This window comes from Paroedura picta, chromosome 12, assembly GCF_049243985.1.
Source record: "Paroedura picta isolate Pp20150507F chromosome 12, Ppicta_v3.0, whole genome shotgun sequence".
Lineage (NCBI taxonomy): Eukaryota > Metazoa > Chordata > Lepidosauria > Squamata > Gekkonidae > Paroedura > Paroedura picta.
Window position 1 is genome coordinate 29,712,975 of NC_135380.1, and position 282,248 is coordinate 29,995,222.

A 282,248-nucleotide genomic window follows, 5' to 3' on the forward strand; every position below is an offset into this window, starting at 1 on the left:
ATCCAGGTGCTGCTTTGAGGCCGCCTCTGCTCACTGTGGCTCTAGAGAGGTCAGCAGAAGCAGCTATGCTGTGGGGGCTTGGTGCTTGGTGCCCTCTGCAGTGCCCCAACTGTGGGGCCCAGGGCTAGAGATGCCAGTCCCCAGGTGAGTCCTAGGGATCCCCTGGAATTATAGCTTATTGCCAGGTGACAGAGAAAGAAAACGGCTGCTCTGGAGGGGGGACTCCAAAGCATTATACTGCACTGAGATCCTTCCCCACCCCAAATCCCACCCACTCCTGGCTTCATCCCCAAAGTCTCCAGGTATTTCCCAACCCAGAGCCGGTGACCCTACCCAGGGCAGCTGTCCTGGTTCCCCCAGGGGTAAGTCCACCCCTGCCCATCCTGCGCTGTTTCCAGATTCACCAAAGAAGAGGTTTGTTTGTTCTGTTGACTGAAGGGACCTGAGAACAACATAATTGTCCTGCAGTCCGGTCTCAGCTGGGACATGTATGTCTTACTGGCTGTGCAATGTGTGGAATGGCAGGATGCGTGCACTGGGCAGCCCCTTCCTGACACACATGTGCATCGGGGATAAGAAGCTTCCATTCCCCATTTAGAAGACCTATTGATACCCTAAAGAGGGAACTGGGCCCTGACGACTGACCACTCCAGGATTGTATTCTAACAAAGCTATAACAAATTCAGGACAGTGATTTATACGGAGGGGGACAAGGAAATAGGGTGTTTCCCATCATAGACTGATGAAGTTGCTGCAGTGAAAGAGGGGGAAGAAAATTCCGCCCCAAGGAAAACAGTGTTCTGCAACCTGGATAATTATGAATGGTGGGAAGAAAACAGCCTCTGGTGATGGTAGACGCTGAAAAGAAGAGTGGGAAGCCACCTGCAGGAGAAGCACGTTCTGAAGCACTGGGGTCCAGGAGTCGCCTTCATTTCTTCCGCTGTTGTTCCAGAAGGAGTCTCATCAAACCAGGTGTGCAGTGTGGAAATGGGAGTGGCTCCTGACAGGCTGCTTTCTGTGGCTTTCGTTTATGTATGTCTATCTTTTAAACCCAGAACTGGCAAGCGGGCAAGTCTCTCCTCGCCAAGCACCACTTATCTAACACCCATTAGAAAGGGGTCTGGAAGACGTCTGTGCCCTCCATGGATCTGAAGAAGTGAGAGCCGACTCATGGAAGCTTCCGCTGGACTGTGCTCTGTCAGTCCTTAAGGTGCTGCTGGAAGAGACTAACATGGCTCCCCCCTCCCCAAAATTATTATACATATTAGCCCATGGGAGCCCTATGGATCCTCCATGAACCCAGGCAGTATAAGCAAGTAGATAAGGCCTCTGCCCCTAGGCCTGTCCTGCAGGTCTCTTGGAGGCGTCTGGCTAGTTTTTTGCCTTGATTCCCCCTCAGGGGATTCCTTTGTTCTTGTGGTGCCAAAAAGGCTCCAGACAAAACCTTCCCAGGCTCTGCCAGCTCTGCTGCAGGGCACAGTTTGCCTGAAGCCTCTTCTGTTTTTGGCACAGTGAATACACTGAGGCTCGTTGTCTTCCCTGCCCCGGCAGTCGTGCCCCGCTGGACTTTTGTCCGAGGCAAGAAGCCAACTGTGGGGCAGACTCTACAAGACGGGGGGGGGGGAGTTTTCGTCTGCCAGGGACAAATTCTTTCCGCGAAAGCCAAATCCTGTGAATCGGAGATATGTGGTTGGCAAGCTCATTATGGAAGATCAAACAAACCAAAATACCACCCCAAGATATGATGGAGAAATTGCTATAATTGGCCATTTCCTTATCCATCAACCATGAAGGACATTTTAATTTATACAATGACTGCTCTGTTCTGTTTGCCAATCAGGAAGAATTGGGTGGGCTCTTTGGTACTGTTTGGATGTGCCTCTTTTGTTCCAGCTAGTCATGCTGCAGAAAGTTCTGTGGCCTGGAGGTGAAACAAGTCCTTAACAGATTATCTGGACCGTATGAGGTTCATGCTCTATTCAGGACAGTTTCCAGTTCTGCTGTAACCAGCAGTGCCTTCTCAGTTGTAGCACCCTCAGAGAGTTCTCTATCCCAAGAGGATCAGAAGGAAACTGGAATATGCTTCCGCTGGTCTGCTCTTTTTCAGTATCCCTGTAGGTGCAGTTGGAGAGTAGGAACTTTATGATTGCTTTAAAAATGTAGCTGTTATCTGCAATAAGGAGATGCTAATATTTTACAGGGCTGTTGAGGGAAAACAAACTGAAGATGAATCCAGATAGAGTAGAAATGATACTGGCTGGACTGCACAATGCTTTAAACAGGATTGTTCTTCCTACCATGGAAGAACTAAGATTAAAAACTTAAGAGTTTTTGATGTAAAAAAAAAAGCTTCCATGATAAGGGGGAGAGAGAGAGAGAAATCTAGTTAGAAAGCTGGTTCCCTACCTACACATGTCTGATCTGGCTATGCTGATCCATGCTTCACTCACATCAAGGCTACATTACTGTAGCACACACTACAGGGGGAAGAAGAACAGTTGGTCCTTATATGTCGCTTTTCTCTACCCAAAGGAGTCTCAAAGCGGCTTACAATCACATTCCCTTCCTTTCCCCACCACAGACACCCTGTGAGGGAGGTGAGGCTGAGAGAGCCCAGAGATTCCTGCTCAGTTAGAACAGTTTTATCAGTGCTGTGGTGAGCCCAAGTCACCCAGCTGGCTGCATGTGGGGGAGCGCGAAATCAAACCCAGCTTGCCAGATTAGAAGTTGGTGCTCCTAACCACGACACCAAGCTGGCTGCCCTTGCAGATTATCGGGAAGCTACAATTGGTGTTGCTTTAATGTTTGTTTTATTAAATAGTTTTGTATTATTTTTACTCTCTTGTTACCCACCTTGCTCCAGGGATGCCTCGTAGTAAGGCAGGTGTATAAATATTCTTTAAATATTCTTTAAAATTCTTTAAAAAGCATTCTTGAATCCTGAAAATGCTAGGCATTATGAACATTTCCTCTCTGGTGTAAATCTTCTTGGCTGTCCTATCCCATCTGGGTGGAAAACATGTTTTCAAGGCATTCTGGAAACTCTATCCTGGCTCTATGGAAAGCGAAGGGAGAATCTTTCAATGGGGAAAGAATAGGAAGCCAGCTGCATTGGAGCCTGCCAGGGGAGTGACCCAGGCTGGACAGTAACTTTTCTCCAGAGATGCTCTGTTCATGCAGGGAATGTTAGATATTGGGAAGCCTGTGCTTGTATGTAATTATTGCACTGGTTTATTTCCCTTCCCTGCCTCTTCTTCCAAGAATCTTAATGCACTATAATTGCGGCCAGTGTAGTGTCATGGTTAGAGTGTATAGCACAGGGGTAGTCAAATTGCGGCCCTCCAGATGTCCATGGACTACAATTCCCATGAGCCCCTGCCAGCATTTGCTGGCAGGGACTCATGGGAATTGTAGTCCATGGACATTTGGAGGGCCGCAGTTTGACTACCCTTGGATACCACATTGGTCAGACTACACCTGGAGTCCCGGGTGCAGTTCTGGAGGGCTCACTTCAAAAAGGACGTGGACATAATGGAGAGGGTGCAGAGGAGAGCGATGAGGATGATCCAGGCCCTAAGGACCAAGCACTCAGAGAAGAGGAGGCTGAGAGGAGACAGGATTGCTCTCTTTTAAGTATTTGGAAGGTTATCACCTGGAGGGCAGGGAGCAGTTCCTGTTGGCAGAAGAGGACAGGACAGGCAGTAATGGCTCAAAACTATGTGTAGAATGGTTAGGTATCAAGGGAAAAATATTCACAGTCAGATTAGTTCAGCAGTGGAATCAGCTGCCTAAGGAGGTGGTGAGCTGCCCCTCACTGGCAATCTTCAAGCAGCTGCTGGACAGATACTTATCTTGGATGCTGTTAGGCTGATCCTGCATTGAGCAGGGTTGGACCAGATGGCCTGTATGGCCTCTTCCAACTTGACCGATTCTATGACTTGGAGACCTAGGTTCAAATCCCTGTTCTGCCATGGAAACTTGCTAGGCAGCCTTCTCAGCTAACCCACCTCACAGGATTGTTGTGTGGGCAAATGGAGGAGGGAAGACACATGCACCCTGCTCTGAGATCCTTGGGAGGATAGGCATGCAAAAAATGTCCTAAATGAATGTTCACAACACAAGGTCCCTTCGGGGTAGGTTAATCTGAGCTAACATGACTATCCCAGTAAGCTTTAAGGCTGAGTGGTGATGTGAAGGCAGGTCTTTAGCTCCAGTATGGCCTTTCATGGTTAAAATTTCACTCCAGGAGGCCCAGATGAGGCTGGTCCCAGGTCATTCATGTGCAGGACCAAGAACCTGCATCTCCCTGATCTGTCCCACACTCTATCTATGGAGGGCAGATGGGGAAGCTCGAAAGGCCCAGAAGCCACCAAACTCAGCACCCCCTGCAGCAGTGCCACCACCTCTGCTCAGAGCCAGCCAGCAGCACCAACAATCCAATCCATGTGGTTCACCCATGACCACTTCCTGCCCCAGACTGAGAAGTAGGAGCTGGCGAGGTGACATCAGTAACTTCTACTGCGGAAGGATCTGAACCACGCCACCCTTGCAGGGCTGCCCGAACTGCCGGGGTCTGGCTCTGCTTGCTCCTGCCCGCAGTGGCCCTCCAGGGCAGGGCCCCACCAGGACAGTCCCCCCCTGCCCATTGGCCAGGTGGGTTTGTTGCCAGTTTTCCCTGCTGTTTAGTTGTTACTGCCCTTTAGACATTCAATTGAGCTCTCTTGACTCATGAAGAGTCGGTGTATGGCTCAGCACCAGGGCCCCTGTTCTGCATGCAGAAAGTCCCTGGATCAATCCCTTGGCATCTCCAGGTAAAAGGATCAGGCAGGGGGTCATACGAAAGACCCGAACCTGAAACCTTGGAGAGCCGCTGCCAGTCAGAGGAGATGGTTGGGGTCTCGAAGAGGCTGTCCCAGTGGAAGGCAGCGTCTTGGCAGGAGCCCTCCTCAATCCCAGTTTTAGGAGAAGGGCAGGGGCAGTGTTTTTAAAAAGAGAGCCGTTGAATGAATAACCATGCCTGCAGATTATTTTTACCATTCGTGGAAAAGGACCCTTGCCTTTTGCATTCTTGAAGCAAGAGTTACTTCCTGCGTCCCACTTTTTGACGCAGCCACAGACCCTCCATCCGAAGACAGGGAGGGATGGCTCCAAAACACAAGGGGCAAGCGAGGAAGGAATGGATGTTGCCGTTTCAAAGCCAAAAGATTATTTTTTAATCATCTTGAAAGACAGGGTTCTTCGGAGCGTTGCTGAGTCTTTGTTTGGAGAGCTTTGAAGGCTCTGCTTTTGCTGTTAGGTTTATTGTTTTATTCTTGGCACCGGTGACTCCTGTGAGTGGTGCTTGCTGTACAATGATCCTTTCTGCCAGAAACACCCTCGAGGGCCTCAGGCGTCTCCATGGCATGGTTTTTGTTCTCAAGGAAGAAAGACAGAAGGAACTCACCTCAAGCCAATGGGATTTATATGGGGGGGGGGGAATGCTGATGTTTATGTGCAAAGCAGCTGCCGTGAGGCAGAGTGGCAGATCGAGAAGCAGTCCAGAGTTCGAATGGTGCCTCTGCTAGGAATTCATCAGAGAGCCAAACCAAGCCAAGGACTCCCAGCCTCCCCAGCGTTCCTCTAGCACAAGCAGTATATAGACAAGCAGCCTACCTGTCCGGGTTGTTTTGAGCATTACTGAGATGGTGAATGTTACAAAGCACTCTAAGCATGCCTGAGGTTTGGGTGTCCTGATTGCACTGTTGTGTTTCACGGTGTCTCCCCTTTGAGACCCACCGCAGGTGTGCCGGCTGAAACAGCCAGGATGCTCCAACAAGCAATGAAAGCAAAACCTTCCAAAGACCAGAGACCTTTTAAAAAAGCACCAGAGGCATAGGGTCCAAAGCCGAGGCCTGCTCCCTGTTTCACACAGTGGTCACCCAGGGGTGCCAGGACAACAGCCTGCTACTCAGCGCTAGACTGCCTCTGCGCAAGGAGGCTCTGCTTCGCTCTTGTGGCAGGCTGTGTTTGCGGGCAAGAGATCCGCTGGCTCTCATTCTCTACCGGCTCAGCCCACGGGAGGAGCTCACCTGCCGCCTCCCCAGCGGGACCAGCCCCGCCCCGCCGGGCCCGGAGGCGGAGCAGCGCTAGCGCGGCGCTTCTCTGCACCGCAGCTCAGCTCAGCCGGCGCTCGGCGTGGCAGAACCCGCAGCAGCAGGAGCAGCATGGCCGGGGGTGGTGGCGGCGGCGTTGGCAGGAAGGTGGCGGCCGTGCTGGGCGCCGTCTGCTTGGCTGCCGTGGCGGGGCTGCTGCTTCTCTGCGTGCCGGCCCGCGACCTGCGCCAGGAGGCCGCCTTCAAGGTAAGCCGGCGCGCCTCTCCAGCGCCCCACGGCGGCGGGGCAGGACGCTCTGCGCGCCCCTCGCCCCACGGCGCCCGCCCGAGTTTCGCTGCTCGGACTTCTCCGCCGCCGCCCCCTCCCGGCTTCAGCCCCGAAACGTCTTTGCCCTGCCTGATTTCCTGGGAAGACGCGAGGGAGGCGTGCGACGGAGCCTGAGCACAGTGCAGAAATGCGCCCTCTCCCACCCACCCCGACGGGTACGACCCACGTCCTCCGTTCTCTTTCCAGCGCTAGGCAGCCAAGTATCCCTCGGCAGTCCCCAAACTAGGGATAAGGGCAATGACTTTCTTTGGGGGTCCTCGGTATCCCTCTGCATTTCTCTGACCTTCTCCCCATCCCCACCCCCCCCCCAGTGTCTCAGGGCATAAACCCGCGTTCCCGCATGTACGCCTCCACCTGGGGGTGGGACGTGGCTGGTTGGCTAGAGGAGCTGATGTTTCGGTGCCCTTGAGGCCGGCACCTATGGTTGGGGATGGGACAAACTATTTGCTCAGACATTAATGGAACACTGATCTCCCACCTTTGGTCTTTGGGGTCCAGCTGCCGCCTCCTTTTGTGAACTCATCATTGGAGGGAGCTGGGGCTGAGCCCGGAGAAAATCCACCAGGCTTTGGAATGCAGGGTTGCACCCTTTGCTCCCCCCTCCCCCCCCCAAGTTTTGTGCTTGCAGGAAAGCAGTGGGGGATGACAGGGAGTGCTGACCCCCCCCCAAAAAAAAATCCTAAAAACACTGCTGAGAAAGAGGCAGGTTTGGTCTAGGGCAGGGGTAGTCAACCTGTGGTCCTCCAGATGTCCATGGACTACAATTCCCATGAGCCCCTGCCAATGCTGGCAGGGGCTCATGGGAATTGTAGTCCATGGACATCTGGAGGACCACAGGTTGACTACCCCTGGTATAGGGTGTTGAGGTGGCGGGATAGATGGCTTCCTTGCTGGTGAGCAATCATGAAGAAAGGGGATGCGATGGAATTGTCGAAGTGGGGAGGATGCTTTCATTTTGTGTCATCTGCTGGAGTTTTGCTGGGGGGGGGAGGCTTCCAGGCTCCCCCTGGCATGTTGTCTGTCACAGTAGGGGACATAGAATGGGACTAGTATTTCAAAAGTTGGTTATGGGTATCCTGAGGAGTTGAAGGTGGGGAGGATGCTTCCCAAAAGCGGACCACTGCATCAGCCCCTCTGGCCTTGGGGCATTCCCTCCCAGAGCCATTGTGCAAGAAACCCACATTCCAAGGAGAGGGGAGAGGCACTGGCTGCCTGATGCAGAGGGAATTCCGTGGGAGGGAGACCCAGCTCTTCAGTCCCTGATGCCCCCACTTCCCCCCATCCCTGGCAGGGCAGGTGGATGCCTGTTCGATATCTGGCCCTGAGACATTTCCTTTAATAGGTGTCCACCAGACTTGGGTGTCCAAGTTAATTATTTGGACATTCAGTTATTCTTAAAATGAAAAAAAAAGTCTATACATTTAGAGGAAACACGTATTATTTTATTTGCTACCGCATGCCAAGAATTCATACACTTTGACAGGTCATGCAAATTTATCTTTCTCGTATGTTGAAGATGATTCAACATGCAGATCCTGCAGATCAATTCAAGCAGCCCATGTTGGTCTGAAGCAACAGAGCAAAGTTTGAGTCCAGTGGCATCTTTAGGACCAACACAGCTTAATTCTGAGTTTAAGCTTTTGAAAGCTTGGAGCCAGAATTAAACTTTGTTTGTCTTAAAGGGGCCACTGGACTCAGACTTTGATCTTGCATCACTGTTGTAAGGTGGGCTGTGGATGCAGTTCAAAACAAAGGAGAAATCCAAAGATTTCTCACCTGGGGAATGGGAATTGTTCAGTCAGCATAAGTGAAATAATTGGAGGCAGGCGCTTTCAAAACCATCTGGTCCAGACTGACTTAATACAAACCACAGGCTGAGCAGTTTCCCACCCTGTTTTCAATTCTACTTTTCAGTTGTACTGTAGGACAAATAGTAATTAGCAAACCTCAGACCAAAGCTGAAATCCAGTCGTCCCTTGAAGAACAACCAAGTTTTATTCAAGATATTATAAGTTTTGTGGGTCATAAACTGGCTCAGGACTGTCTGTTGAAGTATCTCAGCCTCATGCAATAGGTGGAGGTGGGGACACCAGAGGCATTCAGTCTGAATAGCTCAGATAAGAGAGAAGATATTCCAGCAGTCAGCCCGCTCCCCTCCCCTTCATGGGAAAACAATGCCTTGAAGTTTGAACTTGGATTTTGCCTCCGGTGCAGATCTTTCTCCCCTGCAATTCCTCCACTTCAGAGGGATGCAAAATCCAGGCTGGGAGTTTGCCACAGACACAGAACTCTTCTTTGCATATCAAGGTTCAAAACAAAAGGGGTGGGGGCAGGAAAGATAACATTGGTTATTTACTCAGTGAAGATTAAGATGTGAGTTACTTAAAGGACCCAGTAAGAACCCAAAGGGGTCATAAATCTAATGAATAAATAAAGATGCTGCTTGCATGTAAGAATCCTGCAGCATAGCCTTGTTCCCTGAATCTGGGAATTAGCAAAAAAAGATAGAAAGCAACCTGATAACAAGGTGGTTTTTGTCTGTCTCTTACCCTGCTGCCAGGTCTGAAGGAGGAGTAAATTAATTTAGAAAACATGCAAAGAGAATGAGAAGATGGCGTTCCTAGTGGCAAAAGGGCTTCCTCTGGAAGAACATTTTCTTTCTCATTACTGTGCACTTGCTGATCAGATATTTCTGCCTTTCTTTTGCTGCCAAGTTTCCCCCCCCCCTTTGATGCAGTTTAGGCTAGAGGTGACCTTCCTGCCAAAAAAAGGGATGGTGGCAAAGGGAAGCCCAATGGGGATGACAAGGTCTATCCTGCATTTCCTCCAAATCCTTCCAACACAGCCTGCCACAAGATTATGACCAAATCCTCCCCGTTTCCCTGTTCTTTTCTCAAGGTTATTTTATTTGGCTTCTCTCCAGAAAGGCAGGGAAGATTTAATCTGTATTAGAGAAGCACACTGAAGTAGTAACAACCACTGTTATGTATGTGGACAATCACACAACATGCACATGAGGGCTTGAAGGAGCCCCAATCATAACGGAACTCAACTATCATCTTGGACCAATCCAAGGGCCCGGTTAAGGGCCAATCAGGCTTCCCTGTTCAAGGCCAATCAAAGCTTTTGGAGGGCTGCCTGAAATGTAGTTAAGTTGCCTGTTTTCCCCTGTTTTTCCCTGTTGGGTGTTTGGAGTAGGAGTTGCTAATAAAGACCTGTTGAGGAACTTGCCGAATCAACAGAAAAGCACTGAATACGGCAAATCAGGGACAGCCGTTGCCATTCAGCTTGGCCAGCCCCTTTCGTCTTCCTTCATAAGGTCTTGCTGTTTTTGTTGCATTCATGTTTTAGCTGAGGCTTTCATTCTTGTGAGCTGCCCTGAGCCGCCTTTAGGTGGGGAGGGCGGGGTGAAAATAAAGTAAATAAATACATATGAGTCTTGTGGTATTTGGGAGACAAACACACTCGCACACCTGTGTAGGGTGGCTGGTTTTGGGTCTGGTTTCAGGTTGTCAGCCTCCAGGGGGTGGCTGGAGGTCCACTATTAAAACTGATCTCCAGGTGACAGATCCATTCCCCTGGAGAAAATTGCTGGTTTGGAAACTGGACTCTACAACATCATACCCCCACTGAAGCCCCTCGCCTTCTTAAACCCTGCCCTCCTCAGGCTGTACTCCCAGACCTAAGAAGATGGTAGCACTGGAAAGGGTTTAGAAGAGGGCCAACAGAATGATCAAGGGCTTGGAATTTTCTTTACAAAGGAAGAAGGTGGGGAAGGGCTAAGCTACAGGGTTTGGGGCTCTTTGGTGTGGAGATGATTTGCAGAGGTAGTCAAACTGCAGCCCTCCAGATGTCCATGGACTACAATTCCCATGAGCCCCTGCCAGCGAATGCTGGCAGGGGGCTCCTGGGAATTGTAGTCCATGGACATCTGGAGGGCCGCAGTTTGACTACCCCTGACTTAGAGGGATAGTGCATGACGGGCTACCTCCTCCTGTACTGAAGAAGAGCTGTTTATTTGTACCCTGCATTTCACTACCCGAAGGAGTCTCAAAGCGGCTTACGATCACCTTACCTTCCTCTCCTTACAGCAGACACCTTCTGAGGCAGGTGGGGCTTAGAGAGCTCTGAGAGGCCTGTGGTAGGTGGGGCTGAGAGATCTGAGGCAACTGTGACTAGCCCAAGGTCACCCAGCTGGCTGCATGTGGAAGAGTGGGGAATTGAACCCGGTTCTCCAGATTACAAGCTACCCCTCTTCACCACTACACCGAGCTGGCTACAGGTCAGTGGGTATATCACAGAGACCCTGACCTTGGGCCCTTGCCTGCAGAGGAGAAGAGGCTGATTCCAGAGAGAGAATGTTATGGAAGGCACCTTGTCTGTGGAGGCCTTCTCCTTGTTCCTTGCTTGTTTCCTTTCTGGTTCTCATTAAGGTTCCAAGAAAAAAACACGTTTGCTCAGCACAGGCAATTAATTAGTGGGGTTATCTTTTGAAAGTATTCTTATATGTTTTTAGCTCGAGGAGCATGTTGTGACAATTATTCTATGTTGTTAAATATCTTGTTTGTTTATTTTTGCTAGGGCTGTTTGTTTTTTAATTACTGTTGAATGTTTCGTATTTTATTATTTCATGTTTATGTTGTCAGTTACCTTAAGAAGGCTTTTGGGAGAGGTGATGTATTTCAAATGATTAAATATCTTGGGGCGTAATAAAAGTATTTGTGGGTTGAAGAAAGTGGCTAGAGGGAAGTTGCTCTTCCCATAATATCGGAACTGTATGCAATGAAGGCGAGGGGCAGTAGATGTACGACAGACTAAATACTTCTTCCCACACAGTATAATTAATTTGTGAAATGACTCAATGGTCGTCACTGGCACAGGTCGTGACAGGTCCAGAAGAATTCATGGGAAGATTTCATCTGTCAGTGGCTACTGGCCATGAGGGCTAAATGGAACTTCCATGTTCAGAGGCAGCGTACATCTATCCCAGGCAAATCAGTAAAAACTGTAATCAAAGATAGAATTGTTCAGCACATAGAGGGAAAATCAACATGGCTTCTGCAAAGAGAAATTCTGCCTCACCAATCGTTAGTTCTCTGAGAAAGTGAACAAACATGTAGATCAGCCGTTCTCAACTTTTTTACCATTGAGAAAGCCCTGAAACATTCTTCAGGCTTTGAGGAAGCCCAGAAGTGTAACAATCGTGCACAAAATGGTAGGAAAGCATGGCTTTGTGTGACCACCTGGGGCACCTCCCCTTCCTACCCCCTCCAGGCCCATCATTGGCCATTTCGAGTGGGGGGGGCAGGTTGACATGACCATATGTGGTCATATCACCCAGTAAACCTTTAACAAATGAATATATATATCAAGAAACCCCAGGGTTTCATTAAAACCCTGGTTGAGGGAGCCTGATGTAGATCCAGAAGACATCATGTGCCTGGATTTTCAAAAGGTATTGGACAAGGCACCTCACCAGACTCCTGGGTAAATTTAGCAGTCATGGGATAAGATGACAGCTTCCCACATGGATTAAAAACTGGTTAAATGACAGGAAACAAATAGTAGGGATTAATGGGCAATTCTCACAATGGAGGGAAGCAAGCAGGAGGCCCCCACAAGAATTGGTCTTGGGCTGGGACTATTCCATTTATTCATCCACGATCTGGAACTGGGGGTGAGTAGTGTATGGGGCCAAGCTCGCAGATGACACCAAATTACTCAGGATGGTGAAAACCAAACCTGACACTGAATAGCTCTAAGGGACCTTCACAAATTGGGCAAGTGGGTGACAAGGAGCCAAATGAAGTTCATTGTTGGTAAGTAGACAAAAATTCCAACTTCGGGGATAGGCTAATGGAGTCTGAACTGCTGAAACTGAGAGGAAAAAGATCTTGGGATCATAGAGGATAGCTTAATCGATGGTTTCCAGCCATGGTGACTGAGGACAACCTCCACATTCAGAGGCATTTCCTCTCTGAATCCTAGAGTCAGGAGGCAACTTCAGGGGAAGGCCTTGGCCTCTGTGCCCTGTTGTTGGCCACCCAGTGGGACTGGCTGGTCACGGTGTAAGAGAGGATACTAGACTAGATGGACTTTTGGTTTGATCCAGCAGGGCTCTTCTTATGTTCTTATGGTAGTCACTGGTGATCATCAATAGAGGGGGATTTGGCTTTCATGCTTTTCTTGAAGGTTCCTTGGAACGTATCTGGTTGGCCATTGTGGGATGCAACATGTGAGGATAGATGGACCTTTAGGCTGATCCTTCAGGATTTTTCAGTTCTTCCCAACAGAGATATTACTGCAGAAATGCCTCGGTAAAAGAAGAAGTGTTGTCAGGATTTGATATCATCGCAGCTGGGCTGTTCTCACTTTCTCTCTCACTAACTATTGGAGTCAAAAGGCCATGAGATGCAAGAAGTTTCTGCTGGAAGCTCCAGCGTAGGCAGGATGGTCCTCCTTTGGCTTCTGGATCCCCTTGCACTGCTGCAGCTTCCTCTTCCATCAAGGCCACTTCCCTTTTTGAACATATGACTTTGCTATAACCCCACAGCATCATTTAGGGCTGCCACCCTCCAGGTAGCCCCTGGAAATCTGCTATTACTGTTGACTGCCAGATGGCCATGCTTGTTCCCCTGGAGCAGGAGGCAACTTGAGGGGTGGACTGTACCCCTGCTGAGGTCCCTCTGGAGGTGCTTAATGGTGTCAGTCCACATTGTCTCCTCTCACCTGCTGGAGCTGCCCAGGACCTCATCCAGGAAAGGACCTTTCGCTGGCCAAGGGCTTGAGACCTTCTGCATGCCAAGCAGGTGTTCCACCATTGGGCCAAAGCCCTTTTGAGGCAGGGTGATATCTGCTGTGCTTTGTGCAAGCAAATATTTGCATTGGTCTTCTCAGGTGAGGACCTGCAGTCAGAAGGCAGGCCACTAGAGAAGTTCAACAAATGTTGGCAGGGGCTCATGGGAATTGTAGTCCATGAACATCTGGAGGACCACAGGTTGACTATCCCTGCCTTAAGTCACCGTGATATAAGCCCTTGCTAAGTTCTCTGCCATTGCTCTCTCCTCCCCACTGCACATAAACCCTGCTTGAGGAACTGTGGGATTTCTAGGCCTGACACTTTCATGGTGGAGGAACTGTCTACCAAGAACTCCTCACTACAGTTCTGAAAGGGAACCTCCATGTTCAGGTGCAGTCTGCTGAGCTGTGGGTGCTGGGTACAAAATACCAGTTCTTCTTTTAAAGTAGGCAACCAAGACAAGGCTGACAGACTCTGTGAACCAAGCCCTGTTAGTCTGTAGCAGTAGAAAAGAATGCAAGAGTCCAGTAGCACCTTAAAGACAATGGCATTTGCAGCAGGAAAGGAGCTTTAATGAGTCACCCGCTCACTTCTTCCGATAACCCAAGAAGTGAGCAGTGACTCACAAAGCTTAGTCTTTAAGTCTTGCTCTTCTGTGTTCGAATTCTGCCATTAGCTATGAAAGCCTTAGTGGGTGGCTTTCAGCAAATGGATATCCTTCAGCCTTTGGCTGTCTTTTCATAAAGTAATTGTAAAGAAAGGTGAGATCATGAATGGCTGAAAAGAGTCTTTTAGCATTTTAAAGAAGCTGAGGCCTGTGAAAGCTTTCTGGCCCCATCAATCAGAGAGTCTTTAAAGGTCCATCAGGCTCCTTCCTGGTCTTGCCGTGGGTGAGACACACCTCTGTGAACCTTCTTGGATGCTTAGGTGCAATAGGAAGGCTGCAAGCAAACTTTAAGAGCACCCCCTCCCACCAGCTAAATTTCTGCTCTGAAGGGTGCTCACAGTACTGGTTGCTAGGAGCTTTTGAGGGGGTGTTGTCTCCTTTAATTACTCATAGAGGGAAGTGCTTTTTTACACAATGAGTAATTAAGCTGCAGAATTCACTGCCAGAGGAGGTAGTCAGGGCTGCTGGCATAGATGGCTTTAAAAGGGGATTAGATAATTTTCTGGAGGGAAAACAGTGGCTGTTAATCATGATGAGTGACCAAAGAGAACCTCCAGAGGCAACAGATCTTTGAATACCATTGTTAGGGGAAAGGACTTGGCCTCTGTGCCCTATAAATTGGCCTTCCATGTTGACCTTTTTATGAAACAGGATGTTGGACTACATGGACCACTGGTCTGATCCAGCAGGGCTCTTTTTTGTCTTTTTACTGGTCCTTTCCTTGCTGAGAATCACGACTTCTCTGCCAGCATTTACTGAAATCTCAGCAGCAAATGGTGGGGTGGAAGCCATTGATCACTGGCATAGACAGTTTTATTTAGCCTATGTTTTTGTGAACTATTTGAGGGGACTGATTGGCTGTTTTAGCAAAGAATTATCCTATGGCTATATTTGGATGTTGTGACACAGTTTACTAATTTAACAGGATTAACTTTTGCTTATATATTCCCACTGCCATGATGGTCAGCTCATAGTCTGAGGAAGAGTGCTTGCACTCGAAAGCTCAGGCCTTAAATAAATCTTTGTTGGTCTTAAAGGTGCCACTGGACTCTAATTTCGTTTTGTTGAAATCTCCCTGGTCCCTCAAGGGTGCCCAATGCAGTTGAAATGTAATAATTTTAAAACCCTCTTTGGATGCTGCCTTCTGTGTCTCTTGGGCACAACCTGGCCAAGTTTGGAAGTGCTGGTTTGCCACTGCAAGGAGAGAAAGATGCTTAAAAGTTTTGGAGAAATCGTGCTCCTTTCCAATGAAGTCTACTGGGCAGGCTGGCATGAGTTCTCTGTATTGAATAGTGGGCTCAATAAGGCACAGAGTCACTCCTGCGTAGGGTAGATTGCCTCAGGTGGGGAAAACCTGGAGATCTGGAGGTTGGAACCTAAGGAGGGTGGGGGTTGATAAGGGGAGAGACTTCGCTGGAGTACAAAGCCTTGGCCCTTTTCTCCAAGTGAACTGATCTGACTCCTGGAGATATTGTAATCCCAGGATACCTCCAACCACCCCCTGGAAGTTGGCAACGTCAGTGAAGGGGAGGGTAAAGCACCCCTCTTTGTAGGGGAAGGCCTCCCTTTCAGTCCCTAGCTATAGCATCTTGAATACCAGATGTTCAGAAAAGCATGGATCCTGGAGTACCACCTCCGATCAAAGTCCTGAGCTAAACAGGCCTGCTGGTCAGAGCATGTCGTTTCAGTAAGGTCGATGAGCTTTGGTTGTCTGTGTACCCCTGCTAAGAACCCGCTCCCAAATGTATTTGCTTTAGAAAGTTGGGACATTTAGATTAGTGGGACCTGATTTCAAACAGAACTGCAGGTGAGTGCTGTTCTGAATTGCTTGGAAGAATATCCTTTGTCACAGCATGGAAAGTTGAAATTGCTTGTAGTGATGATTTTCCTGAAGTGGTTTCCAAATGGGTTAGAGCCAGTAAAACTGCATCCAAACTAAGCTGCAGCACCCAGTGATGGTCCGGGAAACAGCGCATCACCTCTTGCAGCAATAAACCATCCATCAGTTAATGCAAGAGAAAAAATCTACAACATTAATGCAAGAGGGAGGGTTTTTTTTTAAGGAAATGGCTTAAAGTAAATGCTGAAACAAAGAGACCCCAAAATACAATCTCCATGCATTATTCACTGACTTGAGGCACAACGGGCACTAGGATGCACACCTGCACTGTGACCTTCCTGGGGGCTGTCTACATGGCAAAAGCTCCTGCCCTCCCCTGGGCTCTTCAAGCCCCACCTTCAAACCTCAAGGATCATTCCTGACCCAAGGGCCACCAACCTCTATGTGCAGCCTGGAAATCTCCTGGAATTGGAGGTCATTTGCAGACTATAGAGATCAGCTCCCCAGGGGAAAATGGCTGTTTTGGAGGGAGGACTCTGCAATGTCAACTAATCTCAAGGCTCCTGGAGATGAAAGGGCTTGCTTTGGGGGAGGGGTGGAACTGTGGCACTGTGCCCCAGAAGGATTGCAGGATGCCAATCTCCAGTTGGGACCTCAGGATATGCTGGGATTGCAGGTCATTTCCAAGTAACAGAAATGTCCCCTTAGAGAAAAGCGCTACTTGTGAGGGGGGACTCTCTGGCTTTGGATCCCATGGAGGTGCAGGGATGCCAAGCTTCAGGAGGGAAACAAAGAGAAATGCTGTGTGGCAGTAAATGCTAGTAACACTAAACATCAAGTAATTCATAAACTTGTCAGTTACTTCCTTCAACAATATTTAATTGATAGCAAAATTTGCTTGAAGAACTGAAACCCTGTCAGTCCGTACATTCCTCACTTCAGTTCAATATCGAAGTATTGTGTGTTACAATCAAACATGAAAACTTTGTCAGCAAAGAACTTACAGAGGGTTTCTCAATTACTGCCTGTTATGTCAGCTTTTCTCAACTTGTTTTACCATTGAGAAACCCCTGAAACACTCTTCAGGCTTTGAGAAACCCCAGAAGTGGGAACTCCAGGTCCCAGCTGGAGGCTGGCATCCTGCCACCTAGAAACCCCCCCCCCTGGAATGAAAGCTCCTTTCCAGACTGCAGAGATCAGTTCCCCAGGAGAAAAGAGCTGCTTGGGATGGGGATGGGTGTCTATGTGCCCCCCCTCTACACAGACACAGAGAAAACAGAAGTTAAAAGCATTCCTTCCTTCTCAAATAGCAATCTTATTAATCACACAAACACTGCTTCATGTAGGAAATATCTGAGGGTCTCCCTCCTTGGATTGCTCTGAGAAGCCATTAGCCAGAAGGTCCAAATTTAAAGGAAAATCATCCCCTAATAGTCAACAAGCAAGTTACACCTGCCTCCTGCAACAGCTTCTTCTGCCTGTTCTCTAGCTACATCTCTTTAAGGCAATGGCAATTTGTACAGCTTGGTGTAGTGATTAAGAGAAGTGGCTTCTAATGTAGCAAGCTGGGTTTGATTTTCTGCTTCTCCACACACAGGGTGACCTTGGGTTAGTCACAGTCTTATTAGAAAATGTTCTCAGAGCTCTCTCAGTCTCACCTACCTCACAAGGCATTTGTTGTAGAGAGAAGAAGGCAGGGCAATGAAAAGCAGGGTATGAAAGCCAACTCTTCTACTGGGAAACAGTGTCTCCCCCCTCCACATGTCCCCATGGCCTCATATTGCTTCTTTGTCCTATCTACAGTTTCCCCATCTTCCACACCATTGGTCTCAAATTTGCTTTGGAATGATGGTCTTGGAGAGATTGCAGCAAGACCAAGGTGGCATGCATACAGAAAAGGGAAGTCTATATCTTCCCAGTCCCACCCCCATCAGCATTATTTTCCCTGCTGCAATTGCCTGTGATGGTTACCCCCAAGCATTCATCCCCTCTCATATTGCAAATTGCAAACCAAACATGACTTACTCATGAGTAAATATTCCCAGGGCAGAGGCTTTTCCTGGCTGCCCTGGATCCCAGAGGGCTGGCAGGAAGCTGTTTCTGGGACTCCCACAGCCCCACCTCCAGAAAACATGCAGGGGCCAAGCCAGGAGGCAGCTCACCACACCCCCCCCCCCATGCCACCAAGTTGCAATAGGTCAAGGCAACTTACTGACAACAGAGTATGTTCTAACACTGGCTCCTCTTCCACTCATCCGTCTTCTGATACTGGGAGGAAGTTGGAGACAGAGAGCTGATTCTTTTAGCCATTCCTGGCTGAGAGCTCCCTCCTTAGTGGCGCTAAACTACCAGGGTGTGCCATTCCTGGCTGAAGGCTATCTCCTATTGGAGGAATATTCCTGAGGGGGCCAATCAGGTAGGGAGTAAATTGTCTGCATGCAATTTGAGCTGATTGGCCTTCATTGACAGTGCAATTTGAGCTGATTGGCCCTCATTTGCAGAGTGCAATTTGAGCTGATTGGCCTTTTGAGCTGATTGGCCTTCATTGACAGTGCAATTTGAGCTGATTGGCCCTCATTTGCAGAGTGCAATTTGAGCTGATTGGCCTTCATTGTCAGGGAGCTTTCTCTCTCTATTGGTGATACAACCCCAGGGAGGGCCAATCAGGTAGGGAGTGAGTTGTCCATTTGAGCTTTATAATGTTTAATACGCTATGTTTAATGTGAAAATGCTAGAGGGCGTCACCCCAAGGGTCAGACATGACCCAGTGCTTGCACAGGGGATACTTTACCTTTTTTACCTTTAATGTTTAATGATGATGATAATGATGATGGAGGAAACACCAACCACAAAATGCCAGAGGAACTGTTTCTATAGAATGTCTAAAACTTGAGGAGGTAAGCTTTGGGCAGGTAAGTTTCTCTGATAGAGGAATTCCAAAGTTTCAGTGCCACAGCAATTGAAGGTTTGTTTTTATACCCTGCTTTTCCCTACCTTAAGGAATCTCGAAGCCTCCCCTTAATTTCCCCACCACAGTCACCCTGTGAGGTAGGTGAGGCTGAGAGAGCTCTGTGAGAACTGTGACTAGTCCAAGGTCATTCAGCTGGCTGCATGTGGAGGAGGGTCATAGAGTTGGACAGAACTTCCAGCATCATCAAGTCCAGGAGTGGGGAATCACAGATTAGAGACTGCCGTTCTTTAATACTACATCATACTGCTAAAATGACTCCGAAACCAAGGCTCATCCCCCTTGTATCCCAGAGGTGGGAGGGGGGGGGCACAGAGCAGAACATGTGAAGATCTTCATAATAGACTGGAATCTTGTCCTCCCACTGGCTCATTTTCATCTGAAGCAAGAGGAGGGCACTTTAACTCCTTGCTACACCTTTGTTGTAAGTAGCAGTAGAGAGTTAGGCAAGCAGCTCCTTGCTTTCCTGGCTTGAGCCTTGGTTTGCATGCAGGGAAGGATTGATGAGAAACGTGATGGGAGAGCTGTGCCAAAGCCTCTCTTGCAGACCAAGCTAAGGGCAGGAGAGGGGTATTAAGAGCCCTTTGTCCTTTGCAGAGGAAATGGCTGAAGAGGAATCCCTTGCTCATCAAGGAGAATGTCTGAGGCGTGCTTTTTGAGATGGGAAGAACCCGGGAAGCAGATTGTGCCTTAGAGGTGCCTCTTCTGCCTCATGCCAGTCTGGAGGTTTCTCTGCATGCTCTATCCCTCCTTCCCCCAGACTAGCACTTGAAGCATTCAGAATCTTCATCAATGTCACGTTTTTCTGCCCCCTCCTTTGGCTTCCAGCTGGAGCTCCCCTCTTGGCTCACTGATGTGCCTATAAATATCCCACATTTGTGTCCATGCGCCTGTTTCTCAAGGGAGAGGTCCTGAAACAAGACTATGAGGGATCAGAAGATCCTGGCTGGGGGGCCGTGGGATCTGTTACTGAAGGCCAAATGCAACCGTGGTGCTGAAGTGTTTGGTATTAGGGATGCCAGTCTCCAGGTGGGGCCTGGGGATCCCCTGGAATTACAGCTCAACTCCAGATTAAAGAGAGCAATTCCCCTGGAGAACATGGCTACTTTGGAGAGTGGACTCCATAGCATTACACTGTATTGAGATCCCTCCTTGCTTGCTCCAAATCCCACCCACTCCTGACTTCACCCCCAAAGTCGCCAGGTATTTCCTAACCCAGAGCTGGCAACACTATTTGGTACCAAGGAATGATGAGAAGGGGCTGTTTTTTTCTGTGCTTTTCTCGTTGGCTGGAAATAGAAGAAGAAGAAGAGTTGGTTCTTATATAGGTGTTCATCCTCTCTAGAATGGGCTACCTTGTTGGGAAAGACTAAACCGTTGTCTTAAAAAGCATGTCACTCATCCTAAAAGAGAAAATGTTTCAAAGGAGTTTTTCTTTTCTACCAGTGCTCCCCAGCATTTTTATTGGGGGGGGGGGGGCTAAAAAGAAATCCTGACTTTTTCAGTTTTTCTAAGCAGGCCTTCACACCTCTGCACCTAGACATGGTGAAATTCCATCCCAGGGGACCTTTTAGGACTCTTCCCCCTTGTTTGACCCTCTCCCCCAACCTGGGACTCCTCCCCCCCCCAAATTTCTAAGTGCAAAACACTCATGTTCCTGGGAAGGCAGTTGATTGGTCAGAAGTTTCTGGAGGAAACATTTATTCCCCCTTTTACTGTTCATCTTAAAAGGGAGCTGCCCCGTCCCAAGGTGACCCTGAAATGAAGTTTCCTGTCAATGCCGGACCACCTGTGCTGCCTTTGAGGACTTTCAGCCATGTCCAGTGCTCTGTCTGACTCATTTCTTGAAGGAAGTCAGTCTGGTGTAGTGGTTAAGAGCAGTAGCTTCTAATCTGGCAAGCCGGGTTTGATTCCCTGCTCCTCCACATGCAGCCAACTGGGTGACCTTGGGCCAGTCACAGTCCTGACAGAGCTGTTCTCATACAGCAGTCCGGTCAGCGCTCTCTCAACCCCACCTCCCTCACAGGATGTCTATTGTGGGGAGAGGAAGGGTGTCTGTAAGCTGTTTTGAAGAAGAGTTGGTTCTTATATGCTGCTTTTCTTTACCTGAAGGAGTCTCAGAGACTCCTTTGGGTAGTGAAAATGAAAAGCAGGGTATAAAAACCAACTCTTCTTCTTTCTCTTCTTCTACTGGATTCCTCTTGCAAGTTGGCTAGAAACCACATTTTATTTCCTGTGGTTTGCACCTTCACCTCTTCCATCTGCTTGTTTGTTTAGTCATAAACCTTTGAAACTGAATCTCTTATTTTGCAAAGTTTGCTGTGTTGCTCCCCCTCACATGCCATTCATACTCACCTACGGAGGACCCTGGAAAGGAGGCGGAGCTGGCTGTCTAGCAAGCGAGTGCTGCAAAATCCCTGCTGGGAGCTCCGTTCTCAGGCACCCGGAGGCCCAGTTCAGGGTTAAGTCTTCCCCCTTCCAGGAAAATGATGCCAAAAGCAATAGCCTGTGGCAGGGTTGGGCAAGGGACATGACATTATTTATTTATTTAGATTTGTATACCGCCCAATTCTTTGCAGCTCTGGGCAGTTTACACTGAACATTACACAACTTACATGGAACATTATACAGACTATAACATCAAAACAACTTTCAATAAAACATTAAAGATTATTTGCCCTGTTGGGAGTTTCATGAGTACAGATGGGCTACTCTTTGGCAAGGGAGGCCAAACTGTGACTCTTCAGATGTCCATGGACTACTATTAGCATACTGACAGAGGCTCATGGTCATTGTAGTCCATGGGCATCTGGAGAGCCACAGTTTGACCACCCCTGCTCTTTGGTTCCCCCCAAAAGACCACTAGTACCCCGCAAAGCAATGCCAGTTCAGAATATTTTGGCTGGTGAACCTACCTAAGCACAGTGGCTTTCTACCTGGCGGGGGTGTTTTGCACATGTTGCTCCCTATAGCTGGTGATTGCTGTCAATCCAGTGGAGACGGACACTTCAAGGCCCTTTGGCCCGGCGGGCTTCTCGTGATCCCCTGGTGTCTGCGAATGAGCACAGTCTCGGCAGTGGATCAGTGCCCTCTTCAGGGTGCCTGGCGGAGTAGTCGCTTGGTTGGCTTGGCTGCAGAGCTAGCCTCGCCCCTTTGTTCACTCTCTCAACCCCTTCCCCTGACTGTGAGGTTAAACGAGGACAAGGAACGGCTGCAGCATATGTTCTGGGAGCCTTCTTCGCAAAGGCCGTTCAGCCGCTGCCAGGATGATCCATCCCTGCACTTGGGGAGGGAAACCTGCTCTGCAGCTGATGCCAGGAAATCTTTAAAAGATCAAGACTTTGGCTGTGTAAAAAGCAAGAGGCACCATTCTAAGGAGGCCCTTTGGAATTCTCTCTGTGCCTTCTCTCTTTCAAGTGGTTTCAGTGGAGGAATGTTCTCTGCTCGGAACCCCGGCTGCCCGAGGGCTATCAATGCAGCGACGGGAGTCTGTTACACATTGTCCAGCTGGGCTGCAGGGTTTCGGAACCGATGAGTCAGTGCAATTAGCTGACCAATGCAGCCCTTTGCAGGTTGTTTTCTGGGAGAGGGCTGTTTATGTGCTAGAAGGGGTGGGTGGGTCAGAATGGCTCTGGGGGATTCAGGAGAAGCTGCCTGTTGTGTCTGTGCATGAATCCCTGCTTTCTTTCCAAACAGCTTGTGCCAGAGGTGGGAATTTTGCCCCATCTTAATGGGCCATTTGTCATGCAGCAGAATAGCTTGCTGGGGTGTGCGTGTGTGTTTCGTTTCTGTATGAATCAGTGTTCCAAGGTTGAATGTTCTGTAAGTCTCATTTGGGCATATTAATTATATACCAAGGTTGGCATCCCAAGGAAGGTCAAAGCGGTGTCCATGTAGGCTTTGATGAATGATCCGGAGAAAGCATCGAACAGAGGGAAAACATTTGAGGTTCTTGCTTCAGATTTGGAGCTCTTCTGTGGCTGCTCAGTCACATGACTGTTCAGTGTCTCCAGCGGATTCTGCTACGAACATGCCGTTCTACATATAGTGGGCCTTTTGCCAACATAGTTTGCACGTATCCTACTCACAGAGGAGGCAACAGAACAACACTTCCAAGAGGCCTTTTTCTCAAAGACAGGATTTGGCAAGCATTGTACGGATCGGAATGTCAAACCGTTTGAAATAGTGCCTCTTAGCTTTAATTTGTTGAGATCATCTCGCTCCTTTGCACTTCCTGGCTCTTCTTGGGGAAACCGGCAGGCCTACAGTTCTTGCTGGTTCTTTGTCTCTGATGATCTGAGTGTCTGTTTCCATGCAGCTTGAATCCCTGAGCTTAACAACCTTTACCTGTTCAAAATGCCTGCCTCTGCCTCTTCACCCTCCCAGTGAGAGCATGCAGACCTGTGCTAAATCAAAGAGACAACCATGGTCTGCCTCCAAGGCCTCATGCCGAAGCTCTCCTTCCCAACTGTGCTGGCTCCCCGTGATCCTTTGAAGTGGAGTGATTGGGGATGAAACCTACACCCTAGCTGCGTATTTCTACCATCTAATCATCCCACAACAGCGTAGAGCATTCATGTTAGCTAGAATTAATGCTTGACCTTCTGCTGTGCTATATGGGAGATTTCAACAGATCCCGCATTCAGCGAGGTTGTGCCCCTGTGGACAATGCTGTATAGAATCAATTACACACGTTTTCTTCCATTGTCCATTTGATTCCTCGATCCGAGCTAAATTTCTTAACTCACTGCTGTGTAAAAGAGAACTGTATTCGGATGAAAGTAAGATTCAGTTTCTTTTGACATCCCATAACCCTGATAGAATTGAACCAGTGGCAAAGTTTTTATATCTTGCCATGAGAAATCGTGAATGTATTATGTCTTACCCTAAAGCATGATCTTTGCCTTTGTTTTCTCTAGCCCTCTTGCACTTTCCTTCCTTATATTGGATCCTTTTGCACTTTCCTTCCTTATATTGTACTTTTATATGCTATTAAAGGCTTGTTGTTGTTCTTGTTGTTGGGGATGGAACCTGGACACTTTTTCCAGCAGAACTTTTCATTGGGGGCTCACAGATCTAAGAAGAGCTACTCCTGAGACTTTTTAGTTGGGCTTGTTGGTCCATGGGCGTAAAACCCTACAAGGAATGCCAGAGGCCAAGCTTGCCGGGTGTGAAAGAGTGAAGGGGTAAGGCAGAATCTGAGAGGTTTTAAGCTGTAAGAATTGTTCACCTGAGACCTTGGAGAATTGTTGCCAGTTAAGCTAGGTGGGCCAGTGGTCTGACTTGGTATGAAGAAGCATCCATCCAAAGGGAGAAAAAGAAACCAGAATTGGTCTGACAAAGAACAATAGTACACTGGAATATTAAAAATGGATCTTTTGTTGCTAGTTGCAGTTAATACAGCAGTGTGCTGATGTGTATTGAACTTGTTTTATTTTAAGAGTCCAAAAATCCTCCAAAGCTACAGGCATTTCCCTAACTGGAGTTGGCAGGCCTGCCTACAGTTAAGGAATGATTGCAGACTCTATACTGGTTTGCTGACATACTCACCAAGTTTAGGTTTATTTGGGAAGTGGTTGTAGGAGAGCCCAAACAATTCTCCCCCAGGTCTCCCCTAACTAGAGATACCAGCCTCAGGTGGGATCTGGGGATCATCTCCAGACTACAGAGACCAGTTCCCTTGGAGAACATGGATGCTTAAGAGGGTGGACTTTAGCATTGCATTCTGCTGTGATCTTTGCCCTCCCCAACCTTCAGCCTCACATCTCCAGGAGTTTCTCAATATGGATCTAGCAACCCTGCCTCCCCACCCTCTACCAGTGGGTAGGGGGGAACTGACCACCCTACCTAAGACAGTGCCATGGGAGATTCAGGAACATTTTGCCTGCTCAGGATGAGTGCGTTCTGTGTCGTCACTAACAGCCTCTGGGGTTTCAGAGAAGTGAAAGCCGTGCTTGATGCTGGTGAAGCACTTGAAGGCCAGTTCTTTGGTTAGCACTGTGGGTTTCAGTTCCTTCTTCCCTGTTAAACTGAGCAGAAAAAAGCTCTGAGATGCAAAGCAGAGCTGAGGGGGCTATTTCAAAGTTTAATAGCAGCAAGGCTTCCTCTTCCTGCGCGTAGAACTGTTCCTTCTCAGTGAGATTCTGTCACTGTTTTACCACCAGAGTGATGCACAAACTGTGCTCTGCAAGGGCCCACTTAACACATCCTAAGGGAGTTTGGTTTGAGAAATACTGTACGAAGTTACACGTTCCTGTGAGTCCAATATATCCAGCTGCAGAGGAGGCTGCCTGTGGCTTCTTTACGTATGTTGGCTTCCCCTCCTTCCAATCAGTATCTGCTGAAGCAAGTAATTCGGCTGCATTGAGTAGAGCTGGAGCATCTGTTTACTCATAATTCAGACATACAGCAGAATGACTGAGCCCCAGAGGTGGCTGCCTGTTGCATCCCTGCATGAGTTGCCTGTCAGGTGCTTGCTTCCCCTACAGCATGTGTACATGTACCCAAACTATACCAGAACTGTTCCATATCTCCATAAATCGTTCCTCACAAGGAAAATCATATAAAAAAACCTGTGTGAGTAACTTCCCTACTTTTGGGGAAGCTGCACACATGAATTTAGAATGTAATTAGAACCTAGGGTAGTAATAAGAACCATGTGTCTGTTATGCTTATCAACTTTGGTTATGTATATGACGGTTTCTTGGAAGTTTTTCACCAAGGAGTTGAGGTCCAAGTTCTCTTTCTTGTAACTTAGCTTGCAAAAATGAATTCTGTTGCATGCGGGACGGTTCCTGGAATCGAGCATTGTTTCCTTCCCTTTTTCTGTTGTATCGGGCAATCAGAGGTTCATCGTGTCTTGGGACATGGAAAAACTTTATGGGAAAGTCTGACTCCATCCCTTTGAGGTAAGCTGATTTCTCTGGAAACTCCACATATTGCTGTGAAGGATGGGCCTCATCTCTCCCAACTTTTCTGCGTGATTTGGAGGTGGGATCCAGCAGAGGTTTGGGCTATAGATGCTGAGCCTGAGAAATAGACTGATTCAGGTGGGTTGCTGTGTTGGTCTGAAGCACCAGAACAAAGTTTTGAGTCCAGTGGCACCCTTAAGACCCATCAAGTTGTATGCAAGGTATAAGAGTTCATGCGTGTATTGTATCTGAAGAAGTGTGAATGTACACGAAAGCTTATATATGTTGAATAACATTTTATGAGTCTTAAAGGTGACTCTGGACTCAGACTTTGTTCTTAAAAGTAGGCTGTCATAGCAATAGGTCCTGATTTGCTGTTTTTGGAAGTCTTTGTCCTGCAGGGTTGTAGCTGTAGTTCTCCAAGGAAATTGAGCTTAAAAATAGAACATGGTTCCCTAGGTGTGTTCAGAGATGCATTGTTTAATGTCAGATGTGTGGGGAGAATGGGTTGTCATTTGGAGGGGCGCTTTTTGCTGGATTGTTCAAAGATTACAAGAAAAGATTGTGAGCTTCTTTCAGCAACTGGCATAACCAGTGCAGATCATGGAGATATAACAGAATCACCTCTCCTCCCTGCTTCTCCTGTCATAAACTATTTTGAAAGGGACTGAAAGGCAAGGAAGTCTAAAATCCGTTCATATGCGCAAACCTATCACCATCCTATGGAATGTTCATAAACATTCTGTCTACCCGGGTTGAATGTGCTCGTAATAAGAGCTGTTCATCAACCAGCGCAGCTTCCATGAAAGAAGAAAAGATTGGGCGGAGTTTGGGAATCCACATAAGAGCCAGAGCATGACCAGTCAGTCTCCAAATCCCTAAAAGTTGTGTGAAGAGGGAATTAGTGATGGGAACTACATCAGCTAAAATTTCCTTATTCACCTGAGACTCAGTCTTGAAGGTCCCAGTCTATAGTATTTATATGGGGGAAGGGGGGAATCTTTGAATGCACCCTGCTTTTTTACTCCCTGCCAGTAGAAAACTAGCACAGCTAGGAACAATCTGAGTTATATCCTCCCTCCTTCAGTGGTACCATGTTTTTAAATTTGCTGAAGGAGCTTTAAAATTGGCATCCCCCGCATCGACCAGAACAGTACGGGGGCAGACCAGGTCCTGGCGCTTCCCCAGGGACAGCAAGTGTGGTGGGCTGCTGTGTTAATGGGCAAGTCAGAGGCACTGGGAGGGAGGATCTTGAAAATGCTCTCATGCACCTAGGCATGGATGAAAGAGGCCTCTGGCAGGGCAGGAAGGAGGAGGCATGTGGCTGGGCCAGGGAGAAAAAGCGATTGGAATTTTGTTCTTTCCAAGAGCATAAAGAGAGGAGAGGTATAGGGCCCTTGGAGGTGATAGGGCAAGGCTTGGCAAGGTGGATCCTAAGATACAGGAGTGACTGATGGAAAAGTGTGCATGGGATCCACATTAGATCCACGGGCCAGCTGGTTCTGGGAGCAGCGGCATATAATTTTGATGGCTGGATGGACAGACAGACAGACAGATAGAACTCGCCCTTAAGGACAACCCCTATCATAGCCTTTCAGCTATAAAGACACACTTCTGTGAAAGCTGGCTCTTTCAAAACATTATACACAACATGAAGACTTCCAAGACACCAGGTGGGACCTGGAGACCCCCCTGGCATTACAGCTCATCTCAAGACTAAAGAGACCAGTTCCCTGGAGAAAATTCCTGCCTTGGAGGGTGGACTCCATAGGATTAGACTCCACGGAGGTCCCTCCCTGCCCCAAATCCAGCCCACGTTGTGTAGGCTTTGCCACCTGATACCCATTTAGAGAGACATGAACCTTGATGGTCGATGTAATATAAGAGGAGCATTAAACATTGAGGACTGAAAAGACCAAAAGAAAATTACATTTGAGAGATGACCGACCCTGAGTCACTGCGGAAGACGTTAAAAGTTGAAAATGAGTTTCTAGGACCCGGGGCTCATTTTGACTCTGATTGATGCAATAAAAGCTTTGAAAGGATTTTTTCTTTGCCATCATCAGTTTGGCTCACTTTGTTACTTAACCACCAGGAATCAGGCTGCCAGGATGTTGTCTGAGATTACAATGTGTGTGTGTGTGTGTGTGTTTTTTTTTTTACTTGCTGCAATGCCCTCCTGGTGTTTCAGGCAACTTTGAAAGTATGATCCAGTCATAATTTGAGTGTGAACTGGTGAATCTCAACCGATGAGTTAAATAGCTGTGCAGCCCTGAATAAAAGCAATCTGTGAGCTGTTTTGAGTGATAAATGAATTATCCCGAGTTCTCTGCATAGTGGAGGCTCAAAGTGTTGGGAGTGTTTGACCCAACATACCTTAGAAAGAAGCCTCACCAGTCTGCCGACTCCCATGGGCAGAGCCGGGTTTCCACCCAAATTCGCTATGAACCTGGCAGGGGTGAATCTGCGACTGCCGTAACCTTGCCCTTCTTCCCTTGCTTTGCACAAAGTGTACATTCTTTTTAGATGCTGAGAAGAGCCCCTCTTGGGCACATACTCAAATGTCTATTTGTCTCCCTTGTTTTGTGTAAAGGAAAAAAGACCAAAACCCCCTACACAGTCTTTAAAAAAAACCCTTCTGAACTGCCAAATGGAGGTGAAGGAACCGGAGAAGGTGATTTCATAACATCCGAGTGGCAAGCCACTCAGCGCTGTTCAGCCAGCCTTGTCTACAAATTGGCAGGCAAAACTGAGCTCAGCCCTAGAGAGAAAATAGTTCAGCCAGCAACCTTGTGGGGAGGGGAGGGCCTTTCCATAGTGCCTCCAGCTATATACATGAGCCTTTGGCTCTGGAGGCAGTACAAGAAATTGTGGCCTCCAGGGCAGAAATAAGTTTCCTAGAGTGCCCTTTTCCAAGACACCCCTTACTTGATCCCAAGGGAGATGGAGTTCCTGCTATTTTTCTTATTTAAAAAGAGAACAGCAGGAGTCTAATCTCAGCTGAAGTATGCAGCGGCTTGGAGCAGCGAAGAAGGTCCCCATTTCAGGTCCTGCCACCAGGATGGGTTTAGCAAATGGCTTTTGACACACCACTGTGTGCCCCTGCGATATGGGGCTATTTGGTGCAAGCCCAGTAAGGATCACCAAGACGGCACACATGGAAAATGTTCTGAATACTCTCGAGGGCTGTATGCAAAGTTCACATTATTGGTTTGGACCATTTGGAGACCAAGACATATGAAGAAAGGTTGGGGGAGCTTCGTCTGTTTATCCTGGAGAGAAGAAGAGAAGAAGAAGAGTTGGTTCTTATATGCCACTTTTCCCTACCCGAAGGAGGCTCAAAGCGGCTTACAGTCGCCTTCCCTTTCCTCTCTCCACAACAGACACCCTGTGAGTTGGGTGAGGCTGAGAGAGCCCTGAGATTCCTGCTCGGTCAGAACAGTTTTATCAGTGCCGTGGCGAGCTCAAGGTCACCCAGCTGGTTGCATATGGGGGAGCGCAGAATCGAACCTGGCATGCCAGATTAGAAATCCACACTCCTAACCACTACACGAAACTGGCTCTCTGAGGAGACAACTGAGAGAGGATCTGATAACCATCTTCAAGTATGTGAAAGGCAGCCATGTAGAGGATGGAGCAGAGTTGTTCTCTTTTGCCCTGGAGGGACAGACCAGAACCAATGGGATGAAATTAATTCAAAAGAAATTCCACGTAAACATCCGGAAGAAGTTCCTGACGGTTAGAGCGGTTTCTCAGTGGAACAGGCTTCCTCAGGAGGTGGTGAATTCTCCATCTTTGGAAATTTTAAAACAGAGGCTGGAGAGTCATCTGACAGAGAGGCTAATTCTGTGAAGGCTCAAGGGGGTGGCAGGTTACAGTAGATGAGCGATTGGGATGTGAGTGTCCTGCATAGTGCAGGGGGTTGGACTAGATGACCCATGAGGTGCCTTCCAACTCTATTATTCCATGATTCTATGAGTGGCCAAAGTGCCAAATTTCTCACTGATGCTGTTTTTAGAGTATCAAGTCAACTGCTTACAAAGGGATGATGCAGCTGTATCCCTTGGAAACACAAACACAGAGAGAGAGAGAGAGAGAGACTTCTGGCGTCACGGTAGCAAAGCAGCACACAAGCTCTGACAAGAATCGGTGCTTGTTGAAGGGCTGCAGAACGCAGAGGAATGAAATCACATCTGCCGCCCTGGCACTGAAGGCTGCTTGGCAGCTGCCCACCTTTGCAGAACAATCCGTTGGCAGCCTTGAAGGGAAGGACGGATCTGCCGCTCCACAGACAAAAGCGGAGTCCAAGACCAACAAAGATTTATTCAAGGCGTGAGCTTTCAAATGCATGCACTCTTCCTCAGATCGATGAACTAACATCAGAACAGTGGAAATATAAAGCAAAAGTTAATTCTGTTAAATTAGTAAACTGCGTCACAACCTCCAAATTCAGCCATATGATGCCATATGATCATTCTTTGCTAAAACAGCCAATCCGTCCCCTTGAATCCAGTTGTAGTTCACAAAACCATTGGAGAAATAAAACTGTCGATGTTAGTGATTAACGGCCGTCACTTTACCATTTGTTGCTGGCCCCATCCATCTACACCCAAGTGTGAAAATATTACTACAAGTGAAAACACACAACAATGCAGCATCTAATGTGAACATGGAACTCTGAAGCGGCATGGTAGGGGGGGTCTGGGCTGCCTTCTCAGCTCCTACTCTTCTTTCCGCCTACATGAGGCAAAGCCACCATAGTAGTAGTAAAGGTGATGGGAGGGAGCAAAAGGAGGGCTAAGGGTGTGGGGAGTGATGTCACTTCTGGGGTGTGTCAGGGGGCGTGGCCAGCTGACATCACTTCCAGGGCTCCTCAAAGTCTGAAAAGTTATTTCAGGGGCTTCTCCGCAGTCAGAAGGTTGAAAAAGGATGATACAAGGAGTAGTAACAATCGGTCTGAGGAATGTCCCGGTCTTAAGATCGAGGCTGGTTTGAGATGTCTCCATGTGTATTCATCCCAAGCTAGCTTGATTCCTGCCCAGTGGAACTTGATCCTGAGTTGCGTAAATTCTGTTTTGGCAAAGTGCCCTACAGGGTCCCCAACCCCCGGTCCGCTGCCCGGTACCGGGCCGCAAAGGCCATCATACCGGGCCGCCAGCAGACGCGCCTGCCTCCCGCCCCTGCAGCAAGAGGGGGAGGGAAGAGGCCGGCGAGGCAGCTACGCAAACGCGCATGCGCGGAACTGCCGCGCATGCGTGTTAGCGCCACCTGGTGGCCAAAAAGAGCATGCGCAGCAATTGGGCATGTGCATTTATGAGCAACTGCGGCAGCCGGGCCGCTGGCTCTCCCCCGCCCCCGGAGACGGTCCCCAACCAGAAGAAGGTTGGGGACCGCTACAGGCAACACTGGTGTTGTGTTTGACTAGGCCTTGGGCGACCCACGTTCTAATCCATACACTCACAGAAGCTTGCCAGTTGACCTTGGGACAGCCACTTTCTCACTGCCTTACTTGCCTCAAAAGAATCAGCTTCCAGGAGCACCTTTAAGACCAACTACAGGACTGGGGCCCAGTGCTGCAGAGCCCAACCTCCAAAGCAGCCCTCTCCTCCAAGGAACTGATTTTAGTAGTCTGGAGATGAGCTGCAATTCCAGGGGATCCCCAGGTCCCACCTGGAGGCTGGCATCCCGCAGTACGATTGCGGTCTTGTTCCCCCTGCTTTACAGAACCCAGGCCAATGGCTGCACCCCAGGGCAGTCTCTGTTCCAGTAGACACTGGGGGTGGGGGGAGGAAGGCCAAAAAAGGACACAGCAAAGCTCTATCCAGATGATTCAGCTGGCTAAACAATTAGCCAATTTGGCAGAGATCAGTTTGCATTTCTTTTCTTTTTAAAGTCCTGTGTACTGGGATGAGGCTGCGTAAACAAACCCATAATGATTTCCTTTCCCCCATTGTCTGACCTGCCAATTGTGCATTCAGAACAAAATCTTCAGGGACCTTTTCTGGGAGGGTTTCTTGTTGCCCAGAACCAGGGAAATACCCTGCTGGGCTTGCAGCACTCCTGGCCAGGTCCTAACCAAGCCCCTGGAGCAAGTCTGGGGAATTCATGGAGATATGGGGGTGAAGCCGAGGGGGAGCAGAATTTGGGGAGTGGGGAACTCAGCAGGGATGTGATGCCTTAGAGCGGGGTTAGTCAACCTGTGGTCCTCCAGATGTTCATGGACTACAATTCCCATGAGCCCCTGCAAGCACAGGTTGACTACCCCTGCCTTAGAGCTTACTTTCCAAAGTTTTCTCTAAGGAGACAGGCTGCAAGGTCTCCCCCAGGCCACCCGTGGGGGATGGTGGTCTAGGGCTGCCAGATCTAGGCTGGGAAATAACTTATGGTTTGGGGATGGAGCCCGGGGAGGACAGGGACCTCAGTGGGGTGCAATGTTATAGAGTCCACCCTCCAAAGTACCCATTTTCTCTAGAGGAACTAATCTCCGCAGAGCGGGAAGGACCTGTAATTCCAGGGCATCCCTAGGTCCCCTCTGGAGGCTGGCATCCCTTGCCCTTCCTTTCCTGCTGTCGTGGAGGCTGGGAAAGGAAGTCTTGCCCCCATCCCACTCAAACCAAAATTGATGAAAGGTACCAAATGGTTCACAATCAGTTGCCAGATGTGGAATGGGGTTTCTCTGCTCTGGTGACCTTGACAGTGAAGTTTTGAAAATCCTTAGTTCTATCCTATCCTCCTTAGAATAAGGAAGAACCAATCTGGGTCCTCATTGGAGGTCTGGTTCTGCTGGTGCTGATGGCCCGGAGGCTCTGGGGCTCATGATTCCTTCCATCCACTGTGAGCTGCTGCTGCTTCTGCTGGAGCTTGGCCAGGTTGCTTTCAAAACAGCTCCTCATCTGAAAAATCTGGACTCTGCTCCAGGAGCCAGCCAAAACGTAGATGGGGTTTGCTTTGGGGGGGAGGAGGGTCGTGTGTGCCCAGTGCTGGGAAAGGCAAGGCGAATCAGATTTCATAGGTTGCGTCCAGATCACCAGCTTGATCTTTGGCAGCTGGCTGCTCCTGGCGGTTGTCAAATGCTTAAAATTTTTTAAAGAGGTTAATGTGCTTGATGGACAATTTAACAAGTGCACTGTGCTGGGGTTTAAAATGTTGGGACCCTTTGTGAGCAAACACTGAGCACTGTAAGAATTATAATGCATGCTACACAGCTCCCTAAAGGAGGGGTTCCTTTTTTTCCTGTTGGCAGGGGGTTGCGTGAACAAAAATGAAATTTACTCCCATGCCTGATCTTTGCAGACTGCCAGTAAATAAAGGCTCTATTTATAGAGCACAGCTGGTCAATCCGTAGATGGTCAAAGGCACAGGCAAGTTTGGGAACTGTGCCCTTCTTTGGCGCACTCTGTTCTCTCCAGAACTATGCATCTCCTCCCAGGTGATCTTTCCCCATCAGGCTGTCCTTTGCAGTTTTGCCGAAGAACTGGCCAAATCCCCTTTTTGCTCCCCTCCAAAGGGAAATCAGCTTGGGCTCTCGTACTTCATTTTGGAGTGACCTGTATTTCAGTGCAACTTGAAGAATACATAAAAGACCCTTCTGCACATCCTCTGAGGTACTGTCCTTGCTCCAAGATATAGCTGGTCATAATCTTGAGCATCTCTAGTCCCTCTTGGTGGCACACAGAGAGCAGAACTTGATGTTAAAGGTAAAGGTAAAGGTATCCCCTGTGCAAGCACCGGGTTATGTCTGACCCTTGGGGTGACGCCCTCTAGCGTTTTCATGGCAGACTCAATACGGGGTGGTTTGCCAGTGCCTTTCCCAGTTATGACCGTTTACCCCCAGCAAGCTGGGTACTCATTTTACCGACCTCGGAAGGATGGAAGGCTGAGTCAACCTTGAGCTGGCTGCTGGAATTGAGCTCCCAGCCTTATGGGCAAAGCTTTCAGACGGCTGCCTTGCCACTCTGCGCCACAAGAGGCTCATTAACTTGATGTTACTTGATGTTACTGGATCTTAATAACACCTGATTCCCCTTGTAATGCTAATCTGGGCAGGGAACACTTGGCAGGTAAGAAGAGGACTCTGTTTTTATGATGTGCTCTCCAGTTCTTTCATGACACATCACCAAGCTCCACGCATTCTGGAGGAGGGAGGCATTTGCAGGCAAGAAGGGGTGGATATGCCAGGGGTTAATTCCCCTCCCTCATGCCACTCCTCAGTCATCCCTTGCAAGTGCTCTGGCCACAGTCTGGGCATTCCTGTTTTCTCAAACCCAGGGGATGGATTGATGGAGGGCACGCCCCCCTCTTCCCATAGACAGGAAGGGGCCGACCCATTCACATTTGCAAACACTTCTCCCTTCAGCAGAACTCACTTCTGATTGCCAAGATTTTTCCACCTGGGGGTTTTGTGAGGCGCTTCTCTATGATGCATGGAGCTGACTGCACAAAGTGGTTTTGAGATTGGTTTCAGTGGATTATATATTCTTGACAAATGTGCACGTGCAGGTCATCCTTTCCAAAGTTGTTCCTGGAGCGGTGCCCCTTTCCCATTCTGGTCCCTTAATAACATTCATATCACACCAGGATTCCATCTTTCCAACAAGGTGCCTGCAGAAATGGAAATATGCTAATTACCTCCTCAACGGGGTTGTAGTGGTGTAATATTTATTTGCTTATTTCATTATTTTGATAGGTTGCTACCCCCAGTTCCTGCAAATGCAGCCTCTGTCTGACTCATACTTCCATCCCTCCTCCCCCCCCCCCGCCCCCACACTGCTTTATTATTTTTTAAAGGGAGATTCTGATCTTGGAGCTTCTCTGAATTTATTTGTCCTTTAAGTTCATCTACTCCAGGCTTTCTCAAATAGGGTTTCATGAAACCCTGAGGTTTCTTGACGGCCCTGGAAGGGTTTCCCAAATGGGTGGGGGCTAATTAATTTTGTATACATTTTTTAAAAATTTGTTAAGCATTTTTTGGGTGATATGACCAAATATGGTCATGTTGACCCCCTCAATGGCCTATGATAAGCCTGGAGGGGTGAGAAGGGGAGGGGCCCCGGGTGGGCATGTCCACAGCGATGCTTCCCAACCATATTCTGCACAATTGCGGCACTTCTGGGGTTTCTCGAAGCCTGAAAAATGGTTCAGGGGGTTCTCGATGGCAAAAAAGTTGAGGAAGGCTGGCGGCGTTTCTGTTGCCTCTGGGTGGAGTGGGAGGAGTCCTGCTCCCCAAGGCTTGTGGCTAAGCTTGGAGCCTTCTGCATGCACACCAAGGGTTTTGTCATTGTCTTGTGAGGCGGTTCAGTCACTCCTTGGATTTCATGCCTTGCTGGAGATCAACAGGTCAAACTAACCCCTCTCTCCTTCCTCTCTCTGCTCGAGTGTAGTATGGAATCGTCCTGGATGCTGGATCCTCCCACACTTCCATGTTTGTGTATAAATGGCCGGCAGACAAGGAGAACGACACGGGGATTGTCAGTCAGCACAGCATGTGTGATGTGAAAGGTAAGAGGGATTTTGCTGCTACTTTGGCAAAGGGAGCTGGGTTGGAAATCTGACGGGGACTGAAGGCTCTCCGTCCTTTCTCATTTCGCCGCTCTGACGAACTGGAATGGCAGGCCACAGTTCATCTTAAAAACAGATTCAGTGGAAAATAGATTCTGTGTAAGCAGAGGCAATGGCCCTGGGTCCCCGCTCTGTGGAGCTTGTGGGCCAGTAACAGTTGTTGAGATATGCCCAAATGGCCTTGCAAGTGGAAAGGAAGCCAGGAGGGACATTCGTCTGAGCCAAAGAGCTACCCCATTGTAGCAAAGAGTCAGTCCCTTTTTCAGCCACGTGTCCCCTGGGGTCTGGCAGGAGGCCCTCCTATTCCTGCTTCCGAACTAAGCTCTTCATCAGAGGCCTGTCTTTGGGTGCTCCATTGGCAGAATTGAGGAGCGCCTTTCTTGTCATGGCTCCGCCCCCACCCTATGGCACACACCTGGCACCTGCTGTGTTTTTTTTCCTATCAGTTGCTAACTGAAGCCCTGTCAGTTTCCTCGGGCCTTTGGGTAAATTGCATGCAGGTGGAATTTTGTTTTATTTTTTGGAGAGGGGATGTTTTCATCCCCATTTTGCAGCAGTTGCTGGCTCTTGTTTTAGTACCAGCAGTGTGGATTCCTGTTTCTAACACACATTAATTTAGCATCTGCATTCCCTGCGTTGTCACTGCAGGTGGGCATGTTAGGTTCAAAGGCCTGGAGGCTTTATGTCCGTTCTGTTTCTCATGGCACACAAAGGAACGCCAACAGAGCATAAGTGAATGATGGGGCTGGTTGGTTTAGCAACGTGCTTTACAAGGGGCAAACTGGTGGCACCTTTGGTGGCAGCATGAGGGTACCTGGCTCAGGGATGCGCCCTGCCGCGCCTCCCACAAAACAAAGAGGGTGGTCAGTCCCCACCCCGTCTTCCTTTGTTCCTGTCCCTTTTCCCAGGGAGTCTTAGACAAAGAACTCATCTGGGCAGTGCCAACTTAAAAGAGAATTCTCTGTAGGCAGGAGCTGGCACAGGTTGGGCAGCCGGGCACAAAAGGCCCCGATGATGATCTGAAAAACAGAATAGAATATGAAAGGGAAGAGGTAAGGAAGTCTCAACCATGCACCCTGTGCTGGGCACGCTGCCCTTCCTCAGCCAAAGGCTGGCACCGAGATCGGAAAACTGCTTCCCAAGGCCTGCCTTGGCAGCACCCAGGGGCCATTTAATCCTGACTCCGCTGCAGCTTTTGTGAAGCTGCAGATTCCACTTGCTGGGAAGGCCTGGGGCAGACTAGTGGTGGGAGAAAGCCAAGCAGTGAGAGCTGAAAACACAGATGGGTGGGGCCCACAGCTGGCAGCGGGCTTTGGTTTGGTCTGGGCATGCCAGCAATACTCCTGAGTCCTCCAGATGTGTGAATGGCCTCCGCTGAGGGCGGGGCATGGAGGCTGACTTGCTCATTAGGTTGGCAGACCACCTCCCTCCAGGGAAGGCAGAGTCCCATGCCTGGTTCTCGCTGCCACCATTTTGCCTTTGCCACAGTCCTGCCAGCTAGGCGAGGCTGTGAGAGAATGACTGCCCCCCCATCTGTTTGTGGGCTGCATGGGCATTTGAGCCGACATCTCCCTAGTTCTCTTTGGACAGCCTAACCACTAGGCAATATCGGCCCCATTGCATGTCATGCTGTGTCTTGACGGTGGCCGCTTCACACATGCAGCACCAGTTAGATTTCTGCAGTCGTCAAGTGACGAATCAGCATATATGAACCGGCTCTGTGTTTCGGAACTTCCTGGGTTTGGCCAGTCAGCCTAGATCAGGGCTAGTCAACCTGAGGTCCTCCAGATGTTCATGGACTACAATTCCCATGAGCCCCTGCCAGCAAACGCTGTCAGGGACTCTTGGGAATTGTAGTCCATGAACATCTGGAGGACCACAGGTTGACTACCCTTGGCCTAGATGACATTGCCCTTGCGTGAGCTCTGTTTCCCCGCAGAACCAGAGGATCCCAGTTTGTGGCTTGGGCCTGCTGTTACGTCCACCTCCCTCGTCCCTGCTCAAGAATGAACCTCCCCTTATCTCCTTGGATCTGCAGGAGGTGGAATCTCCAGCTACGCCGCAGACCCTCCGGCTGCTGGGAGGAGCCTGGTGGCCTGCCTTGATCGGGCGGTGAAGGACGTCCCAACGGAGAAGCACGCGATCACCCCGCTTTATCTTGGGGCCACGGCTGGCATGCGGCTGCTGAAGTGAGAACGCACAGGCTGCCTTGGTACCTTTTGGGCACGGGCAAAAGATCTCCTGAGTTAAAAGATCTCCTGAGTTAAAGATGGTGCCTGCTTTTAATACTGAGACCTTGTTCTTGTGAACTAAGAGCAGCGTCCTTGGTCTGTCTGTCCTGCCCCTCTTCAAGAGGGCCCGAACTGCTCAGTTGATTTAAGAGTACACAAGGCTCCACTACAGGATCAGACCAAAGAGCCACCTAGTCCAGCATCATGCTCCCCACAGTGGCCAATCAGATGCCTCCGTTAAGCCTGTAAGCAGGATGGCCCTCCCCCTTTCGATTGTTCCAGTATTCAAGGGAATGCTACCTCTGGTCCCATCAACCAATATCGACAGAAAAGGATGTAATAAAGTCCACCTAATCTAGGATTCTGTTTCCCACAGTTGGCAACCAGGTGCTCCTGGGAAGCTGAAAGGCAAGGCAAAAGAGTAAATGCCCCCACCCCCTTGCTGCTGATCTCTGGCTACTGTTGTTCAGAGGGAGAGTTGATCTCTGAATTTGCAGGCTGCATTCAGCCTTCTTGGCCACGACTCACTGATGGACTTATCCTCCACGGATTTCCGCCTTCCCCTTTAATGTGACCTAGCGGACCTCGCTGCATTCTACAAGTCAACCCTGTGTTCTGTTGAGCTGCACTTCCTTTTCGTCTGCCGTAATATATTACCCATCAACTGCACTGGGTGGCCAAATATTACAAGAGAGGGAGAAAAAGTTATCCCTGTGTCCACACTTGTGATTTTATAAGCCTGTAACATTTCTCCCCCTTCATGGTGGTTGGGCGGCCATACTTGTGTGTGTATTCATGCTAACAACATTCCTTAGGGTGCATTTTTGCATTGCCTGTTTAAGGTCCTGCAACAGACACCAACCACCTCTAAAGATCTGCCTGCACCTGCCCCTTTGGCAAACAGTTCTGCTCCACTCTGTAGGGACAGAAGGCCCCCTTCCTGACTGTGGTCCAGATAGCCACTAGTTGCTTTGATCTTCTGAATGGTTGCATCTGAAAGGGAATGTTCTCGTGTTTCTATTTGCCTCAGTCCTTTTAGCAGCAAGAGATGATTTTGCATGTGTGAAATGCCCTCTGCAGATCATATTCTGCAAATGGGACTGTTCTGGTACAGCTCCTATTCTTTATGAAAGGATGTGCAAAGGATTATCTTCTGGTGGATTGTACCCACCCCAAGTCAGATCTATTTCTCTGCCTCTTTAACACCCTTCCTAGCGCCAGAAACTGGATGCCTGAAGCAACTGCTTCTGGACTTCCCAATAAAGTTCAACCCCTATTTTTCTAGTGCTCTTTGGACAGTGTAGCTGAACCAGAAAGCAGGCCCCAATCTAGATTGTGTGTGTCAATAATAGCCCACTTATGGGTACCCCAGCAAGGGGCCTTGAAGGCAAGTGAGAAGCAGAGGTGGTTGGCCATCGTCTTCCTCTGCAGAGCCTTCCCTGGTGGTCTCCCTTCCAAGCACCAGCCCTGCTTAGCCTCCAGGACCTGATGAGATCTCTCTCATGCTCACATCCCTCCCCTGATCTAGATTACTGTATTCACTTTCCTACAGCCTCACTGATTCCCGGGCTTCAGACGACGTCCTTGCGGCTGTGGCCTCTACCCTTAAGAATTACCCCTTCGACTTCCGAGGAGCAAAAATACTATCTGGAGAGGACGAGGGTGTGTTTGGCTGGATCACAGCCAACTACCTTTTGGAGAACTTCATTAAGGTAAGGTGCAGTTTGTGTCTGCTCCTTCTAGGGGGCGCAAAAAGGTTGAGACGCTCACTAAGACGGGTTCTTTTCAGTGGGAATGAACCAGTGATGACCAGTCACACTTACTGGTCATAATGTGTGGGTGGGAGTGATAACAACTCCACCAGGAGCCTAAGAGATGTTTCTAGTAAAATTGTGCAAAGCAAAAGAGCTTGAGAACACAGTCACAGCTTCTAAATAAAACACCATAAAGGTGAAATTAGGCACCGAAATCTACTTTAGCCTGGTTGCTCTTGCAGTCTGCTCATCCTTGATTGGCAGGTGCATCCCTCTGTGGAAGTTTTCCCTGTGTATGCTGTGTTTGCATCAGCCACTGGAAAGTTGTCGAAAGCAGTGACTCACACCTGTACAACTGTGCGGTTAACATGTTTGGTGGGCAGGACTGTCTGTGGCCCTCTGAGCCACCGCTGTCTGCTTACTGTTCTCTCCAAAGTCCCCAAGGACACATCCCTCCCCCATTTCAAAAGGACAGGGAGTTTTTTGGCAATGATTTTTTAACCCTGTGTTTCTGACCCCACCCACACAATCCTGTTCCTTCAGCTGGGTGGGGCATAACCTGTTCCAAAAGCAACCGGCCTTCATGCTCTCCTGTAGTCGTGCCAAGCTTTCCAGGCACCCAGTGGAGATTTCAGAGGGTGTTGGTGAGGGCAAAGGATAACTTGAATGCCAAGGTGCTGACTCAATGCTGATAAAGCCCCTGGCTTGCAGAGGCCATTCCAGAGTCTTTCAGACACAAAAATATTAGCCTTGTGTTTTGGGTTGGCTCTCTGCCTGGAATGGGAAGGATGGGTGCAAACTGAAAATTAGAGATAGGCACAAACCGGCTCACAAATGAGAGGTCATTGGGAATTTTGACCACTTTATGGTTCATGAAGCAATGTTCACAAACTGAAGAATAGCCATGAACTTCTACAAATTTTGATGCAGTTTGTGGCGGTTCATGAAAGTAGGGGCTTAAATGGCCCCAAGACATTTAAACCCCTGCTTTCCGCTCTTCATAGAAAAGATCTGTTTTCTGCTTCATGCCCAACGTGATGGGGAGCAGAAAGCAGAGGTTTAAATGGGATCCATCCAAAAGCAGCAGAACAAGAGCTGGAATGATTCAGCTAGTCTTGAGAGATGTGGATTCCAGTCCTAATCCAGGGTTATTTCAGTATTTTCAGTTATTTCAGTAATCCACGGTTATTTCAGGATCAGAGGGACTGCCCTTCAGTGGCTGATCTCCTTTCTCTGGAATTGCAGACAGAGGGTAGCATTAGGAGAAAACTCATTCAGCCATCTCCAACTGGCTTGCAGAGTCCCCAAAGGGGCAATTCTCTCTCCAACCTCTTGCCCAACTGGTGCAGAGGTTTGGGCTGGGTTGTCACCAATATGCTGATGACACCCAGCTCTTCCTCCTGATGGATGGCCACCCTGACTCTCCCCCAGAAACATTAGCTATCTGCCTGGAAGCGGTGACAGGGTGGCTCAAGCAGAGTCGTCTGAAGATCAACCCTTCAAAGACTGAGGTCCTGTGGTTGGACAGGAAAGGCCCAAGTGAGGAAGCACGCCTACCCAATCTGGATGGAGTGCAGCTAAAAGTGGCCCACTCCGCCAGGAACCTGGGAGTGATACTTGATGCCTCTGTCTCAATGGAGGCTCAGATCACAACGGTAGCACGGCTGGGATTTTACCACCTTCGCCAAGCCAAACTACTAGCACCCTACTTGTCCCTGGAACACCTAGCCACAGTGACCCACACGACGGTCACCTCTAGGCTGGACTTCCATAACTCGCTGTTTGCTGGCCTGCCTTTATCCTTGATCCGGAAACTGCAACTGGTCCAGAACACGGCTGCCAGGGTCCTCACAGCAACATCTCGAAGGTCCCACATCCAGCCCATCCTCCAGCAACTGCGCTGGTTCCTGGTTGAATTCTGGATCAGGCTTAAGGTATTGGTTATCATCTTTAAGGCCATATGTGGTCTGGGCCCAGTATACCTGAGGGACCGCCTCTCCACCTACACTCCTCAAACAACCTTGCGCTCTGCTATTTCCAACTTCCTGGTGGCCCCTGGCCCTAAGGAAGCCCGCTTGACCTCAACCAGGGCCAGAGCTTTCTCCATTCTGGCCCCCCACCTGGTGGAACAAGTTCCCAGAGGAGATCAGGGCCCTGACAGAACCTAAACAGTTCCACATGGCCTGCAAAAGAGAGCTCCTCTGCCAGGCATTTGGTTGAGGTCGACCCAAACCATTGCTTCCAATTGGCCCACAAATCCCCCCCCACTACGACTGACACTAATCTGCCTAACCCACTGGGTCCCAGTTAAAGTTGAGCTGAGGCTCTTGCAATTTCTATTTTCTAATGTTATTGTTATGATCATGTTAAGTTATTGTTGTTATAATCTTATTACTGTTATCATCTGTTACCATATGTTATCTGTATCTTTTCCTGTTCCCTCAGCCTTCGGGGAGGGCGGTATATAAATATAATGAATGAATGAATGAATGAATGAATGAATGAATGAATGAATGAATGAATGAATGAATGAATGAATGAATGTTACAAAACTGAAAAAAATAGGATAAATCTTTGAACATTCAGGAAGTGCCTTTTATATATACAGAGTATGATTATTCCGATTTTGCAAACAGCAGTGAGCATAAAAGATGGTGGGGGTTGAACTGGTGTCTTACAGGCACATGTTACATGCTATCCATTTGGCACTGTTGGCTGTCAAATCAAATTTCAAATCAAATCAAATCAAATTAAATTTATTTGATACAGCACTGTGGCCAGATAAAACAGATAGCGAGAAAAAACATTTAACAGTAAAAAATTGCAAAATCAGGGAGCCAGTACAAAATTTAAAATATATAAAATTGTATAATAGATGTGTACATTATAAAAAAATGCATAGTAAAATACCTCTAAAAATCTTCACTTAAGCTTAAGTTGTCTTTCCCGTGTGCTAATCACATGCGCACAAAATTTGGCAACCTGCTTAATAATATGGCCCCTACTATTCCACAGGAGGAATTTTACTTTTTCTTTGTTTGAACTGGTGGAGGAATTCCTGAGTAATGGGAGGATGAATTTATTTCTCGCAGAGCTAAAAGTAGGGCACCTTAAGAGAACGTGTTCGATTAACTCTATCTCCCTGGAATTACAGGGGCAGAGTCTGTTGGCTGTCTTAAATTGCAAGAACGGCTAAGCCCCCTACATAACTCTGCTTCTTTGACCACATGGACAACCCCGCCAGTGGTGGCTTTACATTTTTTAAGAAATTCAGAAGCCACAGTGACAGATATGCCCCTTATATAGCATATAGGGGCCACTTATATGCCATAGTTACGCTATAAAGAGTGCATTTCATCCTGCCTGTTACTGACCTGTGCATCTCTACCCCAATTTCCTGCTTCCGCACAGTATGGCTGGATTGGGCAGTGGGTCCGTCCCCCCAAAAGAACGCTGGGAGCCATGGACCTGGGGGGAGCCTCCACCCAAATCACGTTTGAAACGCAGGATGCGATTGAGAGTCCCCTCAATGCAATGACCCTGCGGCTGTATGGGCAGACCTACAAAGTCTACACACACAGTTTTCTCTGCTACGGCCGGGATCAGGTCCTCAAGAGGCTTCTGTCCAAGGTGCTGAAGGTAAGGAGAGATGGCTCCCCGCCAGAAATACAATTGGCAGTCAATAGGTGGGTGGGAGATGCAATAGTTAAGCTATTTCATAGAGGTTCAGACCATTTGTCTGTCTACGCCAGTGCCATCTCCTTTAACTGGCAGTGGCTGTTCAGTGTCTCTGGTAGGGAAGGGGCTTTCCCATCACCCCTGCCCCTTTAAATAGACTCTGTATGCCAAGAATGTGCTGTGTGGTTCTTATCCAACTACATAGGGGCATTTTGTATTTATGACATGCATCTATGAAACTGCCTTAGTCAGATCATTAGTACCTCTCCAAGGCAATGTGATCTACTCCAGAGGTGTCGAACTCATTTGTTATAATGGCTGGATCTGACATGAATCTTATTATATTGGGCCGGGCCAGATGTGACACTGTAGTGGAGATGTACATTTTATAAAGGACACTGGCAAACTCAATTAATTGTATTATTTTTACTCAAAATGCACACAAAAGCGATTGATTCCCAGCAGTGAAAACTGGGGAGCCCACAAAAGGCTCTATAAGTGTATTTGATCATATGCAAAACTAGTTTCTCCCCCCTAAGAGAAACCCTAGACATTTCCTGTCCAGTTCTTGATAGCTTTGACCACACCTCACTGCATGTGTCTGCTCACCTGCTTGACTCTCCCCACCCCCCCAGCAACCTCCCTTTTGCTTCTGGATGGGCCGGTTCCTGCCCCTGAGTTATAAGTTTGAGACACCTGGTCTACTCTGACTGGCAACAGCAGTTCAAGTCCCTAAGTTGAAAAAAGACTCCCCCCAATACTTGATATCCTTTTAGAAAGAGATGCCAAGGATTGAACCTGGGCCCTTCTGCGTACAAAACAGCAGCTATGTCTCTGAGCCCTGGCCTCCCTTCCAATGAAGTGTATTGCAGACATAGTTGTGGAAGATGGACTTTCCTGTCTCTCTCATATGCAGATGGGAGTGCCTCTCCTAAAGATAATGCTTGTCATTTGCTTAATAATTTGGTTCCTTTAAACATAAGAATTTTTTAAAGGCTTTGCTTTAATCCAGGGGTAGTCAAACTGCGGCCCTCCAGATGTCCATGGACTACAATTCCCAGGAGCCCCTGCCAGCATTTGCTGGCAGGGGCTCCTGGGAATTGTAGTCCATGGACATCTGGAGGGCCGCAGTTTGACTACCCCTGCTTTAATCGATCAGGTCCCTCTTTCAATTGCTGAAAATGTTTGTTTCCAATTGCTGAACCAGTTATCTACTGGAGCCCTAATTATTCTTTCCACTTGCTCAAGGCTGAAAGGTATGCCCTGAAAGTGGAGAACCCTTGCTGGCCCAGGGATTACAAGAAGAATTTCACCGTAGAGACTGTCTACGATTCCCCGTGCACCTCTGCCGAGAAGCCCACCAACTACTTCCCCACGGCCACTGTGAACATGAGGGGCTCTGCAGACCCCGCCTTGTGCCGCCAGCGCGTGGAGAGTCTCTTCCGCTTCACAGGCTGCACCTTCACCCGCTGCTCCTTCGACGGCATCTTCCAGCCCAGCGTCACGGGAAACTTCATTGTGAGTATAAAGAAGCAGAGAAGAGCTGGTTTCTTATACTCCTCTTTTCACTGCGCGAGGAAATCCCAAGTGGATTACTAACACCTTTCCCTTCCTAACCCCACGACAAACACCCTGTGAGGTAGATGGGGCTGAGACGGCTCTAATAGAACTGCTTGAGCAGCTCTGAGAGAACTGTAACTTGCCCACAGTAAACCAGCTGTCTGCATGGGGGAGGGGAGTGGTGTATTGAACCCAGCGTCATGGGAAACTTCATTGTGAGTATAAAGAGGCAGAGAAGAGCTGGTTTCTTATACTCCTCTTTTCACTGCGCAAGGAAGTCCCAAGTGGATTACTAACACCTTTCCTTTCCTAACCCCATGACAAACACCCCGTGAGGTAGATGGGGCTGAGAGGGCTCTAACAGAACTGCTTGAGCAGCTCTGAGAGAACTGTAACTTGCCCACAGTAAACCAGCTGTCTGCATGGGGGAGGGGAGTGGTGTATTGAACCCTGTTCTTCAAATCGGAGTCTGCCGCTATTAACCACTACACCATGCTGGCACTCTACTAGCACTGAAGATCTGGATCTGCAGCATAATGCAGGTGTCAACAGGGCTTTTCTCAAATGCAGGCTCAGAAAAAGAAGAACTGGTTTTTATACCCCGCTTTTCACTACGCAAAGGAATCACAGAGCATCTTACAATTGCCTTCCCTTTCCTCTCCCCACAACAGACACCCTGTGAGGTAGCTGGGGCTGAGAGAGGATGGACAGGACTGCTCAGTGAGAACAGCTGTAACAGGACTGTGACTAGCCCAAGGTCACCCAGCTGGGTGCATGCGAAGGAGGAGCGGGGAATCAAACCCAGTTCTCCAGATTAGAATCTGAATTTAACCACTACACCAAGCTGCCCAGACCCTGGACTGTTTTCATTTAAATAATTATACCCAACTTTTTGCCCTAATGGGGAGCCAAAGTGGCTTGCAACCTTCCATCATCCCCCCCCCCCCCGCAATATCCCCCACCCTGTGAGGTAGGCGAGGCTGAGAGAGAGTCATTGGCCCTCTTCTCCTGCAGAGGCAGAGGGACGTAGTGACGGGGAAAGGTCCCTTCTGGAGTGCTGAGATTAAGAAGCGACTGCCCCCTTGTGGAATCTGTCAGAGACCTGTTTTCATAACGGGCCAGTCTGCTATGCTCTGGAGGCTTCGCAGGAGTCTGTTCCACCGCTGGCTCTGCCTGGATGCTGCTGCTCCTGGATCCTGTGGCCCACCAGTGATCCCCTCGTGGACAGGCATTAGAGAACTAAGGGCAAGCAGAGAAATCTCGACTGGCTTGGTGACGTCCTTTCCTCCACTCCCGAGTGTCATTGACCAAGATTTGTTAGACTTATGAACCGCTTCTTGGCCATCTAGTCCTCCAAAGCAGTTCATAGGCTCTTAAAATGCAGTTTTAACGTCTTCTGACTCCCTCTCCCATTCCCAGGAGCATAGCCCTCCCTGCAGGCAGCCTCACCTGACCACCTTGATTGGTGGTTGCCAGTCATATGAACAGAAGTCCTTGCTGGATCAGACCCCAGGTTCATCCAGAGCTGCATCATCTTCCTCACAGTAGCCACCCAGCTGCTCCTTGGAGGCCGCCAGCAAAGCTGAAGGCCCCAGCTGGGCAGTTCTGTGTGAACATTGGCGACAGTAAATTCTCACCCTGGACAAGACTTTGGTGTCATTGGCAGGGCAGCTCCTCAGGCTCTGCCCTCCTCTCTGTATTTTTCATTTCCAAACAGGCCTTCTCTGCCTTTTTCTACACAATGGACTTCATCCAGTCCTCAATGAAGAGGTACATCGCCACACCTGGTGACCTTGAAGAAGCTGTGGTTGAACTCTGTAACTCGTCTTGGTCGGAGGTGGGTTTCTTGTTACCTGGTACAGCTGGGGCAACCAATAAACACTGGAGGATTTGAAAACAGCAGAGAGGGGATTTCTATAAGCCAAAACGGAGACCTCCAAATCGGGAGGAGATGGGAGGCTAATTCAGTATGTTTGTCCACCTCTGTTTCTTTCCAGCAGGATGTAGATTGCTGGCCCTGTGGTGGAGTTCTGGCAGACAGCATCAGAATAGGACCTGGAAGACCCAGGTTTAACCCCCCAGTTCTGCTGTAGAAGCTCCCTGGGGGACCTTGGGCCAATCAGGCTAAGGATGTGGTGGATGCTGGGATAAAATGGAAGAGGGCAGGAAGATGCCAGAAGTCTCTTTGCCTCCCCATTGGGGAGGGGGAAGCAGGATATAAATAAATCCTGCTTCTTCCTTGTGATGCTCTGGACCAAGTGGGACCTTTGGTTCTGATGCCCATTTCTTCCAAGCAATCTTTCCAGCCTCTGCCAAGACTGATAACAGCATCTTCCCTTTCCTTCTTTCTCTTTTGTGTTTGCCACTTCCCACCTATCCAGCTGCTTCAGAAAGCCCCTGACCAGGAGAAGAGGTTGCATGACTACTGCGCAACGGCCGTCTTTATCCAGCTGCTGCTTATGGAGGGCTACCGGTTTGATGAGCTCACATTCCGCAACATCGCCTTCCAGAAGAAGGTAGGCCCTTGGCAGAGGGCACCTATGTTTTGCTGCTGCTGTGCCCAACTCTTTTGGGTTTGGGGCACAATCAAGGAACAGGAAAGGAGAGGCAGGGGTAGCTTCAGAAAGTCCATGCAGGAGGAGGGTAGCGCATGTCAAGATAGACCCAAGCAGAGATGGACAGGTAGATGATGGGAGGGCCATGGAGACAGAAAAGGGCAACAGTAAAATAGCAGTAATGGCAATTAATAACCCCCCCTAAAACCTACTCAACTCGATAGGCCTGTCCCAACTCCATGTCTCATGGTAATTATTTGAGATGCTTAGAGGTGCTTGCAAGAGGGGTCACACAGACCCTTTGCCCTTGCAAGAACTGAAATAGTTCTTAGGTCTTCCAGGAGCTCATTCCACCAGGTAAGGGCCAGGTCTGAGAAGGCCCTGGCCCTGGTAGAGGCTAGGTGTATCTTGAGTGGGCTGGGAAAAATATAAACATCCTTTCTGAAAGGAAAGAACCTCTTGTTTTGTGGTGCAGAGTGGTAAAGCAGCAGACATGCTGTCTGAAGCTCTGCCAATGAGGCTGGGAGTTCAATTCCAGCACCCGGCTCAAGGTTGACTCAGCCTTCCATCCTTCTGAGGTCGGTAAAATGAGTACCCAGCTTGCTGGGGGGTAAAGGGTAATGACTGGGGAAGGCACTGGCAAACCACCCCGTATTGAGTCTGCCATGAAAACACTGGAGGGTGTCACCCCAAGGGTCAGACATGACCCGGTGCTTGCACAAGGGGATACCTTTACCTTCCAAGAGGAAGAAAGAAGAATTTGAGGTTCATGGCCAAACTCAGCACCTGGTCTCACCTTGGAAGGTTTGCTTGCCTGGAACTGTGGCTTGTTTGCAGCCCTGGCTCCTGGGAGAAATTGAGAGGGATTTAATTGCTGACCAAGGTACAAGTATGAGTGCTTTCGGCTCGCAGCCAACAATATCGTACCTCAAGTAGCAGCCAGAAAAGAGGTGAAGGCTGAGCCCCAATGCCTGTAGCTATCATGACCGTTTGTCTTGTCTGGATAGGCTGGAGACACATCCATCGGCTGGGCCCTCGGCTACATGCTCAACCTGACCAACATGATCCCAGCCGAAGAGACCAGCTTCTGGAAGGGGACAACATACAACTCCTGGGTGGGCCTCATCCTCCTTTTTGTCGCCATCATCCTGGTCACGCTGGGGACCATGTTCTGCCTGCTGCGATCCTCCAAGGGGCGTGGAACAATGTAGGGCCAGCCACTGAACAGATGGGAGTCCGGTCTGGCGGGGAAACACACAGTTCCACCCCCCGATATCTCGCTGCCTCCAGTCAAGCGGACCATGTGGGCCCTTTCGGGAGCTCAACCTCTCCCTGTGGGTTGTTGGCGTCCATGCCAAAGTGGAGATCACGAGGAAGGGGTGGCAGAAAAAACAGACACTGCCTAAAATAAAAGGTCTCCATGGGGTTTGAAGAGGTTCTCTCTCAGAGCCTGGAGCTCAGCAGCTGGAGAAGCCGCACCTTCCAACCTCCTGCCTTTATGCAGCACTGGGAAGATCACAACTTCAGAAGCAAGGGAAAAAAATATTTTTTAAGGACTCCATTCACAGGAAGGGCTTTTTGAGACCATCATCCCCTCTGGTCTGCCTGTATCTGTTACCTATTTTGGGGCTCAGGGATATAGAGCTGGGTTGATATTCTCCACGGACATGTCACAAACATTTCTTCCTCTGCAAGGCTTTACTCTCCATGAAGGAGTTGTGTGTGTGTGTTTTTGTGTCTGGGGAATATTGCCGTTTTTCTCTCAATTATGAGCACTGGAAATGGGGTGACAAAATCCACAGGGTATGGTTGTGTGGCAGATGCCAACAGCCTTCAGGGAAACAACAGAGGTGCCTTTTTAATATGTTTGGTTATGGAAAACAAATAGTTGTTTTCACTGTGGGGGGCTGAGCTGCAGCCATTTTGGATTTGAGGCATCGGGGGGGGGGGGGGGGTGACTGCGGTGACTTGAGGAGGTCCAAACCAGATACCACTGCCCTTGGAAATGACTTCCTCAAGTTTGCTGTTCTTAAAAACAACAGCAACAACAACACCCTTGTCTTGGTTACTTCACTGATCTTACAAGCCCATTCTCTCAGCTTAGCCAAAGGAGAGACAAATGCAGGATGGGCCTTGCTGCCCCTCCTTCTTAGGCCTGTCTCTTTGTACTCAGATGTGAGCATCCCTATCAGCTGCTGGACCCAGAGGCCTGGGGACGTGGGATCTGCCAGCTGGGGCAAGGAGAGGCTTGAGTGTCTCTTGCTGGCGACCTAGAAGGTAGTGCAAGCTCTTAGTCACTCCATCCCCATTTAATTCTTGCTTTTTCTGATGAGGCAGAGATTTCCAGAGTTCCCCCTCTATAGTAGATTGCCTCTGGCTACTTGTTGACTCGCTACTCTCTTCAAAGTCTCTCCCCCCCCCCACTCCTTGATGGGCCGCTTCCTCCTCTTCTGCTGGAGCTACTGGGAGAACAGCATGTCCCTCTTGCAGCTCTCTCCAGGCAGATGTTCTTAAAAGGAAACAGCTGAAGGCCTTTTTTTTTTTGCCTCCTACGATTTTTTTACATTTGCCCATTTGCATGGAGTCCTCTCCCACACTAGGGGGTACCAGATGTTACATTATGTTGGCCGGAATTTCAGTGGTAACAATGCCATAGCAACGGGTACTGATGCAGGTTGCCCTGGACACCAGCATCTCTGCAGTGTCTGCCCTCCATTCCTCTGTGCTGGTCCCTCCTGGAATCCCTCTCGACATCTGCTGGGCTACAGCTCTTGCCCTCCCCCCTTTCTAGGGCATGAATCCCATGGAACTTGGAGGGGCTTGCTTGTGAGCAAGCACACACGCTCTTCAGCATCATGGCGTCAGTTTATACCCTGCTGGTCTGCGTCTGCCTTTTTTTGGCAAGCAAGCCTTGGCACTGTGCCATCTCCTTGGAAGATTTTTTTCAGAGCTAGATTTTTTTGTATGGGAGAGTCCTGTTTCTTTGCCGTAAGAATACAAAAGCCCTTTCTGCTGTGTTTCCTCTACCGTCATTTGTAGTTTTCCTTAAGACGGCCAGTTGATTGTACGTGTCCAAAAAGAGTGACAATATTCCTTTTGATCTAGCTTTGGATCTTAATCTGTCTCCCGTGTCACTAAATGGCCTTCGTCCATGAACAGCACAGGAAAAAGGAAAAAGGCGCTAAACGGTTGTTGATTGTGGGAGGGCAAAGCTGTGTGCCAGAGAGGAGAAGGAGCACCTTGTTGCTAGTTTGCCAGCTTGGACCGTTACAGCGTAACACTGACGTCCCAATCAAATGTCCTTCAAATTAAATGACAATTCAGAGATGCTCCACTTTGAAAATGATTGCATTGGGGCAAACTCTAAATTCTGGACTAGAGAAATCAGCTGCAGCAATAGACATCCCGTCTCCCCAACTGTATTTGAGGAGGGGGGGGATCCTCAGACATAGGATTATCTTTACACCCATCAGGCTACAATTCTCATAATTCTCTGGGGGAAGCCATGATGCAGAAGGATGAAACTGTCCTCCAGTTAGACATGCCCCATCGTATTCCAGCTGGCTCCAATGGAAACTCTATGCAATATGCAAAGGAGGGTAGGAGAGAAATCTCATAAGCATTATGGGCAGGATTGATAGGAACAGAAAACGGGAGGATTTTTAAGATGGTAAGACTGAAGGCAAGGTGCAAAAAGCTTGACATTCCAAGCTTGGTTCCCCCGCCAGCTTTTGCAGAATGTCCTCCCATGCAAAATCTCTACCCTCAGATTGCAAAAACGTGGGCGGGGGGGGGGGGGTGCTAGCATTTTGTGCATTTGTTTCAATGCTAACTCATTTCTACCATGTTCAGAAATGTTTTATGACTGTACCGAAAAGAAGACAAGGTGTGCAAACTATTGCCTCTTAAGAAGAAAAGAGGGAGAAATTGCTTTTATAAATAAAATCTCACAGATTATTGATATTTTGCATGAGGTTGCCTCCCAGGAGTGTTCTTGTTTGGTTGTGTTGTGATGACTGCACTGCAAGGCCGGGGGGGGAGGCTAGAATTGGGGAGAGGGCAGCCTCACGAGGGGCTGCCATTTGCTGACAACTCCACGTGGATTCTTGATAAAGTTTGTATCTTGCAAAACCTCCTTTATAGTCATTAAAATAAAACCTATTATTGCACAATGTTATTTATGCAAATATGATGCATTGGAAAGCAACACAGAAGAGAGATTTCCCATTATCCCTATTTTGTCCCTGTGAACAACTCAACTATTGGAGATTTGTCAGTTAATACAGCAGAGTTTGCCTAGTCACAGAAGTGCAGTATTTCATGGAGTAAATAAATTCCCCAAAAGTATATTGCAAAAGTAAAACTTGGTTTAGTTACGCTTCAGGTAGATTCAATAAAATCAGAGTCCAGTGGCACCTTTAAGACAAACAAATATTTATTCAGGGTGTGAGCTTTCGAGTGCAAGCACTCTTCCTCAACCCAACTGGTATTCCAAGGCCCTTTCAGGACTTCTTTCTGCACAAAATACTGGGCTGAAAAAAACAAGGTTTGCATCTATGTTAGGAGGCAGGGTAAGGACACATGGGTAAACTGGAAAGCAGAGCCTAGTGACACTGGGCCTCCTTATTGGAAATTCAACAGAAGGAACGCTTTCAACTGGAACACTTAAAGATCTATTCAGGTGGGTAGCCATGCTGGTCTGAAGCAGCAGGCCAAAGTTCGAGTCCAGTGGTATCTTTAAGACTAACAGAGCTTTATTCGAGGTATATAAGCTTCCACGCACAGGTCTCTGAAGAGGAAGTGTGCTTGCACAAGAAAGTTTATAGTTTGAATAAAACTTTTTTGGTCTTAAAGGTGGACTCAAACTTTGTTCTCCCTAGAGCTCGATTTAAAGTAATAGCTTATCATTGGTGGCGGAAAGCACTGTCAAGGGGCAGCTGGCTTGGCAACCATACACAGTTTTCAGGACAAGAGACATCAGGGCAGAATTGTCTTGGGAATTTCCCGAGGAAGGTGGAGTGTGGAGAGAGACAAGAGCTCAGTAGGGGGTGTGTGTTGGAATATGCAAGATCTATAGGGTGCATGATCTAGCAGCATAAGGACAAGATCCTACAGTTAGCATAGTTAGACTAAAAACTTGCTGGAACTTTCAAATAATCTCCCCCTGATTGGCTCAGTTGGAGACTTCCTGCTCCTTTGACAGCACTTCCTCTCTGCTCAGGATTATCCCCCTTGACCAAATATCTGCCCCCCCCCCACAGCTGCCAGAGATCTATTTTGTTCCACTGCTTTTTCAAGGAACGCTGGTTGACTTAGGTGATGGCAAGATGTCATTATTTTTCCTTTTCATTCTCCCTTCCCCCCCCCCCGCTTCCTCCTTCCTCTGTTTCCATGCAACTTGATAAAGAGTTCAGAAATGTACAAACTGATTCCCTATTTCGTGAGGCAGCATCTTTTATCCCGAATTGTGTGCATTGTCGGGTATTGGCCACCTGATGGCAGTGTTAGCCCATGACAAACAATCCCGGACGGCAATTTGGGCACTTCATCTCGAGGTAAGGGGTCGCTTCGCTTCGCCTATTACCTGCAGGCTGTGATCTGAATTAAACAATGAAGGTACACAGTGTAAAAATTATCATTCACGAAAGCAAAAAACAACACTGTGTTGGGCAAATACAAGTGATTTATATTAGGAGCTGCCATGCCACATAATATGTTAGAGTTGTGAAACATTCTCCAGACCATATTAACATAGTTTTAATAAAACAATGCCACGCTTGACCCTCTAGGGCAGGCTTTCTTAACCAGGGTTTCATGAAACGTGTTAAACATTTATCGGGTCATATGAGCTGTCTGAATAACACCCTCTGAGCGTGTGCAGAGTGCGCTTCCTCTGCTACTTAGTCAGTGTAGCTAAGCCACGCCCTCCTGACATCACGTAAGGGCCCACGTAGGAGGGTGAGATGTTTAAGAAACAAGATCTACATGAATAATAAATTAGAATAAATCAGAGTCAATAAAGTGACGTCTCACTATACTGCTGTTCCCACTTTGCAAACAATTATCTCCGGCGTCATGGCTGGGAATGACTAAAAGACGACCAAACAGCATTTTAAAAAATGGAATAAAATAACGAAATCAACATTAATTACAAAAAGAACCAAAAACAAAACAAGGAAGTCTTTATGGAACAAGCGGAAGAATAACTAGGACTATTGATCTCGATCAGAACAATCTTTCTTCCCTCTTTTAATGCGGGTTCCCGGGCCGGAACGCGGGCGCAGGCGCCCTGGCCGCGGCTCCCCACGCACCTGCCGGGATGCCCAGGTGGGCGTTGTGGGGCGGAGCCTACCGGGGCAGCGGGCGCCCATTGGCCTGCCGCATCTCCCGGGCCCGCCCGCCGGCTGGCCTCCGCTCGGCTTGCCTAAGCTGTGCCGCATCTGCGCCTCCGGGGCTGTGAGCGCTGCGGCCGCCTCTCCGTCCCGGCCATGCCCAGCGGGCGCTGCCCCTGAAGGATGAGCGTGGCCCTCCGCCACCGGCCTGGAGCCCCCGCGCTGCTCCCGCCGCTCCTCCGCCTGCTGCCCTTCGCCTGCTGCCTCCTGGCCAGCCAGCCCGGTGAGCCTGCGGGGGATCCTCCTCCCCTCCCCTCCGGAGCTCTTTTGTTCTTTGCACCCCCCCCCCCCCCCGTTCTCCTTGTTCTGGTCGTTGTCATTTTTGATCTTGGTTTCTCTCGCCCACCCCCACGAGTCCTCTTCCCCACCGTGCTTCGTTCTGGGCCACAACAACTCCCAGTCCCTCCGGCCTTCCGCTTGGCTGCCGTTCACCTTGGATGGGCTCTCTCTCTCTCTCTCTCTGCACACCCTGCCTAAATGGCTTCCCTCTTCTCTTAAAGTCATGCCGGTCTTTGGACAGAGCTGTTCTTTTCCCTGCCCTTAGTCTTGGCTGCATGCTCTCCCACCCAAGGCACACAGGTGTACCTTTGCTGTGTTATGCGCCTTCCCCCTCCGCTCTCCTGGCATTGCTCCCTGGCCCATTCCCCAGCTTCTCCTCTTGATCGTGAGTCGTGCTTGAGTCCTGCCTTCCCTCTGAAGTGAGATCTCGCCCACCACCCCATTCTCAGGCACGATCCCTTAGTGTTGCTCCATCTGTGGTCCCCGACTCCTTTTGCTCTTGTTACCTCTGATGTTGCCATCTTCTCTCTCCAGTTTTAATTCACTGCATCTCAGGGGTCTTTGATCACAGATTCCCATTCCTTGGAGCTGTAATTCCAGCCCCCCCCCCCATGAACTAATTTAGAAGAGCTTTTGTATCAGTGCCTTTGAAACCAACTCTCTTTCAAAAAAAAACTCAAGGTTTTCAAAGGTATCTTTCCCTGGAAATAGTTGTTGGGGGGAGTTTTGCTTGGCATTGTTACTCATCCTTCCAGACCTCTCTTAGTCCATGGCTGATGCTTTTGTGTGTCATCTATTTCTCTCCCCCACCCTGTTGCCGCCACTGTGGAACATATAACCCAAAATTGGGATTGGGGAAATGAATAGTGGAAGGTTAACGAGAGTATCAAATAAGGGATGTTGGCAAATGGGATAATGCATTTTATGATTGCAAAATGTAGGTGATGCATACATATGGTTTAGAGATTCTTCTTCTTTTGAGGAGCAGCCAGGGGCTGTTTGGGGTTTTCTTCCATATAGTCCTGTTGCTCAGCTATAACCAAAAGGCAGAGGTTGGGATATTTCCCAAATCTGTAACCCACCTTTGAAGACTCATGGCAAATGCAGTTAACAGTTGGCTCTGGAGCTTTGATTGTGGAAGGCCTGGGGGGGGGGGTGTTCAGCCCTTGGTGTCTCCAGTCTCTCTAAGTGGCAAATGTGGACAGAGACCCTTCTGCCTGACCCTGGAGAGCTCCAGCCACCCAGGTTCTGTAGGACTGTGGTCTGATTCTATTTCAAGCCGCTTTGCCTGTTCATTACAATATTTGTTCTGCCCTTCCCTGGCCTCTGGGGTTAATGATAGTGTGGTCTGTGGTCTTGTACCTTTAGGCTGAGTTTTATTCTCTCCTTCTGTTTGATGTGGCTTGCCACAGATTGGGAATTTGTGGTAAGTTTTCCACTGACTTGTTCCTCCCTCTGTGTTCTCCCTCTGCCCATGGTGTTTGCAAAGGGATTAAGGTTGCCACTTTCCTATCTCGATGCAGTGGGTGGAACCTGGTTGGATGACGGGCATAGAAGTAAAGACGGCTTCTCCTTGTAACACTGTTATTTTACTTGCTGTGATGTGTACGATTACCTTCCTGTGAAGGTAGTCTTCAAACTGACCCTCTCTGTTCAGGTCCTGATGTGCTATCTTCACAACCTCTCACTTTTCTGTATGTGCGGGGATGCCTTTAAAAATAGAGGGTCCATGCCTCTTCCTAACTCTCCCTCCCAAATACAACGGAGACAACCCATGGTTAAGGAGCTGTGAAATTAGTTTTTAAAAAATTAAGAACTAATTCTGTGTTATACATCTAAACAAGGAATTTCTCCAGATTTCTGAAAGCTGAAGAATTTTGGTGATTTAAAATTGGAGACCCACTTTGCTGTCGTGTGCCAAAAGGATCTCTTAGAATGTGGGTGAACAGAAGTTTGTTTCTCCTGTTCAGGTAGAGCAATGATTAAATCAGTTTATCAGCCTCCCAGTTCAGTGCCTCATCCAGAGAAGCAACAAGCAGCCTCCTCTGAGGATGAGTAGCAGCAATAGATCCCAAAGCAGAGTGGTGTCATACGTGAGGGGAAGAGGGGAGACCAGAGCAGGATGTCATGCAGAGGTCCAGCAGGCAGCCTCACCTGCCAGTGAATAGATGGGGTTCACAGTAGTCTTTCATTTCCCCCCCCTCTCTTTTCTAGCGGTGCTCTAGCAAGCCTCGAGTTCTGCAGGAGTTGTTGCACCAGATAAGCCTGCTATTAATGCAGTATAAATTTTTGCCCTCGGGCTGCTGTGTTTGTTGACATCTTGCACAGTCACCCAAGGATCTGCTGCTTTTAGGGGAGAGGCAAGGCTGTGCTTTTCTCTAGATCGAAATCCTTGTCCAGACTGAGACTGCTGGCAGCCGGCAAAGGTTTTGTCTTTTGTTGTCCCACCAGATAAAAAGTTAACTGAAAGGGGGAGGGGTGCTGTTTGCTGAAGGTATCCCCAAGCTGTTGGCTTCATCAGAGTACAAGCATCAGAGGAGACCTGGGCCTTTCTTCTCTTGCTGTCTCATCTGCTGTTGATGCTTAGACTGTAAGCTCCTTGGGGCAGGAAGAGACGAACTCAAGCAGGTGACTTGCCACGGAGTATCAATGGCTATAGGGGCAGCATTGGGGATGGTTGTTGCCTGTGTACTCTCCCTGTGGGCTTCCTAGAGACCTCTGCTTGGCTATGAAGAGAAATAGGTTTATGGACTAGATGGGTCTTTAGTCTGATCCTGCAGGGATTACAGCTGGTTTGTTCCCTACTTTTCACTACCGGAAGGAGTCTCAAAGCAGCATACAAACGCCTTTCCCTTCCTCTCCCTGCAACAGACACCCTGTGAGGTAACTGAGGTGGAGGGAGCTCTGAGAGAACTGTGACTGGCTCAAGCTCACCCCGCTGGCTGCCTGTGGAAGAAGAGTGGGGAGTCAAACCTGGTCCTCCAGATTAGAGGTCACAACAGCAAGCTGGCTCTTGTTAGGCTGTAGTTCTGCCAGCTGATAATGGGGGGGAGAGAAGTGTCCTCAAGTCACAGCTAACTTATGGAGACTCTATAGATGGGGTAGATGGGGTAGTCAACCTGTGGTCCTCCAGATGTCCATGGACTACATTTCCCATGAGCCCCTGCCAGCATTTGTTGGCAGGGGCTGATGGGAATTGTAGTCCACGGACATCTGGAGGGCCGCAGTTTGACTACCCCTGCTATAGAGTTTGTGAAGCCAGAGATGTTCAGAGGTGGCTTGCCTCTGTGCAGTGATCTTGGGTGTCCTTAGTGGTCTCCCATCCAAATACAAACCAGGGCTGGCCCTGCTTAGCTTCCTAGAGCTGAGGCGATCAGGCTAGCCTGGGGCATCCAGGTCAGCGTAGAGGGAGCACTTCATATTCATGGAGGCATTTCTGCATGCAAACTGTTCTGTGTGCCCTGTCTCTTTGTAAAGTTTGCAACATCCCTGTAGGGTTGGCCAGCACAATCCCCATCTTGGCTCTGGGCAGGGGAGAACATCTACTTGCCAACGGCTGTGCCGGAAATGTAGAGCAGAGGACAAACTGAAACTGGGACTCATCCTTGTAGCCAGAGCACCCCAGCACCCATTCCAAACAGGAACAGGGAAGAAGGTTCCTGACCGTTGGTGGTGCCAAAGGAGAGCAGAGCCTCTTTGGGATGCTTGTGGGGAGCAAGAGGGCCTTGTAACCCTCAGGCAGCTGTGGCTTGGCTGGGTTGGGTGTTTTCTCCCCTGTTTTCTGAAGCCTGCTTTGTTTTCTAAAGTCTGGGTATGTGGTTCAGAACAGCACAGCGTTTCCCCATGCAGCTCTGATGCATTTCCCCTTGCTTTTGTTTTCAGTGGCTCCTTCACTCTGTTCAGTTATACTGATGGTTTTTATCACTCTTCCTTTGTTCATCTGGAGCAGGGGTAGTCAAACTGCGGCCCTCCAGATGTCCATGGACTACAATTCCCAGGAGCCCCTGCTAGCATTCGCTGGCAGGGGCTCCTGGGAATTGTAGTCCATGGACATCTGGAGGGCCGCAGTTTGACTACCCCTGATCTGGAGCTTCAATCCTCGCTGACCTGTAGCCATTCCAGGTGTCCCCGCCCAAGACTAAGTCCCCCCAGGGTCCCTCTTGAGCTGCATCATGGTGATCGTGTCCAGAGGGGGGGGGGGGAGAAAGAGGGCACGTCTCTCCTTGTTTCCCCACTTGGACTCCCACTGGCAGCCGCAGCCCGGGAAAGGCAGACGGGAGATGGAGGAAGGCCGCAGGGCCAGGCAACATGCTGATGTGCTTTTGTTTGCTTTCCCCATATGGTGTGTTACTCAAGCAAATGGACTGGAATGGGTTTCTCATTCATTTGGAAACAATAAAATTAGAGTCCAGTAGACCCTTTAAGACCAACAAAGATTTATTCAGGGCGTGAGCTTTCGAGTGCAAGCACTCTTCAGACACTCGAAAGCTCACGCCCTGAATAAATCTTTGTTGAAGGGGCTACTGGACTCTGATTTTATTGTGCTACTTCAGACCAACATGGCTACCCATTTGTATCTATCCATTTGGAAACGATGCGTCCCTCCCGTGTTAACTCCTTTTATTGTTTGGATCCATAAGAAAGAAAGTGGAGCCCATCTGCTGAGCTCTTGGTGGAGAGGTTGCCTACAACAGGTGTAGTCAACCCGTGGTCCTCCAGATGTCCATGCAGTCCATGAACATCTGGAGGATCACAGGTTGACTACCCCTGGCCTACAATATGCAAGAGAGAGGCGACACTTACAGTGAGGAATTACTTTCTCAGGCCATGCAAAAAAAGAATCTTTGTCCTGTTCCGTGAAATGTTTTTGCTTACAGTTCTTTTATTAAAACATCTGTTTCTTAAAGCACTTTTCTGCCGCCTTTGTTAACCATGCCTTAACCACGAGAGACAGCATGGTGCTGTGGGTTAAAAGTGGCAGCCTCTAATCTGGAGAACCAGGTTTAATTCTCCACTCCTTCACGTGCAGCCAGGTGGGTGACCTTGGGCCAATCACAGTTCTCTCAGAGCTCTTTCAACCTCGCCTTCCTCACAGGGTGTCTGTTGTAGAGAGAAGAAGGGAAAGGTGTTTGTAAGCGGCTTTAAAACTCCTTCCGGTAGCAAAAAGTAGGGGATAAAAAAAAAACAGCTCTTCTTAATGAAAAATGAGACCTCGGTTGTAGCAGGCCTGAATCTGGCTTGTGGTTGGCAATCTTGGTTTGGGAATTATTGGTTACAGAGTATTTTGTGTTTCTTGTACGAGAGGGAATGTTTAACGGCCAATTTTGTCTGGACTAATTTAACATTTGCACGGAATTTATTTGGAAGAGGAATGATGTCATTCTGAATTGTTAATCAACATTTGAACTTGCTTATCCTTATCATGATACTAGGGGCCGGTCGTTGCATTCAGGAATACAATGGGTGCTAGAGTGGGGGTGGGGTGGAAGAACTCTGCAGATGGCCTCTCCCGTCCCCCAGGACATGGAAAGGCTGGAGGCCCCCTGGGCATGGAACTCACTGGCAGGGGCAGCTCTCATGCAGCAGGGATCTGCAGCCTCCAAGCCTCCAAGGGAAGTCGAAGGAGGAGGGGGGTGGTCAGGGGTGGGGGATGAAAGGCGATTGGCTGGCTGCTGGACAGACTGACAAGCTGGTTGGAGGAGGAGACACTCAGGGGCTGGACTGCTGCCCTTAGTGGGTGTTAAACACTGAGTGGCACTTAAGCCATGAGACATGCTCCTCCTCCAAGGCCTTACCAGAAATATGTGGAACAGATATTGGAAATTTTACTAGTCAATGATCATATCCCTAAGTTGATTGATGGATGGCCTGGGAGCCTTGTTTGAGATGGACTACGGCTGATCCTCACAGTTAAGCTGAAAAATGGGATGAACATGCCCTGTTGGTTATGCCTGTTTTTCACTCTTCTTTCCAGCTGTATTTGGTTTGTTATGTGTTGACTGAGCAGCTGCCCTTTAATGGCACATGCTGGAGTCAAGGGGAAGGAGTCACCTGGTTGTTGAGGCAACGTGATGCCTTCCCCTCAGCTCCAAAGCAAACATGCTCCCAATCCATGTAATACACTATTTTAGAAACCTATCTTTGGAGTGTTCAAAGATGGAGCTCACAAATTTGGATTCAGGCAGAGAGCTGATCACCCATCGCTGCTTTGTCCTGAGTCTGTCTTCGAGGGAGAAGGTGACGTGGCAATGAGATGTCTTCAGTCCCTGCTGAAGCTTCTTCAAGGGCAGGGACAGGGGCCTGATATTTCAAGCTAGCTTTGCAAGTTGACATTCGATAGCTTTATTTGAAAAATTGGTGAAAGCACAGGAGGGGAGAACATTGGCTTGCATGTGTTGGTATGCATCGAGCACAATGTACATACTGTACCAAAACGAAACCAGAATTCTGCATCAAGGGCTCAGTTCCACAATCTGGACAAGGAACAACTTGGGTTGGCTTGCTTTGCTTAACTTATTCAGCTTCTCCTCTCAATAGTGGGCTGAGTTGCAAGTCTCTTCAATATCTCCTCCCTACTGACGGCCTTTACACCTGCTTGGTGCTTCTCTTTGCTAGGCGATACCCTGTGGGATTTTCATCAATGAGTAGCAGAAACCTTTTTTTTTTTAACAAGTCATAGTGACTCTCATCTCTCTCTCTCTCTCTTTCTCTTTATATATATATATATATATAGTTTGTTTGTTTGTTTGTTTGTTTGCTTGCTTGTTTGTTTGTTTATTTTCTGGGCAGGATAAATCCAGACCTGATCATAGCTGGTCAGCAGTTTCAAAGAAGGCGACCTTGGGGACTTGCTTGCATTTAACTCTGAGTCTAATTTTGAGGGAACATCCCCCTTTTTTTCCCTTGAAGAAGTAACAGGTGTGTGTTCTGGTTGCTCCAGGGCTTTACTGCCTTGTCTCTTTTTTAAAGGACATATCTGAGACCTGCCTGTTCCCCACCCACCCTCATCCCAGTGTACATTCTGTGCATGAGCAGAGAGGTGGGAGTTTGAATTGATGGCTCAGTCACATCTGTCATATCAGAGAACATTGTGAAGACTTTCAGCTGATTCACATGATCAGAGCAGTGTCGGGCCAGCCCCCGTCTTGGACTGTATCAAGAGGAGACGTGTGTGTAAAAGATCTGTTTGAATGTAAACAACTGAAGTCTGAAATATTAGCACATTTGAAGGCTAGGCCCCTTCTTGATGCCCTGGTTTTCTGCATGCAGAGACTCCCTCATGCACATGGCGGCCTTTGACCATGCAGTTCCCTTCTTGCAGTTTGGAAGGGGACAGTCTGGAAAGGACAGTACTAGTCTAGATCTCTTGGTGATGGCCTTCTAAGCTCAGCTGTTACTAACTACTCTTGCTTGCCCTGGATGGATAACGGAGATCTCCAGCAAAGATTCCTTCACTCAGGTTATGATTTCCATAGTGGGATTTTTTTATTTTTTTTGTGGAGGGACAGGCTAAGCGAGGAAATTTCACAGGGGTTGCGGCAGGCAGGGCAAGCAGCTTGGTCGGGGGGGGCATCCACACAACAGCCCTGCGGGGTAGATCAAGATAGAGCATTCATCTGTCTGGAGCAGCGGAAAAGAGCGAGATCGGCATGGTGGGACAAGAGGCAGAACTGAACTGAGAAACCCCGGGGGGAAAAACAATTTATATACAATCATGAACAATGGATCTTCACGCCATTGGTCAGTTTTGGTTTAGTTTCTGTGAAAGAACACTTGCATAGTTTTATGGTTGGGGGTCACCACGACATGAGGAACTGTATTAAGAGTTGTGGCATTAGGAAGGTTGAGAGCCACTGGTCTCTGCGCAGGTGTTGTGGGGGGCAGGGGGGGGGGTCAGTCTTGGGAGCCTTCCCATCAACTTGAGGGAGAGCCAGAATCACAGCCGCGTGTGTGTTGGGACAGGCTGCTCTCTTCCTTCTTCTTCCTCACCATCAGCACCGGCTATTCTGCTGCGTGGGCTTCTTCCTCGGGGAGGGGAAAGAGTGGCCCTTGCTGGAGAAGGCACTTTCAGTGGGCTTTTGCAGCCAGATTTTCCTCCGTGAAACAGTGCACTGAAACATGCATCATCCAATCTGTGTAGAATGACCGGTGACAGGGTAGGGAGGGAGAAAGAGTTGACAGGGACGTTTGAAATCTCGACCATTTTGCAGGGAGCGAAGGGGTGATGCACCCTCTCAGAACCTGGAATTGATTTGTTTACAATCCTATGCTTCTTTTCTTCCCAGCGGCGACCCAAACCAGCTGACCGTGTTTTTCCTCTCCACGTTACCCTCACAAATCTAGGTTATGGTGAGATGGCGTGGCTGGCCGAAGGTCACCCAGCAGTCCATCAGGGCTGAGTGGGGTTTCGAACCTGGGTATCCCAGATCTTATTTATTATTTTATTTATTATACATTTGTATGCCGCCGCTCCCAGCACAACTGGCTCGTCCCACCAAGATTCTAACACTTAGAGCAGGGATAGTCAAACTGCGGCCCTCCAGATGTCCATGGACTACAATTCCCAGGAGCCCCTGCCAGCGTTCTGGAGGGCCGCAGTTTGACTACCCCTGACTTAGAGCATTATGCAACACTGGCTCACTTGTGTGAAACTTGAGCATTTTGTGGGTGAGTGAACACGGAATCGGAGCTGATTGGCTACCTTGGGCCTGCCGGGGAATGGTGCCTCAAGTAACTAGCCTATCAATTCCTCATTGTGTGATGCTCTGTGGACCAGGGGTAAACCTGGCACAATGGTGATGGGCTGGGGCTCAGAGGCAGAGCATCTGCTTGGGTTTGATCCTCAGCATCTCTGTCAAAAGAACCGGGCAGCAGGAGGTCTACGTGAAGGTGCTTGGAGGGCTGCTGCCAGACAGAATAGACACCAGTGGACTGAGTCAGTCCAAGGCCCCTTCCTGTATTAATATGGCTTTAGACCAGGGGCTCATGGGAATTGTAGTCCATGGACAACTGGAGGGCCACAGTTTGCCCACCCCTGCTTTAGACAGATACAGAGGCATGGAAGATAAATCATCGGTAGTCCAGCCATGATAGGCAGACATATAGCCTCCATGATCTAGGATTGTCTGTCTTTGACTGCTAGATTCAGGGGATAAATGTGGCTCTGTGTGGCTTGCGGTCCATACTCATGCTAAATGAACATTGCACATGCTCAGTCACTAACAGAGCATGTGGATCACCCTTTTTTTCTCACAGTCCACATGACACATAAGTGTGAAGATCCCTGATGATCACAGTGTGAAGGCCCAGTAACCATACAGCACTGCAAGGCCCCACCTGCTATGTGTACTACTAGGATAAAGCGCTTCTGTTGGTCAGCTGCTTTGGGTATCCTTTGGGTTGTGAAAAGTAAGGTATAAAAAACTGCTCTCTCCTAAGGGAAGGTGAGTAACTGGTGCAGTGGCTTCCCGAGTGAAGTGTGATCCCAGAAGGTCTTGCTTCAAACATGACCTCTGCAGAAAATGCAGAAGGTCCCCGTCAGGACAGACTCACTCTGGGCCTCGGGCACTCCCCCACTGATCTGTGGCACAGAGGTAATAATGGAGCTCTGCCTTGGAGCACTGTCACAAGGGTTATAGTCACATTTAGAAGTCCCCTGCTTGGTGCTGTGCTGTGCTCAGGGAGAAGCTGGAAGAGCCGGTGCATAAGGAAACATGGACACATGTCTATGTTTCCCTGTATTTGGTTATCTGGATTTCTGATCTTGGGTACTAGCAAACCTGCTTTTCCTGAAATACTGTGCAGGTTGGCTAGAGATTTAGAGCCAAAGAGGTGCCAGGCAGGCTTGCATGTGATCCAGCAGGATTTAAAGACTGGGAAACGTATTATTTTTTTATGGCTGCAGTTCAAAGGTTGGCTTTTTGTTTCATGCTCCCTGCTTAGCCCTGATCAGATGGCTTAGAGAGAGAGAGGAGGGGAGATGTCCCTGATCATCTTCAGAAGATCCAGGTGCTGTCTATGCATGAAGCTGCATTATGCAGAGTTGGGCCATTGGTGAATCTAGCCCCATCATGTGCCTTCTAGTTGGCAGTGTCTAGGGTCTAGGCAGGGTAACTTCCCTAACATCTGCTGCCTGAGATCCTTTGACTGGAGAGCCCAAGAACTGAACGTGGGGACTTCTGCATGCAAAGCAGGTGCTTGACCATCAAATATAAGCGTGAATCTGTGTATATTGTCAGACCATTGCTTTATTCAGCTGTGTATTGTCTACTACAGGGGTGGCCAAACGGTGGCTCTCCAGATGTCCATGTCACACGAACTCCTGCCCAGCAGGGGAACTGTAGTCTATGGACATTGGGAGAGCACTGTTTGGCCACCCCTGGTGCTACAAGGGTCCCCAACATGGTGTCTGTGGGTGCCGTGGCAACTGCTGACACTTTTCTTGGGGCCTGCCAAGCGTTTTCAGAAAGTGGGTGAGGCCAGGTGGAGTTCATGCCTGGAAAGGCTTCTGATTGGTGACTGCATTTGGTTGCGCATATTGAAATAAAATTGTTTCACTGGTCTCAGCCATCTTTCCCAGGGTATTTTAAAAACAACTAGGCCTTTAGACTTCCCGTGAGTGTGTGTGTGTGTGTGCCTCTGCATCTGTCAATTCGTGGCTGGCTTCACCGCCAGCAAAAGCCATTTTATGGTTGTGCCACAGGCTCAAAAGGGCTGGGGACCCTCATCTACTATGTCTAATTCAGTCTAATTGCCCTACAAGTTCATGGAGAGCTACATTACTCAATACTATCATCCAATGAAACCCAAATTTACTGTCCTTCCTGGTGTGATGCCTGTCCCTTATGGATGCTTATAGCTTACCTGTTCTCTGTTGCCCAGAGGGTCAGACTGGATCCAGTGGGTTGAAATTAATTCGAAAGAATTTTTAGCTAAACATCCGGAAGAAGTTCCTGACAGAGTGGTTTTTCAGAGGAATGGGCTTCCTCAGGAGGTGATGGGTTCTCCTTCCTTGGAAGTTTTTAAGTAGAGGCTAGATAGCCAGCTCACAGAAATGTTCGTTCTGTGAATGTAGGCAGATTGTAGGTGGGTGGGCAGAAGGGATTGAGTCCATGCTTGGCTCTTGTGGCCCTTTCTTGCATGCCCAGGGAAATGCTGATCGCCACTTTGGAGTCAGAAGGTGAATTTCCTCCAGGCCCCACCGGCCAGGGACTCTGATTTTTTTTTGGGGGGGGGGGCAGGGCATTATCTGGGCATTGGGGTCAGTGTGAGTGGGCAGGTAGCTGTAAAATTCCTGCATTCTGCAGGAGGTTGGACTAGATAGCACTGGAGGTCCCTTCCAGCTCTATGATTCTATGAAAAATCAAACCAGATTGCATCTTTCTGAGAATTCCAGTGTGTTTTGTGGGCCTCTCCAGCAAACATAGGCACATCTGCCCCAAGGGCATGATTGAAACCTTTATAAGTTGTCTGTGCTGGGAAAAAAAACCTCAAATTCTATTTTGGACCCCTTTATAACAGGAAGCGAGTGATCAGCTCCTCCTAACAAATATTCTGAAAAATCTGTTGTTCATCTGCCCACAGAGCTGCCTCCTCTGCGTCAGTGAGCTGGAGGGACACAATGGTGGAGCGCATGATTTAGGCGAGAGATTTTCTTCTGTCAGCCCCGGCAGTCTGTAATATGGTGGTGACGGTACTGGCCTACCGTAGAAGACTGTTGCAGGAATGACAGCTATACGGGGAGGAATGTTGTGCCGTGAGCAGAAGAGGCTGTTTAAAACAAAACAAAAATCTAATACTGGTATTTTCTGTCTTCCTTTCCCAGAAGTGTGATCTGGGAGGGCTATGAAGGAGGGGGTGGTAAGAAAATGTTAAAGAGTAGAGGGATTGGGGGGAGGTACTGTTGCCTCCCCCGCCCAGATTCCAGAAAAACTGGTGCCTGGTTTGTGGGTTTAACTTGCAAAGGCAGGCAGGCATTTTGTTGTTCAAAAGATCAGACATGAGACTCATTTTTCTTTGGCAAAGCAGGGCCACAACTTTTATTCAAGTAGCGGGCCTGCCCACGGGGACTGGGCGACCGCTTGCCCAGCTTCCCTAACCATCAGGCCCGTTAACCCCAGGAAAAGCCATGCCGTGCAGGCCCCACGGGTGTCAGCCTCAATTGGAGCCTACCCAGTTGCCCTGCCCTGGGGTAAAGGCCAGCTCCCCCACTTGGAAGCTGTCCTGGTTCCCTGGCAGCCCCTTATGGAGACTCCCCACTGGAGCAGGTTGGGCCCCTGGATGCACTCCTGAACTACCGCCAGCTGTGACAGAAGCAATCCACTCGGCCCCCTCGACCGCGTCTTTATCAAGGAGGTCTGTCAGCCACAGAATGTGGTTTCTCAGAGGGAAGCTGTATGTCCGTTTCCACAGGGAACCTGACTAGCATCTGACCATCCGAAGGTGACACTGACAGAGCGACTGAGGCTTTGCCGTCCCTGTTACTAAAAGCTCTGCGTGTACACCAATATTTGCGGAGTAGAAGGTCAAGCAGCATTTGTTTGATTTCAATTTGTCGACTTCTTGCCAAACAGCACTGGAGGAAAGACTGAGAGCCCAAAGGCTCCTGTATGGAGTCTCTCCCCCCCCCTACACGCCTGATAACAACAAACTCTTTCTTTATAGCTCCATCCACTGGCAGATTTTTCTCTAATAGTCCCTTAAGCAGGCTAGCGAGCTGCCTTACCTGGAGTTCTTCCAGATAACGACTTCCAAAATCGGTTCTAAGCTAGAGGGTGGAGTGTCGAGGGGGGAGGATGGGGTATGCAGCCCCAAGGGAGGATCCGGGGATCCTCTGGCAATGGATGTTGACTGTCACTGATCTCCTTTTCCCCTGGTGCTTCCAGCCCCTGGAGAGGTTACTGTGGGGGTTACAGGACCATTGAGGACTAATAAGAACATGGGGGGGGGGATCACTGAATGTGGGGCAAAGGAGAAATTGGCCTGTGCATCATCAGAGCTGTCCCTTTTAGAAGAAGGGGCAATTTTGGCCCTATCCCTGGCCTTCAGGGGAATCTATAGGCCTATGTCCACAGGGGGCCCTGGAATCAAGTTTCTTAGGGTCAGCAAAGTCTGCTGGGTGAAGAGAACACCAGAAAGGTCCTTGCAGTTATAGGGAGGAGAGAACACTGGAAAGATCCTTGCACCCCTGAACTATGGGGGCCAACCATAGGGATATATATGTCCTGGAGACACAAGCATCTCCTTAAGTTGTGATTTCAGCTGTTCCCACAAAAAGACACATATCTTTGGACGGGAGTCCTTTTGGGAGGAGATCTTTAACTACCCGTCTGTTTTGTACTAAATCAGACCTAAGTTCCATACAGTTCAGCTTTGTATCTTCCGACATACCATGGCTACTCTGGCCGGAGGAAGTTGTTTCTGTCAAACTTCACGTGAGTTTCTTCATTGTACTTGCACATCTTGCCCTGACCTGGGAGGCCCGGCTAGCCTGATCCTGTCCGATCTCAGAAGCTAGGCAGGGTCAGTACTGCTTGTATTTGGCCAGGAGATCACCAAGGAATATCAGGGGGCTGATGGCAAACCACCTCTGAACATCTTTTGCCTTAGAAAACCCACAGGATGGCTGTCGGTCAAGCTGTGACTTGACAAACTATGTTCCTCTCTGCCTGCCTGCCTGCCTCCAAGGAGCACAAAAGGTTCCCCACTCCTCCTGTTTTGTCCTCACAACAACCTTAAAAGGTAGGACTAGTTGGCGACACGACCCTCCCAGAATCACCCACAGAGTTTCATGACTAAGATGCGATCTGAACTTAAAATCTCCCTACAATGTGTCTAACAATTTACTGGCATGTTAAGTTTTATGCTGCTTGTATGGAATCCTGTGGAGGGAAGAACAGGTAGCCCTTGACTAGTCTTCCAACACAGTTGCTTCTGAAGCCTGCTGGGCCCGTTCCTGCTTGGTCCCCCTTCACCCATCCTCTCTTGGGTGCCTACAAGGCCCTGCTTCCCGAGTTGTCTTGCTCGGCTCTCCTGGAGAGGAGGTTGCTGTACAAGGGGAGCAGCTGCAGGAGGGCTCTCGGGTGGGCGGTGGCATGTGATCGGAGCATCTGCCGGTGGGGAGTCAGGCTCGCTGGCACAGGGGAGAGGGGGAGGCTGAGCCAGACCGCTTCCTGGCACACTGTGTGGGAGCTGGATTCTGTCATCACATGAATTATGCACTGGCAGCCCACTGTTTATGGCAGGCAAGCACTTGTAGCTGGCTTTGCAGGCTGCCTCTGGTCAGGGCTTTTTCACTTTCAGGCCTCACTAGCTCATGCCAATCCTTGGCTCGTGTCCTCCCATCACTGGCAGATCTGGCTTACCAATGGGCTTCTGTGGCTTAAGGTGCAGCTACAAAGCCATGGTGATCAAGGATGAAGATGATGAAGATGAGTTGGTTCCCTTTCCTCTCCCCACCTTGTGGGGTAGCTGAGGCTGAGAGAGCCCTGATATCACTGCTCGGTCAGAACAGCTTTATCAGGGCTGTGGCAAGCCCAAGGTCGCCCAGCTGGCTGCATGTGGGGGAGTGCAGCATTGAATCCGACTTGCCAGTTTACTTCTGAATCAGACCCTTAGTCTGTCAAGTTCGGCGTTGCCTACTCAGGCTGGCAGCCGCTCTCCAGGGTCTCAGGCAGAGGTTTTTCACATGAACTCCTGCTTGGTCCTTTTTGCTGGAAATGCCGGGGATTGAACCTGGGGCCTTCTACATGCCAGGCAGGTATTCTCCCGCTGTGCCATGTGGTCACGAAACAATTGCCTGGGAAGGTGGGAGATGCAGCCTGCCTTGCCCTTCCCTTGCCTGTAGGAGCTACCCATAGGGGTTTATTGCTCTAGGGAACCATCCGTGCCTTTCTGACATCAGCCAATCCCTGCCATCATCTGCATGCCTAGCAACTGACATTGATTACTCCTAGAAAAGGAACAGAGAGTGCCATGTTTTCTGGGCCAAAGTAGGGGCAAAGAGCAGCTGTGGTCATAGAAAGGTGATCAACAACTTGTGTAGCTTCTTTGTGGATAATGTCATAAGGTGGTGACGTCAACTTGAGTACATCCAACTATGTGATAACAACAGGTGCAAATCTGACTTTTTGCTGCAAGGTGGAGTTTACATTTTGGCTGCCTCTGCTCTCCTGCTGAGATGTATCCTTTGGGCAGAACACTTAGCTGATGGGCAAAGTGAAAGAGAAGGACATTTGTGGCTGTTTTTCCTGGACAGGGGTGGAGAGGAGACAAGGCTGTTTGATTTCCCAGGGGAGAGCAGACTGAGAAATCTCCTCTCCTGCCTGGTTTGGAGCATTAGAGGAATAATCAGCTTCTAAATCTCCTCCTTGCCAGTTTAGTGTAAAGGTGCCCTTTAGGGTGGGGAAGACTTAGTGCTGGGCTTAAGGGGAATAAACTGTCAATCTGGAGTATTAACAGGATCCCACAGAGCTTTCTCTCCTCCATCTTTCTCTCTCCCCCTCCTCAATGTTTTTGCTATCACTTTTTGAGTGTCAGATTCTTACTGATCTGTGCAGAGATTTGCTGGGGGAGGGTGGGGGCATGCCTTTGGCTCACACCTCTACAAGGTTAAGGGCAATGAAATTTGTCTTGTGCGGGATAGAAGACAGAATTATTTTTTTGTCCTGGGAACTAGATTGCCTCCTTAGACATTGATTATTGAGAGACGCTTTGCAGTCGGTGGCGGTGGTGGGCGGAGGCTTAAAGACAAGTCCCGGAGGCAACAGTGGTGGGGCGTAAGCGCTCTGCAAAGCGTCTTCTCCGTCCTTATGAGTCGCAAAAGGAGAACAAATTATGCCAACTGGATTAATGTGAGTAATGTGTACATGTCTTAGAATCCAGCTTGGTAATGATGCAGAGGGCATGCTCATTGCAAGGGGAATTGGATTAGCTTGGAACACGGTGTCTCCAAAGCTGATACTTTTTTGAACTGGACTTTTTTGATCAAGCCCAAAGTCCAGGTGGTCAAGGGCAAGCCAGAACCAGGAGAGCTCCCTGGCTGAGTCCCTGGCACCCCTGCTGAGGCTGGAGCTGCTGCCCCAGCAGGGCTCTTGCACCCACTGGAAGAAGGGGGTCATGGCAGGTGCCAGAGATGGCAGTGGGGACTCTAAGAGGGTTCCTGTGGAACGTCTGACTTTGTGGGCATAAAGCTTGAGCTGCCATCTTGGGATCCCAAAGCAAGCCCTCGTGTAGTATGTATAGGAGTTACCCAAGAGCATGGATGGGGCTACACCTTGCAAGTTTGCACTGCCAGGGAGTATAACAATCGAGCAGTCAAAATGTGCTCAGGGTTCCTGGATGAAGAGAAGAGAAAACTGGCCTCCATGAGGGCCAGGGATTTTGGGCCCTGGCCCCAGCCTGGTGGAATGCTGTGCCTGAAAAGGGCCTGCAAAACAGAGGTATTGCATGAAGCCTATGGTTGAGGCCAGGTATAAAGATTAAGACCCTGCCTGAGAAACCCGCCTCTCCAGCATAAGCCCCTCCAAGCCGTGACCAACCTCAGAAAAGTCTGCATTGTTATTAGGAGGTGGTTTAAACATTTTAGTGTTTTGACTAAAATTATTTGGTTGCTTTTAAAGCGGGTTGTGTCAGTTTACTCAGTGGCTTGTGTTGCAAGGAAAAAAAAAAAAGAAGAATTGGTTCTTACGTGCCACTTTTCTCTACCCAAAGGAGTCTCAAAGCGGTTTACAGTTGCCTTCCCTTTCCTGTCCCTTCAACAGACACCCTGTGAGGTAGGTGTGGCTGAGAGAGCCCTGATATTACTGAAGAAGAAGAAGAGTTGGTTCTTATATGCCACTTTTCCCTACGCAAAGGAGTCTCAAAGCGGCTTACAGTTGTCTTCCCTTTCCTCTCCCTTCAACAGACATCTTGTGAGGTAGGTGAGGCTGAGAGAACCCTGATATTACTGCTCAGTCAGAACGTGGCGAGCCCAAGGTCACCCAGCTGGCTGCATGTGAGGGAGCAGGGAATCAATCCCAGCTCAACAGATTAGAAGTCCTTGATCCTAATGATGGCACCAAGGCCGAAACCCAAAGCTTACTATCTCAAGTGTGAGAGGTGAGAACGGGAGGGACAGGCGAGGGAGAGGTCACTGTGCAGGTCAATGAGCAGAACAAGGGCCGATGGTTACACTTGCTTGGGTAATGGAAAGGCAGTGGGAAGAATAAAGGTAGATGCAATCAAAATGAACACTGGCCAAAGCATTGTATAACCAAAAAAAGCAGGGTTGGATCATAAGGTATGGCGCCAGCTGAGCCATAGGAATGCCAAGAGTTGCACACAACTGAATGACTAACATCATCATCATCATCCTTTTGCTGAGGAAGAGTGCTTGCACTCGAAAGCTCACGCCTTGAATAAATCTTTGTTGATCTTAAAAGTGCCACTGGACTCTGATTCTATTGTGCTACTTCAGACCAACACGGCTACGCATTTGAATCTTTTGCTTTTAGTTGCCCATAAAGCCAGGGCCCTTTCTCTTCAGCGTCCACAACCTTGGCTGGAGGGGTCTCTTCAGGAAGAATAGAAGTTCATCGACATTAAGTGGAGGCAAAAGTTACAAGCTCAAATGTGGCCAGTGAAAATGCAATCAAGAAATGAGTAACAGGGGGAAATCTGCACTTCCTTAACTGCACTCCCTTAACCTTGGCTGCATTGAGTGGACGTTGGATTGGGGTGGGAGGGAGGAAAGCCTGGCTGTAGGACGAGGGTTTGTTTGTCCCTTGGTACAGTGGCCAGCGTGGTGTAGTGGTTAAGAGCAGCAGCCTCTAATGTAGAGAACTGGGTTTGATTCCCCCAAGGAAGGCAAAGGTGTCTGTAAGATGCTTTGGGACTCCTTCAGGTAGTGAAATGCAGAGTATAAAAAACCAACTCTCTTCTCTTCCCCGTTGAGCTTTCGGCAGGCCTGGCTATTATCACGATTTCAGATCAGCCCCAGATAATGCTTCCCTCTCTCGGAAAAGAAGCCCCTCCTAGTTTCTGATCCTCTGCGACAGCTGCTAAAGTAATGGAGGATGCTTAGCAGAAGGCCCATAATTAGCAATTTCTCCCTGTAGCAATTCCCGTAATGAGGAGAAACAGGAGTGTTCCCAGGGCCGTAGATCGGACGCAAGCTCTCATTGCTTGGTAAGAACACTTCCGGTGGCCAAGGCAGAGCAGCCGCGGGGAAAGGGTGTGCTTTCTTTCGCTGGCTCGGTGGAGTGCAAACAATGCTGTGAGCTTAACCAAATATTTAGCCAGCTGAATTGAAGGAGGGGGGAGGAGGAGGGCCGGACACCTAGTAGTTGCTTAACCAGCTCACCTGTGACCCATCCAGGGCTGCTAACTGGAAATCAGTAGCCCTTCTGAATTAACATATCCTGTATTTCACAAGTAGAATTTGGGTGTTCTTCTGCCACCCGTGTTTTCATACTGTGGGTCACTGTGCAGTTCCTCTCCCCACACACACGCCTTTCCTCTGCCTGCTGCAAATTGACTTTATTGCAGCCTGCTCTGCTCTCCATTGAAAGCAGCCTGCTTGCGTAAAGATAAATTATTCACAAAATGCAATTGTGTTACGACGGGCGCATTATCGATAATTCAAAGCCGGCAAGATTTTGTGGGACGTAGCCAGAGGGCACAGTTGTAGTGTCCACCCGCATGCACTTGTGTAGCTGTACACTGGCAAGGAAGTTTGTCTGTTCCAGTCATCTCCCCCATCCCCCGATTGGAGACTTAAACGTCTGTCCACTGGAGGCAGGACGTTGAACCCTGAAGAGGAGCTGCCACCACCATCTCACACTAGCAAAATTTTAATTTGGCATCAACCAGCGGCAAAAGTTGGGATGGTGATGGGAAGCGGAAAATAGGGGTTGTACATAGCAAGGAGGGGGCATTTGGAGTGTTTACATCAAGCCAAAATTATTGGATTAATGAGTAGTGTTATTTTCCTTCCCCTCCACCCCAGTAATAGTTGAAGGAAGGAAGCACCCAGCCTCCTCTTGTGATATTGAACTTGAGAAATTGATCCTTGTGGGCGGAATGGTGTTTCAACACATTTTGAAGGCATATCGGGATGAAATATTTATGTGTGTTTTGGTGGGTATAGGAGATAAGAACATAAGAAGGGCCCTTCCAGGTCAGACCCACAGGGCAGGCGGGCAACAAACAGGATATGGGCCCATTCTGCACACATAGGATAATGCACTTACTGTGTGCTTTGGCAGCTGGATTTTCCTCTGCAGAACAGGAAAATCTACTTCTAAAGTGCATCTACTTCTAAAGTGCATTATCTATTGTGTGCAGAATAGGCCGGTCAAGGCCTTTCCCTGATGTGATCTCCTGGCACGGATGTTCGGAGGATTGCAGTCTCTGAATACAGAGATTCCCTTTAGTCATCTTGGCTAGTAGCCACAGATGGACCTCTCCTTCATGAATTTATGAGGCCAGGAGAGTGGAATGGAATATTTAGACAGCTGATTCAAAGCAAATTCAAGGAGCAATTATCTTAGCCTTGCCCCCTCCACCCTGCAATGGCAAGGCAACCCTGCCCTGTCTTGTTGGGTGGTAGTTAGGATAATCAGCTATGTATTGTGCAGCGTGTCTGGAGTACTTAAACTGGGTTTTTTGCCTCTGCAAAGGGTGATCGGCAGCTGACTCCTGGACACTGTCCTCCACAGCTTTATCCTCAGAAGCTCTGATTTTGGGACAGTAAAGGGTGCTTGTGGGCATGTACAGAGTGCCCATCTTTTGCCACTTTTGCCAGCATCTTTAAAACCAATTGGCTATTAGAACTTGCTTGGCAGCAATGAGTTAAGAGCTTGCCTTATGAAGAGAATCCCAAACCTTCCCCCTGCAGTTCAGATGAAGGGGTATTCCTGGTGGGTAGATTTTGCATGTACCAAATGCTTGCTTGACCCAGAGGGCCCTTATTTCCGTAAAAGGCAAAGGAGTTTCTTTAAATTAGCAAGGGAAGGCAGCTCAGCCCCTTAGCAAGCTGGTTGGCTTTCAGAGTGCCAAGCAGGCCGAGGGCTTTGAAGGTTACCTTGCCTTCGTTGTGGCTGCCCTGCGCTGCAGACAGCCCATCAATAATTCAGCACTGCTTACGTGGCAAGGAGGCCGTTTCAGGCGCTGGTGCCGGGGCTTGAAAAACAGGAACCTTTCGGCGGCTGTTAAGAAACCCAGGGAAGGTTAAGAAACCAAGGCTGTTTGAGCCAGGTGGTCAGCTTCAGTTGTTGCTACACGTGTTGGGTGGTTGTGGCTTTCACACAGCTACAGGGTGAACCCTGCTGAATCGGATCAAAGTCCAGTGTCTGCTCCAGGATCCCAGAATACCGGACTAGTCCAATATCCTGTTGGAGATGCTTTCATAGGATGTTCACTGGCAGGAATATGATGGAGAGTTGTTGTTTTTAGACCCTGCTTGTACCCTACCTGTTGGAGTCTCAAAGCAGCTTACAAACACCCTTCCCTTCCTCTCCCCACAATGGACACCCTGTGATGTAGGTGGAGCTGAGAGAGCTCTGAGAAAGCTGCTGAGGGAAAGAACTGATCTGTGAAAACAGCTCTAAAAGAACTGTGACTGGCCCAAGATCACCCAGCTGACTGCATGTGGGGGAATAGGGAATCCAACTCTGTTTTCCAGATTAGAGCTGGCCACTCTTTTAACCACTACACCACACTGGCTCTGGAAACGAGTGAAGCTCCACCCCTCCTAAGGAGTATTTGGCCCTCAGCAGTTGAAGCTTCTGGGTATGCAGCCTCTGAACCATGGGGAAGCCACTTGATTCTGTACTGGGGCTGCCCCTTGGCCGCTCCACCATGAATGTGTTTATAACCTTTAAAAAAATATGCTAGCTAAGCCAGTGCCAGTTTCCTGCTCTGCAGTGAAAAGGGCTAGTGGTTTGTCTTCTATTTTTAAATGGAAGCTGGGAATTCATAGGCGCTAGGAGGCTATTAGATTGTTGCATTCCTGATCTCGAAATTACAGATATCTTTTTTAAGTCCTTCACTGGCAGGGGAAGAGGCAAGGGATTTGGCACCCAAATGGGCATGACCTCCAGAAACAGGCAGCTTTCTTAGGTGATATCAAAGCAGGGGAATCCCAGGAAAGCAAATGACGAAGGAGTAATATTGTGCAGATGCTTTAAAAAAGAAGCAACCCAGCGAGCGAGCATCCTGATCCCCTTTGGATTCCAAGCCGAAGCGCAGCCTTGATGCGGAAGCAAACTTTTTATCCACTTATGCAGCTGAAATCTCTTGGGGTGGGCTTCGGAGGAGCTGACCTGATTCCTGGTGACCCCGTTTGCTGTTCTCCTGAGATGGTAATCCTCCTCTCCAGAGGCTTGGCTGCTCTTCAGTTATGCAAGGCCAGCTGCTAAGGCTGCCTCAACATCTATCTAACTCTGGATTTCCCGAAGGCCTAATAGCTGGGGGAACACCCCCCCCCCCATACTGCCACCATGCTGGGTGTAGCTTGGCTGGTTGCCTGCAGACGTGTGCAAACAAATAGGAACTCTTGCCTAGCTGAAGGGGTCATGGCTGCAGTGGCAAAAGCTGCAGGGGGCTTCGCTGACCTCTCTAGGCTTCCTCCCGAAACACTCCGAGACCCCTGCGACACTGCAGAGAGTTCTGTGCTCTCCTCTTAGGCTTGCGAAACTCCAGGCAGGAGCTGGAAAGCTCCTGGTATATTACAAATAATTGCCAGACTATGGAAAACGGTTCCTCTGGAAGAAACGGCTGCTTTTGAGGGTGGGCTCTGTGGTGCTATACCTAGTTGTCTTCAGGCTCCAGCACCAAATACCTCTAAATTTCCTAACCCAGAGTTGGCAACCCTGTCTTCTGTTCACTTCTGCTGCCACCAGCAGTGCTAAAAGCAGAGAGGGCTGACCTCAGACAAACCTGTGCTCTTTTGTGTGTGCTAGTCCTGCTGATCTAGGCAAGATCAGGACAGTGTCTCTCAGAGACAGCAGGAAAAATTCTGCATGGCCAGTAGTAGAAATCAAGCAGATATAGTTGCATCCTGGTGGTCAGCTGTGATAGCTAAATAGGACTTCCATATATGATGGCCCCATCCACTTCTCTCCTTCAGAGGCAAGATTTTCCCTCCATTTTTATTTCCCTTTCTGACTGAGCAGCCCTAGTGGTCTGTCTTCTTTCCTGGAGAACTTTGTCCTACCCTGTATCAGTATATGTTATTGCTGGCTGAGCCCAGGAACCAGAGTGAAGGGTTCCTCCTTTAACTTAAGCCACTGAGAATAGCACTTGAGATATGCTGAAGTTCAAAATTAACCAAATATTTTATTCAAAGCAGAGGGGAAAGGTCATGTGAAATCAGGGGTTGAAATTTCTGAAGTAATGCACTATTGGTAATGCTGAGGTAAAACCAGTATATGCACAGACTTTAGTTCTTGTATTTTAGGCTAAAGAGAGTTTCTTCAGCTTAAATCTTTATGCTGAGAGGCTCTTGTTCCAGTGTTTACCCAAACACTCCAACTGCTGCGCCTGCACGTTTGATGCCTGCACCTCCCCCCCCCTGCAGCGTGGCTAGGCTTGAGTGAAGTGGCTGATCACTCCCAATCCAGCAAGTGCCTCTCTTCCTCCCGCCGTGGCCCGGTACCAAGGACTCCACAACCCGGTACCGGGCTACGGCCCGGGGGCTGGGGAACACTGCATCTAGAAAATATATCCCCTTTCCTTGGCCTGAATGGAAGTCTTCATCTTACTACCCACTCATCCTTGCCAACTTTTCCCAGTTCTCCAGTCTGTGTTAAACTGTTCTCAGTCAGGGCTGAAACTGTCAGTTCTTGGCTCTTCCCAGCTAGGGCTGAAATCAGACTCAGTTCTCCTCAGCAGTCTTTCTCTGCTCAGCTGATGCTAAGCCATCAGTTATCTTGGAGCAGCCTGTCACTCAAGGCTCTCTGCCTCTGTGAAGAATTAACCCTTCACAATCCTTTATTTGTTTACACAGTGCTTCTCAGCTTTTAAAAGTGCAGTTCATTATACCACGTACAGAGGCAGAATACCTCTGCACACTGTTTGCTGGCTGGGGGCAACAAAAGTGAGGCTGCAAGGGGGGCTGTTCTCTTCATGCCATCCTCGACTCCCAGAAGCATCTGTCTGGCCCCTGTTCAAAATGGGTTGCTACTCTAGATGGACTTTTGGTTTGATCCTGTTAGGCTCTTCTCACACCATGCTTTTGTCTGTCTTAGGGCTGCTCTCATGGGTGTCAGATTATTTCTCTGCTTCTGTTAAACTGGGACAGAGTAGGAGGAAGAACAGATTGAAGGCGGTAATGCGACCCTTCTTTCTGGCACAGGTCAAAGCCGAGCCATAATCTGCTCTGGGCCTCAGAGATTTCCCTGGCTCTTGTTTCTCAGCAACCTGTCTGAAAAATACCACCGGGAGCCAGCTTTTTTCTTTGGGATTCTTCTGCAACTGTTCAAATTTATTTGCAGCTTGCTTTTTTTTCTAACACATATGACTTTGCATACCGTTTCACACTTCAAAACTCGTACTTAAACAATTCTAGCTAAGGTGATAGTAAAACTTTGAATGTAGGTTCTTAGGGGATAACTGACTGTATGAATTTTCCACCACGGGTATGAATTTGGAAGCTTTGTTTTATAATGTTGTTGTATTTCTATGTGGGTTTTCACTTGTTGTACACTGCCACGAGCCAGCTGGGTCCAATAGTGGCAGTTAACTATTTTAATTATAAATAAATATAAATAAAGCAGAGGGATTCTACCACCCAGTGAATGGGTGCAGTCAGAAGCACGTGGATTTGGATGGAAGACGCCCTCCCTGCGATGCTCTTTCTAAATAATAATCACAACATGGAGGTTCCCTCACATGAATGTGAAATGTCATTGAGCTGTTGGTGCTGTATCATTGCCTTCCTTCTCCATATGGTTTCCAATGCTGAGTTGGGACATTCTTGGAGATTTAGGGAGGTGGATCCTGGGGAAGAGTGGGTTTGGGGAGGGGAATCAGTGGGGTATAATGCCATAGAGTATAATGCCAGTGGGGTATAATGCCATAATGCCCTCCAAATCAGCTATTTTATCTAGGGCAACTGATCTCTTGACATCTGGAGAACCAGCTTTATCCCCGGGCCTCTGACTCAATTTGTTTCTATTACCATATTTGGTATAGGGTGGCACATGGCTGTGGGACGCTCTTCGCAGGAGTCCAGGTAGCACCTTCATTGCTTCATTCCAAATAGACCATCCTCGTCTGGCTTGGTTCTGTTCTGCCCTTAGCCCTGAGGCTCTTGTTATAGCTCACCCTGTGCATTTCCACAGTTCTGCATTTCTTTTGCAGCTTGTTTTGGCTTAATTGTATTGATTTTGATTGTGTGCCTGTGTGCGCTGAATTTTGATATGAGCTAACCATGTTCCCGGCTTTCCAAACTGTTTTTCAAATACTCTACCCTTCATGTTTTTGTTTTTGCTTTTTGTTTCTAGTCTGCAAAAGAAGCAAGAATAAAGTATCAAGGTCTAAGTTTGACCTAGTAGGTTTTTTAATTGGTCCTGTAACATTTGTCCACAAAGTCGTTTTGACCAGGCATGCCTGCAGTCCTGGAAAAAAAATGTGCTGATTTCTTGGTGGCCAACTTTTGTTTTGGCTAATGCAAAAATATATGTATTTCATACATCCCGTTCTCCCTCCAGCCAAGCCACCTGAGCAACAGCTTTGGGGTATCACAGGCACTTGCTCCTGCTCATTTAATTTACCTTTTTAAAAAACTATTTAAAACTTATCTAATTCTGTGGTCGGCATGGGAAATGGCCAGGGTTGCCTTCTGGACCTGCACCACCAGTGTCATGGTGTGGTTAGGATTCTCGACTGGGATCTGGGAGACCCAAGTTCGAATCCCGACTCTGCCATGGAAGCTCACCGAGTGCCTTTGGGCCAGTCATGCTCACTCGACCTAGCCTACCTCACAGGGTTGGTGTGAGGATAAAATGGAGGCGAGGAGAATGAAGGTAAGCTGCTTTGGTTCCCCAGTGGGGAAATGGGCAGGATGTAAAGAGCCAAGCTGAGCCTTTGCAGCACCTGGCTGGGAGGCAGCGGCGAACAGTTTGTGTGATTTGGGGTGACAAAACACTTCGAGCTCTGCCTGCCATGAACTTCCCTTTCCACATCGAGGAACTAGAAGGAATTCCTGTTAATTGGCCTCTGGCCAGCTGCTCTAACAGTCTGTGCTGAGGTGTTGCTAACAGTTTGGCTACATCCTGCTTGGGATGCCACAAATGGACTGTTAATTTCTCAGCACCTTTCTAATGTTGGCTCTTCAGCACTCCTGTGGTAGGTGTGAAGAGCGACTGGTCACCATTCCCAGTACGCGTGAATTTACTACCGATGGGCGCTTTTGGCTTACTGCTGAGTCGGAGAATGAAAAGGGCTGGCTCAAATTGTGCCAGGGCCCACCCCCCACCCCCAGCCAATCCAACCAGCCTATCCACCGCATCACCCCAGGGCCAAATTGGGTAGTTATTTTCCACAGCCAAGTGGTAGTCTGATGGGAGAAGAGGACAGAGTGATAGGAGATCTGGGTGAGTGGGTGTGACCCGGTGGAGCTCAGGACTGAGGAAGGTCCCCTATTTGGCCCTGATGCTCCTAGCTGGCCTTGGGCCAAACATTTTCCTTTCTCTGCCGCGCCTCTTTCTCAAGGTTGTTAAAACGGAGGAAGTGAGAGTTGCTCAGAGCTCCTTGAAAAGGTGGGATAGAAATGTGGAAACACAAACACAGTCCGCGTGTCCAGGGTCTGCCAGCCTGGACGGTCAGATGGTTACTTCCTTGTAACCTTTCCAAGGCCAGTGTTGAGGTTGCACTGTTGAGGTGCTCGGCTGGATCCAGCAGAGATTATTTCTGTGAGCTCTGACCTGGTCAGTGCAGGCTAGCCTGATCTCTTCAGACCTCAGAAGCTAAGAAAGGCTGGCCCTGGTGAGATCTTGGACAGGAGGCTGCCAAAGAAGTCCAGAGGCCGGCCATGGCAAGCCACCCATGTTCTTGATGGCACTTTCCTCCACCCCAAGGCAGAGAAATGGCCGGAGTTCCTAGCTAGGGACCAGCTCGACTAGGAAATGGGTTTGCACCTGACTCTTCTTCACTGGCTGCCCCATCCCAATCTGCCCGGCAGGCTTCTTGACTCTCTGAGAAGGCTTTGCCCAGACTCCTTGACCGAGGGCTCTCCGGAAAGGCAGCACTCAGGATAAGCTCCCTGGCTGAGCTGGAGGGGGGCGTGTTTGTGTGTTTTTCCTCTTGCTGACGTGGCCCGTTCCAGGGAGGTGTCATGACTTGTACATTCCTTGGCCTGACCTGGGTGACTCGGTTGCCTCTGCTTCTCTGCCAACTTGGCATAGCGGAAGGCAGGCTGAGAATTTTCTGGGTCCCTTTTTCATGTAGGCTTGAGGAGCTGATGTGGAGAGAGACAGGTGCAATTGCCGGGTCTGGCATGAAGGCAAATCCTTTAGTTCCTTCTTTGGGGCCTTACCACAAAGGATGGAGTCTTTTCCCCAAACCCTAACCAAGAAAAGGGCTTCCTGACCATCTCAGGTGGAGCGTTCCAGAATGCAGGGTCTGTTTCGGGGATGGCTGTGATCCTTATGCTGCAATTCCTGACAGTGTCACACCCTTCATCCCCTTGGCTTCAGTGGACTTAGAAAGGGATAGCTCTGCTTAGAGTGTTGCTGCAATGGAGCTTCGTTGTATGCAAGAGTGAAACAGTTCCTTCTGACCATGTCTTCATTGATGTGAGGAGGGGCTTTGAGAGAGTCATCTAGAATAGTGGTCCCCAACCCCCGGTCCAGGGACCGGGACTAGTCCGTAGAACAGTCGGTACCGGGCCGCGGCTCCTCCTCCTCGTCCTCCCTGGCTGCTGCCTCAAGAGCTGCCCTGCCACTCTGCTGCCAGCTCACATTTGGTGCTCTCCAGTGGTTGCCATGGCTGGGGCTCCCCCTTGGCATGGTACTGCACAGCTGCTGCTGGCAGCACCCCCAGCGGGCGGTGGGAAGTCAGGGGTGCAGTGGGAAAGCAAGCGAAGCAGGGGCTCAGGCGGCGGCGATGTCCCTCAGCAAGACTAACCCCCCCCCCCCCCCCGGCCTCAGTAAAATTGCCAAGCGTTGACCAGGCCCCGGTGATAAAAAGGTTGGGGAACACTGATCTAGAAGGAGGTGGTCCTAGGCTTGTGGCATGGAGGGCACTAAAAAGTTAACCCAGGCATTCCAGCGGGGTCTGAATGCAGTCCTAGCTCTGCCGAGGGTCTGCCACAGGCAAGCCAGTCTAGAACAGGAACAGGGGCCGCCCAGATGGATCCATTGGAGCTTGGTCCTTAGGAAGGGAGTCTTCCTTTAACAAGCAAAGGCACTCAACAACTTGCAATGAGGTGGGCTGCAAGCAGCCCTCCCACTCTCCCTATGCCTTCTGCAGCACTGCAGCATGGAGGTGGTGGTGGTGGTCCTCTGGAGCTTATTTCCGATTGCGCACTGCTTTCTAGCGAATGCCTTAATAGGGCTTGGCTGTGCCTCTCCTGTGGGGAAAGCTGGCGTTTTCTCGGGGAGGGGGTTGTGCTTCAGGCTCAGCGTGTGAGGCTGGGCTGCTGCCAAGGCCAAACGGCTATTGTTCAGGAGCCGCTGGACTTCCCTGCACACAATGACAGGATAGGGAGCTCCCCGCTGCTTCCTGCAGCCTTCCCTGCAGCGGCAAAGTAGAAGTTCCTCGTTTGTGGCGCGCCTCCCTCAGCAAGGTTTTCGCCCCTGGCCACTGTATGATTTCCTGGTTGCTCACGAGCCCGTTGTCATTTTATTTGCAAACTGTCCCCGTCTGTCCTCCTCTGCCAACTGCCTGCTCTCCCTTTTTGAGCCTTTTAACCTCTTTGCTGCTCTCTCCAGCTGAGTAACCAAAGTCAGTGGCTCCGCTAGGCCTTTTGCAGCCAGGGTGGAGCAAAGGCGAGAAGACTTGGGCTTGCTCAGCATCTTGTTTCCATAGTGGCTAGTTGGATGCTCCCAGGGAGTTCACTAGAAAGGGCACAGAAGCTAGAACTTTCCCTGCTGTTGCCTCCAGCTACTGGTGTTCTGAGTTCAACTGCCACTAAATATGGAGGATCCATGTAGTCCTCTGCTTCTCCTGATGTAGTGTCGTTGTCTGGTCCCACGGGCATCTGTTCCTTCCGATACGGCTTAGCAAACAAACTCGGTGGAAATGAAGGGGCGATGGGGAAGAGAGAGCCCCCTGCTTTGCACGCTGAAGGCCCTGGGTTCAATCCCTGGCAGCAGCTCCAATTATGAGTACTCAGATCTTATAAGAACATAGAAAGTGAGTCCGAGAGCCTGGAGAGCTACTTTCCGCTTTTCTCTACCCAAAGGACTCTCAAAGTGGCTTACAGTTGTCTTCCCTTTCCTCTCCCCACAACAGACACCCTGTGCGGTGGGTGAGGTTGAGAGAGTACGGATATTACTGCCCAGTCAGAACAGCTTTATCAGGGCTGTGGTGAGCCCAATGTCACCCAGCTGGCTGCATGTGGGGGAGGAGCGGGGAATCAGACCCGGCTCACCAGATTAGAAGTCTGCACTCCTAACCACTACACCAAGCTGGCTCAGAACCATGACTCTGTGGCAGAGCATCTGCTGAGTGTGCAGAAGGTCCCAGGTTCCATCTTTGGCATCTTCCATTTCATAGCATCCCATAGTAGGTAACATGAATGACCTCTGCCTGGGCTCCTGGAGAGCTACTGCCTGTCTCAGTAGGCTGTATGGGCTTGGGTGGACCAATGGTATGATTCCGTAGCAAGCAACTGCCTTTCTTGTAGGCTCATAACTTCAAAAGCCAACAACCCGCCCCTATCTAGTCAGAGGTAGACTGTCTCTGAAAATGGAGGTTCCATTTTTGCTATCATGGCTCATCATTCTTACTGGAACAGTATTTCGTCATTAATGTTCCTAGTCTTAAAAACACAAACTCTCAGGCTATGACAGTTCTGTGTTTACAAGAATGAATGAGATCTCTCCTTCCCTACACACCAACTAATTCCCAGCATTGTTAGCCACTAATGTAGGATGCAAGTTTAATTGATTTATAAGTGGAAGTACAATGATTGTACTAATTACAAAAGAAGAAGGTGCAAATGGCTATTGATTACCTTATTAGAAGCTTAATTGGGCACGTAAAAATGTACTTTGCTTACTTGGGGAAAGATATGGGGGGGGGATAGGTATTGTGAACCTGAACCCAGGCAGCAGGGGTCGACTTAAGGCAGGGCTTTGTTCATAAAACATTGCATGTATTTAATTTTTTTGCATGCCTTCTGCCCCCCCCTTTCTTTCAGACCTTTACAATTTCTGGAAATCTTCCATCTCTGTTCCAGATTGGGGGGATGCAGAGCATGTTTTCGTTCTTTTCCTGGCTTGACCAAGAGGAACTCTGGACTGTCGCCTTCTGAGTCACTTCCGTACCCACCAGAAACTCTCAGCCATTCCTAATGTTTCCTGTCTGTCCTCTGATGGCCAATTTCCCAGCCCTCGGTGCACATGCGGAGTCATTTGTTTTCCTCCTGCAAATCACCTCTCCCCAGCTAGAACCAGAGAGCCAAGCATGAGCTGTGGGAAGAACGTGGCTAGAAATGAACGCAGCCAGGCAACAGAACAAGGGCTCCTTCCATCGGCAGCTTGGTGTCACTCCCACCTGGAATTATCCATCTATCTGTCTCTTCCGCTGTCTGCTCCTGACAAGCCTATGAGGAAGGATAGGCCAGGAAAAGGGGCTGCTTTGCTGATGAGTCCAAGAGCCTTTTTAGGACCACCTATCTGAGAACACCCCTGGAAGAGCTTTACGCTTAGCCAGTGCCAAGAGGCTGGTGATCCCTGGCCCCAAAGAAGTGCATATGGCTTGGTCCTGGGGTTATTCAGCCTTGGCCCCGGCTTGGTGGAATGAGCTCTCGAGATCAGGGCCCTGTCGGAACGCCAGCAGTTCCACAGGGCCTACAGGATGGAGCTCTTCCACCAGGCACCTTTGGTTGAGGCCAGCACAACCACTGCATGCTACTACTGCACAGTAGATATCTGATGGATCTCCCCCTACACACGTACACACACACACACACACACACACACACACCGCTTTCCATTGCAGCATTGCCAACTGCTCCATGAGTCAATTTGCGTGGACTTACACTTGGTGCCAATAGAGTTGGGAGTCTTGTCAGCCCCACCTTTGTTACTGGATATATTCTGTTTTAATGCTATTTATACAGTTTAATTGTTCTTTTGCAATGCTGTTAAACACTCCATCACACTGGCTCTCTGAGCTGGTTGTGCTCTGCTCCAAAAGCCTCCTGGATCGTACCCTGGAGAATTTAGCTAAATTGTGTTGTGTGAATAAAGCTTAAATTATTCACTTTTGAAACTGGAGGACTTCAGAATGCGAGCCAAGAAAATGTAACAGTCCCATTCTTCAGTTCATGCAAAGTGGCGTAGTTCCATGTACACCTTGTGGAGATCCATGCGATGCCCGGGGTCGGTTGGCACAAGCTTTCTCGAGAGCTTTAGTGCCGCCCAGTTGGGAGAGAAGTCAAGGGAGTTGTTATGGTGCAGGAACCTTGCATTGGGGTGCAGCTGTCCTTGTGAACTCTGCACGCCACACAAGACTCCCGAGGGGTCAGCAGTGGGGGAAAAAGAAGGCTTTTGGAGGTGAGCCACCCAAGCCCCTTTGCCCTTAGTAGGGGGCTCTCTGTTTATGGCAGAAGTAGTCAACCTGTGGTCCTCCAGATGTCCATGGACTACAATTCCCATGAGCCCCTGCCAGCAAACACTGGCAGGGGCTCATGGGAATTGTAGTCCATGAACATCTGGAGGACCACAGGTTGACTACCCTTGGTTTACGGGATCCAAGTGGCTTGGTGTTCTCTAGCCGAAGCTGCGCTTCAAGCGCTCACCTTCTTCTGCAACTTCGTTGTTCCTGTCTGGAATGGATTCTGCAATCCCTCCCCTCGTTGCTTTTTACCTCTGTTTAACCGTCTCCTTCTATTTCTCTGAATTAGCAAATTGCCAAAGTCTGGAAGTAATGGAGCCCTTTAGAATGGACCCCTTTAACTCTCTAATGTTTTCAGAGATCACCCCTTCCCCTTCCCTCCCTACCCACTCCAACCCTGTGGCATGTGGAATAATATTATGAGCGAAACTCATCAGATTAAATCCTGCATGCTGGAAGGCCAGGAATCATCAAACTGAGCTTGTTTATCTAATAAGAACTAATGGGGGGGGGGGGACACCACCTGGCAAGAAGCAACCCGTTCAGAGAAAGAACAAGGATGGGGGTGAGCCTCTGCTTCCTATGAATTGCTTCTCAGTACAGTTTGCAGAACATTTGGTCTCTAATAAGGGAGGATTCGGGGTTTCTCTTCCCTGCAGATCCTGGTTTCAGTTTTGCTTCACTGTTGTTTGCACAATTGAAGAAGTGAACCCTTTACTGAAGAGCTATTGCCTATGTGATATCCGGTACCTGTAATAGAAGAAGAAGAAGAGTTGGTTCTTATATGCCGCTTTTCTCTACCCGAAGGAGGCTCAAAGCAGCTTACTGTCGCCTTCCCATTCCTCTCCCCACAACAGACACCCTGTGAGGTGGGTGAGGCTGAGAGAGCCCTGATATTACTGCTCGGTCAGAACAGTTTTATCAGTGCCGTGATGAGCCCAAGGTCACCCAGCTGGCTGCATGTGGGGGAGTGCAGAATCGAACCCGGCATGCCAGATTAGAAGTCTGCACTCCTAACCACTACACCAAGCTGGCTCTCTGGTGATGTTATATGATGTTATATTAAGACTACAATTGCAACCACTGAAGAAGCAATAGAACTCACTGTTGCTTGCATCAGTCCTGAGGTTCTTTATCTTTGCACTATTCTGCTCCCTTGCAACAGCTCTCCCCCTCCGGTCTTCCCAGGAACGTGTAGGCATTTTACAACTTTCTGCACTGGTAAATTGGCATGATGGGCATGAACGATGTAGCTGCACGTATAAATCATGTTGAAAAGCCATGCCGCCTGTGTATGCGGTGCCAGCTAGTCTACTGAACCCAAAGCACAAAGCAAAGAATAAAAACCTTCAAACAAAATATCGGTGATCTAAAATAAGTGGACCCCCTTCAAGGATCGCTGCCTTGTTGTGGCAAGGGGGCTTGCGTAGTTCAGTGAAGCTATGAGCTATGCCGTGCAGGGCCACCCAAGACGGACAGGTCATAGCTGAGAGCTCTGACAAAAGGTGATCCACTGGAGAAGGCAATGGCAAACCACTCCAGTATCTTTGCCATGAAAACTCTATGGACAGTTCCAATAGGCATAACGATATGACGCTGGAAGATGAGCCCCTCAGGTCGGAAGGTGTCCAATATGCTACTGGGGATGAGCAGACGGCTAGTACGAGTAGCGCCAGAATGAATGAAGCGGCTGGGCCAAAGCCGAAAGGACGCTCAGTTGTGGAAGTAACTGGTGGCGAAAAGACAGTCCGATGCTGTAAAGATTTTTATTCCATAGGAACCTGGAACGTCAGATCCATGAATCAAGGCAAGCTGGACGTGGTTAAACAAGAAATGAGAAGACTGAACATCGACATTTTAGGAATCAGTGAACTAAAATGGACAGGAATGGGTGAATTTAATTCAGATGACCATCAGGTATACTACTGTGGACAAGAATCTCGCAGAAGAAATGGAGTAGCATTCATAATCAATAAGAGAGTAGGAAAAGCAGTCTTGGGATACAATCCCCAAAATGACAGAATGATCTCAGTTCGAATCCAAGGCAAACCATTCAACATCACAGTGATCCAGGTCTACGCCCCAACCACTGCTGCTGAAGAGGATGAAGTTGATCAGTTCTATGAAGCCCTACAACACCTTCTAGAAGCAACGCCCAAAAATGATGTGCTTATCATCATGGGGGATTGGAATGCTAAAGTAGGAAGCCAAAAGATAACCGGGATAACAGGCAAGTTTGGCCTTGGAGTACAAAATGAAGCAGGGCACAGGCTGGTAGAATTTTGTCAAGAGAATACAATGGTCATAGCAAACACTCTTTTCCAGCAACCCAAGAGACGACTCTACACATGGACATCACCAGACAGTCAACACAGAAATCAGATTGACTATGTGCTCTGCAGCCAAAGATGGAAAAGTTCTATCCAGTCAATAAAAACAAGACCAGGAGCTGATTGTGGTTCAGATCATGAGCTTCTTGTTGCAAAAATTAGGCTTAAATTGAAGAAAGTAGGGAAAAGCACTAGGCCACTCAGGTATGAACTAAATCATATCCCCGACGAATACACAGTGGAGGTGACAAATAGATTTAAGGAATTAGATCTGATAGACAGAGTGCCTGAAGAACTATGGACGGAGGTTCGCAACATTGTACAAGAGGTAGCAACTAAAACCATCCCAAAGAAAAAGAAATGCAAGAAATCAAAATGGCTGTCTGAGGAAGCTTTACAAATAGCTAAGGAGAGAAGGGAAGTGAAAGGCAAGGGAGAAAGAGAAAGATACACCCAATTGAATGCAGAATTCCAGAGAAAAGCTAGAAGAGATAAGAATGCCTTCTTAAATGAACAGTGCAAACAAATAGAAGAAAACAATAGAATGGGGAGGACCAGAGACCTTTTCAAGAAAATTGGAGATATGAAGAGAACGTTTCATGCAAAGATGGGTATGATAAGGGACCAAAATGGTAGGGACCTCACAGAAGCAGAAGAGATCAAACAAAGGTGGCAAAATTATACAGAAGAACTATACAAGAGCGAGCTTAACATCCCTGATGACCACAATGGGGTAGTTACTGACCTGGAGCCAGACATCCTGGAATGTGAAGTCAAATGGGCCTTAGGAAGTCTGAGCAACAATAAAGCTAGTGGTAGTGACAGCATTCCAGTTGAACTATTCAAAATCTTAAAGGACGATGCAGTAAAAGTGCTACACTCAATATGCCAGCAAATTTGGAAAACTCAACAATGGCCACAGGATTGGAAAAGGTCAGTTTACATTCCAATCCCAAAGAAGGGCAATGCCAAAGAATGTTCAAACTACCGCACCATCGCACTAATTTCTCATGCTAGCAAAGTTATGCTCAAAATCCTACAAGCTAGGCTCCAGCAATATGTGGACCGAGAACTTCCAGAAGTACAGGCAGGATTTCGAAGAGGCAGAGGAACTAGAGATCAAATTGCCAACATACGCTGGATCATGGAGAAAGCTAGGGAGTACCAGAAGAACGTCTACTTCTGCTTCATTGACTATGCTAAAGCCTTTGATTGTGTGGAGCACAACAAATTGTGGCAAGTTCTTAAAGAGATGGGAATACCAGACCATCTTATTTGTCTCTTGAGAAATTTATATGCAGGTCAAGAAGCAACAGTGAGAACTGAACATGGAATCACTGACTGGTTCAAAATTGAGAAAGGAGTTCGGCAAGGCTGTATACTGTCGCCTTGCCTATTTAACTTGTATGCAGAGCACATCATGAGAAATGCGGGATTAGAGGAGTCACAAATTGGGATCAAGATTGCAGGGAGAAATATCAACAACCTCAGATATGCAGATGATACCACTCTAATGGCAGAAAGTGAAGAGGAACTAAAGAGCCTGTTGATGCGGGTGAAGGAGGAGAGTGCCAAAGTTGGCTTGAAACTCAACATCAAGAAAACAAAGATCATGGCATCCGGCCCTCTCAATTCCTGGCAAATAGAAGGGGAAGAAATGGAGATAGTGACAGATTTTATTTTCCTGGGCTCCAAGATCACTGCAGATGGGGACTGCAGCAAAGAAATTAAAAGACGCTTGCTCCTGGGGAGGAAAGCTATGGCAAATCTAGACAGCATCCTAAAAAGCAGAGACATCACCCTGCCAACAAAAGTGCGTTTAGTCAAGGCTATGGTCTTCCCAGTTGCAATGTATGGCTGCGAAAGTTGGACCATAAGGAAGGCCGAGCGTCAAAGAATTGAGGCTTTTGAACTCTGGTGCTGGAGAAGACTCTTGCGAGTCCCTTGGACTGCAAGGCGAACAAACCAGTCAGTCCTAGAGGAGATCAGCCCTGACTGCTCTTTAGAAGGCCAGATCCTGAAGATGAAACTCAAATACTTTGGCCACCTCATGAGAAGGAAGGACTCCCTGGAGAAGAGCCTAATGCTGGGAGTGATCGAGGGCAAAAGAAGAAGGGGACGACAGAGAATGAGGTGGATGGATGGAGTCACTGAAGCAGTAGGTGCAAACTTAAAAGGACTCCAGGGAATGGTAGAGGACAGGAAGGCCTGGAGGATCATTGTCCATGGGGTCGCGATGGGTCGGACACGACTTCGCACATAACAACAACAAAAATAAGTGGTTAGCATTAGAACTCTTAGCCCTGAGTTATGGGGAAGGATGCTTGCTTTGGATAACTGCTTCTCTCTGAAGGCATCTTACAGATAGGATCGCCACTGTAGGAGCTCAGCATTGTGGACGGGAGAAACTGGCACCAGAAGCCAAACTGGGACTGGCCTTGAAGTCTGACTTGAAACACTGCTGCAAAAGTCTGTTAGCAAAACACTTGCGGAATTTGGGGGAATTTTAATTGAGTAATAAAATATAATTTTATCTGATTTTGCACCATTGGCCTTGACCTTGTTTTTTCTTTTTTAAATCTCCTAGCTATTACAGGAGTCTTCTGTGATTTGAGACCCTGCATGAAATAGGAGGTCACCATGCCATTATAGGATCTCAGACCGCCAATAAGTCCCTATATGGCCACTAAAGTTCACCAGGCACCCTTGGGCCAGATTTCAACTGGGCTGTTGTGAGGATAAAACAGGAGGGAACAATATTGTGAGCTGCTTTGGGTCCCCAAAGGGGGAGAAAACAGGCTGTGACTATCTACATCAAAACTGTGTGCATGTAAAGTGCCACTGAGTCACAGGTGACTTAATGGTGACCCCATAGAGCAGGGGTGGGCAAACTGTAGCCCTCCAGATGTTCATGGACTACAATTCCCATGAGCCCCTGCCAGTGAATGCTGGCAGGGGCTCATGGGAATTGTAGTCCATGGACTTCTGGAGGGCCACAGTTTGCCCACCCCTGCCATGGAGTTTCCAAGGTTACTGATTAGGCAGAATTGGTTTGCCATCGCCATCCCCTTGGGTGGTCTTCCATCCAAGTACCAACCTGGCTTAGCTTCTGAGGTCTGATGAGATTAGGGTTTTATTATACCATTCCACATCCAAATAACAATTACCTAATTGGTATTTGAAGTCCCTCTAGTGAGGATTTGATTTACTTTGCTGATTTGGCTGCCCATTCTGCTTCTGCTGGCAATTCGGATCTGTACACACACTCACCCCTCTGACGCCTTCTTCTCTTCTCCTTCCTAACAGACCCGTGTCCTCGGAGCTTGGATTGCACGCTGAAGAGGCGGGCATTTTGCCTTCCCGGATCCCACACCTGTGGGCCTTGTCTCCCGCACTTTGTTGAAGATGGCTACGGCAGATGTGTCTCGAAAGCACAAGCAGCTAGCGGTAGGTAGGGGTGAGGGATGGGGCGCTTCACTGTTACTTTTTACGGGTTAGAATCATGGAATCGTAGAGTTGGAAGGGACCTCCACGGTCCATCCTCTTGCACAAGGCAGGAACTCACAACTATCTGCTCACCCACAGTGACCCCAATTTCATGCCCAAGTGATTCCCCCACCCCACCAAAAATCTCCAGAATCCAGCCTGGCTTGGAGGAAATTCACCTGCCATGCCTCAGTGGCAATCAGCAATTCCCTGGGCATGCAAGAAAGGGCCACAAGAGACAAACACTGGCACATCCCTTCCGGCCTACCCACTAACAATCCAAGCTAAGTGTTCCTTTCAGGAATTTTGTGCCTGTCTTTAAATTCAGATTTTGTGTGTTTCCAGTATTGGCTATTTTCTTCATTCCACAGATTGATAGCTCCCAGAATATTGTACATGTGCACGTGCACATGTGTAGGCCTTTGCTCAAATTGCACTGCATCATGAGTTTTTAAGTCATGAATATTTTGCTTAATGTCATTCTGCTTCAGGAGAATTGCAAGCAGTTTCTATGTCTTGGTGCCAAAGGTGGTAAACTGCTAGAGTGCAGCAAAAGATGGATATTAGATGCTATTAGACAGCCTGGTGGTGCAATTGCAAGGATACAAGAAATGGCACAAATGCATCATGCATGTTGAAGTAGCATCAGAAAAGTACAGAAATTTGGATCACAAGTACGCAGGGAGGCTTTGATCAAAACATTGCAGTCGGGGGAGGGGGAAGAATACTGAATTCTTGGAATACCTCTTGGGGCTAAGAATTGTCTGGAGTTCTATTTCCTTGTGTTTAGGTTATCGCTTAAAACCTGTTGCAGGGAATGTGGCTGGTGTGAATCAGGCCAATGGCACTGTAGGGGTTAACTCTCCCCCTTACTTCATTTTCTCTATTGAAACTGCCCCCTTCCAGGGCTGTGTTTACCCCCATCAGAGAAATTGGATGGGTCCCAAATGGGTCTTTTACGTCGGCAGGGGCTCATGGGAATTGTAGTCCATGGATATCTGGAGAACCACAGGTTGACTACACCTCCCCACAGAGACAAACTTCATAGTCTGAAGTTCCTGGATTGCCAACATTGTGTATAAAGTTGCCCTTAGTAGCTCTCTGTTGTGCCTGCCTCTTACTGCTTTGAATAGCAACACTTCCAGTGAAAAAGCATCAACTCCAGGGGCTTCCCTGCCACATTCCAGGCCATCTTTTATAATTCTGTGGCTCCTCTGTTAAACAAGGTCACCACCTGTTGGCAGCTAAAAGAAGTAAAACCACACCCCGGACACTTCAATGCCCTTCAGTGCCACTCGATCTCACCTAACACAGTAAAGCATTCTGGAAACGTACGAGTGGCCTTGAAATTTGCACAGAGCGAAGAACACATCTGCACATGTGAATATACCTGTCGTGTGGGGCACATCTGGATTCTGTTAGCGGCCTGCTTTGAAAGAGAGCATTGTTCCCGGATTTGTGAATTGGTAACAGGGTGTGAGGGGGAATGAGGCAGGAAGCCTTTTTGATCATCTCTTTATGGAAGTGATTCTCGTGATGACAGATGGGCTGCTTATATAAGAGCTCCAGGAAGGGATTGGCGTCTGAACTGCTTTTCAGCCATTCTGGAAGATTATCTGCAGCAGGCAGCCTTCCCTTCCTTCAGCACCCTGAAGTATATCCTGTTTCTCTGCCTCCTGGACTGCGATACATTCATCTGGATCCACGGCTTGGTGCCCGGGCTCTTGTTTTGCTTGTTGAAAGGCTGATGCCGTAGAATCGCAGCTAGATAATTCCTGAATGCAGCAGTGGCTGAATTGCTTAATAGAAGAAGAGTTGTTTTTTATACCCCACTTTTCACTAACCAAAGTAATCTTAAAGCAGCTTGCATTCGCCTGTCCTTCCTCTCCCCACAACGGAACCCTGTGAGGTAGGTGGGGCTGAGAGAGCTCTGAGAGAACTGAGACTAGCTCAAGTTCACCCAGCAGACTTCATGGGGGGAGAAGTGGGGAATCAGTCTCAGTTCTCCAGTTTAGAGGCTGCCACTCTATTTATTATACCATTCCACATCCAAATAGCAACTACCTAATTGGTATGCATCCAATGAATGCATGAAGCTGTCTTATATTGAATCCAATCCTCCGTCCATCAAGGTCAGTCGGGCCTCCTCAGCCTGGCAGCAGATCTCTAGGGTCTCAGGCCGAGATTTTTGACATCACCCAATACCAGATCCTTTTTAACTGAAGATGCTGGGGATTGAACCCAGGACTTTTGGCATGCCAAGCAGGTGTTCTGCCACTGAGCCCTGGCCCCTCTGTGGTCTGTTGGAAGTGGAATCTGGGTTCTGATTCCTGTCCTTGCTGTGATGTACCCTGGAAGGTTCATCTCCTTCAGCCTAGCCTTCCTCGCACAGTTGCTGTGAGCAAGAAATAAGGAGGGCGCTGTGAAGGAGCCATTTATTCTGCCGTGACCTCCTTGGAGCAAGTGAGATTTTTTATCAATCAATCAATCTTTATTTACAGTCATTTAGACCAAAATTTCAGATGCAGTGAGATTAAAAAAAAATAATAATAACGTGAGGAAGGTTTCTATGCTTCACTAGAATGTGAAAATGCCCATGGGAAAAAAATCCTAGCTCTGAAATCTGCCTGGGATCCTCCCTCTAAGGCCCAGCTGAGTAAGAAAGGCATCCCTTTGCACATGTCCAGAGACCCTGTCTTCTTTTTATTACTTATTGCATGCTGTAAACTGACCTTGAAAAGATCTTCTGAAATAAAGGCCTGGCTCAGATTGGTTGCTTGAGGGTCTTTTGGATACGATGGTGGTAGCTGTTCTTTTCAAAGCCACTGCCTCTTGTAGAGAAAAAGAGGGCATTAAGGGGCTAAAACACATACAGTTTGGAATTCACGGGTGGTAAGTTGGATTCTAAAGCTCTTTGATGGGCAAAGTCTTGTTTCTTTACAAAGCCAGGAGCAGCACTGCTAGAGAAAGAAAGTCTGGTCTATGTTTTGCCTCTCAGGGTATGCTGCATTATTGAAGATGGTCTCTTATGTTCCACATCAAAAATGCTGACAAGGTCATGAAATATTTACTGTAGTTTTAGAAGAATTGTGCTTAGGAACATTCGTGTGCCCGAAAGAAAATTGGCTGGCGTGCTCTGGTTATGAGACATGGCAAGCAACAGCCTGCCTTTGTTCTGTGTTGCTACCCGAATGCAGTGGATTTCTCCTTGCGCACACCATTGTATAATCTGTCCTCCAGGTTTCATAGAATAATAGAATCATAGAGTTGGAAGGGGCCATACAGGCCATCTAGTCCAACCCCCTGCTCAACGCAGGATCAGCCCAAAGCTTCCCACTGCATAAATTCCCTCCCCCTCAAAAAATCCCCCCTTAGTATGATCTTTCCTGAAGTTCATGCTCAAGGTGGATTGAGTCACCATATGTCTGAGAAGATAATGCATTTTTGGACTTCCGCATTTATTACCATTTCCTCCTCATTCCTTCTCCCACCATGTTTGGCTTTTAAAAATCAATGATGGGTATATTGACCTAGCAGTATACTTGTGAGGTTCTCCTTTGCTTGCAAGTCAGGAGCAGGGAACTCAACCACCTGCTTCTAGGTTCGCAAAGCAGAGGTGAGTGTGTTCGAAAGAACATCCATTTGGGAGCAAGGAAAAGACAAAGAGCAACAGGATCCAGGAAAATAGCCACATCACTGATGGTGCAGAATAGGTAAAATGATTTTATTACTCAGGTTTTTTTTTAAACTACCCCCAAATTTACCCAGTTCCAAAAATCAGTTTACTATATAGTTCTCAAATAGAGGATGTATCAGATATTAAACTGATAAGAACAGATCTTACCCTTGTTCTCAGCCACTTGGTCGTAGCTCAATATATGATCTTAGTTTAGTATCTGATTCCCATACTTAGCCACGGGTTCCTGGACAAGGGAGCTCCTGCAGTTCACAGTTCTAGCCAACCTAGCCAACGGAGCTGGGAGTTCATCTCTCAAGGCTAAACCTGTGCATGCAAATACCGGGGGAGGGAGGCAACACTGTTGTGTTGCCATGTATGCAATAAGTACGCTGCTATAGCTATTAGCGATCGGTCAAATGCCAGCCAAAAGTCAGCGATGGGGAGTGGGGAAATGGTGAAAGTGAAGGGGTAGCACCGAGAATCTACCACACGCAGTCTCCATTACCACTGCAAACACCTTTGCATTTGGAGAGGTAGAGGGAACACTGTGGTGAATTTAACCCCATGTAAAAGCAACAGCCTTGAAGTTATAGATGATCAAAGAATGCCAGTAACCAGGATTTGGTAGTTGAAAAGACTCCCCCCACCTAAAGCAGTGATCCTTAATGGGAGCTGTGTGCCCCCCCTCTAGGGTGGTCTATAAATCTTGGGGGGCATCAGAACCTTTGAGACTAGGGGAAAGGGCATTTAGGATTTTAGGCATCTTCTTCTCTCCACTTATTAAATTTCTTTAAAACCTCCTCCTCTGCTCTGATTGGCTCAGTTGGAGACTTCCAGAACAGGACAGTTAGTCAGTTAAACTGTTATGACTCTCTCTTTCCTCTTTCTTTGTTTCTCTTCATGATAAAGCTGTTTATTCTTTAAGCAGCCTGTGCTTTTCCTCCTTTGCATATTTAAACTGTGAGAAAACCACCGCCAACAATTGAGCATAGGATTATTTAAGCAACTCATTTGTTTGTGCTTTGCCTGCCTTTCCCACGGTTGCCCACAGAGACTTACATCATTCTCCTCTTCTCCATTTTATCCGCACAACCAACCTACTGCTCATTGAGTATAGTGTTAATTTCATTTTTTAAAACAGTGAAATTCTTGTCTGCCCTAGATATACTGGGATGAATGCCGAAGATGGGACCTGCTCAGTGAATTGTCACCCCTTATAGAAACTTTCTCTCCAACGATAAATGCCTAATCACCATTTATTATAAAGTTTGCTTCAGACCGCCAGGGCTACCCACCTGAATCCGAGAATTGATGATGACATTTTTGAAGCTGAATTTTGTTGTTTCACAGAAATAATTCAAGAGCACAAATGTCAAACTTTTTTTCTATTAATGGCCATATATTTTGAAAGCAATTACTGACAACTGACCAAATCTGTTTTGATTGGTCAAATGGGTGCACTTATACTGTCAGATCAGATCTTGCATTGGCTTAGGATATAGATGCCACTGCTATTATCTATTCTAATCCCTGGCATTGAAAAGAGCAGCCGAGATGGAATCTGGATATACATTAAGCCTTTCTTAAAACTTCTTATCCCCCTCAAACCATGGCCGGGATAACAGCAACACATCCATGTCCCTTGCAAAAGCTAATCTGAATAAGTGCAATAAGAAAACAGATCACTTTAGAAGTCTGGCAAGAAATGGAAAGTGTATTTTGAAAGCAGAAGGTAAATTCAGAATGAGAAGTAATTACAAATTTAAAGTAGTATATAAGTATAAAGTTAACAGTATATGTTAAAGAAGAATGAGTAAAATTTGAATATAAATGTATAATGAAACCAAATTTTGATAATTATATATTTGATTCTTAAAAATATATATATCAAATGGATTTTTATCTTAAGGCATTTTGCTAGATGAACAGTTATAAATACCTGATGAGGTGTATGATACGGGATATAGCATAATGGTAAAAATAATATAGTAGCAAAATAGATTGGTTATAGAGACTGAAGTATGGATTTTTTTTTTAACGATTAAGATGAGGAGAAGGATGCTGGGGAGACCCCATTTGCTTAATATAACATGGGGTGAAGCAAATGTTGAAGAATTATATATACAAATCCCTTTTCTGGGGGGGGGGGCTCTGCCAGCAGCAGCTGCGCAGTGCCATGCTGAGGGGGAGCCCCAGACATGGTGGCCACTGGAGAGCACCAAGGATGAGCCAGTGGCAGAGTGGGCAGCCCCCGAGGCAGCAGCCGGGGAGGAGGATGAGGAGGAGCCATGAGCTGGTACCAACTGATCCACGGACCGGTACTGGACCCCGGACTGGGGGTTGGGGACCACTGTCCTAGGCAGCTCAGCTCCTCAGGCAAGGCTCACAAACAGCCGTTTGGTGTTTCTAACTCAATTAGACATGGGGGTGAGACTCCTGTAGCAACAAACCCTTCCAAAAGGTGGGAGTTGCACATTTAAACAGAAGCTTACACAAGGACCTGCACAAAAGCTGAAGGACTTTATCATTTTTTTAAAAAAGAGAATAACACTCAACCAGAGTTGCATTTTATACAATGTAAAAAATGCACTGCTGAGATGGAGGCAGAAGCAGGGGGCGGGGGGGGGGGGGCAGGGAATTGGGTCTGCAAGCACATTCTTCAGTAGGTGCCACTCTCGCTTCTTGCTCTGAATGTGGAGGTTTTGTTTAGCTGCCAGTGCTAATGGCTGTGGATGGACCCTTTGTTGGAGCTCAGATGGCTTTAAGAGGGGATGCGATGTGGTTGTTACGCTCCTCTTGGGACAGCAAATGGTGTGAGTTAAAATGCATTGTGTGAAGCACTTTCTTTTCTCCCGTCCTGAATCAGTTGCGAAGAACCATGAATGTGCATTGTGGGTTTTAACTTTAAATGTCAGTTGGTCATCCTTGCTTGGATTTTCCCTTCCTTTTCAGGGCGATCTTCTTTTCCCAACTTAGAGGAAGAAATTGATTTCCTGGCTGACACGTTGTCCAGACAGGATGCTGCCCATTTGCACCAAAGTCAGGATGGTAAGTCAGACACTGCCCTGGAACTGGGGGTTCTTCCTTTCTTGGGCACATGAAGCTGCCTTCTACTGAATCAGATCCTTGGTCCATCCTTGTCTACTCAGACTGACAATGGTGCCAAACTTTCACATCAACTGCTGCCTGCTCCCTTTAACCAGAGATGCCGGGAAATGAATCCAGGACTTTCTGCATAAAGGTTTCTTCTGTCCTGGAACTCCTTTCCAGTCTTCAAGGAAACATCCTGCTACTGGCTAGACCCAGGCTTGCTTAGCTCAGCAGGGTCTTCTAACCTGTTCCTTCAGTATACCAGACCATTTCTGACTCATTGCTTGGTATTGGCCTTCTCTCATCGTTCGGCTTATAACTTCTCGTGCATAAAAGTATGGTGTAGGGAGCAATTTTCTCCTTGTTAATGCCTCCCTCTCTTTTTCTCCCATGATGTCTTCAACAGAAGCCCCGACCTCTGCAGGTGAACATCCCAAAGGTTTTGCAGTGGTGGCCAAGTCCTCGCCAAAAAGCCGAGCAGGACACCTGGCTGCAACATCTCGCCCTCCCTCCTCCACTGACGCTATAAAGAGCTCTCCAGTGGAGTCTTTGCGCATGTCTTCAAATGATGCCCTGATCCTTGGTAAGAGTTTGATGCAACTGGATGATCTATCGTGGAGAAGGGAAACCTCGATTCTGTTGCCAACATCTTCCTGGAGTTCTGGAGAATCTGGAAATGTTTCTGGAGGCTGCAATGAAAGCCTCTTCACCTTCTCTCCATGGCTCCCTGAAGTTCACTGCTCTATACAACACCTTGCCTGTGTCCTGTTCCCTTTTAAATGCCATTGATGTGTGGCACTTTAGTGAAGGGGGCACCTGGGGTTAGAAATAATAGATTCCACATCGTGGCAAACGGACCACTGCAATTTCAACCATGCCGATTAAACAGGCTGAGCTGTTCCTTAGCATATTCTGCTTACATTTTTAATCTCGTGTTCTGGCTTTGATTGCTCCTCATTGCAACTAGTCCTAGGCTTGCACACAAGCTAGAATTGTTCCTGATAAACTGAAACAAGCCCAATACATTTAAAAAACAGGCCTTTAGAAATAAGCTTTAGAAACCATCCTAGCCATGGTGCACCTGGGCCACTGTATAAATACCCTGCTCATAACGTTGTTGTCCCTCTTGTTTTTCCCCTGTCTCTTGTGTCCTCTCTAGGTATGATAATAGTGTGCACCATTGCTGGGATCTCTGCTCTGGTTGTGGCAGCTGTTTGCTGGTGCAGGTAAGCTTCCAGGGAGCATCTCTTATCCCAGTCTTTTATCCTGCAGAACCTTTTCCAAGACCCCTCAGCAGGGCTGGTAGCATTAGGGGTCTAAGAACAGACATGGCTTGGGTCTTGGAGCCCAGTTCCTCAGATAAGCTTTCATCTGTGTGTTCTGAAGAGGCCCATCAAGTCCTGAGTCTGCAGGGGCAGGATCGGTTTATCCAAGTAGCACAAGAAGCAGGTGCTATGGGCCCTGCAGTTCCAGGGCCCCTGCAGTGCTGTACCATTAGGGGGGGGTCTTCACTCTGTGATTGTCAGGGGGCCTTCCTACTTATGCAGCTTGTGGACCGCAAGAATGAACAAAGGGCGATTTGCATGCTCTGTTAGCAACTGAGCATGTGCGTTGTTCACTGAGTGTGTGCGCGGGACACAAGCTGCATAAGTGTGAAGGTCCTTTTAGATAGTGGGGCATTGCGCTTGGGCATCCCACCAAGGTTTGACAAATTTCAGCAAAGGGAAGCTTTCAGTTGCTTCCGGAGTTCCAACTATCCCTGAGAGGTGGGAGTTACTTGTGCAGCACGAGGAGCGGCACCAGTTGTGCTGTGCTAAGGCCCCACAAATCCTTAAGCTGGCTCTGGTGCTGTGGGCTTCGTGAATCCCTAAACTGCCTCTCTCCATGGAGAGATGGCCGGAATACACCTGTTTTTTGGACTAGATGACCCAAGAGGTCCCCTTCAACTCCGATCCTATGATTCTATGATTCTATTCTATGTGTTCAGGCCACAAGTTGCTAGTCTTTACAAAGTCACATATAGAGTGTTGGGATCATTCTTGCTGGCTCTCGCAGTAGCCTTGGGGTGGAAGCTACTAAAAGGCCAGTTCACAGATGGGAAAACAGGCACCAAGAGGCAGCTGCTCGTCTCCAGCCCTGCATCTCTTTCTCTCTCCCTTTCTCTTCCTTAGTAGCAAATACTGTAGACAGGACTGGCTTTAGAGGGATTTGTCTGCTGTGATTCGCCTGCCCTGCTTTGCCGCCACAAAAAGGGCATTTCCATGGAGAGAGGCAGTTAGCTGCTGCCTGTGAGAGAGGAGGAGCAGCAGGGGAGGCTGTTGGCCTCCTGCCCTGCCAAAAGACTTCCCGGAGGCTTCTCTCTGGCCATTGTTGGCAACAAGGATGCTGGGCTAAAGGTGACGTCGGTCACAGGCAGGAGGGCTTTTCTTCACATCTTGATGGCTTGCTTGTTTTCTTCTCCTCAGGCTGCAAAAGGAAATCCAGCTGGCACAGAAAGCGGACTACCCTGCTCACAATCTACCTGGCCCCCTGTCATACGACACAATCTCGGTAGGCCGTCTGTCTCATGCATCTTTTTCTAATCTTTCTGCTGAGGCACTACACTTAATTGGGCTCCTCTGCTTGAAAATGAAATGCTGTTTCCCCCCCTGGAACAATTCCAATCTGATTGCCTCGAGAGAACCCTGGAGTGCTGCAATAATAAATAAAAATTAAGTAAAGACTCCTCATAGCCAGATATCCCCCCCCCTCTCCCTCCTCCTGGTGGAGGGATCTCTCAGGATTCACTGCTCCAGCTTTACCTCCTCCCAGGTTTCTTGAATGGGAGGGAGTTGATTAATTTTAATATATTTTTAAATGTGCTAAATATTTATCGTGATATGACCATATACGGTCATGTTGACCTGCCCTGCCCTCCCAAAATGGCCAGTGATGGGCCTAGAGGGGGTGGGAAGAAGAGGGGCACTGGATGGGCAGATAGCTCCATATTCTGCACGATTGCTCCACTTCTGGGGTTTCTTGAAGCCTGAAGGATGTTTCGGGGGTTTCTCAATGGTAAAAAAGTTGAGAAAGGCTGACCTAGAGGTCGGCAACCCCACTTTACGATGTTAGGGATTGAAGTGGGAACTTCTTGCATGTCAGGTGCTGTACCTCTGAGCCATAGCCTGCTTGCCTTTCCCCTTCTTGTGTGTGTTAAAACTTTTTCAATGTAAGAGTGAAAGGTGCCTCTGATTTTAAGAAAAGCTTTTGGGGGGGAAAAACGTGGTGGATATTCTTCCTTTAACTTTCAGCATGAAACTATAGTTCCCATCATGCCACAGTAGGCACACATTTTGTGTTTTTCTTTTCCCAGCCCGGAGACAAAAAGTTGGCGCAGAGTGCCCAGATGTACCACTACCAACACCAGAAGCAACAAATGCTCTCCATGGAGAAGTGAGTAGCTCATTCTTCCACTCCTTTTCAGTTCTGAGGGTGCAGGACTCACCTGCCTGGGGTCTCTTTCAGCCATGGAAGGTTTGTTGCTTCCCTGTAAACAGCGTAATGGTAGAGAAGGTTAGATGTCCTGCTCCAGTGCTGATTTAAGCTTCCAATATTTAATTAGAGCCTGGTTTGCCCACCCAGTTTTCAAATCATGGCTTGCACCGTAGAGACAGAATGGCTAAAGCAACATCCCTGCTTATGATGTCAGCAAGTTCATGGCCAAGGATGAGGTTCAGTTCCAGAAGTTTAGTCTGTGTGATGCTAGGGTTGCCAACTGCCTGCTGAGACCTGGAGTTCTCCCAGAATCACAACAGATCTCCAGATTAGAGTTCAGTTCCCCTAAAGAAAATAGCAGCGTCAGATGGCAACTTATGTGGTACACCATAGATTTTAGGTGACACTCCCCAAATTCCCTCCTCCACAGGTTCCTGACCATAAATCTTCAGGAATTTCCCAGTCTAGAATTGCCAATCCGATCTTTCTGTACTTTGCATTTATGCCTCTGTCCTCATCCCTATACTTACGGATGGGAATGGACATCTCAGAGTCCTTTGCAGGGTAAAGTATGGAGGCAGCTCTGTTCTTTAAGGAAACTCTATGAAATAACTGCTGCTCTGGAGGACCTGGATGGTCACATCCTATAGAACAGGGGTAGTCAACCTGTGGTCCTCCAGATGTTCATGGAGTACAATTCCCACAAACCCCTGCCAGCAAACACTGGCAGGGGCTCATGGGAATTGTAGTCCATGAACATCTGAAGGACCACAGGTTGACTACCCCTGCTATAGAACATACCCCCACCCTTATGGAGGGCAGGGGTTGGGCTTAAATTGTTGTGTTCCTATGGAGAATGGTCCTGTGGAGAAATAATATTTACAGAGGAAGAAGCTGTGTTTTCTTAGCGTAAGGTAAAGGTAAAGGTATGCCCTGTGCAAGCACCGAGTCATGTCTGACCCTTGGGGTGACGCCCTCTAGCGTTTTCATGGCAGACTCAATACGGGGTGGTTTGCCAGTGCCTTCCCCAGTCTTAGCGTATTGCACAGTTAATGTGTTGTTGCAAGCTGTGGTGGTGACCAGTGGCTTTTACGTGGCTCTTTAAAAAGGTGAGAGGAACTCATCATGGAGTGGTAGATGGGTTAACCTTGGCCATGAGATTCTCTGTCAGCAGCAGCAGGAGACCCCAACACAATGAGTGACCAGCTGGTGAGCTGCTTAGCTGGTTGTTTCTGCAAACAGAACAATGGCCAGGTGAACTGGGATCTTATGCTGCAAGGCAACCTTTACTCTGGCGGTGAGCCTCAGAATGCCACAGGTTTGAATGCCAGAATTCCACTGAATGCCAGAACTACTTAATGTGGCCTTATCCCCATTGCATGATGTCACTACAGAAGCACCCGTGGAAGATGGGAGGCTCTCAGGCTCCCGGCTACATCTAGGCATTTTTCTACCTGTAGGCATAAAGAAGAGCCGAAACTGCCAGAATCTGCATCATCCGATGAGGAAAATGAAGACGGAGACTTCACAGTATATGAGTGCCCAGGACTTGCTCCTGTAAGTACTTTGGCAAGAGCGGCTGCTCTGCCTTGAATGTTCTTTCATTCACATTCTGTTTTTTACCTTGCTTGCTTTGGTGACGGGGTTTATTACCTTGCCCTTCTGCTCCAAGGTGCTGTCTAAAGCCGATGACCCTCAAAAAGAAATATACCGTCAGGCTAAAACTGATAACCAAAGTAAAATAGATTAAGGAGCTGCCAGCATAATCCCAGAAGTGGCAGATTACAACACAGTGTTTTGGATCATTCAAAAGCAGCAAAGGGGCTAAAATTGGTGTGCAAATTCTCCTATGGGCAGTGAATTTCTGGCTGGTGTCGCTTGAGGCTGCTGATCTGAGACTTAGTTTTTTATTTGTTTATATTTTTAATCTGTTGATGTATTTTCCTAGTTTTAATTATTGTTAATTTTAACTTATTTCGTACACTGCCCTGAACCATATTGGGAGGGTGGTATAGAAATGTAATAATAATAATTAAAACATTACAGCAACTGTCTAGATGTTTTATCACCAGTGAGGTCTTTTGGGAAATAGTTTTTTAAATGGCCTTTCTGGGGGAGGCTGAGATATTTTTACTCTTTTTTAAAAAAAAAATTCATGAAGTTCTCAGTAAGGTAAGGTAAAGGTAAAGGTATCCCCTGTGCATGCACCGAGTCATGTCTGACCCTTGGGGTGACGCCCTCCAGCGTTTTCTTGGCAGACTCAATACGGGGTGGTTTGCCAGTGCCTTCCCCAGTCATTACCATTTACCCCCCAGCAAGCTGGGTACTCATTTTACCGACCTCGGAAGGATGGAAGGTTGAGTCAACCTTGAGCCGGCTGCTGGGATTGAACTCCCAGCCTCATGGGCAAAGCTTTCAGACGGCTGCCTTACCACTCTGCGCCACAAGAGGCTCATCTTTTGGGAAGTTCTCAGTACAGGTTGGCAAATGATAACAAAATCCTTCTGCCGTAAGGCAAAGTGTTATGAGAAACAAAAAGAAGCAGAATCGTACTGTGTCTATCCAATGCATCAAGAAGTAGATCACCAAACAGAGGAAGACATGAGCATACATACCTCCAGTGGGAGGGAGTTCCACAGTTTGGCTGCTACAGATAATTTATGGGCAGAGTTATGGCCCATAACTCTGACATCACAGGTTTTCACTATAGGGTATCACTATCTGATCTCAAATCATGGTCAGCGTGGACTGGATAATTGTGCTAAATGTTACTGGGCTTCTCTGACACCTAACAATTGAGTTCCACTTTCTCTACCTTGCCATTGTTTGTCTGAGTGAGAGTATATTGTTTCAGAACATAATAATTGCTGTCAAGGCCCGTGATGGAAAGGAGTTCTCATGCCACTGTTACAAGCCCATTAAAAGGCTGTAGATCCCTCCCACTGCCCGTTGGCTAAGACAGCTAGCCAGATTTTGGTATACGACTTCATTGTTTAAAACACAAACTATGTTCATAATGTCTGTAGCTGATCCGGGACCATAGCAATAAAACTGACATTGAAACAAGGTCTGCAAATCAAGTTGTTTCACCAGGTGAAGTTATAGAACAACATCAGAATTCTAGCTAGCCTCCCGGGTCCAAAACTGTCCAATAAATTACCCCCCAATAGACAGTTTATATAATGTTTTCCTCCTCTTCTTCTTGATAAAGACATGGCATCAGGAAAACAGCTGTCCCTTTATATATTTCTTAGAAAATTTTATTTTAAAGCAAATTTAAAATTAAGACCATTTAAATTTGTAAAAAAATTAAACTGTGTGTCTTATATGCTCTTATTATCCACCCTAAGCCTTCAGGGAAGGGCAGTTAGAAACACAATAAATAAGTCTGCTCAAATCTAGCAATATTTCAATACCTACTGCAAAATAGGATAGAAATTTTGGTGCAGAAGCAAACAGAATGAACACTCTTCTCTGAAGTCAGCAGCTTTCTTCCAGACCAGCTGTCCGAGCCATGCTTTTGCTCCCTGCCTAACTGTTGGATGATTCAGGAGCTGCTAAGCCAAAGCTCCTGGGAGGGGGGGGGGGTCAGTGAGTGCCTCCTATTGTACCTGTTCAGTGTTTGGAACCCCAGGCGCAAAGTTTCAAGTGGCAGGGGATTGTCTTTTTCAGGGTGGAGGACCTGCTTGCCCAGATGCCAAAAATTATCTGAGATTATTGTTGATTTTAAATGGCCCTTATGACACCCCAGCAGTTCACATGGCTGGCTGTGAGCTTTTCATTTTACATGCAATTCAATAAGCTCTGAGGTTTGCCAACCTCTGTGACAGCATCGAGGTTTCACAGAACTCCACAGGCCAAAGTAGAATTCTGTGTCACCTGCGCGTGTACACCTCAACCAAAGCCTAACATGATCCAGGCAGTTGGTTTGAGAAGCTCTGAGTCCTCTTTAAGAACAAGATGACAGCAGTTGCGTAGGGACCAGAAATTTCAGATGATGGGAGCTCGGAGGCTCCTATCAACAAAACATATTAGGCCCTCAAGATTCAAGAATCATGTTCTGACTTTAAAAAGCTTATAGTGGAATCTGTTCTGTTGGCTTTCGAGAAGCTGTAGAGATATTCATTCTCTGACAGATATTTTGGTAGTGAGAGCTGAAACAGCTTCATTTTATTTTCTGATACATTTGGAGACGCATTTCCTAATTGTCAAATAGCCTTTTGATGTGTTTCTTCTGCTTTTCAGTGTCGTAAGGTGTTGTGTCTGTTGAAAAGCAAGATTGCAAAACGGTTAACCACTCAGTTAATGGGAAAGTGGGATGCCATTGCAAACCTCCTTTGGCAATACTGTAATGGCCTCTGTCCTCTCTCTTTCCCTCCCCACAATCTTTCCGTTTCTCCCCCAAATTGCTGCAGACTGGTGAGATGGAGGTGAAAAACCCACTCTTCGATGACTCCTCTTTGCGCCCCCCACCGCCCAAGCTGCACCCCTGACCTCCGGCCGAACATGCTGTGGACTCTGTGCGCCAAGCACCCTGCATAGGAACGTTCCCGAACCACAGACCTCATAAAGAGAGTGCCCGTTGCAACGCACCCAGACGCCCGACTGTTAGACGCTCCCTTGCAGTGAATCTGTCGAATGAACAAGTGTTGTTAGCTTGGGAGAGGGCTTGCTTCACTTGCCAGCTCTTGTTTGCTATCGCCTCCCTGCCTCTGCTCGATCCGCTGCCTCGCGCTGTTCAGACGGCATCCTGGACAATTAATGCATTTGTGATCTCTGATTGGCTTGCTTGTTTGGGGTGGGGTTGGGGGAGAAGGGCAGGGTCCCTTGCTTTTGTAATTTCCCATAGCCTTTGGGGAAACCCTGTGTCTCCATGGCCATTGCTGCAAACACCGAGCAATGCTTTCCCTATCAGCCTTTTCTGTATAGAAACTGCAGAAAACAAATCATTTAAAACCCAAGGCTCCCGCCCCCCCCCCCTTCCAAACTACTTCCAGTCTTGCTGATCCAGCTGTTGCAGGTTCCACATGGTAGATGGCTGCTGCCTGGGCTTATAACTTTGTGTGGCTTTCCTCACATTATAACCCAGGGGTAGTCAAACTGCGGCCCTCCAGATGTCCATGGACTAAATTCCCATGAGCCCCTGCCAGCATTTGCTGGCAGGGGCTCATGGCAATTGTAGTCCATGGACATCTGGAGGGCCGCAGTTTGACTACCCCTGTTGTAACCTTTACGGCAGTAGCCTGAAGGGCAGCGAGAGCCTGCGGTTTTCTCTACCAAATGGCTTTCTTCCTGCATTCCATCACTGTAAAAGTCCTAGGTTGGGAGATCAGCCCAGAGCCCATTTTAGAGGAGAGGCAAATCTCTATTAGGAAAAATGTATGATATAAAACCTGTAAGATACAAAGAAAATGCAAATCACTATCTTAAAACCGCTAAATAATTTGGTAAGGGCAGAGTAGGAGGAGTTAGGGCGGGCTTAGTCCATGATGAGGAAGGGTGTCGATTGGCCCCTTCCTCCGGACTGCCGATTGGGCCCTCCGATTGCTCGCCCGCCGCCAAGGGAGCAACTGCGAGCCGCGCACAGCCCGGCTGCCGGGGGCTCCCTGGCCTAGCGCCCGCTGTATTTTTAGTACAGCAGGCTTGATTACTAGTAGAATATAATACCTCTACGAATTCAACAAAGAACATCAACAAAAAAAGTATCACGAATTCTAAGACATGCCACTATTTCTCTATACATTTGTCTGGTTGGGTGTTAGAATGTCTGAGACTTCAATGCTAGTTTTTGAAGGTTGTTTCTTTGTTTATGCCCAGCAGAGTTGTGGCCAAGGGGGGTGGAGGGCTGCAGCACAGTGGGGAGGGTCTTGTATAGTGGGTTGGCTTTGATTCAGGGAATGGTTTCTAGCCCCCCCCCCACGAATTGTGACTGAATAGTGAGTGGGTAAGAAAGTTTAGCTGAGGCCACTCCTCTTGACTGTGGATGGAATTGAACTGGAGCCCACTGGCATGGGTTTTATCCTCAAATACCTCACTGCTGGTGGTTGCTTGGACTTGAGCATTCTCTAGTTAGCTATCTAGGCCCACTGGGTAAGCGCCAATATAATTTATGCTGTACACATGTGTACACCCCAAATTGTGCTGTCCCCCACCCCAAATATTCCCTTTGGAGTTGTTGCTACTTGTAACTTCAATGGAAGCACCTTTGCTTGTGTGTTTTACACACAGCAGTGAATCTCACCCTTAATTAGCCATGCTGTTACCTGTTTCTTTCCCCCCCGAGCATACCGCATAATTCTTTGCGGCGAGAAAGGGCTTATTGGGGATGTTCTCTTTTGCAAGCGTTCACTTGTGAGTGTTTCCATCTGGGGTGGCCGAAGAGTGTCCAGTTCTGAAACTGTGGGCACTTCTGATAATTCCACCTCTGTGCTGTGATGAATGAGAGTAAAAACAGATTTCACATGGATTTGTCCAGGCCTGTCTTAAAGCTTCAATTCCCTTTGCAAACTTTCCTCGTATTGACTGAGGTGCTTCAAAACGAAAAGGTTAGTTCTTACACTTTTAAAGTAAAAAATGGGATGGATCCTACCCTCATCCTACCAGTCAGTTGAACACAGATTGGCTCTTCCACTAGTGGAAGAAGACTGTTTAGGCTGGAATAAGGTTATGCCACTGTCATGTCCGTATTCAAGAACTTGTGCAGAAGGGGTCAAAGGTGCAATGAATCAGTAGATACGGCGCCTGCTTTACAGACCGAATGTCCTGGGATCAGTCTCTGGCATCTCACCCCAAGATCTTGGGGCTCCTGGGGAGTTTGTGCCAGTCGCAGGAGATGGCACCAGGCCTAGACTCAGGATAATGACCTTCATACTCATATATGTACACTCTGGTTTCTCCAAACCCCCCAAAGGCCACCCTAAGTAGCATTTAACTGATTGTTCATGCCGCTTTGTTTTTCTTAAATCCTCAGTCATGAGGTCTACTGACTTGCTTTCACAAAAAGAAAAGGAAATGGGGAAATATTCAGCTGCTTGGCATAGTGAGGGATGCAACCCAATTCACTGTGAGTCTGTTGCAAAGTGAACGGGGCTTTTAAAAAAAAAAAAAAACTAGCATGTGTTCCCATGAAGCACCTTGAGGATCCCCAAACTGCACGGCACCAAACCCATAAAAAGGGCATCAAGGCATACTGCAGGCTCGCGTTGTGTCTCTGTGTGTGTGTGTGTTGTAGGCACATCTGTGGGTCATTTTTAAATTGCTTCTCTGGGATGTTAAACATCTGCACACATGCTCCCCTCCTGGCTCTACAAAACGAGGTGCAAATAAGGTGGACGATGTTTACAGAACTGACAGTGTTTTAGAGCAGAGGTAGTCAACCTGTGGTCCTCCAGATGTTCATGGACTACAATTCCCATGAGCCCCTGCCAGCAAACACTGGCAGGGGCTGATGGGAATTGTAGTCCATGAACATCTGGAGGACCACAGGTTTGACTACCCCTGTTTTAGAGCACTGAATGATATTTAGCTGTACCGACATTCAGTGGAAGAAAATTCCGGAAAAGTTATTCAGGGTCATCAAATATCTGTCCATTGGACACATGACCCTTAAGGAGTTTTCTTGAGCATTCTTGGGATGACACCCTTCTGCTTCCTTGTGCTTCACCTTAAATTGTACAGAGCAGGTTTTTACTTACATTGACCTTTACAACACCCCTTCGAGGTAGGTCGTCACTTTCAAAGAATCTTCCCGAGGCCACATCACGCGTTGATATAGGAGGTAGGAACCCTGGCCAAGTACGTGGACCAGGCTAGCACCGAAGGGGAGAGAAATGAGCCGTTCAGTCACGAGTACCTTGAACGTTTGGTGTCAGCGTGTTCTCCTGGCTCTACAGAGCCCTGGCAAAGAGGTTCAAAAGAAACCCACCTGTGGGACAATTTCACTGTGCAGAAAGTGGATCTGTTTTGGAGGCTATTTTGAGTAACCCCCCCCCCCCCCAACACCATTTCATTTACTGCATTTTTATCTCACTCTTTCAAGGAGCTCAGGGCAGCATCCATTGGTCTCCACCCCGTTCCCCACCACTTTACCCTCATGCCAACCCTTGAGGTGGGCGAGGCTGAGACTGGCCCAGCAAGCTTCATAGGAGAGGGGGGGATTTGAACCCGGATCTCCCAGATCTTAGTCTGACACTTGAACCACGACACCACCCTGGTTGTCCTAGCTGTGGTAGAATTGGCATTCTTTCCCTCCTGAGACAGGCCGGCACCAACAGCACAATATTTTGGGCTGAACCCCGTCCTGAATCTTGTGGAGGTGGGGAATAAACCACGGCTCTTTTATTTCTTAATTCCTTCTTCCCTACACCTGACTTCCTTTCCAGACTAACTGTTGTATGGACTGTATTTAGTATTACCTTAAAAAGAGTAATTTTATTAAATGACCAACATTTCAAACCAGTTCATGATGATGGGTCTTGTTTTCCCCCGCCCCTGGCATGCATAAGATTAGCTGCCAACTTTGTCTTGGATTAAGTGATCCAGAAGTTGACTTTCACACTCGCTTGGGTCATGGAGCCTTTTATGGCACAAAAATATTCGCTGATGTAAGCAGCAGAAGTTTCCAGGGATTTCTTCAGTGCCCGGTGCATGCAATTTGCACAGAGGGTCTCTGCATGGGAGCAGACTGTAGACCCTGGTAGGAATAGATGACGGTGGAGGGGGTGACATGGAAAAGCCCCATTAGTTGAGTATGCTTTGGTAACAGTAAAGAGATGCACCACTCACAGAAGATTTAAAAAACCAGCGACAGGACCAATGGATGCCTTTCTTTTTCTGAATCAAAAAGCCCTGTAGCTTTTCCTCTAGGGATTGGAATTGCCATGAACAGCACTTTGTTCCAGAGGTCACCACAGCATAGATCTATACACAGGTCTTGTGTTACTAGCTATGCTCCCTTTCGTGATGACTCCTAGTGTGATGTGATGGTCTGACATTTGAATGTTAGGGAAATCTTTTTTTTGGCACAAAATTACAATTTCCTGACAATCAGTGCATCTTCTACAAGCCCCCCCATGACCGTGGTGACCTCTGGCTAAGCAGGATGCGAATTCCCACAAGGCTGAAACTCCGTTGCTTTGGAATTGTCCCCTTGATTTCATTAGAAACGTGGAAGGAGGGTGGACTTTTTGAAACACTACGCTTCCTGGTCACTAGATGGGGCTAGACGCCGTTTCAACCAGCGGAGTCTGAGAACGTTTCAAAGGGGCTCTTCGCCAATCCCATCTAGTGGCAAACCTGTATACTGCCAGGATTCTTAAATACTTTGTTTTATATATAGTATATATATATTTGGATGGATGGGAGGTCACCAAGAAAGTCCGGAGCTGCTACACAGAGGCAGGTAGGCACTGGCCGACTACCTCAGACAAACCACCTCTGAACATCTCTTGCCTTGAAAACCTCATGAGGTGGACTTTCATCTGGTTGCTGTGAACCGGGTGCCACTTGGCAGCACCTGTCGTCACTTCCCAATGATCAGTGTTTGCTTTTAATGAATCAGGAAAAACACTAGCTAAGCACTTATAAACAGAATGTCAGCAGTGATGAGGGACACCAGACCTGGGGAGGAGATCCTTGATTTGAAAACAGGTGAGTCTCACACTCCCATCGGCACCTGCCACAGGAAGATTACGACAGTAGCCTACATCAGGGGTAGTCAACCTGTGGTCCTCCAGATGTTCATGGACTACAATTCCCACGAGCCCCTGCCAGCATTTGCTGGCAGGGGCTCGTGGGAATTGTAGTCCATGAACATCTGGAGGACCACAGGTTGACTACCCCTGGCCTACATTATCGGGTGGTTGTGAGATTGAATGAGCGTGTACATGAAGCATTCTATGCCTTATTAGATCCACTAGTACTTTTCTATTTTAAAAAGGTCCCAGGAGATGAGCCTTGGTAAAAATGAAATTTAGAAGAAGAGTTGGTTTTTATGCCCCACTTTTCACTGCCCGAAGGAGTCTCAATGTGGCTTACAATCACCTTCCCTTTCTCTCCTCACCACAAACATCTTGTGAGGGAGATGAGGCTGAGAGAGCTCTGACAGGATTGCTCTGTGAGGACAGCATTATCAGGGCTGTGATGAGCCTAAGGTCATTCAGCTGGCTGCATGTGAAGGAGCGGGAAACTCCCACTTGCCAGATTAGAAGCCGGCACTCTTAACCGCCACAACAAGCTGGCTTAAAAAGAACCATGAGGAAGAGGGGAGGGGTCTCCCCTTCCTGACCAGCTCATGCCAGCCTGCCAACACAAACAGGAAGGGCAAAATGATTCACTGTGGAGCAAGGAGCCCTGTGCCACAAAGGGAAGGCAGCAGTTACAAGAGTCAGAGTCTTGTACTTGGGTTTTTCCAATGATTTTATCTCTGCATATGCAACCCACACAGAACTTTAGAACATGCGTGCCCCTGATATCTATCTTCCTGTTCCTCTGTTGCCTCCCCCTCATTCGAATCTTATGGTAAATATAAGTTCCTTAATGCCAGGCAGAACAGACCAGATGCTGCATGCAAAATCAATGCATTTGCAAAGGGATCAAGCATGTAGAGAAGGAAATTGTGTGCAAGTGTACACAAGAATCCTCCACATGTTTAAGTTCAATTTGCCTGCCCCTCAATGATCAGAGAAATGGTTGCAAGGCACCTGGTAACAGCCAGTGGAGTTGGATGTATCCTTTTAAAGAAGAAGTGTTGGTTCTTACCAGAAGGAGTCTCAAAGTGGCTCACAATCGCCTTCCCTTCCTGTCTCCACAACAAACATACAGTGAGGTAGGGGAGGCTGAGAGCCCTGCTGTTACTGCTCTGTGAGAACCACACTATCGGTGGGAGGAGCTCAAGGTCACCCAGCTGGCTGTAGGAGCATGTGGAGGAGCAAGGATGCAAACCTGGCTCACCAGATTAGAAGCCACTGCCACTCTTAACCACTACACCAAATCGGCTCCTAATGGCCAACTTTGGCTAGATTGCAACACCTGCTTTTTGTGCCTAGAACTAGTAGGGAGGTTTATTGTGTTCATGGGCAGATAGAGACCCTAAGTAGTAAATTTAGCTTTAAAATCTTAAACTGAATGTTTAAGAATATACACCATTTGGAAAACTGGAGGTAGTGGCTGTGGCAAAAAGGTAATTATATATGAAAATAGCCATAATTATACAAATAGACTGACCCAAGCAGCTTTTTGGATGATGGACTGCTTATTTGTGACCAGCGAGCAGAGCATAAGATGAACTGGTGGCGAGGATGCAAGCATAATTAATTAATGCCTAGATACAGGACCTTCTAGGCAGGTTTTTCCCCCCTCGCTCTTTGTCTGCTCTTTGTCTCTTGATGGCAGAAGAAGAGTTGTTTTTTATACCCCGCTTTTTATTACTTGAAGGAGTCTCAAAGCAGCTTACAATCACCTCCATTTCATCTTCCAACAGACACCCTGCAAGGTAAGTGAGGCTGAGAGAGCTCTGACAGGACTGCTATGTGAGAACAGAACTAACCGGACTGTGACTAGCCCAAGGTTGGCTGCATGTGGAGTAGCAGGGAATCAAATCTGGCTTTCCAGATTAGAAGCCACCACTCTTAACCACTACATCAAGCTGTACCAAACTGGAAGATTGGCAGTACGTAGGTATTGTACACAAGAGCAAATATCATGGGTGAGTCAACTTGAAACTTGGCAGTTGACTGGTTTTCTTTTTCAGAAACAGAGGAATTTCTCAGAATCAGAACTGCATTGAACATATAGTCCCATCATCACTGCCAGCAGTACAAGGGGGCCGTAATATGAAGCAGACTGAGGCGATTACCTCATGTCCACCTTGGACATCTGTATGTTAAAATACCTGTCCCCCTTTCTGATTCACACCTACCCACCTGTGCATCAATGTAGAAAAGAGCTGCATGCCCAAATGCTGGATGTTGGCTATGTCATATGGAGGGGCCGGACTATAATGACTACGTAAGGTAAGCATTCCACTACATTTAACAGGTGGGGAAATGCCCTGACTGTTCACCAACCTGTTGTCATTTGAAATCAGGTCCTCACCCAGTGGATACATTGGTGCTAATATGGGTTAACCATGATTTTATTGTCAATTAATTGTTTTAGGTATTTTTATATTTTATCCACTGCTCCAAGATGGCAAAGTCTGAGATGGGCCGCATCAAAACTAACTAACTAACTAACTAACTAACTAACTAACTAACTAACTAACTAACTAACTAACTAACTAACTAACTAACTAACTAACTAACTAACTAACTAACTACATACATACATACATACATACATACATACATACATACATACATACATACATACATACATACATACATACATACATACATACATACATACATACATACATTCAAGAGCCTATTCTGCTATCTACACTGTAGCTCAAAAACAACGAAACATTTATTATGCATGTAGCTCCTTAAGAGGAGGAGCCAATGTCCATGTACATTGACTTGGACTTCAAAGTTTAGAGCAGGATTTTAAATGCAGGCTCTGTGAATAAGCAGTGAGTGAAAAATACTAGAATAACACACACACACATATTTTCTGCCATTTTTTAAAAAAGAGAGATTGATCCATCTCTGCCTTCTGGGCAAGGCATTCCCTGTTCACCACCACACAATATTTTGAGCAAGATCAGCTATAATTGATGGTACACATTAGAAAACCAAGACCAGAGGAGGGTTGTCAACTGCAGGACGTTTGAAAGATCTTTAGTATGCCAGAAGTGACTTGATGACATGTAGACTTCACACGCACATAGCGAATTCTACACCCATGCGAGTGACCGCCAGATGAAATCCTTTGTGCTGGCAAGCAAAGGTGGAGCAACGTTAGAAGTTTGCATTGCCATTGTTCACACGAATCCTTAGTCAATGCCTCAGATAGGCTGGCCCACTTGCCTGCTTTGGTGGGCAACCTCCTGCCATTGACGTTGATCCTCCACGGTTGCTCCTTAGAGGTGGGTGGGGAAACAGGCCAGGTTTGTGTGAAATGGCATCCCATGACTCCACAGCATGACATCCAGCTGCATAACCAGAAGTCACATCACCCCATCATGGTGGGCTCGAAAATTCGCTGAAAACTCTGTGGTCAAAACCATGGAGTTTCAGGTGAATTGTAGAACATCCTGCAATTCAATGAGGTCACTTCACGTTATGCAGCCAGAAGTGACCTGATGGAATTGTGGGAAGCTGTTTTGGTCTTATCCCTCCCAGTCCTCCAGGGGTTGTTTAGCCTGAATGTAATTATAATCCCTCTAGGCCAATGGGCTGCCTTCTGGCTAGAACTGTATTACTGGCTTGGAGGGGCCATGGCTCAGAGGTAGAATATTTGTCTGTCATGCATAAGGCCCCAGGTTCCATCCCTGACACATCTCCCATTTAAAGGATTAGGTAATCGGTGATGCACAATATCTTCACCCCAGGGCCTGGAGAGAAGGGCCCAGCCAGAACAAACAGTACTTATTTTACTAGACCAATGGTCTGACTCAGTATCACCTGCTTCATGTATTCATTTGGCAGGGCAACACTCTGCAGCCTGGATTGGCTCTCCTCAAGGGCGTGCTGTCACACAGACTAAGTCCCCACTACCACCCGTAACCTTGACCTCTAGTTCCAGAACCAGTCCTCCAAGCTGGGGTAGACCTTCCTCCCAGGCAAGCTGGGATACTTCTCACAGATGGTGCAAAACCGTTCCTGCCAGTTGTCGTACAACTTCACGGTGTACCTTTGTCTCCAATTGAAGAAGCTCTGGTAGTGGCTGTCATTCATAGTCAACAGGAAGGTGGCAAGCTCTTGCCTGGAGCTGAAGTCTTCTACATGTATGAAGGCATCTCCAGGAATAAACTGCTCATAGTTGGCTCTGGGTGGACCCATGACTATGGGTACAGTGCCAGCGAGCAGGGCATTCCTCCAGAGCTTCTCGGTGATATAGTCTCGGTGTATGGAATTCTCAAAGGCAAGGTAGAACTTGTATTGGGAGATGGTTGGCAAGAGGCAGGCTGGACAGAGAGGCTTCTTGCTTGCTTTTCCATATACATCAATCTTGATGTGTCTGGACAGTTCTCGGTATACCTCTGCTCTCTTTTGGGTACGGTGGTAGTTGCTGATAACCCAGCACACTAAGCGGGATTTCTTTGGGATGTCCACCTTGTCCGATGAACGAGGCACAAGTGTCCCATACGGGATAAAGATATCAGAGTCCTGTCGATACGTCATGACCCAATTGAATGTTCCGTTCCAGGCAGCCAGGTCTTTGGTATTGGTGGGAGACTCCAGAGAAACCCACACCCAGTTTTGCCCTGGAATCTTTTGAGCTGTTGGGAGATTTGACGTGCTGTGCTGAAGTTCGCGGTGATGGAAAGCCACCACATCGGCTTGGTCAAGCCAGCTGCGGTTACTAGTCAACAGACAGCTCTCCTTGTGACGGCGTGTGGGACAACTGTTGCTGCTGAGGTTTAAATTGTGGTTGAATGGTAAGTCCCAAATCAGAATGGACAACGGCTTGTCACGGGGACCAGTGTGGATGTGGAACTGCTGCAAAAGAAATGGCGAATTCCAAAAGACAATCCCGAGGACAGACACACTGGCAACCCTCTTCAAGGCAAGCCACGTGCGGGAGGTCATTCTACTGAAAAGTACTAGCCTGTTTGCCTAATCTCTTCTTTCTGTGCCGATGTCTCGCAAACTGGAATAGAGAAGGAGGAGGATGTAAACCATGAGTCAGAAGCGAGGCACAAATTGAGAAAGCGTTTTCTGGTCTGTGACGTCTTTCCAGCACAGAAGAGAGTAATAAGGTCTATTGCAACAACAAGGAGGATGTTGGTACATTAAAATAAAAAAAGCACAAACCCCACCTGCTTCTTTCTCTTTTAATTTTTTCTGGATTACCAAGCACAGCACCCGAGTCAGCCTGCTGGAAGCAGAAGCAGATCTGAACCACTTTTATTTAACACAAGTTTAAAACAGCCCCTTTGCCTGTCATGTGCCCTTATCCCCTTTCCTCAGGAAAGGAGATGAATTGATCTGGGTGGCTGGCCAATCAGGTTAGAGCTGAGCGCAGCCAATTAAAAGACGTGGGAGCCATTTCCAGGACATGTGGGGAGAGGGGCCGGGAGGTCTGTGGACAGTGGAGAAAAGTTCCAAGCAGAAATCTCGCCTTGGCCTCAGATTTACTGGCACTGGATAGCGAAACGCCCCCAGCGAAGTGCTGGTATGAAGAGTAGTGGTTTCCTTTCAGTTGTGGTGGTGTGATAGGGTGGCTAAAAGGCAGAGCTAAGAAATCAGAATGTCCCCAATTTGAAGCTTCTGTAATGAAGCTGGGATGCTTGCAAATAACATGCCGGAAAGTGGAACGTGCCTGGCTCCACAGTACCTGTTTCCTCTCCAGATCAGCAGCTCCGTCCCTTTCACTTGCTGACTGTCCACAATTTAAAAGGAGGCTATTAGCCTCCCTGTAGTTGGTAGCATTCATCACTGCATAGGCAGGCAGCCCGGAGCTGTTGTTGGCGTAGGCTCAGAATATGCTGGAACGTTGTTTTCTCAGCTTTCCTAGTCACTTTGGGAGACTGCAAAATCACCTACCAATCTCTATATTCTGGCAAAGGATGGGAAGAATAACTCAGTCGTGACCTGTCCTCTGTGCCCCCCCCCCCCCACGGATTTGTTCATTGCCTTTTCTTATCTTTGAAACGGCAAGGTTTGTAGCTTCAAAAAATATGGGCCAGCTAGTCGGGAGGAAAGCAGGCATATGCTTGTGTGCCCCATGCATTTGCAAACATCCCCACGTGTACATTAAAATAAGTATCCACTGAGAAGAACTCTCAAGCATCTGACACTGAAACTCATAGGAAAGAAAGCAATTTTAGGATAGGAACAGTGGACAGGTAGAAACCAGAGAACATTTCTTGCATTGCTGGCCCACTTTTAATGTGATTAGAGGCAAACTATTACAACCTGTACTAGATAGATGTTCAGACCTGCTGACAAGGGAAATTATAAAGAATCTGATATGTGACAGAGGAAGTCATATAACCTTTACTAGGGCTGCATATCTTAATGGTGGCAGCACAAAATTAAGCTTAATTTTGTGCTGCCACCATTAAGATATACAGCACTGGTAAAGGTTATATAAGTATTTTCATTTTATATAGATTTTAGACTGTCTGGTTGCATTTTGGGATCCGTCAAAATTTAAATCTTTAATTAAAATCCTTTTAACATTTTCTTATTTTTTAAAATTAGTGGTTTATTTTTAGTGGTCTCTGAACTTTTTTCTTAATTATTATTTTTATTTTATTTATTATATTTATATACCGCCCTCCCCGGAGGCTCAGAGCGGTTTACAGGAATAACATAAGAACAATACATGGAACAGTCTATAACATTTGAATAACAGTACAATAATAATAACTAATAGTTGTAACCATATAACAATATAACAGTATAACCAATAAACAATGCAACTGTGCATTATGCGTGTTATATATTTTATGCTGTATAAAAATGTTATGGATACAAATACATGCTTTAATCCAGAAGATACTTAAGATTGATATACAAATGAAACCAGAGACATTCCTTTTGGGATTAATGGGGAAAGAATTTGAAATCAACTTTGAAACTTTCTTTCGGTATATGATTACAGCAGCGAGACTGTTATATGCTCAAGCAATGGGAAATTTTGTTACTACCTGCTATTGAAGATTGGTTGATAAAGATGACAGAATTGGCTAAAATGGCCAGACTTGCATCTTAATTAAAGAAAAGACAACTGCAGTATTTGTAGCTGTTTGGAAACCTTTTCTGGACTTTCTGTGTGATACAAAGATGAAATGATGGTTTATGGCTTTGAGGACTTGAGGTGGGAAATATGAAACTACAGAAAAAATAGTGGTTTTAAATTCCTTCATATATTACCATAATTTAACAAATAACAACTTGGTTTATACAAGTGGGTAGCCGTGTAGGTCTGAAGCAGCAGAACAAATTGAGAGTCCAGTGGCACCTTTAAGACCAACAGATTTGTATTCAAGCTATGAGCTTTCGTGTGCATGCACACTGCCTCAGATACAATATGATGGAATGGAAGTAATCATACAGTATGATTCATTACAAATTTGTTGGTCTTAAAGGTGCCCCTGAGCTCCTGGATAAAATTGGAAGCCTGTTCACCTCTTTTCTTCTTTTTTACTTTTCTCTTCTTATTTCGTAATTTGGGTTTCTCTTTTTTCTTACGTATGCTGCATTCTAAAATCTTAAATAAAAGTGTTATAACTACAAGAAAGCTTTCCAACTCAGATTTCGTTCTGAAAGCATTCAGATTTATGGACTCCTCTTTGGTACTTTTAAGCAATATTCCCAGATGTGGCTTTTGTTAATCATAGAATCATAGAATCATAGAGTTGGAAGGGGCCATACAGGCCATCTAGTCCAACACCCTGCTCAACGCAGGATTAGCCCTAAGCATCCTAAAGCATCCAAGAAAAGTGTGTATCCAACCTTAAGTTCAAAGGGCTTGGGGAAAAGAACCAAATTGAAACTATCAGTTCCTTATTTTGCTTTCTAGCTTCCCCTCTAAAACCATAGCTAAGAAAAGCATGCGTGAAAATGACAATAAAAGGTGAAATTTTGAAAAATGTTTAAAATTTCCAGAGTCTACATAATGTATTTATTTTGGCTGGTGCAATGGAAGGAGGAGATGGCAGGGTAAAGAGGATTTGGGTGGGTGGGTGTATGAATGAATGAGATAGGGTGAAGCACTGCAAGGTGACTCGATGAGCTCAGCAGAAAAGGAAAGGAATGAGCAGGAGATGGGGTGGGGAGACACATGGCAGGAATCGATAACATTATGGGACACCATTGCATGGGGGGCAATAACGTGCCTTGCAGATTTCATTGGAGATCTAACTTTTTAAATTTGTGATATCCACAGTCTGTTTTAAAGAAAGAAAGCCTAGCTTTAAGAACATCTATGACAACCTTTCTCATCTTTTTTTACAGTTGAGAAACTTCTGAAACATTCTTCAGGCTTTGTGAAACCCCTGAACTGCTGAGATCATGCAGAGTATGGTTGTGAACCATAGCTGTGTGCATGCCCACCTCGGACCCTTCCCCTTCCTACCACCTCCTGGCCCATCACTGGCCATTTGGGGAGGGGGTGTCAGGTTGACATGATCATGTATGGTCATATCTCCCGAAAAATGTTTAACAAATTTTAAAAATATATAAAAAATTAATTAACTCCCACCCATTCAGAAAACCCTACCAGGTCATGAAACCCTGGCTCAGAAAGCTTTATCTATGATGTCAATTGCTGGTATCCTCAGTTCTCCAAATATTCCCCACCTAGCCTGCTAGATTTGCTTGACCAAAATCTACTTTGTGTAGCGCAAGGAAGACAGTAAAAACACATGCAGACAAGGTATGGCATCAAGAATGAATTTCTTTTTAAGGAAGGTTGTTTGTAGGCAAAATTTTCTGAACTGAAAAGTAGCTTTTTCACTTTCCATATACTAACCCCTAAGAGATGCTAATCTCCATCACTCTTAAGCTTGGCCATAGGGCTACTCAAGACCTCCAGGAGAAGCGGCAGCCCCACCTACACTGGCAAGGTTGACTATGCTCCAGGGTGCCACCAGCCAGACATCACCTCTTCCCCAGATTGCCCACAGGTGACCATCTTTTATAGTTCAGTTACCGTATTGTGTCTTTCTCTTGGGATGTTCTGGTTCCCCCGCGTCCTTCACCAGAAGTCCCTATGGCAAGGGATAAGTTCTCTGCAGCACAAGCCAGCTGCTGTGGTTGCTCTCTTAGAGGAAAAAAATATCTCTTCTCTTTTCCTGGTTAAGATTTCATCATCTACACATTTTTGTAGATGTGTGTGCCTTCGGCGTGCACTTGCTTCCTGAAAACCCTTTTGCTACTGAGAATGGTTTGTCACCCTCCTATATCAGATTCAGGCCTTGTTTTGTGTGGCTAATTCTGAACAACATGGTTAAGAACAAAAGAAAGCAAGCAGAGGTGGAGAAAAACCACAAGCGGCTCAAAGGAGTAGAAGGACCTGTGGCTGTGATTTCTTTAAAATAAAGTGAGAATCTCAATGACTGACACATTTAGAGTCCCAATTACTGTGCTAGGAATAACCCATATTCTTGCCCAAGAGCTAGGGTCTACATCAATTCATAAGAGATGCTAGGAACACTTTTCCTGAGGATGGGTTGGAGGTTGCATGCAGAAGGCCTGAAATTCAAGTCCCAACATCTCTAGTTAATAGGATCGGGTTGCAGGTGATGTTAATGTTGGCAGAGTTTAGATATGCAAAAGAGCAAAGCACCAGTTTGCTTGAAAGAATAAAATCATTTTATTAAGAAGAGAAACAAATTGTGTATAGAAACAGGAGAGAGACACAGCAGTCTAACAGCTCAGTTCATTCAGCCTGTTGGTTGTGGAGACAAGCAGGGAGGAAGTGTGCTCATAGGAGCAAGAAGTCTCCAATGAGCCAATCAGGACACAGGAAGAGAGTATTTGAAAAATTCTAGGAAGTTCCTAATCCAACTATGCCCCCTGCAGGACATTCTTCAAATGGTGTTAAATCATGCACACTACAGATCGTGCATATTCCAAATGTAAAGACTCCCTTAGGGACTCTGGAGAACTGTTGCCAGTCAGAGTAGGCAAGACTGACCTTGACAGACCAGTACTCTGACTGGGTATAAAGCAGTTTCTTTCTCTTTTTACATTTTATTTTGCTTATAAACATCTACAAATAACAACATCACCGCTGAACAAAAAAACAACATAAAATACATACAAAAATAACACAAGCTTCACAATCACAAACTAAAATTTGACTTCCCACTAAGCTTACCCTCCTGGACAAATAAACATCCTCCTATGCTAAGAAAAATTAATTAGAATTATCTGCTGCTTCACTTTCTTTATGTTTTGTAAAATTCTTCAGAGTCTTGAAAAATTTTCTTCATGTAGTTCCAGAAAGGTGTCCACAGTTCATAGAATTTCTCCAGGTTATTGTCCTGTTTGGTGTAGTGGCTAGGAGACCCAGTTTGGTGTAGTGGTTAGGAGTGCGGACTTCTTATCTGGCATGCCAGGTTCGATTCTGCGCTCCCCCACATGCAACCAGCTGGGTGACCACGGCACTGATAAAACTGTTCTGACCGAGAAGTGATAGCAGGGCTCTCTCAGCCTCACCTACCTCACAGGGTGTCTGTTGTAGGGAGAGGAATGGGAAGGCGACTGTAAGTTGCTTTGAGCCTCCTTCAGGTAGGGAAAAGCGGCATATAAGAACCAACTCTTCTTCTTCTTCCTCTTCCTCTTCCTCTTCCTCTTCCTCTTCCTCTTCCTCTTCCTCTTCCTCTTCTTCTTCTTCTTCTTCAATAGTGCCATTAACCTGGCTGAGTCCACAAGGTTCAACATCTTCTTTAACCAGTCTTCTGTGGTAGTGGTTTCTGAACTTCTCCATTTAACTGCATACACCAGTCTTGCTGCTGATACTGCCTAGAGAAGGTGGAGCCTCCTATAGGTATATCCCCCTCTACAAAGCTCAATAAAAATAGCTCTGTTTTTTTCCTCCAAGTTAAAATTCATATATTTTTTTAAATCCCCAAGTATTCCACTCCCATATTTTCCTGCCTTTATTCAACCCCACCACGTGTAATAGCAACCCCCCCCCCCCCGTTTCAACCTTACATTTCCAGCACTTGTCATGTGTTTTTTTTTATCCCACTTTGCAATCTCTGCTGGGGTCAGGTGCCATCGGTACATCATTTTGTGTTGGTTTTCCCTAATTGCATAGCAAGGAGTAAATCTCATATTTCGCAACCACAATCTTTCCCAAGTAACTAAATTAACTGAGCGACCCATGTCCTTAGCCCATGGAACCATCTCTTCCTTAACTCTCTTTTTCCATGGACCACTCAAGTAGATATTTATACAATTTAGAAATCTCTTGACCACCTTTGTCTAGTATTTCTTTCTAAAATCTGGACTTCTGAGGGACAAATCCCTGTTTTTATGGACCTTAAATAAATAGGTCATTAATCCAAAGATATAAAAACCAATCAACCGATTTCCCCTCAAGTTCTTCTCTAGATCGTAATTTGAAGTTTCTTCCTTCAGTATTAATCAAATCTTTATATGTAAGCCAATCTGATTTACCACTTTTTCTTGACCTCCTACGTATTTCTTCTGGTGACAACCATGATGGTGTAGATGATTCAGGTCTTTGTCTGTATTTTTTCCATACCATAATTAAATCTCTCCTAATGCAATGTTCTTTAAATTCCCTATGGATTTTATCCTTGTTATGCCAAAGGTATTCATGCCAACTGAATCATTTGTTGAACTCTTCTAGGTCTAATAGCTGATTGTCCTTCAGTTGAATACAATCTTTTATCCAAGTCAATAAACCTGCTTCATGATAGATTTGGAAATCAGGGAGAGAGAGACCTCCTCTCTCCTTTGAATCCATTAACTATTTACACCTAACCCTAGGCTTTTTCCTGTTCTATATAAACACTTGAATGTCCTTCTGCCATTGTTTAAAGTATTTTTTTTGGAATTGTTATTGGTAATGTCTGGAAGAGGAATATTAACTTGGGAAGCACATTCATTTTAATTGTGGAGATTCGGTATAAGGCAGTTTCAGGTGTCTGAGGTGTCGGGCATAAAGGCTATAAAGTGGGCAGAGGAGATGGTGCCATGCAGTTGGCACAGCACTAATTTTCCAAACTCTCTGCCAAGGGGATAAAGTGTGAACCTATCCAAATTAAGACTTCCTGTGTGGGCCATGGAGTGTCTATTAACTGCAAAGGATTTGGGGACATGGTCTAGCAAGCTCAGCTACTATGCAATTTGAGCTCCCCTCTGAATTCTCTTGAGGCTGTAGAGTGCTGATGGGTGGGCGGCCTTTCAAGAAATGGGTGAGGCTGGGATAAGGAATTAGCACCTGCTTTGCATCCCAAATGGGGCCCTGTTTGGCCCTCAGTATTTTAGCTTGTCCAGACTGATTGATTTGTGGCTTTTCAGCCAGAAATCCACTCATAAAATCCACTCATAAAATTTTATGACAATTAAAAAACAAATCCCAGGAGCAGAATTAAAATGCAGAATTAAAATACTGCAGCTATTACTACTTTGATGCAGTTAGCTTTTATGTAATGCATTAGTTTAGGGTGTTTTTTTAAAAAATAAAAAAATCCTTTCTTAAGCTGCACTAAGGCTTTGGACTGAAAGACAGGGTATAAATTATTTTCCGTAGATCCATGTCCATTAGGAGGTTTGAATACTTGAAATATATTATAGGCTAGACTGGCCAGGGATACTGTTCTTATTTTGGGCATCATCTGAGGGTGGAATTGGGGTCACTGTGGATTGGTAGGTAGTTGTGTGTTTCCTGCATTCTGCAGCAGGTTGATGACCCTGGAGATACCTTACAACTCTATGATCCTATGATTAAAATATTTCTGCCTTTCCCTCATAACACGGTGCAGGTTAAAATAACAAAATTCAAACCATCAATTCATCATCATCATCACTAAACATAATAAAGCTGAAGTTGACAACTCACTCCCAACCTGATTGTCCCTCCCAGGGGGTATGCTGCCAATAGAGAAAGCACTCTGCCAATGAGGGCCAATCTGTTCAAATTGCACTCTGCCAAATGAGGGCCAATCAGCTCAAATTGCATGCAGTAAATTTACTCCCTACTTGATTGGCCCTATCTGAAAATAATCCCACAATAGGAGATGGCCCTCATCCACGAATGGACCATCCTGGTAGTTTAGCCCCAAACAGGAGGGAGTCCTTGGCCAGGAAGGACTAATGGGGTCAGCACTCTCCCTCCAACTTCCTGCCCATTTCAGAAGTTTGCTGGATAGAAGAGGAGGCAGCCTCAGAAAATGCCCTTCTGCCAGCAAGTTGCCCTGGTCTCCTTCAACTCAGAAGTCATGGGGCAGAGCGAGCTGCCTCCTGGGCAGTATCTGCATGCTTTCTACAGGGGAGGTTTTGGGAAGCCCAGAAATAGCTCCCTGCCAGCCTTCTGCGACCCGGCGTCTCCAGGAAAAGCCTCTATCCTGGGAATGTTTACTCATGAGTCATGGGCCCTTCCCTGGGAATGTTTAATCATAAGTCATGGTTTCAGTCACAAATGGCCCATCCTGGTAGTTTAGCCCTAATCAGGAGGGAGTTCTCAGCCAGGAAAACCTAATAGGGATTCAGCTCTCCGCCTCCAACTTCCTGCCAGTTTCAAAGGTTTTCTGGGTGGAAGAGGAGCTGGCCTCAGAGCATGCTCTGCTGCCAGTAAGTTGCCCTGGCCTCCTGGCCTCTTTCAACTCGGAGGACATGGGGAGGAGCAAGCCACCTCCCAGTGCAGTGTTGGGGAGATTATGATGATCTACCCAGCCCAGTGAGGGGGGGGGGGTGATTTTGAGAGAGAGAGAGAGAGAGAAAGAGAGAGAGAAAGACTGGTCCAGGATCATCTGGTGGTTGGTTCTTGAATCCAATCAAAGTCTGACACATTGACACCTGGGCCACACAAGCCCTGAGTGGGCTACAGAAACCGACAAGGAACAATCTTCATTTGAAGTCCGAATGTGAGTTTCATGCTCTGACTATCAGTCAGAGGAGTGTATAAAATTTGGATTGGGGGAAGGAGAAGAACGGCCTTGGGCTCCCTGCCAGGCAACAGAAGGAGATGCCTTTGTCACAGATCTAAGGCCCTCACGTGTGCTCTTGGCCAGGTCTCTGCATTTCCTCAATTGTCCCACTAGGGGATGCTCCTGCAGCAGCAGCAGCACCTTCTACAAAGAGCTTGGGTTAGTTTAATAACTTGTTTTCAATATTGACTCTGAAATCTGGGGGCCATTTCGCACGGCTTCAAAGTAGCAGAATGGTTGCTATTTGGAAACGCTACTAATTTGCCATAACCCACGACGTCGTAGACAATCTGCAACAATCCTGAAACCAATCAGCAAAAAGCGCTTCGTTGTGGCGCTTTCAGGGGAATCCAGAAAAGTGGATTCACCCTCCGGATAGCGATACACTCCTGCAACCAATCTGCAACAGTAGCGCTAAAGACCTGTGCGTTACCATTGTTGCTGGTTCTTCAAAGTCCCTCCCCCTGGCTCTCTCCTCCAAACTTCCGGCGAAGCGATCGCCATTTTTTTTTCTCCGAGCGAGCGGGGATAAACGCACTGGCGAGCCTCTTTCTGTTTAGAGGCTTCCCTGGCTTCAGTCCTTCACCTTTAGTCACTAAGCACAAACCACTGAAAAGCCCGTTTGCTGAAATAAAGTCCCTTTATTTTTTACAAATAAATCCAGCCGAAAATCGGGCCCGTGAGGGGGGGGGGATTTTTTTTTTATCACTCGAGGCAGCGTGCAAACGATCATACAATCAAACGATAGCTCACATTAGGCAGCTGGATGGGTCTCTCCGTAGCAACGAATCTACCTAGATTCGTTGTTATGGGTCGTTTTTTTTTTTTTTAAACCTTTCTTAAAGGGAAAGGGGCTGTTTGGGAGCATGCTAACGGCTGCCCATTGGCTGCTTGACGGCCAGGGGCGGGACGAGCTTGGCAATAGCGCTTCCTTTCTAGCGATTTCTGCCGAAACCGGAAGCCTGTGGGAAACGCTAAAAAACGCAACTGATTCCACTACAAAGGCAGGTATGCATAACGACGAATTCCACTATTTTAAATGGCGATTTTTCATTCCGCAAACAATTTGCAACAAAGATCCCTGTGCGAAAAGGCCCTGGTTTTTTTATTTCTTCCATATCTCTGATGCACAAGCAAATAATACAATGGCACGAACACGTAATAGATGTGAAATCTTCCCCCACCCCCCAGCCACCCTGCATTGGCAAGTGATTAGTTCCATAGGATTGCCAATTCTCCCAGAATTACAGCTGATACTATAGATATCTGTTCCTCTGAAGCAAATGGCAGCTTTGGAGTGTGGGCAGTATGGCATCAAATCCCGACTGAGCTCTCTCCCAGGCCCCGCCCCCAAATCTCCTCCCAGCTGTAGATGCTAGCTTTTGAAGTGGCTTCCAACAATAAAGTACATGAGAGTCCAAAATTAGTCCATTGAAAGGTGACATGCAATAATTGAATTATTAATGGTGCAATGTGCTAGAGATGAAATCCTAGGAGTGTTGAAAAGTGATCAGGCCTTCCTTTTGAAATCTCAGCAATTTTAGCACAGGGATCTTTTTTAAAAAATCATGCTTCAGGCTTACCAAGAGAGAAAGAAGCCAGAGACACGGTCTTCAGGAGAACAAAGCTGCAGTTTCGATTGATTATAAACATAACCCTAGCATGCACACATATATGCACGTGCACTCTCTCACACACAGTGGATGGACATGCCTGGTCTTGATGCTGACCATTCAGGAGAAAGCTGTCTCAGGGGATTTCTGCCGGGCTCCTGAACAGCCTCTGATTTTATGCTCACTCACCTAAAATGGTTGGCTATGTCTGAGGTATCTGTACTGACCAGCCAGGAGGAAAGATCTTTGGGGGGGGGGAGAGATCTCTGCTCCACCACAGATGCCTTGGGACTTGACCAGTACATACTACTTCTCTCAATTCCCAGGGGAGTCTTGCCATGTATGCAGGGGCTCTAAGACACTATTGCCACGTATGGTCATCCTGGTCCTTGTTGTTCCCAGTCCCATGGTCTTGTAATGATGGTTTTGGTTCACAGACCTTCTGGAGCTTTTTAGTGCTATGTGAACTTTCTCATGATCCAGTCACCTTACTTTTCATCCCTGATAGCAAACTGACTGCACTTTCCAGGCACTGGGACAGAGGTCATCCAGGGGCGTTGCAGATGATGGGTTTCTCCAGTGGTCCTTCTAGCCTTGGTCTTCAGCCCTCTCATATTATCATTCAGCCTTCATTCCCTCTTGGCCTCACCTATTTGTAGATTTACTTATTTGTAGGTTTACACATGGCTGTGAGTTGCACAAACCCTAACTCTACAAAAATTGAGTCCAATAGCCCCTTTAAGACCAACAAAAATTCAAGGTGTGAGCTTTCAACTGCATGCACTCTTCCTCAGACTAAATGAACAAGTAGATGTAGGCTTGGAGTAGGAAGGATTTTATTCTATCATTTGTGAAGCTCACTTGGTAACTTGAGTGTATCACATTGTGACCAAAGGGTAGGTTGGAAAATACCTAGAGATTAGGAAGGGATTATGAGCCTCTTGTGGCGCAGAGTGGTAAGGCAGCCGTCTGAAAGCTTTGCCCATGAGGCTGGGAGTTCAATCCCAGCAGCCGGCTCAAGGTCGACTCAACCTTCCATCCTTCCGAGGTCGGTAAAATGAGTACCCAGCTTGCTGGGGGGTAAACGGTAATGACTTGGGAAGGCACTGGCAAACCACCCCGTATTGAGTCTGCCATGAAAACGCTGGAGGGCGTCACCCCAAGGATCAGACATGACTCGGTGCTTGTACAGGGGATACCTTTACCTTTACCTTTACCTTTAGGAAGGGATTGAGCCTGAGGGGTGCAAAGTTTAGGGAGGGTGTGGACTTCAGTGGGGTATACTACTTTACAGTCCACCTTCCAAAGCTGCCATTTTTCCAGGTAATATTTTGCACCTGGAGATCAGTGACAATCCCAAGAGATCTTTAACCACCACCTGGAGGTTGGCAACTGCCAAAGGAAGAGATATAAACTGTTTTTCCTGGCATGGTTTTCATGTTTTAACAAACAGAAAACTGTCTTATTTTAATTCTAATGTGCTTCAATAACGTTAGGGCACAGAGTTACCAACTTTGGTTTGAGAAATTCCGGGGGGGATTCCAGACCTAACAGGGATGTAGCGAACCTCGGTTAAGGTGGAAAAGAAATTCAGAATATTATGACTTATTGACTAATGTGGCTTAGATTATTCTTGACTGGTTTTTGTCATGAACAGTTCATTCTGTTGTTCATGCAAAGATTATTTCTGGCTGGAAGCCTTCAAAAATGTATACATTTGTTTATTATTTGTTGACGAATGCAATGCTAATTGACTTTGTTGTTAAGATCGGTTTTTGCCTTGTTGATACAGATCTTTCACTAATCATAGTTCTAAGCTTATTATCTATTGTGACCTATTGATTTTTGCAACTGAATGCAAGTTGGGCTTGCAGTCCTGTTCACAGGTAGCAATCACAGGAGCTGAAAGATGCGCAAACTGTGTGCATCTGAATAGCTTGGGTGTGTCTGATGGAAGGAAAAGAATGCTTGCACATGGACGATGACATGCTGATTTCTCCCTATTATCGTCAAAGTCACACTGCTCAAAGGAGGGCGGGAAATAACACATGACAAGCTGAGTTGAAGCTAACCCTTCCTCTATGAGTTTTCACTTTTCCTTACCAAAAGATTGCATGGCTCACACAGGAATCTAGCTGACAAGTCTTTCAATCCCAATAAATGCTGCCAATTGTGTAGGCATGAAAAGTAGGTCATATGTCTGCTGTAGATAGGGTTGCCAGTTGCCGGGTGGTGGCTGGAGGCCTCCTGGAATGACAATTACAGCTGACAGAGCTTAGTCTCCCTGGAGAAAATGGCTATTTTGGAGCGTGGACGCTATGGCATTGTACCCTACTGAAATCTCTCCAAACTCTGCTCTCCGCAATCATCTTCAGGAATTTCCCAACCCAGACATGGCGACTCTAGTTGTGGGTCACTTACTGCATCCTAGGTTCATCCCAGGAGAGTGATCTGTGCTGTAAAAGTCACTTTGATGACCCAAGCATGATTCTGGTGTGTGTTTGTGTGTATAAACTGACATCTTTGATAACTGACTGTGTGATTGCAAAAGCAGCTGCAACACAGGAGTAAATGAGTGTGTGTGTGTAGCAGTTAGATTCAAATCCTCATTCAGTCATGGAAACTGGCTGGGTGACCTTGGGCCAGTTGCACACTCTTAGCCTAACCTACCTCACAGGGTTGTTGTGAGGATAAAATGGAGGTGAGGAGAACCGCGGGAGCCTCCTTGAGCCCTTGTAAACAAGGTGAGAGAAACAAACTGAGCGATGATCTTGTACCCCAGGGGTGGCCAAACCATGGCTCTCCAGGTGTCCACGGACAGATGTTCCTCAGAGCAGGAGTAGTCAACCTGTGGTCCTCCAGATGTCCATGGACTACAATTCCCATGAGCCCCTGCCAGCAAATGCTGGCAGGGGCTCATGGGAATCATAGTCCATGGACATCTGGAGGACCACAGGTTGACTACCCCTGCCTCAGAGGACATCTGGAGAGCCACAGTTTGGCCACCCCTGTTGTATCTCAAGCAGACACCTGCTGCACAGGCCCAAAGCTGCTTAGGGTGGTTTTGAAGTCAGACATCAGAGAGCAGTACTGAAGCTACCTGGTGAAGGGGCTCGAAGGAAAGATGCTGATCAGTGATCAAGTTTGCACTGAGGTTTTCAGCATCCCTGGTTTAATTACGAGAAAAATGGAAGAAATCTAGCAGGTGTGGTTCTCTGCCTTTTGGGGAAATTCCAGCTTGAGCTGCAGCTGTGTTTGCCAATTCCAAACCCTGAAAGAGTTCTTGCACTTCTGAAGTGTTGCTTAAATGGGTGATTTCTTGGCCAGATGCAGCTTCTCCCTCAGCAGACTTCTGGGAGAGGATGAGAGAGCTTGTGTTTGCATGTGACCATCTTCCAGCCAGTGAGCTGCAGAAATCCAAAGGGCAAAATGATACTGCAGAGCTTCTGCAGCTGGCCCTGTGACGTCCCTACAGAGCCCCAGATATATCCGTCATTCTCCACCTAGGTGGGTCACTCCTGGGGGCCCGGTTCCAGCAGCACCCTGGAGCACGAGTTCCAGCTTCAGATTATGCTGGAAGATCTTTCTTTCTTTGTTTTTTTGCACTCAAGTCAGCAGTTTAACCTGGTGTCTGAGTCCCAAGGAAATGGAAGCTGAGACATTCTGATTGGGTCACAAGGGACTCCTGGATAGGGCAGCAGAGGTGAAGGTCTTGTGCAGGGCTGACCTGACTGCAATGGTCATGTTCCGTGCCCATGGATATAGCAGACTTTGTCTGGATTGGGTCGATCAGCTGCCATGAAATGTTCTCTGAATCTTCAACGGGAAGCCTAGCAGGTTAAATCAGTGGACTTCAAACTGTTCAGACCCAGCACCTGCTTTTAAATAGGGGTTGCATTTGGCTTAGTTGAGCCAACCCCGGCCCTCAATAAATGCTGATTTGCATTTTCTTTGGTATTTTTAAGCTGAGCCCTCATTCTCCTGGTTGATTCCAGGAAACTCTTCCTGCTCTCTCTCCTCTTGGAATTCTGCTGGGCAGTTTTGCACTGGTTCTGCTGTTGAGCTGGCCTTGGAAAAACACCCCCTCTTCACTTTCTTTGCAGAGATTCTCTGGGACATTCTGCTGGGCTTATATTGCCATGCTATCCCCCCCCCCAAGGAAATAATAGAAATAATGGAGGATAGGGGCACCTACTTGGGTGCCCACAGATTTGGCCCCACTGCTATGGCCATGATAGAAAACTGGTTGATTCAATCTTTTTGAAACTTGGGTTTTGTTTTTTTTCAAGACGGTCCAACAGCTACGCTGCAAATTTGGTGCTTCTACCTCAACCCCCCACTCCTACCAGACTGCTGCATAGACAGGCTAAATTTCCCATTGACTTGAATGGCTCCATAGAGTATAATGGAGCTGAATCAATTCAGGATTTCTGAATCTTGCCAGATCTGAACCACAACACCAGTATTGGGATTTGAGTGATTCTGCGTATACAGAATCGATTCAGGCCAAATCGACCCAAATCTGGAAAAAAAAAATTGCGCATCCCTACTTCGAACCCCTAGGTGGCAGCAAGTGACCCTCTAAGTAGCAAGTACATGATGTCATAATCATATGACATCAGCGGTATGACAGAAAGTGGGCAGAGTTATGGCTTAACCAGGATCAAGGCCAGGACAGTGGCCAGTCAGGGACATGAAACACGGGCTGAGCATCAGTGCGTGTGCAACAGTGCAGGATAAGTCAAGAATCAGACCCGACATGGAGGAGTCCTATCCTGTTGCTGAGTTACCTCTTCTTTGCTGCTGCAAAGAGACAATTTTTACATTTAGAAAGTCCCCGGAGCAGCCAGACATGTTAGATGTGAATTGGGAGTTTTCCATTGAGAATTTTATTCCCAGACATGCATAGTCCTAAGTAGGATCAAGGCTGTAGGGAAAGAGGGCTTCAGCTGTTTACCTGAAATCACCCGAAGAGCCACTTTTGATCCATACACGAGCTCCCTGAGGCCAACTCAGGCCAGGATCATGACCCAAAGTGCATGTGTATGGTGGTGGGGAACAGAGGCCTTTTCCTGCCTGGTCTTGATCTGAATCAGGCACATATGCATCTGGCATTAAGGTGCACATCCAATTAAAAATCCTTGTGATGGCCTTTATACTGTGTGCTTGAGCCCTATGTAGGCACCTGAGAATCAGTTCCTCTCAAAGACATATGGAGGATCTATGTAGAGTTTCCATGATCCAGAAGATGGGCTTAACCTACGAGCTGAAGCTCTGTTGACATCCCATGGATCTCTGTAGTATCATAAGGCTACAGCTTGTAATTAAAGGGAGGCATGGTGCTTACTGTGAATGAATATAAGCTTCCCTTTGGTAATGCAGGCATGGCCGATTCCATGTAGTCATTTGTTTTATGTTATACACCACACACAATGTTTTTGATTTATTAGTCTCAATGAATCCAAATGTGTTCTGTCTTGGTTGCTTTCCTGTTGCACGGATGATACGACTCAGCACCACACTGGGTTCTGTTCAGGAAAACATCATGTTGTTCTCCAATAGAGTACATTCATCACTTTTTAAGACTGTAGATGCCTTAGGGTGGGGACCTGTTCTTCTTTGCTCGTGAAACTGCAAGAAACACTATTGTGCGTCAGTAATTTTGTATGCCGAATTTTTTGCTGGGCAGTTGTTGATTGGCCTGCTAAGCGGCCATTTGCTGTTCAAAGGGCTGAGGCAACGTACCATATCGTAAGCCATTAACAAACCCTCCTTCGTGTGGAATGTGGCTGGTTTATGGGCACTTTCTGGATACTTCTTGTATAATTTAGCAATAAGGAAGAAATCCGGCTGATATAGCCTATTCAGTTTTAAGGACATCTTTATTTAATACATTGTAAAAAGTAAAAAAGACTACCGAATTAGAAGGGTAGTCAAACTGCGGCCCTTCAGATGCCCATGGACTACAATTCCCATGAGCCCCTGCCATATAGGGGCAGGAAAAGGGGCACAGAGGTCAAATATAGGAAAAAGGAAAATATATAGGAACTATACAGGAAAAAGGGCACAGAGGTCAAATATTCCCACACTGCTGTCTCTTTGCATCCAGTCTCCATAGGGTAAATTGCCTCTGGGGGTCACTGTTGCCTTGAGTCACTAAAGCAGGTAGCCACTCTAACCCCTGTTTAAAGCCACATTCGCTGCATTCTCACTGTGGCAGTGAGTTCCACCAGTTAATTATTCTTTCAATGAAGAAGTCTGCTCTGAATCTATTGCCCATCAATTTCAACTGTTCCCCAAGGTTCTAGAACTGAATAAAAGGGAGGGGAAAACTCCATGCGTAATTTTATAGTCTCCCCACACTTTGTCAACGTTTAATGTGACTGTTGTCTGTTTAACTGATTTTAAACAGATATCTGGCATATATTATTGTAGTGTGATTTTGCTTTCATAAACTTCCTCTCAAGGCTGTGCAGTCCGGAAGCTGCAGTTTTTTGAATAAATAAACATTGCTTAGATGTTTTGGATGATTACATTGTAAAACATTGCTAAGTAAAAACCCGGGATGTCCAGATTCTGTCCGGGCGGGGGAGAGAAATCGCAGCGGTAATTGTTAATTGCAGAGGCTTTGTGCCTGGTACAGGCAGAAATCCAACAGGTAAAAGCTCTCCTGTTTTCCAGAACTGGAGAAAAGCATCTTTTAAAACGCATTTCCCTCCCCCCCCCCCCTTCTTTCCGCAACTGCTTCTACGTCGGGATGCAAGGGGAAAATAGAGCAGCTATCCTAGCCTGTGGTCGGATTAGATGGCCCAGCGGCTTCGCTTCCCTCTCTTCCTCCCTCCCCCAGCTAAATCCGTGCGCGCTGCCGCTTTAAGAGGCCGGGCCTGCTCTGGGATGGGGCCGGACTAGGAGCTTTGCATTTGCAACGAAATGCAATGCAGTGGCAGGGAAGGCGATCACAACAGACAGACGTGCACCTGGGAAAGAGGGGGGGGGGCGCGCCTCACAAAGCGAAATCGACTAGAAGCAATATCTAGAGAGTTTGCAAACGCCGCCCGGCACTGCACAATTTTTATTGGGGGGGGGGAATTTAAAACCAAAACCATTTTCACTTTTGCATCGTGTTGCAGAGCCGGTCCGTATAGAAAAGTTTTTTTTTTTTTGGTGGGGAGGGGGCTCTTAGCGACTTTGATCTCAGCCTCAGATTTGCAGCAGACAAAGGCGGCGCGGGGTGGGGAGAGTCCGGGGGGGGGGGCTGGGGGGAGAGGAGAGCAGTGGGGGCCGGGCTCCTTTTCCCCTGGCCACCCCCATTTTCTCGCCGGCACCCCCCCGCAGCTTGCGTCCCCCCCATGCCTTGCAGCCGCTGAAGAAGCCAAGATGGGGGTTTTGCACCAACTCTACCTCTTGCTGTGGAAGAATGTGACCCTCAAGCGACGGAGTCCGGTTAGTGCGGGGGTGCGGGTGGGGAAGGGCAAGGGCAAGGGGTGGCTCCTTCCAATTCACCCCGAGATCGGGTCCCCGCTTGGCCCGGCCCTGCTGCCGCCGTTTTGTCTTGAGAGCTGCCGGGAGGCGAGAAGGGGGAGGCGGCGGCGGCGGCGGCGCCTGCTGGGGTGCTCACCCGGCGGGGAGGGGGAGGGATGGGACCGGCTTCTCTTCCGAGTCCTCCCTCAGCCCCAACCGAGATTACAAGGCCTCCAAAGGCCATGCAGGCGGAATGGGCACGGCTCATTGGCCGAAAGCCTTTCGGTGGGGAAGGGGGAGAGGACCCCACCCCTCCCCCGATGGCGGCAAGGGGATGGGTGGGGGAAACCATACCCCCCTCCCATGAGGCTGCAGTTTGGCAGATTCCCCCCTCCCTCCTGCTTTCATTGCAAGAGATCGGAGAGTTTTAGGAAAGGCCGTGATCTCCCCCCCTCCCTTTCCAGTCCGGGTGCAGGGGGAGGAATCCAGAACCAGCCCCTCTGGTTTGGGAGGCGGTCAAGCGAAAGCCGAACCTTCCCTTGGAAGGCATCGGGGCATATTTCGGCACAGGTGGTCAGCAGCGGTGCCTTGGTTTGGAGCGATGCTTTGTTAGCATCCCTGCCTCCTCTCCCTCCCTTCGTTTGAATTTGCCTGGGAGCATCAAATCGAGGGAAGGGATGGGATCTGGACACAAGAATAAGCCCACAGCCTTTATAGCGCCAGGCACCTATGTTTGGGAGGCTAGTTTGACCAAGATCCTTTTCAATTATGTGGTAGAGATTTGGGGGGGGGGGGGGGGGCTAAGATGGTCTTTTGGGGCATTGGGGTATAAAGGAGCCTTTTTTGTGAAGGGGCAGTTGGATGATTTTCAGCTTGGGCGGGGGAAGATGGCAAGGGATGCTCACATAGAATCGGATTTTATGAATGCAGGTGTGGCTTTCAAAGAGCAGAAGAATTTATCTGCGCGTTTTTCAAGGGAAAATCAGACCACCTGTCAAGCCAAAGGGCTGTTCAATATTATGGCCAGGTTTCCGACTGTAGAAAGGGAGCAATTCCTTGTGAAGTTCACCTGTGGCACTCACTGCTATGGGATGTTATGGTTTCGTTCAGCACAGGCGGATTAAAGAAGGGATCGATGTGGGAGAGAGATTCGTGGGCTGGTGCCTCCACCCCCACCCCCCTTAAAATGTTCGTAAACGTAGCTGGCTGTGGGGAAAGAGCATCTTGTGCTTTCTGTGCCAGCAGCTCTGCACGAGGAAGGGTAGATTCCCATTTTACAAAAGGAGGATGCACTATTATACTGCAGCCCGGAAGGTGCATTTGTCAACCCTGTTGCACCACCCTAGAAGAAACTGGGCCCAGGTCAACATTACTGAGCCTTTCAATGTGTTTGCTGACCATAGATATCCCTTGAGGCAGTGCTTCTCAACCTTCCTAATACAGTTCCTCGTGATGTGGTGACCACCAGCCATAAAATTATGCAAGGGTTCTTTCACAGAAATTAAACCAAAACTGACCAATGGCATGAAGATCCATTGTTCATTCATGATTGTATATAAATTGGTTTATTTCGGGGGTTTCTCAGTTCAGTTCTGTCTCTTGTCACACCATGCTTATCTCACTCTTTTCTGCTGCTTCAGACAGACGAACGTTCTATCTCAGTCTACCCCGCAAGGCTGTTGTGTGGATGGCATCCGCCCGCCAAGCTGGTTGCCCTGCTGCGGCCCCTGTGAAAGGGTCGTTCGACCCCCAAAGGGTTCCCGACCCCCAGGTCGAGAACCACTGCCTTGAGAAGTTCTTACAGGTGGGAAAACTGAGACAATGATGAGATTTCAGCCTGACTCTCCCATGAAAGAGTCTTTTACTGAATGAGGCCATTGCTTTATCTTGTCATAGTCTCATTTCCTCTGATGCTCGGCTGAGGACCCCCAGGGTCTGTGGTCTTTCCCGACACCTATGTGGCATTCTTTAACTGGAGATGCAGAGAACTAAATCTGGCATCTCTTCTGCGCAGCCATTTGACATGTGCGCTGGACCAATTAGTCAGAATCAGGCGGCAGACCCACTGGTCTACACTACAGGACTCATTGACACCGGATTTTTGTGATGATGTGTTCGTTTGTACATGCGTTTTGAAGGAAGCTAATGACCACAAAGAGATACGGCTCTGACGTCACTTGCCAGATCTAATCACTTCCAGCTTCCTTTTTCAGACACAGTAAAATCTGCAATTACTATTGCTGAGGATTAAGAACAAATGATGAAGATTCCCATCCTGCTTTGCTTAGCATCCCTGGAATATCGGATTGGCCGTGATCTGGCAGGCTTTAGCAGAGTGTCTGAATTGAAAATTTGTTAGGCTGATTCTTCAAATAATAATAATAATAATAATAATAATAATAATAATAGTTCTAGCATATAAAGAGGAATGAATATAGAATGTAAAAATCTTCATCAGCTTCTTTGTTTGACACTTAAGAACTTCAAGGCACTAGTCCCTGTGGAATTTGCAGAGATGGCCCACTGGGACATTTAAATTCCTGGAACAGCCCATCCACATTGGTTTCCCTGGAGGTGGTGAAAATATGTCCGCCTTATGCATGTCTCCGGCTCCTGCCTGCTTTCTTGAATAGGAGAAATGCAGAATTTACCCTATGATATTTCCTGGTTGCCTTTGGCTGGCGTGTTTCTCTTTGCCAGTTCTGAGCAGGCCTGACCTACAACTCATGGCATCTCAATGCAGTGCAAGCTAGTGAGAACAAGAAGGCTACCGGAGCCTCCCCATCCCTGGCCTGGTTCTGTGCATCACTTTAGTCAGGGGTAGTCAAACTGCGGCCCTCCAGATGTCCATGGACCACAATTCCCATGAGCCCCTGCCAGCATTTGCTCATGGGAATTGTAGTCCATGGACATCTGGAGGGCTGCAGTTTGACTACCCCTGCTTTAGATGATGGGGCCAGAAACACTGGGACATCCCAGCTTCTTGGTTGTGCCTGGTATAATAAGGTGGTCCTTGCCTGCATTTCTGCACATCTTATCTGGGTACTTGTGTGTGAGCACAGCTCCAGCAGCTCCAGTTCAGGTCTGTTAACACCCAGTACCCCTCCTCATCCTACTTTACTGCCTCTTAATCAGCCCTCCCGAGCCCAAGCCTCCAGGCATTTAGTGTTCTCCTCCATCTCCCGTTTTCTTTCCCCCCCTGCCAGTGCCAATGCACTTCTGTAACTGGCAGGACTTCTGCAATCCTTGCTATATTTAGCTTCCCCCCCAAATCTTATGTGGGTCGGTTCTTACTGTCCCTTGCCGTGAACATTTTGATCTTCCTTCCTCAATACTTGTCAGTCCCACTAGCCTTTCTGACTCGGGGGAAGGCAGACCTGCAAAACTATTGGGGTTTTATCTGCCCTCTCCATTCCCCAGATCATTCTCTCTCTTCTGTCCAAGACGTTGCATTAGTAGCACTTAATTTCTAAAAAGGGATGGGGAGGCTTATGGCCAAACTTTTCTTTACCACGATTTCTTAGCAGCTAGGTCTGTTGGAAGGTGGTTTTACAAAGAGGAGGAAGAGATAGTGGTCTAGCCCCCCACCCCCTCCAGCAACTTGCAATAATCCTGTTTCATTCTCTGTGAAGGCATCTTCTTCAGTAGGCCAGGCCCATGTCAAGTGGGAGCAGGTATTGATTGGTTGGCCAGTCATTTTGGAACATTCTGCACATGCACAGGAAATCCTTGTCTATCAATAATATTCACACCAGGCATTTAAAAAGAGGTTCTGTGGTTTAGATATAATGCTTCCTATACCATTGGCTTCAAATTCTACTCTTCCTTGTGAAGGGGGGGGTGTTCTCCTCTTTTTGATGCTTATCCTTTAGGACTGTGAATTAGTGTTTTGTCTCCATCTCATTCACTGCATTGGATTTTTCTGCAGAAGTGATTCTTGAAGAGGCATCGATTTTTTCCGTTCTTTAATTTATGCGCATTACAACGAAAGAATTTTGTAGGATGAATCCACAGTAGTCAGATGTAAGACTATTCTTCTGGGGATTATTTCTTTGGAAAGCTTTGCCTCTGAGGAATAAAGCAGCATTTGGTGTGGCTGGAATTGCCAGAGCTCCAACCTGAACACTCGCTTTTAAGTCCTGACGTTGCTGCTTGAGTTCTCTGTGTATGTGAACAGCGTGTGACTTTTGCCTCTGAGTAACCTCTCACTGGGAGTAATCCAAAACAGGTCTTCTCAGACGCAAGTCCCATGTTTTTCAACTGAACTCTCGCCTGGGAAAGAGTTCTTAGAATTGCAGCCAAAGTTTCTGGGTTAGCGCTTGTGAATTTCAGTGCTTGGCAACTAGTCCTTCTCCTTTTGAAATTAACTAGTGATGACAAACAACCATTTGTAGGCTTCTTACTCCCAAGAAAGCTTGCACATGCTTCCTTAAGAAGGATTATCCTTGAAGAGGTTAGTTGTGATTTCTGCAGCTACTTCCCATATTTAAGATGATCTGGAAGGAGAGCTGAACTTTGAAGCAATGCCATGTGTTGATAACCACAAACTGTTCTGGATGATGAAATCCCGGACATAGTGGCCAGGGACAAGATCTAGGAACAAAACCAAATGAAGAGCTCCAACATCCTCCTCCTAAATTGGAGTATGTGTGAGCAATAACAGAATAAACCAAGTTTAACAGGAAGTGATGCAGGGCAAGGGAAAAAGATCTTAAGTTTAAATAGACATTGGTGGGGTCTGACCAGAATTGAGATCTTAAGAGCTTGATTGATAGTTTTGTGAAAATGCGATCCCCATATATGGCACTGTTGAAAAAGGCAACTTCTATGCTTGGGATTAGCAAAACAGCCTGTGTCTCAGTATGGCTCTGGTTGCAGTTTTGAAAAAAGAATATTGTAGCAAAGGAAAAGGTGCAGAAAAGACAGCTTTAAAAAATCAAGTGGTTGTAGAATCTTTCCAAGGAGAAAAGCTAAATAGTATGTGTGTATTTGTAGCTTCGAAAACAAATAACCATGTGCAGGAGGGCCATGATAGACTTATAAAATTCAAATTGATGGATTGAGAGCTGACAAAAGAGTCTCCTTCCTACTGTACACAACGAATGTGTGGAAATCTCTACTAGACATGATGTCCCCTAATTTGGATTACCTTAAAGGGAGCTTACCCACATTTATGGAAGAATAAAGACCTAACAATGATTATTAGCCATAAAAGTGAAGAGGAACCTCCATGTGTAGAAGCAGTCTACCTCTCATTGGACAGGTGCTGGGAAACAAACAGTGAGAGAGGGCAGTTTTCTTTTCATGGCCAGCTTGTGAGCTGCTGGAAGCTGGCAATGCCAGTGACGTAATGCCAATGAAGATGGACTTTGGCCTTATGCTACAAAACCAGTTTGTTTTATGGTTTTCAGAGCAGAAACCTAACCCCCCATGTAAGCAGGCAGAAAACTGGCATGCATTTAAACCCATAGGCTCCCATATGAATTCTGCATTTCTTTTTGGTGTGGGAAGAAGTGAGGGTATTGGCTCCGCAGGAATTAAAAGTCTGGTGCTTTTAACCTTTTTCAAATTAGAGAGGCTTGGAATGCACGGCTCCTGTCCTGGAAACGTGATTTCCACCCAACCCTGCTCATGGGTCTGGCTGTGACCCATGAGAGAAAACCTCCACGCCCAGCGGCAATCCACCAGATGTTATGGAAGAGCAACAGGGATGGCTGTCACTGATATATGCTCTGTTTGTTTCATTCTTAGGAGAATATGGCTGGCCACCTTCGGAGAGGGAATGCTGGGCAAATGAAACCGGTTTCTAAGATTTCTGTGAATTGGCCCTGTTCTCTTTGGGCAGGGGTAGTCAAACTGCGGCCCTCCAGATGTCCATGGACTACAATTCTCATGAGCCCCTGCCAGCAAATGCTGGCAGGGGCTCATGGGAATTGTAGTCCAAGGACATCTGGAGGGCCGCAGTTTGACTATCCCTGTCTTTGGGAGTTTAAAATAGGCTTTGGTGCTAAGTACTTTGTACTGAAGAAAAATTGCAGGCTTCCATGGCAGCTGCAGAGAACTGAAGAGTAGGGACCCGGGCAACTCTGGCTAACATGACAGGGGCTTTCCCAGCAAAGGGAGATCAAAGTTGTTCCACAGCAGGACGGAGATTCCTCCTGGTGCTTTCTCTGGCTCCTTAGCAAGCATCCAGGGCCCTGTGAGATCTGATCCAGGGCCGATGATGCTTTGCAGCTGTCAACCTGGTTTCGTCACCGCAGAGAGCAGAGACAGTTGTAGCCTTGCTCCTGCTGCCTCCTTCAGAAGAGACCCCTGCCTCGGCTCTCTGCGATGACCTGTTCCAGCAGTGCTGCTGTAGCCTCCTTCTTCTGCAGCAGTGGGGTGCAGTGCTGAATGCATTAGGCTGAGAGACGCTGCATCAGAGCAGAGTAATTCTACGTGTGTGTGTGACTGGTTGTGATTGTCTTGGGAAGTTGTAGGATGTCTGCTTTCAGGGAGAAAATACAACCTGTTTCAGCTCATTTTCCTCCCGCTTTTGACTTGGCCCCTCTCAAATGCATCAGTGGCATTATTAGGAAATAGGCGTACTGCAAGGGGCACTTCCAGAACTAACAGCTCTAACTGTCTCATGGAAGTGAGACAAACTGCAAGAGAAGTTAACCTGGGCTCAGGTTACTAGCCATCATGAGCTTTGGAAAAAATACCAAGCTTAGATCTAAACCCAGAAAGTTTTAAAGGAAAAAATATTACTACTACTACGAAGAGTTGGTTCTTATATGCTGCTTTTCTCTACCAGAAGGAGTCTCAAAGCGACTTATAGTCACCTTCCCTTTCCTCTCCCTACAACAGGCACCCTGTGAGGTAGGTGAGGCTGAGGGAGCCCTGATATCACTGCTCGGTCAGAATAGCTCTATCAGTGCTGTGGCGAGCCCAAGGTCACCCAGCTGGTTGCATGTGGAGGAGCACGGAATCTAACCTGGCTCACCAGATTAGAAGTCTGGGCTCCTAACCACTACACCAAAGGACATGATAGAGGTTTGTAGTAATATGCACTGGGTGGATAAAGAGCGATTTCTTTCCCTCTTCCATAATGCTGTCATGACCTACAGAGTGTGCTTCCAGTTCACCTTCTGCACTGACAGAGCAAAGTCCCAGGCAATGGGTAGTTAACCAAAGTCAGTTGTATTAGGAGGTACATACAGAGGAAAGCATCAATGGAAGTCCATCACAGAACAAGAATCTGACGAAGACACCAGACAAAGGACTAAGGAAGCAGATATAGGCTTGGACCCCCACCCATAGTCCTGCCCAGGAAAACCCTTTCCCAGGGAAGAGTGTTTTATCTCAGAGGTGTGAATACTGGTGTGTACATGGCAGGGCAGTCAGACCAGATGGCTCCTGCTCTTCTAGTCACTACACAGAATGTTTAACATTTCAGAGAGTTACAGAGAGATAACATTGCATTTCACAGGCTTGGCTGGCAAGGCTAGGCATAAACAGGAAAGAATCTGGGAGGGATGGGTGGAGTGGAGGAGCACAACTCCAGCCTGGGAGGGACAACCTTGGAGACTGACATGGAACATGACAACTACAGCTCTGGGGCACCCAATAAAGTTGGGTAATAGATTCAGTACACGGACACACAAAAAGAAATACTTTAATCAGTAATTCAATTGTATAGCTAGTGATGGCATTAAAAGATTCATGGCGGGGAGATCCATCAACGGCTTTGAGCCATGATGACTGAAGAGAACCTACATATTCAGAAACACTAAACCAGTGCTAGGAGGCAACCCCAGGAGAAGGCCTAGGCCTCTTGTGCTGTTTGTTGGCTTCTAAGAGCAACTGGTTGGCCACTCCATGAAACAGGATGCTAGGTAAGATGGTCTACTGGTCTGACCCACCAGGGCTTTTATATTCAGTTACACCAGAGTTACCCAATCTGTAGCTATAGGTAAGATTTAAAATTACCCCATTTCTTCAGAGGAGCTCACCCCATGTTGAGCATGTTGCGTCTTAATTGCAAGGGGCAGTGAATAGAGAAGCTACAGGCAACCTCCCTTGAGAAAGGAAAGAACCCTCAGGTTGCATCTCTACATCAGGTGTGAGTGAATGAACCAGTCACCTCACTACAAAGATGCTGCAGAAGTTCCCAGCCTCAGAGGAGGCTGCTGCTTAAGTTTCACCATGAGCCACGGCTCTGTCTCTACTTCCTTCTATCTCTTCTGTCCACAGGAGTAGTCAAATTGCAGCCTTCCAGATGTCTATGGACTACAATTCCCATGAGCCCCTGCCAGCGTTTGCTGGCAGGGGCTCATGGGAATTATAGTCCATGGACATCTGGAGGGCCGCAGTTTGACTACCCCTGCATGGCTCCAGTTGTAAAATCTGAATTTTATGGGACTAGGCAGCCTAAAATCTGGTAACAGTTGTAGAATTTAGGAGAGTTCTGTGTGGGGCTGGGCATCTACCTATCATTGCATCTAATGCCACTGTTTTGTTACGGTGGTGATTTGTGACTGGAGTGTCTTGTCCACACAGGAAAATCCAGTTGGAAATTATTGTTGTAGCACAGTGATAACACAGTATCTTCTGAAGTATGGGTCTGGGCAAAGTATGTCTTTTCTGTCTAAAGCATGGATAGAACTTTTCAGGGAGGTTCTTTTGGTACGATTGATTGACATACGTGACATGAAGGATGTTCGTTTTATGTATGTGACATCAAGGATGTGTGTTGTGCTTATATGGTTATCAGCATGGTGGAAATTGTGAGCTTCTGTAAAGGAGTAGAGCAGTTCTTAAAGCTTGCATGTGCATCTTACAGAAGAGCAAGCAGAAGCCTTTAACGTGGAGGGTCAGCAACTGTTGGCCTTCTTTAGTGGTGCCACACTTCTCTTCCTCATCCCCCCTTCTTCTTCCCAAGAATGAGATTTTTGTGTGGTCTGCCTTGTGGAGGAGAGTAAGGTTTTGTTATTTGACCCAAATCTTCCCATGTCGTCCACCAGCTCAAACTTGTTACTGACCATCTTTTGGTCTTTGTGAGCATTTGGAAACCTGGGGTTAGTCTGGCCTCCGAAAATCTCAGTGGGTGTGTTTGGACACGCATGGTGTGCTTGCTCCTCCCATTGCCTTCATGTGCATTTAATTCCCCCTGTTTACATATTGACATTTTTTTTACTCCCATGATCCCAACTGTGCAAGCTTTCAAGGCAACCCCTGTTGTAATGAATAAAACCAAGCCAACCACAATGTAAGGACCAGCAAAAAAAATCAACAGTACAGTAAGCAGCTACATTAAGACATGTTCAAGACCAACATTAGTAAAATATTAAAAGACAAAGACCTTTCACACAGAAGATGGCATCAGTACAGTCCCCCTTTCTCTTAGCTCTGCTCAGCCTCTTGCTAAGCCTCTAGATATAGAAGCATACATGTATATATGTATCCCCCCTTGCATTCTCACTAGTGCATAGCGCAGGGGATGTTGGGCATTTCCAAGTGTATCATGTCGGATAAGTGAGGGTTTTTTTTTTTTTATTAATGTAACTTCTTAAAACCAAAAGGTACAAAAGGTTCTCCCCATCCCCATACCAGTGTTTGTGTTTTGTGTTTTGCACTTGCCTAATTAATTGCAACATAGTTTTGGGAATAAATTGCTAATGTCCAAGGAACTGTGTTGAAGGACAGCTGTAGAAAAGAAGAAAAGGCATTCACTGAAGTTTTAACAAACGTGCCCTTTCTTGGCTCGGCCTGGGTCTCTTGTTCTTTTGAGGATTTTTGGGGCAGGGGGGTTGGTAGCTGAAGTTGACTTTGCAGCTGGAACAAAGGCTGATTTGTCTGCAAGGCAGCAAAAGCCACAATCGGAGGGTTTCCCCAGTTGGATTGCAGAGCAGCGTGCCTAGGCTTGTTTAGAGGCACAGTGTATACTTCTTCTGGGGTGCCGTTCATCTCCCCCCCCTCCCTCCCATGACATGGGAGAAAGAACATAAGTTTCTCAGTGGGGTTGCTGTGTGATTGGTGATTTGAATGATGCCATCAATGTACATGATTCATTGAGCCAACTATGCAAGACATGTTTCTGCCCCAGGGAGCTTGTGTTGGTCAGAAGGGCCTTTGCAGTGTAGCCCTATGTCCTTTTCTTGGCTCAGCTGTGCACCCTTCACTGAAGGGCCTTCAGTGCTGTCAATTTCAGCCAGAGAGGTGGAGAGAGCATTAAATGGAAAGAAATAAGAGCTGGGAAGGTGCTGCAAAGAGATGCAGAGCCAATGCAAGGAGTTTGTGAGCATGCTGACTTGGGGGGGGGGGGTTGTTTCTTTGCCTTCGACAGAATTTGAGGACAGCAAAACAAAACTGGAAATGCTGCCCTGGAAAACAAGAGGCCTGTGATCCTCTCCGATTCATAACATATTAAAAATATATTAGGAACTTCTCTCACAAATATATTTTGAAACTTTATAGAAAACTAGCTTGTGAGGTCATAAGAGTCTAGCTTAGCCTCTTCCCTGGACAGGCTGCCTTCCAGAATGCAGTGGGGGAGGCTGGCTTGTAAGGAAAGACTGTTCAGTTATGTGCATCTCCCTCCCTCCACCTGCTTTCTGGAGTGACAGCCTGGAGGAGTCGGCTGTGGTGTTGTGCCTTAGAAACATGGCTGCACAGTTTCGGGCAGGGGTAGTCAAACTGCAGCCCTCCAGATGTCCATGGACTACAATTCCCAGGAGCCCCTGCCAGCATTCGCTGGCAGGGGCTCCTGGGAATTGTAGTCCATGGACATCTGGAGGGCCGCAGTTTGACTACCCCTGGTTTAGGGTTTTCAGCCCTTTTCCTCTAGAAGGATGATTATTTTGTTAAGCCTCTTTCCAAAGCCTCTTTGCTGGATTGAGTTGCAAAGGCGGACACTCCGGTTCGCGTGTGAGGAACAGGTGGCATTGGGCGGGCAGGCCTGTACCCGCACTGTTGCCATGGCAATGCACGAGGAAACGGAGCCAGCGTGTGACAAATTAACACCACATGCCCATCTCGCACTCCTTTCACCCCCCCACCCCCCATTTTATGTGGGGGCTTTGGCAGGGGCCAGCATGGTCACCTGTCTCGTTCGGGTTTTACTATCTATCAGTTCAGAGCCAGGGTGTTGGTTTATGGAAAGGTGGCCTTGATTAATCTGGAGGCAACAGTTTCGACAGCAAACAAGGAAGCAGATAGGCCCAGCTGGTCTGCACACAAACTGGGTCAGAAGGCACTCTGGCCTCGGGAAAGCATAACCCTCTGTTTGTGGGTGAGGGGGGCCCGGTTGGCTGAAGCAGGCATCTGCCGCTACTTCCACAGCACTGTTGCCCTCTGCTGTGTGAGCGGGGCTCATCTGGGACACGGCAGACGACAAAGAGAGACACATCCGAGCAGCTTTGGATGTTAGTCTCCCCCATCCGCATTGGCTTGCCATTTCTGGCTTCTTCCGTGTCCGAAGCGGAACTTGTACAGGGTGGAATTACAAGTGTCAGATGTGCAGCCACTTTGGCTTAATCATTCTCCTGTGGCCGTTAGCTCAGAAGCAGCAGTGGGCTGCATGCAGGTGGTTTCAGGGCTTAAAAGGTACAAAACTGGAACTGAAGCAAAAGGTCTGTCTTGACCACTCCTGACTTTCCATCTGTGGCAAGCTGGATGCTTCCAACAAACACACAGGCAGGGCATGAGGCCACGCAGAGTTAATAGCTCTTTCTGTCCTGCTGGACAGAATCCTGCTGGTCAGGAGGGAGGCCTCGTACTCTTGTTTCAGTTCTAGCATTGCCAACTTTTTGTATGTTGTGGTACTTTCAATGGCAGCTTCCTTGGAAGGGGTCAGCAGCTGACACCCCTCTTTGATGGGGAAAAGCGTTACCTGTTGATTTTATACAGGTAGAGCGTCAAAGGCATAAGAGTGGTCCAGCTTCTTTGTCGGGTCAGTTGGCAGTTCCCCAACCCCTGCCATGTAGCTTTTGGGTAGGTCTAAAAAACAATTTGTTACCATGCAATTTTTGGGGAGGGGAGCAAATGGCATGGCTGCTACTTGCCATTCCAAATCTGTTTCTGTTGCCATGGAAACATAGAAAGAATATCTTCTTATAAAGCCAGCGGTGGTTTCATGGTGGGAGCTGACAAGGGAAAGTGATGGGGGGGGGAGTGCAGTGGAATTAGGGGAGCAGAGTTCAGGTTTGGCTGAATTCTCCTCAGGGGTAGCTGAGGGCATGATCTGGAAAAGCCCACCTTTTCCCCGTTGAAGAAATTTCTGCCTGCGTCTTCCCCCGACACCCCCAGCAAACTTCTAATTTAAAGATTATGCAAAATTCTTCATTTTGGGATTATGCTAATGTGCCCCATTTTTGTATTTAAAGAAAACTCTGTTTGCTTCTTTAGCTAGGGGGCCTGGAATACCCATGTTTTGCTATCGGATCCTCCCCCCCCTCCAAAAAAAATCATACCGCTATTTTCCCTACATTCTGAATTCAGCCGTTGTTGTCAAAATAGTTTAAGAGATAAACAAGCCTTTTGTTTTCACACACTGCAGTAGTTTCTGTGAAAATGGCTATCTTTCTGACACCTTTCTGAATGGAAAGGGAATATAGGCATCTTTAAAACGCTGGTTTAGCTTGTCAATCTTGAGGTAAAAACTCATCTCAGGATAGATGCAAGTGGGTAGCTGTGTTGGTCTGAAGCAGCACAACAAAACAAAATCAGAGTCCAGTGGCACCTTTAAGACCAACAAAGATTTATTCCAGGCCTGAGCTTTCGAGTGCAGGCACTCTTCCTTAGTCTGAGGAAGTGTGCCTGCACTCGAAAGCTCACACCTTGAATACATCTTTGTCGGTCTTAAAGGTGCCACTGGACTCTGATTTTGTTTTGTCCTCTCAGGATAGGGAGCCTACCCAAATGGTTGTGGCTATTTCTACCCTCAGACAACCATTCTGAAGTGAGGAGGAATGGTTAACATCACGTACTGTGAAACATGTCAGTGACATGATTTTCTGGAAATTTCACTTCACAGTTTCTTCACTATCTTGGCTGCCATCTCAAAATGTTCATCTGAACAAACATCCTGTTTTAAATGGAGACTTAAACTGATTTAATAATGGTTTCTTCCCCCGCTCCCCCAGAGGAAGCTACAGTTATGTGAGTAAATGTTTCTGAGATGAAAATGTTCAACACACACACACGCATATATACTAAGAAATAATTCCCAGAATGTGTGTGTGAGAGAACATACTATGACAGTTAACCTAGTATAAAAAGTATAGATTAGCCTGAGGCAACCTGTGGGAGCTGCTATTAATACTTCGTGTGTACTGCATGTAACTATTTGGGAAGCCAGTTTTCTGTGGAATCTGGCTGTGTGACAAGGGCAATTTTATTATACTAGGTGAAATAATATTTATGTAGCATTTCTCTTAAGTGCTCAAAGCTCTTCATGTCTGTTTTCTTAGTTCAGGCCTGTTGTAAGGATTTTGCCAGTATTATGCTATACCTACATTGTGACACTGAAATTGACAAGGTGGCTTAAACCAGGGGTAGTCAAACTGCGGCCCTCCAGATGTCCATGGACTACGATTCCCATGAGCCCCTGCCAGCGTTTGCTGGCAGGGGCTCATGGGAATTGAAGTTTGTGGACATCTGGAGGGCTGCAATTTGACTACCCCTGGCTTAAACTAACAGTGGCTTAGGGAGGATTTGGACAGGGGTGCATTCATTGATGGCACTTCTAACCCCCCTGTTTCATAGTTTATCAGAAAGCAGTTTGAAACTCCCCTTGCTGTTAGGGACATATGAATGTGCTAATATGCTGTCATTGTGAACCTTCCTTGCTTTGTTCCTTTTCTGCTGCTGTTTTCCTTATTTGTTTATGCCCTTTTAAAGCAGTTGACACAAAAACAACAGTAAACATTTGGGTAAATTTATTGGGGGTGGGAACTGGTGTGAGGGAAGGGAAAATGGCGCAAAAACTTGATGTACAGGTTCAGTGCACATGAAGAAGCAAAAACACAAATGGGTGACGCTCTTGTGCTTCATCTCTCATGAAGTTTCTGAAGATACTGTGAGGGTTTTTTTGGTCATCTGCAACTAGGGATGCCAGTCCCCAGGTAGGACTTAGGGATCCGCCAGTTTTACAGCTTTGGAGGGCGCATTCTACAGCATTATACTCCACTGAGGTCCCTCCCCATGCAAAATCCCACCCCCTCCCATTTCCACCCCCAAAGTCTCAGGTATTTCCCAACCCAGAGCTGGCAACCTATCTGCAACCATGAACAGTATAGACCATGGATCGGATTTGGCCAACCTGACCATTCTTCAAGGCCAGCTTTGGGTGTGAACTTAGGTTCTCTGGATTTCGTGTGTGATTGATACAGAGGCGTAAAAGCCGAGATCATTGTTATCTTGTGTCAGTGAGTGAGATGAGTCTTGGTCATCATCTCATTCAGGAGAATTCTGTTGTTGCAGTTGTAGTGAAATGGAGAGTGGTGCTCACAGCTAGAATGCTGCACTTGGGCCCATGAGGTCTGGTTTCAAGGCTTGCTGGTGCTCTGGAGACCACTGATCCCTGTAGCCTATCAATGGAAAGCAGGTCAGCTTGGGAGGGTTGTTTGTAGGCAGGAAGGATCGGAGAACTTCAAGCCCTTGAAGTGTTCCTAATTCCAGCAACCTTGGTAAAGTCTTTTTCTTCCTCATTCTTTCAAAAGGAAATTATCGATAACCCTTTGTGATGTCTTTTTAGACCTCAAACCATAAAACAAAACCCATGCCTGCCCCATCCCCAAGTTGGCGCTGCCTGGTAGGAACTGGCAAAGAAAGTGAGTGTTCATGTTTCATGGGGACAAAGTGCCATTGTAAGAGCCTTTTCCCCAACAAGTGGTAAACAAGAAGGAGGGGGAGACCCCAGGAACAATGGTGCAAGCTGAGCTGGGGGGTGGTTGGCGAGAAGGGCAGCTCCTCCTTGGCAGGAGGGAGGCATGCTGTGGCTGGTTTAAGGACTGGGTTAAGAGATAGTTAATAGATTTGCAGAATGAAGGCTCCAGCCCTTTTGGTGTGGCTGAAATATGCATCTTGTCTCTTGCATACTTCAGCTTATAACAATAATGAAACCCACTGAGTGACCTTCAGCTGACCACACATTGTTCTGTGGATAAAAGCTGGAGGGAAAGAACCCTGAACAACCATGTGCTCCTTGGGAGGAAGGGTGGGGTAAAAAATGCACTAGATGGCTAATTGTTAGCATTTGTATAATGCAGCTTTTCTCAACTTTTTTACTGTTGGGAAACCCCTGGAACATTCTTCAGGCTTTGAGGAACCCCAGAAGTGGCGCCATCGTACAGAATATGGTTAGGAAGCATAGCTGTGTACATGTTCCCCTGGGGTCCCTCCCCTTCTCACCCCCACCAGGTCCATCATTGGCCACCTTGGGTCCACGGAACCATGTGCTCATATCACCCAGTAGATGTTTAACAAATTTTACAAATATCTAAAATATTAATTAACTCTCACCCATTTGGTCTAGAAACCCCAGGGTTGAGAAAGCGTGGTAGTGCTTTCAGTGTTCCAAGCATATAATGGATTATTACTGTAATCCTAAAAGCTTTGCCAGGGTTATTGTGCCTATGTTGTCTGGAAGAGGGAGAGCAGCTTGCTAGAGACCACCTAGTGAGTTTGTGGTAGTAGGGATTCCTATGTGTGCTGTTATGCATTCATGGTAATAATGTCCAGATCGACTTGTTAGAGGTGGCAGCTGAGTGGTACTTTCCTTGTGGGTAGGTTCTCCATATGTGCATGGAAGCAAGATAGAATTGGTTTAAGTTGATGAGCAAATTACACACGCAAAGTTTTTCCAGTGAAGAATCTGGCAGGGGTTTCAAAACATTCATGCAATAATTCCCCACAGGCTTTGGTAATTTCGCTGGCAGGGTCTCTTAGCTGTGCATTTGCAATGCTCCTGTTGTCTTCAGTAGTGGATATTCATTGTCTTACCTTTGTCACTCAAGTACTCCAGGAGAGAAGGCACTGTGGTTTTCTTTCTCAGCAATGTGCAAACTGATGGTGGGTTGATATTCTCAGACCACAGGTAACAGGCTGGTTGTCCTTCTTGGCTATGGATGAGCTGATATAGCCATTTCTGCTCTTCAGGTTTCTGTATGTTCTTGTGGTCTATGGCTTTAGGTCTCTTGCATTTTCATTGCTGCCTTTGATAGTTCTTTGGTTTTCTTCCTGTGCAAAAATAACGTCGTAAATGTGTTACTTTCAATGGGAAAACATTGATGCAAAAACGACATTTGTGCAGTAACAAAGGCTCACAAGTTTATTTCTCCCAAGAGCTAAGTGAGATTGAAAAGTGAAAGGATTTAATTGAACCTGTAAGTTTGCACAAATCCATTGCTGTTGCCTTTGGCAAGTTAACTGTCCTTTCGGATTTTAGGAATTAGTCCTAGACAGGAAGGTCCATAATCTAAAATGGTTTCAGAAGGTGACTTTCAGGGTAAAAGCTTTTGAGAGGTGAAAAAGGGTCTGATGAAGAGAGCTTTGAAGTTTATACCCTGAAAATCTTGGTGGTCTCTAAGATGCTTCTTCTGCCCCCCTCTGTAACTATCTTCATGGAAGGCACAGTGTTCAGCTGCATGGACTGGAAATCCATTCCAAAACAAGTCTGATGAAGGAACTTTGATTCTCAAAACCTTATACCCCGAAAACCAGTGGGTACATAAAGTGCTGCTGAACTTTAATCTAACTATTGTCAAATGGGTAAGAGTTTAAAAAATGCCTAGTGCATGACTGATCGGAAATTGGATACAGGTAATGTTGTGTAATGGTTTTTCATTGTAATGTTTTTCTGTTGCACTGAATTGCATTCCTTGGGCAAGAAATCTGTGAGTGTGTGTGTGTGCTGGCTGACTCAGTGTTTCTTTCGGGAATCCCTGTGGGTGTCTGGGAGTGGATGTGGTACTTCAGAAAGAAAGCTATCTGCCAACGTTAAGCCAACATGTCTGTTGGATTCCTCTGTATCTTCTCCCCTTTGGGAAGGAGGCTTAAAAACCATCTGTTTGGGAAGGGGTGAGGGATCCAGGGCTCATTTCAACAGGAAAAGGCCTGTGGCACCTTAAACTACAGAAGCTTTTGAAACAATGGCAATTGTTAATCCTCAAAAGCCACAATTATCCTTCAAGTCTCTTTACAACCTCCTTGAGAAGCAGTAGGAAAGCTGAATGGGTAGAGTCAAGTTACATCCTCTTGAAAGTTGAGTAAAATGCCATTCTTTATGATGTTTGGAGAGAGGTGCTTGACCATTGCTTTCCTGCCCTAAACACAAAGGTAGGCTACATCCCCTTCTGCTGCTTAGTTAGGTTTATAGCAGAATAGCTGTGATGTTTGGGATACTGGTCTATCATATTCTCTCTGAAATGATTCCCAAGATTACTACTAGCAATTCATAAATCGCACTACACATCTGTAAGACTGTCTTTTAAAAACAAATTATTTAAAACACCGGTACCAGAATATTGGGGGTATAAAACCAGTTAACAACATAGCAATGCAGACAATCCAACAATTGAAAAGAGAAGACATTTCTTTAAAGCCTTTTGGAAGGATAAAGCAGGAATAGAATCCTAGGAAGGGTATCTTACCTAGTTTGACAGTTTTTATGTCAAGGGAACTCTTACCCTCTGACTATAGCAAGTGATAACAAAGTCTGCTATTACTAGTATAGCAGCAGCTAAGGTTCTTTTTCCTGGTAACTCTCGCACAGAAGTATCAGCCACCCCAAAAACAGCTGACCTGGTCAATTTTGCATCCCCCCCTTTTTTTTGGCCAGTTGCCGACTGAACAAGGCCAGTGTATAGATCTTTAAAAGATGGTCATTTTTCAACGCTCTGCGTAGCGGCACGAAGCAGTTTGGAAAGATGTGCTGAGTCATCACAGCAATATATTTTTATGAGTCAGGATATTTCCTTCCTCAGCTGCGAACCACTTGTCCAGAATTGAGTGCATCTGGCGCATAGACACCTCATTTTCTTTCTGTCTTTCTTTTTTGAAGCTCCATTTAAAAATTGCAGCAGTATTCTGTGACTGGTCAAGCCTGAAGATGGACTTATTTCACTGGAAGTGGAAGATCCTTTTTATGCTGCATGCTCCTCCAGCCTTGGTTGTGGGGATGTATGAGATTGGTTCTTGGACACTGCTTAGATTGGACAGAGAGAAGGCATCTTGGTGTTCCCTCCCATCATGTCACAGTCAATACATTGTCCAGAATTAAGTGAGCCTGCATCTCAGACCAACCCACTGTTTTTACATTTAAAAAAAAACTTTGCTGGATCAAACCAATGGTTCACCAGTTCAACTTCTTATTCCCAACAGTGATTGGCCAAGTCTTCAGAATGCTGGACATGGAAGTCAAAACCTTTCCCTTTTCATTTTTTCCCTCAGCTAGCATTCAGAAGTACACTGCCTTTGAATAAGGAAGTTCTATTTAGCTACCCTAACTAACAGCCATAGATTGACCCATATTCCATGCAGTTGCCTAACACTCATGTTAAAGTCATCACTACATCTAGCAACAATGATTTCTGCAAGGTAGTTAAGCCCTGCATGAAGAAGTCCTTCCACCGTCTGTTGTGGATTTAGTGTTGTTCAGCTGCATTCGGTCTCTCCCAAATATTCTGTTCTCAGTTTCCCCACCCAATGCATAACTTGATTAATCTCCATCATGTCCTTCCCATCCCAGTCCTCTCTTTTTCTAAATGAAGGGTTCTACTGCCTTGACCACTGTGGTTGCCCTTTTCTGTATATTTCCCAGTTTGACAATATGTATTTTAGAGATAGAGTGACCAAGACTGCACATAGTATCCCGAATTGCATGATTCTTGGTATAAGTGAATTTTTAAAAGAAAAGACTCATACTTGTCTTTTAACCTGCTAAACATCATGTAATTTTTTTCAGAGGGAAGCTGTGTTGGTCTGCAGTAGAATAGCTAGACACCAGTCTAGGAGCACCACACGATTTTGGGGGGATGAGCTTTTAAAAGTCCAAATGGGATTCTGCTCCAGGGAGCTTCCATAAAAACATAAGAAGAGCCCTGCTGGATCAGAATAGTGATCTATCAAGTCCAGCTTTCTGTCTCATATAGTGACCAACAAGTTCCTCTAGGGGTCTAACAATAGGGGATAGAGGCTGAGATCTTCCCCTGATGTTGCCTCCTGGCCCTGACATTTAGATGTTGGCTGCTTTGGAATGTGGAGGTTTCCTTTAGTCACTGTGGCTAGTAACCACTATCCTCTATGAACCCGTCTAATCCCCTTTTAAAGCCATTGATGCCTTTGCCCATCACTGTATCCTCTGACAGTGGATTCTGCATTTGCTGTGTAAAGAAGTATTTCCTTTTGTCCATTCTGAATCTACTGCCCAAGCAGAGGAGATAACAAGCTTGAAGGAAAGGTATCACTTATGGCCAGAGTTATTTGTGATCCTGGTCTCCCACCGGAAGACCCTCAAAGCTGCCATTGCTAAAGGTTGGACCAAGAGTTCCTTGTCTCTTGATTACTTTGCAATAGATCGCAAGTCTGTTATCTTCATCCCATGTTGAACTAAAATTGGCTTCAAAAGCAGCTTGTAGGAATCTGGATAATAAATTGATATGAGTAAATTCAGAGTGGGAAGGACCTGGTGAGCTGGATTCAGGTACAACAGGGGGAGGCCAGGCTGCTTCCTGCTCAACTACTGACCTCACTGATAAGCAATTGGCTGGCTGAACTGAGTTCAGGTTATCTAGTAGCCCAGAAAAGAGAATATCTAAGCATCTCTGGGTGTGACCTTTCCGAGCTGTTCCCAGTTGCACGATGAACTTTCCATTTAAAATGCAGGCAGAGTTCAAGCTGTAATCTAGGTGCTCCCTGAGTAAGTCTTCCACCGTCTCTTCAGTAGGGTGAGAAATTGAAAAGACCTCTGGGATGACATAATGAACCTGCTGCCCCTTTGCATTCTCTGAGAGCAAACCTGTAACTGATACAGCACTGATACTGTCACTTCAGTTTGCTTGGCAAAAGATCCCGTCATCACTTATTCCAATGGTACCTCCCCAAGCATTCGGGGTGGGGGGGATTAAACAGGCCCATGCTGGAAGAGGGAGACTGCACAGTGATACTGCTTGTGTTGCTGCCAGGGACTGGTTTTCAGGGGATCTGAATGAAACTGATTCACAGCTGGTGGAGACAGAGAGCCAGAGTAGTGTAATGGCTATAAGATACAAATCAGGGAGTATTAGTGTTTCATTGGGCTAAAAGAAGTACAGGGAGCTCATTTTACTGAAGATTTATGAGCTTTCTGAGTATTGGTTACCTTTGATAATACTTTAGGACTGTAAAAGATGAGGTGAAAGCTTCAGCCTGAGAACTAGGTGGAATTACTTTACTTAAGGTGTAATTAAAAGGAACGCAGGAAGTGGAGGGTATGCACGATCTCTGTAGCTGAGCTGGTTAGTGACGCCAAGCTAGTCTATGACATGGAAGGTTAAACAGGGAAGAAGAAGAGGTAATAAAAGGGGAGGGCCTGTGCCTGAGTGGCAGGAAGTCCAAGGTTCGGTTCCAGACATGCAAATAAACGAGATGTTAGGAAAGATCTTTCTCAGCCTGAGGTCCTAGAGGGCATAATGGATACTTTGAAGAATGCTAGAGTGGTCCAATGCAAAAGAGGGTCAGGGTTTTGTCCCTATCTCTAATATATATATTGCCCATTAATGGTACAGTGAACATATAGTGTTGGGCTAGATCAGTGGTTCTTGAACAACCCTTTCATAGGGGTTGCGGCAGGGCAAGCAGTTTGGCTGGGGGGTACCATCCACCCAACAGCCTTGCGGGGTAGATCAAGATAGAGCATTTGTCTGTCTGGAGCAGTGGAAAAGAGCAAGAACGGCATGGTGGGACAGGAGGCAGAACTGAACTGAGAAACCCCAGAAAAAAACCCAATTTATATACAATCATGAAAAATGGATCTTCACGCCACTGGTCTGTTTGCATAATTTTATGGTTGGGGGTCACAACAACATGAGGAACTGTATTAAAGGATCGTGGCATTAGGAAGTTTGAGATCCGCTGGGCTAGATGGACCAATACTGTTGACTTGATATGACAGCATGTTATTGCGGGGGACTGCGGCTCCATAACAGATCATTTGAATGCAGAAGGCCCATTCATTCACTGCCCTCTCCAGTAGCATGTGCTGGACTTTGAACAGAAGTTACTAGTTAGAACTGGCCGTCTTGTGACTTCCTGTAGGGCAGTTTCATATGTTTAGAGCAGAATGACCCAGGTTTGGTTGCCGGCACCTGCAGCTACCGGATCTCAGGTAGCAGGTGTTAGGAAAGATCTTTCTCAGCTTAAAGAGCTGAGTGTAGGTAATATTAGGTCATCTGATTCCATATAAAGCAGCTTCATAGATTCAATTTATTTATAGCTTTTGTAATGGCATACCAGATATGTTATCTGGACATGCTTATTTGGTTGTAGACTTAACTGATAGATAGGAAATGCCTATTATATTAGCAACCGTAAAGATAAAATGAATAGGAATCTTCTGGTAACCTTTTATTTTATACTTGTTAGTTTCAAAGGGGCCACAAAGACTATGTTTGGTTTGACTGCTTCTCAGAAGTCACTATCATAAAAAGGAAATTGAGGAGGGCAAAGAGGTAAAGATGAACAATAATTTCTCTATGGAAATCTCTTACTTTAGTATGATACATTATTCACTTCTATAGAAGTCAGTTTAACGAGGTTTCATTAACCAAGAAGCAGGATCCATGGCAGGGCTATGCAAAAAATGTTCCGAGAACTTGGTGTACCGTATGTTAAAAGCACTCCCAATACATTATCCTTACAACAGCTCTATAAGGTAGGATAGCTTTATTTTCTTTATATTGCAAATTGGTGGAGGAGGAGTGGCTGAGGCTGAGATGGGGGTTTGTTCGACTGTCTCCTAAAACCATGGCAGAGGCAAGTTTTGAAATGAGGGCTTCCTGATTCATAATCTTTTAGCTATGTAGGTTGACTTGTTTCACAGTGGCCCTTATCTAGTTCACTGGAATAAGCTGTAAGGAGACTGAAGTGTGAGTTATGGTTGGAATTGGAAAAGGGAAAATTCAGTCTTGGGCCTTGCTGCTGGGATCGACCGGTCACAGGAGGCAGCTTTAACCCTCGTTCCCTGAATAACTCCCTGGCTTTCTTCCTGTAATAAAGAAGTGAATGACAGGTATCTGGTATGGGCTAAGACTCAGTGGCCAAGCACTTGCTTTGTGTCTGAAAGGTCCCAGGCTCAGTTCCTAGTGTAAGACTTCCTGTGGCAGGTCTTGGGAAGCATCTTTTCTGTGACTGATACCTTGTACAGCTGTGATGGGTACACACTTTGTCACGGTCCCCTAAACTGGGTTTCTAACATCCACTGATGGAATGTGCCTTGCAGAAAATCCTCCATGCCAGAATGATGGGTGTTGTCTCAGACTGGACTGAGTTGTATTTTCATTTTCTTGGTGTGCTTGTTTCCTTGGTGTGCTTGTTTCCCTCGGGATGGGCATCCAGGGATGGTTACAGTTGCCTGCAAAAGGACTGGATTTCTGGCTAAATGTCTGACAAGCCACCCAGTATTTAGAATTGGCTGCTTTAAGCTTGGTGCAGTGGTTAGGAGCACGGACTTCTAATCTGGCGAGCCAGGTTTGATTCCCCGCTCCCCTACAAGCAGCCAGCTTGGGTGACCTTGGGCTTGCCACAGGCCTGATAAAGCTGTTCTGATGGAGCAGTAATATCAGGGCTCTCTCAGCCTTACCCACCTCACAGGGTGTCTGTTGTGGGGAGAGGAAAGGGAAGGTGAATGTAAGCTGCTTTCCCTTGGTAGAGAAAAGTGGCATATAAGAACCAAATCTTCTTCTTTTTCTATCTGTGGGGGATGAAAACAATTGGTAGTATCATTCATGCCAGCCTTGAGTTCTTTGATTAATTTATTTTTAAATCATTTTCTTGTCCGCAGTGGGTGCTGTCCTTTGAGATCTTCATCCCTTTAGTCCTCTTCTTCATTTTGTTGGGGTTACGGCAGAAGAAACCCACCATCCCTGTGAAGGAAGGTAAGCAGTGATCCAGGGTCTGGAAAGGAATCAAAATCTTTCGAGGCTGTAAAGCACAAAAGTGCAGGAAGTTTGAGGGGAAACTTGAACTATGCATGAAAAGATTGTTTATGGATAGTGGAAATGATGGCTAAATGGAGCCTTCATGTTCAGAAGAACTATAGCACTGGGAGGGACATTTGGCGCTTTGGAAAAGAGGATGCTAGCCCAGATGGCATTCCTGGTTCTGTAAAGACATTCTTGCTGACTGAGGAGGAGATATGGCAGAGCAGAAGATCAGTGAGAAATGCCATGGGCAACCTCCTTTGAAACTGGGTACTTCTGGCTGATGGGAGCCTGTATTTCATTTTGTGTTGCATACTGTGAGTTTGGCTGTCCTATTGCAGAGAAGCTCGTTTGATTCCCCGATCTTCCATAAGCAGCCAGGTGGGTGACCTCGGTCTAGTCATGGGTCTCTCAGAGATCTCTCAGTCTCACCTATCTCACAGGGTATCTGTTGTGGCGAGAGGAACAGTAGGCAAGTGTAAGCCGCTTTGAGATTACTTCGGGGTAAAAAAATCCAGCTCTTCTTTTATTCGCTTCCCTGGAGAGTGGCTACCAATCAGAGGGGATAGAACTGCTTGGGGAACCAATTGTCTGACTCTGTACAAATCATAGAATCATAGAAGGAATCACATTCCTATGTCTGGCTGAGGACAGAAATCTGTACGCAAGGCACTGACTAGTGTTATCACAATACAGAAGGTACTCAAAGGTAACCCCTGTGCACAAAGGAAACCAGTGTTAATGAGTTATTCAAAATAAATGTATTTGAAAACTAGCTAGACTCTTCATATTATCCTTTCACGCACATGTGAAAATGTATGTTTGGCTCACAGCATGACTGAAATGTATATGTGACAAAAATAGAAAAATAGTTTTGGAGCATGACTTTAATGCTAGTGTGGCTTGTTTTTTCATAATTTGGTATTAGCTTGATAATTTTTTCAATAATTGTTTTCATTCAACACTATTACTAGGTTTATTACAATTTCATAAACTCATAATTGTTTCTCATTTTCATATACAGTAGGTACAGAAAATATACCTATGTATATGAGACTACTATTCTCATTTTAGGACCTTAGAAGCATTCAGCTAATTCTCAAATATATTTAATTTGAATAACTCATTCATTAACATTGGTTTCCTTTGGGCACGGAGGTTACCTTGGAGTACCTTCTGTATTTTGTCTTCTGTCTGTGCACACACATACCTTGTTTTTTTGTTTTAGTGTTGTTCTCACAGCAGAAAATGGCGGCCACTCCAGGAAAGGTTACTTGTAAAGGATGTAAAATTCTCTGTCCAAATGTGCAGGCTGTTAGCATTGAATTGCATCTGCTTATTTAAGCTGTTATCAATATTGTTGGAAGTTATTTTCTTTGCTCCAGTTTCCTGATGCAGTGAGTGGAGGTGGCACGTCAGAAGGCTGCTCATGTTGATGGCCTATGGTCAACTCTTTGTTCTCATGCTTGACTTGTGTCTCTGCACAACCATGGTTTGACATTCTTTGCTTTTTGGTTTTGTTTTCCGTTGGTCACTTAAAACATTTATTTTTTTTCTCTCCTCCCCACCCTCATTTTCTTTTTCTTCCCTGACCCATACTACTTTCTCTGGCGTATGGCTATTGTTGCTTCTAGTCTGTAAGTGGGATTTCCTGCTTCTTTGCTCAGGCAAAGCATTCTGGGGGAAAAGGGTGGCCATTCTGACCTAACCCTTTTGACTGCTTTGACTAATACCTTTTAACCCTCACAGTCTCACCTTTCCTGTTCTCATCTTCCTGGAGTGCCATTGAAGTGGGATTTGGGGATAGCTGTTTGTAGCAGTGTATACATTTGTGAAAAATAGGAATAAAAATTGCTGCGAACATTTAAACTTCACGATTTGGTTGCTTGTTTTGCAAGGTTATTATTTCTAAATAACCTATACAAATTGGGTAATTCAGCATGCAAATTTGCTAGTCCCTGGATCCCGCGACCTTCTAATCCATTTACAGATTAATTTTTCTTATTTTCGAGTCCCCACCACAGATTTTTTGCCTTGGCCAATTGTGATTTGGAGAGCTGCCCATAAATACACCCAAGAATGATGAGCCAAAGGCTAGGCATAGCTGTTGCTTCTTTACTGATCTCTTCTCACTCACCTTGCTGTGTTCTCCTAACCGATCTTCCCCCTTCTTTCCTGGATGTACAGATTGGCCACAGGCAAGCTGGGCTTCACCATGGGTGAAAGGTCATTTGTCATCCTAATAACAATGTATTACAGTTTCAGTTGCCTGTGGCACTGTGTATACATTATCCTGGTTAATACATTATTTCCCTATGTTACAGATCAGGGAGGCAGAGAGAGTAGCTTTCTTATGGCAGACTAATGAGTTTGTGGCAGAAATGAGATTTTAACCAGTCCGTGGGGCATTGTTCAGTCTGGTAGCTCAGACTATTGGGCTACAGTCCAAGGAAGTGAATGGGGTGCCTAGTCATCGAATCACTCTCTGGCTTGTAACCTGCAGAACTGCAAGTAGAATTGATATGCGAGTCCTTGGAAGCAGAAGTCAGTTCTGGCTACCAATAGGGGTATGCAACCCTCTCCTCTATATTTTTGGAGTTTGGGTATACTGAACATTGTTTTTTCATGATATTTACTGGTATGATATTTGGATTCAGTTAATATTCGGGAATGAGGAATTTTGGGGTTTTTATAGGCTAAGGGGGCCATTATAGTCAATGGTCACCATAAGTGACAATGGAGAGTTGATCTGGGGGCATCAGGGAGGGGTTGTTTTTAAATATAGAGGCATCAAATTTGCAGCATAGCTGCTATTCCCTCTCATCAAAAGACCTCCCAAATTTGAAAAAGATTGGACCAATGGAGAGGGAAAAGGGCAATTTCTAACCAACTGCACACCCCTAGTTACCAAATTAACATGTTGACAGTATTCATCAAGTGGATGTGTGCCACATTTGACGTAGCTTCCTCTAAGTCCTCTCTTAGGTGAAAGCCTAGCAAATCCAAACTGCATTTAAGATGTTGCAGTTCACACACCTGTCTAATGACTGATGTTTGAACTGGAATTGTTAATAGACCTGATGACAGACTTGATGACAAAGTTAAATTCAGCATTCTTGAATCCAAACCTTGGGACAAGTATATGAGCGCCTGGATTCATACTCGTTTCCAACGTGGAAATATTTATATATGCTGATGTGATTCTCCTAGGGCAATTTCAGTTGTGGCTCTAAAGTAATGTTTGGCACAAATTAATTTTGAAATTTATAATGGAATGAACTCATATTTCACAAGTGCACTGAGTTAGAAAACTGTGGTTTTGTGTCCTGCTTCACTGGCAGGTTTAACGCACATTATGGTATGTAGAGGATCTCGGAGTATTCATACTGTGCCTTTCTGCCTGTTGAGGACCTAAAACAGTGTACAGCATCTCTTCTTCTGCCATTCTAGTCTCACAACAGCCACCTTTTGAGGTAGGCCAGGCTGAGAGAGAGACTTGACAATGAGCTTCCATGGCAGAGTGTAGATTCAAATCTAGGTCTCCCAAATCCTAGTCTGACAGGCCACTTCTCTACTGTGTTGACTGTAAAATTGGGGAGATACATTAGCGAAGTAAACAGGACGACCTCTGGTATCTAACAAAAGCAGCTTTCACTCTTGAACCCTTATACTTCCCCAAATTTTGTTGATTTCTGAGGTGTTACTGGGCTCAAATCTAGGATGACCTCTGACCTTTTAAACCCTCTGAATGCTTTTCAGCTCACTGAAGGGGGAAGGCAACTGAACTAGTAACCTATAACAGTAGTGATCCAGCACTTAACGCTATTCTTTGAACTGGGTGTCTGTCTCTCTTACCTGCCCCCCAATATTCCTCACTCCTCCACTGTCTTCTCGTGATCTAGCTTACTACACAGCAGCTCCACTCACCTCGGCTGGGATTCTGCCGGTGATGCAATCCTTATGTCCCGATGGACAGCGAGACGAGTTTGGATTCTTGCAGTACTCCAACTCCACGTGAGTCAAAGCTGTCTTCTTTCTGAATCTGCTTTCAAGTCTGTTAAAAGTGTTTGTAATGATTTATGTTAAGAGAGGCACATTTACCAAGTGGAGGCAGTTTTCTAGTAACTGAGAACATGCTTAGAAAGCTTCTGGTTGCTTTAAGGTCTGGTTTATTACAGTGTAGCTTATTCATAGTGTAGGGATGTTCTTTTTTCATGGGTGCTTTATCAGGAAAAGATGTAGAGGCTGGTAGGAGATGAAATGGGATACTTGGCACCAATTGAATGTCATCACATTTAAGTTTGTTTTTGTAATTTCTAGTTTTAACATGTAACAGATTCATAAAGAACTTATAATAGTTGTTCCATCTGATTAATAATCGTCTTCTGTATAGTGTCAAGCTCTGCTTTTTTGTAATTCAGACAGTATGCATATAAAAATATTTACTTTTCATGTTGGAATTTTCTTAGACTTTTGCAAACTTTATTCTTGCAGCATAATGATGCAAAGAATAGTTCTGGAGAAAACAGCACCATTGATTAAATATCTCCTGAAAACATGATTTTAATCATACAACAGTAACTTTGCATCCTTGAACAATTCCAGCACATATGTATATAATCAACGTTTAATTGTCCACAGAACCAAGAATTTCTAAGTACTGGTTTAGAAATTTTTGTGAGCCTAGCAGGGAAGACATGCTACTAATGTAGTACCTTAATTGCATTTTCATGTAAAGTGAAGCTAACAACAAAAAGACAAGCCAGTTGCGAAAACCAGTAGCCTAGCTCGTATGTTGAATTCATGACCAACAGCCATAATGCCATTAAAAAAATAGGATTGTCCTGAACTCTAAACAGCAGAACATATCATTTAATAAAAATTAGAAAGTGAACAATTACTCTTATTTCTAAAAATAAGAAGTTCAATAGGATTTAATTCTCTGTAATTCTCTTACGTATCCGTAATCTTTCAGTAACTAAGCTCTTAATCTGGTAGAACTGGGATGCCTCTATTGATATGTTCAGATACTGGTGTGTATATTGGTGTGTGTGTGTGTGTAAGCCAAATCACAGTACCTATGTGAGCCAGCCCCCTCCCAACATTTGCAATCCCGTTCATGCCATCTAGCCCAAGAAGCTTGTTCTCTTACAACAGAGAAGAGGTGAAAATCCCAGAGACAATTTGTTACCATATTTATCCCATATTTTAATTTTATTTTAATTTTATTTATTTTATTTGTAACTCAACTTCTATTCCACTACTCCCATGGACTGGCTCATAGCGGCTAACGAATTATAAACCCCACATTAAAATCCACCATAAAACCTTAAAAGCCCTTACATCTAAAACATAACCAATCCAAGACAGTGGCAGCCAACCCTCCTCCCCCCAGCTCATACAGACAGATGACACCTCATGGGAGGATTAAAGCAGGGGTAGTCAACCTATGGTCCTCCAGATGTTCATGGACTACAATTCCCATGAGCCCCTGCAAGTGTTTGCTGGCAGGGACTCATAGGAATTGTAGTCCATGAACATCTGGAGGACCACAGGTTGACTACCCCTGCTTTAAGGAGAGCTGGGCTGGGTCTAGTTTGCTTGGGGCGGGGGGGAGGGGGAGCCCAGACCTTAGCCACCCCGGCCTCGACCAAATATTCTTCTATAGAATCTATAAAAGATATTTTTCTTGTTTTAATTATTTACTTTTGTTATCGTTGTTATTGCATAATGTTGCAACAACACACTTATTTAGTTATTAAAGAAAATTGTTCTGATCTCTGCAGTGGAACCAGACTATTAAAGTCATCCTGTAAATAATCTGATTACGTTTGCTGGAATCTTCCACATCAAGCCATGAGTTAACCAATTCAATCTATTTGCTATATAGTATAATACAAATATTGTATTAAATCGTTGTTTTAGTTTGTTAAAAAAACCTCTGCCCTGCTTTTTGGCACAAAGCATCCCATGGACAGATTGTCTTTCTTATACGAAACATAAAGGGCATCATGACTATATACAGTGAGAACAGCCAGCCTAGAAGTGAAGGAAATAAAGGTAAAGGCCCCTGTGCCAGCACCGAGTCATGTCTGACCCTTGGGGTGACGCCCTCCACTGTTTTCATGCCATACTCAATACGGGGTGGTTTGCCAGTGCCTTTCCCAGTCATTACCGTTTACCCCACAGCAAGCTGGATACTCATTTTACCGACCTCGGAAGGATGGAAGGCTAAGTCAACCTTGAGCCGGCTGCTGGGATCGAACTCCCAACCTCATGGACAGACAGCTTCAGACAGCATTTCTGCTGCCTTACCACTCTGCACCACAAGAGGCTCTTAGTGAAGGAAATAGCATTACTAAAATTATAAAAGGTGAAAGACTTGTGTGATCTGAAGGGAAACCAGCAATTACAATTTCTGTAGTCCTTCTTACAGCCCTAAGAAAGAATACCAGCTGTGCTGTACTGTATTCTGTAATTCTGGTATAGCCACCTAAAAGACCCTAGTGCACATTGCCATCCTCCAGCTGTGGTGGTAAACAAAACGGGGTCTCACTGGATGATCTTGGTGTTCAGGTAGATTGCATAGAAGTATCATCTTTATAAATTCTTCAAGATATAAACATCAAAACTAATGTTGTGCCTTCAAATTAATTGGAAGTCAATATCCCCACACTGCCCCCTTGCCTTGCCTGGCCTCTCCTAAGATTGGTATCCACCTGTGAGTTACCCAAAGGGTAACTAGGAAGGGGAGGAGGAAGTGGGGTGGAGGCCTGAGATGGGAATCTTTATTGGAAGAGAGAGGGGTGTTTCTGTTCTAGGAAGGTACAGGTGGTGATCAAAACAGACAGAAGGGAGCCTGAATGCCTAATGAGGCTGAATTTGACTAGTGACAGAATAAGCTTCAAAGAAATGAGCCAAATGGTGCAGCAAGCAGAAATTCCATTGCAAAAAGTAGTTTGGAATTGTTGAAATATTATGTTGGTAAGGAATACATTTAAGCTGCTGTCAATCAGCATCCGATATTAAAGTGATATATTTTCAGTAATGTAAGTGGACTTTCATTTATGAAATACAAATTGGTTCTTTATTGATTGATTACTCTGAATTTTGACTTAGTTTGTCTCTTTAATTATAAAAGATTTCTAATCACTAAGGAAAAGAGGGATCATATGAACATGTGTCAGATCAAAAATACTTGTTTGTATCAGTACACACTGGGTACATTTTTAGGAATGGTCACCTTTTATTTTCCCTTCTAAAATTTGTAACTTCTGGCTATATAGCAGTACAATACTTGCCTTATTACAGAGAGAGAGGCAGAACTGTAGTAGGTAAGCCTCTAAAGGGAGGGGCCTGGACTGTGGCTTCCTAGGTCAGAAAGGGTCCTTCCCCCACCTCTCCTGACTAGGGATGTACAAAAAAAGGTGGGTATATTGAACCAAAAATAGCAGTATTTCCTGATATTCCCAAATCCTAGATTCAGTAAATATTCAGCAATGCAGAAAATTTTCAGCTCCATTATAGTCAATAGCCCCCTTAGGTTATAATGGAGAATCGCTCTGGGAGAGGAGATGACTATTTTTTGAGGCATAAGCACCAATTTTGCAGCAAAGCTGCTGGAGCATTTTCTATAGAAACTGGCAGAAACTCAAACAAAAACCAAATTTGATAAGATTGGACCAGCGGGTCCAATTCTATGAGTCTCCAAAGAAGCTGACCCCATCTTTCATAGCTTCCAATGGAGAGGGAAAGGTATTTAAATATTATAGGGAATACAGTCTCTTTAAATGTGTCTTTCAAGCCTAGTGGCAGTGCAAATAATCTCTGAAGGCATTTCAAGGGCTCACAGTCCCTTTAAGTGCCTTCTCCGAATTGAGAGTTCACTCAGAAGGCATTCAAAGGGACTGAGAACCCATTAAATGCACTTCCATTGTGACTATGGTGGTTCTGAAAAATCCAAAATATTTTCAGGATTGTTTGGGCTTGGCTATTTTGAATAGTTGAAAAAAAATATGTGTGTACATATGGTTGAATTTATGCCCCCAAAATACAGAGTATGTATTTTTCAAGTATTTTTCAGGCTCAGATTAACCAAGTGTACATCCCTACTCCTAACTTGCCTTGGACGTAGGGCAGTCCCAGAGCATATGCTTTGCATACAGAAGATCTGAGGTCTAAATTCTGAGATTGCAAGTAGCAGGTGTTGTAAAAGAGTACAGAGTCTTGAGCTATGTAGACCACCAGTATAAAGCAGCTTTCTGTATTATAGGAGAATGTGATAAAACTTGTGTTTCATGGTTCCTGGAGTAAGTGATGTGGCATGAGTTGTCCTGGTTTTGAACTAGCAGTTAGGAAAGCCCAATGGGGCTACCCTGTAGGGGTTACCTGTTTGTTGCACTCCTCAGTGCACTCTATCCAGTGATATTCCCTGTGCTGCTAGGTTAGTAGGGAACATTGAGATCTGTCTCTTGTATTTCATGCCCGACATAAGTAGAGGCAATGCCAAGAAGTAATCAAGTCCTGGTGCAGTGTGTGCCTGAGCACCAAATACGCAGTGTGTGGGGAGTGGAGTGAGATTGGTACCGACTAATCTACGGACCGGTACCAGTCTCCAGACCAGGGGTTGGGGACCGCTAATGCAGAGGTCAAAACCCTTGTCAGATCTCATTTTACAATGCCGGGCATGAGGTTCCTGGGGAAATTTGTACAGATGCATTCAGTACAATTTACCTTTGCACATTTTTGTGTATCCTCTGGATCTCTCTCTCCCACAGGGTTAGGAAGCAGCATCACTGGCAGTATAAATACACAGCTCGGTTTCCTTGCTTGATCCCTCTGGAGCCATTTACTCAGCAGGCACCTTTTTATGTAAGCTGACCTTTGGCAGGCCGATCGGTGGACACAAGAGCTAAACCTGGACAGTGCTGCTTTCATTATTTAAATGATTACAGGCTCTCAGCCGCTATGTACATAATAAATAAAACCATCAATTAAAATAGCCGTGTTAAAAAGGCATATAGAAACAAAGCAAAAATTGAGAAGCAGCAGTAATCATTCTTTTAAAGGCAATTTATGTTGGTCGAAAATGGAGGTGATAATCTGTAGTATCTAGCAATAGGCAATGGGGAAAAGCAATTTAAAATGAAAATGCAGATAAGCCATAGGACTTTTTATGCTGAGTCTGAGTTTGTCCATCCTGCTCAGTACTTTTTTCTGTCCAACTGGCACGTTGTCTGCAGGGTCTCCTTTCCCAACCAGCCAAGAACCTATAATTGGAGAAGCCTGGGACCATGTAAGGTAACGGCTCTCCAAAGCATCAGGTTGAGGTCTCTTCCCCGCCTGATTACCTAAGATCCTTTAAACTCGAAGTGCTAAGAATAGTACATGGGACTGTCTTCATTCATAGCTATGAGCCTCGTTATTGTGTGTTTTGGGACTGGAATTCTATTGTTCTCTGCATTTAATACAAATTCACCCCCCTTTATCTCAGGCGAGCCAGGTGAATGATTTTCACTGTCTCCCCAGGTCAGGACTTCCTCCCTCCCACTAACAACCCTGAAATCTTTCTGCCTGCAGGGTGACTCAGCTGCTGGAGCGACTGAATGAGGTGGTGGAGGAGAGTAACCTGTTTGATCCCGATCATGATGGGCTGGAAGAGGAGCTGGAATCCTTGCGCCACCACCTGGAGTCTCTCAACAGCAATGAACCCAGTGCCATGGAGGCCCACTTCAGCAACCAGGCAGGTAAATGTGAAGGCTGCTCCCATGTGCTGGAGGTCACTTTGGCTAGAGGATAACTTGCTTGGAACAAATAAAGGGGAGCTATATTTTTGGTCCTGAAGAGTGGCTTAGGTAGGAGGCTGACACCTAAGGAGCTAAAGCATCTCAAGCCAAAGGTATGTTGTCTACTAATCACATGACAATGCTTTTGTACAGAAAGACCATACTGGCCAGTCCCTTGGCATTGGCTCTCTGGGCTCTCTTTCCCCACTGGGGCTTAAGCATGGGGACTTCGAACAGGGGCTTGCCTTCCATTTCTATGCACACCTGTCCGCCAAATGAGTTGCTTCTGGAATTGTTTCTCTTCAAAGTTATTTTAATAATTTCACAATTTCTTCCCTGCCCCAAATGCCACAGTACCCGGCTTCACGCTCAACTCTGCTGCCAAGGACAAGCTTGAATTCCACCGATTTCTCACACGCAACCTTTCCCTGTCCAACGAGACAGCTGAGCTGCTGATGGGCTCCAGCATCAACCTACAAGAGGTTTGTGATTGGGTGGGGGTCCAGAAAGGATGGCAAGATGCTCTGTAAAATGGCATGGACACTCGTTGGCTTCAAAGGAGACCTGGCTGAGGCTTTCAGGAATGGGCTACAACTGGCTAAGGAACCGTGCCAAAAGTTAAGCCTGCTGAGTGGCTGTCAAGACAGGCTGGCTGACACCTGGTAAAGCAAGGAGGCATTTATTAATTTTTCAGTTTGGGTATCTGTACCCAGCTTTGATCTTTGAGCCTACCAAAGGTTAGAAGCGGCAGGGTTGAGCCTGTGAAGTGAGAAGCAAACCATTTTCAGTTAGTTGCAGAACTCTGGTCCAGAGCTTGAGCTTCATTGATACAAAATGTTAGCTTTTACTGCATTAAATTTTATACTCCTCTTTCCCGACCCGATTCCCCCCCCCTCCCGTGCAGTAGAGTAGATGAGGAAGATAGAGATAAACATTTATTGCTTGCCCTTCTAGCTGCTGCATCATCATTACCACTGTTTATTTGAGATGATGTTGCCAGTTCTGCTGATTCAATCTCTGTTTTTAATTCAAGCTGGTTGTGAAAATCACCATCCCCCCCCCCCCCACCGACACAATAAAAGGAAACCCTAAAATGCCGTGGCATCTGTTGTGCCTGGCAAAACATGTTGCTATGAATTGGGAGGAGCATTCCTCTTCTTGACCTAATGTGGTAGGTGCCAGCAGCATCTGATTTCTGAGGACTTTGCAGCCCAGCAAAATGGGCTTGCATCCTGGAAGTTTCCCCCAGTGTCAATGCCCTGAGCAGCAGCACTGATCCCCTTTCTCAAAAGAGTCTTAGTAACTGATAAGACTTCATGGTCTCAGAGTGGGTGAAGGTGTTGCAAGTCAGGTTGCAAGAAAAATACCCCTCTGGACCAAAGGCAGGAGTTTGGGAGCTTTAGGGATTGACTTTATGAGTTGCCTATAAAAAAATGAGAGATTAAAAACAAACCTGTAGTGCATATGTGATCTCAAAGCCTTTAAATCTCTGTATGTGTGGTGGGGGTGGGGGTGCTTGGCACCAGCACATTGTCTTTGGGATTATGCCTAAATCAAAAACACAACAGAATCTGGTTCTCCCTAAATTTGTCCTCTTCTCCAGGTGTACCAGCTGTTCTTTGGCACCTCCGCCTCCTCTGCAGATGGGTTTCATGAGCCCTGGGACCGATTTGGCACTGCTGAGAAACTGCTTCAGCTCGAGGTGAGATGAGTTGGCAAAGGGCCCATTGTGTGTGTGAATGCTGGGGAGGGGGCTCAGTAGCGTCTGGTGGGGTGCCTCATACCTGCTGATTGTGAGAAAGAGTTGTCTTGGTTCTCATCCTGCGAGGCTAGCCCTGTGTTCTAAATTATAAGTGCTTATTTAGGATCTCAGAACCAAGTGTAGTGCAGAGGACAGAACTCTGGGTCCCTATCAACATTAGGTCAGTTTCTCTCTCTTAATCCAACCAACCTCACAGGGTTGTTGTGAGGAAAGAATTCTGCATGTTGTTTTAAGCTCCTTAACAAGAGAGTGGGATACAAAAGTAATAGAGGTGAGGTCTGTCCAGAGGTCCTGAGTATGCAGTTTTGCTTACTAAATTTAAACACTAATTGAGAATTCTAGTAAGAAACAATGGTGATTGAGTGGCGCAAATCCCTTTAAGAGATCCCCCTACCTAAGTCAGGGAGGAGAGGCTTGCAGGAATATGCTGTGAGCAAAAACCTTAATCCCTCACAGAATATCATCTCCTCCATACTAGGAGAGTCCTGCAGTATACTGTGAGACCCTGACTACACCCATGCCAGGAATTCTTTTTCAGTACATGTTAAATAAACAGTACCTTCTTAAAATGGAGAACAAAATTTATTATAAGAAAAGAAACAATTAAAAAAAAATACAAATATCACTACAAGTTCAAGAAAATAAAAGTCTAAACAAGCTAAACTAGACGTCTTCCTAAATGCAGGAAGAGGCTCATCTTACAGCCATGAAAAATGAGTCTTACGAAAGTAGGATCAATGATACCTTCTCTCATTCAGTCAAAGTTGATAAAGAACTGGAACAGACAACCTGCAAAGAAACATGCCTTAGCGAAGTAACAAGCACAGCATCCATCACATTGCTTTGCTGTCTGTGAAGGATCCTTTATCTCATGGAGGGATCTCATGGAGGGGGGCATTTGAGGCAGTTTGCACTATGAGTTGTGTGCATTAAACAGACACGGCTGTACTAGATGTGCAACCTGCAGGGGTATTGTGCTGTTTCAAAGGGATGCATGTTCCCCAAATACCAAAATCTGATGTGCACCTTCTCGCATATGTGCCTGCCTACAATTTGGGCCCTTTGCAAAGGCTTTTCTCTGCATGCCTCCACCTTTAGAGGTGAAGCAGGTGGGTGCTAGAAGGATAGGCCCTTTTCCACAGTGGCTCCTTCATGTGTGGGGACCTTGGCGGCTTGCCTCCCACCTGAGCTCAAATCATTTGGTTTTATGCAGACATTTGGCTAATGATTTGATTTGATGTGGGATGAAAGATTTTCTCTCTCTTCACTGTAAATAATAGATACATACGTTTTCAGCCTGGATTGTAATGGAGACTGGTTCTTATGTGCTGCTCTGTCTTGAAATCTATTTTATTTAATTGTTTGGTTTTATGTTAGTTGTATGTTAGTTATAGGCTTCCCTGGGAGCCTGGTGGCTGAGGGGGAAATGCACAAATCTATAGCTGCCATAAATGAAAACAAATAAATGCATGCAAATCATAACTTCCCCACTATATTTCCCCTTCATTGCACTTGGATGCCAAAGGAGCAGGACATTCTCCCTTCCACTCCACATCTCATATTGACAGAGGGATAGAGTAGGACCCTGTTGCTGAATCTCTCCCTCCTCTGCCTCTACTGGTAGCATTCCTACCTTCCTAAGCCCCCCATTTCTTGCTGGATCTTTGCTTGCATCTTGGTGGTGCTGGGCTTCTTCTATCTGCCCTCTTTTCTCTCTCGTTCATGCCAGGAAAGCCTTCTGGGCAGCTTGCGGACAGTGGAGGATGGGTTGGTGCGCCAGGCTTTGCACTATCCCCAGAAGGGTCTCCCCAAGAAGGCCCTCTTGCACCTCCTGTCCCATGCCTTGGGCCTCACCAACCCCCCTGCAGAGTCCTCCACTTCCTACAGTCCTCAAGCCTTTGTGAAGGACATGGAGGTAAAGCATTGGGTAGTGGGGATGAAACTCCTTGTTCTTTTTTTTTTTTTTGGGTGGGGGGGGGAGGACCAGGAGAAGCACCTCTTGAATTTTCTGGGTGCTTCCACAGGCTTTCTTGAGATGGGTGATCAAGGTGGCAGAAACAGCTACAGTAGCATCATTGGTGCCTTCTGTGGGTCATTTAACATATGAACTGCCTTTTCTCTGCTGTCCTTTTTTACCGCATTCCAGTGATTCATTTATAGATTTGGCCCACTTACTTTGAATCAGTTGCAATCCAATTCTGGTTGACTGTCCCAGGGTTGGTGATTGTCTTTGTTGCACCGTTTCAGCTGGAAATTCCATTGGATTGAAACATGAGTTAGCAGCCAAAACTTCCCAAATCTTTCTCTAGCTTGAACAGTGCATCGAAGTCGGAGAAGAATTGCTTCTCCTGCTTCCATAATGATGCAATATGGAGGAACAGGTTGCTGGTGGGCAGGAATGAAGATTCTCTCTGCTCCTCTTTCTTCTTGTCCTCCTCTTTTCTCCCCCTGCCTGGGTACAATGATGTTCATGGTGTCTGGTGCACCCTGGGAGATGTAGTTCTGAGGATGCATGAGGGCTAAATGACATTATGGAACTAGTTTTTCTAAAATGTATTGGTCACAGTGGCTGAGATACTTAGGAGAAAAAAATAATCTTTCCCATTTTCTATGTCTTGCTTGTTGCTAACTACTTCTCCAAAGGGTAGGGGTATCCATAACCCTGATATGGCCCTGTTGGTGTCATTAGGAGGTCTCTAAATCCCATAAGCTCAGAATCAAGCTTGGGATACCCTGAGCTGTTTCTCAATGTATTAGGTCTCCCACTGAAAATAAATAATGCTTTACTTTTGTAAATTCCCAGAACATCCTTTTCACGCCTTCTGTCCTGGAGAGACTCACTTGCAGGCAGAACCAGGACGAGCTCAAACACATCTTGATGGTCCCAGAAAGCCAACGCCCCCTCCTGCGAGCATACCAGGTTGCTATCTGCAACAAGACTGCTAGCCTGCGTAAGGACTACTTCAGCCAGCTAGCCACTGAGCTGAAGGAACAGCTAGATGCTCGCAAGATCATCAATCAGGTGAGTGCATGACGGTGAGGACAGAACAGGAGGGTCGCTGAGCTGGTGATAGTGATGACAGCCTGGTCTGTGCCCGCCTGTGCTAGCTGCTTTGTTTGGCATTCAGTTCAATTTTGTTCCTTGCCATCCAGAGCTGGAGTTATCCACTGGCTTTGTGAAGGGATTACTTCTTTATTGAGCCACAGAGAGCTGGGAAATAGTCACACCTGTGTCCTGGATTCCCTGGAGCCACTTCAGCTCCTGGTGCTATATTACCTTCTGATCTGGAACCTGCTCACCCTAATCTGGATAGTCCAGGCTAGCTCAATCTCACCGCATTTCTGAAGCTAAGCAGGGCCAGCCCTGGCTGGTATTTGGAGGAGAGACTTCCAAGGAATACCAGGGTCATGACATGGAGGCAGGCTCACTGCATGGTCACTGGCTTGAATGTTTTGGGGAAAAAATGTCTCTTTGGTGGTGACTTGATGGTCCAAAGAAGAAGAGGTGCCTGCTCATCAGTGCACATTGTGAGAAGGGGATGGCTACCTATATGCAAAATGCTGCTATATTTTTCCCCATCTGGTGGCCATTTGTGTGTGGCTTTTCTCACTGTGCATGTACAGTATTATACAAAAACAAAACCAAGTGAGAGCACTGTCCTTCTTTTCAGATTGCCCACAGTATCTGGCTGTTTCGGTACATGGAGGTTCCATTTAGTTATCATGGATAATAATTGTTAATGGGTTTGTAAGAAATTCCTGATGGATCATCTCAAAAGTCCATCTGGTATCAGCTTTCCCACAGTGGCCACCCAGAAGCCCCAAGCAGTAGATGAAGGCAATCCCTCCCCTCCAGTGCTTTTAACCAGCAGCATCTCTAAACTTTTGTCTCTTATGGCTAATAGGCAGCAATCTCTCTATCCATGGATTTTTCTAATCCACCTACATTAGTGGCCATAATTTACATTTTTTCAGCCAGGAATTATGTAGATCAGTACTTCTTTGATTTTTTTGTGCAATGGGTGCAGTCCTTGGATAAATTAATGGGTAATTCTATCAGTGACTTTTAGAAAAGCTAACTGTATGGAATCTCCATATACTGGGGCGGTACCCCACCTAGGCACTAGCTACTGAAGAAGGACAGCCTTGAGTGTCTTGATTTGTGGTCCTTTCTGAGGAACAGTGCTCTGAGAGTGAGGTTTATTTCAGGAGATGAACCAGTGTAGCCCTGCTGATTTCTTTTGTGGGGAGAGGGCAGAAGGTAGTGAGGTTGCTCCTTTGGAAAGCCGGAGTATCCTGACATGAATTCCTCCCATGTTCTTGACTTGCAGCTGAAGCTTGATGAGGTGAACAGTACAGCTGCTCGGCGTCGCCTCCATGCTCTTCTGGAAGACTTGATGGCAATGGAGAAAGTCCTAAAGGACGTGGACATCCTCTCAGCACTGGCCAAACTGCTTCCCAAGGGAGCATGCTCCACCAAAGTTCCTCCCCCTGCCTCGAACAGCACTGGCTCTGGAGGGAATTTCACCTCCGGCACTAATTCCAGTGCAGAGGAGGGTAAAAGTGAGAGTGACCCTCCCACCGAGAACCCCCAAGGGCAGTGTTCGGCTTTTGTCCAGCTGTGGGCAGGGTTGCAGCCCATTCTTTGTGGCAATAACCGGTAAGGCCTGCTGTTGAGAATTTGCTGGTCAGGTATGGGGCGAGGGGAGAGGAGATATTTTTGGTGGGCCCTAAGGGAGCTATTTTATGAACACTTTGTAATTCTGAATGCTGGGTTTAATTTTCTTCACAGTACAATGTCTGCGTTTATGGTTCTCCCCTGTGCAGGACCATTGAGCCGGAGGCCTTGAAGCAGGGCAACATGAGCTCATTGGGGTTCACCAGCAAAGAGCAGCGGAATTTAGGGCTCCTGGTTCATCTCATGACAAGCAATCCCAAGATCCTCTATGCTCCTGTTGGTACCGAGGTGGATAAAGTCATCCTGAAGGTACAGTATTAGAATGTGGTTTTAAAGGCATGGGCTGCGATGGGAATGGAGGGGGAAGGGGAAGAATAAATTATTAAGTGACCCTGTTGCTGAGTGCACTGTTGGCCTAGATTAATATAATCCCACTTGCCTTGACATCGGAAGTTTTAGCGCACTTGTGCAATTTCCAGTGCTGATGAGGTTTGAAGCTAAGTAGGCAGGAAACATCTCATCTAGGCCTGATCCATGGACATTGGGGTGTCTTCTGCTGCCCACCAATTGTTGCTCCCCAGTCAATGTGTGCAAATATCATTTTTTTATGATGGAGCTCACTGCACGGTCACTGGCTTGAATGTCTTTTGAAAAGAATTTAGGCCAATTCATGGAGATGAATTATCAACTATGATAACTCATAGTTTCTATGTGCAGGGGCAGTGTAAGAAAGTAATTTATTTAGTGTTCTATCCACTGGCCTTAACATCTTACAATAAATGAGCTAAAACAACTTTAAAAGCAATTTAAAAAAAATTGCATAAAGCCAATTAGAAAATACACCGTTGGGTTAATAGTGATAAATGCAGGCATTCCTGGTTTAGAGATTGGCATGTACAAATTGCTTCCTTAACTTAATCAATGATAATATAAGAGGCAATTTTAAATGTTATAGATGAATTTCTATCTGCCAGTAAAAAGCTAATACAATCCTCTACTGTTCCGTTAGAGTGCGGGACGGCCTGATATAATCTAGTGTGGATAGTGCCATATAGTGGACAGTAAAAGAGGTAGTGGGAAAAACCTTCTATAGGCAGAAATGCTGATCTGAGAGGCAGCATATCTCTAAGTGGCAGACATATGGCTGATTCACCAACAGGTCATGAAGGCTGGGGAAGGCAAGCACTACATAGACCAGGGGTAGTCAAACTGCGGCCCTCCAGATGTCCATGGACTACAATTCCCAGGAGCCTCTGCCAGCATTTGCTGGCAGGGGCTCCTGGGAATTGTAGTCCATGGACATCTGGAGGGCCGCAGTTTGACTACCCCTGACATAGACCTTCCCGTTTGATCCCTCAACGAGGTTTTGTATTCAGGGACAAAAATATGTTCTGCTTCTTTAACCTGTTAGTGAAATGACTTTGGGAGTGGTTTGTTAAGCAGCATCACAGGGTCCCCTTCTTATTTGACTTATTTTTATTTTCTGCTTTGCTGCAGGCAAATGAGACCTTTGCCTTTGTTGGGAATGTGACTCGCTATGCCCAGGTCTGGCTGAACATCTCAGCAGAGATCCGCAGCTTCCTGGAGGAGGGCAGACTCCAGCAGCGGATACGCTGGTTGCAGCAGGTACAGTGGCAGCTATTTTGACGTTGACCCCCTTTCCCAGGAAATGTCAGAGCAGGCAGGAAGTAAGCTAATCCCATAGCTATAATCTCTAGATGTTGGAAATTTTTAACCCAAACTGGAGTGCAAAACAGTTTAGGAGTGGTATGATTCAAGTTCTGGGACAGGTTTTTAGTTCTGTTGCACATTACAGAAACACTGAATCCCTCTGCCTCTACCAAGGGTTACAGGGTTTTTTTCCCCCTGAAGACCATCCGAAAAGCTTGAAATACACTGCAGAAATGTGACCACAGGGAGACCTAAAAGTTATCACAACCACCATTTTGGATGGCTTTAAAAGGAGATTAAACTAATTCCTCCAAGTCTATAGTGACTATTATCCATGATAGCTAAATGATACCTCCATATTCAGAGGTAATATATTTCTGATTGCCTGTTGCTTGGAGACAACAAGGGGAGGCTTTGTCTTCCATGACCTGACTGTAATTAGGCCTTCTGGGATTTCTGGCAACCACAGAACAAGACACTGTACTAGAAGGGCTTTTGGTCTGATCCCGGGGGGTTGTTTGGGTGTGTGGATGTATCTGCTCATCCCCATCCCACCTGCCATTTTCTTGTTGCATGCAGGTCGCTGCAGATATCAACAAGCATCCCGAAATCCTGAATGTTTCAGACAGTGATCTGCTCCAAAGCTTCCTGGACAGCAACTTCTCATTGCCCAACACCAGTGCTCTTTTGCAGCAACTCGACACCATTGATAATGCTGCTTGTGGCTGGATCCAATTCATGTCCAAGGTGGGTGCCGCTCACCTGGCTCTGTCCGGACTGTAAGCTTTGCTGTCCCTATCCCAAGGGTAGTATAATGGCTGACTTCAGTGCAATAAGATGCTTCAGATTGTTGCGAGGAGAAATAGGTTGTCCCTATCATAGAGAAGATGTCACCTGAGATGAGTGATTTCCATGCATTGTGAGCTCAGCATTAATATAATCTCTGTCCCTGCTACTAGGTCAGTGTGGATATTTTCAAAGGCTTCCCGGATGAGGAGAGTATCGTCAACTACACGCTAAACCAAGCCTATCAAGACAACGTCACAGTGTTTGCCAGTAAGGCTTCTGTTTTGGTGGTCTTTTCCCTTCTCATAGCAACTGATGAACATGTCTCTGGCTTGCATCTCTTCCTTTTCATGCTTCTTTCTCAGTTAAAGAGAAATGCAGTCTTCCTCTCCTCTCCTCTCCTCTCCTCTCCTCTCCTCTCCTCTCCTCTCCTCTCCTCTCCTCTCCTCTCCTCTCCTCTCCTCTCCTCTCCTCTCCTCTCCTCTCCTCTCCTCTCCTCTCCGCCCCTCCCCGCCCCTCCCCGCCCCTCCCCGCCCCTCCCCGCCCCTCCCCGCCCCTCCCCTGCCATTCCATTCCTTATGCTCAACCCTGTGGATAACCATCACACCAGTTACTTTGCATAGCTAGATTAGAGTACAGTGGAGGCTAACAAGTTTTTTTTTTGAGGTGTAAGCTTTCAAGAATCAAAACTCCTTTTGTCAGGAGAGTCTAAGATAGCTTTGATTCTTGAAAGCTTATATTCCCCAAATTGTGCTTGTCTCTAAGGTGCTACTGCACTGTTGATATATTTTTATACTGCCTTTTCTATGCTCAAGGCAGTTTTACAATTGTTCTGACCATTGTCTTTTTTAATTGTCAAGAAAATAATCACTAATACCCTCCAACAATAATTTCAACAATAAAAATCCATATCAACACAAGTATCACAATATATTGCAAAGTAGCCCAGTAACTTATGTCTGTAAATCATTTTTCTCTCCATCAGAAAGCTAGTTAAAGATGCTTTATACCTTCTGTGGAGATATCACTCTGATATTCTCTAGAAATTACTTGCAGCTTTCAAGAATATCTTGGTCTGCACTAGGATATTACGTCTTAAAGCAGATGACAGCTGCAATCTGAGTGCTGTTTACCCCACTCTGTACTCCTGCCAGTTTCTGATGTGCACATTGCCCTATTACACCACCCATTGCTGATGTAATCTAAAGTTCATTTTGCAGCCGCAAGGAAATTTTTGTATTTAATCAGAACTGATATTTTTAGGATGCTGTTTTGGTCCAATATATGTATGCCGTATTCATAACTCAACCTACTGTTTCAATTTTTTGTGACTCTCATTATGTATTCTTTTTCCTTTCTCACCTCCACCCCAACAAAGGTGTGATCTTCCAAACCAACAAAGATGGCACACTCCCTCCCCACGTCATGTACAAGATCCGGCAAAATTCTAGCTTTACCGAAAAGACCAATGAGATCCGCCGGGCTTATTGGCGGCCAGGCCCAAACACGGGGGGCCGCTTTTACTTCCTCTATGGATTTGTCTGGATACAGGGTGAGCATATACTGGCCTCTCTGTCGTCAGCTACCAGCAGACTCTTTCTTTGACCCCAGAAGTGGGAACTAGAGCTAGATATTATTTTCTCCATTCCTGAAACTTGTTCACAAGATTACATTCTCTAAATGTAGCTTGCTTAAAATTAGGTTTGCACATACTGAAATCAAGTTCCACTCTTCGCCTGCTGAGATGCCAAGCTAATTTTGGCATTTAAATTTGGCACTTAAAGGTGAAGAACAGCATGCCTCTTCATATAATACATAATAACTCCAGTGGAGATCAGGAAAAAAAAACCTCACTTGTGTGCATGGTTTATGGATATTAATACGGCTGCAGGATCACAGCCTCAAAGGAAGAATGCAGGGATGGAATGTACCTGATCAATGACTGAGAAACCCATTCATAGTAGAAGGCTGAATAGGGTCAGGTGGAATCCTGTTGGTTCCTTGAGTCACTGCTGAATAGCTTAGCTGCAATACTACACTCTGCCCATTCGCAGTGATAGGGCTGAAGCTCAGCAGGGATGCTGGGTGTCCATTCCTTTCTCTGACAAAGTATTTGGTATAGAGAAGGCACCTGGGTTCCTGCTACTAGCCCTTAGTTTGAGACCTCTACAGTTCTTTAGGACTGAGTTTTTTAAATAACTGTGACAGTTTTATAACTGTAAGCATTGTAATGACAATTTTTATATTTATCCTCCCCCCATTTATCTCTTTTCACTCCCCCCCCCCAAAAAAAAGATATGATGGAGCGAGCCCTCATTAACACCTTTGTAGGACATGATGTGGTGGAACCCGGAAACTATGTGCAGATGTTCCCGTATCCATGCTACACCCGGGATGAGTGAGTACTTCTGTGCATGAGAAGTTCCAGGATGCAAGACTTCTTTGGACCCTATGCAGAGCTTTTTGCTCAGCAAGCGTAGCTGCAACACCCCAGTGACTAAGAGCATGAGCTGTAATCTGGGAAATCCCTGGTTCAGATTGAATATCTGGGTAATACATTCATGGTGGCAATAGACACTGCCATTTTCACATACCCCTCTTCCCACCAGCCATGAATTACAGCCGTGTAGAATGCAGAAAGCCCTTGAAATCCTCAACTGATCCATAAATCCTTGGTTGGTACTTTATCATCCCTTCAAAAGCCAAGGGAACATGTTGTCCTTGGTGGCAGTTTAACAAGAGGTGCCCACTCCAGAGGCTGCTGCCCCTTGCCTCTACTGGCTCCTGGAGCAGATTCATCCTTGCTCCCCAAATGCCTTAAAATGCTGCATGGAAAACCACTTGTGCCCAAATATGGCTTCCCAAATGTACACAAGAGAAGTGATTGGGAAGCCCTGTTGAGCTAATGCTTTGCTTCTGGGTGAGGGTGACACAGAAGAAGTGACAGAGGAGCAAGGCAAGGGGTGGTATTACAGGCCAAAGCTGCTGCTCCCTTCCCAAATCTCTTCTTCTCAAAGACAACCTTTGGTCGTCTGTGGACCATGGCAAGCTGCAATGCCTTGCTAGACCGCTGTACGTAGCGCTTTATGGCTGTAAGGAGCATTATACTTCTTTATCTCCCCAGCTTCCTGTTTGTCATTGAGCACATGATGCCCCTTTGCATGGTCATTTCTTGGGTCTATTCGGTGGCAATGATGATCCAGCACATTGTGGCAGAGAAGGAGCACCGCTTGAAAGAGGTAGGACCACCGCCCGAGTCTGTGGTGGGAAAAGGGGGTTAATGGAGTCTGTTCTTTTCCAAAGACCTCAGACTGATGTCCCTTCTTCTCTCTGCCTGGAGATGCTTGCAGGATGGGGGAATGTTGGGTGGGCAAACACTATTCCTAGTCCCTTTTTGGATCCAGTATTTATCTAGAATATCTTAATACCATCTCTTCGGAGTCCTGGTTGAGGCAGCTTACAATTAAAAAGTACAGTATATATTTTAAAAAATTCCAAGCTGATAAGTTAAAACCTCTACATTAAAAGCCCTAGGTAGAAAGATGTGAAGTCTAAAAGAAAGTAAAGTAGGAACCAGGTGAGCCTTGAGGGGAAGAATGTTCCAACAATGAGGTCCCATCACAGAAAATGCCCTGTCTCCGGTCACCACCAACCTCTCCTCTGGTGGCGGAGGCACAGAAAGCAGGGCCTAAGAGGCAGATCTCTAATAACATTAAATATCAAAGAGCTGATCATTTGTTTTATTAGTGCCTATAAAGTTGATAATATAGTAACAAAAAAGCAAGAACTATTTTTGGTGTTTTTCATCTGTGCTTTAAAAAAGTTTGTTAATGAACGTAACTGCAGTCCTCGGAACACCTTCCCATTAAACAGAAGGGGATTTATTTGTGTGTAGATCCATTTAGGTCCCTAAATGGTGATTTCTGCCCTTATAACTTGGTGCTATGTTGTTAGCTATCTTATGTGCAAAGAGATAAGGCAATGGATGCATATTTTAAACAATTAAAATCATTCAGAGGATTAAAACCAACTCTAGGCAATTATCAGTTGCGGAAAAACAAAAGCATTCAGAAGGGGCAGGCATAGAATCATAGAGTTGGAAGGGACCACATAGGTCATCGAGTCCAACCCCCTGCACTATGCAGGACACTCCCATCCCTATCACTCATCCACTGTAACCTGCCACCCCCTTGAACCTTCACAGAATCAGCCTCTCTGTCAGATGGCTATCCAGCCTCTGTTTAAAAATGTCCAAAGATGGAGAATCCACCACCTCCTGAGGAAGCCTGTTCCACTGAGAAACCGCTCTGTCAGAAACTTCTTCCTGATGCTTAGACAGAATTTCTTTTGAATTAATTTAATCCCATTGGTTCTGGTCCATCCCTCCAGGGCAAGAGAGAACAACTGTGCTCCATCCTCTACTTGAAGATGGCTATCAGATGGCATGCTTAGGGAGGGAGTTTCACAATCTCTGTGTTATCTCTGAAAAGGCATCCAACATTGGGGGTACATCCTATTTCTGTAGATGACCCTACGCAGTTGCTCTTTTTTACCTGTCCTTGGTAAATCTCTTTAATTACCACCTACCCCTGGAAGTCTGTGTCAATGGAATTTCTGTCTGCTCTGGGCCCATTCCACACATGTTGGATAATGCACTTTCAGTGCACTTTAGAAGTGGATTTTCCTGTTCCACACAGGAAACTCCAGCGGCAAAAGCACATTGAAAGTGCATTAGCCAACGTGTGTGGAATGAGTGCTAGTCATCTCTAATCATGTTTCTGCCCTCCCCCTTCACTTCACGCTGTTACCAAAAATCACTCTGTCTCTTTAACAGACTAACTGTGTTGTTCCTCTTGGATTCCTTGGGAAATGACTTCACTGTCCTGCAAAGAATCCATGATCTGCTGGGTTTCCTGGCAAGGGCTCTCCTTTCCTGCCAGCCTTCTCTCCATTTCTATTCCTTGACGCTGGCACCACCCACAGTCCTTTTGGTTCCCTAGGCTGCCACTTAACAAGAGCATGATGAACTGGCAGGGGCATTGAGCCAGGCAGGGCTGGCTGCGAATCTCTGGGTATGTGCCTCTCTTGGCCAAGGGAAAGAAGGGAGTTGACAGAGCATGCCAGCTGCCAAGAGCGCTTCCTCCCATTGCTGATCTGTGCAAAGACTGCAAGATGCGCTTGCCCATAAAACTATATCAGAGGAAGTCCTCTGAATGCAACACTGGGTATCAGAGTTTTTAGCTTATAGACTACCTTGGTAAAAATTAAATTATAGGCTTTTCCAATAAGTGGGAAAGATTCCATACAGTGGTGCTTAGGGTTGTCTTTGAAGCATGTTCTGAAACTGCAGCTGCTCTATAGTGCAGCCCCCCCCCCCCCAGATTGCTCATAGGAGCAATGTTTCTCCCCTCGAGATTCATCTCGAGATTCATCTGTGCTTATGGCCAGTTAGTTTCTGGACCTGATCCAAAGCACTTCTACAAAGCAGCCTTATATTGACTCAGGCTGTTGGTGCTTCTTGGTCAGTATTATCTAGCCTGGTCAGCAGTGGCTTGAAACCATAATATAAGTTGTGGCACTTACACAGAGAAGAATTACAGTATGAACAATGCGGAAGTCCCTACAGAAAAACTTTATTGTGCTAGATAACCTCCATACATTCTTAATTTGATGGTGTCTATATGCTTTAAGGGTCTGTACCATGAAAAAAACAGTATACTTTCATGTTCAGGGAAAAATTTTCCCCAGTAATTGCTTATGTTAATGTAGGACATAGCCTATTTGGGTTCAAACCCATGTGGTTTTTCAGGTTACTTGTGGGGGAGAATCTGTTGGAGGGCCTGAGGCAGTTTATAAAGCTAATGTTCATAAAGGGAATCCAAATAATCCCACCCTAAAAAGTATAAGGGAACTGGGCAAAGGAGTTTGATTTAATATACCCCTAAAATAGGTTTCACCTAGTACAGCTATAGTTTCTTCACTGATTCCTACCAGGGGAAAACAGCTCCAACCTCCAGCATTAGAGGGGAAAGTAAACCTGCCTACATTCATTTCATTTTCCAACTCTTACTGTGTGTGACTGACAATATTTCCTTTTAAACCTTTCCACGGAAAACTGTGCTTGTCATCACTGTGACCACTTGAACTGGTAATTTCCATGTATAACTTTGGCTTGAGAATTGTATAATGCATACTCCAACTGTGCCCCTTGACAAGCAAGCCCCCTCTCAAAGCACTTCTAGCCCTGAAAAAACCATATTGTCTTTCTCTGGCTCTGAAGTCTAGAATCCAGGTAGGCTGTTTGTTTGCAGTGTAAAGGCTCACCTGCAAAGGAAATCTATTTTTATGAAGGGTGCCACCTCAGCCCCACACGAGACAAGGACATTTGGTCTCTAGTTAACTGACAGTCATCGGGAAAAGAATTGGCCCAGAGCAGGGAAAGGAGAATGGGGATGGCTGGCCATGAATGCTTGCAGATCAATACAACAAATGGCTGTTTAATAGCCTAGATATAGGCAGCACCTCCCTGGGGACGGTGAAGCAATGCTGAGCTGTGAACAAAAGCTCCAGCCCACGCGTTTTGTCTTTGCCTGACACAGAATGTGAGAGCTGCCTTGCAGCAGCAGTAGGAGGAATATACTTTGAGATTTTCAAAGTGCTTTGTGTGCCCAGCTTTGGTTGTGTTGTCTTGCTTGGTAGTTAAGATCAATGTCTCATATCCTGCTGTCTGTGCTTCCTGCCCAAGTGGGTGACTGGCAGCTAGGCTTCCTCAGTGGCGGCACTGTCTCTGACATGCCCTCAGGACTTGCCTGCACCTGCTTTGTTGATATGTAGGTCAAAAGGTTCTTGTTTGCTCAGACTTTAAAGTGAGATTTATCCCATCTTTGAAATAGCTAATTTAATGTCTTCCATTGTGGCATATATTCGCTTTCCAAACAAAAATAGAATCTGTCTTGCTGTTTAGTCTTGCTGTCCTCGTGTTATAAGCTATGGGGTGGATGGGGTCTGAAGCTTAGAGAGAGAGCCTCAGGTAAACCAGTCCTATGAATTTATATCCCAGGTGAGATTTAAACCAGGGACTACTTTGGAGATAAATGTGTGACTATGGTCATGTGGCTCAAATCGTCAAGAAATCCCAGTTTCCTTGCACAAATTAGGATTCTGAAACTCGTGTTCTGAAACCCCGCATGAAGCTGACAGGATGATTTCAGTCCAGTCCTTCTCTCCTTCTGACCTTTTCCTTGCAGGGCTGTTGTGATAAAATGCAGAGAGGGAACAATGCCCCTCCAAAGAAGTGCAGAAGGACAAAAAGTATAAATCTATATCTTCCACCCCATTGCAATTTATACTTGTTTTATGGGAAAGCATGATGGTTAAAGAGAGCCCCCTTAACAGGTCACTAAGGCAGGAATGTTGAGCTCTCTGTGTTCATGTCTCTCCTGGCAGGTAATGAAAATGATGGGTCTCAACAATGCGGTGCACTGGGTAGCCTGGTTCATCACGGGTTTTGTCCAGCTCTCCATCTCAGTCACAGCGCTCACTGCCATCCTCAAGTATGGAAAGGTGCTGATGCACAGCGATGTCTTTATTATTTGGCTCTTCCTTGCCATCTATGCAGTGGCCACCATCATGTTTTGGTGAGTTGGGGTGAGTGGGAACTGCATTAGCAGCCACAGAAATGAGGCAAGGGTAGCATAGTCAGAATTGGTCTTGCACGTTCAAAGCACTTTCTGAACATTCTCTGCAATGTGTTGGTATCAGCATATGGGTGTATGCGTGTGCAAAAAACCCAACCATGTTAATTTCTCAGATTTGGGCATACTGGATGTGAAAAAGAATCCTAGTATTCCCAAATCTCAATGCCAATATGGTATTCGGATTCAGTAAATAATTGGGAATGCCAAATTTTTTCAACTCCATGAGTCAGAGGAATTTAAAGGGATGAGATCCCTTTAAATTTCTTGGACTCAGATGTGACTCCAAGCTGTGAAGTTGTGTGGCTTGAAGTGAACTGATTCCAAGGCATTTAAAGGGATTCCAGTTTCTTTAAATGCATTAACGCTGGCTATTCGGCGGTCCTGAAAAATCCCAAAAATATTTGGTGGCCGGAAAAAATATTTAAAAATATATCCGGCTGAAATAATACCTGAATAATACCAATAAGGTATTTTTCAGGTATTTTTTACAGTTTGGATTAGCCAAATACACACCCCTGCCGCCATGCTGTGAATGGGGGCTGTTTTAATTTTCATATTACTCTCCTGTATTTTTAACAGGCATCCCTCTTTCTCTCAAGCCATGTACATAATCGAATACCAAGGTTGATATTTTTTAAAAATCACACACACCCAAATTCCCTAAATTGTGGAGAATGCCTTGCCGAGGGCCCCCTTGTCTGCGCCAGCAATGAGAACTGAGTGAGGGAATCTGCTAGTTCATTACTCTCTTTTTCTTAGTTCTCATAGGAGGAGCCAGCTTGTGTTTGTGTTGAATGTTCTTGGGCTGTAGGTTGAAGCTCACAAAATTGACTGCTCCTTCATAAGATTCCCTGCATCTGGCAAGCCTTATTCTAGTTTGCCATCTCCTCCCTAACATGCTAGCTTCTTGTGTGAAGGCATTTTCTTTTGAACGAAGCAACATTTCATTTCAAGCATCGATTGGCACAACCTAAGCCAGATATAGGTTTAATGGGAAATAGCCTGAGCCCCCGAATTGCTTTATCCTGTCCATTTGACATATATTTGCTTAATTTTAATACTTTACCCACACCTTGCCCCGGATTTCCTTGCCCCGGAATCTATGATCTTCCAGCCCTGGCTTTTGCCTCAGGAGCCTACCTTGGGGAGAATTTTGTGTGCTTCGAGACAGTGCAACAGCTCCAGGGTTTAAAGGGCACTTTGGCAAGGCAACCAGAATGGGCATGTCGTTAAGAGGAAGAATATGCAGTCCTATAAATATTTTACATTGCCTCTGATCTTGTATGTAAAGGGGGGGGCGCTGTTGGGGAGGGTCTTGGAGTCCTGGCCCACAGATTAAGCTCACCATGAGAAGTGCTTGTACATGTTTTTCCTCTTGATGCAAGAATGTGGCTTTGTATTACTTTTGCTTTTCTCAGTTTCCTGGTGTCCGTGCTGTATTCCAAAGCCAAGCTGGCCTCTGCCTGTGGAGGAATCATCTACTTCCTCAGCTACGTCCCTTACATGTACGTTGCCATCCGGGAGGAAGTGGCCCATGACAAGATCACAGCCTTCGAGAAGTGTATTGCTGTGAGTAAATGGCTGGTGGGGGGGGGGGAGTCCTCCTTTCTTTTGATCATTTTTCTGAGGCTCTGTAGCACTAAGGAGTCAGTATCTGGGAACCTTTGTGCAAATCTGGCCCCCGGATGATATCGCTTGCCTGCGTCTCCTTATTGCCAGCTTAAAGCCCAAAGAAGGCTGTGTGTTGATAGTGATATGATCCATGGGAATGAAACTTGCTAACAAGCAGCTGGGGGAGAAGAAACTTGGGTCCATTATTCGTGCATTTGTTTAAATCATTTTTACTGTCTCAGTCCAGAGATTCTCAAACCTATCCTCCAAACCCAGCAAATCCACAGTCAATAAAGCCAATAGAACTGGCAATAGACAATATTTATAACAATAAAATAGCCTCTAGGTTTTTTTTAAAAAAGCTTTTAACTGTAAGGTAAAATTCATTAGTGAAGTGTGAACAGACCCTTCCAAACTCTCAAACTGAAGCCAGCTGTGTGTATAACAAAACTATACATTAAAACCCTGAGAAAACAAGAGTTTCATCTAGTGCTGAAGAGCAGTTCTGCAGGGTCTTGGACAGAAAAATGTCCCAGCACCTTCCACCTGAGATCCTTTTACTAAGGGCCCAAGGATCGACACAGGGATGCTCTTTTTGCAAGGTGTCTGTAAGCGTCCTCTTGTAGAAGACAGTGAAGGCTGTGCCTTAGTGAGATGGTGATCATATTTCAGGGCAGTATAAATACTGTAACTTGTAAGCACAGAATTTGGTATCAAATGCAGGGAATCTTGTTCTGAGAAGAAACCTTTTTAAGCTGCTTTTCTATACTGTATGATGAAGCTGCTGAAAATGTAGATGCCAAGATTGATGGTAAAATCTCAAAAGGTGGGGTGGTGGGTTTAGCTGTATCTCTGCTTGCCAGGACATGGAAAGGTGGGGGGTGTTCAGCACCTTGGATAGTTCTTTGGTTCTTTTCAGGAGCAGCTGGAGCTGTATAATTTCTGCAGGTGTGTGCCTAATTTTACAAAATTAATTTCTTTTTTTTGTGATAGTGTTTATTGATTTTCAAAATTAAATTAGAGAAAAGGAAGAAGAGTAGGGGAGGAAAAGGGAGGGGAATCCAATAGCAGCTTAAAGATACATCAGTAATAGTATTCTTGGCCATTGCTAGTCATAACAGCTTATATATGTTCTTAAGCCTTTTACTTATTTGTTAATAAATTCCAAGTAATAGTTTCAAATTCCTCCATCTTGTCCAGCTAAGCTGACAGAGTCCGCAAGTTCTGGCTTTTCCATCCTTGTGCAACCAACAGTCTTGCAGCTGTGGTAGCATGGAAGAACAATTATTTTGCCTGTCTTAGAATTTAGTCTGGTATTATACTCAATAACATATTCTCAGGTTGTAGCAGAAATTTACAATCTAATATTTTTTCAATCAACATATGTATATTAGCCCAATATTTTTTAATCTTTTCACATCTCCACCAAATATGATAAAATGAACCCAATTTATCTTTACATCTCCAACATTTTCCATCATGCTTATTTGAAATTACCTTTGGGGTAATATACCACCTATGAAACAGTTTGTACCAGTTTTCCCTCATCATTTGACATTTCGTTAATTTAACATTTTTGGACCAGTCATTCCCGCTCATTAAAATTAATTTTTCAGTCAAAGTTTTGCATCCACTTAATCATAGCATTTTTAATCTGTACAGACCCTGTCTCATATTTGACCAATAATTTATAAATCTGACCTTGCAAGTATGGTTTCTCCTGACTAATTATCATCTCAAATTCTGTCAAGTTTATTCTCAGAGTATTAGTCATCCATTTCTAGTTTAAGCTTTGCCGTTATTTGCAAATATTCAAATCATTGCATATTTATTCCTTCATTCATTAACTGATCCCAGCTTTTGATATGGCCTTCTTTAGTTAACATGTCCTTGTATCTCAATTGCTGTAGTCTTTTTTGTTGTGGCCTACTCAGATGTGCTTCCACCGGTGATTTTAATGGTGAGGGACTTGGCTAATTCTATTTTTATGTTTTGCCCAAATGTTTAAGAAGAAGAAGAGTTGGTTCTTATATGCCGCTTTTCCCTACCCGAAGGAGGCTCAAAGTGGCTTACAGTCGCCTTCCCTTTCTTCTTCCCACAACAGACACCCTGTGGGGTGGGTGAGGCTGAGAGAGCCCTGATATCACTGCTCGGTCAGAACAGTTTTATCAGTGCCATGGCGAGCCCAAGGTCACCCAGCTGGTTGCATGTGGGGGAGCGCAGAATCGAACCCGGCATGCCAGATTAGAAGTCTGCACTCCTAACCACTACACCAAACTGGCTCTCACTACACCAAACTTAACCCATCAGTCCTGTTTCCTACTATTTGACAGCGGTCACAGGGAATTGTGAATCCCTTCAATAAGTCCATGTTTTTCAAATGTTAAGCCTTTGGCCATTGGATTTTTAATCCAGTCCGCTACCCAAGTTAGTGCTGCTGCCTGATGGTAAAGTCTTAAATCCAGGACTGCTTGGCCCCCTCTTGTTTTATCGTCAGTCACAACTTTATGAGCAATTGTAGGCCTTTTAAAATTCCATATAAACGTATTAATAGATGACTGCCAGTCCCTTAAGATTTTCTCTTGAATCCCAATTGGTATCATTTGAAATGGAAAATGTAGTTAGGCAGAACATTCATCTTAATTGTTGCCATTCTCGCGGATTAGGAGAAATTAAATTTTGACCATCTCTTCAAATCTTCATTTTTTTCATCCAGACTCTCTTGTAGTTATTCTGAAAAAGATTTTCCAAGTTTGTCTATCACCACTCCAAGATATTTAATGTTTTCCAGGTTTATGTCACATTGAATTCTGGACTTCAGTCTCTCAGTCTCCTCTTCAGTAGTTGCAATCAAAACTACCTTTGTCTTAGTCCTATTTATTTTATAACCTGAATATATATGTGTGTGTGTGTTATTTAGGTATATCAATACCAATTATCAAAATTACATACTGGAACAGGGGGAACCCAAGAACCCATTCTGTACATTGTGATTGAGATGACACCACCTGACTTTCTGTAACTCTCTTTTTCTTAGTCCCTCATGTCCACTACAGCCTTTGGGCTGGGATCCAAGTACTTTGCCTTGTACGAGGTGGCAGGTGTGGGCATTCAGTGGCACACTTTCAGCCAGTCACCTGTGGAGGGGGATGACTTCAACCTTCTCCTATCAATGATGATGCTGATTATTGATGCTGTGGTCTATGGGATACTGACTTGGTACATCGAGGCTGTGCATCCAGGTAGGTATAGGACAAGGGTGTGAGTATGCCAGTCTTGCATAGCTGTCCATCTTTTCTTATAAGTATGCTGTGGCTCCAAGGCTGTGGCATCCAGGCGTAGTGGTATGTGGGTTTGCAGTTTGGCCAATCTACTGGCAGCCAAACCAACTTCATAGGCATAATAATATATGATGGAGGAGTGGAGAAGTATGTTCACCACCCTGCGAAAGCAGTAGGCTACAAATGGAAATAGATAGCTTAAAAAGGATTGCTGTCTTGATTCAGACATCCTGGCAAATGTTCTTAAATGTGGGCTAGCTTGTCCATGCTTGCAATAGCTGTATTAGCCATTTGTTGAAAGCCACATTTAAAAGGAAGAGTGCAGACTCATTTCCCCCAGATTCAGCTGCCTGGCCAATCCACAGGTAATTCTTCCTAGCCAGAGGTCTCAATGCAAGTAGATATTTATATCCAAACAATATTTATTTATTATTTATTTATTTATTTAGATTATTATACCGCCCTTCCCTACGGCTCTGGGCCATTTACATAAAACATTTTAGAACGTTTACATAGAACAAATCATCTGAATGAGATATATTTGGTGGTTTGTCAGGGCCAAAATAACAAAAGCCAGAGCACTTATGATGACTGGAAAACCTGTTTCTTGATGTACAGTTCTTGCACATCTTTTGATATTGCTTTTAAAGCAGAGTTTAAAGTGCTTTGTGTTAAAACCCTGCTGTTACATGTTTTTCCATTTCTCTTTCTTGTACCCAGCCCTTGCTTGTCCCCTTTCTATTCCCTAAAGCTCATTTTTATCTCTTGTTATTCATGGTGCTAAGTGTGAAAGTAACTAGGTTAGCATCTCTGGAATTCCGGCCCTCGTGTCTTTGATGTTGTGAAAACTGTGCGAACACACTTCTCTTTACCTCTGTCCTTGAGTGGACCAGCTTCCACTTTTGGTACACCAAGAGGCATCTGGACAATTCCGGCCCAATGGCCAATGAGGTGGGGTGGGAATGGAGGTGAGGTAGATAAGGGTTAACGATTCCTAGAGAGGTCAGTCTTAGCAAGAACATAGTGATGGTCATATCATTGTTTCTTCAATAAATCACTTTTCTTCAAGAAAGTCTGCTTATTGAAAGCAGTTGGGTGAAACCTCACACTTTGCACACTAGCATCTTGCAATCCTTATAACACCCTGATAAGGCAGGCCAGTACTGTTATGCCCATATTCCAGGAGTTGGCTGTTTGCCTGAAACCACATAGCAAGTTCTCAGTAGAGGTTAAATTTGAATGGGAGAATCTTTGGGATCACACCACAATCTCTTAGCTGTGAACCTGCTCCAGCTGTGATTTCACACCAGTTCTTGTTCCTTCCTTAGGAATGTATGGCCTTCCCCGGCCCTGGTACTTCCCGTTCCAGAAATCCTACTGGCTGGGGAATGGGCGCACCGAGACCTGGGAGTGGACTTGGCCCTGGTCACGTACCACCCGCTTGAGTGTCATGGAAGAAGATCAAGCTTGTGCCATGGAGAACAGGAGGCTGGGTAAGAAGCAGCAGTGGGAGTGCCCTCGTGGAGGGAACGGAGGGCTGGAGAGCTCATGGGAAGGGGTGAGAGGATGTGGCGTAGTTCTGGTGTCTTTGGAAAGGAGAAACTCAAACTCAGGAAAGTGCAGAAAAAGAAAACAAAGACCACCAATTAGATACCCATGAATTTTCCTCTACAGAAAGGAGAACCTCTCACATGGTAATGAATATTTTATATCACCACGTTTTGTTCATTACCCTGTCACCGGCTTTCTCAACCGGGTTTTTGTGAAACCCTAATGTTTCCTGAATGGGTTGGAGTGAATTTTGTATTTTTTTTTTAATGTCAAACATTTATCAAATGATCATGTCAACCTCTCTCTCACACACACACACACACACCTCCAATAGCCAGTGATGGGAATAGGAAGGGGGGGGGGGTGCCCCGGGTAGGCTTTGCTTCCCAACCAGATTCTGCCTGCCCCCACTTCTGGGGGTTCTCAAAGCTTGAAGAATGTTTCAGGGGGTTCTCAAAAAAGTTGCGAAAGGCTCCCCTGTCAGCTCCAGACCTACTGTTTTTGTTTCTAAAAATCCCTTTACAGTAACCTGGATTTGTAAGAGCTGCATTGCTGGATCAGACCAAATGGTTGTTCCGTTCAGCTGGAGGCTAGCACCCTAGCTGTGAGGTCAAGCACCCTCCCTGTTTGTTTGCCCCCTAGTGTCTGGCATCCAGAGAAATGAGATCTGGTCCCCCTCTCCCCCGGTTCCAGGATTAGGTCTTAGACCTTCCTGGAACCACTGGACGATCCACTCCTCAGCTCTCCAGGTGTTGACGATATGCTGTGCTGGTTCAGCTGCTTTAGACGTTGGGGGTGGAGTTTGTATTTTAACCGCCATCATGATTCTGATAATTTTAGGGAGTTATTGTTGTTATATTTGGATGTTTTAAAATGTATTGATGTTTTTATGGATGGATGTTTTTTTTAATGTTTATTGTAAACCGCTGCAAGTCGGCTGTGCTTGGAGCAGCAGTATAAAAATCCAGTTATAAATAAATAAATGTGCTGTCTCTGAGCATGGAGATTCTGCTTAGCCACAGAGAGATCCATCCTTGTCTATGAATTTATCTTGTATACGGACATCACACACACCTTGTGGCAATGAATTCCATGAGCTAATTATATGTTCTCTGGTGAATTTTTTATTTAACTTGAGGCCTTTGTTAGCTGCTTCTCTACCTCCACATCTCTACCTCCAGATGCCAGAAACAGCATGCAATAAAAGAAAAAAATCCTAATTTGTTAACTGGAGTACAATAAAATGACTTTACAGGAAGAATGTTATCAATAATGTAGTGTTGAGCAACAATGGAGTAGAACCACTTCAGCCAACACCTGGATAAATAAAACAAATTGAAACCATTTAAAAGCATCAAAGCATGCATCAGGTTTTCTAATGTTCGGCAAACTACTCAAAGCAAAATTTAGAACGCTGCCTATGTAAAATATAAAGTTTTCATCTGTCTAAAAGTTGACACTAACTTTTCATTTTCCCTGTCATGAATTTATTGCCGGGTATCTTTGTTTGTTTAGGGAATGGATATCTTGTGTTAAAAAAAATCATAAATGATGGTCAGGAGGCTTACAGTATCACTATCTAAAAGAAATGCTTAAAAACTGCAGCAAATGTAAGAAAATCTAAAATCGTGAAATCAAAAACTGTCTAAAGCACCAGTTGCTGGATATATAAAGAGACGGGTAAAAATAACATTTAAGCAATGAAAAAGACCATTTTTAATGTTGTGCTAGGCATAGGTATTGCCTAAAACTAATCTTCATTTTGTTAATGTAAAGGTTGCCAAATGTTTTTTTCCTATTTTGTGTCCTAATGCTACCCAATTGTTGTCATTACTGCTGAGACAGATCTGACACACTGCTGGTTTTTTTGTTCTCTAAGAATGGCCATTTATTTGTTATGTTTCTCTATCCCTGTAGTCTTTAGTGTGCTTTGAAATCTGTTTTGTGCCCAGCACTGTAGAATCTAGTTAAGTCTGCAATATGTCCTCTTTTCCATTTTAAGACGTCTTGGAATACAGGCTAGGGACATATACTTCATGCATTGAAATGAGTTTTCACTTTCAATATCCCTTCCAAACCTGATTAAAGAGTTCTTGGGAGCTGAGAATCATGCTACTTTGTCAGATCCTATTAGGAAGGTATCATGTAGTGACTCTCCAGAATTTTTCTGTGGATCCTCATCATCATGCTCTTAATATTAAAAGAGAGGATGAATTGTTTTGCTGTATTGTTTTGCTCTTTGCACCATAATTTTATAAGCCTGCGTTGCATCTGACTATGGCGAGTTCATATTAGAGAGAAACTTCAGACAGTGTAACCGTGGAACTCTTTGTCATAGGGTGCTATGACTGCATTACTGCTATATGTATTAGGGAGGTCTTCGTAGAACGTTGCCTACTCTGTTACTGCTAGTAATAACCTGTCCATTTCTTCTGTGGCCAGAGGAGACTCGTGGCATTGAGGAGGAGCCAACCCATCTCCCGCTGGTGGTTTGTGTGGACAAACTGACCAAAATCTACAAGACAGACAAAAAATTGGCCCTGAACAAGTTGAGCCTCAACCTGTATGAGAACCAGGTGGTGTCATTCCTGGGCCACAATGGAGCTGGCAAGACCACAACCATGTGAGTGACTCAGCTGTAGGGCATAGAAGCACCCAGTGGTAAGGAGCCTGGGGTTGCATTCCCTCTCAACAGCTGCTGGACAGGGTAGATAACACCAGCTCCAGGACCAGTCGTTTTTCATTGGATGTAGATATATGTCAGTAGGAACCAGGCAGGCAAAACCCATAATGGGCAGCTTGGACATTGAAGCTTCCATATTTTCTGGGAAAGGTTTTTATCCCTTAATGTGAGAAGATGAGTATATGGACCACAGCTGAGGTCAATTGTCTAAATATTGAGTAAAGTTTTTTAGACCCGCCATTGGGAAGGGAAGGATGTAGGAGGGTGTACAGAAAACAAATTTCCACTTTCTGGAAATGTTTCTTCAGTCTCCAAAGAGTAGATTTACACTAAAATTTTAAGCCACGTTTGTCCAGCTTTGATGACCGTCATTAGAGGAACTCTAGGAATTGTACTTCTGTGTTATCTAATGACAAATTATCAGTACTCTCTCAAGGTATGCCTTAGATGTCCATGGGAGAGAGGGGTGGAAGGAAGTAAATCGTTGGCAGTATTAACCTGTTTCAAACCAACTACTATTGTAGGTGTGTGCTAAGCATCGCAGTGAAGCTGTCCACTTACAATCACTGTTACAAACTGGGCCAGAAACTTCCTTGTTAAACAAAAAAAAGATGTAAGATTTCATGGCAGATTGTTCCAGGAAATCCTGATTGTATTTGGATGTGTCAGCCCCTCATAGTTGCATGGAGACCAGGAAGTCACATTTCTCACATCTTTGTAGGCAGCAGGAGAGGCACTCCTTGATGGCATCACTGCACACTTGATGACATCCCCACATATTTCCCTCCTCTTCAGGTCCATCCTTACAGGGCTCTTTCCACCAACCTCTGGCTCTGCTACCATTTATGGCCATGACATCCGGACAGAGATGGATGAGATCCGCAAGAACCTGGGCATGTGCCCCCAGCACAATGTCCTTTTTGACAAGCTGACTGTGGAGGAACACCTGTGGTTCTACTCGCAGCTGAAGGGCATGGCAGAAGAGGAGATACGCAAGGAGATGGATAAGTAGGCACCTTTCTCATTCTTTCCTATGGTTGAAATTGTTTTTTGGAAGGGAGGATGCCCTTGGGGGATGGGTGCTAGTGTTCCCATGTCAACACAGAGCTACTCGCAAGGTCAGAACTGTGTGAGTGGGAAAAACTTGTGCTGCTTCTGGACCATCTTGGAAGTGCCACGGAGAGGTTGCACCAAGGGAGTCTTAGGACTTGGGATCTGGAAAGAGCTAAGAATGGGCTGGAGCTTGAAGTGCGGTCTTGGTCCATGTGCTGAGCCTTCTGCAGTCACAATCGCAGATCTCTAGACGTAGCATGAACTTCCTTGGGATCTCTGATCTTGGAAGGTCCTGCTCTGTGTGCCATTCTTGTGGAGGAAGGCAGAATAGTGAATGTTGATGGAGCCACCTATGTAACGAAATGCCCTTCCTACAGCTAGCCTTCTTGCAAATCAAGGCTATTGAATTGTAGGTGATGGTTAAAACCTTTCTGTCTAGGACTATGCTTTGGTTTTATATTTCTCACCTGTATATGGACTTTGTACTTATTTTACCTGCTGCAATTTCTGGCAACCCGACTTAAGAGCGCCGACTTGTCCCTGAAAAAAGGATCTTTTGTGTGCTGTTGCCATTTGCTGTTTTAAAATTTATATTGTACATTACCATGACAATATACATATTTTTAAAATTTGGACCTGAGATACACATTTTAAAAGTAAGCAATAATTTCCTGGTGCTAACCCAAACTTTCCCTCTTCTCCTCTTTTGTAATTCTCTAGGATGATTGAGGATCTGGAGCTGACCCACAAGTGCCACTCGCTGGTGCAGACGCTTTCCGGTGGGATGAAGAGGAAGCTGTCGGTGGCCATCGCCTTTGTCGGGGGATCGCGGGCAGTCATCCTGGATGAACCCACGGCTGGCGTGGACCCTTATGCAAGGAGAGCAATCTGGGATCTCATCCTCAAATACAAGCAAGGTGTGTAGTTTAGAGCAGGGGTAGTCAACCTGTGGTCCTCCAGATGTTCATGGACTACAATTCCCATGAGCCCCTGGCAGCGTTTGCTGGCAGGGGCTCATGGGAATTGTAGTCCATGAACATCTGGAGGACCACAGGTTGACTACCCCTGGTTTAGAGGACTAAATCCATGTTCTCTGTAAGGGTTCAACAGATAAGAGATTGATGTAAATCCTGGGACATTATGCATTCTTCTGCACTATTTATTATTATTATTGGGTTTATTATTATTATTGGATTTGTGTGAGTTAAGAGTTATTCTTCACAATTGTGCTCCTCGTCTCAAGTTGCAGCTCATTCCAACCTGGATTTCAGTGCTATGTCCTTCCTGATGTCATTCTTCCACTTCCCCTACTCCTCTTGCACAGGGAGGACTATCCTACTCTCCACGCACCACATGGACGAGGCCGACCTCCTTGGCGATCGCATTGCTATCATTTCGCATGGGAAGCTGAAGTGCTGTGGCTCACCCCTCTTCTTGAAGAGCACTTATGGGGATGGATACAAACTCACTGTGGTCAAGAAGCAGACCGACTCCCGAGCCAATGCAGGTCAGTGCTCCTGATCTGTCCCTCTGCCCAAATGAGTCATCAGTAGGTGGCCCCAGCCTCCCTCCCTCTAGCCCTTGCTACAACTCTGTCAACATTTTTCAGTACCTTTTCCTGCTGTGCAACCTCATATTCCTTCCCCTTTGACTTTTTGTGTTTAGTATACTAAATTCCTTCCTTTCTCTCTCCTTGTAGCCCAGTCTCCATTGCAAGGTACAGGCTGGTTTCCTTAACAGTTTTTCTCTCCTTTTTTAGACTCTGGGCAGACCCATAGCCCCTTATCTCACTCTTCCATCAGCCCCTGCTCTGAAGTACGGGTCACGCAGTTCATCAAGAAATATGTGGCTTCCTGCCTTCTCATCTCTGACACCAACACAGAACTGTCCTACATTCTACCCAGCGATGCTGTCAAGAAGGGCTGTTTTGAGAGGCTCTTTCAGGTACCAAGCATTTGATGAGCACACGCAATCAGGGAGCATGATGGAGGAGAGGCCTGGAAAGGAATTGGTCTCCTTTGGGGTGATATCTAATCTGAATTAGCAGCATATTTTCTGCTCAAAAGCTTGGATAGATGTAATATTTCCAGAAATGGAGAACCCATGGGGAAGAATTTTTTATTTTGCGAGAGGAGGGGGCACAAAAAATCTTTGAAAGTATGTAATATTTGCTTCCTTATCATACAAGCCTTTTACGTTACTGTTTTAAGAACATAAAACATACCATTTATGATTTAGCATATAAAATGTTGTTTTGTCATATTATAAACAAAATTATGAGTATACCCAATACTAGCGACAAATCTACAAACTGCTACACCTGTACTATGTTTGAACATTTATCTTCATTTTTACCATTTGAGAGGTAGGGGAAAAAATAAAAATTCAAAACAGAAAGCAAAATTTTGTAGTAAATCAATATGTTTGTTCAGGAGTAGTGTCATATTTAGGTATCATATTAGTTTTTGACATTGAAAAAGACTCATACATGGAACATATTAATTGCAAAACTTGTTACATCTCAACAGTATATTTGCCTTCAGTTTGAGGAGATAAGGTGAGATACAAATGTTATAAATAAATTGAATAGCATTGAAAATATGTCTGCAGTACACAGGATTGATAATTTTCTGATGCACGCACAAACACTTCATTCTGTGCATTTTGAGTGAATAACAGCATATCACATTTTCCATAAGAAAATATTTTGTAGTGCTTTCACTATTCACCAAAATTTCCAGTTTTTATATTAGAAGCCAAAACAAACCAGCTGTTAGGGAGAAAAGCAAGCAAAATGTTTGCCCCCCCCCCATGCCCCATTTTTCTAAGGCCTTATATCTAGGCATGAGATTCAGATCCTGATATAATTCTGTTAACAGCTGAACATCTTTTTAGAACAATAAATTCAGATAAAAGGTTGCCATTGGTTCCACAATCTGTGACTTTAGTGTGCTTTCACTTATGAGTCACGTAATTATAGGGTATTCGCAAGCGCATAAGGTCTCTGGCTTTCCTGTACATGCTTGGTGTAAGAATGGTATGGCTAAGAGAATTCCCCAGTTGATCTAAAATATGATGGGGGCAGAAAGGAGCCTGCAACTTATAAAATGATCTTAGGCAGAAGCTCTGGCGATTATTGTCCTTCCTGTGGCCTCTTGTTTGTAGCACTTGGAGCATAGCTTGGTTGACCTGGACCTGACCAGTTTTGGACTCATGGACACCACTCTGGAGGAAGTCTTCCTTAAGGTCTCGGAGGAGGATCAGTCACTGGAGAACAGTGATGTGGGTAAGGAGGTCGCAGTCACAAGAACTTGTTAATGATGTGGGTATGAGGTTGCATTATACTGAATCAGACAGTTGGTTCAGCCAGCCTAAGATCATTTGGCAGGGGCTTAGACAGAGAAAAGTCTTTATCCAGTCTCTGCTGCTAGAAGTCCTTTAACTGGATATGCCAGTGATTGAACCCAGGACTCATGCAAAGTGAGGTGTTCGGTTACTGAGCCATAGCCATACTTTGAGTGTATGGAATTCCAGTGCTGTAGCTGTAAAAACGTGCTAGATGTGGAGGGGGGTGGACAGGGATGTTCTGCCGATGCAGCAGTACGTCTAGGAAGGAACTACCGTGGTAACTAAGAGACAGTTTAACAAATAACCAGCAAGGAAGGCAAGGCCTGAATGTATGTGATGAAAATAGTATAGCCTTTTCCCACATTGGCCAAGTGGCTGCCGGGGTACTTGTTCTCTTAGGACTGGGGGACATGGGGCACAGGTGAGAGCAAATGAAAAACTGAATGACAGGGAGAACATTTCACTGAATTCAATGCTGGTGTGTGCTACAGCCATGTATAAATCAAAAGAGCCAACCTGAAGAGCAATCAGAGCATCAGGAGTTTTTAATTGTTCCATTTAGGCTGGGTGTGATGTCCCACCTCTAACCCCTTACCTAACTAGAACAGGCATCTCTGTCACAGGTACTTGTGGGCCTCACAGTTTCTGTATATTGCAGATGTGAAAGAATCCAAGAAGGATGCTCTTCTCCTGCCTGTCCCCCAGCTGGGCCCAAAGCCTGAGGCCAACGGAGAGCATCACCCTGGGGCAGAGATTCTCGAGAAGCCAGAGACGGACCACAGCAGCCTGTTGGCCTGCTCCCAGCTGGCCCAGTCTCAAACATCACTGTGCTCGGCTTCCTCAGCGGGCTCCGTGCGAGGCGATGAAGGTGGGGCTTATTCGGAGTTCTATGGGGATTATTCTCCGTTGTTTGATAACCCACAAGACCCTGATAACATCAGTTTGCAAGGTTTGTAACACATTATGTGAGAGACCTTGCGTTATCACTGGGGGTGCTGGGTGGGGAGCGGGGTCACTATTGCACTACCAAATTCTTTGGTTCTAGAGATTTGGAGGGGGCATCTATTAAAACTTTAGAAAATATTTATTTTCTAGGCAAATCTGCTTTGATTGTAAATCTGGTGGGGAGGAGGGGTGTTGTCTGTTTTATTCCATCTGTGTGAAATGTGATTACTGTTGGAATATTATTATTATTATTATTATTATTATTATTATTATTATTATTATTATTATTATTATTATTGCCTGCCTCTATCAGTAAAGCCCTAATCTAGTACCCAATAAATCTGCTAGGTCTTCTTCTCAGAGACGGTATTTATTATTTATATATATATGCTGTTATCCGTGTGCATTGGTACCTTAAGAGTATCGCATAAGCTAGAAAATCTCAAGTATCTGCCCCAAGGAACTTCCATCCTAAATACCAAGCTTCACAATATTGCATATCCATGATCAGATCCGCAAAAGTGTATTTTGGTTGCAAAAAAAAAACACCTGGAGGGAGACAAATTCCACTTGGGAGAGCAGTTTCCATTTTCTCTTCCTTCCCAGTGCTCTACCCTTCTAGCCACGTTGCCCTTACATCTGGCTTTTGCAGTTTAAATAACGTATTTGGGGACCTGATCAAGAATCCCCAACCATGCATGTTATGTGATCCTGCACTTCAGCAGCAGAGGAGACCGGGAAGGGGGAGGAAGGAAACCGGCAAAGACCGTGGGATCTGCAGAAACACTATTATACGTGCCACCCAGTTGAGTGCCCCTCCTACTGACCTTGTGGCCTGTCCCCTTCTTTCTGAAACTGAAAGCCCTTTCTGTGTGGCCAGGTGACGTTTTCAGAATGTGGGTATGTGGCATATTCTCTATGACAGATTTCTGAGAGAGCCTCAGTCTCTTCTGTGCCTCTTTTTCACTCTTCCCTGCTGCAGACCAAGAGGCTGACTCGGAGGAGCCTGTGCTGTCAGGGCATGGGAGCTTCAAGCTAGAGGGCTCTTGGCTCAAGTTGCGCCAGTTCCACGGGCTGATTGTCAAGCGCTTCCACTGTGCCAAGCGCAACACCAAAGCCCTCTTCTCCCAGATACTGCTGCCGGCTTTCTTTGTCTGCGTGGCTATGACGGTGGCCCTGTCCGTGCCTGAGATTGGTATGTATGTCAGCTGTCCTGGGACGGTCTTTGCCGCTGCCACCCTGAGTTGGCAAAACAATAAATACCAGGCTAGGATGCCATCTAGACCAGGGGTAGTCAAACTGCGGCCCTCCAGATGTCCATGGACTACAATTCCCAGGAGCCTCTGCCAGCGAACGCCGCAGTTTGACTACCCCTGATCTAGACAATGGCCAGCCCAGCAGCCCCACGTGGATGATATTATTGACAAAACTGGAATACAAATAAGCTTAGCTTCTGACCCAGCAGCACCGTTTCTAATATGGTGGCCCCTGAAGTAGTTATTGAGGAAGCTGGGCTTGCCTTTTGCATCCATGCTTCATGCATATAAGCATTTGGCATGGGAGCTTGTCTCCCCCAGTGTTCCTTTTGTGGAATGTATCCTGTCTTCTGAAGTTAGGTTATCCCAGAGCACCCTTTTCCAAGAATGCTAGCACGGAAGAGGGAAATCTGGCTCTGTTTGAGGATTTTGAATGTGAACAGGAAGAGGGGTATGCATGTCAAAATTCTTGTTTGTCCTTCAACCTCATGAGCTGGGTTTTTTTTTTGGAGGGGGGAGGGAGATGAGGGTGGGAAGGAGTCTTTTGCAAATAAATGTTTCCTGTATGAAGCAACTGGTGACCTTGCCTCAAGGAGGCAAATTCCTATAGCTGTTTGTCTGCAAAACAAATTGCATGAAGTTCCTTTCATGGTGACAGCCTGCAGGCCTAATTCAGGTTGCCTAGCAACCATCCTCCCCTTGAGTAAGCCAAGTGGCAAGGCTGGAAGGTGATGAAAGGCAGGGTGCACTTTGGTGGCCGAGGGGAATACACAGAGCAGCAAAGTGAAAGTGGGTTGCCTTGCAGCCCCTCCTTTGGCTTTCTTCATTCCGGGTGGGCTTGGGCCTCTCCTCGCCATGTGAGTACTTGGCCATCCTAGCACCCCTTGGGCATGACCCAGAACTCCAGGATGGCTGCTGACAGATGCTTCTTCCATTTCCACAGGAGACCTGCCTCCCCTTGTTCTCTCACCATCCCAGTATCACAACTATACCCAACCCAAAGGCAACTTCATCCCGTACGCCAATGAAGAGCGCCATGAATATCGGTGAGAACCTTGACATCCCCCCCCCCCCCCAACCGCACACTGAGAAGGCTGTTGGGAAAGCCGCAGAGGAAGGGAAGCTGCCCTTGGCAACTTCTCTGTGATCAGCAAACATGACAGTAGCAGGGCCTGGCTGGATCACGTCATCGTTCTGTCTCCAGCAGAGGGCTGTCAGATCCCTCTGAATGTCAGCTTAAAGCCCCTCCTCCTCTGTGTTGGCCAACTCCCCAGAACTGTATTTATTTATTTGATTGTTATGCTGCCCTCCCAGCAAGCCAGCTCAGGGTGGGGTACATAATTCATTAAAACAATAATTAAGAATTAAGATTTTAAAATTCAGCCAACACCAATTGAATGGCAACCTTGATTAAAGATCAGCATCAGGCTAGCCCTGTGGGGAGAAAAACATGACAGCCACCGCCCTTTAAACTTGAGAAGTTCCCTAGGGGTCTGGTGTTGTTGGCTGTGAGATAATCCAGGTGCAAGATATGTTATTTGACTGCTGGTACAACCTCCAAGAGGCTGCTGCTGTTGCAGGACCTGTGAGCTCATGGGGGGTAGCGAATTGATTCAGCAATGAAGGAAGAAATCCATTGCCACAGGATGTTTGTGCAGCTGTTTGTCCTAATGGTGAAGAAATCTCCATATTCAGTAGCAGTGTATCCTTGAGTATCAACTCATGGGAGCAATTAGGTGATGGCAGCTTTCCAGCTTGGGAACTTGGGTCTCCCAGCCACTGATGAAAAGGGGGTTAGATGAGGCTAGCTGAACCTTTTAACTTTCTTTGATGTGAATTTCTGCAACTGAACACCCCCAAATTTGAAACCATTATTATTTCAAACCAAGCAATTAATATAATTGTTATATTTCCAACAGTCTCGTAAGTTAGGCCATTATTATACTAATGTTGCTGATAGAGGAAGAGACTGAAGAAAAAAGTGGATTGCCACTTAGCTTCTGGCAGAAGTGAAATCCAGACCAGGGAATCGTTGCTTGTCACTCAGTCTCTTAACTGCTAGATTATACCTGCTCTTGAATCCTTTGAAACATGCTAACGCTGAAGATTCTCTATCCTAATCCATCCCCCCTCCTTTCAGGCTAAAGCTGTCACCCGATGCCAGCCCCCAACAGATGGTTGGGACTTTTCACCTGCCCTCAGGGGTGGGCGCCACCTGTGTGCTTAAGACGGCTTTCAACAGCACCTTAGACCAGCTGGTCCAGACTCTGAACCTGAACAGCAATGAATCAAAGATGCTGGCGGCCAAGTATTTTGATGCAATGTGTGTGGACTCCTTCACTCAGGGCTTGCCTCTTTCCAACTTCGTGCCACCGCCCCCTTCCCCGGCACCCTCTGACTACCCTTTCTCCCTGGACGAGGACTTGTTGCGGGCCTGGAATTCTACCACTTACCCCTCCACCATCAAAGGTCAGTCATGTGGCCGGCTGAGTCAGAGATTATGCATGACAGGATCCAGTTTTGAGAGACAGGCTGGACTTTTAGCCATAATGGTCATGCAGCTCTTTTTGTGCTGTTTATATTTGTTTTGCCTGGAGGACTGCCAGTCAGAAACCAAGAGAAATTGTGTGTGTATTATTCAGTGACGACTGTGATGCACTGCAAGAAATCTTGGACTGAGAGCTGTTTGTGTGTTTTTTCTCTGCACAGAAACGGTCACCTCTGCTCCATCCCTGCCCCACATTATCCACGAACCCATGAAGTGTACTTGCTCCATGCAGGGCACCGGCTTCTCCTGCCCAAGTGGAGTTGGGGGCCACCCACCCCAGATGAAAGTGGTGACGGGAGACATCTTGGTGGACATCACAGGGCGCAACGTCTCTGAGTACTTGCTTTATACATCAGACCGCTTCCGGTTGCACAGGTGTGTGTGCCTGCTTGGGAATGATGCCTGTCTTGTTCTGCTACCTGACTGAGGGAATCCTAGGGAAATCCCTCTGCTCCAGGCCAAGGATCTTGTGCTTTCCAAGTGTCACCCTTTCTAGAAGCTTTGAGCCACTGTTCTTTTGCTTACAGGTACGGTGCAATGACCTTTGGCAATATCCAGAAGTCCATTCCAGCATCCTTTGGGGCCAAAGCTCCTCCCATGGTACGGAAAATTGCAGTCCGACGAACAGCCCAGGTAGGCAATCCATTTGTTTTTATTTATATTTAAATCAAAGATTGATAAACTTCAGCTCTTCAGCCAAGGGCTTCAGAGGCGGCTTGCAATATAAAATGGAAATACAAACCATGTATCAATACACATACACCATCCCAAGATCCATTGATTAAAGGCTGAAGACCATAAAAGGCTAGTTCAAGAATACAACCAACATTAAAGCCAGTACAAAATGAAATGCAATTATTTTGTTCAAATGAGAAAAAATAAGTAAAGCAGCCAAGGACCAACCTTTAACAAATCCTTTGGTTGAACAAATGCCTGGCTGGACAGTGTTGGTGGCAAATGGATATCTGTGTGGAGTTCTAGGGTGAAGGTGACACCCCCTTAGATGCCTTCACCCCTGAGAGCCTGTCTGTCCTTGCAAAGGAGGCTCCCTGTAGGAGTTCTCAACTGCAGGGTAGGTTCTTGTGGGGCTAAATGGCTCTTTAGGTACCCTGATATTAGGCAGTTTAGTACTCCTGAAGTGAACAACCCATGCTTCAGATTCAGCCCAGAAGTGGATTCTCTCCCCAGGTAACTGTTTCAAAATGATTGGATTCCCTAAAAGAATACCCCTGAGCAATCTCATCACTGCATTTCTCACTAAAACTTTTGAGCATGTGTATTGAATGGTATCACTCTGCACCTCCTGTCCCACACTGTGAAAGTTGTTGAAGACTCACAGATAAGATAGCAGATATGTTCTGGATTACCCCCTCTCCCTCTTTTTGTCCCCCAGGTTTACTACAACAACAAGGGGTACCACAGTATGCCTACCTACCTCAACACGCTGAACAATGCCATCCTTCGTGCCAACCTGCCCAAAAGCAGGGGGAACCCAGCTGCCTATGGTGAGAAGCTCTGGAAAAAGGGGCTTCATGCATCATAGAAGACTCAAAACCACAATTAGAAGTGACCCAGAGTTAGATCTCTTTGCGGGTCCCCAAATGGGTTTCTGATTTGCTACAGTAAAAATCATGTAGGTGCTGACTTGCCAGATGTGTAGCATTGGGAGAACTGTAGTGCCCTTTCAGAGGGATCCATCTATGAGAAACTTGATGCTTCTTGGTTTTCTGTGCCTATATGGGGATCAGTAGGAGAGTGAAAGGAAGCTGATTCAGCATCTGCTCTTCTCCTTATGTGCTCCAGGTATCACCCTGACCAACCACCCGATGAATAAGACTAGTGCCAGTCTCTCTTTGGATTACCTGTAGGTATCAGTTTGACTATTTTGTAATTGTTGTATTTAACCTAATTTTTATTCCATAATGTAATAATTTTGCTACAAACTGAGTAATTGTCATTTTAAAAATATGTTCTCTGTATAAACAAGAATTTCAGAGAAACACAAGGTCAAAAATAGAAACACAAGGTCAAAAATTTAAACAATGGTTGTAAGTAAATAAGTGCACGTACAACACAAAAGTCCGAGAACCAGCTTGGTGTAGTGGTTAAGAGTGGTAGCCTCTAATCTGGAGAGCCGGGTTTGATTCCCTGCTCCTTCATATGCAGCCAGCTGGGTGACCTTGGGCCAGTCACAGATATCTGAAAACCTACTTGAATGCTCTTATTCCTTTTCCTGTCCAATAACCCTGTACAGAAATACATCAGGACCAAAATGGCTGGAACAAATAATCAAGGATGTTCTTGGAATTCATCCTTGTTTATTCAAACTGACACCCCCCCCCCCAATATCAGTTTAGCTGAACCTGCAGTTGATTGGTCTTCTAGTTAAGCTAATTAAAGGAGGAATCCATGATTTAGAAGAGTGAATGTGCATGCAGATTTCTCTCCAATAGCTTGCAAATGATTAGGCAGTTATGCCTGAATGACTCTTGTTCCATCTAACTACAGCCTCCAGGGCACTGATGTGGTCATCGCCATCTTCATCATCGTGGCCATGTCCTTCGTGCCAGCTAGCTTCGTGGTCTTCCTGGTGGCAGAAAAGTCCACCAAAGCCAAGCACCTCCAATTTGTGAGCGGCTGTGACCCTGTTATCTACTGGCTGGCCAATTATGTCTGGGACATGGTAAGATGCTAAGGATGTTTGTTTGGTGATTGGGGGGGGGGGTCTAGTCGGGAAAGGCGGTAACAGGAATGAATAAGGCCAGATGTCTTGCAGAGCTGCTATATAATTACAATAACAACAACAATAAAACAGCAACAATAACAACTATATTTGTATAGCCAACCCTTCCTGGCTGTAACCTAAACTAGAGGGAGGGTCTTTGGTGTAATTCTGAGTGCTGTAAAGTACTTTTCACCCTTCCTTTCCTTTGTAGTTGAACTACCTGGTACCGGCTACATGTTGCATCATCATCCTTTTTGTGTTTGACCTGCCAGCATACACCTCTCCAACCAACTTTCCAGCTGTGCTTTCTCTCTTCCTGCTTTATGGGTATGTTGGTGCTGTTGCCATTAGCAAAGGTAAACTATTTGTGGTTCTGGAAATGCAGAGTCACCGTAGGCAGAGGATAGAGCGAAGGAAACTGTATTGCTTTTTTGTAGGCCAGAGCCTGGCAGATTTTGTAGGCCAGAGCCTGAGCCTCCGGGGAGGGCGGTATATAAGTATGATAAATAAATAAATAAATAAATTTGCCTCTGAATGTCAACCCTTGCCTCTCTCTCTCTCCTGCAGCTGGTCCATTACGCCCATCATGTACCCAGCTTCCTTCTGGTTTGAGGTGCCTAGTTCAGCTTATGTCTTCCTGATAGTCATCAACTTGTTCATTGGCATCACAGCCACTGTGGCCACCTTCCTGCTGCAGCTCTTTGAGCATGACAAAGTGAGTGAGATTCCACTAGGGGTCAGAGGGATAACCTGGGTTTTACCAAAGACGTATGTGGAGCAGTGGTTGCAAGGACCGGGGAGTGTGAGTGTGTCCCTAGACCAGTCAATCTCTCTTAGCAAATGTAATTGATTGGCAGTCATTTAGTTCAGTTGCCCATCTTTGCATACCCACATCTTCAAATAGTATCCCCTGTGCAAGCACCGAGTCATGTCTGACCCTTGGGGTGACGCCCTCCAGCGTTTTCATGGCAGACTCAATACAGGGTGGTTTGCCAGTGCCTTCCCCAGTCATGACCGTTTACCCCCCAGCAAGCTGGGTACTCATTTTACCGACCTCGGAAGGATGGAAGGCTGAGTCAACCTTGAGCCGGCTGCTGGGATCGAACTCCCAACCTCATGGGCAAAGCTTTCAGGCAGCTGCCTTACCACTCTGCGCCACAAGAGGCTCTTATCTCCAAATAAGTGTTGTATAAATACATAAACCTTATTTTTATATCCCACTCTTCCTGTGGGACTCATGGTGGGTAACAGTACAATAATATAACAGTAAAAGCATAAAATCTAAAACAGTAGTGTCCATGCTCCCAAACAATTTGCAATCAGATGGGGGGTGAGGGTGTCAAGAGTTTCTGGAGCAATCTTCCTCAGTTCCCAAGAAACAAAAACAAGGAAAACAAAAGGCAGACCTTAAACAGATAGATAAAAAGCCCAATGTTTAGAAAGGCCAATTATAAATATATATTATACATCCATGTTCAAGCTTTAATGGACACAAAAGCAATCTTATTAATTCTACACCAACAATACAATTCTAAAAATCCAAGTAATACAAAAATTATCCAATATAGTTAATCACAATGAGACCAGCACAAATATCAATCAGTTGTACAAAGAATTTTATAAATAAATCTACTTACAGGACTATTCAGATTGTTCATAAACAATATTTTTACACATTTCACATAATAAGGCAAATCCAATAAAAAGTATGCAAGCTTCTGTCTTCCTAGTCTCCACGTCATGTCTTTTCAACGTCAGCCCAGGAGACTCCCGGCCAGGACTCCCCAGGAGACTCTTGGAAAACTCCCTAACAGAGTCTGCAAGCTTTATCCAGAGGGCAAAAACATCCAATTCTGATGTCTCTTATCCAAGTTGTCCTTAATGAAAAAGACAGTGCTCTGTTTACTCCATGGAAATCATTTCCAGGGAAACTTTCTCACTAAGTCAAAAAGGTACAAGCTATCTGCAGATGCTCCCCAAAAGAGGTATCTCTCACTCTCTGCTGTGGAGTGCTGATCTTAACACTCTTTGTGGGGAGTATAATGGAATAGATGGTCCCGTAGATACATCATAAGAGCTGGGAAAAGTGCAGAAAGAAGCAGCTGCAGGTAGAGCCTCCTTTCAAGGAAAAGAACTTGGGATTTTTCAGTTTAGAAGAAAACAACTAAGTAGGAGCCATGATAGGCACTTATAATGGTGTGGAGTGGAGAAAGTGAATTGTCAGAACCGTTTCTTACTTTAAAAAATTACTTAAGCTCATCTTTTATCAGGGCAATGGGGACATAGAGTGGATAACTAAATCACAGAAAGTGTAAGACTTCAGATTATTAAAGCAGTCATCAGAAACTTTATAAATAACCTCCCTTAGATCACTTAGATCACTCCCTTAGGTCACTCCCTTAGATCCCTTTAAAAGGGGAATCGACAGATTCATAGAAGATGAAGGTATCCCCTGTGCAAGCACCGAGTCATGTTCCCTTGGGGTGACACCCTCCAGCGTTTTCATGGCAGACTCAATACGGGGTGGTTTGCCAGTGCCTTCCCCAGTCATTACCGTTTACCCCCCAGCAAGCTGGGTACTCATTTTACCGACCTCGGAAGGATGGAAGGCTGAGTCAACCTTGAGCCGGCTGCTGGGATCGAACTCCCAGCCTCATGGGCAAAGCTTTCAGACAGCCACCTTACCACTCTGCGCCACAGGAGGCTCTTCATAGAAGACAGACCAACCAATATGTGTTAGCAATAGTCGCTCTGTAGAAACCTTACATTCAGAGGAAGCGTCCCTCCTGAATACCATTTCCTGGTGGGCAATGACAGGGGGAGGCTTTGGCTTCTGTGTGCCTCATGGGGACATCTGATTGAATGGTGCTGGAAGCAGGATGCTGCGCTCGATGGCCTGGTCCAGACAGACATGTTTTTTTTCCCCCCAATAGGACCTAAAGGTAGTGAACAGTTACCTAAAGAGCTGCTTCTTGATCTTTCCCAATTATAACCTGGGTCATGGGCTGATGGAGATGGCCTACAATGAATACATCAACGAGTACTATGCCAAGATCGGTAAGCCTGCTAACCTGTTTTAAGCACCTTTTGCAGCTGCTTGATTTCTGCTTCTTGCTGGGCATGTTTTGGAACTGGGAGTTCAGCCCTGAACCTGTGTCTATTATCATGATTTAGTTCTGGAGTGTGTAAAACAGTAACTGGAGAGAAAAATAACTTTCCATAGGCAGAGTATAGAACCTTTCTGCTGAGTATTCGCTGGGTGAGGGGGAAGGCTTAGCTCATGCCTTGGCATCTACCAGCTTTCAAAATAAAGCATCTGTCTCTTGCTAATCCAAGTGCCTGCAGAACAGTCAGACATAGCTTTTTTTTCCTCCAGAGCAGAATCCATGTGAATTTCACTCTAGCCCAGCTTTTCTTAACCTTTTTACCCTCGAGAAACCCCTGAAACATTCTTCAGGCTTCAAGAAACCCCAGAAGTGGCGTGATCATGCAGAATATGGTTGGGAAGCAGAGCTGTGGACACGCCCACTTGGCACCCCTTCCCACCCCCTTCAGACCCATCACTGGCCCTTTTTTGGGGGGGAGGTGGGTTGACATGACCATATGTGGTCATATCACCTAATAACAAATTTAATAAATATATATATAATAAAAAATCAACTCTCACCCATTCAGGAAACCTTTCCAGGGCCATCACGAAACCCTGGTAGAGAAACCTTACCCTGGAGACAATCCACAGGTTCTCCTAGCACTTTCCCCCCTTAATCCCTTGTATGTTATAGCTTACATCTCAGCCAAAAATTAGCTTCTGGAGTGCTGCACTGTCATACAGATAACATACATGCTAATAAATACACATAAATACCTGGACCAGATTTAAATGATATGTGCTCAGGGAGACTGTCATTGTGGTCTTGGGCTGGGCAGCACGAAAGGACCATTGACTCAAGCCTTTCCTCCTCCTGGCTTTGCTTGTACCCGTCAGTTGCCTGGCTGGATTCGGGTCTAGGCACCCTGGAAGGCGGAGTTGCTGCCTCTTTAGCTGGGGTCAGGGCTTTTCAGCTGTAGACTTGGTCTGTCTTTGTGACCACCCCTTCCTCTCCCCAGGGCAGTTTGACAAAATGAAGTCACCCTTTGAATGGGACATTGTCACCCGAGGCTTGGTTGCCATGACGATTGAAGGCTTTGTGGGCTTTTTCATCACTATCATGTGCCAATATAATTTCCTCCGGAAACCACAGTAAGTACCTAGTGCGATACGAAACCTCTGTTTTAAGCCTTGGGGAGTAGAGGGTGACTCTGTGTCCTCGGCCTTCAGGCTGCAGCCTTTCTCTTCAGGGGACTTAACCAAGAGGGAGGGGTTGCATGAGATCTGGTTCATCTAGTGTATGCCTGTTGACTGATGACCGCTAGAACCAAAAATGTGCAATGTAGGAGGCAGCTTCCCTTTTTAATTTCATTCCAGCACCCTTTAAATAAGCAAGGGTGGGAAGAAGGACTGCTTGCCCTGAGACTTGCCTCCTGAGGGAGGGCAGACCCAGGAGCATAGCAAATCTTCTCCCCAAGGTCACCAACCAAGGTCACCAACTACATTCAGTTTATAGTGGCAGAGTTCATTGCTTAGGGCTGCTTGTGCTAAAAGTTACAATAGTTAAGCGCTTTTTAAAAAGTGTTTAACGGTGATATAAATTGTTCTGAAAATTTGGATAAGTATCAAACAAGTTATATATTAGACTGTCTCTTCTGCTAATTACGATATGTTTTAAAAATATTGGACCGCGTCAGCTGAGCCAATCTTTCTTTGACTATTCAACAGCCCAGCCTTTCATTCCTTACTTTGGAGAAAAGAGCGTCCTGAGAAGGGAATGTAGGAGACAGAACGAGGTGGGGTGCTCTGGAATTGGGCAAGAGACTTTGGGCTAGGTCCACTGCCCTTTAGCTGGCTGGGCTGCCTGGGAGCCAACAGCTGAGAGATGGTGGTCCCCATAGGGTGGTTGTTGAGACCAAATGTAATTTAGTTGAAGAATTTAGGTGGGCTTCAATTGTAAAGGATTCCCAAGTTCTAGAAGTCCTTATTTTTAAAACCTTTTACTATCATGTGCATTTCATTTACAATAAATAATTCTGTAAATGGAATATTTAACACTGTATACATGCACATGTCAATGGTAATGTCAACGGTAGTCAACGGTAATGACTGGGGAAGGCACTGGCAAACCACCCCGTATTGAGTCCGCCATGAAAACGCTAGAGGGCGTCACCCCAAGGGTCAGACATGACCCAGTGCTTGCACAGGGGATACCTTTACCTTTATACATGCACATACTTCTTTGATCACACTTTGATGTCAAAACATAGATCCTATTGGAGTTATTTTGTTCTTTTTATAAAAGGAAGGCTAAAGTGTCTCCGGTAGAATATTGAACCACTTGGGTGGTGGCAGGTTTGCCAGGGATTGTAAACAGTTTGAACCTCGAGTTGGATCAGGCAGCTTAAATCTCTTTGAAAACATCTGCGGAAATAAATCTGTTATTTTTTTTTAAAGATGCTGCCATAATATTTTGTTTGTTTGCTGCTTTGCTGTCATGATGATGAAGCTCTCTGTAAGGAATTTGCTTCCCCCCAGGCCATTTACAGTAAAAACAATTTAGGACAATTTGCAAGTAAAACAAGCCAAAGCTGCCAAACCTGATTAGTGGCAACAAGAGGAAAATCAAATCGAAGCTTTAAAAACTCTTGACAGGTATAAAATTCTGAGATGGTTTCCGCTCAAGAAACTATGGGCGGAACAAGTACAGGCTGGGTCGTTGAGCACCAGCCTGGGAAGAGCACAGGTTCAATCCCTCTTTAACCTGGGCTGCCCAAAAGAGCCCCAGCTGAGACTTTGGGCAGAGCCCCCTCTGCTGTTTTACAAGCTGTCTTCTGCAGAAGAAAACCTGTTTTTAAGGGTCGCCAGTACTTTCCGAATATATCCAGGATATTTCTGCGACTCCCTCCTTTCCTGGTTCTCCCAAAAAATCTCATATACATTCGAAATGCTGAAATATACTTGGATCAAGTGCACATCCCTAAAATGAACTGGGAAACAATCAAACAACTTAAACACGTTGCTTTTCGTTGTTGCATTTCAAAGGGAATTTGAGGATTTTGGTTTTGGGTCAGGCTTACTGTTGGTGTTATCGGTAGAATGTAATCACACTGTGTACTCTCGAGGAGAGACCAGCTCTCTTGAAAGCTGGGGAAGGAACAAGCCAGCTCAGAGCCTCTCTCCATTCCCCGTTTCTCTCCCTGCACCAGGCGTCTTCCTGTGTCCACCAAGCCCATTGAGGATGACGTGGATGTGGCAAATGAGCGGCATCGTGTATTGCGCGGAGATGCTGACAATGACATGCTCAAAATTGAGAACCTTACTAAGGTAAAAGCACCTGTAGTTGGCAAGGGGGCACAGCTACTGGAATGGGATCCAGAGACGTCCCTGGCAGATGGGGAAGCCAACAAGTCACTAGCTAGGAAATGGAGTTCCTTTGCAAATTCTTCACTAGCCTGGTGTGTATATGATGCAAGCCAGGAAACAGGAAAAGGTTCACTTGGCTCAACCTGTATGCCATTCCCTCTTTGTGTGGCAGGTGTACAAATCTCGCAAAATTGGTCGTATACTCGCTGTGGACCGCCTGTGCGTAGGCGTAAGACCAGGGGAGTGCTTTGGCCTGCTGGGAGTCAACGGGGCTGGGAAGACAACCACGTTCAAGATGCTCACAGGGGACGAGAGCACAACTGGTGGGGAGGCCTTCGTCAATGGGCACAGGTACATCCACAGGCAGCCTTAGTGCTTATTTGTTTGTTTGCTTGTTTATTGCTTGTGAGGCTCAGGCCGGTTTACATGGAACTGGAATAAAAACAGTAAAGATAACATGATAAATTGAACAGTAGTGACTCATAACAGAACAGTAACATAATGGAACAAGCATAGTGAGAACATCCAATTTTAACTGTAATGGCAGCTCCCATTTTCGAGAGGATCAGGCAGGAAGTGGGCAATTTTTACTCACAAGCCTGAAAGGTAGTATCACTTTATGTTTCAGAATACCATTTGCTGGGGATAAACAACAAGAGAGAGCTTTTGCCTTCATGCCCTACTTTCGGGCTTCTTGGATGCTTCTGTGCCTAGCTACTATTACAAACAAGATGCTGGAAGAGATGGAGCCACTGTAGTCAAATCCAGCCAGATTCTTCCCATGCTAGGGCTACCCTTTTCTCCCCTAGGGCTCAGCCTGTTCCCTTATCATGTAATTTTGAGAATTGTTGGAAATTATACCTGTTCAGTTTCTGTACAGGTGTTTGATTTTGTTCACATTTCTTGCCTCATTTTCCTGCACTTGCTGCTTTCATTTTTATAATTGCAAATCTCTCCTTTCCTTCCTCTGTTTCTGCAGTATCTTAAAGGAGCTTCTGCAGGTACAACAGAGTTTGGGCTACTGTCCACAGTTTGATGCCCTTTTTGATGAGCTGACTGCACAAGAGCACCTGGAGCTGTATACCCGGCTGCGTGGCATCCCCTGGAAGGATGAGGAACGGGTAAGCCCACAGCATCACAGGGCCATGTGAAGATGCTTTGAGTTCTTTGTGTACTAGTCTCTTCCCCCTCTTCCCTTTAGAAAGACTGGGGTGGGGGTGATAAGATGCAAATGTATTAAAGGGACAGGCTGGTGTCTTCCCAGATCATGAATTAACCACTCAGATTGCCCCTCCTTATTGCAGTTTATAGCAATTCAAGATATAGATATAAATATAATAGAATATGCTGATCTTAGTAAGATCTGAACTCAGGCTGAGTGGATGGGTACATGGCTTGGCCGGCAGCTAAGAGGGGGAGGAGCCAGCTGGAGCAATATCCAGGCACGGAGAACAGGTGCTCGGCATCTATCTGTAAACCCAGCCTGCAGCTGTATCTCAAGATTATCCTAACTTAGACCATGCGACAGTAAAGGAAGGTAGCGTGTATGTGCATTTCCAGAAGTTCATATAATGAAAGCTAATGCATTTCAGTTCCTGATCACGGAAATAAAGTGATGGCTTTTATAACCAATGTCATTGATGGCGGCTGTAGAGCTGGATGAAATAGATACTCAGAAGCCTTGTGATGATGTCCTCTGCTTTTCTCAGGTGGTGAGATGGGCACTGAAGAAGCTGGAGCTCACCAAATATGCAAACAAACCCGCCAGCACCTACAGCGGAGGCAACAAGAGGAAGCTGTCCACAGCCATTGCCCTCATTGGCTACCCAGCCTTCATTTTCTTGGTGAGGGACAGAGACATGGGCCAAGGAGCTGGCACTGCCCTGGGGGTGTGCAGTTCAAAAACTACCTGCTTAATTATGTTTTAGTATTTCAGATAGGGCATGATTATTGTCGTCCTGAAATATCTTGGAGTATTGATATAATTTCAGGAATCCATTTGGGGTAAATTTATTTTTGGGGGGGGGATTAAAAGGCATCGGTAGACAGAAATCAGATCTACCACCACTATTTTCAATGGGTGGTACATTTTGTGTCTGAACACCAAAGACCAGGTCTGCTGCCCATGGAAAACAGGGGTGGTAGACATGGCATTCATGGCCAGATTCTGTGCCTACCCGGAAGCTGAAATTAGACCCACCCCTCTGAAATTTTAGGAAGTAAATATTGGGAATTCAGAACTGTTAGGATTGCCATTTGACATATCTCTGAGCTAAAACAGTCCAGCAAATTTGGGGCATAATATCACTTGGGGAATGTTCAAATGCAGATTCCTGCTTAGTCCTTGGTGACTAGCAAATAGGACTGATGCTTCAGTATTGTGTAGTGTTCTGCTGTGTTCTGTCCCTAGGTTGGCTGCAGACATATGCTTTGGCTTCATATGTGCTGAATCCAGTAGCATTAGTGACATTACAACGCACAAAAAAAGAGGGAATCTAAATATGTGCATGTATATTTTCCTGTTTGTGCTTAAAAAACAGTGCAAGGTTTCTCCTCTTTAAAAAATTGGCATTAATCTGTGCAAATATGCTGTGGGTGAACTTGTGAGCAGGTTTTCCTGGATCCCTTCCACCACTGGTATGCATACTTTAGAATCCACAACAAAGCTTTGTTGGGGTGGAAATCCTGGAGATACCAGTTTGGGGGAGGTTCATTCTTCCTTCTGCCCCCTTCCCTGGCAGGATGAGCCAACTACTGGCATGGACCCGAAAGCTAGACGTTTTCTGTGGAACCTCATCTTGGACATCATCAAAACTGGCCGTTCAGTGGTGCTGACATCACACAGGTTGGTGTGCCTCGTTCCTTCTGTCTGAAGATTGGTGGGGGGGGAATGGGTGAAACCACAAAACAAATAGGAGATTAGGGAACAGGAGCAGGTGCTTAGACTAAATTCATCGTGCGAGCCCAGGGTTACCCACTTGGTTTGGTACAGAGCCAGTTTGGTGTAGTGGTTAGGAGTGTGGACTTCTAATCTGGCATGCTGGGTTCAATTCTGCGCTCCCCCACATGCAACCAGCTGGGTGACCTTGGGCTTGCCACAGCACTGATAATACTGTTCTGACTGAGCAGTGATATCAGGGCTCTCTCAGCCTTACCCACCTCACAGGGTGTCTGTTGTGGGGAGAGGAAAGGGAAGGCGACTGTAAGCCGCTTTGAGACTCCTTCAGGTAGAGAAAAGTGGCATATAAGAACCAACTCTTCTTCTTCTTGCTTCTCTGCTGATGGCTTCCTTTTCATTTCCTTAAGCATGGAAGAATGTGAGGCCCTCTGCACTCGTCTGGCGATCATGGTGAACGGGCGACTGAAGTGTCTTGGCAGCATCCAGCACCTCAAAAACAGGTAATTGAAAGGATAACAAAGGTGGGGGGTGAGAGGCCCTTCCTGACCTTCAGGTTCCAGCCAGAGCTCCGTTGAGACTGTATGGGTGAGCAGAGATCTTATCATCTTGTTGCCTTGTAGAACAGGAGTTGGGCTGTGGTTCCTGTGAGTCTGTTTTACTGGGTGAAGCAGTTTTTCTCAAGCAGCCCAGGTTTCTGTGAAGGCCACCATCCATATTGTCACAGATGGAATCCCCCAACCACCTTCTTGGCTTCTGAAAAATAAAGCAAGGTTGGTGGGGAAATCCAAGTGGCATTTGTGGTCTACAGGCACTGTTACTTGTCAGCGGTAGCCTTGCCTTGCACAAATGTCTGGAGGCCTTAGGGTATGTTTTGCCTTGATCTGGAGCACTACAGAGAGTGTGGAGTCTGGTCTGACATGGATCTTCAAAAAAGAAAAGGTCCTTTGGTTAGTAGCATTGTCATAACGCACTGTAATTGCAGAAATGTATAAGGAGAGCTTAATTTTTGCAGCTATGAGAAGGCAGGAGGAGAGGCTTTGTAATAATCTGGTTACTGTTAATGAAAAATGTACTTCCACTTGGGATAGTTACTGAAGGTGTGAGTAAACACCCACACCCTCTTTATGGTAGATCACAACATGTCTTTTGTTTATGATGAATGCTTCTAAAAATTGTTGTAGTGGTGAAAACAAAACCAGGGCAAATTCCTAGGAGGTGTTCTTCGTTCTCATGGGGGTGAGGGTGCAAGTGGCCAGATTGGATCCTTGACCAACTATCTTCATGCTGGCCAGGTTTGGGGATGGATACATGATCACAGTGCGGACCAAATCCAGCCTGAATGTCAAGGAGGTGGTGCGGTTCTTCAACAGGAACTTCCCAGAGGCGGTCCTCAAGGTGAGGCTCATTCCAGCAAGAGAGGAATCCTCTTTTAAAGAAAAATGGTAGGGATTTTTGGTAGGGATAAATGGGGTAGGGAGGAGGAGAGCCCCGTGAGCTTCTTAGAGGATGCAGTAAATACGCACAAATTCCACACTGCACTTCACTGAACATAATCTTGGAGGAATGGGAGGGGGCCGCTAGCCGCTTGACTTCTGCCCATGAGAAGATGCAATTATGGAAGGTAATGGGAAGAGCAGAGCAGGACCCCTTGAGCCGCTGACATTCCGCTTCCTCTTCCCACTCTCCCAGGAAAGGCATCACACAAAGGTGCAGTACCAGCTTAAGTCTGAGCAGATCTCCTTGGCCCAAGTGTTCAGCAAGATGGAGCAGGTGGTGGATGTCTTGGGCATTGAAGATTATTCCGTCAGCCAAACCACCCTAGACAATGTAAGTATGGAGGAGGCCCAGGGCAGTTCCTTGAACCATGGGGCCGCAGCTCTCTGGCTGGGTTGTAATTGGCATTTTCCACTTTTGGAGAGCAGGTCCAAATCACTGGCCTGGAAACTGACTTTCCTGGTCCTCTCAATTCCGCTAATCCCCTCCTCCCACATTTCCCAGGTGTTTGTGAACTTTGCCAAGAAGCAGAGTGATAATCTCGAACAACAGGAGACCAGCCCAGCCTGCTCAATGGAATCTCCGTTGCAACGCTTGTTGAGCCTCTTGCGTCCCCGGGCAGCCCCCACTGAACTCCGAGCCCTGGTGGTGGAGGAGCCCGAGGACCTGGAAACAGATGACGAGGGTCTGATCAGCTTTGAGGAAGAGCGGGTGAGCAGTGGTGCAGGCAAGCTTGTGGGAAGGCGGGAGTTGTGGAAAGCAGATCTCTACCTCTCCAGGGAGGTAAGAAACCCCTTTGGTTGAGAGAAAGGGATGTGACGCAGCACCAAGGAACTCTGGGAGGCAACAAGACTGACATTTGGGAAAGAGATGCAGGGTTATGGTAGAATCACAGAATCATAGAGTTGGAAGGGGCTATACAGGCCATCTAGTCCAACCCCCTGCTCTACGCAGGATCAGCCCAGAGCATCCTAAAGCATCCAAGAAAAGTGTGTATCCAGCGGTAGGGGAGCTGAAGGTCAAGGAGGAGAGGTGGCAGAAAGAAGGGAGAACCCAGCAGGCAGCAGTTTTCAGCAGCCAGGATTGATACAAAAAATGAATTGAGGAAATGCTGAGCAGGCTGCCAGGAAAGGACTGGCAGTGAAAGGGTGGGGTGGAGTCTCATTTGGGACTCATGGGCAGGCAGTGGTTTAGAAGGGCATGTGAAAAGCTTGGAGGAGAAGGAAGGGGAGGCTGGCAGTGGGAGGAGTTGTAGGTGACACATAGATTCAGACCCCTGCTAGCCATGCTGTCAGTCGCTAGGGCCCCGTTGGCTCACGTTTTCAGTCGGGACTCCTTATTTGCTTGTCTCCACAGGCTCAGCTCTCCTTCAATACTGACACGCTTTGCTGAAAAATGGAGGGGGACGCAGCCCCCCCTCCTGGCTTTAAACCACAGACTCCCTCCTGCCTGGCACCCACTTTCCTTGCCCCTCGCCTGACCCTCCGTTGAGCGACAGCCGCCCCCTGTAAAGCGAGGTGGCAGGAGGTGAGGGAGTACCTTGAAGCCTCACCAGTGAGGCCTCCACGAGCATCTGACTTCAGAGTCCGTCCTGGAGGGTGCTGATGAACTACCAGCAAGTCCCACGGAAGAGGAGCTGGCCTGGGAAGGAGCAGCCACGTTTAGGGGGAGCAGAGATGGCTGTTAGCAGCATGATCTCCAGCAGCAGCAGACCCAAAGGGGAGGAGCTGCGTGGCCGCCGCCCTCCCTTCATGCAACTCTCTTGGATCCTTGAAGGATCAATGGCCTGCTTGAGGGACAGAAGGTGCTAACACAGGATCCTGGTAGGCACCGCAGCAGGGACAGAGGGGCAGTGCATTCCTGACTCTGACCGTTTTCTCTTGGCTGGTATCGAGTGCTTCTGCAAGAGGAGATGCTGCCTCTCATCCCCTCCCCCCTTCCAGCTGGGGGATAGTTGAACCCTTTTTCTACTGTGTTGACTTGACTTTCTGGCTTGGCTGCTTTTGGCGGAAAGGGAAGAAGCCAATGGACTGACTGAGCTTTTGCCCCCGGGATCGTCTGGATGTTTTATTTCCTAAAGGGGACAGATGATTCATTGAAATGGAAATGGGAGAGAGAACGTCCAGCATGTTTCCGAATATGGCACGGGTGGGGGGGATGCAGGCTTCTCACTATGGTACAAAGTAAAGGGCCAAAAGGGATCATTACAACCATTTGCTTTTTGCAGATCTGGAAAATGCCCCTGGACTTACTGGACTTCTTTGCTTGTGCTAAAGCAAGTGTATTTGTGAGTGTGTGTGCGTGCGCGCGTCTCCTTTCCTTCCCTCTCTGTCTCTGCTCCCCATATCCCAGCCAACAAGGTTCCCTGAGCTTTTTTTTTTAAACAACTGATCATGAAATGCTGCTGTTATGGAAAAAATGAAATAAACTAATGGTCCTAGCCCTCATGGTTGTGAGAACACCAACAATATACCTGCTTTAAAGGCTTGGAAAGGAGAAGCATTGGGAGCCAGGCTTTGCAAGGCTGAGACCGGACAAGGCGAGTTCCCCAGCTAAGGTTGGCCTGCATCCTGTTCTGGAAATGGATTTCACAGGAGGCATCAAGGTGAGCCTAGAAGTCCCTTTGGAGCAACATATTACAGCAATAATCATGGGCAGGTTGGAGATTTGCAGCCTGGCCTGAGCGTGACGGCAAAGCCAAGACTGAGCTTTCAAGGCCCTGGGACAACAGGAGAGGTTTGCGCCAGCAATGTTTTTTTATCCGGCAGGATCTGTTTTTGGGTCCTTAGAATTTAGAGCAGAATGTTCCATTTCAGGGATCAGGTCCAAGCACCTTTCTTTGTGGGCTGGGGGGTCAACGTCCAAATGCCTGTGTTGTCTGAAGGTACCTCTCCCCATGACTGGGAAGTAGGCCCCTTGTGCCCTGTGGCTATGAATTCCATTAAGAGCGGCTGGCCAGATACTGTCAGGAAAATCTGCAAAGGCAAGATGGGAGATGGCAGGGCCCTGCAAAGAGCTTCTGATATTCAGAGGTATACTGCCTCTGAACAGAGAGGCTTTTGTTTGAGCTATTGTAGCTGCTAGTGTAGAGCTATTCCTCCTCCTCTGCAAGATGATGTAGTATTTTCACAGATTATTAATACCATGATCCATTGCCATGTTTCACAGGTGCTGAATCCTCTTTGAAGAAATATTGCAGGTATTTGTTAGTGGCAGGAATGACTACAGCTGCAGCAGACTCTTTTTGGCCCAGGTGGTGCTTTAGGAGGAAATCTTCCCCTCATCCTGGGCAGATTCATATTTTTCTTATTTGAGGGGACCAGAAGTTGAAAAGCCAGAGCCACACATCTGGCACTATCCAATGCAAATAGCACCGGTGTGTTTAGAGATACGGATTTCTCAGCATGAAAGGCAAAAAAGGGAGTCAAGAGAAGAGCAGGCTCTTGCCACTTGCTTTAAATGGTTTCTCTGCCCTGTGATAAACATGGAGCCATTGGCCTGATCCTTGCTTGGTCACTGCCATCCATGAGCCTAGCAGAGAAACAGGCACCATTTGAACACAAGTATGCCCTTTGCAATTGATGGCACGCTGGCAGATAGATATTCTGAAGCTTTCGGTCCCAGTTCTTGTTGCAAGCATGTCCCAAAGGCAAGCTGTCTGTTTAGGATATAACCCTCCCAGTGAACACTAACATTCTCAAACTGGGTACCCTAACATGTTTGGTAGCGTACAGTGGGAAAATGGCCTCACAGGAGTCTTTAATCTACAGGGGAGGTTTCCTGTTGTATCTCTGCATAGTCTGCTGTTCTGTTCTTACCCCTTTTCAGTCAGCCATTTTCTAATTGGGATTTGAAATTCGAGCCCGTCTCTGCCTCAGATGGGATTGGATTTTTGGCGACTGCCTATGCCAGGAGTAGTCAAACTGCGGTCCTCCAGATGTCCATGGACTACAATTCCCATGAGCCCCTGCCAGCAACGCTCTTGGGAATTGTAGTCCATGGACATCTGGAGGACCGCAGTTTGACTACCCCTGGCCTATGCAAACACACAGCAGGATTCTCTACCCTCTGATGAGGCTGCCAAGTGTTTCTCGGTGTGATTTGTAGTTCTGCCTGCCTACTTCAGTTCAGGAACCCCACCTAAAGAGGAAAGGGGCTCCTCTTCAGGTGGGAAACGCTTAAAAAGTTTTCTGGATTCTGGAAAATGAATCTTTTCAGGCATATGATTTAAGTATGCTTGTTTTCTGGGGTTGGGGTAGCCAGGTCTCATCACTGTGTCTAAGGTAATTTAAAGCCTCTTATATTTTGCTTCTATCTCTCTAGATGGATCCTGACAGTCATATTTCGGTCCCCTTGCCTGTTGGTCCCTTGTTCATTAGCCACAACGGTGTCTTTCTCTTCATCCTTTTCTGTGCCCCTCTTGCTTTTCTGCCCTCCTCTCCTTGCTGCACCTTGCCAGGCGACTCCCCATTCTGCAAGACGTTGTGCCAAATGAGATGCTTAGCACGGGCTTTGTAGACTTACAAATTGTGTGTGTGGTTTTTAAATTTTAAAAAATCCTGGTGCAATTTTTTCTTGCAAGCATGGGATTTTTTTTTTTTAATGTTGAGTTTATTTGGAAGAGTGAGGGGGTTACTGGAGTATGAATAGCCTCAGCTACACCGAGGGGCAAGAAATCAGGGCAGGGCACCTTGCATGTGGTGGCTCCTTGGAGCAGCAGAATTTCCAGAGATTTCCTGAGTTGTCATTTCCCTCTGCAGCTCACTTGCAACTTAAGACCTTGCGTCTTTGGATGTTATCTAGAGTGCACCCTCAAAAGTGGGATCCGTTTCTTCACCCTGTCCCATGAGGAGCTCACAGATGTGTGTTTTAAAGACATCCCAGAAACTGCCTTTGATTCTTGCTCTCTGGCACGCTGCCTTAACACTCCCGGCTTCCCCCTGATTTTCTGATTCGTCTGGGCAGTTCTCCATGTACTGTGCCTCACTGAGCCAGAATCAGGGCCATTTTGTTGGCCTTTATGGGAATTCTTGGTGGTTGGCAAGGGCCTTACAACAAGCCTGTATATTGCTAGCAAAAAAAAAGGACAAAATGTGAAAATAATTATTGTTTTAATAAAAATCATAATAACCAAACAGTGATTGCTGGATGTTTTTACTGTGCTATTACTAGTTTTTCTTGCATGTATGGATGCAGCTGAAATATTTTGTTTGGAATGAACTTTGGCTTTTGGAATCACACTGACATTTGCCCAGTAGTGCTACAGCAGGGGTAGCCAAACTGTGGATCTCCAGATGTCCATGGACTACAATTCCCATGAGCCCCTGCCAGCATACTGGCTCATGGGAATTGTAGCCCACAGACATCTGGAGAGCCACCGTTTGGCTAATCCTGTGCTAGAGGAATCCTCTGGAATGGAACTTAACCCAGACTGCCCATGCCCAGATACCACTTTGATCACATTTTCCCTTGGACAGTTAACTTTTGGGGCTAGATTCTATTACTAACATTTTTTAATCCTGTCAAATTTCCAGAATTCTGTCCACAACTGGAAAGTTTGAATCTGCTCTCTGACTTGAGGAATATCAGAATTCTTGCTTTGAGTGGGAGAAAGACAGAATTCTAGCAGTAATTGGTGATTTTGACTAGTAAAGGTTAAAGAGAAAGATATAAAAAATGGTTATATAAGACACATGAGGGGAATGATGAGCATTGGGTGAGGAAAGGGGGCAGGCAGAATGACTGAATCTCCTGGGTGCGATGACTGAATTTCCTGAGAGGCAAACCGGATTAACAAAGGTGAGCAGGTGGCCGGTGCTCTTGGCTTCAACTCATGATTAGGTTTCCAGGGAAGTCTGCACTGCCAGACAGGTTCCTGGATGGTCCTAAAAGGTCAACTTATTGTCCTGCCAAACTTCATTGTTAGGCATGGCCAGAATTTTGATGAGCCCTCAGGAGGTCAAGGGAGTGTTCTGACCCCCAGGGAAACCGGCTATTTCCTTGTGTGTCAGTCTCTTAATTGCCTGTAGAGTGATCTGATCGCCCACAATCTCGGGCATCCTGTAGGCTGCTTTCAATACCATGTTCTAAGCACTATGCAGCACCAGCTCTGTAAGCTGCCTACCACATCAGTTTGCCCTATCATGCACACTAAATCAGTCAGTACTGTGCCAAAATGAGAACACAAAAGTTGAAATGTGGTAAATTCCCCATGCTGGGAAAGCAATAAGAAAGATCCTGCAATTTACTCTTTCAAAGGAATTGGACATGGGGTGGGGGTAGGAAACAAGTGGATCTCCACTTTTAACCCAAATTTGTGGACTGGCTCAGGTGTATGCAAAAAATGAAACGGGGAAAACAACAGCAACACAGAACGGTAAATGTCTTGGCAAGAATGCATACGCATGTTTAATTTCCTGCCCCCGTAGGTGCAGATTGTTTGGTTTCAGCACACCAAAGTCTAGTGTGCCGTTTTTCCTGCCTTTGGACTGCTGAGCAATCTCTCATTGTTTTCATAGTGTGGCATTCATCTCTGTCAGGTTGTCAAAGGTCGGTTGACTCATGAAGTGGTACAGAAATATGATGACTAATTTTTGCCCTGGGAGGTGTGGGTCTTTCTGTGGCTCCAGAGGTGGTGAGGAGAGGGTGGGGCAGGGTAGCAGTTATATAGAGAAGAAGTGGCAGGCCTTCAGCCCCCAGGGCCCATTCCCAGAGTCAGGGTTGCAAAGACCTGACTCCTGGATTCCGCAGCCAAGGGTGGACAATCTGAGCAACGAGTCTGGCCTTGTTTTTGTCAATCGAGCAGGATGGTTATTAAATGAAGTGGAGCTTCCCAAAAATCTGGCATGCAGCACCATGCTTGAATCTATACAGAGTCAAGAATTTGTTTTTTAAATCCTCTGCCATTGAAGCTGAATTCTGCAACTTACACAAAACATTCCAATAAAGCAATAAAAATGTCCAATTCTCCTTTGGCTAATGCGAGAATAGGGCAGGGAACAATTCAGGGTACTGAAATCCGTCTCCCAACCACCCAAGAATCATATTCAGCCACACACCTAAAGAAGGAGAGGCAAGGTGTGCCAACCTCAGCTCCCCAGAGGAAGGGCTGGGGGGTTGTAGGGAGATTTCAGTAGACAAAACCCACCTGCTTTCAAACACATCTTTGCAGCCATGAGGACTAGACACTAGGGTCTTAATTTAAAGAGGAGCTTGAAAAGTTGAATGCATTAGCTTGTCATTGAGCACCACTATAGCATCTACACAGCTGCTTCTAGTTGAGATTCTCTGACAGCCTCCTTATGGACTGATCGCATTAAAATGATGGCATTAGAGTCCTTTTCCCCCTTCCTTCCCCCTCTTGGTCTTGAGGGAATCAGCCAAGGGAAAGTGGTCTTCCATTTCCTGCTGTGTGTAGATGGGCCCTTGGAAGCGGCCCATCTGGCAGATACCCAACTGCGCTGTCTCTCTGGCTCTGCCTCCTATAGTCCCCTGTCTTGGTTTAGGGCTGCATTTTGTAGACCTAAAGACTGGCCATGAGCAGATGCATGTGGCTGAGCCCCACCAAAAACTCTAGCCTTTGGTCTTCTCAGCATCTTCTCCCATGAGAACAACACCCAGCTCCACTGGTCTGGGTGGGTTGCCCCGAGAGGAGAGTTTCAGGAATTGCAAAAGACCTTTATGTAATGAGAACCAGGCAAGCTGGCCCTGTTGCTTCCTGCTTTGAGCAGGCTGCCGATGCAAACTGTCGTGGGTAGTTCTCCAAAAACGTGGGCTGGGAGCCAAGCCCTCAACCAGATGAGGAAACGGCATGGCACGTGTCCAGTTTCCGTTGTACCCAACAGGCTGCTGAGCTGAGATTCCTGGTGCCTCCCCTTACAAGCTCCCAGTTCTCCTGCCAGTCCCTCCAGGTAGGGAGCTGGATCAAAGGCTTTCTAGGGGTATTGTTCAGGCAGAGATGAAATGTGGGAGGGAAAGGGGTTTTCATAGCAGCTGTCCTTGGTAACTCTTGCAAAGTTTCTAGATTCGGGTTGAACCATCAACACACTAGATATGCTTTGAATGGAGGTTGTATCAGGATGTGGAGCCATGACTGCAGCTTTCCCCCTGTCTAATGTCAAGGAGTAGTGAAAATGAGTGAAGGAAAACCTTGTACCTTGCCACTTTTCTGCATGTGTGGATTGGCTTCATCTCTTTGTTTATTTAGAGAACACACATCCCGCCTCTCCAAGGACCTGCAAAGGAGGCTCCCAAGTTGAAACTGGATACAGTTATAAAAGCAGCATGAAAAGGAATAAAATGTTTACAAATCCGACCAGAGCTTATGAAAGCAGCACAAAACATTTAGCAGCCAAAAATGATCCTCATAAAACAGCCCTCAGCCTAGAAGCAGACTGTAAAATCTGTTTAAAATGGCCCCTTCCTCACAAGTTCAGCCTTGGTAAAAAGACGTATTTTGGCTTCGTGCCTAAAATAGTGGGTAGGGGAAATATTCATAAGGCTACTTCATACTTTATTCTCACTCCAGGATAATAATAAGGTACCAAGGATGCCTCAGAGGAAAGGCATTCCACAGGCAAGGTGCCACCCCTGAAAAAGCCCTGTTTCAGGACAACACCCTCATTATTTCTGCAAAGGACAAGAGCTTTTAAAGGAGGATATTGTGGTGGGCTGGACTGCTGGGAGGGGGTAATCTTTCAAGTGTCCTGCCTTCCTCAGAAGACCAGAAATGGATGGGCAGCTTTTCATCATAAGGCTGACCTGTTCCCTATATCAAGGTCCTGAATGTAGTCTGGATGTCACGTTTTGACTTTCTGAACAGTTTTCAAAGGCAGCCATACAGATGTGTCTGTTTCTCCTTGCTTCGCTATTCTTGCAAAGTTCCTGATTCCCACCATGAGTAGAGTAATGTAAGAGCGGTATCCTCAAATCTGGACAGCTGAGTTTTATTTATTTGTTTCTTTGTTTATTGGATTTATAGCCCTCCGCTCTTAGAAACCTTGGATGGTCACACAAACAATCCATACAATATAATACAATAAAATCCCCTTTAAAAAAACCATTAAAACCCCAATTTCTAGAATACCCCAATTTCATTGATTTCCCATTCCTCCACATGCAGCCACCTGGCTGACCTTGGGCCAGTGCCAAACCAAAAAGGGAACGAAAACCCAACCTTAGCAAAGTCAGGAACTCAAAAGTTGAGCTATAAAACAATATAACATTTCAACAATTATTTATTAAAGTGCACCAGGTTAAAAACAAGGTAAAAACTGTATTAAAAAACTATAGAGATCTAACTCCATATGAACAGACCAAACGCATTTCAGCCCTACTAGGTCTTCCTTAGTGGTCAATATTATTAAATAATGCACTCATATCTAAAACCAATTATAAAGTCTAGCTGGGTGGTGAAGGGAAATCTGTTAGGTGTAGGCCCAACAAATACTGGTATGATGTTTCTTTTTGGAGCACCACCTTCAAAGATATATAATATCTAGGAACACCACTCTCAGCTACTGTGTTATTCTGCAAAGATAGTGCATCTCATGTGTGTCAGAAAAAAACTTTGCAAAGTGTCTGTTGTGGGGAGAGGAAAGGAAGGCAATTGTTATACCCCTTTTGGACTCCAGGTAGTAAAAAGCGGGGTACAAAAAAATCAACTCTTTTTCTTGGTTTTCTGACCACTTACACTAACTTCCACACCAACATTGCACAACCTCTGCACAGTTTGGCATACTTGTGAATAGTCAGTGACATCACAGCAGCTCAGCTAGTGGCAAAAAAAGAATTTTGGGCAGTCAAGTACAGCGACCTAAAAGACCATGTTTAAGAAGAAGAAAAAAATAACGTGGGTTTCTTTTTAGCAGTCTCCAAACCCTCACGGGTTGGGGAATGCAGCCTTTTGGGGTTGCAAAGCACTCTGGCTTTCCATTTCTGCAACAGGACTGCGGGAGTTCCTCTGCAAAGGCAATTTGGGTAACTGCAGAAACAGGGCGGTGAGAGGAGACAAGAGGAATGCTGCTCGTGGAGCTTCGGTGAGGGTGTGTCTATAAAGCAGAGAGAGAGAGAAGGGTTGCCAGAGAGCTTTCTGGTTTCTTTCGGCAGACTCCTGAGCAGGATGGCTGAGAGCTCCAAAATCCAGCTGTTTGTCAAGGTGAGATCGAACGGGACCAGGGCCTCCTTGCATGGTGGGAAATGAAGGGGTTTGAGACTGGCATTGGACGGGCTGGATGTTTCAAGTGGTTTAGCTTTGGATTGGCAGTGAAGCCCTGTTACAAGGTACAAGCCTAAGAAGGTCGGACCAAAGGTCCATTTAGTTCAGTATTCTGGTTCCCACAGGGGTCAACCAGCTGTCTCTAAGGAGGTCACAGGCAGGGCATGAAGACAACCACTTCCCCCTGGTGCCTGACCCCCCCCCCCACACACACACACAGACACACATGTGGGATTCAACGGACACTTCCTTTGAACATGGAGGTACCGTATCACAGTTGATACCTCTAGTCTCCATAAAAAAGCTTCCAGCAGTTGTCTCATCTTGTGGACATGAACCCCACAAGTTAATTGCGACTGGGGATGCCAGCCTCCAGGTGGGGCCTGGGAATATCCCAGAATTCCAGCTCTTTTCTAGGCTTTAGAGATTGGTTCCCTTGGAGAAAATGGATGCTTTGGAGGGTGAGTTCTGCAGCCTTGTGCCCCACTGTGGTCCTGCCCCCCCCCAGTCTTTACTCCCAAATATCTAGGAGTTTCCCAACTTGGATCTGCCAACCCAACTGCCCCCCCAACCCCCACTGGGGGCCAGGGGTGACCTGGCAACATTAATTGCAATGACCTCTGATGAGTAAATTGAACAGGGTTGATCCCTAGGTTAACCATACATCATGGAATGCAGAGTGTAGGCATGCATGTCCAGGATTTGCTGCACTTGAGGGAACACCCTACCTACCCTTGCCCCCCCCCCCCCACACACACCCCGTCCTGCAGGGATGCAAAACATCACTTGGAATGACCTGGGCACAGATTTTGGCTTTTGACTTTGGTTCACTGTCTTCTACCAGGGACACCGGAGCCTTGCTTGATCTATGTCTATTATTGCTTTGATCATTTAATATCTGCTGGGCTATCCCTGCTCTTATTGATGGCTATCATTCAGTGTTCAAGAATATTTTAAGGGGAAGACGAAAGAAACGGAATTGCTGAGATTCTCTCAAAAGCTGGTTTGAATATTTCTTTAAAGAGAAGGAGGGATGAAAAGAAGCATAGGAACCAATACCACAGGGGGTCATTAATTCTGGTATCCTCCCCAAAGTGGGCAGCTTCTAAGCCCAGATGTCCAACAGGGTAAGATTCCAATAGGGACTATCTCTGAATAAAGCCAGCCTGGGACCATGAATTGGGGTGAAATAAATGAATCCCTACAAAGTTTCTCCTGGCACGTCCATTATTCTTGCCTCTGTACTTTGTTGGTGTCTTCATCCCTTTCCAAAACAGCTTTTTATAAGGCCTTGGGGCTGAAATGGACCTGAGAGGGCAACCTTTGTTGCAGTTCTGGAGAGGGGGGCAGAAACACTCCAGAAAAGCACTTGATCATTCAAAGCTGCAGCATGAAAACAGATTCAGGAGCTTCCCTGTGCCTGGCGTCTGACTCCCAGAGGTACGCTGCTCTGACACTCTTGTGTGTGGAACAGAAGCATCTTGCCTCTCTGAGGAGCCTTCAAGTGACGTAGAAGTTTGCTGCAAGAGTGCAGGAGCTGAGATCCTTTGTAGATGCAGGTTTCTGGTTGATGCTGCAACCACGGAGTGACTTGGGCATCCATATTTGCATGCTTCTGCGCTGTGTCGATGGGGATGGGAAGGATGTTCTGGCACTGGCATTTCTATATTAGGCTACATGTAGCCACAATTTAATCTCTTGCATTTAATTCTCTTACTGGGTTTTCCCCCCGTCCGTGGCTATTTGCCACTATCCCTGTGCCCTCCTTGACAAAAATGTCTTGTTCCCCCTGGGAATGGGAGAACCTGGCCTCAGATCTCCAATCAGCTAGAAGACAAAGTGGGGTGTCTTGAGCCAATCACTATCTCTCAACTCAGCCTGCATTGCAGGGCTGTTTTGTGGATCAAACGGAGGAGTGGCAATGAACACCTCCCTGAGCTCTCTGGAGGAAGAGCAGGGTGAAAATAGGATAAATTCCCCCGCTTTCCCCACACACACTGCTTTTAGAAGTCTGACTCCACAGCAATAGCAGCAGTAATTTTTTTCCACTTGCAAGTTTGATAATCCCCCTCATATGCATCTGTGCGCTTAAAATGCCGACTGCATATTCCAAGACTGCATATTCCGATCTTCCGGTCTGTCACTCACATTTCCTCTTGCACCTGGACTGATATTGATTACGAAGCCTTCAGGGCTGAACCTTGTTCTGCTTTTTAAGTTGATGTGAAGGCCTGAGCACGTTTTAAGCACCCTGAGAAGTAAGGATGACAATAATCACTTCACACATACACACACACAAACACACACTCTTTCCATCTGTAATGCGATTGGAGAATCTGCCCAGGGCTGGGCAATTTGGCCTCAAGGAGACTGGTAATTGGCCCAGGAGCCCTGCTCTTCCCCCGGGTCCCTGTCTTGCACAAAATAACACCTCACCCAAACCGGTTTCACCAATCTGAAGCGCTGCCAGGCCTCTGACCTGGGGCGACATCTCGAGCAGAGACTCCCATCCCAACATAAAGAGGAGGAAGAAACAGGACTCTCAATTGGGGGGGGGGGAGCCTCAGGGGGTGAAGGTTGTTTTCTTTTGCAGACTAATGTTATGATGGGGAGAGTATTAGGGAGGGGCATGAAGCGGGAAGAATGTGATTGGGACTGGTTCCTAGCCAAACTGGGTTTGATCAGAAACTGCACCAGTTTGGGTGGTTTGTGGCCCTGCTAACCCTGTTGAAAGGGGCCACAGTGCCTTTAAATGGGATTTGCAGAAAGACCCCCCAAAACAGCTGAATGGCAAGGAGCAAGCTGTTGCTCAGCTTCTTTTGCCCTGCCTTTACAAAGGGACTGCAGAAGACAGCCTGAAAGAGCTGGTTGGCGGGGAGTGCCTCCCTGCCCCACAGCTGCTTTTTGCGCTTTACTCTGCAGTCCTTTCAAAGTGTAAAATGACTGCAAAAAGCAGCCTGAAACAGCTGAGCAGTGGGGAGCCTCCTCACTGCTTAGTTGTTTTTGTGGCTTCTGCAGGGAACAGAAAGCTGGGATTTAAAGAGACTCGGAGTCCCTTTAACCCCCTACTTTCTGCTCCATCTATGAACCATTGTGAACCATACAAATCACTCTAAAACTTTGTGGACATTTGTGATTGTCAACCTATCATGATCTTCTGTTCCCGAACCACAAACATGACAAAATTCCACCTGAAATTTGCTCTGTGGTTCGTTCATGCCTAGCCCTAGATAGTATGAGCCTTAAAAAATCCAGAGTGGGAGGGGGCCCTACCACTGAGCCCTATGCAAAAGATGTTTCCTGTTACTGGTCACCTGGTGCATACCAAGTTCATGGTGTCACCTAGGTGGCTTGAAATGCAAAGATCAAGAAATATTCAGGGAGAGGGGATCTGCAGCAGCAACAACAACAACACATTCTGTTTCCGGGATACACCTGTGTTACACCCAAAGACCAGCCATCACCGCTATTACTAAAATCTGGCCTCCAACAAAATTCAATGTGAATTGGGCTTGGAGGGTGGGACCTCTTTAGGTGAAACCACTGAGGAATTTTAACAGAAACTGAGAGATTTCGGTAAGATTAAATGAACATTTCTGTCCATCATATACTTTTATATTGGTCTTGTGCCAACTGAACTAGCATAGCAACCCCTCCCCCAAAAGAATTCTGGGTAGAAAAATTTGGAAAGGATACTGAGAATTCCCTTTTTGCCTAGCCAGTGCCCTCCTAAAACTACCTTTCCCAGGATTCCCTGAGCGATGCTCTGATCATGTGATTCCATGTGCATTTCTTTGTAAGAGGCAGTGAACATGTGATCACTTTACAGGTAGAACTGGGGATTGATACCTGGCCAGATGTTTCAATCTGATGTTCAAATATACATGCACTGAATGTAACACAAGGATGGATGATTTCATGCATGTATAAAGAAAGAGCAAGTGTACGTTGTATACAGATTATGTGTGTTCAACAGGCTAGAGTGACTGTCTTTACATCTGTGGCGTAGATACTTCTGAAATCTCAGTGTGTACATCCTTATCTTTCTCTCTTAGGCGAGCGATGATGGAGAGACCATCGGGCACTGTCCGTTCTGCCAGCGTCTCTTTATGATCTTGCTCCTTAAAGGGGTACCCTTTACTCTGACCACGGTGGATACCAAAAGGTGCCATATACATGGGAAGGGGTTTTACCAAGTACTTCCATCTTGTTTCCTTTGCATTTCTTTCTGTGGGCTTTTGTCCTGGCATGCTCTGATGATATGTTATATCTGTGTTCTGTTTTTATTGTTGTTATTATATCATAGTGCTCATTTGCCCTTGGATAAAGAGCAGATGACCCACTGAGAGACCTATCTATAGCCCTTCCAAAGATTCTTTTATTAGGAAAGAGCAGCTGTAGGGGATGGGTGTGTGTGTGTGTGAGGGGGGGAGAAGACTCAGATCATGGCAGCTGATATATGGGGGAAACAGAGGTTGCCCACAAGTCCCCTCTCCACAAACGATAGCTTGAGCAGGATGAGAAAGCATTTGCACTTGAGGTAATGATGTAGACGAAATAGTTTTTTTAAAATCTTGCTTCCGTTGAGACAAGGCAGGCTGCAAAACAGGCCAGCAGAGAGCACAAAAAGGCATTTAAAGATGCCGCCTTGACCAGAGGTGTCCAACTCGTTTGTTACAAGGGTTGGGTCTGATATAAATGTGACTGTCATGCCAGCCATGGGTGCTGTAAAATGTGATGCCAGGTACCTGAGATATTTTACCACTGACCGTGACCCATTCCTCTCCTCAACAGAGCTCCGGGCCAACCCAGCCCTCCTCACCTCTTATGTTGCATACTCCAGGTTGGGAAATCACTGGAGATCTGAGTTGAACCCTTCTGAAGGGCTGTGTTTGAAGAAGGGGGTATAATACCCTAATATAGGCCCTTCTGGTCCATAGTTGGACTGTTCCCCTCCCACCCCAGTTGCTCATGGGCTGGTAAGATCCCTGCACAGGCCGGTTCTGGACCCCTGGCCATATGTTTGGCATATCTGATCTTGCCTTTAAAGCTTCACACAGACACAAAACCAAAGCAAGTGCTGGAATACAAAACCTGAAGGAAAAGCCCTGTGCACTTACAGGGCTTGGCTGTGAGGTCTCAGACAGAGAGTGGCCCATTGTAGACATCCTAGGGCTGGTATGAAAAATGGCTTATGGAGTGGAATTGACGCTTGGGCCCAGCTGGAGTCATGCATAAAGGGTCAACAGCTTTTGGATCAGTGACCAAAGGTGCTTTTACTTCTTCCCTGCTCAACTGCTTTCAGGTCTTTGGATGTGCTGAAGGACTTTGCCCCGGGAGCTCAGCTCCCTGTGCTGCTGTATGATGGCGAACCTAAAACAGACACCAACAAGATTGAAGAGTTTTTGGAGGAGACCCTGGGACCCCCAAAGTAAGTGCTCAATCGGCAGTTTTGAATGATTGCCAAGGTGTACTGGTCTTCGGAGATGTGCATGTGAGAACAGGTGCAGAAAGGCCTGCTAGTGTTGTCTTTCAAGCGTTTTTGTATCCGTTGTCTTGCTGTAATCCTTTTCACAGCCCTGGAAGGAGAGCACCTCTCCTGTGATACTGAGGGGAGACTGAGGAAAGGGGGTGTTGCCTAAGGTCACTTAAAAGGCATCCATCCCACTTTTTCGGATGCTTAAGACGGGCGGGGGGGGGGGGAGGTTGTCATCACGGTAAGAGTCATCAACAGATGAAAACACACTGGAACCTTGTAAATCCTAAACCATCAGTCTGTCCATATAGTCCCACTGTCCAGATGCAAAAAAGCCAGCAGCTCTAATTTTAAAAGGACTAAGAATAAGAACCACTTTTAAAAGCTTCTGGAAATCTGCTATTGAAGGTTCTATCTGGACTTCCTCCATAGGTCTATAATAGGAGGCTAATGCCACAACAAAGAAGTGAGAAGATTTTGTGGATGAAGCACAGGCCTGGCATGGGGGGCGGGGGAGAGGGGCACTACCAACTGAGTTGGGTATCATGCCGCTGCACATAGAACGTGGAGTTTCCCTCTCTGTTCCTGTAGCCCCTTCTGACCCCTGGGAAGATGGCTTATCTGCGCAGAAGATAAGGGCCTGGGGCAAGGGGGAGAAATCGTTCCCCTTTCCTCTTTTGCAAGGTCAGCTCTACAGAAGAAAGGGGTTCCCTTTCCCTATTTGTTCCCCCTTCCTCCTCTCCAAGGGCAGCTCCACTGAAGAAAGGGATTGCTTTCACCCCCATTCCCCTCTTTATTTCCCCTTCCTCTTCTCCAAGGGCCGGTCCACTGAAGAAAAGTATTGATTTCACCCCCTTTTCCTCCTGCCCACAAACCTGCACAGCTGTCCCTGTGCACACATTCCATGACCCCAGGAATGACCATTTTGAGAGTAGGCGGGGTCTGCAGGGATGGAGAGGATTACAGGGGGGAAACTTCTATATATACATCTGTTGCAAGGAGCCAGCTTGGTGTGAGGGATCACAAAGGGACGAAGGGAATCCAAGGAGGCGGCAAGATTCCAGCTCCTCCCCTCCTCCTCTTACCCACTTGGCTACCCCAGCTGTCTCCTTCTCCCACAGTTTTCCAAGCTTGGTGCCCAAGTACAAAGAGTCCAGCATTGCTGGGAATGATGTTTTCCACAGATTCTCTGCTTACATCAAGAATCCAGTACCTGCCCAGGATGAAGGTAAAGAATGATACGAAGGAAGGAGAGGGAAATAGGTTGGATGAGAGAGACGTCCGTCTTTATAAGAAAGTTCTCAAGAACCCTAAGACTCAGTCAGTAGGCAACTGACTAGATCTGGCCTTTTGAGTCTATCTGGGTAGCTTTTGTCAATTCTGCCTATTTTGTAAAGGCACAAGAACTGCCTTGTGGGATTGACCCAAAGGTCAACCTCCATCAGTGACGATGGGGTGATAATGGTCTTCTGTTGTCCATATTAGTTCTGATAGACTATCTATGAGTGGAAATGCTCCATTTAGCTGTTGGGTGGTGTTGTAGAGGTCGGAGATTGTCTGGTTGATGTTTTACTACCCTAAAATATCTCCTCTTAATGTGCACCCATAGCTCAAGGTCTAACACACCTTTTCCAGATTTGAGACAAAACTGGGGAGGACCAGAGATGGAAAAACTTGACTTTGAGCCTAACTAAAAGTCAAATTGGCCACTCTGTCACAGAACAAATAGTTGCTTTTGTGTAAAAGGCAGAATAAGATTCACAGCCGAGAAGGCTCGGATGCAGATATAGGTGAAAGTGTTTTTTAGGGGGGTCTTTCCTGCCTGAGCCCCCCAAACTAGCAAACAGCAGACCACCAACTGAAGTCCTCTCTAATATTTGTCATCCAGCTCTGCAGAAGAACCTTCTCAAAGCCTTGCTTAAGTTGGAAAAGTACCTGAACACACCCTTGGAGTATGAGTTGGTGCGGGACCCTGAACTCACTGTCTCTCGGAGGCGCTTCCTGGATGGCGATCAGATGACTCTTGCTGACTGCAGCCTCTTACCCAAGCTCAACATTGTTAATGTGAGTGTTCCCCCCACCCCACAGTCTGCCCTTTGGTTCATCAAGCCCAGCAAAGCCAGCTTGCTGTATAGTGCTTAAGAGCAGCAGCCTCTAATCTGGAGAACTGGGTTTGAATCTCCACTCCCTCACCTCATGCAGCCAGCAGGGTGACCTTGGGCCGGCACAGTTTTCTCAGAATTCTCACAGCCCCACCCCCCTCCCAGGAGAGAGGAAGGGAAGGCGATTGTAAGCTGCTCTGAGACTCCTTCAGGTAGCTCTTCTCTGACTGCTCCTGGATCCCCAAACTCTTGGGTACAGAAAAGCCCTTTCCCAACTTGTGCTTCCTGAGATCCTTAACCAGAGAACTGAGGGGACCCATCAATGGTAACTGGCTAACTGCAAGCAAAGCAGGTGCTCTATTACTGAACCACCTCCTCTCCCACTCAGCAGAAGCAGCTGTTTCCCTGGGTGAAGGACATTGCTTTGTTGAGCTCAGTACTGGTTGCTCTGCCTGGCAGTGGACATTGAGGGTCTCCAGGGTTCCCTGTGAAAGGAACGGTACCCTGGCATGTGCCTGACCACTGAACCTATGAAGCTTCCCTATATTCAATCAAACCATTGGACTGATCTAGCTCAATTCTGTCTTCTCTGACCGGTATTGGTGAAGGCTGAGCCAGGGTGCCTAAGAGCCAGAGAGAGAGACTTTGGGGCATTTCCCTACAGTTAACACAATTAATAGAATAAAAATAAGCAAGTATATTCAAATGTCCTTAATTTTGCTTCCTGGTAACAACATTTAGGTTATTGGTGTCAAGCTCATACAGTCTTTGCAGGATCTCTCTCTCTCTCTCTCTCTCTCTCTCTCTCTCTCTCTCTCTCTCTCTCTCTCTCTCTCTCTTCAGGCAGTGGCTCTTTAGACTCCATAGTATGACACAGCCAGGAACTTGGAAGTGTCTTTCAAAAGCATCATTAGGTGCTTCCTCCTCCTAACTGACCTGCACTTAAGGCAACAGGCTGTAGCTTCTGCTCCGGATAACACCCTGATCCCTCTCAGTCATGTGAACTCTTGGCAAGGGTGAAGCATCTTGAGATACAGGAACGGGGGGAAGAGGCAATTTTTCCAGCCCACCTCCAGGTTCATCTGAGGTACCTCTGCTGTCCAGTCTTGTTCTCTCTTCCCTACCTGGCCAACAGTAGCATCATCTTTAGTTGTACATAACAGGTACATATGGAGCTGCCTTCTACAGGATATTGGTCTACCAAAACGAGGAGTGTCTACTCTAACTGGCAGCAGCTCCCCAGGATCTCAGAGGGAGGTCTTTGACATCATTTACTAACTAATCCTTTGAATTGGAGATGAGGAGATTGAACCTGGGATTGAACCTTTCTGCATGCCAAAGTAGATGCCCTACCCCTGAGCCGCAGCCACAGCCTTCTCATTCCTCACTCATGAAAACAGGAAGGCTGTTTCCCTCTCTTGACATTCCTCCTTTTTCCAATTGCAGGTTGTGTGCCAACACTATCGGCATGTGGGCATCCCCAAGGAGTTGTGCAGCCTCTGGAGGTACCTGGACGGCGCTGCTGAGGAGAAGGAATTCAAGTATACTTGCCCCAATAGTGAAGAGATCGTGCAGGCCTACCGTGCAGTGGTCAGACCGCTCAAGTAGACGTGAGGGACGGCGCCGGTGTTTGCTGACAAGATGGCCGGCATCCACCTCTCTGCCCGTCCACAGACTCGCTTTGCTCCCGTTCCTCCACAGCAGAACTACCAAGCAGATTGCGGTAGGCCGAGACAGAAAGGAAACCCAGCATGGTGACTTCTAGTGCTTCGAGTAACGAGGTGGTTTTTCAGACTATCTTTCAGTCAAGATGGCCACAGTGGCAGCTGGTCATGGGAAGAAAGGTCAGTTTGGGAGCTGAATGGCACTGGCTACATGACGCCCAGGTCGGGGCTGCTGGGTTCCTCAGCTTTCTGTCCCTGTGACTCCCCAGGCTAATGGGACCTAGTCATCGTGAATCAGCAGAGTGTTCCAACCCTCTCAGTACTTTGGGATTTGAACGCAATGAACAAGGGCGGAGCCTTCTTGTATGTCTCTGTGCTCATGTATATTCCACTATGCCTTTGGGTTGTATTGCTGTCTGTTTACTAGGCTGCTTACAAACACACACATCCCTCCAAAGGGTTTGCTTGAAGTCCTAGGATGACCTCAGCTCGGAAGCAATTTCAGAGATGTCTGGTTGGGCCAGACTTTGGTGGCCAGGGCAACCTTGAGGGAGGGTGAGCTCATATTTAAAATGTCCCAGTATTTTAGATTTTTTTTTCTGTGTTGCTGCTACCCACTAATGTTCCATCCGGACAGAAGCTGTGATTTCCCTCCCGCAAATGGAAAATGGGCAAGGAAAGCACGTCCACCAACTTGACTGTAGTTTCTGCCAGAAGTGAACCTGCCAGGCAAAGGGATTTCCCCCCAAATGGCTAAACTGCCCCAGCAGCTGAGAACCATCACCCAATGTGCTCTTTTAAGCCTGTGTGTGGGGTGGGTTTTGGGGGCAGTGCCTCTGCCACAAACTCGTGAGATTACTTAGAGGAAGGCTCTTCTATCTCAGGCTGTCCTCCATAAAACCGAGAAGCAATAATTATGCTATTGTAAGGGCTGGGGGAATTTTTGCTACGGCTGGAACAGGAGTGCGCAACTCCAATAGTTAATAGGTCAGAATCAATCTTGGCTAGAACGAAAGGAGATGTATGGCAAAAGTATGACATCTCCAGGCCTTGCCTCATGAATTTTAAGGAGCTGGTTCCACTTAAGGCTCTAAACCAGGCGTAGTCAAACTGTGGCCCTCCTGATGTCCATGGACTACAATTCCCAGGAGCCCCTGCCAGCGAATGCTGGCCGGGGCTTCTTGGAATTGTAGTTCATGGACATCTGGAGGGCCGCAGTTTGACTACCCCTGCTCTAAACAAACAAGAGGAAGATCATTTCTCGTCCTGCTGTGGAGATAAACTGCAACTTGCTGCCTCAATTTGCCTCAAGATTGGGCGGCAACGGGGGCGGGCTTAACCCCTCAATTTCCAGTCTGTTTTATTGTTCAAAACTTGGCTCCCCGCTTTCCTTAAAAGAAAGAAAAAAAAGATCTGAGAGTTGGGGCTTAATGGCAGCTTGCCTGAGTCTTGCAGCCCGTCAAGGGCATGAAGGCCAACAAAGTTTGCTGAGTCACTAAACTGGCAATGAGACTACAGGTGCCAACACATATCTTGGTGGACTGCATTTTGACCTCAGGTTACACGTGATGCATCCAAGAACTAGAAAGAGGCAATAGAAAGAGAGATCTGCCATACTGTCAGTAAACCTGCTTGCCATCAGGAAACTAAGATATCTGGGAGAAAATACCAGGGAGCAGGAGAGAGGTGGAGGACAGGAGGGTGGGCACCCAAGAGTGCAATCCAGAAGGCAAGCAGCTGATGAAACGATGATGGGGAGGGGGTATGGCTTGGTGGTAGAGCACCTGAGTGGCATGCAGAAGGTCCCAGGTTCAATCCCTGGCATCTGCAGTTGAAAAATATCTGGCAGTAGGTGATGTGAAAGACCTCTGCCTGCGACCTTGGGGAGCTGCTGCCAGTATGGGTAGATAATACTGACTTGGATGGACCAAGGGTGTGATTCAGTATGAGGCGCTCACGTGATGCTTTATTCAAGTAACCTACAGGCATTTCAAAAGGCTGCTGATGGACATGTTAAAAAAAATTCATTTGAGAGGCAGCTGCAGATTTTTTGATAAGCCTTTCCAGACCAGGAGGAGCCTCCTCTTCCCTGAGTTCTTCTCCCACTGTGGAGTATAACGCTCTTGCATCCTCCCGGGCTCTGATGCGACTCTAGCAGGAGCAAGTGAGAATCTCTGCCATGCTGCTTCTCCCCCGGACCAGCGGAGAGGGGTGTTTGGCAGATGCAGCAGATGGAGAGTCTCTTGGGCTTTGTTCCAGGCCCTTCTCCCACCAGGAAATCAGCTTGGTGTCCTTGGGCAGGGGTGGGGGTCCTTCGTCAAGCTGCAGTTGGTGGCAAGTATCAATCCTTCACTGACCCTGCCAGCCACCTTTTCTGCAGTCCATTCACGATCCCCTTCTCTGGCTGGTGGGAGGTCAACCTTCCTTTGTTCTCTTCTTCCTCAAAATCCATTGACTGGGGGATGCTACAAAAGGGTTTGTTGCTGGACCAAATCCAAGGCAGGCTGGAAAAATGGGCAATTCATGGGGTTTAAAAGGAGCAAACACATTTATATGTTTAAAAAATATCTTGTTAAAATGTGTAAATCTGTCTTGGCTGGGGTCAAGTGTACTCAGGCCTCTTCAAAGTCTACCCCAGTAGGTGACTTTTTCCTAGGGAGGAAGGGAAAGGAAATGATAGCTTTCACAGAGTATACATTTCAATAATTCCCCACACAACGCTATAGCTTAAAAATATTTATATTTTCTATTTCTTTCATCACAAAACCCGCTTGCATCAAAATAAAGATGAAACCACATGAAAATAAACATAACTGTGCTGTCACAGAACAAATAGCCACACAATACAGAAGCAGGCCTGCTGGCTCTCAGTCAGCTCTTCTCAAATGCTCCATAGGAAAGCCAGGTTTTAAATGTGCCACCCAAACAGATTGCTGAAAGAACTGAATAAATATCCCATGGGCAGTGGGCCTCGCTATCCAGGCACTGTGACTAAGAGCTCCCCGGCTGCCACACCACAAAAGAGGTTTATGAAAGTTACTTTTTTCACCAATGCTGCACACAAATCTGAGGTGTTCCCTCAGCTATGCACCATATTCAGTAGTTTTCTGCACACCTGGAAGTTCACCCAATACAACTAGGGAAGTGAGTGTTTTGTTAGGAGCTTGAGCATTTACTAATACAAAGAAAGTGTGATGACAACAGACTGCCGGAAAGAGAATCTAATGCCAAAAGCTGGGCTTGGTTGGGCTGAGGGAAAGAATAGGCTGTTCTCATGCATGCATGCTTGGACTCTTTGCCTCACTAACTGCAAAATCACGGACAGGAGTGAAGGGCAGCTGCCCGTGTGGCAAAAGCAAAGAGAGCTACAAGGGAGGTGGTCTGGAATTACCTCTTGAATCCAGGATTAATGAGGGACTCCCCAGACATCTTCCTTTTACTTGCTGCTTGCCCTGTGCCGGCTCCACCCCGGCCTTTGAGGGGACTTTGGTCTGTTTGCAAAGAGGGAAAAAACAAACCACAGAAAGATTTTGCTCCTGCTCCATTTCATTCATCCCTGCTCCGTAGGAAGGAAGTGTGTGGGCAGGGAGGACAAGAACCTTATAGTGGCTCTCAAGGTAGGAGTGTGCCCCTGAAAAGCCACATGGAACTAAATGGTTGCTAGGAAATCAGAAAGGCTAGATGCTCTTTTCAAGAATCATTGGGGTGAGCAAGTCTTCTGCATTGGATTAACATGACTCCTGTTTGCCATCAGCATTGTCAATAAGGACCTCTAGAGCAAGAAAGGATTCCTTCTTCTCTTTGATACTGAGGAGAACTCTGAACTGCCTCTGAGCATTACAGAAATTGTGTGAATATGGTACCCCTGGAGGAGACCGGAGTCCGCAGGTGTTGTGGGTAAGTGTGGCAGCCTTTGATCCGGAAAACTGGAGTTGATTCCCCAACTCCTCCTCTACATGCAGCTAGCTGGGTGACCTTGGCCTAGTCACAGTCCTGTTAGAGCTGTTCTCACAGAGCAGTTTCTCTCAGAGCTCTCTCAGCCTGACCTACTTCACCGGGTGTCTTTTGTAGAGAGAGGAAGGGAGGCAATTGTAAGCTGCTTTGAGTCTCCTTTGGGTGACTCTTCTTCTAACCTAGAGGACAACAGTTAGCCCGCCTGCAGTACCCCCCACTTGACCAGCATCTTCAGGGCATGACTATATTTATCCTCCAAATATATGGAATTTACTACCTAACTTTGTACATTAAGAGCTTTCATTTTAAAGAGGAGAGGGGAAAAGCAAGTTTTCTAGGACTTACAGTTTCAAAGCCAGGCTTGGACCTAATGCTGGATAAAATCTGTGAAATCAGATGGGATACCCAATTGCAAGATACTACGGACAGAACTTCAGTGCTCGGAATGGTGCCCTGTCCAACTCAAACAACCATGGTGCATGTTAAAACAGAATGTGGCTTTTCTTGACTGGGAACATGAGTAGTCTGAATGGGTGGGGCCTGAAGCAGTACAGGGCCTTGTTCTGTCCTGAAAGCCAGTGTGGCTTCACAAAGAAGGCAGTTATCAAAACAGGAAGGACTGAAAATTCACACTGGGACAAAGAGAGACGCTCCCTGGATGGGTCATCAAAATACTCCACGCTGGATGTGTGCCATTTCTTACCTGGAGAAAAGAAGGGCTGGCTTTTCAAAGTGTTCTTCTCAGGGCTACCAAAGGGTGAAGTGCCAGCTCTCTGAAGGGAGCCTTCTGCAATGAGAAGCAAAAGACACAAAAGCATGTCTTTTCAACAACCTGCAGCTGCTGTCAATCTGCACTCCAGAAATGTGATTCGGGTAGTCGGTAAGAGAAGTAGAAACTGAGAAAGGGAGTCTATCTCTAGCTATTTTTTTCACCCAGCAGCATTCAAGGAGGTCTGGAATTCATTTATTTTTAAACAGAGGTTCCAAATCTATTGGCTTTCCTGGCTGATCTCCCACCACCACCCTGGTGAAATTGACAAGAAAGTCAATTTCAGCCTGAATTCCAACCAGTGTGACTAATCTCTGTGCTCCTGCTCATTAAGGAAAGTGACAAGTTTCTTGGTCTATCTCAGAATACCTTCCGAAATCACTGATAACAGGATCTGAAGTAGCTGCTTATAGTCTTCCAGCGATGAGGCAGAGAAGTTAAGCAATAAACCTAACCTGTATTCAGTAGAAGATGCTCAAGAATGAACATCCATAGATCAGGCTGCACATTTTTAAGCTAACAAAATGACTCTTGTGGGACAGGCAGGCTACTAAACATTTTTGTGGACTAGCCAGTTATAGTCTATTTCTATGGTTGCAGAAAGATGGGGTGAAACGTGTATTGTTAACCAGCCTGATATTGGCTTGAATTTTTTATCTTTACATCATATCAAATCTAGAAAACCACCCTCATATTTCGCACTGGATTCTAACATTTCATGAAGAATAGCAGAAGGAGAAGTTGGGATGGTTTCAAAGTTGGTATGAATTGAGATCCTGCTTTCCCCAGGCCACCCGGCAAATATGCATGAAAACAGAACCTTTGACATGTTTTTCCAGTTTCTGCACCTGTTCCACCAAGCCAAAAACCAGATCCTGAGCTAGTTTCCTTGCTTCAGAGAGGGGGGCTTTGAACAAGTCGAAGGTCAAAGTCTGTCTGCTGTCTTGGAACTGCAAGGTGACCTTGCTGTCATGTATGGTTAGCGTAGGAGTTTGATATTCAAAGGCGTCTCTGTGGACAAAAGAGGAGTCAAACAAAATGCACTGTGCAAATACACCTAAGTGATATAACTAAGACTGCACATATTATATTTATGGATTTACTTTAGTTATTGTCTGCCTTGCTCTCTGTGACTCAAACAATATCACAAAATTTTAAACACAAAAATATGCAATACAACCAGTATATATAACAAGCAAAGCAAATAAACCTGAATTATCACATTAGAAGTCACAAAACGAAGAATCACATTCATCAACTAAAGTTTTAGATAGTTAATTGACAAGGGTTACTGCCGATCCCTGGGGCTGAGAACTGAGGTTAATTAAAAGTTTATTTTGAGGCTATCTTGATTCTGATCTGTGAACACTTATAGGGGGAAAATATTTAAGATGGCAAACTAACTTCAACAGCAAGGAGCTTTATGGTGCAATCCAAGCAGAGTTATTCTGTTCAAAGTCTATGGAAGTCACAGGGATTAGAAGGGTATAACTCTGATGAGGACTGCTGTGTTAGTGCCTGAACTTCCACAGTTCTGCAGGGCCTGCAAAAGGGAGCTCCTCCACCAGGCTTGAATCTGACCGACCCAAAACATCCACTGGTCCCCCCTCAGACCATGACCTGAACCAGCCTAACCTCCATGGGATTTTGTCTAAGTTGTCATTCTATTTAGTATCGTTTGCCAAAGCCGTTGAAATTCTGTTAAATTGGAACCACTGTTGGATTATTGCTGATATGTTGTTTTATGACTGTGTTATATGTTTAGACTGTTCTATGTATCACCTCTGCAGTGTTTTATGTGAACTACCCTGAGCTGTAGGGGAGGGCAGCATAAAAATCAAATAAATAAATAAATCTACTAAATTCTATGATCATCTCACACTTCTTTCCGTCTCGCAAAATGCTAAGTTCTAGGTCAGGGGTAATCAAACTGTGGCCCTCCAGATATCCATGGACTACAATGGGGCTCATGGGAATTGTAGTCCATGGACATCTGGAGGGCCGCAGTTTGACTATCCCTGCTCTAGGTAATATATAAAATACCTCTAGCATGTAATCTGTGACTTGATTAAGAGGAGGATTACAAAATCAGAGTTCCTAAGATATCACACTCCACAACACATCACAATGTGCAGCTAACACCTTTCTTTCCCACCTCAAAATGGGGTGGAGCTGCTGATTGGATTTCAAAGGGGAGAATCATGTCCTGAAGACACGTGCCAAATTTCATTCCAGTCAAAAGGGACAGTACATAGTAAACACAGATAACAGTGAGCAGAATGAAATGGACTTTCTCATTTTATGGGACCAAGTACTTCTCAGTGGGTAGATATTAACCCACCTTAAGATTCTGAAATAAAGAACACAAGACCTGATTCTTGGAGGGGGGGGGACACCCACCTGAGTTTAACAAGGCCGTCATCACACGAAGAATTCAGCCCACCCTGAGATACCTGGAGGGGGGGGGAACAAAAGCAACAACTGCTCAGAGCTAGAGAGGAAAGGACACCCTGCCTGGCTAGCCAGCTTGAAAGACCAGCAAGGCTGTCCTGTGTACTGGGAGCGTCCTTCTCCTGGAGGCTTGCCTGGTGCCTACCTTGTTGCCTTTTAGACGCCAGCCCAAAAGGTTTTAATTATGGATTGATTGTCTTAACACTAAGTTGCCTCAGGCACGCTCCTAGAGAGGAGGCATAAAACGTTCTAAATAAATACATACTATGATCAGAAACCACAACTAAATGCTATTTCCATATTTCATGGACATGCCCACGTTGGCCATGGGTGGGGGAAGGAGACAGTCCTCCTCCTTGCCCATCTGCAAGGATTAAGCTTTTGGTCAAACACGAAATGTGGTGGAACTGGGCACTAATCATGGCTTGAAAATATTCGGCAGCCTCACGGAGCCCATCAGGTGACTAAAACAAGCCTTTAGACCCAGGGGCAGCAAATGTCTGCATTCCCATGGGAGGGGAAGGAAGAGGGCTCAAAGGGGAATGCTGTGGCCTCTATGCCCTGCGGTTGGCCCTTCATAGGCTACTGAGAAACAGGATCCTGGACTTGATGGACCACTGGTTTTCTTATGTTCTTTGGCATCTGACTTAATTCCTATGTCTCCATATTCAAGGGAGAAATTGAATCGTAGAATCATCGAATTGGAAGGGGCCATACTGGCCATCTAGTCCAATCCCCTGCTCAACACAGGAGTGTCAGCCTAAAGCATCCAGGATAAGTATCTGTCCAGCTGCTGCTTGAAGACTGCCAGTGAAGGGGAGCTCACTACCTCTTTAGGCAGCTAATTCCACTGCTGAACTACTCTGACTGTGAATATTTTTTTTCCTGATCGCTAACTGGTACTGTTCTACACGCAGGTTAAACCTATTACTGCTGGTCCTATCCTCTGCTGCCAACAGAAACCGCTCCTTGCCCTCCTCTAAGTGACAACCTTTCAGATGCTTAAAGAGAGCAATCCTGTCCCCTCTCAATCTCCTCTTCCCCAGGTGGAACATTCCCAAATCCCTCAGCCTTCCCTTACAGGGCTTAGCCCCAAGACCCCAAATCATCACGAGGTATGAAGGCATATTTTTGCAACCCAGCAGAGTGCACCAAGGGGGATGGTTAAACTGGAGGCTTCCCTTTCCTAAGTAAAGCATTTCACAGCTTGAGGGGTCCTTGGCAGAGGGCCTGCATGGTCTTGGGCACCCAAGTCTGGAAGCTTACCTGTCTGTCCAGCTTATCCAAAGCAATGTCCCCACTCCAGAACTCATAAGCATTTGTGACACTGCGAAAAGAGAAAGCTAGAGGTTATCAGGCTCTTGTTCCTTCACACATGACACCTTCAACTGGAAGGGGCACAAAGGCCTCAGACTTTGTGGGTTCCTCTGCCCTTGATCCAGCTTTCTTTGCCACTCATAGTAATTCTTCCAAACATTTTGCAGGCTGCCTTGACTGTTCAACAGAGAGAAGATAAGGTGCAGCACAGAGAAGTAGAGCTGCATGTTGCAAATCCCTTGCTCACATATACCTGCCCATTGATCAATACCATCTTCCAGAGAGGCCTTTTTTCACTGTGCATCTCCACCTTCTGAGTTATAGGGAGGGGGGCAATTGCCTCCCAGACTGATGTGTGCAGAACCAATCCAGTACAATGATAGGGGGTGAGAAGAAACGTTTCTTCTTTTCTCCCTTGGTCTCGAGGGCCAAACGGTCCAAGTGCCTGGTGATCACCTTTGAAGGGACCTTCGTCCCTGTGGGACTCCCTCCTCCCCTATGTCCCCCAAGGGAAACGAAGATCTAGCAAACAAAATTTTGCTCAACGTCCCTGGCCCCAAAGATGTTAAACTGGCCTCAAAGAGGGGCAGGGCCTTTTCAGCCTTGGCCCCAGCCTGGTGGCCTTTGGTGAGATGAGGGCCCTGCGGGATCAAGGACACTCCGGGCTAGATGCTGGATGTGAAAGGGGAGCCCGGAGTTCTTGAGTGGATCCAGCATCCCGCCTCCCAAGCCCGCAAGCAGTGAGGGCTGCCTGGCTGTGGCTCCCGAGGAGCGGGTCCTCCCTCCCCAGGGATGCTGCGCTGCCCCTGAAGGAAGAGGACCCCTTGAGCTGCCCTGGCCAACTCGAGAATGACTATGGAGAACAAGGGGGAGGGGGCGGCCATGGTGGGGAGGGGCTCCTGCTTTTGTAACCCCCCCCCCCCTTTGCCCTTACTGGAGCCTGGGCACGGCGCGGTCGCTGCAAAAGCAGAGGAGCCGCTGTCCTTCGTGCTGCACGACGCGGAGGGTCCCGGGCAGAGCCATCCGGCAAGTCTCGCTCCCGACTGGGCCAGGCGCGAACCGGCGTCGAGGCCGGCTGCGGGGAGGGAGGAGTTGTCTTTGCGGAGCCGGACCTTAAAGGGGAGGCGGCGGGCGGCTGGCTGGCTCCTCTGCTCTTTCCCGGCTGAACGAAGAATGGGCTCGCCTTCACGAAATCCTGCCCCTTAGCCCAGGCTCCTTTGGTGGGCAGGGAACGCAATGAAAGTCTTCTGTGCACACTTACCTCCGAGTAAACCCCACCGAACAGAGCAGGATTTACCTCCCTATAGACAGGCATATTGTTGCCTTGCACAGTTGCAGGGTTTGTTTTTTTTTTAGCCTCCTTCCCCTCGCACTAGAAACTTTCCAAGGCCGGTCAATGGATTGGGACCATACCTGGGATCTCTCCCGCAATCCTTAAAGAAAGAAAGGGAAAAGACAGCTTCCTTTCCCTTTAATGCTGTCTTGCTCGCAAACCTAAACGAAACCCGCCAGCCCTGTAGAGAGCGCTGCCGTTCGCACGAAACCGGGAAGGGAGTCGCTCCGGAGTCAACTCGCCGTGGCCGTCCATGGTGAACTTGGGGCTGTCGCGCGTGGACGATGCCGTGGCGGCCAAGCACCCGGTGGGTTCCTCGCTGCAGTCCCCGCCACCAGGCCAGCCCCCTTCTCGGCAAAGAGAGGCAGGGGCAGGGCGCCGCTGGCCAGGGCTGTAAGGGTGCCAGCCTCCCGATGGGACCTGGGGATCCCCCTCGAATTACAGCTCACCTCCACAATCCAGAGATCAGCTCCCTTGGAGAAAGTGGCTGCTTTGGACGGTGGACTCCGTAGCATTAGATTCCACTGAGGTCCGTGTCCTCCCCTACCTGCCCCCCCCCATCCCCTGCCGGTGGCCAGAGGGGCGCCCCAGGGAGACGGCACCCAGTCGCCGTTTCGAGACTTAACAAAACATATTCGACAGAAACTTTCGCGAGGCACAGCTCGCTTCCTCAGGCGCGTTGAAGCCTGCCCTGCCTCTCCATTTATGAGTGCTGCTGAAAGGCCCAGAGTAATTTTGCCGGTTGAGGGCAGCAAAGGGTTAGAAATTGTTGTGTGTTGTTCTGTTTTGTTTTTTGGAGGGGGTATTGTCTACGAGATTTTCATTTATGTGGGAAAGTGAAATATAAATGTTAGAAAACGGAAAAATCACTTCTCCAGGGTTGCTTTCTCTGTAGAAAAGCTGCCTCTGTGGAATTTCTGCTTATCCCAGTATAACCTGTGCAAGTTCCCTCTCCCATACTGCTCCTAAAGGTTCCCCCCCCTTACTCCCTTCCTTCTTACGGCCTCCCAGGCCAACAAGGGGAGGGATTTCTCATTCTGTGTTCTGCAAAATGCAGTGCACTGTTGTTATGACTTGAATTCTTGTAAAGTAGTTGTTAAAAGGCGTGAAAATCCATCCAGGGAGGAGAAAAATGAATGTCTGCCCCAAGGTGATGGGAAGGGGTGGGGGGGGGGGGAGTCAGCATGATTTAACCCTGTAAAATCCAAGTAGGGGCAGCAATTTTAAAAGGGAAACTGTGGGCCATTTCGCACGGCTTCAAAATAGCACAATGGTTGCTAATTGAAAACGCTACTAATTTGGAATAACCCACGACGTCGTAGACAATCTGCAACACTCCTGAAACCGACCCGCAAAAAGCGCTTCGTTGTAGCGCTTTCAGGGGAATCCCAAAAAGTGGATTCACCCTCCGGAAAGCGATACACTCCTGCAACCAATCTGCAACAATAGCGATAAAGACCTGTGCGTTAACATTGTTGCGGTTTCTTCAAAGTCCCTCCTCCTGAGCCTGTCCTCCAAACTTCCGCGATCGCCATTTTTTTTTCCCCAAGCGAGTGGAGATCAACGCACCGGCGAGCCTCCGTTTAGCCAGTGAGGCTTCCCAGGCTGCAGTCCCTCCTCAGAGCTGTTTACAGTCACTAAGCACAAGAAGCCCGCAGAAGCCCGTTTGCTGATGTATTTTCCCTTTATTTTTCACACTGTTTCGGCTGAAAATCGCGCCCGTGGGGGGGGGAGGGGGATTTTTTTTTTCCACTCGGAGGCAGCGTGGCCACGATCAAATGACAGCTCAAACAGAGGCTTCCCCGGCTTCAGTCCCTCCCCTTCAGTCACTAAGCACACACATTTCACACATTCCATTCAGCCGAAAATCGGGCCCGTGAGAGGGGGGGGGATTTTTTTTTTTTCACTCGGAGATAGCATGTTAACGATCAAACGATCAAACGACAGCTCAAACACCCCAAGCAGCTGGATGGGTCTCTCCATTGCAACGAATCTACCCAGATTCGTTACAATGGGTCTGTTTTTTTTTTTTTAAAAAAAACCTTCCTTAAAGGGAAAGGGGCTGTTTGGGAGCATGCTAACGGCTGCCCATTGGCTGCTTGACGGCCAGGGGCGGGACGAGCTTGGCAATAGCGCTTCCTTTCTAGCGATTTCTGCCGAGACCGGAAGCCTGTGGGAAACGCTAAAAAACGCAACTGATTCCACTACAAAGCCAGGTATGCAAAACGACGAATTCCACTATTTTAAATGGCGATTTTTCATTCAGTGACCAATTTGCAACAAAGATCCCCGTGCAAAAAGGCCCTGTATGTTGTCTTTTCAGGGGCTACAGGAATATGCTGCCTGCCAGTCTTTTGCCTTCATGAAAGGCGTTGGCACCTTTATTACAGGTAAGCCCACCCCCAAATTTACCCCTTAGGGTCAGTAGGTTGTAAAATTACAGTGCTGCAGATAAGTGCCCAGAGTGACAGTTGTATAAATTCTTCAGACTTAACTAATCATTGAAGTGGTCCTTCAGTGGTGAGGGATCGTGTGGCTGAATTTTCCTCCATTCAAAATAAATTCCTTTCTCATCGAAGGCTAGAACATTAGGGGAGAAAGTCAGGGTAGAACTTCCAACTCTGCAATTTACATGCCGCTTACAGGGAATAGTTTGGTCCGGAGGAACCTTCCATCCTGTGGCTGCCCATCTGCCCTCTAGCACAAGCGGCCCAGACTTCCTTGGTGAAGCCAAGAGTGTAAGCCTTAAGGCCCCACCCTCACCTGGTGTGCTCACCTCCTGTTGATCATGTCGATCTTCTGCATTCTTAAAGCAGGGTGCAAAATGACAGAAGCCACTGAGAACAGACTTATAAAGAACAGCAAACAGATAGGTAAAAATGTACATCACACCATCCAGGGGGGAGAACTCAAAAGACAGGCGAACAAAAGGCTCTCCAAGGAGCAGGCTAGTTTAAACCCTGCTGGTTTGAACTAGCCTGGAGGATGATGCAAAACTTCCTTGGATGCTTACTGTTCCTCCCTCCACACTCCTCGCTGTGCCAGTACTGCCAACATAGGATGGGAAGCTAAGTGCCAATTCAGCACAAGCCAAAGATCGTCAAGCACATCCTTTCCTTCTTTCTCTATCAAGCACATTCTTTCCTTTAAGATCTCACAGCTCAATGACACCCTCACTTTCCAGCCAGCAATTTCTGCCTTGTGGGGACCCTGTGGGAGTTTGGGGGTGGTGCTGGTTATGGTGCAAGGGATAATCTGAACCTCTGTGTCTGTCTGAATAGGCACCGGGATGGCCTTTGCGCTTCAGAAATTCATCCGGAAGATGCCCTACTCCTTCCAGTGGAATATTCTTGTTTCCTTGGGTTGGTATTTCAGGAAATTGAATTCTGAAGATTCTCTTTTCTCCCCAACCCACCACCAGTGACTTCCTGTGACCTTGCCTAGCCTCTGTTTTCCAACCGAAAGCTTAGTACCTAAAACATCCGCTGTATAGCTTACATGCATTTTAGGAGGGAGGGGAGAATCCAAAATTCTATGCATGGCCTATTGTTAAATTCATTCCTGTTTTTGAATTCAGAGGGTTTTATATAACACTTCACTTTGTTTCCTGTGCATTCGTGATACTAGAATGTGGTCTAAAACATCACTTGGTTTAGCTAAGGCTGCAAAATCTGATGCATGCCTACTTGGGACTGCCCTACCCAATTCAGAATCCTAAGTAAAATCTTTGCAGCTTTCCTTTAAAGGCTTTCCAGTTGGTCAACATTCTTTTCTGTGCCTGCAGTTGTGGGTTCAGTTGCCAGCTATGCAGTAACCCGGTGGGAAACCCAGAAGTGTTCTAATTTATGGATCTTCCTGGAGACTGGAGAGCTCCCCCAGGATGTGGCCAGAGGTGAGCAGAGTGGGGAAGTTGGAAAGATAGACCTGAAGAGGGTAGATAAGAAGAATTGAAATGATCTTGTAATGGAAGCACCTTCCCTTTCCTCTCCCCACAACAGATACCCTGTGAGGGGGGTGAGGCTGAGAGAGCCCTGATATCACTGCTCGGTCAGAACAGCTTTACCAGCGCTGTGGCGAGCCCAAGGTCACCCAGCTGGCTGCATGTGGGGGAGCGGGGAATCAAACCCGGCTCGCCTCCTAACCACTACACCAAATGGCTCTTCTCTCTTCTTCTTAATACTTCCATGGAATTCCCTTTCATAATTCGTTGGCAGTAGATCCAAGGAAATCACTTCAGCATCTAATGCATAGTTTAACTTGTGGCATTTATTCCCATAAATGCGGGTGTGAGTAAGGGTGATTTTGAATTTCTCATCCATTGCTATTTCAGCACCCCAAACCCCTTTTTGATTTCTTCTCATGCAAATCGGATTTTTGGATCTTTTTTATTGTCCCCTTTTTGTTCCCATACAAACAATCCTTGTAGAATGCATGCACTTTTCAACACTGATCGTGTATCAATACCTGTACATTATATTTTGCACTTATAAATGATCCGCATTACACATATAAATTGGAAACCCAACAACTACAATCAGAGAACATGATAAAAATATATGTGCCTGGGCTCTGGAACTCCCTTCCTGCAGCAGTTCATGAGATTCAGTGTTTTTTTTCCCCTTTTGCTTTTCCAGGTTCTCTTTTTGTTTGTTCCAATAGACAGAAATGTATGTTTGTTTTGCTCTTGATTCTATTGCTGGCTTTACTGTAGTGCTGGTTTTATAGGGTACAAAAAGGCTTAGGATGCCATTTGAAGGTTGATATTAAAATTGCGAATGGGTTATTACATTTTAAAAATTAAAATGGGGAAATTGGACTCTTTGTATTTGAGCTGTTTGTTCATTATTGTTAGGAATGCTGGTTCAACAGAACTGCCATGATCAGTAGCAGTGTATCACATTCCTACCCTGCTAATGAGTGGGCCAGGAGCACATAAATTGGGAGCCAGATGCTGGATATGATGGTCTCACCAATGGGGCACATTTCTTTTGTTTAAACATATTTGCTTTACTGGTTGTTTTGGGTAGCAAAATTGGTTGTGTCTATGATATAATTTTTATGTTTCTTTGATGAATTAATGCATTGGGGGATCGGAGTTGAAGTCCACTGATTCTTCTTTCATTTCTGCAGAGAAAGGGCCCACTCAGGATCCCAAAGAGAAAACACAGACAGGAGAGAAAAAGAACAAGTATGGAGATATTGTGAATTAACCTGAAGATCCTGAAAGAGGCTGGCAAAGAGGAGAATTCTCCCAGGAGTCTGGAACTCTTTCTAGGCTACGGCCCAGGGAGGGGGCCCAGGGAGGAGGCATCATGAGTGCATCCTGGATGTCCCCCCCCCCATCCAGTTCTCCTTCTCATACTATAACATGCACTTAAGGAAATTTGGGGTGTGTTGGCCCTATGCAGTTTTGCCTCGCAACCAAAAATGTTATTTTGCATCCCATTTTTCCCTAGCTAGAAAAGTTGGGGAAAGAACAGTGGAAATGAGATTCACAGCGGCCGTTTGCCATTGTGGGCTGGCATTGGATTTTGCACTGGGCTGGCCCGCCTCATCAGATCCAAACAGCTCTTCTGTTATCATGACAATTCAGATCCATCCCGAAAAGTCAACCCAGAAATCTAGTTTTGGTTGATCAGTTCAATCTGTTGTCTGCAGAAAACCAGAATAAATATATTGGTGAAGTCCCTCCTTTATACCACACGCATTATCAGTGTCTAAGTCAGGGATTCCCAACTAGGGGTCTGCAGGAGCTCTGAAGGGGCAGGGGTCCAGGCTGTGTTTTCAGCTCCTGCTCTACTTTCTGGTCTATATGAGGCTGAACCATCATAGTAGTAGTAAAGGCAGTGGGAGGGAGCAAAAAGAGGACTAAGGGTATGGGTACTGATGTCACTTCTAGGAGTGTGGCAGGGGCCGTGACCAGCTGACCACTTCCGGAGCTCCTCAAAGTCTGAAAAATGATTTCAGGGGGTCCTCCATAGTCAAAAGGTTGAAAAAGGCTGGTCTAAGTCTTGTTGAAAGGGTGGGATTTATTCATGGTGTATGTTGTTTCCAGATGCTGACTAAAGAAAGGGTAGCAGGAGGGAGGGCTGTTTGATTCAACAGTAAGATAAATTTTAGAAGAAGAAGAGCTGGTTATTATATGCCACTTTTCCATACCCGAAGGAGGCTCAAAGCGGCTTACAGTCACCTTGCCATTCCTCTCCCTGTGAGGGGGGTGAGACTGAGACAGCCCTGATATCACTGCTCGGTCAGAACAGTTTTATCAGTGCCGTGGCGAGCCCAAGGTCACCCAGCTGGTTGCATGTGGGAGAGCGCAGAATCGAACCCAGCATGCCAGATTAGAAGTCCGCACTCCTAACCACTACACCAAACCAGCTCTCTTGTAGTGGAGAGAGCAGAGGATTGTGTTAGCTATCTTATTCTGCAGAGGGAATTCCATGGAGTGGTAAATGTCTGGGCACTGCAGCTGATGATCTAAATCTAAGGGGACTTCAGATTTTCACAAACCAGACAGCTTGGAGTTTCAGGGGCAGAATCTGTGTAGTCCATTCATGCCTTTCTACTTGATTCAAAAACTGCCAGCAAGAATACACAGGTGATCTAATATGTAACAATTTATTGAGGCACCATGAAGCCACTTTTTTTTCAGACACCTGAAATGGACACTTCTGAACCACATCTCTCAAAATGCACATCAGTTGGAGGCTTCAGAACACTTCCCACTCAAAGATTGATTTGTTGCTCTTCTAGTTCTTAAGGGTTTGGGGGCTTTGATCTATATTGTATGGGACAGAATATCAGAGGAGCTTTGAAGGGCACCATTATCTCCGTGCTTAAGAGAGCTCCCAGATGGATCATCTCTCAAGAGGCCTTTAATTCCAGTTTCTGGGATGGCTTCTATGTGGAGCCTGTCGATGGGCATGGACCTTTGAGGAGGAAAAAGAGATCCGGTTATCAATATCTTGACAAAATGTAATACCAACCAAAGCGCACAGAACTCTGTGGTTGCTGCTTTATTTTTTTCACAGCAGTCATCTCTGTGCACATCAGCAGGGAAAGAGCTTATTGATAAACTGGGGAAAAGCTTCTCTCACTGATTACTGCGTATCAAAGTTCTGTTACAAGATAAGAGCTGGCCATTATTATTCTAGTCAACTGGCAACCTTTGAATCGCTTTGGCATGATTTAACATGGCAAAGAGTCAGGCTGCCTTTATTGGCATGAGGAAGAAAGTGAGCTGACAGTGAAATCTTATAAAGCTAATACTCTGACACCAGCCAGTCTTGGCCTCCTAGAAATCTCAGGGCCATTCCACACAGCGCTAATGTTGCTGAAGTGTAACTGTTGTGAAATGCTATTTTTTAAACATGCACAACGTAGTACACAACATTCCTGCAACATTCCCGCAAAAAGCGCTTCGATGTAGTGCTTATCAGGGAATCGTAAAAAGTGGATTTCCCCTAAAACAAACCCCATTTGACTCCTGAGAACAACCTGCAACACATCCGAAAAAGACATTTGCGTTTTCAATATAGCGGTAGGAAGAAGGTTCCTCCTTTGCTCCTGCTCCCAAACTTCCGGGACACAGGGAAGTCTTTTTTTTCCGTCAAGCCACCGATAGCAATGAACACACAAGCACACGGCTTCTTCAACCAAAGTTCCTGGATATCTAATGCAGCAGTGCCAAACAGAAAGCACCCTTCTTCAAACCTATTAAAACTTTCCAAGCGCCGTCACCCACAGTCATTGCTCAAAAAAAAAAATTAATGGAAACTCGTGTCAACAAATACACACAAGCGCGGCATGTTTTGTCCGATAAAGGAATGTTTTGGGAAGAGAAACCGAAAGATGGCTCTCTATGGAGCAATGAGGAAACACATATTTGTTGCCACTTGTATTTTCGGGCTTATTTTTTTAACTTTATAGGGAAAAGGGGTTTTGGTGTCACTAGGATCTTGATTTCATTGGCTCTTCAGTTTGATTGATGGCCAGAGGTTGGCAGAAACGGCATAAATTATGTCTCATTTGTAGTGATTCAGGCAAGACCGGAAACTTGTGGGTAACGAAAACAGCACTAGTGGGAGAGCCTTTTTTCCGCTAGAAATGTCTGTGTACGTTATCAAGACCTGCCACTATTAACTGTAGCGCTTTACGATAGCACTTTTATTTAACTACATTGGCGGTTGTGCGGAATGGTCCTCATTCTTGACCTCTACATCCCAAATCCAGGAGAGGAGGTTCTGTCTGTGTTGGGGCTTGGTCAGGACTCTGGGAATGATGGAGTTTGGGAAGGGAGCACAGTGCAGATGGGATGCTACAGAGTCCACCCCCCAAAGCTGCCATTTCCTCCATGGGAGCTGACCTCTATGGTCTAGAGAGCACTTGGAATTCCAGAAGAATTCTGGGCCCAAGCTTAAGCCTGGCAGCCATGGTCTTGGAAATGATGCCAGTCTGGCCAACCCACAGGCTTCTGACAGGCTGCTCGTCAGAGTTACCCTCTCCTATTCCTTTTGTACCAAGGGCCTCAGCTCTGCATGCAAAATGACATTGTAAGTTAATCGAGTGCTGAAATTTCCAGTTCTAGCTCCATAGTCCCTGAGGACTTGCTCCTTCAAGCTCTGTAGACTTTCTTCAGAGCAAGGGTGCTACAATCTTTTGATCATTTTAGTTGTCCTTCTCTGTACAGGAAAAAAAGGGGGGGCATTTATTCAATTTAAGCACTGCAGTATCTCTGCATAAGACCCAAGTCCTCCAACCACCTGTTTCACATTGTCAGTTTTCTACTGGAACAGGAGATGAGAAATCCTGGCAGCTCTTACTGGCTTTGGGCAAGTAGATGATTGCTTCAGGGTCAAGCGACAGTTCTCTGACACAGTTCTTAAATTTTTCTTTCACCTCATCCGACACTTCTTCTTTCCTGGCTTCAGACCAAAAACAGGAGTCACATGGAGAGCAATAGCAAGCAATAGCAGGTCAGATACATTTTGGTGGGAATCACAGAATCTGCCCACAACTCTTGTTCTGGCCTCTGTTGGCCTCTGCTGGGAAGAGAGGTAGAGTTGACAAATATGTCTTGGGAAACATTTAAGGATGGATTTTGAAGGCGGTGCCTGGGGAGAGCAGAGTTTGGAAGGGAAGCAAACTCAATGGATAGGATGCCATAGAGTTCAACAGCCAAAGCTACTATTTCCTCCAAGGTCAGCTTTTCTTTTCACAGAACTCCAGGCTGCACCTGAAGGTTTATAGCCCTAATGGGAGATGGGAGATAGGAAAAGAATGGCTGTAGAGGTCATTATCAGGAAGGGCCATGCCCAGTATCATCTCCACCAAATCTGCCACAATGTGACAATGGTCAGTTTGGTGTAGTGAGAGCCAGTTTGGTGTAGTGGTTAGGAGTGCGGACTTCTAATCTGGCATGCCGGGTTCGATTCTGCACTCCCCCATATGCAGCCAGCTGGGTGACCTTGGGCTCGCCACGGCACTGATAAAACTATTTTGACCGAGCGGTGATATCAGGGCTCTCTCAGCCTCACCCACCCCACAGGGTGTCTGTTGTGGGGAGAGGAATGGGAAGGCGACTGTAAGACGCTTTGAGCCTCCTTCGGGTAGGGAAAAGCGGCATATAAGAATCAACTCTTCTTCTTCTTCATGAAATTGGGGTCACTGTGGGTGGGCAGGTAGTTGTAAATTTCCTTCCTTCTGCAAGGGGTTGGACTAGATGACCGTAGAGGTACTTTACAATTCTATTATTCTATGAATGGATCTCTGGGTTGAAGGCTTATTCCTCCAGCAGCTTGTCCTCCTGAGCTGTGTAAACGTTGAAGACCAGCAAATAAAGGGATGGATTAAGAGCAAGGAGACCAAGTTTCAGATCTACCTACCAACCTCAAGTAGTGGCCTTAGATAGCGCAAACATTTAATGTCTTAGAGATGTGTTAACTTATTACAACTGCATTGCTAATCTATACAGTGCCCTGACCTCCCTAGCTGAGTTGGCTTTAAAAGGAGACTTCGGAAATTCATGAGGGAAAAGGATTCTAGCATTGGCTATCAGCCTTGATGACGGAGTGAAGCAGGTAGACATAGTGCCTCGAGGATTTGCTGCTGGATGCGGGGGAAGGCAGCAGTATAGGGAGATTGGTGCCTTTGTGGGTTTCCTAAAAGAAGAAGAGTTGGTTTTTTGTACCTCGGTTTTTACTATCTGAAGGAGTTTCAAAGTTGCTTACAATCGCCTACCCTTCCTCTCCCCACAACAGAGACTCTCTGAGGTTGATTGAGGGAGATTTGAGAGATTTGAGGTCACCCAACTGGCTGTATATGGAGGAGAAGTAGGGAATCAAACCCAGCCCTCCAGATTCGAAGTTTTTAATCACTATACCATGCTGGCTCTCAAGAGGTATCTGATTAGCTATTGCGGGAGAAAGAATGATATTCAAGATATATCTTTGGTCTGACCAAGCAGTGCTGTAATTATGATGTTAAATGTCAACATGTACAGAAAAATATGGCTTTTTAAAAAAAGACTCAAGAGGGTGATATGGGGTAGTTACAGAAATGGTTGGAGACCCTTTCTCCCTTCCGCCCCACTTCCAATGACCCCTTCCTGAATCCATTCATGATCTTAGACTGGAGGTTATATGTGTTATACATATTTCCATGTTTTAGTCCTCAAACAGAACTAAAACACAACAGTGGTTGTTTGAAGAAAATTAGAGTAAGCCAATTTTTGGAGGTGTGTGTGGGGGTCTTTAGGGAAAATATCGAAGGAATTTTGTGGAACACTGCAGGGGTTTTCATAAGTGTAGGAAAACATATTTGTGGATGCCACGGTGTGTCTCTGTAGAACACATTCTCCGCTTTGAATTCCACATCATTAATTCTTTTTGTTTCTTATCCCCCACGTTGGCAGGTATACCCTCTCCTCCCGAAACTTATTCCCCATTTTGCCTTTGATACGTACCATATAGAAAGAGGTCCCTCTCTCCTTCCTTGGTAAAAAGAATAACGTGGTAGTTGTCATAATCTGTTTCCACAATGTGGACTGTGGTCCTGTCATCTTTGGAAACAAAATCACAACAGAGCCATCAAAGGAATGGGAATGTCATTTGTGCCTATGTAAGCAATGGACTTCTAGACTTCTGGGCAGTCCTTAATTCAGCCCATGTTTCAGGTAGTAGAAACATTACTGTAGTTCAGGAGATAGCGCCTTGAACAAAGAACCTCAAAGGAGGCAAAGTGAACAGGCCTTGAAGATGCACCCCCTTTGGCATTTCATGGGGAACAAATACTTTTGTAACCTTGGAATTCTCAAATGTCACCCTGCCGTCTTTCCATTTCTGAATGCTCAGCTCTGCCGGTTGTTTTTGTTTACTCTGTCCCAGCCAGCCTGGCACTTGTTTCAGATCAATGAAGGTATTTATTCCTCTTTTAAAACTAAAAAAATTAAAGACATCACTACCCACACCACTTCTAGAGACTTGGGAAGAGAGCAAAAGAATGACAGCTAATAGCAATTTGTACAAACCCAGTATGAATGAGGTATCTCTAACCTGCAAAAATGGGATAAATGAAGAAGGGTGATTTACCAGTGAGAGGTATTGGAAAACTGAGGCAGTCTCTGAGAAACAAAGATGGTTGGAGCACAGGGCAGAGGGCTCAGGGTCGGTTCACAAGGGCTGCATGTGTGGTTAACATGTGCACATGACTTGCAGGTTCTCCTCATTTCCTGTGCCTAATTTGGATCACAGCTGAGGTGTGCACCGTGAAGGGGCTTCACCCTCCCCTCACAATTTTTCTCATCTGAAATAAAGCTGGGTGGGGCACCGCTGCAATCCCAATTTGATACCGTGTGCATGGGGATCGAGGCTAACCTGCAGGCATCACATGACAATTGCACTGAATCTGAGCCAGGTAGGTTTATTATTTCATCTATTAAGTGATCTATATAGAGCTGCATGGCCTACTGCTATTGGGTTACAACTCAGTCAATTACACTGAACAATCAAACAAATGGTGAAGGCCTCCAAACGCAGACTGTGTGTACCCCCATCACGTGTGAGGTTTATATATAGCTAGGCAAAAATGAATACTTGTTCAAAGGGAGATGGACAAGGGTGGCTTTCACTGCTCCTGGCAGCTCCACAAGTTTCATTTTCCTCTCCGGTCAAAGAGACCTTGCCAACCGGCCTCAATAAAAGTGGTCAAAGCCTATGTTTGCTCCAGGAGAGGCAGTCTGATTTTTCCAAGCTTTTCCATTCCCTTCGTGCAGAAACAGGCGTATTCCGGTGTCTCCATCCTAACGGGGGAGCATCATTTGTACTTACCAGCTGTTGTGAACTCTCCTACCCGGATGGTATGGAGAACAACCCTTTTCCTCCTGCAAGTGGCCCCGCTAGAAGGAGAGGAAGGACAGTCAGGGCTTCTGAACCAAGCAGCATCCAGGGTGAGAGCTTGCAAGCCCACTCATTTCTAAAGGATACCTTGAAGGTCTGAAGGGGGGGCATCAGTGCCATTGGGGGAGTGCCTCGACTAGATCCTCATGTTACTCCAGGCTTTCTCAGAGAAACACAAGCCTGGTACTTCTTTTGTAAAAGCTGATCTTTGCCACAAGCCCTGGAGCTTCGTAAGGAACAAGAGGCCATGGCTAACCCTTACAGATACCTGGATGGGTCCCCCTGCCGCCACGTCTCTTTTGCCATCTGGGCCTGAGTGAAATCCTGATCCTTCTGTCCCCAGGTCTTAGAGCATGTTTTTGTTTCATTTTGTTTCCTCTTTGTTTTTTAATTGATTGATTTAACTGTACATGATTTTATCTTATGTATGAAGTTTTAACTATTATGAGCCGCCCTGAGACTAGAAAGCGGCAGCCCCCAAATAAAAATGTAATAATAATAGTAAAGAAATAAGTTTCAGTCATTGACAGAAGGGGCTGGGAAAGGCCCTTCTCCTCCAGTCTCTCATACAAAAATGGGTATTTCATTGTAACACCTCATGGAGTTACTGCTCAAGCCCCACCCCCATCCTTTTTTCAACTGAGGAGGCTCTACTCCAGGGGTGGCCAAACTGTGGTTTTCCAGATGTCCATGGACTACCATTCCCATGAGCACCTAACATCATGCTGCTTGCAGGGGCTTATGGGAATTGCGGTCCATGGACATCTGGAAAGCCACAGTTTGGCCACCCCTGGAGTAGAGCCTCCTCAGTTGATAAACGATGGGGGTGGTGCTCAAGCAGTAACTCCGTGAGGTGTTGCAATGGAATACCCCTGTTCTACACCATTTGATCAATGCTAAGCTTCTTCTTGTTGCCCTGGATCAGGGGTAGTCAAACTGTGGCCCTCCAGATGTCCATGGACTACAATTGGCAGGGGCTTATGGGAATTGTAGTCCATGGACATCTGGAGGGCCGCAGTTTGACTACCCCTGCTCTGGATGATCAAAGCCAAGAAAGTGTCTATCCTTAAGGTTAAAGATACACTCTACTTTCGACATGATTAATGAATCACTTGCTTCTCCAGGTTGTAGACTGCTGCTGGCCGACTTGTGCATGTGTGTAACACAGAGAGAGAGAGAGACACACACACACACACACACACACAGACTCACAAGCTGTGTTGCTCAGAAAGCAAGGATGATCACAGCAAGGCAACTTACAGTGGCATATCAACTTTGAGAACCAGATCTCCGTTACTTAAGGGTTGCATCGTGTAGGTATAGACCGCCCTCTCTGGTGGAACTGCTTTTGTTGTGGCAATGGGATACCACATCCCGGCCATCTAGAACAAAGGTTGTGTTTTCAGTTTGTTATCCAGAAATGCAAATTGTGTTGAACCCCTTTCTCCATTCAGTGCAGATCTCTGGGTGTTCTTTACACTGGGGGTGGGGTGATAGGAAAGGGATCTCAGGCAAGAGCACCTTTCCTTGAGCGATGTAGGGAATACAATTATCTCATCAGTTCTGATGTACTACTTAGACCATCTACCTAAAGTGAGGATGAGTAAGGGAAACTTGTGGAGTGGTGGGTCTTTTGTTAATCCCAGAAACATATTTTGGAGGCTGGACACTTCAATGCTGCAACATCCTACTGGATTGGAGAGCCATCTTGGGGTAATGATTAAGAGTGGCAGCCTCTAAAGCAGGGGTAGTCAACCTGTGGTCCTCCAGATGTCCATGGACTACAATTCCCACGAGCCCCTACCAGCAAACACTGGCAGGGGCTCATGGGAATTGTAGTCCATGGACATCTGGAGGACCACAGGTTGACTACCCCTGCTCTAGAGAACTGGGTTCGATTCTGGGCTTCTCCGAATGCAGTCACCTTCAAGAGGTCTTCTTACAGAGCAGTTCTACCAGGGCTCTCTCAGCCCCACCTACCTCCCAGGGTGTCTGTTGTGGGGCAAGGAAGGAAAACAACTGTAAGCCGCTTTGAGATTCCTTTGGGTAGTAAAAAGCAGGGTACAAAAAGCAGCTCTTCTCTCTTTTCCATCCTGCCCAAAAACTCAAGGCTATAATTGAACTGCATTTCTTAATTTAATTGTTTGCACTAAAGTTCTGTGGAAGCCCCATAGGTACAGTGCTAACCAGTTTGCTCTCTGCATCCTGAGGTGCTGCATTAGAAGAATAAGAAGTCTGTCTTTCCTGGCCACAGCTGCCATTTTATTGCAGTGGTTAAAAATCCCAGTGCCTGGACCAGGAAAGGAGCTGGCAATGCTGATGCAGGATCCCACCAACCCCTCTTAGACTCTGCCTCCCTCCTGACTGAGTGGGACACTGCCCATCCACTAGGCAGAGATCCTTTTGCTGGTACCTTTTTGAAACGGAAGTTGGTCTGGACAGGCATGGTGGCTTGAGTGTGAAGCAAGCAGATAGAGGCCAACCCAACCATCAGCACCACATTTCTCATTCTTGAGACAGTCCTTTCTTCCCTGTTGGTTGGGGCAGGAGAAATTCTGCAGCAGCTGAAAAGATATTGCTTCTTTGATGCCACCCTGCTTTATACCCTCTGCAGAGGTTCCCAGTGTTCAGTTGACCAAATCCTCCCCTTTTCCAGGAATGTGTTATGCCAACGAGAGAGGGGAGCACATGTGCAAATGAAGCTATTTCAGAAGTAATCTGTCACAGTTGCATATTGCATATTGCAGGAGGACTCCAGAACATGCTGTACAGGACAGCTCATGCTGCAGAACTTTGAAGCCAGAATGTGGGGATCCATGTCTGCACAGGTGGCAGCTGACAAGAGGCATGACATTTTATATCCAGGTGTGTCCTCTACAGCAGGGGTAGTCAACCTGTGGTCCTCCAGATGTCCATGGACTACAATTCCCATGAGCCCCTGCCAGTGTTTGCTCTACAGCAAATAAACTCCTCTTCAGAGTCTACTAGGAATCATGGTTTGAATGATGAGTTCTGAATGACATCTGCATCACCAAGTCCTAGAAGTGGATTCATTTAGCTCTTTGGGGTGACCTAATGCCACCCAGGGTGATATTTCTGGGTTCATAAGTAGGCTACCAGAATGAAGCATGGCTTAAAACTGTAATGTGAAGCTAAACTTCTACAGCAATCCCTGTGGCTTCTTCTAAAATGAAGGGCATAAGATCTTAGGGCAGGCCAACAAATAACCAGTTCCTTGACACTGTTATATATAAGGGTATGACTCTAAATTGTAAGTTCTGTTACTACAGCCATTACAGGAAAACTGTTTGCTGGTCAAGGTGCCCCAGGCCAAGATGCTATCGAGTGGCTCTCCTGTCTGTCTCCATGTTTTCATTTCTCCATTATGTAAATTGAACATTTTCTTGCATGTTACCACAGTAGATGCTTTGGACAGTCATAATACATTTGAGTTTGCATAAGGTGAGAATAGGAAATTATTTTAAAAATTGATAATTTTGAAGAATATTGAAGATTGCATGTCTAAAAAGAGTGAGACTTTTGAAAGAAAAAAGGTTTTTTAAAAACAAATTGTATGCAGAAAGCAGATCAAACCATGTATCACTATGTTACAGAAATAAGATGTTGATATGAAAGACTCAGATATGGGACAGGGTTGTCCACAGTATCAGAGATATCAACTTTAGAATATGGCTGCTACATGAGGGAGATCTGAAGGGCCTCAGAGCCTGAAGGCACAGACCAAAGATCTGAATTCAGCTGTAGGTATTGTCCATACCCATAATATAAAGGACCAAATTCCTCACAAATAATTGCTAAGGGGGAAATAAAGAAACAATTGTGGGGTGCCATACAGTTCCTAAAACAAGATGTTGCCAGATTAGAGCATTTAAAAAAAATCTAGAATGCACCTCAGGAGGGCAGGATGTCACATCTAGGGAAATGGGAGGGCAGGATGCTGTTTCCGTTGGCTGCAGAGGAAAGGACGTGTGGTAATGGATTTAAACTACAACGATATAGGCTAGATATCAGGAAAAAATTTTCAGTCAGAGTAGTTCAGCAGTGGAATAGGCTGCCTAATGAGGTGGTGAGCTCCCCCTCACTGGCAGTCTTCAAGCAAAGGTTGGATACACACTTTTCTTGGATGCTTTAGGATGCTTTGGGCTGATCCTGCGTTGAGCAGGGGGTTGGACTAGATGGCCTGTATGGCCCCTTCCAACTCTATGATTCTATGAAATTTCGTGGTACAAGAGGCTACACAAATGGTTCCCCATGGGGCAAAGAGCAGCTCCCTGTGTGCCAGGGATTTGAATTTAAACTTCTCATGGTTAAGAAGAGAAACATGGGAGACGGAAGAAAAGAATCAGAAGAATAAATTGTTAGTCAACAGAATGAAATGAGATGCTAATGCTAGGCCTTTGCTTGTTGGTCCTTGATGTGGATTTGTACAATATGCTACTTTTGAGTTCAGTATCAAAAGATGAGAAACTGACCCAGTGCCTTTGTACCCACTGCTGATTAAAGCATGGCACATGGGCAGGAGAACCTGGGTGGATCAAAGCCTTTGACTGTACAGAATGACCGGTGGATGTACAAAGGAACAGATTTTTATCAGGGAGCTCTAACATTAACCCACTGCCAAACACACACACATACACACAAGCATGTGCACAGATTTTTTGGGATATGTCTGATCCACAATAGGGCATGGGGACAGTGTGTTCTTGAGTTTTCAGAATGTTCAGTAAACAGGACTTTTGAAAATGACCCGGTTATCTCAGATTTTCTCCCTTGAACCAGTAGTGCCTGGAGAATGGGTGGGTTTGCTCAGATGAACTTTAGGAAGATAGAGGGGTATAAAGTGAGATTATGGACTGCTTGGCCAAAGAAAGGACTGTTGTGAGGATGGCAGGTATGCTGTTGATCGTTGTGTTGACCTCGGTCTTCTTGCTTTATGCTGAAGCTAAGATTCCCATTCAGCCAAATTTTGATCTCCAGAAGGTAAACACATAATGTTCTCTAGAACAGGTTCAAAGCCCAGGTGGGAGGCTGATTTGAGCATCTCTGCAGGAGGTGTCAATCCATTTGTCTCATTTACAGACCAATGGGGGGAGGGGGTAGCTGTATTGGAGTGTTGTGACAAAACCAACAGAGAGTTCTTAATAACTTCTGAATTGATTGTGACAGAAACTTCCATGAGCCAGAGCTCACTTCTTCAGATTCACAATATTTTAAAGCATATGCATGAGTTTGAATGAAAGAACAGGGTGTAGTTATGAAGCACAGCAACCCCAGATGTTAAGTTTGTTATGGCAGAAAATGAAAAGAAATTTCATTCCAGAGAGTCAGGGTTGCAATGTACTACTTCCTGTAGGTGATGAGCTGACAAAACCAAAAGAATGGGGGTCAGGAGCCTGCAATGAGAGCCTACTTATTTCTGCCAAGAACCACCCTGATCTCCCTTAAGCCTAAGCCTGATAATGTGATGTCAGCACAAGCCTTTCTTTTTGTCAACTCCACAGTGGAGTTTTGGCTGAAGAACTGCAGCTTCCTTGTTTGTTGTTGATCGGGGAGAGTCAAGAAAGCTGAAATGCTCCCCACTAGGAATAGTTTCCGTTAACACTTTGTGTTAATTTATCCTCTTGAATGGAGACAGCCTGGTTGAGCCAATGTAAAGGGCAGAAGGGAAAGGTTGGCCTTTGATACTAGGGGCAAAGGAGAAGCAAGAGGTCTACTCAGTTGCATTCCAGTATATCTCAGAGGATCGAGAACACATCTTTCAGGTCCCTACATCAAGAAATCTTACAGTATGGTCCTGAAGTCCAGAAGTGTTATGAGAATATAGTTAACTTGCTTAGACCTTGCCTGATTTAGAACAAACTACTACCACCTAATGGGGATCTCTCTGAGGACTGGTTGGACCCAGAGTGTGGACAAACCAGAAAAAACAGCTAGGGAAGTATACATCTCAAGTCATAAGAGTGACTCATTATAAATTATCTCCTATCCTTAATATCAGTTTATAAAAAGGCACTAAAGCAGAAGAAATGAGCATTTCATAAAATCCCATGGCAAACTGTAAAGTGCTAGGCCTAGCAGGACAGGAGAGAAAAAAAAATTACAGTCCTGGCCTTTAGTTTCTATCATGCAAGGTAAAGCATTACTGTTACTAGAGGCCCAGATTTCAGCAGAGACTGGCACTTCCATTACGGGCAGCTTTGGGAAGCCTTTCCTTCTTTGACTCAAACAGGCAATAGTCAGGATCTTCATGCTAACTTTCAAAATCAGCCCTAATCCCCTCCTTTGTTCAGCTTCTGAGGTAAAAGCCCTCCTTTCCTCTCGTGCATCAGGCAAAGCTCCTGGGGAAGATGTGATGTGCTGTGAAGGGTTATTGCCTCACAGAGTCTGATGACTTTTGAATGGGGGGCTGTTCAAATGAAATTCTGTGGAGAGCATCAGTAAAGAAATGACAGTTGGGAACAGAGTTGAAGAAGAGACAGTTGAGCCCTGATTGCAGACTGGGAAAGAGGCAAAGAAGAGTGAGAGGATAAGAAATCCTCATTCAAGCCAGAAAGGGACAGAACTTCTAGTGAAGAGAAGGAATCCCTACTCAGAGAGAAGAGAGATAACTCTTACAAGATAAATAATCCCTGGTCTCTATACATACAAGGCTTTGGGGAACTTTTTGGGTTGGACCTTCCTGCCTTCAAAACTGGAATTGTCAGACTTGCCTGCAAGTTAAAAGAGAAACTGAAAAGATAGTATCTCTACTCAAAGTTTCAAGGCCTTGTTGAAAAGCCCAAACTTACTCCTTGCCAATGTGTTAGGGCCCACCCCTAGCATGTTATCGGGAAGCATATGGGGAAATATGGTAATCACTTCATCTTCAGAATAATGTGGTGATTTATCTTTCCATCACATATGTGGCCAGTGGTGTCTTGAAGTCATACTGGACAGAAGAAGAAGAGCTTATATTTGTACCCTGCTTTTTACTACCCAATGGAGTGCCAAAGCAGCTTACAAACACCTTTACCTTCCTTTCCACACCATCAGAGGTAGGTGAGGCTGAAAGAGTTCTGAGAGAACTGTGGATGGCCCAAGGTCACCCCAGCAGGCCTCATGTGGCATCAGAGTGGGGAATCAAACCCAGTTGTTCATCTTAGAGGCTCCTTATCTTAACCTCTACCCCATGCTGGTTCTCAAGGTTCACCTGCCCTCACCACTTTCTAAGAACTACTGGCAGGCACCAGAAAGGTGTTTGTTGGTGCTGTGGTGTTCATGGGCATCATGTTGGAGATTCCTGGTCTAGATGAGTAAGTTGTTGTGTGCCTCAGTTACAGGAAATCATCCTGATGTTTAGCTGATGAATCAGAGTAGCAGCTCCTCCAAGGCTTTGCAGGAGGAAAAGAGGGACATCTTAGATTTTTCCATTTAGAAAGGCCATTTAAGGCACAGAAGGCACAGTGCAGATGTTAGTTGGCACCATAGTTTGAGATCCCTTTGGGGAATTGAAATCACAGGAATAACAACCAGCTGCCTAAATTGTGCTACTGGTCAGAGCTCAGGACCAGTGCTCAGATGTCTGTCCCAAGATTCCTCGGTACCAAACCAGCCACTCTGGAACTTCTGGTCCAGCATCACATTTCATGTAGAAGTCTAGAAGGTGAAGCTCATAGAATTTTGCAGCAACAGGATGCTATATCTTCTGGTTTTATGCTGGAAGTGATGTCACACTTTGGTGCAATGTCCAATCTTTTCATAGTCATTTCCCCACAACTGTGAAGTCGTGGTGGGGACTAAGGGATTTGCAGCAATGTTTATGTACATGCAAGAAACTAAGAGGAAAATGCTACTACAGCATGGAGCCACAGAGCTGTAGTATATTCTGGTTCACCATTCTGGAACCGTAGTAACTCCCCTTATTGGCCAGGCTGACAAAGAATTGGCACATAACACAAGGGAAACACAATTGGCACATAACACAAGGGAAATACAGATTCTTTGTCACAGTAAATTAATCAACACAAGTCATTCATGCATAAAAGTGAGAAAATAGCACATCTTTTATGCAAGTCTGTCTATTTCCTTGCATTTTTATATAATGCATTCCTCCCTGTTTTTCCCCACACTGAGACTGGAAAGCACTTGTATGGACATCACATTATGAGATGCAAATTATCGATGGAATAAAAGCCCCAACATGCCATGAATTGTTTTCTCTCAGCAGGCAGAGCTGCTCAGGATGACAAGGAGCATTTCAGTATCTGCATTTTAGACTGAGTTGTTTTCTTAGAGAGTAATAGCAAATCCTTCTTTCCAGATGTCTGGGAGTTGGTATCTCATTGCCGTGGTCGTTAACGGCGTTGATACACTGCAGTCTGATCCAATTGAACAATTCGTATTTCCTTCATACGGTGATCTACTTTTCCTACACAGCTCCTGGGAGTAAGTTCCCTTGATTTGTTTCGGTCATCAAATTCCTTTGCCAAAGAAGATCATGATCTTTTTCTGTGGGAGCCCACCGTCAACATTGTACAGCCTCAAAAACTGCATTACACAAGTTTGTGGAAGCAGAACATTGAGCATGTTGGAAATCGAGGAGGAATTGTTTTAATTTAAAAAACTGTGCTCACTATGGTTTCATCATGAATCTTTCCTGTGGACAAACAATCCACAGCTACCTGGTCTGCAACAGCATCTTACTTCCAAATTCTTCAAAAGAGCTTCCAACATTTGACCGGTGATGATAGGGAGTAAAATCCAACATTTCACATGCTATCTGACTTGGCGTATTAATTCAGTTTGAAAACTGAAAATCATATTTTGGTAGCAAATCTGGATTTTGCAGTTCGCACATCTTAAGATTCTGACATTTCCCAACATTTGATTTCAACTTCTGGTGAGAGACAACAAGGTTGTGCCTGAGATGAAACAACGTATCCCACCACAAAAACCCTTTTAAAATCCAGAACTTCAAAGTGAAATGTTTAATGTGCACTTTGGAATTCCTAGGGCCCAGCTGTATGATCTACTGGGAATTCCATGCATGGAAGTTCCAGTATTTTTTACAATTCACTTCCCATATATAAATCAAATGGCCTGTTGTGGAAAAGAACATGTACTGGCTTCCTGTAGTTAAACTTTCAGAGGCTGACCTAAAACTACTTCTACAGATTGCACAAGGGATTAACCTTGCTGAAGCGGGTTTGATTTCAGCTGGGCCCCTGGCATTGGGCAGAATCTGTTGGTATGGTAAACTGGAACAAAAGGATCTTTCCGAAAAGTAAACGGTGGGAGTTCCCTCTGGAAGAAATTATTAAAGGTGTCGATTCTCTCTGGGTCTAGGTGGGAAAAGGCTGGAAAAGGAGGTCTCCTTGTTATGGTTGACATACCTATTTCTTAACTCATTTCTATGGACATGTTATATTTTTTACTTTCAGTGGTAAGAGTTATAATATACGTGAAGTTCATTTTGTCTCCAGCGATGAGCCTGGAAAATTCTTATCTCTTGGTAAGCATAAGTGATGCTTTCAACCCTTTCAACCCAATCAGTGGCATGAATTTACACCAGCCAAAACCACAGCACAGCCCACTGGCACCCTTGCAAGCCAAAAACTTGAGTGTTCTGCTGCTTCAGACCAACATGGCAACCCACTTGACTCTACCAGAGCAGGCAGAGTGACAAAATAAATGTATGTGTAAATGCCATACCCCCCCACACACACACATAAACACACTGTAATCTCTCCCATGCCTTTAATTAATTCCTACAGCAGATATCCCCCCTTAATTAAAGCTGGAAACGCATGTCTGTCTTTCATTCTAAAGTATAAATTGTTCTGTGATTGCTGACTGTTTATTGTCAATGAATCCCTCACTGGAGTTTAGGGGACACTGAAGGACCAAAGAGCTAGACATTTCTTTTTCATTGATTGTTGCCATCCCCAGAAAGCCCTTTTAGTCAAAAAGGCTGTTGAGCTTGGAAAAGCTGTTAACCCTCCTACAGTAGAGAAGAAAAATCCCTCATTGAGGGATCTGATGTAGGATAGCAGATCTCATGCCTTGTAGATCACTCCCACTCTGCTCTTCTAATTTTTTAAAACAGATATCACAAACTGCCTTGCTCTGTGATCCACATTGCATTCCCTTTATTCCTTATCTTGATGAATGACAAAAAAAAAAATGGGCAGCATCCTGCTTGTGACTGGGTGGCCATGTTAATTTTGCCCTGTTTTGTCCAACCTGACTTCTGGGGGGGGGGGGGGATGATGACTGGTATTCCCTGTACCTGCAACACAAGGAGCTTGAGTTTCTCCTGGGCCTTCCTGCCTCCCTCACTCTGGATATTATTCCTTCCCATGCCCTGGCAGGGGAGGGGGATCAGTGTTGCCCAGAACCTTCCTCCTTGTAGAACCACAGAGTGTCTCATGCATCCAGCATGGCAGCCTAATTGTAAGTTGAGAATTCTGTCCCATTGATCAGGAAATATATAGGGAGATTTTCTCCTCTAACATGCAATGTCTCTTTCTGTGTGTTGAAGACAAGTCCAGCACCCTGCGTATAGTGGAGATCAATTATGGGAGTTATTACATTCTTCATGTTGAAATGCAGAATGCTGAAGCTCTGTATCTCTACAGTAAGTGTTCTGGATGATGGTGGGTGTTTGTGTTTGTCTGGGTGAATCAAGGAAGAACAATGTTGTGCATCTATACAGGAAGTTTTATGCTGATGGATGCCTTAGCTGGGTGTGTGGGAGCTCTAGGATATGGATATACTGACCAACACTTAGAAATAGAAATGTTGGTCACCAGAAAACAAAGCCCAACACTCTTCATACAAAGAGCTCAGGATGGCCCATAGAAAGTTACTTCATTTGACTTAAAGATATGTAGATTTACACATACCACCAAAGTGAAGAGTGGGAAAGACTGCATTACTGACCTCTCACAGAAATACTCAGAGGCTGCGCCTGAAGGACTTCAGATCTCTTTGCTTTTTACTTTAGATAAAATCCAGTAAGAACCTAATTATATCCCCATGATGTTCTGATGGATAAGTTGAAGGACTGCAATCTGGATTTTCAGATAGTTAGGTGGATAGGAAATTGGTTAGAGAACCGCACTCAAAGAGTTGTTGTCAATGGTGTTTCATCAGACTGGAGAGAGGTGAGTAGCGGGGTACCTCAGGGCTCGGTGCTCGGCCCGGTACTTTTTAACATATTTATTAATGATCTAGATGAGGGGGTGGAGGGACTACTCATCAAGTTTGCAGATGACACCAAATTGGGAGGACTGGCAAATGCTCCAGAAGATAGAGACAGAGTTCAACGAGATCTGAACACAATGGAAAAATGGGCAAATGAGAACAAGATGCAATTTAATAAAGATAAGTGTAAAGTTCTGCATCTGGGTCAGAAAAATGAAAAGCATGCCTACTGGATGGGGAATACGCTTCTAGGTAGCACTGTGTGTGAACGAGACCTTGGGGTACTTGTGGATTGTAAACTAAACATGAGCAGGTAGTGTGATGCAGCGGTAAAAAGGCAAATGCCATTTTGGGCTGTATCAACAGAGGCATCACATCAAAATCACAAGATGTCATAGTCCCATTGTATACGGCACTGGTCAGACCACACCTGGAGTACTGTGTGCAGTTCTGGAGGCCTCACTTCAAGAAGGACATAGATAAAATTGAAAGGGTACAGAGGAGAGCGACGAAGATTATCTGGGGCCAAGGGACCAAGCCCTATGAAGATAGGTTGAGGGACTTGGGAATGTTCAGCCTGGAGAAAAGGTGGTTGAGAGGGGACATGATAGCCCTCTTTAAGTATTTGAAGGGTTGTCACTTGGAGGAGGGCAGGATGCTGTTTCTGTTGGCTGCAGAGGAGAGGACACGCAGTAATGGGTTTAAACTTCAAGTACAACGATATAGGCTAGATATCAGGAAAAAAAATTTCACAGTCAGAGTAGTTCAGCAGTGGAATAGGCTGCCTAAGGAGGTGGTGAGCTCCCCCTCACTGGCAGTCTTCAAGCAAAGGTTGGATACACCCTTTTCTTGGATGCTTTAGGATGCTTAGGGCTAATCCTGTGTTGAGCAGGGGGTTGGACTAGATGGTCTGTATGGCCCCTTCCAGCTCTATGATTCTATGATTCTATGAAGAACCTAATTATATGAAGATCTGAGATGTTTTGGACCTCTGGTTCAAGGTCCTTCAGCTTTCTTCAAAAGTCTTCAGATAAGTCTCTAATGAGGAACTACACATTTTACTGACCCCTCTGTTTTTCTCCTCCTAACAAACCTGCATAGTCAGATAATCTAAGACAGGGGTAGTCAACCTGTGGTCCTCCAGATGTCCATGGACTACAATTCCCATGAGCCCCTGCCAGCAAATGCTAAGGGACAAGCAGAACTTTAGGAGTATTTAATGGACTGTTCTCATTCCTGAAAAGAAAGGCAACACAGGGAGAGGCAGTTCAAAGAGAGTGAACTCGTAAGACTCAGTGATTGATCCAAGGCTATGGAGGGATATGATGCTGGGTGCATTTCTGGGTGTGCAGAGTCTTCCAGGTTCAAGTTCAACAGCCAGGACATCTCATTAGCCTCCAATGTGGGTTTCAAGATCAATCTAGGAGGGCTGCTCAGGGACCAGCTAATGTCCACCTTGACAGGGTGGTGGAGCGCAGGGAAATGCAGCTTTCATGCGCTCATGAAAAGGACATTCTGCACCTGCACACCCAAGAGGTAGAGAAAGCAAAAAAGCAAATGTGATAAAATGGAATCTTTCCTAATTCTAGACATGAGGCAGGCTATGTAATTCTTGGAACTGCAAACAGTTAGAAACCATCCATTACTTTGGTTTCAATATCTAGGGGATTCTCTCCCTCTCCAAAGTCATCTAAAGACCATGTGCTCCTTCCTTCTCCTTGGTGTGTGTGAAAATGGAGTGTTCCTTCAATATTAGACTATAAGAAGCAGTCCACCTCATCTGGTATTCTTCACACAGTGGCCAATCAATTGCCCTGGAGAACAAAAAAACAGGGCACAAAGCCCCCCCCCCCCCCCCCCCCGGGACGCTGCACTGATAATTCAGGGTTTTGCTGCTTCTGTAGATCAGGAGGTAGTGAGGGGGATCTGTCAATTACTACTAGCCCTGGAGATTGAGGGGTGTCTCCATCTACACAGGAGTGTTCAATGTTTCTGCTAGCAGATAGTGGGTGCAGCAGAACTGGTTGCCACAGGAGGTGGAGCCAAACACACAGTGGTTGTTGCAGAGAAGGAGTCAAGTTCAAAATGTCAGGGAGCAAGTTGTCTATGACTGCTTTGTTCCTGCAAGCATTTGGTGGAGAATTATCTGGATATTTTTACTTTGTTTTTACTTTGTTTTTAATTATTTACCAGTTTTAACTATTATTGAGTCACAATCCAGATAACGTCAAAGTTTGTAGATCTGGAAATAAAGAAGTAAGACGTGAACCTGCTATAGCCTCTGAGCTTCTGTCAGAAGCATCAGCTATATTACACTGTCTATATACACAGAGTAACCACTGCCTTTAGTTTGCTCTTTAGTTGGTGTTCTGTTGTTGCCATCTGTCTTAGATTGGGAGGTGGGTTATAAGTGTCCTTCATTGTCAATACAAAGTGCATGTTTTGAACAGACTCAAAAATTTGCATCCAAATTCTCTCTATTCCACATTGTCATTATTTTGATGCCTTTTCTGCTTTATATTTTAAGTGAGGCGACGGATTGCAGTAACCGAAGAGAAAATAATATTCACGAATGTTGCCAGGTCACTGGGATTCAACATCCATGCAATCAAACTTGTAAGCCGATCTGGTAAGCTCAGCAAGCCTGTTGGATTTATTGCTTTGTGGGATGAGAGTTCTAAAGAAAAGTAATCCAAGGTTAGGCTTTCTCAGCCCTTTCAAAAGGTAACTGAAGGAAGAGTTGAGATTTTAAAGCCAAACTGCCTTGTTCAGAAAAGGGGCAACTCAAATTATGAAAAGATTCAAGTACTTTTGTTATGATGGAAAGATAAAGAGTTTGGAAGAATGCTGTTGTTTTCTTAAGGCTGCAGGGTAGCATTGCAGAGGCTATGGTGCTGAAAAGCCCAAGCTGAAGTGTAAAAAGCAACCCAGGAATCCTGAGTACTGAGGTTTTACTGACTTCCTCAAGAGCAAAACAAATAGGGCTATGCAACACCAGCTCCTGAGATTCACTGGTCTGGCTAGAAATAGGAAAGTCTGATCTCCTGCTTGTACCAGCCTGGCCTGGCCCGGCCCTCATACATCAGAGAGTTCTTGGCTTATTGGGTTGGGATATCAGTTGCTCATGATTCATCATCTCTATATTGCTTCAGGATCCTGTGTTAGGGAATTCGTAAGACCTCCCAAGGGCATATTTTTGTGCATCTTAAAACTGTGGTCGCAGACTACCATGGTTTAGAGTTGCCAATGCATGGGAAGAGAGGTGAAATACAGCTGTTTTTGTGACTTTAGCAGGAAAACCAAAAATCATGAAAAAACCTTTTACTCTTTTTTCGCTGAGAATCAAAGTAGGTAAAATTCAAGGAACTCAAAGAGGTTTTCTTTGGATGGGCAGCTGAATGGGCCATACACCTATAAGTCACACTAGAAACCAGAATAACCAAGGGAATCATCTTACTTGAACTGTAAAACGGCACCAACTGGATTGGATGACCTATTCTGTAGAGATGAAGCTCAATGCTACGCCAAGGAGAAAGCTAGGGAGCCTTTTGAACCATAATCTGAAATACTGAGCAAGTATTCAGCTTTGAAATGTGATGTTAAGCCACACTTTGAAAAATACTGAATTTTATGGACCCAAAATATTTTAAATCATAGTATTTTTACTTGACAGATTTCACTACTGACCTGTTTAACCCAACATCTGTTGTAATCAAGAACACCATAAATTATCATTCAATGATTGAAAGGTTAGAATTTGGAATGAATAATGCTCTAGCTTCCAAACATTCTTTTTTTAAGGTAATCTCTTCATTCATTTCAGGGAATCTGCAGTGACTTATCTGTCAAAGGACCTTTCCACGTTTGTCATAGAAATATTACACAGTACCCCAGGTTGGAAACTCCATTTTATCTGCTTATCAAAGCCGGGTCAAAATTTGTTTCCTGAGGAAGAAAGTTGCCTTTATCTACCTCCCTGTAATCAGAATACCAATGGACTCTTCCCAGAACACGGCTGCTACTCCTTTGCAGCTGCTCATTGCAGGAACAATCAGCTGTCCTGTTCCAATTATCTTTCAGGGAAGCTCATCTGCTATTAGAGATCTTCTCCTGGAGGAACCCATGCTAAGCTTCCCAGAAACCCAAATAACTCAGTTTGTAAAACAGTGGTTAGATATCTTTTCACTTTCCCCTTAACCCCTTAAGTCAGACAGGGGGTGTGGCTAAGTGGTAGACCATCTGTTTTGCATGCAGAAAGTTCTAGGTTCAGTGGCTGCTATCTTCACTTAAAAGGAATGGGTAGGATGTGAGAAGACCTCGTTCAGTACCCTGGAGAGCCACCAACAGTCAGAATACCCAAGACTGGCTGTGAAAATGACCTTTTGGTCTAATCCAACATACACAGCTTCATGTGCTCAAGTCCCTTTTGATCCCAAGTGGAGTTCCTTCCTCTTTTGTCAGTAGAACAGATAAGAAGAAAACAATGGGTCCTACATTCATTGGGGTTTACTTTCCTGGGGTTAGAATGGATGTTTTAAGGTGAGTGTCAATAAAACTCTAGTTCTGCCATGATTGATGGTTGTAGTAGCAAATGCTATTTGCAACTGTAGCAAATGTAGCTTTTGTAGTTTATTTTATTGCAGTATCCTATTCCTCCACATTCCAAACTTTCCACCCTTTCCCTTCCTTTGGTCATTCCTCCAGGTTTCCCTGGTGCTTGCTCTGGGCTCTTATCAGACGTTGCGATTGTAAAAGCCCACCATTTGGTGAGGGTTCCCATGGAGGGGGGTGGGCTCTGCCAAGGGGAATATATGCTTTGCTCTGTAGATTAAATGTTAGTTCTATCAATACCTGCAATGAGTGTACGTGCTTAGTTGAAATAAATGAAACTTCCTTAAAATAAAGTTTGCTTTCTTTGGCTCATGAAGAAACTCACAGTGAGGGAGGGAAAGCCTGGAAGAGTCATGACCCTAATATGAGTGGTTCCCTGATTTCAACTCACCGCTTTTAGGTAATTGCTCCTACTGCTCCTGGATCTCCATGACTGATTTGAAGAAGCAGGTTATTTTCAAACTGCAACTCTGACCACATAGATTCTTCAAATCGTGAAATCATTGTGATATGACACCATTATCTGTTGTGGTTGGCAATAGCTGTGTGATGTCTCAGGCATAATTCTTTACCACCAAACAACTAGGAAAAAAGGGGGAGGGGACCCAACCTGGAATTTTTTAACACCCCTGGTAGATGAAATCTGTTCTCAGTATGGGAAACTGACCTGAAGACTTTCTGCAAGAGACCTTTCTCTGTGAACTATGGGCCATTTCTTCTGGGTTCAAAAGAGTGAAGAAGCCTCCTGGAAACCCAGATTTTGCTGCCAGTGTCTTAGCAGTCTAGATCAGGGGTAGTCAACCTGTGGTCCTCCAGATGTCCATGGACTACAATTCCCATGAGCCCTTGCCAGCATTTACTGGCAGGGGATCATGGGAATTGTAGTCCATGAACAACTGAAGGACCACAGTTTGACTGCTCCTGGTCTAGATGATTGACACTGCAAACTACCCCTCATTTTCTAATGGGATTCCCTGCCTCACTTGTCTGGCTTCTTTTTACCCAACCAAATAAAAATGTCCAAAGATTCGTCTCCAACTCTGTTTTGTATGCATTTGTAAAATATTGCATGACACAAATATTACTTTCACTTTCTTTTTTGAATCTTTCCCCCCATTCATCCATTCCTTTCACAAATGTGACAAACTTGCACACCTTCCTGCGTAGCATCATCCTGAAAGCATCACATCAAAATCACAAGATGGCATAGTCCCTATGTATATCACATTGGTCAAATCACACCTGGAGTGCTGTGTGCATTTCTATAGTCCTCACTTCAAATGGACATATTCAGAGGAGGTAGAGAAGAGTGACAAGGATGATCCAGGGCCTGGGGACCAAGCCCTGTGAAGAAAGGCTGTGAGACTTGGGTATGTTTAGCCTAGAGAAGATGAGGTTGAGAGGGAACATGGCTGCTCTGTTTAGGTATTTGAAAAGTTGTCACTTGGAGGAGGGCAGGGAGCAGTTCCTGTTGGCAGCAGAGGAGAGGACCCTCAGTAAAGGGCTTAAACTATATATAGAACAGTACAAGCTAGCTATCAGAAAAAAACTTTTCACAGTCAAGAGTACTTCAGAGTGGAACAGGCTGCCTAAGAAGGTGGTGAGCTCCTCCTCATTGGTGTTCTTTAAACGTTGGCTGGACACATATTTATCCTGGATGTTTTAGGCTGATCCTGCATTGAGCAAGGTTTGGTTGAGATGGCCTGTATGGCCGTTCCATCTCTATGATTCTATAACACCATTCTCTAAAATCAAGCAGCACAGAAAAAAAAAAACAATGCCAGCTTAACTGCCTAATACAAAGGACATTTAGCCACTATGTAGGGAGGGAGGGAGCTTTAATTGATGCCCCATAGTCAGAGGCTCCTAAATACTTGTGGATGACCCTGAGAGAGATAATGTAGAAGTTTTGGATAAAGCTTAGTTGGCATTATCTTGAGGACCAGTAGAAAGTTATGTGATTTAAGGTTTAACCATTCCTATAGACCGTAGTATCACCTGGGTGGACTTTGATCAGGGAGGATGTCCTGTGCCTGTGCAGCTCCTGATGGCAGACCAAACATCCCCAGGTTGACAGTCTATCATGAATCATCTTTGGGCCTCTCTCATCAGTAAGTTAGTTTGTTTACTTACTTACCTGCGTAGTTACTTACTCACTGGCCTTCTAGATCACCCCTCTCCAAACAGTCTTGGGGAGGCTTTCAATGGATTCAGGTTAAAACCCTATACAATAAATACTCATTAAAATTTTTAAATTAGTCAATTCAAAATGATTTAACAAAAGCAAGAGCACACTCCATCAATATACCTCCCGCCTATGCACCTGGGATCATATAGATGGCATTCTGGCTGGAGTACAGATTGTGGAGGGGGGAGGGGGAATTAAGCTGGAAAAAGTGCAGTCCTTGGTCTCAACCAAATGTCTGGTGGAGCATCACTTTACAGGCCCCTCAGAATTTGGATGCGCACAGGACTCTGCTGGCAGCTCATTCCACAATGCTGAAAAGGCCCTGGCTCTAGTCAAGGCTAACCACACATCGCTGGAACTGGAGACAACCAGCAAATTAGAATTTGCCGAGCAAAATGATCTTTGGGTGGCCTATTAGGAAAAACAGCTTCTTTGGTATGCAGTTCCCAGACTATAAAATGCCTTAAAGGTTAAAACCAACACCTTAAAGCTGATCTGGAAATTGACTGGAAGCCAGTGCAGCTGCTGAAGGACAGGTCAAATGTGGGCTCTCCAAAGGGTCTCTGTAAGGCAGTCATATTTTGGACCAGTTGTAATTTTGGGGTCAGGGATAAGGGAAGACCTGTGTAGAGTGAGTTACAGTAACCTAGCCTGGAGGTGACCATTGCATGGATTATGGTGGTTGCCTCCTGAGAGTTCTCCAAGAACTCTCCCACATAACTACAGTTTGAGGAATGGAAGAAGGGACCCATGAATAAGGCAACTAGGAATGACAAGAGCCACAATTAGATCAGGAATGGTTGCTGTCATATCAGGGGTGGGGTGGTGAGAGAAACTTAAGGGTCAATTGACATCCTATAGCATCTAAATATCTCTTGCTAGCCTTGAAGCAGATACTCCAGATGCTATGAAGCACATTTGATTAGTTTTAATTGGAGGACTGGAAAACAAGGAAATCAGCTGAAGTCCAGCCATTCCCTAAACAGCAAATAACATGAAGAGCTGTGTTTTGGTAACCTGCCTTTTCTACCTGAAGGAGTCTCAAACTATCCTACAATCTCCTACTCTGCTCCCTACAACAGACACCTTGTGAGGTAGGCAGTGCGGAGAGAGCTCTGAAAGAATGGTAACTCGCCCAAGGTCATCCAGCTGGCTTCATGTGGAGAAGTGGGGAATCAAACCTGGTTCTCCAGATGAGAGTTCATTGCTCTTAACCACTACCATTAGCTGGCTCCTAAGACAGAATCATAGAATCATAGAGTTGGAAGGGGCCATTCAGGCCATCTAGTCCAACCCCCTGCTCAATGCAGGATCAGCCCTAAGCATCCTAAAGCATCCAAGAAAAGTGTGTATCCAACCTTTGCTTGAAGACTTCCAGTGAGGGGGAGCTCACCACCTTCTTAGGCAGCCTATTCCACTGCTGAACTACTTTGACTGTGAAATTTTTTTTCCTGATTTCTAGCCTATATCGTTGTACTTGTAGTTTAAACCCATTACTGCGTGTCCTCTGGCCTTGTTATCAAGACCATTGATAACACATCATCCGATGTCAGTTCTTCGTGTTACACAGAGCTTTTCTTCATGAGTTATAAGCTGTTCAGAAACTGCCTTTTCATCCAGCAGTCACACCAAGAGAACAATAAGTATTCCTCTGGAGTCACTACCAGTGACTCCAAATTTCTAAATTCAGCATTCTGCCAAGCAGCAGGGTACCCACAAACTGAAGTCAGCAACCACTAAGTAGACATTATGCAGCAAGACAATGGGACAACTGGTTTTTGGTTTTGTTCGGACTATAGAATGTGACATCAGATGGGGCCATATCATAAATATGGTCCAAATGAATAATGTGGGTTGACAACATCAATATCACTAAGCCACAGAGTGTGCAAGGACAGTCAAGGAGATGGAAAATGGAACCATGGAGCATCAGAGAAACAAATAGTTATTCATCAGAATCAAAGTATTTGCTTATGGCAGGTCTTTTCTTTTTGGTGTGTGGTATATCTTGATCCAAGAGGCAACTTTTGAGGTGAGTGTTGAAATAGGAGGATCTGCCACACTGTCCTTGTGTCCACATCTCATTGGAGCAAGGCACGTGGGCAGGGGACCTGAGTGGATCAAAGCATTTGACTGAACAGAATGTCCTGTGGATGTGAAAAGGAACAGATTTAGATCAGGCAGGTTGTTGAACCCATTCCCCCTCCAGCATACACCTACGAACAGACCTTTCGGGACATATCTGACCCATAGGGCAGGTTGAACAGAGTGTTCTAAAATGTTCAGAATGTGCAATAAGCAGGACTTTTGAAAACAAATCTGTTATCTCAGATTTTCTTCCTTGAGTCAAGGAGAATGGGTGGATTTGCTCAGATGAACTTTGGGAAGATAGAGGGGTATAAAGTGAGGTTGCACAAAGGAGAGGTGACCTGTTTGGCTGCTGAATTGATCTCCCCATCAGTGTAAAGAAAAGACTGTTGCAAGGATGACTGCATTGCTATTGATCATAGCGTTGACCTCCATCTTCCTGCTTCATGCTGGAGCTGACATTCCCATTCAGCCGGATTTTAATATCCAGAAGGTAACTGCATAATGATCTTTAAAGCAGATATAAAGCCCAGGCAGGAGGTGGGCCTGAGCATCTCTGCCAGAGGAATTAATCGATTCAATTCATTTACAGGCCAATTCTAGAGAGATGGTTGTGCTGGAGTGTTGCAACCATAACCACAGAGAGTTGTTAAAGACTTCTGAACTCATCATGGTAGCTTTCATGAGGCACAGCATACTACACAATATTTTTAAAGAATATACCTGGGCTTCAGCAAAAGAAAAGGGTATAGTTACAAGGCCCAGCATTCCAAGATATATGTATGTTGTAGCAGAAAATTAGAGGGAATCCCATTCCAGAGAGTCCAGGTTGCAATGTACTATTTCTAGTAAGCCCTGACCTGGATGGTCCAGGCTGGCCCGATCTCATCAGATCTTGTAGGCTAAGCAACATTGAGATGAGAGACCACTTCCACACGATACTCATTTTGCTGTGTGACTCTGCAACTGTAAGTGGTATTAATATAAATTATCACAAAATGTATTTGATTTGTGAGTGATTTTGAATTAAGATGTATCTAGGGTTGCCTAGATGCCACCCCTATGAAGGAAATGGGGGTAGGACCAGAATTATATGTTGCCCCCAATGTCACTTATGCACAATGTCACTTATGCACAAAACTGGTAGTGATTTTATTGCATCAGGATACCACATTAAGGATGCATCTCTATGGTCAAACCCCAGGCTTTGGTATGAACCCTGGAGTTTTGTATCAACATGGTGATGTCACATGAAGCTAGGAGCTAGATGGCCAGCCTCCAAGTGGAGCCTGAAGATCTCCTGGAATGATGGCTGCCCTCCAGACCACAGAGATAAGTTCTTCCAGAGGACATGGTAGCTTTGGACAATGGACCCAATAATATTAAAACTGCTGATGTCCTTCACTTCACCAGTCCTGACCTTCCCTGGTGCCAACTCCAGATTGTCAGGAATTTCCAAAAACAGAGTTGGCAACACTAGCTGGTGCAGTGCTGAATCTCCTCCTCCCCATTTTCTCCTAGCTACCCTGTGACTGGGAGTCGGGGGCATTGCTGCAACATTTGCAAGGAACTTGGGAACCAAAATGCATCTCCTTCTGCTTCCTTGTATTTTTACTATTATTGCCTGTTCCCCCCTCCTAAGGCATTAAAAGGATAAAAGCCTCTCCTAACAAACATACCACAATTCTCTGTTTCCCCCAGCAGGCACAACTGCCCAGGATGACTTGAGGAATAGGTCATTCATTGCAATACAAACAGGATCACTTGCTTAGAGAGTAATAGCAAATTATTTGGTTTAGATTGCTGGAAAATGGTATCACATTGCATTGGTCATGGACAAAGTTGAAGAATCTCCTACCACCCCATCTATCCAAGTAGTGGTGCCTTCATCAAATGGAGATCTTCTTTTCAAATACACTTCCAAGAAGTAAGTTTCTTGAGTTGCGTTGAGACTCCTTCGGGTAGAGAAAAAGCACCATATAAGAACCAGCTCTTCTTCTTCTTCTTCTTCTTCTTCTTCTTCTTCTTCTTCTTCTTCTTCTTCTTCTTCTTCTTCTTCTTCTTCTTCTTCTTCTTCTTCTTCTTCTTCTTCTTCTTCTTCTTCTTCTTCTTCTTCTTCTTCTTCTTCTTCTTCTTCTTCTTCAAGTTGCTCTTAGTAAAGCTAATAGCTTGACATTATTGGTGGAGGGATCACTTGGGCATGAAATTGGGGTTACCATGGCTGGGCAGGTACTTGTGAGTTCCTGCATTGTGCAGGGGGTTGGACTAGATGATTCTATCTGCTGAATTGGCACATGCTCAGATCTGGGGAAATGGAATGGAAACTTATTAGTCAGTTGTCCACCACTACTCAGCACTAACTGAACGGACTGACTGGCTCATATCTGATTGCCCCTTTTGAACATGATATGTCCAATAGTTGAATCAGTTTGAGGAGAAATTGGCAGCACCCCTAGGCACTAATTATCACATGCCACAAACTGAGGTAAAATCTTTCTTCATTCTGTCACACTTGTATTTCAGTCCCTGTCGCTTCATGAGTCAGAAGTGGGGAAGAGAGGAATTCATTCCCCATTTGGAGTTTCCCAGTTAACTGGTTATAGAAGCATTAACCCTTTTCCTTTCTTCCAGAGAGGGAAAATGTGAGACACATGATGTTCTTCTTACTCACACTGATCAGCCTGGTAAATTCTTATCTTCTGGTAAGTATAATGAGGGTGGATATTATGCTTGATTTTGCTTCTGATCAACAGGCCTTTTTGGTCCTGGCCCCTACCTGGTGGAATGAGCTTCCTGAAGAGCTGCAGGCCCTGTTGGAGCTCTCTGAGTTCTGCAGGGCCTGCAAAATGGAGCTCTGAGGCCGGGTGGCCTTTGTCTGAGGCCGGGTGGTGGCCCAGCAGTTACAATCAGGCCCCTCTCCCCTGGGGGGGGGGGAAGGCCAGTATTAAACTGGCCTGGTTCCCCAGCATTGTTCCATCCTATGCCCAATTATCCATCTGCTCCCTTCTGCCCATCCAGTGGGCCTGTGTGGCAATAGTTTTATTTAAGCACCATCATTGTGAGTGAGTCACTGTTTAAGGGGTTTTCAATGGGGGGGTTTGATGGTTTTAATGTACTGATTTGTATTGAAATATTGTAAACTACCGCGACTTGGTTTCCGAGAGCAGCGGTCATACAATTCAAATAAACAAGCAAACAAACAAATAAATAAATGTCTATATTTCCCAAACTCGTTTGACAAGAAAGGACAGAGAGACAAAAGAAATTTGTGTGTAAATGCCATGATAAACCCTACCAAGGCAATCTATCTCATGCCTTCAATTGCACAAAAAACAATGGCTTTTCAAGCCATTTTAAAATTAATTTTGAGACCAGCTTCTGGGGAGGAGATGATGACTGGGATTCCATGCACATGTAGCACAAGGAGCTTGAAGTTCTCCTGGGCCACCCTGCCATCCTCCCTCAGGATGATATCCCTTCCCATGCTCTGGAAAGGGAGGGGGATCAGTGTTGTCCAGGGCCCTCCGTCATGGCAGCCTAGTAGTAATCTCAGAATTCTGTACCAGTGTCAAGAAAATCCATGGGGGAAAATCCACCACTAACATGTGTTTTCTGTTTCTGTGTATTGAAGACAAAACCAACACCCTACGTATAGTGGAGGTCAATTATGAGAGTTACTACATGCTTCACATTGAAATGCAGAAAGGTGCAGCTCTGCATCTCTACAGTAAGTGTTCTGGATGATGGCCGGTGACTGTGTTCCTCAGGGTGAATCAAGGAAGAACAATGTTGTGCATCTATACAGGAAGTTTCATGGAGATGGATGCCTTGGCTGGTTAGGTGGGAGCTCAAAAATGTGGATATACCTGCTAAAACTCAGGGGGGGGGGAACCCACAGACATTATCCAGATATCTCAGAAGGATGGCAGATGGAGGTAAGGATTGGCTTATGTCAAAATTACACAGGTGTCTTTCCTGCATAAATTCTCCAGATCTCCTTTGCTTTTTACTTTAGATGAAAACCAATAAGAACCTAATTATCTAAAGAACCCCTCCCCCATGCATGAGATGTTCTGGGGCTCTGGTTCAAAGTCAAACAGCTGCAAGGAACTTTTACTCCATTTTTCTGTTGTGTTTCTTGTTTACATGTTTATAATAAACCATTTTTTAAAAAGGGGTTAACATAAGCATGGAGGAGGGGGTCTACCAATGACTATTAGCAACAGTGATTGAAGGGAGCCTCCATCTTCACAGGGATGCTCAAACTCTCTGCCAGTGGGTATTTCAAACAAACCAGCAAATAAATAAACTTGATTAAATAAGAACAGAGAATGGACAGAGTCAATCACGACATCTCTCATTGTCAATACTTTTTACTTGGCAGCAAAGTGCACGTTTTGAACAAATTCCAAAATCTGAATCCAAATTGTCTCTCTCCATCCCCCATTATCATCATTTTATATTTATATTTATATTTCAAGCCAGGAAACCAAAAGGAATAGCCCAAGAGAGAAAAAAATACAAGACTCGTGCCAAGTCAATGGGATTCAAAGGCCGCCATATCCAAACCCTAAGCAGAACAGGTAAGAACAGCTGGCCTGTGGGATTTATTGCATGCTGGGAGGGGAATTCTAAAGAACAGTGATCTAAGATTAGGCTTTCTCAGCCCTTCCAAAGGGTGACTGGAGTTGGGTCTTCTAAAACAAATTGTCTTGTTCGAGAAAAGGTTAGCTCAAATTCACAAAGGCTTGAAGGACCTTTGCTATGATGGAAAGATAAGAAGTTTGGAAGAATATTGTTTTCTTTGGTTGCAATGTAGCATTGCAGAGAAAGTGGCAATGAAAAGACAGGATTGGAGTGGGAAAAGCTACCATAAAATCATGAGTACGGTGGCCTTGCTGCCTTCCTCAGGAGTAAAACAAACAGGGCTATGCAACATTAGCTCCTGTGATTGACTGGCCTGGATAGAAATAGAAAGGTTTGTTCTTCTGGAGTATTTCAGACACTCCAGTTCCTCTCCTTCCTTCCAAGATGACTTCCCTTCAGCTGTTTAAAATCATGGCCTGACCTCACCTGGCCCTCATATGGCAGGGGGACCTTGGCTTCTGGGCTTGGGACATCAATGTCTCTTTCTCCACCCTCTCCATACTGCTCAGGATCCTGTGTTAGATGGTTCATAAGACCTCCCAAGGGCATATTTTTGTGCATCTTAAACTGTGTTAATAGATTCATGGAAAGATCATGAGAAACATTTCACTCATAGCAGATAAATGGTTCCCACATCTAATTTCCATAGACTGAGTGGTTGTTAAAAACTTAGATGCAATGGTGGGTAAAAACGTTGATAGCCTTTTGGGGTCTCACCCCAGCCCATGCCTAATTTCACATTCTGCTATTATGACCTGATCTCTTTCCTTCCACAGATTTGTGCCCAGTTTGAGAATCAAGGTAGGTACAATCAAGGCACTCAAAGGGTTTTTTCCTTGGGTGGGCAGCTGAGAGGGCCATGCACCTAGAAGTCACACCAGAAGTTAGAAGATCCAAGGACACCATCCTACTTGAACTGCAAAATGGCACCAACTGGATTGGATCACCTCTTCTGTGGAGACAAAGCTGAATGCTATGCCAAGGAGAAAGATGGGGAGCCCTTTGAATCATAGTAGCGTTTTGGAAAATATTGCATCTTATGTACTCAGCATATCTTAAACCATAGTATTTTTCCTTGACAGATTTCACTACAAACTGCTTAACAACAGTTACAATTATGAACATTGTAAATTATCAATCAATAATTAGAGGGTCAAAATTTGGAACTAACAATTCTCCAGGTTTCACACTTTC

At 46.3% G+C, this 282,248-nt stretch overlaps 10 protein-coding genes, 1 long non-coding RNA gene and 1 other non-coding gene across 17 annotated transcripts in view; 8 read left to right on the forward strand and 4 right to left on the reverse strand.

Moving 5' to 3' along the window:
- Positions 1-6,107: 6,107 nt before the first annotated feature.
- On the forward strand, positions 6,108-50,910 carry ENTPD2 (ectonucleoside triphosphate diphosphohydrolase 2). 2 transcript variants are annotated; one of them, XM_077305643.1, is made up of 9 exons: positions 6,108-6,338; positions 34,985-35,102; positions 37,201-37,351; positions 38,946-39,105; positions 42,559-42,786; positions 44,074-44,343; positions 46,103-46,222; positions 46,767-46,901; positions 47,948-50,910. In XM_077305643.1, exons 1-9 carry the CDS (start codon positions 6,204-6,206, stop codon positions 48,149-48,151), a joined length of 1,521 nt encoding a protein of 506 aa, XP_077161758.1. In that variant the 5' UTR covers positions 6,108-6,203; the 3' UTR covers positions 48,152-50,910. The 2 variants fall into 2 exon arrangements, with proteins under 2 accessions (XP_077161758.1, XP_077161759.1); XM_077305644.1 differs by lacking the exon at positions 6,108-6,338 and adding an exon at positions 25,552-25,601.
- Positions 50,911-53,328: 2,418 nt separating this feature from the next.
- On the forward strand, positions 53,329-108,895 carry NPDC1 (neural proliferation, differentiation and control 1). 2 transcript variants are annotated; one of them, XR_013225821.1, is made up of 10 exons: positions 53,329-53,555; positions 90,016-90,156; positions 96,827-96,922; positions 97,371-97,547; positions 98,124-98,190; positions 99,430-99,514; positions 100,317-100,396; positions 101,899-101,995; positions 104,854-107,806; positions 107,924-108,895. XR_013225821.1 is itself a non-coding variant. In XM_077305562.1 (9 exons), exons 1-9 carry the CDS (start codon positions 53,456-53,458, stop codon positions 104,929-104,931), a joined length of 921 nt encoding a protein of 306 aa, XP_077161677.1. In that variant the 5' UTR covers positions 53,329-53,455; the 3' UTR covers positions 104,932-108,895. The 2 variants fall into 2 exon arrangements, 1 of the variants encoding a protein (XP_077161677.1); XM_077305562.1 differs by having other exon boundaries at positions 104,854-108,895.
- Positions 93,875-94,071, reverse strand: LOC143822246 (U2 spliceosomal RNA). Its single transcript, XR_013226102.1, has one exon. It is a non-coding gene; the product is annotated as a U2 spliceosomal RNA (small nuclear RNA).
- A 1,892-nt stretch (positions 108,896-110,787) lies between the features above and the next one.
- LOC143821543 (uncharacterized) lies at positions 110,788-115,377 on the forward strand. The gene is made up of 3 exons (XR_013225837.1): positions 110,788-110,956; positions 112,188-112,449; positions 114,749-115,377. It is a non-coding gene; the product is annotated as an uncharacterized LOC143821543 (long non-coding RNA).
- On the reverse strand, positions 113,163-119,314 carry FUT7 (fucosyltransferase 7). The gene is made up of 2 exons (XM_077305642.1): positions 119,204-119,314; positions 113,163-115,192 (listed from the first exon to the last, which is right to left on the reverse strand). Exon 2 carries the CDS (start codon positions 115,129-115,131, stop codon positions 114,115-114,117), a length of 1,017 nt encoding a protein of 338 aa, XP_077161757.1. The 5' UTR covers positions 115,132-115,192; positions 119,204-119,314; the 3' UTR covers positions 113,163-114,114.
- Positions 119,315-133,046: 13,732 nt separating this feature from the next.
- Positions 133,047-217,017, forward strand: ABCA2 (ATP binding cassette subfamily A member 2). Of its 3 annotated transcripts, none has more exons than XM_077307057.1 (49): positions 133,047-133,234; positions 156,273-156,366; positions 160,314-160,425; positions 165,991-166,157; positions 166,551-166,678; positions 167,800-167,898; positions 169,688-169,873; positions 170,762-170,980; positions 172,290-172,618; positions 172,786-172,945; positions 174,134-174,262; positions 174,887-175,054; positions 175,267-175,363; positions 176,472-176,645; positions 177,389-177,491; positions 178,218-178,332; positions 182,540-182,730; positions 184,209-184,359; positions 187,439-187,643; positions 189,011-189,175; positions 191,676-191,856; positions 192,712-192,924; positions 193,690-193,886; positions 194,294-194,476; positions 194,729-194,913; positions 196,135-196,255; positions 196,976-197,266; positions 198,245-198,457; positions 199,462-199,564; positions 200,659-200,987; positions 201,228-201,441; positions 201,594-201,699; positions 202,460-202,571; positions 202,870-202,930; positions 203,575-203,749; positions 204,003-204,118; positions 204,359-204,506; positions 206,725-206,848; positions 207,899-208,031; positions 210,089-210,206; positions 210,418-210,596; positions 211,225-211,366; positions 211,955-212,089; positions 212,987-213,090; positions 213,552-213,644; positions 214,437-214,539; positions 214,834-214,971; positions 215,143-215,349; positions 215,995-217,017. In XM_077307057.1, exons 1-49 carry the CDS (start codon positions 133,169-133,171, stop codon positions 216,028-216,030), a joined length of 7,518 nt encoding a protein of 2,505 aa, XP_077163172.1. In that variant the 5' UTR covers positions 133,047-133,168; the 3' UTR covers positions 216,031-217,017. The 3 variants fall into 3 exon arrangements, with proteins under 3 accessions (XP_077163172.1, XP_077163173.1, XP_077163174.1); XM_077307058.1 differs by having other exon boundaries at positions 196,976-197,185; XM_077307059.1 differs by lacking the exon at positions 169,688-169,873.
- Positions 217,018-224,688: 7,671 nt separating this feature from the next.
- Positions 224,689-235,936, forward strand: CLIC3 (chloride intracellular channel 3). The gene is made up of 6 exons (XM_077305144.1): positions 224,689-224,794; positions 228,910-229,019; positions 230,160-230,285; positions 231,452-231,558; positions 232,219-232,394; positions 233,879-235,936. The coding sequence occupies exons 1-6, from the start codon at positions 224,759-224,761 to the stop codon at positions 234,038-234,040; spliced, it is 717 nt and encodes a 238-aa protein (XP_077161259.1). The 5' UTR covers positions 224,689-224,758; the 3' UTR covers positions 234,041-235,936.
- Positions 235,937-236,030: 94 nt separating this feature from the next.
- On the reverse strand, positions 236,031-243,801 carry PAXX (PAXX non-homologous end joining factor). The gene is made up of 7 exons (XM_077305145.1): positions 243,522-243,801; positions 242,537-242,597; positions 241,220-241,272; positions 239,640-239,830; positions 238,754-238,837; positions 237,488-237,587; positions 236,031-236,748 (listed from the first exon to the last, which is right to left on the reverse strand). Exons 1-7 carry the CDS (start codon positions 243,608-243,610, stop codon positions 236,709-236,711), a joined length of 618 nt encoding a protein of 205 aa, XP_077161260.1. The 5' UTR covers positions 243,611-243,801; the 3' UTR covers positions 236,031-236,708.
- Positions 243,802-244,073: 272 nt separating this feature from the next.
- TMEM141 (transmembrane protein 141) lies at positions 244,074-249,616 on the forward strand. The gene is made up of 5 exons (XM_077305147.1): positions 244,074-244,227; positions 246,244-246,310; positions 247,202-247,282; positions 247,705-247,812; positions 249,051-249,616. The coding sequence occupies exons 1-5, from the start codon at positions 244,174-244,176 to the stop codon at positions 249,128-249,130; spliced, it is 390 nt and encodes a 129-aa protein (XP_077161262.1). The 5' UTR covers positions 244,074-244,173; the 3' UTR covers positions 249,131-249,616.
- A 906-nt stretch (positions 249,617-250,522) lies between these two features.
- LOC143821319 (epididymal secretory protein 4-like) lies at positions 250,523-258,906 on the reverse strand. The gene is made up of 6 exons (XM_077305146.1): positions 258,729-258,906; positions 257,576-257,697; positions 256,247-256,314; positions 254,884-254,979; positions 252,743-252,844; positions 250,523-250,849 (listed from the first exon to the last, which is right to left on the reverse strand). Exons 1-6 carry the CDS (start codon positions 258,822-258,824, stop codon positions 250,821-250,823), a joined length of 513 nt encoding a protein of 170 aa, XP_077161261.1. The 5' UTR covers positions 258,825-258,906; the 3' UTR covers positions 250,523-250,820.
- A 2,232-nt stretch (positions 258,907-261,138) lies between these two features.
- LOC143821808 (epididymal secretory protein 4-like) lies at positions 261,139-272,424 on the forward strand. Of its 2 annotated transcripts, none has more exons than XM_077306196.1 (6): positions 261,139-261,227; positions 264,636-264,760; positions 265,756-265,826; positions 266,856-266,951; positions 270,048-270,149; positions 271,344-272,424. In XM_077306196.1, the coding sequence occupies exons 2-6, from the start codon at positions 264,636-264,638 to the stop codon at positions 271,355-271,357; spliced, it is 408 nt and encodes a 135-aa protein (XP_077162311.1). In that variant the 5' UTR covers positions 261,139-261,227; the 3' UTR covers positions 271,358-272,424. The 2 variants fall into 2 exon arrangements, with proteins under 2 accessions (XP_077162311.1, XP_077162310.1); XM_077306195.1 differs by having other exon boundaries at positions 261,169-261,316.
- A 4,294-nt stretch (positions 272,425-276,718) lies between these two features.
- The window catches only part of LOC143821870 (lipocalin-like), a 6,360-nt gene continuing 830 nt past the window's right edge, over positions 276,719-282,248 (forward strand). The window contains exons 1-6 of the mRNA XM_077306342.1: positions 276,719-276,900; positions 278,207-278,334; positions 279,039-279,109; positions 280,039-280,134; positions 280,889-280,990; positions 281,831-281,855. Of these exons, the coding sequence (XP_077162457.1) occupies positions 276,805-276,900; positions 278,207-278,334; positions 279,039-279,109; positions 280,039-280,134; positions 280,889-280,990; positions 281,831-281,847 (510 nt within the window). The 5' untranslated portion in view covers positions 276,719-276,804 and the 3' untranslated portion in view covers positions 281,848-281,855. The remainder of the gene's footprint in view (positions 276,901-278,206; positions 278,335-279,038; positions 279,110-280,038; positions 280,135-280,888; positions 280,991-281,830; positions 281,856-282,248) is intronic.

Bases quoted from the DNA above. Each gene is read 5' to 3' on its own strand.
- ENTPD2 (XM_077305643.1), top strand. From the start codon at position 6,204: ATGGCCGGGGGTGGTGGCGGCGGCGTTGGCAGGAAGGTGGCGGCCGTG. The intron at 42,787-44,073 runs GTAAGGAGAGAT...CACTTGCTCAAG, and splicing joins TTCTGTCCAAGGTGCTGAAG to GCTGAAAGGTATGCCCTGAA. The intron at 44,344-46,102 runs GTGAGTATAAAG...ATTTCCAAACAG, and splicing joins GCGTCACGGGAAACTTCATT to GCCTTCTCTGCCTTTTTCTA.
- NPDC1 (XM_077305562.1), top strand. From the start codon at position 53,456: ATGAGCGTGGCCCTCCGCCACCGGCCTGGAGCCCCCGCGCTGCTCCCG. The intron at 53,556-90,015 runs GTGAGCCTGCGG...CCTTCCTAACAG, and splicing joins CCTCCTGGCCAGCCAGCCCG to ACCCGTGTCCTCGGAGCTTG. The intron at 90,157-96,826 runs GTAGGTAGGGGT...CTTCCTTTTCAG, and splicing joins GAAAGCACAAGCAGCTAGCG to GGCGATCTTCTTTTCCCAAC.
- FUT7 (XM_077305642.1), bottom strand. From the start codon at position 115,131: ATGACCTCCCGCACGTGGCTTGCCTTGAAGAGGGTTGCCAGTGTGTCT.
- ABCA2 (XM_077307057.1), top strand. From the start codon at position 133,169: ATGGGGGTTTTGCACCAACTCTACCTCTTGCTGTGGAAGAATGTGACC. The intron at 166,679-167,799 runs GTTTGTGATTGG...CCTCTTCTCCAG, and splicing joins CCAGCATCAACCTACAAGAG to GTGTACCAGCTGTTCTTTGG. The intron at 214,972-215,142 runs GTAAGTATGGAG...CACATTTCCCAG, and splicing joins GCCAAACCACCCTAGACAAT to GTGTTTGTGAACTTTGCCAA.
- CLIC3 (XM_077305144.1), top strand. From the start codon at position 224,759: ATGGCTGAGAGCTCCAAAATCCAGCTGTTTGTCAAG. The intron at 229,020-230,159 runs GTGCCATATACA...AACTGCTTTCAG, and splicing joins ACCACGGTGGATACCAAAAG to GTCTTTGGATGTGCTGAAGG. The intron at 230,286-231,451 runs GTAAGTGCTCAA...CTTCTCCCACAG, and splicing joins GAGACCCTGGGACCCCCAAA to TTTTCCAAGCTTGGTGCCCA.
- PAXX (XM_077305145.1), bottom strand. From the start codon at position 243,610: ATGGCTCTGCCCGGGACCCTCCGCGTCGTGCAGCACGAAGGACAGCGG. The intron at 239,831-241,219 runs GTGGGTGTCCCC...TTTTGTCCACAG, and splicing joins GACGGCCTTGTTAAACTCAG to AGACGCCTTTGAATATCAAA. The intron at 238,838-239,639 runs GTTCTGTTTTCA...TTCTCATTGCAG, and splicing joins ACTGGAAAAACATGTCAAAG to AAGGCTCCCTTCAGAGAGCT.
- TMEM141 (XM_077305147.1), top strand. From the start codon at position 244,174: ATGGTGAACTTGGGGCTGTCGCGCGTGGACGATGCCGTGGCGGCCAAG. The intron at 246,311-247,201 runs GTAAGCCCACCC...CTGTCTGAATAG, and splicing joins CGTTGGCACCTTTATTACAG to GCACCGGGATGGCCTTTGCG. The intron at 247,813-249,050 runs GTGAGCAGAGTG...TCATTTCTGCAG, and splicing joins CCCCCAGGATGTGGCCAGAG to AGAAAGGGCCCACTCAGGAT.
- LOC143821319 (XM_077305146.1), bottom strand. From the start codon at position 258,824: ATGAGAAATGTGGTGCTGATGGTTGGGTTGGCCTCTATCTGCTTGCTT. The intron at 254,980-256,246 runs GTAAGTACAAAT...TTGTTTCCAAAG, and splicing joins AGGAGAGTTCACAACAGCTG to ATGACAGGACCACAGTCCAC. The intron at 252,845-254,883 runs GTACGTATCAAA...TTTGGTCTGAAG, and splicing joins GAGGGACCTCTTTCTATATG to CCAGGAAAGAAGAAGTGTCG.
- LOC143821808 (XM_077306195.1), top strand. From the start codon at position 261,185: ATGGACTGCTTGGCCAAAGAAAGGACTGTTGTGAGGATGGCAGGTATG. The intron at 261,317-264,635 runs GTAAACACATAA...CCTTCTTTCCAG, and splicing joins CAAATTTTGATCTCCAGAAG to ATGTCTGGGAGTTGGTATCT. The intron at 264,761-265,755 runs GTAAGTTCCCTT...TTTTACTTTCAG, and splicing joins TTCCTACACAGCTCCTGGGA to TGGTAAGAGTTATAATATAC.